The sequence below is a fragment of the Fundulus heteroclitus genome, chromosome 6, assembly GCF_011125445.2.
Source record: "Fundulus heteroclitus isolate FHET01 chromosome 6, MU-UCD_Fhet_4.1, whole genome shotgun sequence".
In the NCBI taxonomy this organism is placed as follows: Eukaryota; Metazoa; Chordata; class Actinopteri; order Cyprinodontiformes; family Fundulidae; genus Fundulus; species Fundulus heteroclitus.
Genome location: NC_046366.1, coordinates 18260168 through 18523744, shown reverse-complemented (window position 1 = coordinate 18523744; position 263577 = coordinate 18260168). Strand labels below are relative to the sequence as shown.

The 263577-nt window shown below is 39.3% G+C and overlaps 7 protein-coding genes across 14 annotated transcripts; 3 read left to right on the top strand and 4 right to left on the bottom strand.

Moving 5' to 3' along the window:
• Window positions 1–4029: 4029 nt before the first annotated feature.
• LOC105935257 (phosphatase and actin regulator 1) lies at window positions 4030–67314 on the bottom strand. 3 transcript variants are annotated; one of them, XM_021323042.2, is made up of 13 exons: window positions 41546–41704; window positions 41027–41342; window positions 38012–38176; window positions 25362–25442; window positions 22630–22833; window positions 21902–22241; window positions 19408–19610; window positions 18908–19064; window positions 11927–11982; window positions 10904–10965; window positions 6360–6500; window positions 5235–5311; window positions 4030–4133 (listed from the first exon to the last, which is right to left on the bottom strand). In XM_021323042.2, the coding sequence occupies exons 2-13, from the start codon at window positions 41301–41303 to the stop codon at window positions 4118–4120; spliced, it is 1779 nt and encodes a 592-aa protein (XP_021178717.2). In that variant the 5' UTR covers window positions 41304–41342; window positions 41546–41704; the 3' UTR covers window positions 4030–4117. The 3 variants fall into 3 exon arrangements, with proteins under 3 accessions (XP_021178717.2, XP_035994125.1, XP_012731025.2); XM_036138232.1 differs by lacking the exons at window positions 41027–41342; window positions 41546–41704 and adding an exon at window positions 67080–67314; XM_012875571.3 differs by having other exon boundaries at window positions 41027–41704.
• Window positions 67315–68426: 1112 nt separating this feature from the next.
• On the top strand, window positions 68427–75497 carry LOC105935246 (NAD-dependent protein deacylase sirtuin-5, mitochondrial). Its single transcript, XM_036138231.1, has 9 exons — window positions 68427–68561; window positions 69857–69970; window positions 70466–70599; window positions 70709–70934; window positions 72907–72994; window positions 73094–73147; window positions 73971–74094; window positions 74232–74347; window positions 74513–75497. Exons 2-9 carry the CDS (start codon window positions 69871–69873, stop codon window positions 74583–74585), a joined length of 915 nt encoding a protein of 304 aa, XP_035994124.1. The 5' UTR covers window positions 68427–68561; window positions 69857–69870; the 3' UTR covers window positions 74586–75497.
• A 13845-nt stretch (window positions 75498–89342) lies between these two features.
• Window positions 89343–146558, top strand: LOC105935238 (adenylate cyclase type 1). Of its 4 annotated transcripts, none has more exons than XM_036138229.1 (20): window positions 89354–90906; window positions 95280–95429; window positions 95647–95765; window positions 106323–106434; window positions 129957–130084; window positions 131719–131877; window positions 132772–132913; window positions 133910–134065; window positions 136487–136684; window positions 137398–137495; window positions 137605–137689; window positions 139267–139356; window positions 139562–139824; window positions 142006–142132; window positions 142577–142693; window positions 142833–142979; window positions 143071–143169; window positions 144181–144295; window positions 144390–144514; window positions 144808–146558. In XM_036138229.1, exons 1-20 carry the CDS (start codon window positions 90298–90300, stop codon window positions 145228–145230), a joined length of 3462 nt encoding a protein of 1153 aa, XP_035994122.1. In that variant the 5' UTR covers window positions 89354–90297; the 3' UTR covers window positions 145231–146558. The 4 variants fall into 4 exon arrangements, 3 of the variants coding, with proteins under 3 accessions (XP_035994123.1, XP_035994122.1, XP_035994121.1); XM_036138228.1 differs by having other exon boundaries at window positions 142577–142738; XR_004931227.1 differs by lacking the exons at window positions 143071–143169; window positions 144181–144295; window positions 144390–144514; window positions 144808–146558 and having other exon boundaries at window positions 89343–90906; window positions 142006–142185; window positions 142833–142949.
• A 7554-nt stretch (window positions 146559–154112) lies between these two features.
• LOC105935222 (insulin-like growth factor-binding protein 1) lies at window positions 154113–155900 on the top strand. The gene is made up of 4 exons (XM_012875525.3): window positions 154113–154520; window positions 154640–154782; window positions 154902–155030; window positions 155125–155900. Exons 1-4 carry the CDS (start codon window positions 154178–154180, stop codon window positions 155248–155250), a joined length of 741 nt encoding a protein of 246 aa, XP_012730979.1. The 5' UTR covers window positions 154113–154177; the 3' UTR covers window positions 155251–155900.
• Window positions 155901–155989: 89 nt separating this feature from the next.
• On the bottom strand, window positions 155990–163070 carry LOC105935214 (insulin-like growth factor-binding protein 3). The gene is made up of 4 exons (XM_012875512.3): window positions 162535–163070; window positions 160950–161185; window positions 160085–160204; window positions 155990–157000 (listed from the first exon to the last, which is right to left on the bottom strand). Exons 1-4 carry the CDS (start codon window positions 162911–162913, stop codon window positions 156878–156880), a joined length of 858 nt encoding a protein of 285 aa, XP_012730966.3. The 5' UTR covers window positions 162914–163070; the 3' UTR covers window positions 155990–156877.
• A 10674-nt stretch (window positions 163071–173744) lies between these two features.
• LOC105935231 (tensin-3) lies at window positions 173745–229946 on the bottom strand. 2 transcript variants are annotated; one of them, XM_036138226.1, is made up of 27 exons: window positions 229543–229946; window positions 216672–216833; window positions 216416–216466; window positions 216171–216293; window positions 214019–214083; window positions 211366–211449; window positions 210171–210286; window positions 209668–209728; window positions 209473–209548; window positions 209231–209360; window positions 208914–208979; window positions 205878–205979; window positions 198428–199639; window positions 187445–187602; window positions 187204–187336; window positions 187024–187098; window positions 183985–184123; window positions 182497–183029; window positions 182327–182413; window positions 182095–182226; window positions 179154–179249; window positions 177629–177706; window positions 177387–177458; window positions 177021–177189; window positions 176867–176935; window positions 176748–176777; window positions 173745–176615 (listed from the first exon to the last, which is right to left on the bottom strand). In XM_036138226.1, exons 2-27 carry the CDS (start codon window positions 216822–216824, stop codon window positions 176471–176473), a joined length of 4155 nt encoding a protein of 1384 aa, XP_035994119.1. In that variant the 5' UTR covers window positions 216825–216833; window positions 229543–229946; the 3' UTR covers window positions 173745–176470. The 2 variants fall into 2 exon arrangements, with proteins under 2 accessions (XP_035994119.1, XP_035994120.1); XM_036138227.1 differs by lacking the exon at window positions 198428–199639 and having other exon boundaries at window positions 229543–229945.
• A 1062-nt stretch (window positions 229947–231008) lies between these two features.
• Window positions 231009–251816, bottom strand: LOC105935202 (desmoplakin). 2 transcript variants are annotated; one of them, XM_012875491.3, is made up of 24 exons: window positions 251405–251816; window positions 250316–250400; window positions 250018–250136; window positions 249781–249922; window positions 247270–247395; window positions 246579–246638; window positions 246291–246458; window positions 246075–246179; window positions 245897–245992; window positions 245666–245791; window positions 244033–244185; window positions 243782–243936; window positions 242981–243107; window positions 242652–242838; window positions 242134–242354; window positions 241804–241985; window positions 241502–241640; window positions 240017–240210; window positions 239762–239924; window positions 238940–239023; window positions 238746–238853; window positions 238412–238510; window positions 236440–238254; window positions 231009–235022 (listed from the first exon to the last, which is right to left on the bottom strand). In XM_012875491.3, the coding sequence occupies exons 1-24, from the start codon at window positions 251668–251670 to the stop codon at window positions 231831–231833; spliced, it is 8112 nt and encodes a 2703-aa protein (XP_012730945.2). In that variant the 5' UTR covers window positions 251671–251816; the 3' UTR covers window positions 231009–231830. The 2 variants fall into 2 exon arrangements, with proteins under 2 accessions (XP_012730945.2, XP_012730954.2); XM_012875500.3 differs by having other exon boundaries at window positions 237757–238254; window positions 251405–251814.
• Between the last annotated feature and the right edge of the window lie 11761 nt (window positions 251817–263577).

Genomic DNA, 263577 nt, shown 5'->3' with positions numbered 1-263577 from the left:
CATGTTTAATGCTTCTTAGATATCATTTTTAATTCTATATAAATGGAAGTAATTAAAATGTTAGAGCAATGGAATAAAATAAAATGGGTTTATGCTGGGTTTTAGAACAGGCTCATGGGCACCACATGTGGTCCTTGGGGGCTACCTGGGTCTTAAAGTTTTTAATGAGGTTTTCATTCAGACCCCCTATAAAATGGCTTCATCCAGAATTACCCAGTACTCACCTTCCAACATCTCTGACCTGCTTGCATGTCCCTGATGCTAAGCAGTACCTGTAAAGCACGATGCTGCCACCGCCATGTGTCACCATGGGGATGGTGTTTTCTGGGTGTGTTAAGACACAGCGTGACTGGTCCCATCTGACCAGAGCACCTTCTTCCATAGATTTACTGTGTCCCCTACATGGCTTGTAGGAAACTAGACATGGGACTTCTTTAGGCTTTATTTTAAGAGACTATTTTCCATAAAGGCAGAGCACACAACCAATAATTATCCTGTCAACATATTCCTGCTTTGGGCCTTGGCAGCTCCTTAAGGTTATTATGGGCTTCTTGGCTGCGTGTTTGAGCAATTCTCTCCATGTCCAGCCTGTCAATTTAGGTGGACAACCATAGTTTTAGTGTCCCATTATATTTTCCGATGATAGATTTAACAGTGCCATATGAGATGTTCAGAGCACCAAACTTTGCATTAAGCTTCTCAATGACTTTATGCCTCAATGGTCTGCTGCTTCTTGTTTTTCCTGATGCTGGTTATTAACTGATATTTAAGAAATTAATGTGGCCTTCACCCAAAAACTGGCTTAATACTGAGAATAACACACATTTACAAATCATTTGACTTCTGGTGGCAATTGGTTCGCATTGGATTTTGTTTAGGGGTAGAAAAGTAAAGGGGGCTATATACAAATGCATGTTACACTTGTCACATTTTTGTTAAAATAGAGACATATCAATATCCCGCTATGATGTGTACAATTTACCAATGCTTATCAATATCCAAAGTAATTTATTTAAATGTAAAGAGTCATTTTATTCAAAGCCCAAACATTTATTTAGCAGTAGTCTGCCAGTCAAGGGTTCACAATTGTCAAATCATGATATGTCATAATAGACAAACATTTTGGATTTAAAGAGTCCACTCTTAATTTTAAAAGTAGAAACAGTACTTCACATAAAAGGCAAGAATCTTTACTTGCTCATTGAAGTAAATATATTTTACTTTTTTATTTTGTTTAACCTTTATTTCACCAGGGAAGCTAAATCTCTTTTCCCAAGAGTGTCCTGGCCAAGATAGCAGCAAAACAAACAACTTTCAACCAAACACATTTAAACAAACACAATTTTAAACAAGTTTAAAACCATAAATAAAAATAAAAATAAAAAAATACAATAACTATTTTTAAAAAATCCCCAAATCAAGCAAAAAAAAAAAAAAAAAAAAAAAAACATTTACAGACAGATGTAGACGTGTCCAAGCCATCCAGCATTTTCTTAAAAAATACCCAGAGAAACCAGGTCATGAAGCTTCAGGTCTTTCTGCATCTGGTTTGCAGCTATTGGCCTATTGGGCTGCAGCTCATTGGTTTTATGTTACTTGTAAACACTGGTATTGAGGGTGTATTTAAATCACCGCCCACAACTGCCATTTGGAAACGAGCATCAACATGCATACAATCTGTTATACATCCAAGGACCGAAAGTCAGGGCTTTTAAAGATCTTAAAAATAACGAGTCATACAATTTGAATGCATTCAGAAATAGAATTTAATTGGCATGATGTGTTCCTTACATGGTATTCTGCATTTCAGAAATAAAAAAAAAAGAAAAAAGAAAAAAAGACTACTTTCAGTCACTCGTCCAACTTATTAACGGAAACTGATTATTGCTGATATCATGTTCCTTGATTCCAGCAAAATGCCAAACCTCCTGCTTGATCCACTGGCTCAGGTCGGGGGAAGAAAAAAAAAAAAAACACAAAAAAAAAAAAAAATCTAAAATAGTTTCCATTCATTTCCATAATTGCTCCCTTGTCCTGATCCTGTGAGTATTTTTTTCTTAAAGGGGACTAAGCTAGAGTTCTCCAGAAAGTGATCTTAACACAAAACACTGCATTTGTCTCAGCGTTTCTGCGATTGGATGGCCTAATCAAATCAAGACTATTTACCACTAAGGGGTGACGTTACAAAAGTGTGATGGCTTTATCTAGATTGTGAACAACACCCCTTTTCTGGCACATAAGAAACATGCAGTGCAAAGAAATGTAATGTTTTTTTGTTTTTTTTTATCCCCTGATTTAATTAGGTCGTCTAACACCACTTAGATCTTCAAAAATACTACAGAACCCACATTTCTTTACAGACAGATGAATCATTGTAGGAAAGCTTCTAATCTCTGCTGCATTTCTTCATCTGAAGCAGAGTTCAGTCGCAACTTTCAAAGTCATACAGAAGGGGGTGGGGGGACCATGAGCACATACAGCATGAGTGTTGGAACACTGGTTTTGGGATCAGCTATCAGAAAAACAAAAGTGACACATCTGGAACACACATCTGGAAAAAAAAAGCCAATCTCCTAACAGTATAAAGTATTTAAGCGGTAAAAGCATTTCCAAATGGTCACTCACGAGAACACGCCACAATCAGTGCATGTCACTTTAAATTCAGGATATATCATAAGCAATGACAATTTCCTCGCACCTTGTCCGAATGTGTTGGTAAAGCTATTGAGGCAGATTTTTAGGCGGCTCTCTCATAAAAAATTAATAATAATAATAAAAAAAAAAGCCTGCACAAACTGTCTGAGGCATACTTTCAAAACAAAAACTGATGGGGAGAAAACAAAAAAAAAAAAAAAATGGTGAGGGTAGAATTCACCTGAACTTTCTCTCTGCCAAGGGTATTGCTTTGTTAAAAGCTTGAGGGACATGAGTATAAAATTAAAGTGTATAATACAGTGCACATTTTGAGCCAAGAATAAACATACATTAGCAAAAGATACACATAAAAATAATAATTATAAAAAAGAGAAATGTGGCAAGCAATCACTTAATACTCTCTCCAAAGCGCTGGAATGCATATAGACGTTTAAATTAGGTGCTGATGGCCAAAGTGCCTCTAATAACACATAAAAACTGACAAATTAACAAAAAAAAGAAAAAGAAAAAACAAGACTGTTGCACACTTAAACCAGAAACCTTCTGTGAGCTGCAAATTTCATTTTCAATGCATAAGACAATAATAAAAGTTTAAACATGAACACTTTTCTTTCTTAAATCTAACCCTCCTTCAGTATGAACAAAATGTACATCTGGAGAGAGTCCGGGAATCCCCCAGATTCTCAAATTCACAGTTAGCAATTAGATGTCAGCATTGCTGGTTTACAGTTAGAATTGCACACATGGAGGAGCGGGATCAGGACTACATTATGATTCACACAACTCCAGAGGGCGCTGTAGTCTGGGAAAAGCAGAAGAAAAAAAAAAGCACAATATTCTAATGCTGGAGGCTTTCCCTCCATGTTTCTTTCTAAAAATCCCAGCAGGTACAGTAAAGATTGAGCCTCTTCTGATTTAATCAGCTCAGAACAATCCGCTCTCCTCCCTTACTCTGTCCACAAGAGCTAAAAGAGTTCGCAGTGACAGCCTAATAGAGAGGAAGGGATTACAAAAAAAGAGAAGAAGAAAAAAAAAAACACATTTCCACTGAGACAGGTCCACTGGTGTTATCGATGAACCCAAGTAGGTTTGCCGCAAATGTCAATCGACTGCAAACAAGGACTCTTCGGCTGTCCGGTCTCCACGCCACTGAGCGCCAGCCTGAGAGCTCAGCAGAGAGGTTTAAGAGACAGTTGAATGAGGCCCTCCCAGGGACGATGTGCATTACCTAGTTGTTTTGTGCTACTATCAGGGACTGAACAGTGGCTGTCAGCATCGTGGTGTGCAGCGCTGACTCAGTGGTGTAAATCCTGAAAAGGCATTTCAGAACACATGGCCTTATTGAAGAGACGGGCACCTTTTTTCTTTTTTTGATTTTTTTTTTTTTTTTTTTTTTTTAACTGTCCAGCACTTAAGGTTCTCCAGAGGAGCAGACTGGACTGCTCGAGACAGTTGTGGTCTACTATGGTCTGTGAAACCTTAAAAAGCAAAAAGACAACAACGTTTTAGGCATTTGATTAAACTCGGCTTGACTTCAGAAGCCAAAATAGACAAACTTCAATGTATTGTAGATGGATTGCATGGGATAAACTAACACAAAGTAGTGCATTAATGAAAACTGTAAATAAAATGAGATGATTTGCAAGATTCTTTTTTTTTTAAACAAATTATAATTGAATATGGGGCCTGGAGTATTCATACCCCCGTCACAACTCCTTCAATGTCAAGTCTATTTGAATATGTCTCTACCAGCTGTCAACATCTGAAACTGTACATTTATGTCTATTATCATTTGCCTTACAGCTTAAGTTCAATCAGATTTTAAGGTAGCGCATCAGTTAATAGCAAGTCTAATAGTCTCAGACCATTGGATTTAGGACTGGACTTTGACTAGGCCTTTCTAACACTTTCGATATTGTTTGTTCAAACCCATTCCATTGCAGTTTTGGGGCATCTGTTAGAGGCACCAGAAGACCACAGCCATATCCATTTTCTCCCAGGATTTCCCCATATTTACCTTCAGCCACCTTCCTATCAACTCTCTTCAGCTTTTCTGTACCTGCTAAAGAAAAGCATCCCTACAAACTTGTTCTCACGTGGTTGGTCTCATCTGACGAGAACACCTTCTTTCACACTATAGCAACCTACCAAACCCAGCAGCCAACTTGGCCCTGACCTGTCTGATGTGTTCCTTTGGTTTTCCCAATGCTGTTTGCTCCCTGCTCTTCTTTTAATAAACCTTCACAGAACAGCTGGATTCATACTGAGAACAGATTACACACAGGCGGACTATTTTAACAACTGGGTGGCTGCTGACAGAAATTGATTGCACTAGGTCTTGTTTAAGGCTTTCGGGCTGAATACAAATTCAAATTTTTCAACCATGTGCACTTTTGTTTTTACTTTACAATGAAGCACTGCTTTGCCGCTGGTCCATCCCATTAAAACGGATTAAAGTTTGCAGTTGTGATGTGACAAAAATGTGAAAAGGTTCAAGGGGAACAAATACGTCAAGTTGTGGTAGCAATAGGGATGAGGAGTAAAACCAAGGCATGCAAACTCCTTCCTCTTCTCATTACCTGGTTAAATGACGACTTGACTCGTGAACTTCCATCTCATTGCTCTTAAAATCGTTGAGTTCTTTCCTGATTGCTGCCTGCAGACAAGAAATAAGAAGATTGAGAGAAGCAGCCACGGCTTGCTAGAAGGAAAGAAAACCCTGCAGTCTCTAAGCCCCGTGCTCTAACACTTTTTTGTACACTTCATGCATTATTTAGTCTTCACTCAAGGCCATGAACAATTCAGCTGAGCTCTCTTTTTTTTTACATCACAAGACCCGCAAATGTTCCCTCTCGAGACGACCAGGAGCCCTAATATGATAAGCAGCCCTCTTCTGGTCTAATTGTGCTGGTAGACGTCCACAGATTTAGTCATAATAAAAGAACCCATTTACAACAGACACTGCTGTAAGTTCCATGTCTGGTGAATCACGGCCTTCGAGCGATACGTCTTCAGCAGCGGAAAGGTTGGGGAGATGAAACGCTCCGCCAAGGGGTACTTTACATCCAGTTTAAATGCTATGTGTGACGGCAATCCAGCGGGGTGATTGCTTTCACTGTTTACCGTGACTCAAGGGGACATCTCCAGCCTCAGGAGCAAGTACCGAGGACAGCAGAACAAAATAAATGCTTTACCCAATGAAAGAGGAAGGAGAGGAAAACGTCAGCAGAAGGGCGCCATGCTTACGGGGTCCTGAGGCGTGGTTTATCCAATTATTCTCTTACGTAAGGGACTTAGTTGCGTAACAAAAATGCTTATTCCCTGTGATGTTCACAAGAGCTCCTCAGGTGCGACCCCGGCGTTGCTCTGAGACACAAGCCGTCCACGGAAAAGAAGGCAGAAGATGCGCTCAGCACCATCATGGCCCTCATTAAAAGTCCGCGGCGCGGCTTGGTGTCAGCAGCCGGACCGCTTCGGGATGTTTACTCGCAAACAGAAACGAAAACAGCTGAAGTGGAACATGACACTGCAAGACAGGAGAAACACTGCATCCCACTGAGTCATGGTTCGCCTGCGTTATGGGGTTACGTCATGCGAAGCAGCGACCAGGGAGATTAACTTGAATTCAAACGGACAAGGAGACATTTTGACTAAATTAAAAAAGATTAGGTTGGTTTAATCAAAATAGTCAAAGTAATACTAGCCTTATCAGCTGCTGTGAGTCGGGTCCAGGGCTTGTCCGCTCGGCGGTCATAGTCCTGCGCGTCAGACACCTCTACATAGTCACTGAATCTGATAAGAATTTTGGCTTGTCTCAGCTCCTCTACGGTGGGCCTCTGGCTCAGCTGCGAGAGGAAAAAGAGAAAAGGTTACCAAACAGTAAAAAACAAACTCACTTGTAAATCAGTTTGGAGCTGCTGGATTAGATGGACCTTAGATTTTTTTTATAGAGTCAAGCACACAAAAAGAAGGCTTGCACATTGGGTGTTTTCCTTTGGAGAACTAACCTGCCTCTAGCCATATGGATTTCGCTCCGCCTAGCTCCACTCACATCCATCTGGGACCTCTCCCATAGAAAGTGATTTCTCCAACCAACTTTATTGTCCAGCCAATCAGGACGTAGGGCTGGAGTTTCATAGATGTGACGTAGTGGAGAAGCGACCGTGAGACTGATTTGATAGCAATGGCGGATCGCATCGAGGAAGCAAGCGTTAACATTGATGCTGCTATTTCTTCCGTGTTGTCCAATCTACCTAATATTGTTTCATTAAAAGAACATCAGAACGGCTCTGAAGGCTTTTGTTGGTGGAAACAATGTTTTTGCCCTTCTCCCGACCGGATTTGGCAAGTTTTGTTTTCGGTTAGCGCAAACCATATTAGGAGGCCGGTTAGTCCTCGACGCGGTCGGCCCGGGATCGACTCCGACCAGTGGCGCTTTGCCGCCTGTCTGTCCCCCTCTTCCTGTCAGATCACTTTCAAATAAAACGTGTGCCACTAGAGCCAAAAGCACATCAAAAAAATGTTTTGTTTTTTCCTGCGTCGCTCTCACAGTGTCACGGGTTAGCTTTGGTGCGAGTGGTTGAAATAGCACGTCGATAAAGATGACAGACAAGTGGCTTATCCAATCATATGCAAGGATTTTTGATAAGGCCCAGCCTTCAAAAAAGGCAATTCCTATGGAGAGGTCCCAGATGGATGTGAGTGGAGCTAGGCGGAACGAAATCCATATGGCTAGAGTCAGGTTATTGGAGAACAGCTCTGGATTACAATATTCTGGAAGTAGGAGCACCTGCTCTAGAGCTTCATATTTCAGATCCTGTGCCTCAGCCTTAAAAATAAGCTATTTTAGTAAGCAATGCCTGGTATACACTTACTGTTGTACAGCTAAAAGCAGCAATTACAGATTTTAATAATAAAAACACAAACACAATAAATTAATTGAACAAAGACAAAGCTCAAGTATTTAAGAAATAACATTCAAAGACTGATACTTCAGGTAATACACATCATGCGTCATCATAAACTTAAGCAATTTAGCAGACATGTAATTCTAAACAGCGCAAAACAACAGGATCCTTCAAGATGGCAATTGATACCTTACACGCGAGAAATAACAATCACGTATGGTCTGTTACTAGAAGCAACCACACATGTAAAACACAACTTGATTTTGTAAAATGATGGCAGGAAAAAAAAAAAAAAAAAAAAAAACTTCAGTCATTTTACAAAAAGGTTTATCCTCGCAAACCATCAAAACAATCAATAATCTCCAAGAGAATATAGGCGGGTTTATGTGCCAAAAGAATAGCGGTTTTATGTTTTTTTTTTTTTAACCACTGTCACAGATTCTCAATAGTATTTAGAACTCAGACTGGGCCATTTTAACATCTAATCTAATAACTTAAATTTTTTAAAAGACTGGTCTGTGTTTGGTTCCATTCAGGTAACTAGGAGTGGGCAATATGGACTTTAACTTTTCACATGATACATTGTAACGTATCGTGATAACGTTAAAGGACTATTACCAGCTTCTTGTACTCTTTTTAGGTAACTTTGTGGTTTTGACTTCATGTCAAGTATAGCCACATAAAGACAAATACTGTGCTTAAAGGGACGGTGTGCAACCAACTTAGGCTTTTAATTAGCAAAAATCAAGTATTACTGTTATAAATACATATTCTGGCAAAGTCTAATAACATCACAACTAAAATGATAGCGTTCTCATAACTTAGAAATGGTAGTTTATAATTACATTGTATCCACTGGGAGATGCCATGTTGTGTTGCCATTTCTGATGTCAGATGCCTTACGCATTTCCCTATCTGTCTTCAATATGAAGACGTGCTGTCAGCGGAGGAGTAGAAAACAAGCAAAAACATCCATAGAACATTCTATTTGTTGTTTTCTGTTGAAATGGAGGATCATCCACACTATTTGCCCAGCGAGAGGGAAGAGAAAGTAACCAGGAGAAAACAAGTCTATATTGAAGTAGCTATTATTACCAGGTGGAGATCATTCCTGAGGGAGCACAGACTCAAAACGGATGCGGAGGTTGCAGGCTTTCTGCTGGACAGCAGGTAAGTTAATTCAATACAACAGTGAAGTTTATTTTTTGTCCATATGTTAGAAACAGGGCAGTGTGGTCCAAAAACTATGTCCTCCCGGCTCGAGACGGCTCGTTTGTTTGTCACGCCATCTCCAGTGTTGCCAGATATTGTGAGACAAAGAAGCAACCATTGCTATAAAAACAAGCTCATACGAAGCAGCAACTCCAGGGTACTTCCTTTGGTTATGTGATTCAGCCTTGGTTTGTCAAATACAAAGACAAAAAATGAACAGGCATTAAATTATGGTTTATGGGTTGGGTTTCTGCAATGTTATCAGTGCGTAAAAACTCATCTCCATAACCAATCTCTGCTCAAAATGGAGAGCTGCACTGCATGATCAACTTTCAGCACTTGCCAGTTATTACAACTGCATAAAATATGGGCAAAATTGCTCCCTCTGCATTTACTCCTGTTGGCTCCTCTGTCAGCCTGGAGTAGAAAAGACCCAGCCAATATGGTGGCGACACAGGATGCGCTCCACAACGTAGTGAGGCGTCTAGTATATCTCGTCTATGGTGTGTGAACGAAGAGAGGTGGAGGGATATTTCAGCTGGTTATACTCACGGTGTCTGTAGCGCAGCAGTGCAAACAGGTCTCTTTATAACTCGTTTTTATCATCACTTGTTTTAGAGCCCAAATAAGCAACTTCACATTCACAAACAAGCCCAAAAAAAACGCAACCAACAGAATTTACAAGCGAAAAAAAAGAAGCCCAAAGTCGCTTATAATAAGCGGATTTGGCAACAGTGACCCTCTCCCTATGGAAGTATGTGTGTACGCGGAGGGATATCAGCCAGCCTGTTCACTGTTTGTAGTGCAGCAGCGAGACAGAGTCTCTCTGCTCCTGTTTATAGTCGCTTTAAAGCCCAAATAAGTGACTGCATGGTCAGAATCAAGCACAAAAAAACTACAAAAAAGGGAGTTTAGAAAAAAACAAGCAGACTTGGCAACAGTGCTAAAAACCATTTCACATGAGGACATGTTGACATCATCACATGTATGATAACCTGGGGCTGTAGTAGTTGTTACGCACTTAATGGTGAGGTCGTTTGTTATTCATTTAGCGCACCACTAGACGATGCGCCAGTGTGAAAGTCTTACACACTGGGGCTTTGTAAAAAAAAACAACGTTTTTTTAATCATGTAACATATAAAACAAAACTCTAAATGCATTTCACCAGGACACCTGTTAAATGAGTAAATGTATTTTTTTTTTATCACTAAACTGCACACAATAACTGCATTTAATTAGATTTTTGACTGACATTTATTGACACTGAATAAACCAACAGTGTAGAAAATAACATAACAGTCATGACACTACTGGCAGTTTGTGGGGTTTTCAGACATTGCTTATTAGAATCTATTGTTGTCAAGATAAACTCAAGTTCTTATGATAAGAAATTTTTCACGATAAAACGATACGATGAAGTCCCAGCCCCACACGTAACTACCAATTCTGACAAGCTTCCCTTTATCAAGTTACTGTACTGAATGTACTTTTGCAGTGTTACCTTTTCATTTCCCTTAATTTAACTGGCCCATTAGGAGCAGGGTGCATTTCTTCCTATCTATTGTTTACAAACTTAAAATGTTAGATACTTAAAAATATAATTTTGACCTAGTTTATTATTATATGGACTTAATTCAAATACTTTCTTTTCTCAGTGTAGATATCTGATTTATTGGACATTATGTTTGCGGTCTAGCACATTTTGATTCTCTTGAAAATGCTTATTAATTAAACATTTCTTCATTTGGTTTTCCTTTGATCCACCCACCTCAGTTCAACAACACATCTGAGATTTTTCTCACAACCAGCGTGTCTGCTGGTGAGCAGAAAGTGTTAGTGTTTTATTGACACTGAGGGGAACAACACCTCCCCGTGGGGTCTAATGATTTGGAAGCCAACGTGCCTGAAGGAGCAAGGGCAAAAAGGACATCTAGGGTCTCCTGTTAAAAACCAAAAAAAAAAAAAAAAAAAAACAAGCAAAAAACACACAATGCCAGCACGATGGAAGACAATTTTTCACTCTTCCAGTTTTTGTTTACCCTGGCCTTTGCTCTTTTGTTTCCCCCCCGCCTTCAGTGGCCTGAACAGCAAGTGTGAGTTTGCACCTTCAGGGCTATTTTGGACTCACCTTTCGCGTCAGCCTCCGTTTTATTTCCCTCTTTTCCTCCATTTCCTCTTGCTCATTGCGAGCTGCAGAGAATGAGAAAATTGACTGTTTTACTTGGAGCGCGGGGATGTGCAAATCCTACACTCCTTGTGGAATTTTAATAAATTGTTGAAGGGTTACAAACACATATTTGCATAATGTGGGTCATTAGATTCAAGCTAAACTGGAAAAGAGTTTTCAGAGCTTTAAATAGTTTCAATCATTGGCCGTTTATTGCTGTTCTCCTTGGTCATGGGGAGACAGCGATCGCTTTGTTCCTTTCGAGTTCTCTTGAGGCATTCGGGGCCGTGTGTATAACCGAGTGACTGACCCATTTCCTACGTGTTAAACCGCATCACACAGGCAAAAATATAAACCCCCCCCATCAAATTCAGGAGGCAGTCAAGGAAATGGATGTCAACAAGAATCAACCCGGAACCCTGTTTGAAAACCCTCCGCCAGTCAAACGTGTGCTGCCGCTCAACACGTATGCACGGCTGTAGTTTTGTATTCTAGATGGCTACTTACTAGAACCGAGAAAAAGAAAAAAAAAAAAAAAGCCGTTTGTTTAACCTTGGTGTTGGTGTTTGCAGAAGCGATGGATTTATCACTCATTTGCGCTTTCCGTCTGTGCTCTGCCTATCATGCAGGAGCCTCTGGGAAAGCAGGAGCTGCTGGTGAGCCAGTCTTTGATGTGAAGGCTGCAGAGTCCCAGGCGACAGACCTGCTTCTCTCTGATACTGTGTATGCTCAAGCTAAGACACACGTCTCTGCGGACATGGTCTCTCAGGGAGCTCTGCTGCGCGCCTGCTTCACAGGAAAACGACTGACCAAGGGGGAACAATGCGGCAAATGTATGTCAATCACATAACTATGTCAAACCGTGTGAATAAAAAAAAAAAATAGGGTGAACCAACAGCCGCAGTCAATGTCAACAACATGCATTTATTAAACTAGAACATTTCTGACGTTACTCCTCAGCTTGGAGAAAATTCTAACACTTACGTTTGAGGATGTTTCTTTGTTCTAGTTCCTCGGCTGTAGGTCTCTGGCTCAGGCGCCTGATGAGAAACACATACACTGTTAGAGCATAGCCCAATCCAAAAAAGGTCAGTCAAACAGCAGTGAGCAAAACGCCAAAAGGTTCCATCTGCTTACCAACAATACTTTAATCATTATATTTTGAAAATAGCAAGCAACCATGGAGGTGAAAACGTGTCCTGCAAAGCATCCTGTGAGTCCACCTGTGAGCACTTTCATATCAGAACTCATTGTTTTGATCGTGACTTCACAGCAGCACGGAGACCAAGACTATGGATATGTTTCAAAATTTGGGTAGGTTATAAAACAATACCCTCTATTCTGATCATCTCAGGGAGCACTGTAATGTTCCTCATCTGGAAATGTATGCCATAAAAGCTACAAAGACATGGTCATTCATCTATACTCACAGGAAACTCAAGGAAAATATTATCCACAGAAGAAGCCAAGAAGACTACAGTGATTCTGGAGGAGCTGCAGAAATTCACAGCTCAGGCTGGAGAAACTTTCAACACAGTAACAGTTAGTTGTGACCATCCTTAAATTTGGCCTTTAAAGAAGAGGGGCAAAAAGAGAGCAATCACTGAAACAAAGCCAGAGGGTGTACGGATGCTCGTCATAAAATGAGAAAATCATGACAAAGTAGATTTTTTTTTAAAGTAATTCCATTTAAAAAGTGAAACTTGTCTAATATATTGATTCATTCATTACATACACACACTGATATATTCCAAGTGTTTATTTATTTTAATTGTGATGATTATAACTGACAAGTAATATTTAATTTTCTGAGATACTGAATCTGGGGGTTCCATTAGTTAAGGCCAAAGCAAAAAAAAAAAAAAGAAAAAAAAAAGGATTTCCAGAAATGTTGGGCAACAAAAAAGTATGGACATGAAAAGTATGAGCATGTAGAGCACTCAGTACTTAGCTGGGGCTCCTTTTCCCTGGATTAGTGCAGCAATGTGCCGTGGCATGGAGTCGATCGGTCTGTGGCACTGCTCGGGTGTTATGAGAGCCCAGGATGCTCTGATAGTGGCCTTCAACTCTTCTGTATTGTTAGATCTGGCGTATCAAATCTTCCTCTTCACAATACTCCTTATATTTTCTATGGGGTTAAGGTCAGGGGAGTTTGCTGGCCAATTAAGAACAGGGGCACCATGGCCCTTCAACCAGGTACTGGTTGCTTTGGCACTGTGTGCAGGGGCCAAGTCCTGTTAGTAAATCTGCATCTCCATAAAGTTGGTCAGCAGCAGGGAGCATGAAAACTTCTCTAAAACTTCCTGGTAGACAGCTACGTCGACCTCGGACCTCAGTAAAAAATACAGTTGACCAACACCAGTGGACGACATGGCACCCCAAACCATCACTGACTGTGGAAACTTTACACTGGACCTCAAGCGACGTGGATTCTGTGCCTCTCCTCCTTTCCTCCAGACTCTGGGACTTTGATTTCCAAATGAAATGCTGAATTTCTTACAGAACTAGACTGAGACACAATTTAAAGGCTTTTCCAGGTGTTTTAAGTTAATTAGCTGATCAGAGTCTGGCACCAGGTGTCTTCAATATTGGACCTTTTCACAATATTAAAATTTTCTGAGATACTGAATTTGGGGTTTTAGTTAGTTATCAGTTAGTTATTAAAAATAAAATATCACTTGAAATGTATCAGTCTGTGTGTAATAGAAGCAATACAATGTGTATATGTATATATAATGTGTGAATGAATGTAGTATAAAAGTTTCACTTGTTGAATGGAATTACTGATTTTTTTTAATGATATTCTAATTATACGACCAGCGCCTGTACTGTTTAAATTCACCAGAAGCGATGTAGTGGCCACAACAGACATGAGGAGATCAAAAGTGAACTTTTGGCATTCACAAAAAATGGCCAAAAAAATGTTGTTATGTTGGCCTACCACTGCCCGACAGCCTATGGTAAATACCCCATCCTAACAATAAAACAGAGTGGTGGTAGCATCATGCAGTTGCCTCAGTAGGGAAGAAAAGCTGGTAAGAGTTAATGGGAAGACTGACTGGGTTTAAAAATGGATAAATCTTCTAAGATGTCAAATGCTTGTGGAGTTGGTTGGAGGTTAGCCTTCCAACAGTGCAACAACCCAAACATGCGGTCAGATCAGATTGTATTCATGTGCTGGAATGGCCCAGTCAAAGCTCACATTAAAATCCAACGGAAAATCTGTGCCAAGACTTACAAACTTATATTCACAGTTGCTCTTAATGTTTTGCTGCTAGATCTCTACAGCATGCATCCTTTTTGTTCCACAGCACAACTATCTGCTACTTTATGCTGGGCCATCACATACAATCCAAATAAAATATAATATTTTGTGGCTGGAACCCGACAAGCTGTGAAAATGTTCAAAGACCCCTATGCATCAACAGCCTTAGTTAAAGTTCTCATCAAACACCAGAGCCCATTAAAAAAATATATATGTTTTCCGTTTTAAAACAGCCAACATCTTCCTTTTCTGGCACTCATTTGATCATTATTTCTCCCAGAATAAGGCAGAAAGAAAATAATCCGAAACCAAGTCTGGAAGGAAGAAAACAAAACAGAAACCTCTTGTAGAAAGGGTCAGCAGAACAGCCAGGACAAGTTCAAGCGCACACAATGTCTGCTACTCCTCAGATAACCGGCCTTGACAACTGAGAAGTACAAGTTCTTGAAATGCACATGTCCAGCACTCGAGTAGATGGGCTAGAACAGCGGAAGAGCACGTCCCGTTCCATTGCTCTTAGCTAAGATCATTCAGGCGAGGCTACAGCTGTGGGCTAGAGTGGGCGCGGGCCCACTCTAGCCCACAGCTGTAGTCTGAAAATATGCACTCTAGTCCGCATTTGATAAAGTTTTATTTTTGCTGAGGCTGCAGACGATGTAGTTAGAATTTGGTGTCGACAGCAGAAATCCATCGACCCATGGACGCTGCTGCTACTGGTGAAAGGGGCCAGAAGACGTTTTCTTGGTGGATGCTTAGGACCAACCAATCACTGAATGCCTGCTTTAAGCCACCGGGAAGATTTTGCTAGTCATGGATGTGTTTATCATATTTCTGCTGTCTTTCTTGGAAACCTATTCACCAATTTTCCTAATGGGGACATAGTTGTTTATAAACAGTCATGTCGCCATTAGACACCTAAATCATGTGGGAACGGGAATGTTGTTTATCACTTTGGAGCAGATTTAGGTGAATATGTTCAAAATGTAAATCTAATACAATAATAGCCCGTTTTAGAGTATAAATAGGATCCCTCTCTGGTTTCAGAAGCAAACATGTCAGGCCATCAGGTCCAACTTATGTTAAACACCTTTGTGATAATGTGCAAAGAGATATATCCACAGAAATCAGGCTTTAACGACGCTGCTGAAAAGAGAAAATGACGCAAACACAAGCCAACATCCAACACGCTGTGAATATGATAAAGGCTAAGGAGTTTCTTACTTAGTATGAGTACCGTATGTCAAGTGCAGTTCAGGAAAACTTTGCAACTTTTTTTTTTTTTCCCTCTTCTCTATATTTTCCCCCCCAGCTTTTTGACAGCAAGTCCCTGGAAAGTTAAACTAGTTGGTATTCACACAGAGCGAGTTCTTCTACAACTGACACAATGAGATTTAGAGTTAGACACCCTGATATAGTCCCAAGCTGAATTATAAAGCAACTAACCGCACTACTTTAGTTTTTTTGCCCCCCTTTGAAAAATAGTATCCACACAGCAGTTCTTTTTGACCCCCATTAAAAGATTAAATGCAATACCTAATGAAAGCTTGAAAGAAGCACGCTTCAAAGCCTCACTTAGCTATGAACCCACCTCACTGATGTCCAACTGAATCTTTGAAAATCTATCAATGCAATGCTGCAAATAAAATGGGTTACAGCCAGACAACAGTACATTTTGCCTTCAGAACTGCCTTAATTCTTCAATTCTTAATTTTGGTCCATATTAACTGCACGGTGTCATATAGTTGCTGCTGGTTTGTAAGCTGAACATCCATGAATCAAATCTCCCTTTCCACTGCGTGCTTGAAGGTTGTCTGCTGGATTGAGGTCTAGCGACACTGGTTGATGGAGTTGGGTGAACTCATCGTCATGTTCACGAAATAAATCACAAAAAGAAATGTCCCCAATACCATAACACCTCCCTCACCAGCCTGAATCATTGATGAAAAGCCAGATGAATCCATGCTTGTTGTCTGGAAAAAGGCCCCGGCTGTGCTCCTCTGTTGCTGCAGCCCATCTGCTTAAAAGTTCGATGTATTCACGCAGAGATGAAATTTTGCATACCTTAGTTGCAACACCCGATTACTCCTACTGCTAAAAAAAGGATCCCCACAGCATGATGCTGCCATCACCATGTTTGACTGTGGGGATGGTGTCCTTGGGGGGATGGATGTGTCGAGTTTGCGCCACACATAGCGTTTTCTTCAGTGGCCAAAAAGTTCAATTTTAGTCTCATCTGACCAGAGAACCTTCTTCCATACATTAGGGTAGTCACCCATATAACTTTAGGCAATCTCCAAACATGCTCTTTTTTAACACTACCAAGTATTGGCTTTTTTATGGCTACTCTTCCATAAAGGCCAGTTCTTTGGAGTAGTCAGGCTTATTGGGTGGCTCTCTCTTGGCAGGTTTGTTGAGGTACCATGTGCTTTTTAGTTGAAGATGATGGATATGATGGTGCTGCAGGGAAATACCAAAGATGTGGATATTTCTTCACCTCTTCCCCAACTTGTACTTCTCAACATCTTTGTCCCCGACTTGTTTGGAAAGCTCATTGGTCTTCATGGTGTGATTCCTCTTGCTCTCTGAGGCCTTTTGAAAACGATGTGTTTATACAGGGACATCCTGTGACACTTAGATTGCACACACAGGTGGACTTCAGTTCACTAATATGCGTATGCCAACGTTCAGGTTTTTAGTTTTTTACTCTTTTGTTTAAATCCTCATTTGACTTCTCCAACTTATGACTATTTTATGATCAATCATATAAAATAGTATCTAAAAAAATATTTGAATTGCATGTTGGAATCTAACCAAATAGGTAAAAAGCCAAGGGGTATGAATACTTTTGTAAGTAACAAAATAAATCTAAACCGAGCAGAGGGATTAGTGCTGATCAACTTTTTCAAGGCTCAAAGCTGAAGCACTTATCTTCCCTTTCCTCAGTTTCCCCTGCAGACCAAGTCATTAGAACTGAGCTAAGGTCAGCATGTCCTGGAGCATTGTCATCACAATCAATTCTGATTAGCCTGGCATAAGTAACCAGTTTACAGGACACAATAGAGCTGGTAGAAAACAAACAAAGAGGAATCAAAACATAGCATGTGCCTCTGATGATACTTCGAGCCTGTGACATACAGATCTTTGGGGAACAAGACAAATAGGCTTCTGGAAACATGCTCTGTGTTTCAGTGCCAGCGGGAAAATATTTGGCAATCTCTAAATGACTTTCCTTTTGATTATATATATAAAAATACAATTTTTACCCAAATGTGTATCCACAAAAATGAGGCTCATTTTCCATCTCAGCACATCATTACAGGACAGATTGTCATGCTCAAAGAACAAAGTGAAACTAGACAGGAATAGACGTTTTGATATTTTGTATGAGCAAAACAAATCTGTGGGAGGAAAAGAAAGAGGCCTGTTCAAAACATTTTCTGAACCATCTTTTTTTTTTTTTTTTTTTTTAAAAAGAGAGAAAAGAATTTACCTAGCAACAATAGCACTGCATATTAGTTTTGAACTGGTCAAAAATGTTATAATAAAAACGGTAAAAGATCCTGAAAGGCTGAAAGACAGCATTCGGGGCTGTGTCCGACTGGGCTCTACACTGCAAAAAGGGAACTAAAATTGAGTACATTTTTCTTGAAATTAGTGCATTTTTCTTGTTTTGAGCAGGTAAATAAGATTATTTGCCAATGTAATAAGATTTTGCACATAAAGTAGGAACAATTCATCTCCATCGTCGTTTTTCAAGTGCAGGATATCTAATTATCTTATTTTAGGGGTAGAACTACTAATCCCATTGGCAAATAGTCTTATTTACCTGCTAAAATCAATGTAAAATAGACAAATTTCTAGAAAATGTTACTTACTTTTAGTTCCCTTTTTGCAGTGTATATAACGTCTGTCACTTTAGTTAGCACCATATATTTGTTGAAATCTGAAAGCTTTTATTCATTTCGAACGGAAAGAAAAGGGAAAAGACAAGTATAAATGTGTGTAAACAGAAGATGATGTAGCTCAAACGCCCCAGACAAGCAGAATATTGTAAGCAACCAGAATAATAAAAAGGATTGCATTGGTGTGACTGCTTTCCGCATTGTGTTATCCAGTACAATTTTAATTTTAATGCGCTCAACTTATAAATACTAATTTGTGCGATTTCTAGATCCAGCTCCAGCGTCATGTGAGAGTGTAAAATTGCTGGTATGGGAGAAAAAGGAAAAAAAAAAAGGTTTTCATGGCACTGTTGTGAAAAACTGGAGTGGAGCTAGTTTGGCACATGCATCACCGTGGTGATTCACTGAGCGAGGGAGGAAGTCAGGCAGGAGGAAGAAAGAGGAGAGAGATAGTGAGAGCACACTGGAGAGAAGACAAGAGAAGGGAAAAAAGGGAGGGAGGATGCATCACTGAAATTAGGTCAGCTCCATTTTCAGAGACTTCTTAACGAGATAAAGCATGTATCCTTATCAAATGTTCAGAAGGGAAGACGAAAAAAAACAGCTGATAAAAATAGAAGAAAAAAAAAAAAAAGAGACATCCGTTTCAGATCGTGTCGCATATCTGTCAGCTCAACGTAACGCAGAACGCTTGCTTCAGCTCAAGTGAGCCACTGCATTTGCTCGTCAACAGAGTTCATATCAATAAAGGTTATGGTAGGTGCACCGTGATTGTATTTAGATAAATCACATCCTCACCTTGTGAGTTTGGTGCCTATCTGCTGCCTTGATTCCAGCCTCTCCTCATCTGTCTGCATAGGCAAAATGTTTTTCTCCTCCAGCTCTCTCTTGGACGGACGATTGCTCAGCTTGATGGCCAGAGAATCCTTCCGTAGCACCTTCTTAGCCAGGGTACCTTTAAAAATAAAGAGGCTGTATTAACAATTGAGGGTCCTTTCACTTTGAACTCCAGATGGAAGGTTTATACTGATTTTATCATTTTACAAGCACATTTTTGTAGTTAGTACAAGTCTTTTTCCTGAAAGACCACAAAGGTGCTCCTACTGTTAAACCAGACAGCTGAACGGAGGCGTCAACAAATGCAATTTCAAAGCGTAAATAATTAACCCGATTGTAACGTCTTTAAATGAAACGCTTACGCCGCTGATGCAACGTCGGGCCTTTAAAATGTATTTTGGAACCCTCAAAAGCTTGATTTTTTTTCCCTTGATTCGGTACAAACACTAGTCCTCGCTCACTTTTAAATATGGAGTCATCGTCTTCGTCGTCTTCGTCGTCCTCCTCGTCGTCGTCCACGTCATCGTCCTTGTACATGCTGGGCAGGTCTTCGTAGTCCGACTCGTTGGGCATATTCTCCTTGTCATCCTCGTAGTCGATTATGACCGATGGCACTTCTCTCCTGTCCAGGGGAGCACACTGGACACTGCCCAGTAAAGCACAGCTATGGATGGAGAAAGGACAGGTTTTACCATTTACTTTTTTTTTTCTTCCCCTTCTTGCTGCTTTTAGAAGTTTAACCAGGTCTTAATAAAGTAGTAACCACTAATAGAGCAAAATGTAAGACTGTTTTGGTAAACCTAATGTTTTATTTGTTCGTTTTTGACAACAGCGTCTTAGTAGATCAGCAAACGATCTAAAAACACACCGATAAACTACAGGCCGCTTGTTAGACTTTCCTTCTACTACTACCACCGTATCGCTACGAATAAGCAGCCAATATTTCTCTAGCGGTCAGGCTTTGAATACTGCTGGCCGGCTGTCCTATCAAATGGACAGACGGATGGACAGATGGGAGGACAGACAAGCGCAGACAGACAAAATGGACGGACGGAAGGAGGAATAGATGGATAAACAGAAATGATCAACGGAAGAAAAGCAAAATGTCCGGACAAAGAAACTGACGGACAGATGGACCGTGTGACAAATAGATGGACAAACGGACGGGTCAGACAGATAGATGGGAAGATGGACAGACAGATGAATGGAGCAGTAGAAAATGGATCAATGGGGGGGGGACAAAGAAATTGACTAATAGATGGATGGACAAACATGACAGGATAAAGGGATGGAGAAAGAGATGGAAAGAAGGACAGAGAAACAGGCAAAAATGGATGAAAGGGAAGGAGAGAGGGAAAGAGGGAAAGACAGACAATGTGAGAATTATATAGACAGTGAAATGGACCTATGAATAGAAACCCAAGTGGACAAAGAAATGGACAGACGGACACATTAGTAACAGTAACATAGGGAATAAAGTGTACAATTTTCAACAATTTCTATTCTCCAATTCTTTTTCCATACTAATGCAGGCCTAGAAATCACTCAGTTACAATCCCGTACTTTTCCCATTACTAGGGCTGGATGATAATTCAATAACAATGTATATTGATCAATAGACGTATATCGATGATAGAAAAAAAAGGGTCAATAAAAAGTTCACTAGAAAAATAAATTCCCTTCCTTTTGCATTCTAGCCATCATTACATCCTCCCAGCCAATCACAAACGCAGATCCAGGAACAAAGCCCGTCCCCTTAAAACAGTTCAGGTAGCACACGTTCTTTTTTTTTTTTTTTTTTTTTTTTAAACTTGCACTTTTGGTAAAAAGTTGATAGAATAAAGGGTTGAGTTTGAATTCAGTGTGTGTGTGTTCTGTATCTAAAAATAGGTCATTAAGCAACAGCATAAAATGGTCAGGGCAGCACTTAAAATATATGTTTTGAATTTGTTAATAATTATCAACATCGATCAATACGATTTCTGTTTTATCAATATGTTTTTTTTTTCCCTAAATCGCCCAGCCCTACTAATTACAAACTAAACACATATCTGTAATATCCAATCCGATCCAATCCAGACACGAGGAGCGGGAGGAGACAAGCAAACTCCGTAGGCAATTCAAAACAAAGCCGAGGGAGTAAGCTGCTGTTTGTGGAGGCATCACAGGTTAGCCAGCTGCATATTTGTCAGAATGATTAATAAACAGTCTGGTTGGAGCGTCTTATGATGAGCCACTGTTATGCAACCGCTCCCAGCTTTCAGACTAATTGTGAGCTCTGTCAGGAGCATTACTTCCTTATCCCTGCCCAAACGGCTCTGGTGAAAAAGAGATCCTAATGCAAGAGGTTACATAATTTCCAATCTACTACCGTGTCCCTCTTCTCCAAAACACGAAGAAGCCAGGCTCTCGTCAAGAGCAGCTGGTCATGTTATGTCAGGCCCAAACTGCTGGAGGGACGCCTACTCCAATGCGTTTGTGCCCACACATACACACAAATTTCACTTAAAAGAAAAAAAAAAAAACAAAAAAAAAAACAGGCCAAGCTGCCCTGAGAGGCAGTGTGCTGATTTAGACCGGTACAACAGTGCAACAGAGCTGACAGGATGCGACCTCAAATGAAAACAGAGCACACTTTTGAAAATAAGTCAACACTTCAAAAATCGGTGCTAGCAAACAAATTTTTGTGTGGTTCTATTTTTTTTTTTTTTTTATGCCCTGTCCTTGATAAATGTGGTATTTCTACAGCAGATCAGTGCTAGCAGAATCCCCGCAGACTCACCGACCTTTTGTTTTAAATCATCTTTTGCAATTAAAACACGCGCACGTTCGGCAAAGTTCAGTCAAATCCAAGCAAGATATAACAGGTTGGGAGAAGGAAGGCAGACAGACGTCAAAAATCGTAATCCACCCCCCCCCCACCCCCCAGACAGATTTAACAAGACAGAGGCTAACCTTTCAAAGCGCTGCAGGGATAGTGCCAGGGTTTTATTGAGCTCCTCTATGATGCGGCTGGGGGCGTGCAGGCCGCCGTACTGGAGCTGGAGCGGGTGGCCGTGGCTCTGGTGGAGCCCGGACAGGCCGGCGAGCTGGGAGGGCAGCAGCGTGCCGTGGTGAGAGGGCAAGCCCTGAGGAGGCGCGCACTTTGGGGGGAGCGAGTTGAGGGGGATGGGGGAAGGAGACGGCGAGGAGTCCAGCCCGCCTGGAGGCACGCAGATCATCACTTTCTTCGGAGGCAAGGGCGGGGAGTGCTTGGCCCCGGGCATGCAGGGCAACTTCATTGGCTGGCAAGAATCTTGAGCAGAAAAAAAAAAAAAGAAACATAAGTAACACACTAAAATTTTGAATGTGGTCGCATCACATCTCTTTAAGCTTGCCAACACAGAAACAAAGGTTATCAATGGTCACGCTCGGCCGTCGGCGTCAGTGCAGAGAGGTGGGAATTAGGCCAGAGCAATGCCTCCTCCCTGCACCAACAGATTGGTTAATGACAGGGAGGGGCCCAGCTGAGCTAACCGCAGAGAACTTTAATGAGACTACAATAATCCTATGAGCATGTGCGGCAGCGCAGGTACAGCATTAGGAATGAGCAGTCAGGGCACGTGAGCTGTGTTTGGCAGGCTTAGGCGATGAGGCAAGCTTATAGTTAAAGCGGCGAATGACGGGGGAACTCTGCAACTAACCTGTGCTATGGTTTGGGATCCTAGAGAAAGGCTTTGGAGGCAGGGCAGGAGGCTGCTTGTGGTAGAGTGGGGGCTTGGCTGGGGTCTCCTGATGCTCACTTGAAAAAGAGACAGATTTCTTGGTGGGAAGGACCATAGATGTCTTAATAGAGGGTTCCTGAGGGCAAATACCGCCGTCCATAGAGGATCGGAATTCAACAGTAGCTAAAAGAGAAGAGGGAAACAGCAACAGCATGCATGGACATTAGAAACAAACATTACTCAAAAATAATACCATCAGCCCAATGTTTATTTAAGGAAGGCGGCAAGAATGAATTCATAGTTTTTGAAACAAATACATTGATCTTAATAAATTAGAATGTCACTGAGCTTGTGTGTGAAACGCGTGTCACATAAATCCTGTACGCAGATCGATTCAGTTTGAGCGCTTAGTTCCGGTCATTTTACTGATTACGGCGTGCAGCCGGTGAACACCTAATATCCCTTTTTCTTAGAAAGAGAACATTACATTAGAGTAACAAACAATGTTTTAATACAGCAATAAGCGCTGCACAACACCGGGTAACTAAATAGCTGCAATATTATAGTTACAGCAATGGCAATGTTGAATGTTGTAACCCTTTTTCACTGCACTTTTTATGCTGTACTGTAATTCACTGCAAGGTATCCTGTAGAGTTACTGCAATCTTTCTGAGCTGTGTGAAAACGAAATTTCGTTCTGTATGCACTCTGTGCATACAAAATGACAATAAAGAAAGTCTAAGTCTTTTTTCCCCCTCAGTCTTCTTTTCCTTTTGATCGTTGTGATTTTTTACAATCACATTATGTAAAAATTTTTTTTATTTTTAAAATCTATATAAATGCAAATGTGATTAAACAGGAAAAGCAACAAGATAACATACTGTTTTAGATGCGGCTCAATGGTGGGCACTGCTATATCATTCAAACTGGCCCAAACTGGTAACCCCCAAGGACCACAGTGTTACTGTGCTTGATTGCTGCCCCCACCCACCCACCCACCCACCCAACCATCTAAAACCCCATAGAGAGTGCTGGGAGTAGAGCCCTGCAGTGGGATCCTCCGCGTCCCAACACAAATGTTGCGGGAGTGGGTAGGTTTAAAATTACCATCAGCAGGAGGTTAAAAAAACAACAACAAGAAAACAGATCCGAAGATTAATGGAAGGACGGTGGGTACAATTGAAGTTGGGAATGAAATCAAGAGTGGACAGAAATAGTGTAATTTAATAATATGATCATTATTTAACAAAAACAACCAAATCAAAAACAGCCACAGTGGCCTGAAACCAGAGTCTCTCACCAATCTGCTATTTCTGATCTCAAGTACGACAGCATCCCCCAGTTTTAGTTAACCGTCATATTTTTAGTTAGTCATGTGCTCTGGGCCATAGGTTTGTATTTATGTTCAGCAATTCTGAATTTAGAAATTCTGAAATATTTCTCGAGGGTGTCATTTATTTTTGTGGTATATTTTTTCAATGATTTTCTTATTCATCCATTTTTTTAGTTATGGTATTTTTCTTCGTCAGTTCACATGACCATTTGTAACTCAAAGTAGAGAGATTTCTGTCAGGTATACGTTATTCTGCTTTTGTTCAACTGCAATAAAACATCCAGTGGATATACATTCATTCATACGGTGTACCAAATAAAGTGTTGGGATGGACACAAATATTGTATATATTACATCAGAAGGAGTGACAAGCAGTAATGGTCAGAAATTTAGTGGCAGCGAGATCAAAAAAATAAATAAATTCTGCACAGACGAGAGTATTAAGGCAACCTGGGTTTCATTAACACTTCAGCAAAGCGACAGGCTGCTTGCCTCCATGTCACGCTGCGTTGATGCATTAATTTATGTCAAAGTAGCCTCGACCAAGCATTACATGTGTACAGTGTGCAGCACTGACTTGCTTTCCAATAGGCTGATATTGCTGTTCTAAAAGTCTTCTCAGAAACTGAACTCTAGGTTTTCATGAGCTGTAAGCTATGCGTGTTTCAAGTAAAATAAATAAATGCTTAAAACGTGTCAGTGTGCAATTAATTTATACGAGTTCCATATTTTTTAAACTGGATCAGTGAAATAGGGTAACCTTTTGATGACACTAATTTATTAAGAAGCAAGTGGCCAGAATTTAACCCACCCCCAAATCTTTTTAATCATGCACATAACAGATCCTAAAAAACAGTGGCAGTGAAGCTGTTAAATGTATTTTTTACTCTTATTCTTTGGTCTCTGTATGGAGAGACAAAGTAATTTATTTCTGAAGTTCTTGCAATAACCTGACATAAGCATTTTCAGGCATGCTCTTGAGAAAGGATCTGGTTGTACACCCTCTTCGGTCTCGCTGAGATGACTCTCCGATGGCTGCAGCATGAAATTTGAATTAATTTCAAGCTCTTATTACATATTAAAAAAAGAACACGTTTTCTTATCATCCCTCCCCACATTTTGGCAAGAGCAAATGGACTTTCACAGCCTCGCCAACTTAGTTTTTTTTTTTTTTTTTTTTTTTTTTAAGCCTTACGGCACAGACTTTGACTCATTTCATTTTTTTTTTGTTAATAGAGCCTACTGCAAAACTCTACAAAAATTTCAATAATGAAAGATTGTATCTCTGGATGCTCCGTGTCAAACGTCTAAAGAGAAAAATCAGAGAGTATGACATGGTAAACAGTTAAGAGGTCTGGTAGTTCAGCACTCGGCTCACCTTTTTCAAAGATCTCCTTCAGAACCCCTCGCTTGATGAGTTCATCTCTGCTCTGTCGCAAGGACATCTTCCTCTCCAAAGCTGGGAGTGTAAAGGAGAGAGGTTTGTTAAATGAGTTTGTGTAACCCACCATCCATAAACACATCACTATCCTTTATGTGTGTCATAAAGGATAGAAAACAACTCAGCTTTGTTTATTTATATAGCATCTATTCACCACCACAAAATATTTTACAATACAAAAACGGGTCCAATTCAGTCACACAGACAGGTTCACTTACATCTTATCTAACGAAGGACTGTGTTCAGTTGCCAGGGCGAGAAATTCAATCGTTCAAAATCAGAGTGTTACCGAGAGAACCGTTTAATGCACAGAAACAGGATATTTTGCAAATGTTTCACGTTTCTGTCACTAAGCGCAGGCGCTTAAAACTGTTATATCAGACATCCATTTTCCATTGACGTGGTCATTTTCCTCCAGGAAAAATAATATGTTTTCAAAACTGGTTTGCATGCAAAAATATGAGTGCTTTCAGAATGTGAAACATCACTGTTTTGGACGTGTTCAAAAAAAAAAAAAAAGATGCTAGAGCTGCAGCCCATTGTTAGTGGTCGTCATGGCAACACAGTATGCTTTACTGGGCTTTTAAGGAGCTTAGCAGGCAGAAAAACAGATTTGACCTGACCAGCAGAGACCAGTAAAATGATGGTTTATCGCACCATCAGCAGCACAATCCGATTGAGCGAAGCTGGGCTGTCCTCAATGGCTAAAATACTTACCAATTATTACTTATTAGGCTAAGAGCTAACAAAATGTCAATTTTTAATCATATATTTTTTATGTCATTATGTCATTTTTCATGTCATTGCATTAACGAAGGTTAGGAAAACAATGAGACATTTGGACATTCAACCTTCACATACAGAAAGCAATGCAGCCTAGTACAAAAAAAAAGGCTTGGCAAAGTAAAGCCACGGTTGCAGATGGTGCCTTCTATACATCAATTGCAGATCCTGCAGCCTGCTTCCATTGTTCAAGCTGCGGCTCTCAGTTACCATCTCATTTTCATGAACCTGGCTAAGAAAATCTCTTTAAACCAAACCGAATATAAAACATAGGTGCATGACATCCATGCATGCCATCTTAATTAGTGAAATCTAAAAAAAAACATAGAAAACCAACAGCCACAATAAAAACAAACTGATGAGGAAATTGTTGCACAAGCAATGTATTAAAAAGGAAAAACATATTTTTGGACTGAATCGCAGAGAAGTCAAACAGTTCTAACGTAAAGAATGGCTTCTAGTGGATTTCCATAACTGATTACAGCAGCATAGGCTTTGAGTGATACTTGGGCTGTGTATTAAATCTTCACCATTTGAGTAAATAGTCTTAGACTGGGTCCAATCATGAAACATTCCTTTAGCAAACTTTCATGTACCACACGCCTTTATGTAAACTCTTCTGGCAATAAGGCAAAACAAAATGTACCAGTTTTGTTCAAATATGATCCTACCCACCCAATTTTATTAAATCCGCTTATTTTAAGTGTTGTCTTTTATTGTGTATTTAATTAAAAATGTGCCAACTACAAACAAAAATAATCTTATTAGAACTTTAAATGTGGAAGTGGTTTGGGACATGCTGGATTTTAAAATGCTTGCAGTTTTGTTTAGAAATCTCAGAGTTAAGGTTAGGACCTACATTACCTTGGGATTATACATGGAACAGCTGTTTTAGATATACAAGCCATGCAAAACACCAGTAAGAGATGCTAAAAACCGAAAATGTCAATTCCATAATTACGTTATATTATTTTAAAGTATTGGTAATACAGTGTTTTACAGTAAATCGTCGCTCACACAGTCAGGGCAGGAAGAGCAACTAAGAGATAACAGGCAATGCGGTTCTTATATATTTTTTTTAAATTAATTTGTCAAACAGAGAAAAGTGGTAACAGTGGGTCAAAGCAGAAAATAATGGAAATGGGCCGGGCATTTTTGATCCATACATCTGCTTCTATTTGCAACACTTTCCCTCTCGGCTACCTGTTATGATCATTTCCACATCCATGCCTGCATAAGAAGCAGGTAGGAAAGAGAAATGAGGATGTGTAACAACCCTGTGTACAGAGGACTCCCAGCAGGCTTCTGTACTTTGGCTTCTGCTTCTGAGAAGGATCACAGCTTCTGCCATCTGTGCTTTTTGATCCAAGAGTCCTAACTCTGCCTGCTGTTTTATGGCAAAGGCACAATATGCTGTGCTAGATTTTACACTTAGATAAAAGATGTCTAACGTCACTGTGTACATAATGGGTTTCAGAGATAACCCAGTCTGAGATTGGGTCCAATCCTGAAATTAGGTATTACATAACTGTCTAATCTTCCCCCCGTTTTCAAAGGGAAATTTTCAGTACATAACCAGTATGTTGTGTGCAAAAAAAAAAAAAAAAAAAAAAAAAAGCACCACCTCTGGAACCCTTAAATGTAGTTAACTGAAGACTTTGAAATTTAAATAAATTGTGCGTTTCTCTAATGTTATTTTGAGATATTCCAGCAAGCAGCTCCGTTATAAAACGATTATGCCCACATGGGGGGAGCAAATTTAATGTTAGGTCATGGATATCGAGGGGATCGTAAACAGAGCCATCAAAGAGTTGACCCAGAATCAACAGCACACTTTTTCCACGGACTGTGCAAGCCGTAACTTCACTGGCCCGCTTTCCTAAAGCGCTGCAGTAAATGCATGTAGAAAGGCATCATACAGTTTAACAGATGCGTACTTTCAACCTGCACTGCAATCAAAATCCCCAAAAGCACACCATGAAGCAAACTGCACATGAAATAATGACAGCAACGTTTCAGTAAAACATGGAGGAGAAATGATTACGGCTTTAATTCTTTATTACTTTCAATGTTCATAGCCACAGTGTGATGAAGTATTTATTTATAAAAAGCATTAAACCCCCTTGAATGTTGCCTGTTTTTGCATTGTCACATCTATTTATGTTTCAGATCTAACTAGTTCTAAAATGTAAATAAAACTAAAATAACACAAGCATATACAAAATGCAGTATTCAAATGATGATTTCATTTATTAAGAAGACGAAGCTATTCAAACCAAACAGTAAGTGTTCCCTAATTAAGTGAACTACCTGAGATTAAGCGAGTGTTTTTAAAAAGTTGAGTTCCGTTTCATCAGCCACACAGGTGCCAGACCCCTACAATAAAAAATAAATAAAATAAAATAAATAAATAGAACTTGTTCAACAGCATGAAGTAGGCCTCGCAGCTCTCCAAAAGCAATGCATCATGCAACAAATTAAATTCAAGAAGTGGTGAGCAACAAAATTGTCATCCAATATCATGGAAAGGTTAACAGAACCATTTCTAAAAAGGCACTGGGGCACCAAAAAAAAACCCACTGTGAGAACCATTATCCACAAAAGATGGAACAACAGTGAACCAAGACTAAGAAAAAATGCAATTCCTTGCAAGAACCCCTGCTGATCGAATAAAACAAGTATCCCATCTTACATTTTGCAGAAACATCTTGATGATGCCTAATATTTTGGGAAGAATATTCCATGGACTGACTAAACAAAAGTACTGTTTTTTTAAGGCAAGTGTCCCATTACATCAGGCATAATACAGCCTTTCAGAAAAATTACTTCATACCTACAGTCCAACAGGATGGCGGTATTGTGATAGGGGGCCAGCTTTGCTGCTTCAGGAGCTTAACAACCTGCATTCAGTGGGACCATGAATTCTGCTCTCTCCCAGAAAATCCTGGAGGAGAACGCACCGTTATCAGTTCGTGACCTTAAGCTCAAGGGCACTTGGGTTACGCAGCAGGACAATGGCCAGAAGCACAGAGGCTGTGGCGTGACCTTAAGCGGGTTTGGTTTTGCCCAGAAACCATTTTCCACCGTGGCTGAATTAAAATCAGTTCAGCAAAAAAATAAAATGAAGTGGGTCAAACATCTTTCGGCGTCTATTGTTCACGGTGGGACAAGCTAGGGTGCAATTCTCAGGTTGGTTTGTACCACTGATTAATAGATAAAATAATTTGAATATTGCATTTTATATTTAGTCAGGTTAAAATTGTTCAAACATGTTTAAAACTAAGAATATTGATACAGAAACAGTACATTTAGAATAAACGTGTTTGATTTTAATCTTAAACAAAATCACAAGTGTATTAATAAAGCTGTGTAGATGACTTGCACTTTAAAAATCATAAAATATAAATCACCCATTGACATCTTACTGAGATATTTGCCATGCATTTCACAGCTCTTAAATATTTGTTCTTTGAGGGGTTTACAAGATTTTGCAGCTGAAGCGATATGAATATAATCAATTTATGAAATTCATTTTTTGATTTGACATACAGAAACAAAACTATTGATGAAAGTCTAAGTTACGGAAAAGCAATAAAATAAGTAAAGGAGATATTCATTTCGGTCAATAATTCATGTATCATTAAATCATTTATTTCCCATTTATTTTTTTATAAGTATTGTTTAAACCCCATGGCGATATATTACTGATTTTTCTGATATTCAATCTCACAGACAAATGAAAGAGTAGAAGAATGCAATCTGGCACCTAAGTTTTCAGTTCCTTATTCTGCATGCTTGCCATCTAATTGAAAAACCTACACAAATTTGTCAGTAAGTCACCAAATGTAGAAAAGCACAACTGTCACTTTTAAGAAGTTTGTGTATGTGATACATTTAAGGATTCTTCTTCTTTTTCCATTTAAAATTAAAAACAATTATGGAAAGTCTAATGACGTAGCTGTCATGGACAAGGGATGTGCACACTTACGTAATACCATTAACTCAAAAGCATCAATGAGAATATTAGGTCTTCAAGTCTGAAAGACGCACCATGTGCATTCAGAATTTAAAAGAGGCAATTGCTGAAATTGAATTGGACACATGTCTAACGCCACTTGAGCTTGAAGGCAAATTTCCCTTATCCCCCCAAAGCGTTTTACATAATGGATATTTATTATTAGAGGGGAAAAGGTGGATTTTCATCTCAATGCTATCAGGATGGCCTTGTAATGAAAAGTCCACTGAAGTTTCAAAAATCATACTAAACATAGATATGCACCGATCTGCCTTCTTTTTTTTGGCTGGTAATGGTTTCTGGTTTTCCTTGACTGCTTTTTTTTTTTTTTAAGGATTAGAATTTCTAAAAGAGACAAAGTTTTCTACCGTTTCTTTGAAAGAGGTAGTAGTTTTGAACAGAAGAAGAAAATGAACGTATTACCGACCTCATGCTGTAAGCATCAAAGCCTACAGTTGAAACATAATTTTCCTAAATAATGCACAAAAAGATACTTTTTTTTCCTCACTGACATTAGCTTAAACTTTTCATATTTTAGGCCAGTTAGAATTACTACATTTATTTATATTTGCTAAATAGCATATTACTGTGAACAATAATTTAGTTTTTCTCAATGTCCTACAAATCCAGACGTGTTCATACATTTTTTCTCAGGGTTTGACAGAATCCAAATCACCCATTTGAGCCCAAGCTTTAACTTCCTGGCTGATGTGTTCAGATGACGCATCCCTATTAAGATGTTATATTCTCTCCCCAGATTGCCATCCATGTCCTTCCTGCAGTAAAACACCTACACATCATGATGCTGCCACCTCCTTTCTTAATAGCTTTTAATGTCTTGCAAGCTTACCCCATTTTTTACTTTTTCTTCCAAATGTAACAACGATGGTTATGGCCAAGCACTCCATTGCTAGTTTCAGATCACAGACATTTTAAATAGCTCTTCTTCCTCCGAGTGCATTTCCAGGCCAAATCGGTGCAGAACTCATGTCATTATCGATCATGACACACTCTTGCCACCTTTAGCCGGCATCTTCACAAAGTTTGGGTTGGGGTATTTCACACCAAATCATCTTCGGGATACATGACCCATCACCTTTCTGAACACATAGGATGGCTGGACATTCCCATGGTGTTTGCTCTTGCATACTTCATTAACAGACGAATGTAGCATGTTCAGGGATGAACGAAGGCTCACTAAGGTCAACATATCTGACTTTACACAAGGAAGCTATGTGGTTGAGTTGTTACCTTAAAGGGGACATATTAAGCTTTTCAATTTGTCCTTTTCACATTAAAATCATTTGTGGTCTATATAAATTGAAACAGCAAAACTTTAATCTGAATTCTAAATTTACCCCAAAATTACCCCTTTTTAGCCATTTTCTGACGTGTGTCTGTGAGCAACTCTTTTTGGTGCTGTCTCTTTAAATCTAAAGGAGGCCCTTGTCACCCCCCGACCCCTCCAGGTCACAGACACTCCACCCTATTGGCTATTTTTTTGGTATGCTGGTACAATGAACAACGAAACATTTTGATTCATCCACTTGTAGCCTCAGCATCCTTCAACTTGGACTACAACATTGCTAGGAGAAAAAAAAAAAAAGGCAGATTTGCGAAGTTGGTGAGCTGGAAGTCCATGACCTTGTTTAGCAGCTCCACAACAAATATTGTGACACAATGGTTCAAAAACCAGAATATAAAAACAGAAAAGATTGAACATCTTGAAAATTATGACCCAAAAAGAATAGAAATTTAAAGGGACAGGCTACAATCAAATTCTCTTCACTTCTAGAGACTTCAAGTACACCTATTTAAGGGCTAAAAAAAGTGAATTTTGCATGATGTGTCTCCTTTAAAATATATCCACAGGTGTGCATCCATTTCACTTAAAGCCATGACATCACAATTTAAACTTTCCCAAACGATGACAGCAAAAATAATCTTAGTGAATGTAAACTTCTGAACAAGAACAGAGTGTTGGCATTTAGTCGATAGAAATCAACAATAGTCAAAAAGCTACTTGGCAGTGAGACTCATTTTTCTTGTGCATGCACAACCGACATCACCAAAAACAAGAAAAAGCACAAAAAAATAAAAAATAAATAACACATTTAGGCAGTAAATTTCCTCCCCAAAATAACTTCTAGGTTAGCTGGATCCAAGAGGTGTCAGAGTCAAACTACCCAGTGTGTCAAATCTGTCCTGAGCAGAGGGTAATAGACACTTACTGGGGAGACTCTGCTAAAAAACATTATAAATGCAGCACTGCAATATCCAACCTCCTCCTCTATTGATTTGAGTGCTGCACTTGGATTTTTAGAATATAAAAAAAAAGGCAAGGATATTCCACTGTGAAGTGACCCAGATAGTCAGAACATATTCTACCAACCTTGAGGCTCCGTAGCTCAAAGTGAGCGTTACAAAAACTGCATTATAACTTTTGTGGAGTATTTTATCAACAGGGAACTAAAGCGCCAATCTTGAGAAGTTTTGTCTGAACAAGGCCGCTGCACCTACTGACGACCTGCCAGGCTTTTGACACATATAGCACACCATCGCCTTGTGTGTGTGAAATATGTGATTTATATTCAAATTTATTAGTTAAGCCAGAAAAACCATGGCCCTTGGATAGTTGCTGTTCATCTGCTAATGAGATTAAAAATAAAAAGACGCCAAGATAACATCAGAGAAACCAGATGCCTGTTCTCTGACTGCTTAGATCTATTCCTGATACAAGCCTACTGTGAAAACTGTACAAAGCACTTCGAGGCGACATGATAATATGTGCAGCAGTCAGGCCCCTCCTTAATCTTTCCTGAGGTGAAGACGACAGTCACTCTGTGCTGGAAGTCATCTACTTAGTATCATGCCACGTCTATAATCCTCTATAGAGCTCAGCATTCAATTATCCATAAAAGAAAAACATCTGCATAGGTGGAAGCTTGTTTGCTACCCCACTTAAGCAGGGAATTGTGATCAGCATGTTTTATGAAACATACAAGAATATGAAGAATCACGAATGAATGTTAGCTTAAAGTCAAATGGAAGCAGAGCATGAGAAGTTACCATCAAAGTAAGAGAACTATGGTCACGGTGAGCCTGTGACAAGTAAACCCAAACAGGAAGTTCTGTGAATTGGGTCAAACTCTGGAGCAGCACAGAACTATAACACGATGCAAAACATCCCCGGCATAACTCCGACAGGTAGTTCGGGTCAGGGTTTCACAGCCGCTACAGTCTTTATTCGTTCCATTTTTTTAAGTTTAAGCCCAATTGAATAAGATGCCGGAAGAAGTGATGGAATGATGGAAGCTTCAGAGTAATGCAGCAGTCCCCCCTCCCCCACCTTTTGCTGTGCACCGTCAATCAACTGGATGAAAGGAGGCTTCAATACTTTAGACCTCACACAAAAGTAATATTCAGGGTTACCATTCAGTTAGAATCAGGGTAAATATTTAAGTCACAAAAAACTACTACTACTACCACTACTACTACTGAAACTTGAGAAAATGTATCTAATTTGCTACGTTTCCATTCTATAGTTTTACTTATGTCTATGTATCAAAATGGTAAATTAACTGAATTTCTATAGCCCTTTTGCAATCAAAAGGCCTTGTCAAGGCGCTTTACACTAGAGCGACGTTGACCCAACCGCACTAGCAAACCAGCTCACATTCATACACCCGTTACGCAGATGAGTAGGCATTTGGGGTTAGGCGCCTTGCCTAATGGCACACCGACATGCGACAGGAGGGAAGCTGGAATTAACCCTCAAGTTTCGTGTCTCAAGACGACTACTCTTCCCACTGAGCAATGCTTGCTGCACTTGGAAAACAGCAAAAGGAAAATGTTATTGATATAACTCTAACAATCGATATCAAAAAAATATAAAAAGCAATTATTAAAAACTGTGATCTAAAATTTAGGATTTGATTTTGGTCTCATAAACAGCAATTTTCATTATTTTTTTGTCATGAGCGCCAGCAGCGACAAGTGCTGCTTACTTTGCGTGGTCAGTTTTTAGAACCACGACTTATTTACTTGTGCATTGCTAGCATATCAGTTGATGCACGTTATTTTGTTGATCAAGTCTGGCTTTTCTTAGAAGCCCAACCTCTTTTGCTATACATTCATCGTTTGAGACACATTTGCCAACTCTTCAGTCAGAAAAGTAATTACAGGCTGATCTAAATGCCAAAGTCAGTAACAGACATCGTCAACTGATAATTGTCCATCTGAATTTATTTATAATAGATACTACAGGAGAGAATAATGTAAGTTTGACAACAAATAACTAGAAAAAAAGCATACAAAATATCTTTAGAACTAAACTTTTTTTTTTTTTTTTTTTTTTTTTAATAATCTTTGACTATTGTTTTTTTTGTGTAGTTTTCTTAAGTTCAGTTTGGTCACTAACCACAGGATCTGTTTAGGAATTTAGGAACCTAGAAGAAATCAAATTGAAACTTTAAAAAAAAAAAATAGAATCACCATTAATAATCGGAATAGAGGAATAAAGAAAAAAAATTTAATGATTTATTTTAAGCCTGCAACAGATTCATGTGTCTTATCAGCAGTCTGAAGGCAGAGGGGACCAGCTCTTCCTGCAGCTGGGAGGGGCTGCTGCGTGAGGACTCGGCATCAGGTGAGTGATTTAGGAAGGAGACAATATGTACAATATGTGCATTTATGAGTCTCCGACAGGACCAGAGAAACACTCTATATGTTTATCACTTATCTTAAGTCACAGGAGGGGTCTGAAAAGTGGCTAAATATAGATACAAAGTCATTAAGTAGGCAACAGTGGTGTTAGTTAGACATTAAAGCTGAAGAGGTTCTTTCTGCGTTTGTCTCATGAGGGAACTCTGCTTAGCGCAGCACAGCTTAAACGCTAGTCATCAAACTTAACGACTTAAAAAGCAAAGCCTTATGTTTCTGGAGTAGGAGAATAATTTCTTCTGTAAGTTTTGTCCGTACACAATTAGCTTCGCAATGCAACAAACCGCTCTGAGTGTGAACATTGTCAGCAGGAGAAAGACGAGAGACTGCAGCTGTGTCTAGTATGATAGATGTTTAGAAAAGGTGTTTTGGGTGACACATTGTCAGAATACTACGATCTTTTTGTAACCAAATTAACCAGGCTGTGGTTGGGACAAAATATGCAATCGCTGTTAAGAACTAACATTGCCTGCTGGAAGGAATGGTGGCCTAGCAAGACCCTTAACACCAGATTGCTCCCCGGACGCCACACAATGGCAGCCCACTGCCTTCCAAGGGGATGAGTTAAATGAAGAAAACAGATTTCATTGGAATGTATGTTGCAATGACCATAAAGATCATAATAATAAATCATCATTATTATTATTAACATGAATTCTCACGGTATTTGTGCGTTCACAAACACACAAGAATCAATCCTGTACCGCTCCGGATTCAAGTGTTTGTGTCCAAACAAAAACCGGTTTGGTCCAATCACGTTGCAGTATTGTGGTTTATAAGAAGGGATGAAAACAAGTGGCTGAGCCCACAGCCGCACCAACATAAGCATGGCAGCGCAGGAGGACGCACGTATAGCTGCTGCTATCATGTCCGTTTTAGAAGAATCCAAGATTTCGTCTTTGAAAGAACAGTAAGAAGTGCATTGACTGGCTTATCTTCTTGTGGTTTCTCTGATGCGAAATATTTTTATTTGATACCGCGATTGGCTAAAACCAACCTTTGGTAGGGAGGCACTAGTTGTTCTGCTGAATTTCTCTCCTTTCCCTAAACGGATTCAATAAGAGCAGGACCAGATTGATAATGTGCACTAGGACAAAATATATATATATATATATATTATTTTTTAAATCCTGATTGGACGTTGCATCATTTTAGCAGTAGTAGGAATAACAACCATTCAGACCTGTTACACATTTTTCAGTCATCCATCCATCCATCCATTCATTTTCCAAACCGCTTTATCCCTCATGGGGTCGCGGGGGTTGCTGGTGCCTATCTCCAGCGTTCACCGGGCGAGAGGCGGGGTACACCCTGGACAGGTCGCCAGTCTGTCGCAGGGCAACACAGAGGGACAAACAGGACAAACAACCATTCACGCACACACTCACACCTAAGGACAATTTAGAGAAGCCAATTAACCTAACAGTCATGTTTTTGGACTGGATATATATATAGATTTTGGATATATATATATATATATATATGCATTTTTCAGTCAATCTTTACTTTTTTATTTAAGGTTCGTGTACTGTGAGAATTTGTTTTGGCATATTTTCCCTAAAAGTTAAGGTCGCCGCTGCTACAATTCGCAACATCTGCACCCTTTTCTATCACTTTTGCCCCCCCACACACACTTCTTTTTGTTTTATTATTTTTTCCATGTCCATCGTTCAGTTTTTTTTCCCTCCTTCCTTAGAATATGTTAAGGTGGTTTACTCCTGTACCTCTAACCGTACAGCCAGTTCTACACAGGTTCAACTTCATAGAATGGTCATTCACATGAAAATGAAGTAAGTTCAAGGATAATCTCCAGTAAGTCTAATGAGATTTCTAGAATTTTTTTCTAAAGAATCGTAAGAAGCAGCATTGGGTCTGCTCCTTGCTTGGAGGCAAATGAGTCACAACCCATTTGATGGGAGGTTTTAAGAGTTTAGTTTCATGCTTCAGTCTAAAATGGATCCGACAGGGTATTGTCCCTCCTGAAGCTCAACACCACTGAAGCAGCTGCCTGAGCTTTGAGAGCTACTTTGGAGACCACTTCTAACTGAAAACATCACAGAAACTTTACTTTGAGGCAGTGCAGTTAGATGTGGCGGGTGATCGCCGGCTTTGAAGGGGGATTCAGCGCGAACAATGGAGGCACCAAAATTATTTGGAGACGGCAGCATTATGCAAACAAAACAAGTGGATGACAAAAGCATGAAATAGGGCATTTCTCTCAGCTCCACAGTGTATCAACGGCAGGAATAAAAAGCATCTTTTGTTGCTTGGTTCTTGATTATTGTCCTTTCAACACAAAAGGGAGATGCTGTTATCACAGGGCATGCACAGATGTACCGACGAGGATTTACAGCAACTCCATCATTGTTCTTTCTACCAAGCAGGCTCTCTGGTGTAATACAGTAAAACATCAAATAGTCAAGCATCTAAAAGCCGCACAAGGTATTTGATCAGCTCATATGCGTCGAGCTCAACAGACAACAATTCAGAGGAAGAATGGTCGGCCGAGGAATGGGGGTGTGTGTCGGGGTTTGGTTGTAAACTAAAGCCAAATCCTCGCTGAAAAGTCGAGTGAACCAAAAACTGGAATACTGCTCATGTTTGAAAGCAATGGAATCAAAATGAAAGCCGTTGTTACAGAGAAAACCATCAAATTAGGTTTGAGTTTGCTGAATCGTTCAGCAAACTCACTCTGGGGAACCGTAAAGTTTGCATCCCAGAATCGGAACAGCTTGTCCCGTTCAGCTTGGAATTAGAGTAATAGCTCAGCAATCCTCTGCAAAAGGCAAGAATTCTGTGTCCGGTCCGGGAAGTAGAGCCCGATAAACTGCCTCCCCCGGTTCAAGCACACCGACAGAAGCATCCAGGATGTGTCTGACAATAAACATAAACACACCCACAACTGGGGTCACCGCGTCCTTTGATTGCCCCGCCCGGACATCGCTGGGCTGGAAATATCCAGGAACATTTTAAAGGAGACACTTAAAGTAAAAATATAATTTTATAAAAATGCTGCTTTTCTGCACACATTGGATAAAACGAGGAAGAAAAAAAAAATCCAAATTACCTGCAGATGTCTGCTTAAACTTTTCACTCTTCTTCTTTCTCCACTTCCAGGGCTTGAGGAGCCTTCCAAGAGTTGCAAACTTGCTCCGATGCCGGATGGGCGGAGTGTGTGTGCCAGAGACCAGGGACTCGGAGCGCATGGCAGACAGCCGCTCTACTTCCTCAGCTGTAAATAAATGATTAGACAAACAAATAGATAAATAAATAAATAAAAAAGGCTGATATTCTGCTTAACCCATGCAGACAGATCCAGGGATTGAAAGAAACAAAGACAATTACACTTAAAAAAAAAAAAAAAAAAAAAGTCCCAGCAGCGAGAAAAGTGTGCCACATGGCCTCCTGAAATCTGTATTAACTTAATGAGACTGAACCAAGAGCATAAACAAACCTGCACGTCAGATAACATTATGCAAAACGCGCTCGGAGTATAAACAGTTTAAGGCTGCGCCTCATCCCAAGCAATTGATGTGTCTCTCCAAAAAAAAAAAAAAAAAAAGGAAAAACACACTAAACAGACTGACAAGCACCTCATTATAGAGGGAATTTTTCAGCTCTTCATGAAATATTCACGAAGCCCAGCCTTCTGACTTGAAAGTACTGTCTGACATCAAAAGCCAAGAATGTACAGCATTTTGTCCCAACGCAAACTATTACACGGAGAAAGCGATGCAACTCCAAAGAGCTACAAACCACTACGCTAATAAGACAAAAAAAATAAAAGGGAAATACAGAAAAAAAAAAAAAAAAAAACGATGAGAAATGTGAGAGGTGCATATGATAAAACCCTTCACGAGTAATTTTCACATTTAGTCCCATTACAACCTCTGGATCCATGGTTTTTAATTTTACGTGCAGATAAATGTCTGAAAACTCTGGTGTGCATTCGTTTTCAGTAGCTCCTGAACCTTTTGCTGAGGTTACACCCGCGGGGCGTATCGTCCCGCTAGAAGGTGAACTTCCACCCCGGTCTGAAAGTCTTTGTGCCCCACACTGAGCTTCACCTTCTTCATCCGCTCTGACCAGAAATCCTTGTCCTTCCTGAAGACAATCATGATGCTACCACCACCATGTTTCACTTGGAGGACGGAACATTAACCCAGAGAATTTGGCCTGCCCACAAAGTTCAGAGTTGGTATTATCTGAACAGCGCACACTCAAACAGCCCCGTTTTAAGCCCACAGTTAGTTTTTACTGTGGGAACAGATTCTCCCACTTCAGGCCCAGAGTTTATATTCTTTTGAAAGCTACTAGTGGCTCAAAGTCAATCAAATAAAACAAATATTTTTGGGATAATCTATGTAGATGTCGTTGTTTTTTTTAACTTAATTATCTGTAAACTAAAAAAGGCAGAAACATTTGCATCAATCCCCAATGGGACTTTCTGGGATTTTGCTTTTAAGTGTCGTAATTTATAAAAGTAACACACGCAAGACAACCAACATTTAAAAACCTGAGAATATTAACGGATCAGTCTATTTGAACTGCTCAACTGACTTTCAAAAATAAGAGAGCACTTAGATTGAAATACTGAATCAATCTTTTTTTTTGTATTTCCTTGTTACTCCGTTACCTTTCACTTAAAGTCTGATTCATTCATTTTTGTACTGTGAGAAAACGGGGTTGCTGAATAGGTTGATCAACTCACCCCCGGCTTTAGTTGGATGTATAATTTGTAGACGTATTCATAACAAAATCCTAAAGCGCCAGAGGAATAAACTGGTTAAGAGTCAAAAGCTGTGTATAAAAGATGACCTCTAAAGGGATCAGATTTCATCCATGACATCCTTTCAATTAATCCCAACATAAAAGAATAAACGCCATTCGCATTATTTTGCCAACACAGACATAATCACTTTACAAGGCAGCCTTTTCCCCGAGGAAAAGGGATGACTGGATAAATAGCGGGACAGTGATGCAGTGCACACATTTGTCCAACAGACTGGCACTTGAAGGCAATCTTTCCTGCGTGCCGGTCTATAAATAACTACCGGATCGGTGCTGATTTTTACATTTCCTTCATCAGATGTCCAAAGGCGAGATGCAGACAAGTAAACAACTCCAAGCGGAGTAACTTCAAAGCATTCACGTGACGGCGGGCCATATTTTTAGGAACGCCTCCAAAGGCCGACCGATGGCTTGGCACATCAAACACCTTCAAAAAAAAAAGGCGTCGCCGCCGCTGCAATATGCATCACACGTTTGGTGCCAGAGTATAGTTTGGAAATGAGTTCAACGGGATTAAGATTACCACTCCTGTGTCGCCTCCACCCAAGAGGTCTTTGAATAAAACAAACAGCCGCACTTTTAAGCCGGAAAGCGTGTGAGCAGTCACTGAGATGGTGCAATCAATGTTCTACAGTCTGTTCAAAACCCTGGCAGATGAGAGAGGGACTCGCTCTGCAAAAAAATGAAAGCAAAGACAGAAAATAAGCAAAAACGCACGATTTATATCTTAGCACGGGTGTTTAAAGTGTCGAGGCGCTTCCGAGGTATAGGAAATAACCGTACCCAGCATTTTCTCCCACTTCATCCTCATCTTGCTGCAACCTACATCTTCCCTTGCTTTGTAGGCCTACGGTGTGCCTACTTTTAATTAAAAACACTTGTTTGCACACCAAGATGGCTGAGTGATGATGTATTTATGTGCTCTGAATTTGGAAAGGCTAGAAAGCAAAAGCTGCATGCCATAATAATGACATCGATGGGGTAAAATAAACAGGAAGGATTTGAGAACATACTTCAAATTAGGATTAGTTCATCTGAATGTTTCTTTGTTTGTTTCCTTTATGTTGCAAAGGAGCATAGATTATGAAGTTATGATCTACTCCAAAGCAGTTTGCAGATTAATCTTAATAATCAACAGTAGAAATCGTGCCGCTCTGTGTGATGATGGGGAGTAAATCGTCTGAGAGACCAGCGCGCTGTGAATGATCTGCCATCAAACGCCCTCATGGAGCCTGGAGGCGCAGCCACCCTGCACGGCGTGCTGAGGGCGAAGTCGCACAAGCCTACTCACCGTCCTGCTGCCTGTTGTTTCCACGGCTGCAGTTGCTGCAAATGTGCTTGATTTCCTTCCCGATATGACAGTGGATGGTGAAAGGCATGTTGTTGTTGTTGTGGTGGTGGTGATGGTGATGCTGCTGCTGCTGCTGCTGCTGGTGCGGATTCTGACCGTGGTCCTTCTTGTTACTCAGAGCCATGATTTTGACCAGGCTGAACGCCTTTTTCTTGGGTTTCTCCACCGCCACGGGCGTGTTTTCTCGGCAGCCCGTGGAAAGCCAGGCGCCGCGCATGATGGTGGGAGCGGGATCCACCGCCGGGTAATTGGCCGTCTTGAACATGCGGACGCGAGACAGAGAAAAAAAAAACACACCCCAAAAAAATATATATCGAGGCGATGTTACTATACGATGCGGGGTTTCAATTTAAAGGGCCATTCTTCGAGTCCTACCTGACCTACTCCGAATCGATTGCTCTTCTCCAGTAATCCTGCGCCTTTTTTTTAAATTATTATTATTCTTATTGTTTTTTTTACCTGAGATCCGTATTGTGCTCTGGGGTAGATTCGGTTGCGCAAAGTCGCAGCTGCTGGCAGATCCAGGGGAGCTAATAATAAAGGAGAGGCGGAGTGGTGAATGGCAGTGACTCTCTCCCTCTCCGTGTGCCGTGGACTGCAGACGGTTGTGGCTAATCCACGATTAAGGGAGCTGAGCACTGGCTGCAGCTGATTGGCTGCGCGGTGCGCTCCTTTAACAAACCCTGAGTGAACGGAGCAAAAAAGTTGCTCCTTCTCCATCTACTGTACAGGACGCCGAGCTGCACTGACCGACATAATGGCAAATGTTTGCAATCCTGTTAAATCTGCACTCAGATTATTCTCTGATATATATGTACACACACACACATACACATACACATACATCAACTATGACAAATTACACAATCACCATATGTAAGAGAGCAACTTCTGAGGCTTCTGACAGTGATTTACATAAATCAGCTCGCCATCTCTACAAAATCCAGAAAGAACTGCAGGAAAGCAGCATTGCATGGAATAATAATTATTCTCATTGGGATAGTTATCAGTATAGAATTAAGCAAATATGCTGGTGAAGATTCATCATTAAGCAAATACAGCCATTTTTACCATTTATGTTTTGTATGTGCTGACTGTAAAACCTTTCATTTCTTCATCCCTTTCCTATGTCTCGCTTGTAGTTATTTTGAGATTTAATTTAGTTGCATTCACTTCTTTGTTGTTTTTGCCTCTTCCCTTTAAACAAATAGTACATAAGATTGGAACATTTCAAAGGTCAGATTCCTGACCCTCTTAATTTTATAGGCTACCAAAAATTGCATTCAAACAGTCCGTTAAAGTTTCAATATCACACACACGCTGCGATAAGGACTGCAACTGGATATATTGTGCAGCTTTAATTGGTAGTTACTATATTTATTCAGGTAAATTGTGGAGATAAGTATTCATACAAATGTTTAAATCTAAAAAAAATGGAATTTAAATGATTATTATTCATTGAAGACTTCATTTTATACTCTAATCCCATTGACTGTGGTTCACCCTCGATAAAATCAAAACAACTATAATCAGTCCTTTTGTGATCGTTATATATATATATATATATATATATATATATATATATATATATATATATAGTTTTATGTATATATGTTTATATACATATAGATCACTATCTATGTAAATAAGACATCATATGCCCATTCCTATTTCTTTTTGTATTTTTTGTATCCTTTTTGATCTATTGTATATATGAAGATTCACTGTATATAACTGAATGCACCTTTCCTACTCTGCACCTTCTTGTATGAACCGATGTGGCAAGTGAATTTCTCCATTGTGAGATCAATAAAGCCTATCTTATCTTATCTTATCTTATCTTATCTTATCTTATTTTATCTTTAGTCACATAACTACATTTCTTTGCAGCAGATTTCCTGTTAGCAATAGCAGCCCAAAGCAGTCAATACTGAACTATTGCTACTTATATGTTCAGGCGATTAAAGATTAAGCAGCAGCAGCCTATTGTTGATACAGTGCAGAAATCTGAAACAGAAGGGACAATCTTAATATCATCTGTAGGTAGAAATTAAAAATCTTCCATAAATCCTGGTAGAGCAAGAGTCAACGAGAGCCACCAAGTACTTTAAGCAGGGCTGGCCCAAGGTTGTATGGGGCCTTAAGCAGGATTATAACCAGGGCCCCGGAGAGGGAGTGGTGGCATATTTAATTGGCTGAAGTCAGGGACGATTATTTGCTAAGATGCATTTTTTAACAAACCGAGCTGTGTCACACAGAAAAGATTAAACTTGTGGCGTAGCTATGGTAACACAACAATTGAACAACGAGGATCACACTTTTACAAAGTAAACTTTACAGTTCCTTTAAATATTACATTTAATACTAAACAAACATTATTTACATTTTTGTCACATTTGATGACATTCTCAACTAAACACGTGTTCACATTCAACCTTTTAGGGGAGGCCCCTACTGGTTTGGGGTCCTTAAGCCGCAGCTTTGTTTAATGATGACTTGGGCCGGCTCTGACATCAAAAATAAATGTGGGCAGATGGTTATTTTATTTTAAGCGTTTTCTTTTACACGTCTGTCTGTGTTTTACCTTTTCTGCAAGATGTTCCAATGATCTTAGCACCTAAAACTGTTTATGCAGAACCACTGCAAAGGAAACGCACATAAATGGAAGAATTAAAGCCTTAAAATTATGGAAAAGAAACAAAGGACCAACATTTCTGACAAGAAATGACAATTGTCAGTATAATAGACCTCTCTGTAAAGATACTTCAAATAATAGATTTCTTCACAATTCAAATTCCCACTAATTTGATTCCAAATGTTGTTATTTTATTTTGTAAATTATGTGATGATTGCTAATATTAATGGGCCGTTAATGACCTATTAGGAATGAAAAAGATAGGGGACCCCAGGGTATATCCAAACGCATTTCCTGCAGAGCAGAGACTGATTATGGACTGGGGGGCTGGGGTGGGGTTCTTGGGGGAGTACGTGTCTTTGATGTTCCCACAATGAGCCCCAGATTATTCCAGCGGTGTCACAACTCTTTCTGAAATGAGGTGGAGGCACACAGATCCACCCCCATCACATTGCAATGCAGCGCTTGCTTTTCCTTCAGCTGCCGACTTTGTGATGCAAAGTCACAATGTGGTGCCTTGATACACCTTTAAATTCTGAAAGTTGTGACAAGGGAGCTCCTTTTAAGCCCAGGCACATTTGAAGACTGTTTCAGAAAGTAAGAACATTATTTTGATGTGTATCTGTTTTGATTTTTCAACCAGAATGTCTAAATTAACAACCTTTCCATTGTCTGCATCGGCTCGTCTTTGCAAGGGGCTGGTGGCTCTGTCATTGGGTGAATGGCAGGCTACACCCTGGACCATCACAGAGTAACATAGGAAAGCAACCATGCATGCACACATTCAGACCTAAGGGCAATTTAGAGCATTCAACTTAACTAAAAATCAGTTTTTGGGGCTACAGGAGGAACACAGCGTACCAGTAGAGAACATACGAATGTATACCCCAGGATTTGAACCCAGGACCTTCTTGCTGCAAGGCAGCCATGCAACCTGCACCATCATCCAGACCCTGAACTGACCAATAAGTTGCAAATGCAATGTGTGAGAACATAGTCAAATGAGAGATTGTCCCTTTTCTACTTTTTATAACCCCAAATATGCTTTGTGCTCGCCAACGTCAGTCGCTCCTTTTAAATGGTAATAATTGGAAATCAACCCCACGAATTCTGAAACAAAGTTGTGTGCATTCCCTTTGCAAGGAGTTACTGATTTTTCTTCTTCTCGTGCGTTATATCTGCTCTTTATGTGGTGTGGCTGGTTGTTTTGTTTTTCTTTTTTTTATCCGATAAACCTTCGAAAAACCAGATCAAATGGGGTCATCCGTTAGCTGTTAGCTCGTCTGAGTAATGAGAGCATGCAGCAGCGTCCTTATGTCACCACTGTGTCAGCCAGCCGTAACCACTGCTCCAGCACATCAGTCAGATTTAATCAGCTGTTCTCAGCACATGTCCTTTGTGAAGGAGAAACCTGCTTTATATATCACCCCCCTCCCCCTCCCTTCAGGATGTACTGTATGTAGGGAGATTTTCTGTTTTTGATTCCAAGCTTTAATTACCAAACAACGCGTCTATTTAGAAACAGCTCAAGTGTGTAAATGATTTGGATTTACAGGATACCGGTGTCATTGAGCCAGAAAAGGTTTCCACAGCTTATTTTGTATATGCAAAATATATGGAGGTGCATAGAAATGGACTGTTTTCAGCAGGAAATGAACCGTCATTAAAACAAAAAAAAAAATCTTATGGTTTTTCAAGCAGCGAAAATACCGAATCTAAGGCCTGGCAGGTCACACAGACAACAACACCTATCAGTGAGGATTATTTCTGTGAGTGAAGAGCCCATCCAGTTTACCTCTAGACCAGCGGATTTAGGTTGAAACTAATCTTCTAATTTGACCAGGACGTTTCTTCTGACGCAGAACAGCGTTATGGTTAGGTTACATTCTGGAGTGGAATCTGTGCAGGAAGCTAAAAATGAGGGTGATGGCAAGCAAGCCAACCAGCCTCAAGACTTGATGTTGGTGGGGGTTTCATTGGGGTTTGTTTGCTGTAATACCAATAAAGATTTTAATATTGATTATTGAGAAGGGTGTGAATTATTTTTGACATCCCGATTTTAATCTAATATAAATAAAAACAGATAATTTCTTGTGGCAAAACTGTTGCTTTTTTACCTGTTGCTTTATTATTTTTTTCCTCTTGGAAACAAACTTCTTAATGGAATAGAAAATTATTTAAAAATAATTTGAGGCTTAACTGTATTTTTAGTATCAGCAATGTGTTTTAAAATTAAGCAACAAGGAGAACAACTGTGTAAGAACACTCTTTGGAAAGAAATCTGTATTTTCTATCAGATTTAAACAAATGCGTCTCTGCGTTGCCCTGTGATGGACTGGCGACCTGTCAATCAGATGCACATAGAAAACATCCATCCATCCAAATGTATACCTTCAATTTAACCTGTTTGTTTTTGGACTGTGGGAGGTTCAAATTTCAAAACATACAGTGGAGGAAAAACTATATCACTGCCTCTTACAAGTGCTGTTATTTTTCATTTCTCATCAACTTGTATTGGGAGCATGGCTTTCTCCAGGTTTTTACAGTAAGTCTCCACCTAACCTAAGTTAAACTAGAACTGTCCTGTTTATCAACCACAGTAAATAAGGTGGTTGCCACAGTATGTCAGCTAACTTTCTGCTGAAGACATACAAAACAGAAAAAAAAACCTGACACAGCTGCTGGAGCAACGCCACAATAAAAAAGTGTATTTTGCCTCAACATCAAGTTTAAACTGTTCTGAACTGTGGCAATAGAAGAGAAATCGATCTTGTAGAAGCATTTATAATTGATCAGTCACCATCAATAATCAAGATGGGTTAACAGAGGAATTATCAAGATGAAGATGATCTGGTGGATGTAAAATAGCCCAGGATTAAACGCCATGCTCTGTGCTTTGTTGCTGTTATTGCCATGTTCCCTACAGGTAGAGTGGTTTGTTTGATTTTGGACGTCCAGTGCCTGGACTATAGATCTTGATCTAAGCCTGCTTAGCCAGAGTTCCTCTGATTAAAAGTTTGATTAGGAAGTCTTTTGTCCCAAAAGCTATCGGGGATTCTTAATTCCCTGAGATGAACTGATTGCGGACTTTGACTGTCCTCCAAGATGGGCCACCGGTACGATTTTTGGCATAATTGTCAAGCCTCATGAATTGATAGGAAGCTTTCCCAACCACTGGACTTGTTCTGATTCCACATGGCTGCTGAGATTCCTAACAAATCAACACGTAACTTTGAGTTTATATACTTTTACTCTTCAAGGAAGCTCACTCAAAGCCTCTAAGAAGCTGCTGCTAATCCATTTTGACTGGCATAAGGATTTACTGACTTACAGTTTTTTTTTGTTAGTTTTTTTTTCTACCTTTACCCCAAGACAAGATTCAACAACCTTTGTACACCCTTATGGAAATTGTATATAAATTTACTTGCAGGAAAGCTTCATCATTTTTGAGGATTCTGGATTTATCTGGTTTCCATGGCCGTGGTGCAGGTTTGGGTGAAACAATCTTACAACTTCCGACAGAGCAGCCTGTCACTACAAATCTGCTGTACCCATTCGCCATGTTATCTCTCTGTCTCTTCCCATCTGTCATCTGCTCTCTGCGCTATTGTCTGTCTAACTCAATGTGAGACGGTACCACATTTCTATGATGAGGTCTAAGTGACATTAAATAACATGATAGGACTGAACACACATTTTCTCTTCCGTAAACGACCATTTTCACAGCCCTTTGGTGATGATTTCATCTCCACCTTCTGGATTAAGTCTCGTCTTCAGCATGACAGACAGTGGACTAATATGTGACGAAGCTACGGACGGAAAAAACAAAACAAAAAAAACGTATAAGATCTGGATGTTTTTATTCAGACGAGAAGCTAAAGGGAACAAGTTGAGGGAAATTGCAAATAACTGGGAGAGACAAATGTGCCTGCTTTTCTATGTGCACAACAACATCATTCTCTCTTGACATTATTAGTCATCGTGAATATTATTCAGCTCCACCACCGACACCAGCAGAAAAATAAAAAATAATACTGTCACTAAAGGGACTGTGCTAAGCTGTTTGAGACTACCCTTCCCTAATGCTGTAAGCAGAAGGCTGTTCATTTTTCATGACTTTTTATATTCACTATGGTCTCCTTCTGCTGTAGTCCTACTAAATATGAACAAGTATTTCTAAATTTTCAATAAACATAAGCGACTTATCCAATTTTTTATGACATTTACTTTGGCGTATAAGTGCCTTGTACGTGTATATAATCTGTTACAAAATGCCTGTCTATTGAATACCTTGTGGATATCTTTGCATTCTTAATTATGATGAAAGACACACGGAAATAAATATTTTTTATTTTTTTCATTAGTGACCACATAGACTAAGTAATTAATTTCTCAATAATATACTTTGCTACAAGTACTCTGGTATAAACAGAGTCAGTAGAACAGAAAACGTTAAAGGATGTTCTGAGGCCTTCTCAATGCAGTGCAGCTCAGCGTCATTCATGCTCTGACTGTCACAATGTCGCCCCCTAGTGGCTGTGCTTGATAACGTTGTAAAAGCGGTTGAGACCAGTTTATTTGACAGGTTTTAAAATGTCAAAAATCCTACTTTGCAGACAGACATTTTGTACCTTCAACGTAATGAAAAACATAAACTGTTGGAAAACATTGATTAAGTTTTAATATTTCCCCCATATGGTCACAATGCCCAAAAGAGGTGCAGTTTTAACAAACCTCTATACATGTTTATCACCTGAGACCTGGATATTGCGGTGTATTTTTGTCTTTACTCCCTGAAATTCTTGTTTAGAGAAATTCAACGGATTTCAAATAAAATAAAAATAAAATCTCTGAACATAAATTGGAATTTTAATATATATATATATATATATATATATATATATATATATATATATATATACATTCACATTTCTGAGAATAAACAATGAAGAACCCACAAGAATAATTTTCTTCTTGCATTATATCAAAGTCGTTTGCGACGACAGCAGGAAATAAAATTCAGCAAAGGCTGTGCATTTCTAACAGATTATTCTGGTTTGTTTACAAATGTGAACATAAAATCCATAAAACACATGAAATACTCAATTTACAACGATTGCATGACTTCTGCTAATTCCAATTCCAAAACAATATATAATAAAATATTCTAATATTCAAGTTTGGATGAAATCCTTTTACTTATTAAAACTAGAATTGATAATAATAACAAATAAATAAAATAATAATAAAATCATCACATACAAACTTCTTGGTGCTTGCTTTCACACTTGAACATAATTTTTTTCCCTTTATGGGCTCATGACATAATGACGCAATAATTATTAAAGGGATCATGTTTTTTGAAATCAAGAGGCATGCCAAAGCATGTATTGTTCATTTGTTAAATCCAGGGTATAATAGCTGTGTCCCTAGCTGTCTTATGGACTACTGTGCAGAAAAAACTTGAATAACGACCTTTAAACCCCTGTCCCATTGGTTGTAGTTGCTAAAGTAGCAGTAGATATGCTAACAAATTATATTTATATATCAAAATCTTGTCAGTTTTGTGAAGTAAAATGTATTAGTTTTAAATATATCAATGATTAGTCTGAAGGACGTATTTGTTTTGTGACTGGTAAACTTTAATTTCATGCCTTACACACAAGAAGGAGATTTGTTTATTATAACAACATATTTATTTTATAATTGGCCCATGTAGTTTAAATTGAAGGATTATATTGGATCTAGTCACTTATACGATCAACAATCTATTAGTGATCACATTCATATAGTCTGATGATTAATTTGGTAAGGAAGCAAAACAAAAAAACAACCAAACAGAAAACTAATTCCCCTTAGAGGGAAATTCAGAAGACAACTGAGAATGAATGTTTCCAGTATTATCAGCTGGTTAAAGGTTAGAACTGTATCAGTGTGTCTCTCTCTCTGCTGTATAAACACAAGATTGTATACATAATCTGAAGTTATTTAATTCTGAAGTTAAGGATTCTTCTTGGTTTTGGGAGTTTCTCAGTCTTCTCGGTTCATTGCTGTCTGACTCTCATCTTGCATTAGCTCGCTCACAGAATCAGGAGGTTATCAGGCGCTAGTTTTAGTCTAGCAGGAAAAAAAAACAGTCAGTATAAAAACTATTTCTGACACATATCTAAATAATCAGCTTCTGTCTATCACGTTTTTTGGGTAATAAACATTAAATGTTTATGACAAGCTCGGGAGGATCACCTTTGGGAATCCAAGATGCGATGGCACCTTAAAAAAAAAAATATACCAAATGTCTTGTTCAGAGTGTCAAAAGGTTAGCTAACAGGTCAGTGTCCATTTTTGTGTGCTATTCTGAAAATAAAAAAAGGGAAATGATCGGTCGTAGTTACAAAGAAAGCCCTCTTGCCCGTTGAAAACGAAGAAGAGGTAAGATTTAAACTGCATCCTAAACTAAAGCTTTGCACTAACAACAAGCAACCAAAAAGTGTAATTGGGTTTTACTCTCCCAGCCACAGCGTCCAGCTTTTCTCTGAAATGTTCAGGATTTTTGTTTGTGCAACATTATATTTTTGTCCTATTTTACCTGCCAAAGGAATTTATACAGTCGGTTTTAAACAGCAGACACAACACGGCCCAAGGTGATACTACACCCTTGACTGATCCCTCATGACAAGAGTGTTTCAACTGAAGCCACACCTTCAAATGTGGCTCTGCAGAGACTGAAATCTTCTGCGTGGTTCGTAAGAAGCAGCAGCGCACTCTTTTCTTATAGGGAGTATATTTTGCTAGCTCTGATGTCTTGAAAAAACACAAAAGATGTGTTACCTTTCCCGGGGAAGACTTTGATACCTTTAAAAGTGCGTGCGTCACACCAGAAAGTTAAATGGCAACTTTCAAAACCACATCTGCCGGCAAAGAATACATTCTTAAAGGAGATTTTTTTTTTCACACAACACAAAGAATAACATAATGCAGATTAGTTTGACTGAGGTATTACAGCTGTCTCAGTCCTGGTAAAAGACATTAGCATAGTGCCTTGAAAAAGTATTCATACCTGAACCAAATGCTTCAGTGTATTTTTATTGGGATTTTATGTGATAGCCCGACACAAAGTGGTGCACAGGTGTGATATGGTTGGAAAATTACATATGGATTTAAAGTTTTCTTCCAAATAAAAATCTCAAAGGTGTGGCGTGCCCCTAAACTCAGCCACCGGTTTACTGGTATTCAGAGCAATGTATTGCAGTTCCTCTTTATATACAGTCATGGACAAAATTGTTAGCACCCCTCTGTTAATCCCACAATGGTCACTGAAATAACTTGAAACTGACAAAAGTAAATAAAAAAAAATCACTGAAAATTATTTTTGATTCATAAAAAAGCAAGACTGGAATTTGCCAAAATGCATATTGTAAAGCCTCAAAGCTTCTGGGAGAATGAGACAAAACTGAAGTTTATTTGGAAAGGCACATCAGCTCCATGTTCACAGACAGAAAAATAAAGTACAACAAGAAAAGAACACTGTCCCTACTATGAAACATGGAGGAGGCTCGGTTATGTTCTGGGGCTGCTTTGCTGCATCTGATACCGGGTATCTCAGATCAGTGCAGGGTTCAATGAGATCGCAAGACTCCCGAGGCATTCTGGATAAAAATAATGTGCTGCTTAGGGTCAGAACGCTGGGTCTCAGTTGTGGGTCATGGGTCTTCCAACAGAACAATGACCCAAAACTCACAGCTAGAACCACCCAAGAACGGCTACACGACTATTCTGAAGAAGCCTCCTATGAACCCTGATCTAAATCCTGTTGAACTTCTATAGAAGGACATGAAACACGTCATCTATAGAAGACACCTTTCAGACCTGAGACAACTGAAGCAATGTTTGAAAGTGTTTGACGGCAGTGGTTGCCTCAAAAGCTGTAAAATATTAAGTCACAGGTGCCATCATTTTTCGTCCAGGGCTCTTTCATTAGTTTATTTTTTTATTATTCCATTGAACCATAATTCAAAAGCAATGTCAGATTTTCACTGATTAATCATTCATGATTAATAATTCAGTCAATTTTTATTTATTATTACTTTTGTCAGTTTCAAGTTATTTCAGTGACATTTGTGGGAGTCTCTTTGATCAACAGAGGGGCTACAACCATTTTGTCCACGACTCTAGACCACAACTGAATGATTTTAATCATTCAGTTGTGGCTCTAAACAATTGGTAAAGGGTGCATCTTAATCTCAGCAAAACAATATCTAGTTGTTCTGTGGACACCTGGGAGGTTTGTTGGGAAACATCAGCGAATAAACAGCATTATAGAGACCAAAGAACAGCAGCAGACAGGCCAGAGATAAAGTTGTGGAGACATTTAAAGCTAAGCGAGGTTAATAAAATAATATCCCTAACTCTGATCATCTCACAGATGTCAGCTACAAATGGGAACAAGGTTAAGCAAGTGGGTTGAAAACCAGAAGAAATACTCTAAAGTGCTGCTTAATTAGAGGCAGAAAAAAGGCAACCCAGTAAATGTGTGCAACGTCCAGATTGCTAAAAAGCCAACAAGTCCTGCTGAGTGAAGAAACAGAAAGTGGAACTGCGTCTCCTGAACACGCTGCAGATGGCCGAGGGAATAAATCACAGCACGTGAGAGAAGGATTGGCGAGGAACATCTCTCATGTAAAAATAATATTCCAACTTATGTGCCTTGTTTTGAAGAATAGAAGAAAAGCCAAGGTTAAGGTTTTGCTGATTCGTTTGACAGAGAAAATAAGAATACAACCCGGAACCCTCCAATAAATGCCAATGCTTATTAAATGATAACTGAAACACCACCAAAAACTGAAAGCAGCTGTCTGTATGTTACAGTGTGTTATCACCTGCTGGAAAGGCTTGATACAAAAAGCTAATTAAGAGCATAGACACAGAGGTCAGTACTGTCTGAGGTTTTGTTGTTTTCAGTTGCATATTTGAATAGAACAAAGTGATTTTGATTGTGTCAAAAAAAATGATCAAATATGTTTTTGTGGGGGGTAGTGATCAGAAGTGCCTCCACTAGAGGGCAGTGTTGCACCAAGGTTTGCATAATGCAATCAGTCGTTTGTTCATTATAGCCTATCTATCTTACATTGTTTGAGTTATTTTCAATTTTGCAGGTCACATTTCACTGCAAATACAACAGGCAACTAACCAGCTGTGCAAAATTTCCTTTTTTCTATGAGTCAATTTCATATCAAAAACTATTATGGAGTTGTTTGTTTAAAGACTTAAGGCCTAAAATATTGAAAATATTTGATTCCATCTCTCAAACAAAATCTAGTTTTACATTATTTTTAATGTCCAATTTAAGGCCTATAAATATAGAGTATTTGACATTTTAGATTCTCAGCCGCTTTGGTATAATTGGCTTAATTAGGAAAGAGAGTTTCAGGCGAGGTGAATAAGAGTCAGCGGCAGCAGCTTGTCTTGCAGAGGAGTACATTAACGTGTCTGTTATAAGAGCCTGGTTGGTGTTGGTGACTTATAATGAACGGTCCAGTGAAGTAGAAAGTGAACCTTTCTTGTCTTTTTATTCCTCCGCTGATAAAGCCTCCCCAACAGGCTGCGTCCAGGCAAGCAAATCTCGATGCAATCACACTACTTGACAGGAGGCAAGTGAAATTCAAAAGCCAAGAAATTGCACAGAATGAAAGCAGCCTCCTGCAAGCTCGGCCACATGCTTCATCTGACAGGCAGAACTGCACCTCTGAGAGGGTCTTGTCTCTATTTGCAGCGATGCTTCTGGTTCCCCAACAGAAAGCTGAGTTTATTTTGCTGAGGAAGTACCATAAATCCGGAGGAACAAAAACTAAGAGGAGCTCAGGTCTCTTTTGACCTAATTTTGTTCTGCCAGCCTTAAAGCTAGCAACTCTCTGTTTCGGCATTACATAATCAATTTCCTCCTTCCAATTACCAATCATCTGTAGCTCCTGCAACATAGTTTCAGTTATCACTACATAATACATAAGTTACATTGCAATTTTAATCCATTCCATCCATCCATCCATTTTCCAAACCGCTTTATCCCTCATGGGGTCGCGGGAGGTGCTGGTGCCTATCTCCAGCGTTCACTGAGCGAGAGGCGGGGTACACCCTGGACAGGTCGCCAGTCTGTCGCAGGGCAACACAGAGAGACAAACAGGACAAACAACCATTCACACCTAAGGACAATTTGGAGAAGCCAATTAACCTAACAGTCATGTTTTTGGACTGTGGGAGGAAGCCGGAGTACCCGGAGAGAACCCACACATGCACAGGGAGAACATGCAGACTCCATGCAGAAAGACCCAGGGGTGTACTTGAACCCAGGACCTTCTTGCTGCAAGGCAACAGTGCTACCCACTGCTCCACTGTGCAGCCCAATAAAGAGACGATTTTAATAAATAGTGCAAATTCAACGAAAATTGAAAAACAGTCTTTTGAGCAATTAAATACTGTCTGTGATATTTTTTTAACTACAGAGGTTTGAAAAAGTGTTTGGACACACTAAATTGTTTCAGAACATCAACCACATTTTAATATTGGATAAAGATAACCTGAGTAAAAATAAAAAGCACTTTTAGGATAATGATTTTCTTAATCAAGGGGAAAAAAGCTATCCAGACCGACCAGGCCCCGTGTGAAAAGGTATTACTACTTTTAAACGTTTTTTATAAGTAGGAGGTTGGGTTCATTCCAGAAACTTGGTGTTAGTATACTTTATCTATTCATCATCAACCTGTCTTTTTAAGCGTTTTAGATCATTGTCTGGCCAGAACACCTAACCGTGGCAAAATTTCACTCATCTAATCCAAAGTATTGCCTCTGATGAAAAACAATTGGTCAGGAATTTTAAGGAACACAGCATGAACCACCGAGGCTCAAGTCTATCATCAGCAGAAAGTTGCTGGCACATGGGTGTCACTGGGCAATCTTAACATCTTCACGGTCCGAGAGGTTCAACCCTGCTCCGAAACCAACACCATTTTGAATTCAACTGAAATGTAAAGTTGTCCACGTGGTCAATCTGTGTCCCCTCTGGAGGACGTTTTTATGGTTAGAGAAGACAAAGACTGAGCTAACTGGCCACAATGAAAGAAGAATATTAAGAAGGGTGGTGGCAGCATTATTCAAATCCAATCCAATTCAGAAAGTATATGTATATATACATACACACACACACACACACACACACACACACACACACACACACACATATATATATATATATATATATATATATATATATATATATATATATATATATATATCCATACATCCATTTTTCAACCCACTTAATCCCTCATGGGGTCGCAGGGGTTGCTGGTGCCTATCTCCAGCTATGTATATATATATATATATATATATATATATATATATATATATATATATACATATGCCAACCTCCCCAAGAAATCTACTTAAATGCATCATTAAAAGCAGAATTAATTTGGCTTAATTGACTTTGGGCCTGCCGATGATAAGTTCACGTAAACCTCCGAACAAGCCTCTGATCTGGTTTGAATTTTATAACTTGACCAGAAAATAGCTGCGCAGCAGATTTTTTTAAATTTTCATTTTTAAAAGATTCATCAATCCTATGCCTTCATTGCGGTCAGGTGTTCTATTTCCAAAAGCACACAAACATCACTGTGGTTTTTAAAATGTACCCAGAGATTTGTGGTACAGTTTGGAAGGAGCGCTAAATGGTGCAGTGCAGCTTCGATTGAACTCGTCTCAGGTTTGCAGCAGCATTGAGGGGAGTCTGACTCCGTCAAGGCACTTACTCAGCAGAATGGTCCTAAAGAGCTGCAGCACCATGGGGACTGCCATGGCGACACCTGCAACTAACGCCTGTCTTTAAACATTCATCATCTCGGCCCGATGCAGGAGATTCTTGTGCAAACAGAACATACATTTTGCCCTCGCTGAAGGTATCTGTCACACCGTCCCCATCCGTTTGCCGTTTCATTTTATTTTTTCCACCGTAGTAAATAAAATGCATGTTGCTTTAAATTCTATGAAAGCAGCATTTGAGAGTAAAATCATGATGCTCTCTTGTAGCTTTCCCACCTGACTTTTTCCTCTTCTTTCTTGCTCAGGGTGCATTCATAGATTCTGTAAATGTTACCCATACGTACAACAGCATGCTGCTTTCTTCAGCTTTTGGATGGATTCAGAAACGGACATTTATTTATCCTCCTCCACATGGAAAGCGCATCACAGCCAAACACCTTTCCCAAACTTTTACTGAACAGCCGCTCAGCTTAAACTACCTCGCCCCAGAGGTTGGTGGATGTTCTGGCCAGGTGGCGCTGGCTCCTGATTGAAATTGTGAGCAGCGAGGCTCCCTTGATGCAGTGCTGCTATTTTTTTTTTACTCTGATTTTTCCCACTCATGTTTTATTCAAACTCAGGATGCTTCGGTACAAGAAGGTCTATTTGCAGCCAAGTGCGGATGCTGGATGCTGAGTTTTTGTGCTCTCTGTCCTTCACATGATCGTCTTCTGTGATGCCAGTCAGGTGTTTGGTGGGAGGAGGGATTTGAAAAAGGAAAACTGAGAACCGATACGCGTCTCTTGCTTCTAATTATTGCCGCTTTGTTCACCAGGATTTGCAAATGGCATCCGCCGTAGCTACAAAAAGCCAAAAAAAAAAAAAAAAAAACATCACAAATTCAACTGGCTCCAGCCCAGCCACCTAATCAGAAATTCCCTTTCCGTCTGAGGAAAAACATCTGACAGCTTGAAGTGATGACTGCAGACCCTGTTTGTATCCTACGTACGCTTGTGACTGTATTTTATTTTCCTAAACCCGCTATTTAATTTTTACCTCCTTCAGCTTAAACACCCCCTATGTGCATGTTAAGCGTCTCTCTGACATACTAATGCTACGATGTGGTGTTGTATTGTTGTCCTGGTTGACACAGAGTACTACTATGAAGCGCTTGACCCCACATGCATCTGGTGTGAATTGATTGATTTATTTTTTCTCCCTTTTTGGCCAGCCAAGCTCACTGTATGGTGGATCTGCAACAGAGGTAGAGAAGGAGGGAGTTGTGGGTGGTGAATAAGAGGAGCTTATCTTTTTTTACTGCTTGTTGTGGCTGCTACAGCACAGCACATGTAACATGCTGATGCTTCGTCTCTTTAAGTTTATGTTTCACGTCTACCGTTGCTCCAGTGGTAAAATCTGGAATGCAACCTGTACATGCATGTATGCAGAAAGACATTTGTGCAATGCACCATGTCATGTTGTCTCCAACGTCCAGCGGGGCAGCCAAGTCCGGGGCTCCAACTCGGCTTCATTGTTTGCAGCTCAGCGTGTTAGCATATCACGAAAGAGGGGAGCTCCAGCTTCTGGCGTTGCAGATGTTTTGCACGGCTGGCACACAAAGAAACAGACACCAAGTGGTCCCTTCAATTATTCAGGTGAGAATAGATAAGCTAGAAAAGTCAAATTTTCATAGACAGCATTTTAATTTGTTTTTAATCTCAGTGTAATATTTTCCGAAGTAATTTGTAAAAATTAAATTAAATGTTTTCTCTTCTCACCACAAATGATTTTGTCATTTCAATGTTGTTCAGTTTTCTGTAACGATGTTTTGCATCTGATATTGGTCGTATTTTTTTAATGTTGGTTTGCTGAATGTTGTGCTTTGTATAATATGCTGTGGCGCTGTTATGTTTTTGTCATATTTTCTTTTGCTGGTGTTAAATGTCACGGTCTAGCCATCTCACATTGTTGTATTATGTGAAGAACCTTCCCACAGATGATCAAATCCCTTTGTAGGCTCATAGCTACTGACTATTATTTCTTATGTATTCATTTTATCTGCTCGCTGAAGACAAATTCTGCTCTGTCCTAAAAAAAATCTAACCAATGTGAATAAAACCTTATGCTACAATAGGCCATTTTACATTGGTTCTTGTTTTATTGATCGACAGTCAGGCATTATAATTACTCACAGATTATTTTTATATTTGGGCTATTTCATCTACATTAAATGAAACATTAAAACACTACATGTACCCAGGCAAGAAAGACTACAGGTTGGTTAGGGTGCTACTATTCAATGCAGGTTTTTACAGATCAAACCAAAATTTACATACATCGTTTAAAGAGACAAAAGCAAAGCAAACAAAATAGCAAACAAACTTTCTTTTTTACTGTTTCGGAATCATGAAAAAAATCTGTTGTAGTTGGCCTTTTTTAAAACATTATTACTTTCTTTTAAATTTCAGAAGTTTATTGTAGTATTTAAACAATTTAGTAAAATTCACACATCATGGCCATGATGCCTTGGCTTTGTAAGCTTCTAATAGTTTAGACAGCAAACAGGCTTAAATCGGAGGCAACTGGACTTCCGTTCAGTTCTTTCTGAAAACGTTTCAACATCCTATCCAGGAGTGTATCTCAATTCTGGTGGCTCGCACTTGAGCATTTGCTCTCTTTTGACCAAGATGGCTTCTTTTCACCCCTCTTTCAAACCATCTGTTGTCTCTGTCCGAAATCTGGACATCATGTTGTCAAAAGTGTGTCTTTTGTTCTTCTTCTTTGTTCAGTTTTTGTCTGAGTGTTTTTAGGTTTCAAATTCACTGGAATTATGTGTTTGGAGAAAATTCCCCTGAGTTTCTCAGAAACTCCTGACAAATCCGGCACATTAAAAAACAGCAGTGCAGCGACTGCAGGTTGCTCAAGTGCGAGCCAACATAACTGAGAAAGACTCCTGGATAGGTGTTGAAACGCTTTCAGAAAGAACTGACCACAAGTCCGGTTGCCTTCGATTTAAGCCAGTTTGCTGCTTCGATGACCCAGATAACTGAGAATTTGCACAGGTATGCAAATTCTGACACATATGGTTTAGTTCAAAACTTCTGATTTAATTAGAAGCATACCTGTAAATACGTTTGAATTAAACCCCTCACACACACTGCTTCCTTGTGTGAGATTGTGGGAGAATCAACATAAATTAGCCCGGATTTCAGAGAGGGATTGTAAATCTCCACAAATCTGGTTCATCTTTGGGTACCATTTCCACATGCCTGAGTGTGCCACGTTCATCTATTCAAACAGTTATGCTCAATATAAACAGAGCTAAAGCAAAAGACCTTGACAGGTTGCTGGCTGTAGCTGGTAATTAGATTTTATTATCCACAGTAAAACAAGCTCTGTAAAATTCAAGCTAAAATTCCACTTGGAGAGGAAGATGCCATTCCTCTAAAAGAAATACAGTTTACAAATGCACTCAGGGAAAACAAGGAGCTGCATATTTGGACATATTTTCTGTGGTCTGATTAGTTAAAGTTAAAATTAAATTAAATTAAAGTGTTTGGTCATGATGACACTCTTTTAAAAGAATAATCTTAAGCCAGGGGTGTCCAAACATTTCATCACATGGACTAAAATTGTTAAGTCAAATGCAATCGAGGGCCAAAAAAAAAAAAGAACCCCCCCCCCCCATAAAACTAAAATTAACAAAAAATTATACAAATAATTAATTTTTAGCTGCTCCACAAACTTTGACCATGCAATATTTTAATAAAACAAATTAGTCAGATCTTCTGGAGGTAAGGGATATTCAAATCATTGTCGATCCAAATTTTTTTTTTTTTAGTTCATTAATATTGTTATTATTTTTTAATTTGATGTGTTAAAAGATGGTCATCCAGTTTGCATTCTTTGGGGGGCTCAATTAAATGGAATTTAACAAAATTTTGTCTATTCGCAGCAATAAGAACAGGATTTGGGTCACTCTGTTGATGTATTTAGCCAGTTTTAATAAACTGATTAAAAGCTGATTTTTGTGCACCAGAGTCTGCATTTGAGAAAAAGTGTTGGGATAGATGTGTACCTATCTACTATGCAATCAAACAGAATGTAAAAAGTGTGGTTATTAAAAGATTTATACTATTTTAACTTACAGGTTTTCAGTTGAAGATTTAAACTTGTCTTTAATACTTTTGTCATAATTAAAAATAAAAAGCAATTCCTGGATTGCAGTTGTGGCCGCACAAAATCAGTCCAGCGGCCACGGGTAGCCCTCGGGCTGCACTTTGGACACCCCTGCCTTAAGCAAAACATTGGTTACAAAGTGGCCGAAGGACAACGATGTCAGTGCTTTGCAATGGTCATCACAAAGTGGCGTTTCAGGCCTGCAGTAAATTTGTGGGCAGAACTAAAAATAACTAAGTGCAAGCAAGGTGGCCTACAAAGCTGACTCGGTGTCATCTGTTCTGTCAAGAGGAATGGACCAGAACCCCAGTAAGCTATTGTAAGAAGCTTGTGGAAGGTACAGTTTAAGAGACAAATATTAAAGGAATCTATGTAAAACTTCTGACATTGTCTGACTAATTGAAAACAATATTCTGCCACTTATCAAATAAAAATTATTTTGGTATTCTTCAAACAGGAAAAGATTACTCTGATTTAAAGTCAGCAATGAGAGTTTTTATATAGTGTACATAAACATGTTGTTTTTTATGCATATATGAAACCTTAACATATATTTTTTTAAGCTTTGAATATGTCTAGTCTTTTTGTCCCAGTCCTTTGTTGAGTTTACTGTATAAAGCATGAGCCTACAGACATAAACCACACAGAGCAGCTGCTGAGATGAGCTTTTGACATATAGACAAATAAAAGCACTCAGACAATCTTACCCAGCAAAATAAATGTTGCATTAGCATGCATCTCATACGCAGCACTGTTACAGAAAATTTACATTTAACAACATTTATGGTGCTTTGCAAAAATATTCACCTCGCTTAGCTTTTTACCACTTTTGTTACATTCAAACCTGTGATTGAGATATTTTTTTAAATCTTATTTTATGACATGGATCTGAAAAATATAGTCTAAGTTGGTGAAGTGGAATGAGAAATCATAAAAGAATGAAAATAATATAAAACGAGCCTCTTGTATCCGCCCCGGTTGCTATAATTGCCCAAAAAAATCTGGTGCAACAAATTGATTTCAAAAGTCAGACAGTTAGTGAACTGGAGCCCACCTGTGTGCAACCCAGGCGTCACATGATCTGTCTGAATAAACACACCTTGTTGAGATGTTGAGATGTTGAGAAGTAAGAGTCAAGGTGGGGTTATGCAAAAATATCCAAATCTCTTATGTTCCATGGAGCACCAATATCTTCAAATGGAAACCAAATGGCACCTCAAGGAACCAGCCAAGAGAGGACCGCCACCCAGACTCCCAGACTAAGCAAGGAGGGTGTTAATCAGAGAGGTACAGAGATCAACGGTAACCCTGAAAGAGCTGCAGAACTCCACAGCAGACTGGAGGATCTGTGCATAGGACCACAATAAGCCGTACACTCCATAGAGCTGAGCTTTATGGAAGAGTAGCCAGAAAAAAAAGCCATCACTTAGTGTTAAAAATAAAGAGGCAGGTTTTGAGTTTGCCAAAAAAAAACGTGTAGGCAAGTCGCCAAATGCATGGAGGAAGGTGCTCTGGTCAGAGGAGAATACAATTTCTAATTTTGGCTACCAATGAAAACACTTAGGAACACTTAGGAACACAGGAAAAAAAAACTATTGCGAGATCTCGCAAAACTATTGCGAGATCTCGCAATAGTTTTGCGAGATCTCGCAATAACTATTGCGAGATCTCGCAAAAGGTTTTCCTACGTCAGCGAACCGGAAGTAAAACAAATGACCAGATCCACACTCATTACTGGTTAGTCACCACATAGTTGTTTGCCAACCGCCATTAAATATAAAAAGAAGTTGTAAACAGACACAAAACAATGGAGGCGCAAACACGTCATCCATGGGAGAAGTTTATTGATTTCTATTTTAGTACTGGCCTGACATATAAAGACATTAAATCCGTACTTGGCTACAGACATGGACTTGACATTAGTGAGAGACATTTTAAAAGATTAAAAGAAAAAGTTTTCCTACTTCAGTGAACCGGACGTAAAACAGACACACAACAGCGGAGGTGCAAAGTAAAAAGGATAAAACCATAGACATAATATAAGAGTAGACCCCGCACTGACTGTCGCGGCGTAGGAATTACGGCCGCCATCTTGGGGCAGTCAACCTGCTACCCTAACCTGCTGATTCAAGCTGAACACACTAATGATACCTCAGCACTGGGCGGCGTATTTTTGTTTAAATCGACGGACTATTGACATCAGGGCTCGAGGGCTAACTTTTCACAAGTAAGATTAAAAGATATTGTTTATATTATAATGTTATTTTTTCTAAGACAGAGAGATACAGGTCTACACGTCCAAGTTTTTGTGACTTAGTCTCTCCAAACTTGCATCTACTCCGTGAAGGCATCAGACCTTATTATTCTATATATATATATATATATATATATATATATATATATATATATATATATATATATATATATATATATATATATATATATATATATATATATATATATATATGACGTAGGAAAACCTTTTGCGAGATCTCGCAATAGTTATTGCGAGATCTCGCAATAGTTTTTTTTTCCTCCATGTCCCTTTAGGGGCTCCGTACAAATGCACTCATTTCAAGAAAATGTTTATTTACTTTTAGTTCCCTTTAGTCTTAGTGCCTTTTTGCAGTGCAGAGGTGGAGCTGGAGCATTTCTGCCTTGAGGAATGGGGGAAAATCCCAGTGGCAAGATGTGGCGAGCTCATTGAGACTTACACAAAGTAACTTTCAGCTGGAATTGCTGCAAAAGGTGGCACTACTAAGTACTGACTTTGTGTGGGTGAACTGTTATGCACGCTCAGGTTTTCTCTTATTTTGTCCTATTTGTTGTTTGCTTTATTATTAAAAAAAAAATGAACACATCTTCAAAGTTGTAAGCATGTTCTGCAGACGAAACGGTGCTAACTCTCAAAACAATCGATTTTAATTCCAGGTTGTGTGGAGGCAAAACCTAAAAAAATGCCAAGGGCAGTAAATGCTTTAGCAAGGTACTGTACTTTTCACTCAGCAAAGTGAATATTGATCTTATTTCATGTGCCTATCTCTCTGAATTTGGGCAAAACAACATTCAGACTACAATCCCCGGCGTGCTCGACAAAGAGTTGAGGTTCTCAGCTGCTGTACTCTTGTTTATTTGTGCGTGGGCTCTCTAATGACATAAAGCGTTTGTAATAAGCGCCGACGATGGAAATCAAACGACGTTAAACAGGCCAGCCATCCGTCGTCACCTTCGGCCTTTCATGTGTCGTGGCAGATGACACAGTCGTTGAAAGCTGGGCACTGAACGATTCCAGTTACGCTGTGATGTGTCGTCGCGTCTGTGCGCTGAGCGGGCTAACCGTTGGACAAATTAGTTTAGGGCTGGCTCTAAACAGGCCGCTCCAATAAATCCCATGCTCTTTTATTTCATTAGAAAGCCACAGGGTGTCTGTCATTCGTTAGACAGCGCTGTCGCAGGGATCATGCCCCATGCAGGGTTGACTGATCAACATACGGGCTGACTATAAATCATTTCCAACAGAAGCAAATCACTCCAGGCATATTGGCTGGTGTGATATTAAAATTACTTGCCCTCCTGTTTATAAAGATGCTATTACAACTAAAACACATCAATTCAATAGTAAAATATTTAACCGAGCCATAATGGATAGGGCTCACCTTTTACACTCTTTACAAAGGCCACAATTTTTGTCATTTATGCAGACAATTATATTTAAAGAGAGAAAAAAAAAATTGAACAGGAATAAAAACAATTGCCCTGTTATGACTGAACTAATTGCTTGGTTCTTGTTTTGCAGCCCCGGCAGCCTGGGTTATTTATCATTGTTAAGCACCTCGCCACACAACCACTTGACTTTTGGTTTCCTTGGCAATAAGCAAGCTAAATCCTGCTCCACTTCTTCAGGTGGAAGTGAGTCAGCTGAGCTGTTGTACGAATCGCCCCCATACCATCCTCACGCGTTCGCATGAGCTGCTTTTTCGGAGCCGAGAGAGGACTGTAGCAAAAACAGGAGCACACAGAGAGACAAATGACAGTCTGTTGTAGCGGGCAGCGGCGTTTCTCCTCAGGCACAACACTCCCTGGCACCGGCACAGTAAGCCTCCAAGCCCTCCTTTCATTCATTGATCAGATCTTTTTCCACCGACGCCCGGGCTCACGTAGCATTCGCAGGAGCTTTGAACACGGCTGGCAAATTGCTGCCGAATGAATTAAGATCACACGAATTCTGCCTATTTTCCTTCATGTGGGACAAATGACAACCCCCCCCCCAAAAAAAAAAGAAAAACACAAACAAAAACAACACATTTCAGCATTATTTACTATCAGTTTATTTACTATAGCCCTACACCTTGTAAACTGTATATTTGTATACACTTAAACACTACTTAATCTTTATTGTATGTGGCAACAACTAAAGAGGAAGGCTCTGTTTAGTACATGCTGTGCCTTGCAAAGGTATTCAAAAATCCCTTTTTTTTATATAGTTTTGTCCCATTCCAACCACAAACGTGTGTGGTTTTACTGAGGTTTCCTCTGATAGAGCATCATGTGTGGTAGCACCAGAGAGCAACACGTCAGATAGGTCAGGGATGATGCTGTGGCCAGTTTTAAAGCAGGCTCAGCTGTACTGTTTGATCCATCGTCTTGAAACGGAAAGTTCAGCACAGCTGCAAACATACTAAGACATTATCGTCGCCCTAAATCAGAGAAGCGGCCAAAGTGCCCGGGACAACTCTGGAGGAGCAGCAGAGAACCACCCATTATGAGGTAGTGGCAGCATAATGCTGTGTGAATGTATTTTTTTTTCATTCTCCTTTTGCAGGGACATAGAGGCTGGTCAGAGTGGATTGGAAAATGGATGGCGCTGAATACAAGCTGTTCACAAAAGAAAACCTTTCAGAGGCAACAAATACTAAACACGTAGAAGTATTCAGTTCCTATGCTCCACTTATCTGGAACAAACTGTAAAAGTGGTGAAAGCCTTTTAAATCAAGATAAAAAAAACACATTTGTGTAGGATTGCCTTTGACTGTTCTTGTTAAATAAAACATCATTAGTTTAAGTTTGGAGTCCAACTGTTTTTTTAATATTTGGTTTTAGTTTCCATTTTCCCATGTTTTATTTTGTTTTATTTTTTTCCTACATTTTATTCCAACTTGCTTTTGTTCTGTTTTTATATTCCAATATTTTAATCACGTAAAACACTTTGCATTGTCTTTGTACTGATATGTGCTATACAAATAAATTTGCCTTGCCTTGCCTTGCCTAATACCAGGGGCGGAAGTTAAGACAATTGACAAGACTGTACATACAAATTAACTTTTAGATTAGATTAGATTAGATTAGATTCAACTTTATGGTCATTACACAGGTACAGGTACAAGGTAACGAAATGCAGTTTAGGTCTAACCAGAAGTGCAATAGCAGCAAGTGCAGGATAAACAATGGTTCCATAAGTACAGGACATGGGTTTTTACTGAATAAATATAGAGATGGATACTATTATAAACAGAATTTTACTGATAGATTTGTCCTATGAATATAATATATAGGTAACTAGTATTGTGAACTAAATTTACAGCTGGATATGTACCGAATATAATATACAGGTGGGATCCCCTTTTGGGATTGTTTTGATCTGCCTCTCCCCCTCCCCCGTTCAGGACCTACAAGCTACACCAACGTAGCATCTCCAGCCCTTCCGCGTTACATCAACGCACAGTCTACTGTGTATATAGCTCTAGATTCTGTCATCAACACCAAGTCAAATTCCTTGTAAGTGCAAACCTACTTGGCAATAAACTTGATTCTGATTCTGATCTTTTGTCATGGAGCCCAAAATTCATCATGCATCACTGACTATGGTAATATATTCACTTTCCAGCAGAAAACAGTCCTAAACATACAGCCAGAGCTACATTTGGAATGGCTGGGATCAGAGTGTGTTTTATGCGTTACAATGGCTCAGTCAATTTCCAGACCAAGAAAACCTTTTGCAAGACTTGAAAATGATCACATTTGCTCTCCATCCAGTCTAACTGAACCTGGGCTATTTCGCAAAGAGGAGTGGGAAAAAATGTCAGTCTCTAAACGTGCAGATGGAGTAGAGCCAACCTGTAAAAGACCTTCAGCTTTAAGTGAAGTGAAAGGTGGTCCAACATGGCACTGAACCCAGAGGGGCTGAGTGCAAATGTACCCCGCAGTTTTCACATTTTGAGATTACTGTGACTGGTCAAAGCTTTCTGGTGATCAGTCACATAAAATTACAGCATAAACATTTAAGTTTGTTGCAGTAAAATGACAAATGTGAAAAGGCTCAAGGGCTACTATTTTTTGTATAGTACTGCTCCATGTATTGCCTGCCCTCCTTGATAAAAACAAACAAAAAAAAAACATCCTTCCATCCATCAACTGTCTATGGGTCCTGCATGGGGGTGTGGATATCTTCAGCGTTTATGTACACCATATTGAAAGAATTTATATTAAAAAAAACATGTGATGATTTATGATGTAATTTATAGTTAATAAATAGGTAAGCATACCAATCATCCTAGTGTAGGGGCAATGCTGATGAGAAAAGCAATTTTTAAATGTGTTGTAAAATCAATAATCCTGCAAAGCGAATCATTGGAAGGACTGTCATGAGATCTGAGACAGACTCATGGATGCAGCATGTGTCCTGATTACCCTGTAGTGTAAAAGATCTGAATCCCGTGGACTCAGTCAGCATAAAATACCAAGTCGCCATGGCAACAGAGGATGCAACACACACATGGATGATGGAGACAGGGCACTATTCGTCATCGTATCTTTGCTGCTGGTTGACAACTGTAATTAAATGTGAAAAATGTTGACAGTTGTGATGAATTGCTAAAACAAGAGCATTAATAACCCGCCTGTCCATTCTAGATTTATGCACCACAAGCACCGGAGCCACAGCAGGCCACGTTGGAGCGCTTCTTCGTATTATGTAATTGCGCTCAACAGCAGAAATATCAAAATCCACACACACACACACACACAGACACACAATAAAAAAACGTTGTTCACGCGTTTAGAGAAAATGATAATTTCTAAACGTGTATTTTGCACTAAAGACGCCGATCACCCTCGGCGTTAGTCCACAAAGTTGCGTAACGTTTCAGTCACACTACCCCCTCTGATTACCAAGAATCGTTGTCCATTGATAATTTCTGGAGGAATACGTCTCACAGCAAGACTGTGACACCAGTCCACAAGGAAAACAACATGCGGCCGCTTTTTTCCACGCGCGGGAACAGGGGCGTATTTCACACCACAACAGCCACCCCGGTCCAGACACCGCGACATCTGGCGCGCAGATCTAACACTGAGGATCAGAGCGCATCAGGGGCGGGCATGTGCTCCTACCTGTGCGCAGATTGAAGGATCTTCTGGCTTCAACCAGATATGGGATGTCGCTCGTGGAGCGGAGCCTCCTGAGCGGTCTTCGGTCTGTGCTGCTGACCGGGGTGGTCGCCATCAATTTGAGCCAGTGTCCAGAGATGACTGCTGGCCGATTGGGACAGAAGCAGAGCCGCACGGCCACTCGCACGCTGGGAGGCAGCGATCGATGAAGAGGAGGAGAGAGTTCATACACATACACATGGGACAGAGAGAGGGAGAGAGAGAGAGAGGGAGAGAGAGGGAGAGAGAGAGGGAGAGAGAGGGAGAGAGAGAGGGAGAGAGAGGGAGAGAGAGAGGGAGAGAGAGAGAGAGAGAGAGAGAGAGAGAGAGAGAGAGAGGCGTTGGTGGGAAATGCTGAAAAGAAATTGATGTTTTTTTTCATATGAAAGTAATTTATACGCTCATTTTGTGATTGAGAATCAGCTGCTGAAAGAATTGAAATAGTAGCCAAAAAAATAAATAAATAAAATAAAATAAAATACTGGACATGAAGCAAAAGAAAGAAAGAAATCAAGTAAAGCCTAAACCCAATTAAATATAGATTTACAAGATTTTACGTGATCACAAGCACAGCATTAATAATAATAATAATAATAATAATAATAATAATAATAATAATAATAATAATAATAATAATAATAATAATAATACGATTTATTTGTTATTTAATCATCTAAAATAATTAAATAAATTAATTAAATAATATATAAAATTTAAAACATGACAACAACATAAGATAAGATAAGACAGACGTTATTGATCTCACAATGGAGAAATTCACGTGTCACATCGGCTCAATAATCAAAAGAAGGCGCCAAAAGGAGGAATAGGTGCATGAGGTAGATACAGTGTTTCTACACATATACAATGGAGAAAAAAAGCTTTATTTGCGTTGCCAGTAATAATAATAATATTACTGTTTTTATTTTGGAATCTTCACATTAAAAGTTTAAATTGTAAAAAAAAAAAAAAAAAAAATTGCATAAAGGTAGCACTGTAACTATACTACTTGCAAAATGTGATGCATTTTTTGATTGCACAATGTGTCGATTTATCTTGCATGTAATGTTAAAATGCATTAAACTTTAAATCAATATACATTATTATTATTATTATTATTATTATTATTATTATTATTATTATTATTATTATTATTATTATTATTATTATTATTATTATTATTAATAATATTGCTGCTGTCGTTCAGTGATGCAACACTTGGAGACTGATGAATTATTATAACTGCCTAAGCGACAGTTACAAATACATGCCACTAGAGGGCGCACTTGGATGACACATTTTCCGTATCTTGGCTTTACGACACTGTTGTTCCTTTGCGGCCCCTCCTGGTAATTGCGAACACATAGGTAAACAATCCCAGCGTGTCTTTCGGTTCAGACAAAAACGGACTTCTCCAGTCGAGGTCAGCTCGGAAAAGCTTAACGCGTAAGTTCGTCTAAAACATACCCTTATTCACCCGGTTTTCTGTCGATGCAAGCTAAGGTTAAAACGGCTTTCTTTGCTCTAACCTCGTCTTTGCGAGGCAGTCACGTACTTCACGACTGTTGGGCAACACAATACGTCTGCAGTTTTCTGAAACGTATCGGCTCTAAAGCTGGTACTTTAAAACTGTGGCTGTCACCTTTTAACTGTGGACGTTCTGGTTGAATACGCAGGCAATGTCCGAAAAAGAACGCCGCGTACTGAGTCGTATAAGCATCCAGAGCACCTAGAGAGATGAAAGGAGGAACAATTGTTGTTTTTTGGACCATCCAGTTCAACTAGTTTCCATTTGTTTAACTTGGTTCAGGTCGATAGGTGTGTCCGTTTTATTATCCATTTTCAGCCCTGTTCTCTATAGTTGGGTACGTTCTTTAAAGCTTGCTCTGTGCGCACGTTCCTTATCTTATTCAGTGTTGAGAAACCCGGACTGGCTCTGGGCTTTCGCAGCTTCTGGCTAACATGAAAATACTGTACAGACTACACGACTTACCATATATATTAGTCATTTAGACAATCTGTTGATAAAATAAACTACAAACACACACCAAAAGCTTAAAACTGGAAGCCTTGTGTGTGTGTGTGTGTGTGTGTGTGTGTGTGTGTGTGTGTGTGTGTGTGTGTGTGTGTGTGTGTGTTTTAAAATTTTGTACCTTTATCAGCTGAAACGTGCTTGGCCAGGACTCCCTTGCAAAATAAGTTTTGGTTCAATTCATTTTAAGAGAGATGCATATAGAATAGTTTTTGAATATGGCATGCATTTAAACTCTGTTTGCCAATAATGTGTCTGGCCGTTTAAGTGGACGTCCAGTGTCTAGAGCTTAGTGGTTTAGGTTAGTGTAACAAACGTGGGCTCATTGCAGTCCATATTGTTATGCGAGGCAGATATCGTGCTGCTCTGACAGCAACAAGATAGAAAAACTGTTGTTATGGTCAAAGATGAGTCGTTTAGGTTCTGTTTTGCAATAGTTTTTGGCTTAGTGGGTTTCCCTTTCTTTTGTAGAGTTTTTGAATAAATGTTATTTTTTACCTCGGGAAACCCAGCTTGTTGTACGGCATGTTTTGATTTAAAAATATTCCTACTAAAGCTTTGGCTCTGGAACAAAACAATAGCTTTGGGTGCATAACCTATGGTATTGAATCCTAATAGTAAATAATGCAAACCTTAAAGAAATCTAAAAGAAAATGTAACGTGATACTGTAATTGACATGCTTTTTTTTTTGGTTTGTTTTTCCTTCAGATCCTTTCGTGACGATGCTTCTCAAAACCCGAGCGGTCTATTCACTCGGTCTTCGCATGTGCTCCACACATGTGACGACCGGACCAGTGAGTGAATCAGCAAGACCCAGTTCAGGTAAAACAAGAACTTTCCCCCTGTATTTGGGTAATTTGGGACCACAAAGACCCCTTCTTTTTATTAAACAGTATCAATTAGAAATGTAGAAAGTTAATTGCTGAAAATTTTAATTTTGTTTAGTATCAACAATGAGGCTGTAGCTATTGATCATTCTAGTAAAAGAATATTCTGTTGGTTATTCTGATAATTAGATAAAAAAAATCAGCATATTCTTCTGATTTTTCAGTTAATAACTACAGCTTATTTAATCAGTAATATAAATACATAAATGACAAAATGCAAATAAATAATTTCCTTAAAAAATCCAGAATGTAACTGCTTAAAATGCAATAATACAGCATGCTTGTAGTGTAAACTTGAACGTTTGTAGCAAAGGCTGCATCTTAAGCTAAAATCATTCCAAAATAAACCGTCACTTCCATATTGCGTTCTGGATTTTTATAGAGATTTTGTTTTATCGTCTGAAAGCAGAATGTTATTTTCCTCTCTCAGACATGTCTGAATTCCGAAAGGCCTTCGCTAAAGCCAAGAACATAGCGATCATCACCGGAGCCGGCGTGAGCGCAGAGAGTGGAGTGCCGACTTTCAGGGGAGAAAATGAGAAGTGGAGGAAGTGGCATTCTCAGGTACAAAGAAGCTGTTCGCACACGTACAGGTAAACAGATGTGATTGCAGCGTTCCTGACTCAGAACCCTGTCCCTTAAACCCTCTCATGTGGATCCCCCCCCCCCCCAGGACCTCGCTTCTCCAGAAGCCTTCTCTCGTAACCCGTCTCGGGTCTGGGAGTTTTACCATTACAGGAGGGAGCTGGTGTTGGACAAGAAGCCCAGCGCCGTCCATTTGGCCATAGCAGAGTGCGAAGCTCGTCTGAAGAAGCAGGGACGCTCGGTGGTGGTTATCACCCAGTGCCAAGACGACCTGCACCGACAGGCTGGGTCAAAACACGTGCTCAAGATCCACGGTGAGTGTTAGCGGGAATTCTACGGTGATGAGATTCGCAGGAACACGGCGAGCAGTTCTGAGGATTATCTCTGCCCGTTTTCAACGAGCAAGTCAAAGCTTGGTTTAAATGCTGTTGGAGGCCGATCCTGACACTGTTCCTGGCTTGGTGACGAGTGGAAACACTTGAATCACACCACAATGATGTCATGGCTCCGCTGGAGAGAACTATGACCAATAGTATATTAAAAAAAAATAGCACTTTTTTTTTAAACTTTATAGAATTTCCAGAGGTCCCAGAGAAATCTCTTTGATATGATATAATTATTGTTTATGAGATATTCAGCTCCTGGAGAGTACGAACAAAGAGACGTGGTCACGCAAAGGATTGTGGGATACCTTAAGGGTTCTTAGCGGCGGTAAGGGACGTTTCGATGTTCCTAGGTAAAACTAGCCTGGGAGGGAGTATACATGCTACTCTTCCTACCTCTTTCCTTACTGACTACACTATTCAGACAGCACTTATCATGGAGACCGCTGTCCTTACTCTATAAGGGTATTCGGATAGCGCCTCGGTAGATTTGTGGCAAGTTATTTCTCTTTTACATGCATGGATTGGACGGTGCTCAGTGAAAAAATTATTGTAACATGGACTGTTATTTGAAAACCTTATCGAACAATTTTCTTAGGCCTTCACAGAACAGCTGTATTTAAACTAAGATTAAATCAAGTACAGGGAACCTTTGTTTTCTAATTGGGTGACCTCTGACCTCAACTGGTTGCACTAGACTTTGTTTGGGGGCGTCACATTAAAGTGGAGTCTGAATAAAAGTGGATAACACACTTTTCAGATTTCTATTTCTAAAAGCAAACTTTTGAGTTTTTAATTTGATGGCCACTTTAGACACTCAAGGAACCCCTCCCCCAAAAAAGGAGAACATAATATAATACATTATATTGCCAAAAGTATATACTCATCTGGCCTTCACTCATGAATTGGGCTAATAACCTATTCTTGATCCATAGGGTTTACTGTAATGTCAAACCACTATTTGCAGTTACAACAGCTTCAGCTCTTCTGGGATGGCGTTCCACAAGCTTAATAAGTGTTTGACTATTCCTCATAAAGTGCATGTGGTTCGTTCCAAGGCTCTGTGTAAAAAATAGAAGACAGTCTTTATAGATCTAGGTTGGTGCACTCTTGCGCAATCATGTTGGAAATGAAGGGACCACCCCCCAAACGGTTTCAGGAGTCAGGAGCACAACATTGTCCAGAATGTCTTGAGTCGATGAAGCATTGAGTGTTTCTTTCACTGGAACTAAAGGAATGAGCTGAGCTCTTGAGAAACGGCCCAGCACCATAATCCCCTTTGCCACTAACTACACATTTGATGCAATCAGGCAAGTGCTGCTGTCTTGGTAACTACCAAACCCAGACCTGTACGTTAGATTGGCAGACAGAGGAGCATGGATAGAATAGCCGTTTTATGAATAGAATGGAAATACCTTTGCTGTCACACAATGGGGAAATTCGTAGAGTACACAGGAGATGCCAGACTTGCACACTGGATTAAATAATGTGAAAATGAAGTTCTTTATGAGCTGCTTTGGAGTGTCTGAAGATTACTTGGAGATTTTTAGGTCTGTATCTATTGACCCGGCAAAAAAAGCAGCTTCCCCCCTCTGAGAGTTTAGCTGGTCTAGCTCTTTATAAATGAGTTGTTGTTTTCAGTTCTTACCACTTAATTATAATATAATTAACAGCTGACTGCATTCAATGATTTGGATCAGAGATATCGTGTGTCTTGTATTTGCAAAAACATTAGGGTTTTGCAGTGAAACCTCTGAGAGTCAGCACTGAATGTTTGTACAGTGTTTTTTTGTGCGTGTCATTTTTCAGGCAGCTCTGCATTCTAATCTGATACAGTTATTTTGTGTTCATTGCTTGTCTTCTATTGTCCTTTTTTGTTGCGTGTGTGCGTGTGTAACTGCAGGCAGTCTGCTGGAGACGCGCTGCATGAGTTGCGGACAAGTAACGGTGAACAAGCAAAGCCCCATATGTGCTGCCTTAAAGGGCAAAGGGTAGGCAGCACTCAGTGAACACACAGATACGCTGATAGACAATCAGACTTTGTAGTCTGATCCCTTCTGTTTGACTTTGCACGTTCTGCTTGTTTTCAGAGCACCTGGCGCAGATGTTCCTGATACACAGATCCCCGTGGATAAACTGCCAAGGTGGGATTATCTGCACATCAAACCAATAACACAGACTCACAGATTTCCTCAGCTTTTTGGCTCTTTGTTACCAATTTTCACGAAGGTCAGGGGAGTGTTTCTAACGTCCGTGTCCTGGAATATTTAGACAGAAGAACCGTAAATCTCCTGCCTTTAAGAAAGTTAAATATACACAATATTATTTGCTAATTTTATAGTAGATATATTCTTCCTAACGTATTTTAATAACGTAAAAAAAATAAAAATCTGCTATATATCTATTTTTTTTTATTGATTAATTCATTCCTTGGTCTCCCTCAAAAATAACTCCATAAGCTTCAAGTGGTTCCAAAACCCCTCATTTCATCACATCACCCTGGACTACAGCAGCTCCACCGGCTCCCGGTTAGATTCAGGATATAATTAAACATCCTTCGTTACGGATTCAAGGCCATCCATAACTTTGCTCCCCCTACCTTTCTAATAAAATATATAATTATTATTAAAAGCCCGCTGACCAGTCTGACGCGCTGTGCCATTGGATAGGGACCTAAACTCCGAATGACCTGTAAATTGAGATATTGATAGGAAGCGAACATCTCCACTAGAGGGCAGTGCCGCGCTTTGAGGAGCTCTGTGTCATTTTGGTCAGCAATTTTGTCTGAAATATGTCTAAAAGAGATGTATGTATTAATTTTTCAGTGACATTTATATGATGTCCTGTTTTTGTTTTTGGCTTCTGTCTTTAAAACAACATGGCTGGCAGCACCCTCATTGTTTTGCTGATGAAGACAGCGAGTTAGGGGCTCAGCTAATCTACATTTCTTATTACTATCCTATAAAGATGCGAGGAGAGAGACTGCCATGGTCTTCTGAGGCCCAACGTGGTCTTCTTTGGGGAGACTCTGGACTCTCATATCCTGACCACCGTGGAAAAGGAAATGGAAATCTGTGATCTCTGCCTGGTGGTGAGTTGTGTTTTTACTTTGGTACGCAGACAGACGTTTCTCCCCGTGTGTTTTTCCAAAGTGTGTCAAGGACCTGTATTTTCCAGAGCTATCAAAAGTTGACATTGTGGTTATTGCTCCCTGTTGTTTACCCACAGGTTGGGACGTCATCCATTGTTTACCCTGCAGCCATGTTTGGTCCCCGGGTGGCATCTAGAGGTGTTCCTGTGGCAGAATTTAACATGAACACAACACCAAAAACTGAATATTTCACGTAAGTTTGTGAAATAACGAAATATTTGAAAAGCAAATGTCTTGTCTGCATCTACAATGTTAGCTTTAAAAGAGGCCTAAGATATACAGAAATAGTATCCTCAGTTTTTTTTTTAACCTTTGTGTTTGTTTGTTTGTTTTTTATTCTTTGTTTGATGGGACACAGGTACCATTTCCAAGGTCCGTGTGGAATCACGCTTCCTCCAGCTCTGGCGCCGCATGAGTCAGAGGAGCTATAAAAAAAACAGATTTTAGATAAGAGTCTGTGGTGTCTTCTGCAGTCTCGTGCAATCAAAAGCTGCTGGATTTCATCGCAGTTTATCAAATGGCAAACTGCCCAAAAAACAACACAATTTCTTTTTTTCTTTCTTTTTTTTTTAATGTTGTGGATTTCTTAATACTTGAATATCTTGCTTACTAACTGGAACCAGATCAGAGTACTTCTTCTATTCCCAACATTCCCTGCGTAGTTTAAAGCAGGGAAATTACAACTTCATTATGAAAGGGAATGCACAACGCATTTACGTACTTCCGTAGGAAATGATTTAACGTTTTCAGATCAGATGTTTATAGGAGATTTTCTTTCTGTTCTAGAAACTCTACAGTGATGCTGTAGAAAAGAACAACATATTCATTGTTGTGCCAATAGATGGTATTCTGTTCCTTTGCTGTCCAATGGACGGATATGCAGACAAAATCTCGTGCCTTTCCAAACTCTTTATTCAACTTTGACCAAATGTTTGCTGTAAACATCAAGTGCAAATCAACCACTGTTACAGATATTTAGTCAAGTGTTTAGTTTACTGAAAAAAAAAAAGGGTAGAGGATAAAGCAGGGTGATTTACTTCTCGTTGTGTTAGGATGTGTTGGTCTGATGTCTGAAGTCAGCTGGTTACATGTATAAAGTGTTCAGGAGACATTAGATGCATTTTTATATTTTTCTCTGCTTTCTGAATCATCTATATGTCCTAATGTGGCTAGAGGTTTCCCAAGATCAAAAAGCAATAATATAAAAAGATGATTTTTTTTTTTTTCATTGTTTTTTAATCAGCTTCATTGTCTATGGACTATACGCACAGTGCTTTTCGATGTATTGATACTGCTGACACATTTACACAAAGCATTATTATTATTAAAATTCTTCAACAGCATAAACTGATTTTGTGCCATTCATTTCACCTCCTGCATGTGCAGAACATTGAAAGTCGAGGCCAGTGTCCAGCTTTATTGAAGTTGTTTTTTTTCTGCTGGGAGAAGGGAACAGAGTCTTGTATTGATTTTTTATTTTGAGTGCATAAATGGGAGGTTTATTAAATACTCCGAGCAGTTTTATTCAGTTGTTATTGCTGTCTGCTTTGTCATGAGCCTGCTGGAGGAAAAGTAGTCATCATAAAGGGCCTGATATTCAAAAGGTTTGCAAATTAATTAGCATTTACAAAGTTCTTTTTTTTTTTTTTTTGAAGTTGAATTTTTATGCACACATACAGAAAGTGGGACCAAAGCGAAAGAAAAGATGCGTCCGGACATGGTTTCAAGACCGTCACTCAGGGCGTTTATGTGCTTGGCAGGGTGTTGAGTGCAAAAGTAATAAAAACAAACATTGAGCTTGTTTTTATGTTTGATTTTTAACGAAAACAATGCATATATTAACACATAAATAACTAAACTTATTCATAATCATTTAAATGTGCTGATAATGAAATACAAAAATATTCAAATGTGTGTTTGTTGTTTGGCAATTTCTGTGCTGCAGTCCACCGTGAAATAATTTAAATCATCGCAAGATGGAAGATAGAACGTCCCACAGTGAGAAAGGCATCAGCGATGATTTTAAAGAAGCGGCCGTTGATGTCCATCTAACCTTCAATCAATCCTCTCTGTTTAGAGAAAATGTGTAAACCACATCAAAGTGTTCTGACCTTTAAGTGGGACTGTGTGTGTGTGTAATGAATTCATCAACTCTTGCCTGAAACATGTTCCTTTTTTTCTTGGGGGTGGTTGCATATATACAGATAAGTTCCTCATATGAATGAATGATTAGTAACTGAATGAATCTGTAGACCATATTTCATTGGCCGGTCTATGGTGTTTGGTGCCGACCTGGAGGAATGTATGTACATGCGTCAGGAGAAAAAAAAAAAGCCTGAAGCATGCGTTACTTCTCTTTTTGTACGCAGACTGGCAGAAATGTCAGAACAAAGCAGGTAAGGCTGGCTGAGCCGCCATATACTTTACACGACTCCATGCCGAAGCCACGCAGTCACACGTCAACATCTGTTTAGGGAAACCCAGTTGACTCTGCCATTTCAGCAACGCGTTCATTTCACAGGACCTGCTTTCATTCATATCACAGTTTGTTTGACGAGTCGCAAAGTTTAGTTAATTAAATTGTTCAGTTTAGGCCGTAAAAACACGTCTTTAAGTAAAGTCTGATTTTTGTATATTAAAGACTAAGAATGGCTGATTTCGCCTTCTGTTTTTGCCCATCTGAAGTCCTGTACATGTGTGCAGTGCTCTCCTCAGAAAAGGGCATTGCCATGCTAACCTGGAGAGTTCCTCACTTAGCTGAGAGCTGCAAACATGTTTTTTTTCCCCTTTATCTATTGAAATAACCCTGAAATCATTCATCACAGCTCTGTTCTATAGATAGTGAGATATTTTAACATTACTGCACACACGGTTCCTCATATTATAATCTCCTGAGATTTGGGTTCATTGAATGTATAAACACCTATACATTTATTCATTAGAACAACATTTTACTCACTGTATTTTGATTCATATCAGATGTATAAATTCAGCTTCCTATTTATATTTGAACAGTGTTCAGGTAAAGGTGAGAGTCTGAAATGTCTTTATATAAGATATTGTTTACTTTTATTACTCTAAACTAAAACGACTAAAAGAGTCTTTTTTGATGATACTCTCAAATAGTAAATATCTTATTAGGCTTCAACATTTCTAGAAGCAGAATTATTGTGCAGATTAAACAAATGCTTAATGGACATGCTATTATTTGTTTTAAGCATGATTCAAAAACAGCAGAGGCGTATAGAAAACCCAGGTTGGTGCTATTTATAACAGCTGTCACTTCACAACTTTAGAAAGGAGACTCCCGTTTGTCTCACCTTTGTGAAAACTGACGCACACACACACACACACACACACACTTTCAGGACTAGAAACACACCCTAATCTCCTGATGGTCCCCTCCTGACCTTAACCTGCCTGAACTCAATACCGCCTCCAGCAGCAAAGGTTTACAACCAATGTCCGCTGTTGGCACCCGAGCTATACTACTTTCCAGAGAGGCGTTGTCACTTTTTGTCTCTCCACAGGCTCGTTTGTGAGTCCTGCCTGTCTAGGTTCCACACTGTGTGTTTCAGTTGCTTACTGATCCGTCTGCCATTCCTTGAGTGATACAATAAGCGAAGAATATACAACATCAGTTTTTATATAACTGTTGATGCGTATGTCGCTGACATATCTCATTTCAGCGAATTATGCTGATTATTGTGTTTTCTAGGAGGCCTAAATAAAAGGGAGTTGTTGTCTGAGAAAAGCTCCTGTTCTGCTGTCAGGGGCTCAGGTGCACGCTAATCTGTCCTAACCCTGCTCTAATTAGGATCAAGGCTAGCGGCCACTTTTTCCTGGTTATTGATCACTGGTTAATCCCTCAGCCCTTCTATCAGCACGCTCTGTTTTGATGGAACCTGCTCAATATTCATTGCACAGGTAGATGTTGACGACTTAAGAAAAAAGTGTCTTTTACTGTCTTTATCTCCCATTACCCACGTTTCCCATCACTTTTTCTGTCTCTGAAAAAAAAACAGCAACATTACTTCACTAGTCGCTTTCAAACTGTGTGACTAGTATCACTGGAGATAGAGTTTCCTGTTGCGGTACACAATATATTTTGATATCAAAGTAAAGGCAAAGAGAATTACCCGTGAGTTATTCCATCCGTGGAGCTTGTTTAATATTTATTATCAACATATTTCCTGTTCTTAATCTGATTATTTGTTCTCTGTGCTTCATTCCCTAATGAGCGCTTTGAATTACCTTGTGCGTGAATGGTGCAATGCAAATAAACTTGCCTTGCCTCACCAATTTGTATTTTCAATTTGGGAAATAGTCGCACTTGGTGGTTTTTATCGCACTTTACTCTTTTTACGACTAGGTTAATGCAGACGGGAGTTGCTAAAGCGACTGGATGTGTAGGCCTTAAACTGGAGTGCCCTGATCAATTCTATGCATATCTGCACTAATTCAACCATACACTTCCGTTTGTGGTGGTGTTGTTGTTGTCTGGTCATGTAGCTTTTATTTCATGTGCTTTTATATGACAAAAAATTACTTTACTTCAATTGATGTAGTCAACTTTTTGTTTTATTTCCATTAACTTCAGAATTCATTCTCTAGCCCCAGACTCTGAATCTTCGAGTTTGCGGCAGGGACATTTTCTCTCAAAATCCCCAAAAACAGGAGCAAAAGTTACAGCAGAAATCTGAATGTGGGAGAGAAAAGAAAAATTGGAAGCAATTATTCTTATCATGTCTCTTCAACATCTGGATTGACGTGGAAATAAAAGCAGTTGAAATGAAAAGCCTGGCAAGAATTGAGTTTAAGGTTTCCTCCGTTTGTACAGAAGCCCAGTACAGCAGAGGTGTCGGGGTTTTGGTACCACCGTATTTGCCAATGTATCAGTTAATGAAAATACTTTTTGCAAGTACTTAGGTGAAAGATATCAAAATGAAATGAAACGTTCAGGTTTCTTTAGGCCACCCTCAAATCTGCAGCAGATCCTCCATAGGAGCTTATTTAGATGCTAATGTTCTGCCATTCTTGGTAGACAATTTTACTTTGACGTGTTCTGCATATGTCCTGCTATGTGGCTGTTGATCTGTATCTCTGTGTCTGTCTCTCAGTGTGTTTCCTTGCGCGGCAGACGCTAGGTGCTTGGATTGAGTGCGGCACGTGACGCTTCAGGAGATAACCTCACGTACGAGCGAGGGCACTTAACCTGGACGCAAAGACACATGCGCAATCACACACGTACACACTGAGATTATCGGAATAATCTAAAGCTTTGAGAGGATTTCTGAAAAGTGGGTGTTGCACTTGAATCTCGTGTGCCTGGAGGCTATTGATCCACTCTGTGCTTACAAACAGAAATGTGTGCAACAAGTGCAATCATAAACAAGCTTCCTAATTCTTTTATGCTGTCTTTCACTAGCGGTCCACTACACACACACACACACACACACACACACACACACACACACACACACACACACACACACACACACACACACACACACACACACACACACACATTTTCACGTGTGTATAAGTTATATCAGGAGTCCTGTCAGGAAAAAAAAATAACTGTCAGTGTTTGCAGAAATGCTTGCCACCACAGATTTTGTCCCCTCATTAACAACCTGGGTAGCGATTCCTTTCATTTATTTCAATTTATTCTCACTCCACAGCTTGCTGACTACAGGCTGTTGCTTATTCGTCCACACATAAGGGACTAAATCAACACCACCCTGCAGCACCCTGCCCCATATATTATATTTATAGGTGATATATATGATATATATCATGTTTGTGACTTGAAATCCCTCACAAGTAAAGAATGTGACTAGTGTCTCCATGCAGGACACATCTTAAAGTTCTTATCACCAAGAAAAGCTTTTCCGTATATATTAAAAAAAATACATTTCTGTATAGTATATCAAATTTTCTCCTGTGTCATTCAAACTTTTCACCCAAAACTTCATTTCTGGAAGGACCAGGTTCCCCGGTGGTGGTCTGTCTTACAGCTGTTCTGGAGAAGCCTCTGACTGAAGACACAATGTTGTTGTACAAAAAAAAAAAAAAAAAAAATGAAGAGGATGCTCAGGGATGTCCATGATGTTCTTAATTTTATGAAGAATCCTTTTCTTTCGGAGTCATCTCCAGAGGTTCTAGAAAGTTCCCCAGAAAAGAGCCGGCATCTTTTATAAGCTTATTTCATTAAATGTTTGGTCAGTTAAAGTGAGATTAGGGAGATTTTTCACAGTAGATTTATTTCTATCATCTGAATTGTGTCAGATTGCTTTACTTTATTTATGTAGCCACCAGTTTGTTAAAGAGAGAAGCATATCAATAGGTTATATTATGTGTTGCTTTGGGGATAATATGACTTATTGATCCGTTTTGGCTGTGAGCATGTTCTGCCGAGGAGACCGATGACTTGTTGTGCTGAATGACGAATATTCTTCAGTATTTTTTACCACTGAGTCAAGTTTTGATTTGGTAATTAGTGGGTTTTGTCAGCTCTGACGAATGGTCGTCGACAAGATTTATCGTCGAAGTCACAGTGTGAATGTATAAAAACATGCATATAAATACACCGGACGCTCCTTATTGTTGGCATTTCTCTGCCGTCAACACTCTAAAGTAAGACCGAAGGGAAAACAAACTATACTTTGTTTCAGCTTAGCACATTGTAATTATAGCTGACATTAGCTAATTTACAGCCTGTGCTGCTGGACCCTCCTGGGTATGTCTTGGCTGTTTCATTTGCTGCTGTTGAGCCAGCACATGAAACAGCCAGCGTGCAGACATCCCATATCTGTCCAAGATCACATGATGTCAGCGAGTGTAAAGCACTGTTTAGTTGAGGGTAACACATCAAAAATATTCTAGCTGATATATGCTCTGCATTGTGTTTTTTTGTCATCATTTTTTTTTTCTAATGTCCCCTTGCTGGATTAAATGATGTGTGAGCTGTTTCCAGATGCTGGAACTCTCTGCTGCTGGGAGACTGAAATCTGCAAATACTTCGGGTTAATGGGGTGAACTATGGCATTTCTTACTACTTTCACTATTGAGTTAGACAAATCCTAATTAGATTTACGTTAACATTTTGGTTTTAAATACTGACCCTCGCAAAATTATTTATGTCACTTAAACTTTGTTATTGTCATGTTCCAACATCAAACATCAATAGATGGGGAATTTTATGCTGTTCGACCCAACCAATGTACTGTAGTGCAGCTTTGAACAGTGAACAAAAGACAATGCGTCATTTTCCAAACTCATTAGGATGTAATCAGAAAAGTTTGGCATGCATTTGTATTCAGCCCCCCCACAGTCAATATTTTGTAGAAGCGCCTTACAGCTGGAAGCTTCATCTCTATTAGCTTTGGCAAACAGTCCAGACTGGAAGTCAAACCCAGGACAGCTGCACCATAAAATGTTAGCTTTTCTAAGTGGGGAGCCTGCTCTACCCACTTTGCCATGCAGCAACCCCATCTTCTGCAGCTTCTAACAAGTTCTCTTCCACGACTGCCCCGTAGATCCAGCCATCTATCGATCAGTTCTGACCAATATCCCTGTAGCTGCTGAAGAAAACTTGCCCACAGCATAATCCTGCCACCACCATGTTGCTCCTTGGAGAGGGTGTGCTCAGGGTGAGGTACATAGTTTGCTGTTGCACATAACATTTTGCATGCAGGCTATGAAGTTAAACTCTAATCTAAGATGGCTAGAACACGTTCTTGTATGTGTTTGCTATGGCCTCTACATGGCTCATGACAAACTTTAAAGACCCTCTTTTAGCTTTCCTTTAACAACGGTGTTCTATTTGGCACTATTCTGTGATGTTTAAAGCTTGTGGTATTGTTTTAGAACCTACAACCTTTTTACTGCTTCAAAACGTGTTCTCCGACCTGACCCGCGTGCGTTGGGTGTTTGTAATGCTCTGCATTTATACTGATCCTCCATGACACGCAGATGCACTCCTGTCATTGTTTAGGTGATTTCCTAAAGACAGTTGGTTGGACTGGATGGTATTTAGCCACGCTTTACAGACTGAAAACCTTATGCCATTTCCATCATTTTACAATTGTCATATAAAATCTCCATTATTCACATTGAGGTTTGTGGTTGCCGCATATAAAGTTGGGGTGTGAATATGACTAAAATATTGTCAATTTCATATTGAATATTACATTTCAAGAAAGATTTTAACAGCTAAAGCTAAGATTTAAAAATGTTTTGAGGATATACAGTATGCACATGTTTCCACTTCTTATTTGATGCTTGGGTGTTTTCTTTTCTCCTTTTTGCTTTCACTTTAAAGATTTTTTTTAGTATGATAAAAAATGTCAAAGACAAATAGAAATGCAGGCAGAGAATAGATTTTGCTGCAAGGCACGGGGCAGGAAGCTGGCTCTCTCTCAGTCCCTTTTGTCTGGTGCCCTTGGAGTACAGCTTTGTACTGTGAACTCCCATAAGACCTCTCTTTGTTCTCAGAAGATGAGGCCTGACAGAGTGTGACCGTCCACTTACACCTGAAGTCACCAAAAGCGTAAGTAATAACATGTATACACTGAACAATGGCTCTGCTCTATTGCTGCTTAGCCAAAATCAGATCAACAGGTCCTCCAGCAATACTGCACACGAGAAGGAAAAAAAATAATAAATGCAAGGCAGCAACATAAAAGTTAATCCCTCCAATTCATTGGTTGGAATACTATTGGAATTAGCATAAGATATATAAGAAAATGAATAAGGGGCAGCTTTATTGTTGGGATTCATTTATGGGGTGCAACACTAGAAATATTGAACTATTGACATATGCAATGACAGAATATCATTTCAAGATTAATTACACCCTGGTTAACAGACTACAAATGGTAATAGTGTGTTGTTTCATTTGCATATCACCTTGGTGAGGAGCCCTCTTTGACAGGCGACATACAATAACATGATTGTCATGTTTATGTGTCAGCTTATTAAGTCCAGAGGAGGGGACATCTTTGTAGATAAGAGAATATCAGTGTGAAGGCAAGGTGTCCTACATCCTGTGTCCCACATCTCTGTCTCTCTTGCTATTAGAAGAGGAGTGACTGAGAATGCAGACAGGAGGAAAAGATTTAGATATTGCTTGTTTTTTTGTTTTTTTTACAGAAAGCAAGCTAATTTTGAAGTTCCGATAGGGATGTGGAGGATCTTCATTACCAACATTATTATGCTTAATCAGTGGATGAAAAAAACCTTCTGAAGAAGCTAAAACTAATATCACTACCCACCCAAAAATATGCCGGGGATCTGAGAAAAATATCTGATTATTCTCAAGATTACTCCCCCAAAATGAAATGTTTCAATCTCATATTTCTAACTTGATTATAACTCATCATTTTTGTCATCCTTCAGTGTTTTCATCTTCATACTATTACACATTTTATGCAACTTATTGTGCAAATGCAGCCTCAGAGGGACACACTGTCCTTTGGAAGGTGGAAGAAGGTGGACGTATCGTGTCCAGGAGACCCAGTGGAAAGCTAGCAAGGCTAGAAGCTTAGGAGGAGGATTCAAACTCTTCTACCATGGTGAGGGTGGGAAGAGAAACGGTGTAGGAGTTATCTTTAAGGAGGAGTTTGTCTGGAATGTTAGATAGGATGATGCGTCTGAAACTAGAAATTGAAGGTGTGATGTTCATTGTTGTTAGTGGTTGAGCTCCACAGGTGGGGTGTGAGTTAGAGGAGAAGGAGAATTTCTGGAGTGAGTTAGGTGAAGTGTATCCCCTGAGAAAACAGAGTGGTGATTGGTAAAGATTTCAATGGACATGTTGGAGCTGGGAACAGAGGCGATGAGGAAGTGATGGCAGATGTGGCGTCCAAAACAGGAATGCAGAAGGACATATGGCCATAGTCTTTGCAAAGACGATGGGGATGGAGGCACTGAAAACTTTCTTCCACAAGAGGCAGGAAAACAGGAAGGCTTACAAGAGCGGAGGTATGAACATACAGGTGCATTGTATCTTGTGGGAATTATGCAACCTGAACAAAGTCTGCGACTACAAGGTTGTGGTTGGCAAGAGTGTTGCCAGACAGCACAGGATGATGGTGTGTAGAACGACTCTGATGGTGAGGAAGTTCAAGAGGACAAAGGCAGATCAGCGAGCAAAGTGGTGGAAGCTGAATAAGAAAGTTGTGTGGCTTGGGCTCTGGGTCCTAGGAAGTGTTTCCAGATGACTGAACAACGACAGCTAAAGTTATCAATGAGACAGGTAGGAGAGTATTTAGTTTGTCTTCTGGAAGGAAAGTTAAGAAAAAGATCAGCTAAGAAGAAGTGGGACACTGCGAGGACTGAGGAGAATCCCCAGGAGTACATGGAGAAGCCGCGTAAAGGTAGAAGCAGTTGAGGCCCAACAAAGGGCGTACAGTGACTTGAATGAAATGTTGGACAGTAAGGAGGGAGAGAATGATTTATATGGGTTGGTGTGGCAAAGAGACAGAAATGGGAAGGATGTTCAGTAGAACGATGAAAGGATTACTTCGAAGAGCTGATGAATGAGAAAAATGAGAGAACAAACCGCAGAATAAGTGACCATTGTAGATCAGGAAGGAGCAAAGGTCATTAAGGTTAAAGTAAGGAAGGCATTGCAAAGGATGAACAGTGGAAAGACAGCTGGTCCTAATATACCTGTGGAGGCACAGAAGTGTGTAGGAGAGACAGCAGTAGACTAGGCTGTTCAATGACATCTTAGAGAGAGAGAAGATGCCCGAGGAATAGAGAAGAAGTGTGCTGGTATCAGTTTTCAAGAACAAGAGAGATGTGCAGCATTGTGGCAACTAAAGTAGGATGAGTCATACAATGAAATTATAGGAAAGAGTTGTGGAGGTTAGACCACGGTCAGATGTGAGCGTCCATGAGCAGCAGTATGGTTTCATGCCAAGAAAAATACTACAGATGCAGTATTGCCTTTGAGGATGTCGATGAAGAAGTACAGAGAAGGTCAATGGGAGCTGTGTTGTGTTTTTATAATAATAATAATAATAATAATAATAATAAATAATAATAATAATAACTATTTATAAAGAGTTCCCAATCAAAGTGTTTAACAGTAGGTGATAAAAACAGTAAAACAAATAAAACAATACAATTTAAAAACAGATAAAAATCTAAACACCAACATTAAAAAAATATAGTTTAGGCATCAGATTATGCTGTATACGATAAGGTGTACAAGTAATCTTTAGCTTGGCTTTAAAATCCTCCGCAGAGCATGCCTGCTGAATGTCTTGAGGGAGATTGTTCCACAGATATGAGGCACAAAAGGAAAAAGTACGCTCCCCTACAGTTTTCCTTTTACTCTTAGGAACTGAGATTGCCTTGAGATTGAAGAGCACGGGGTTGAACATGCAGGTGCAAAAAGGTTGGATAAATAAGAGGGAGCCAGGCTATTTAGTGCCTAGTAGGTGAGTAGCAAGATCTTAAAATCAGCGTGAACCTGACAAGACAACCACTGAAGGGATGTCAGTGCTGGAGTGATATGCTCATATTTCCTAGTTTTGGTCAAGATGCGAGCAGCAGCGTTTAGAACCATCTACATGCCTCTAAAACATTTAATTAGTAACCCAGACAGGGGAGCATTTCAGTAATTAATGTGCGAAGATACAAATGCATGGATAAGAACCTCTGCATTGTAGATCTAGAGAAAGCATATGACAGGGTGTGGTGTTGCATGAGGGAATTTGGAGTAGCAGAGAAGTAGGCCTGTGTTAGAGCGGTGCAGGACATAGATGGGAGTGGTAAGACAGTAGTAAGGTGTGCTGTAGGTGTGTCAAAGGAGTTCAAGGTGGCGGTGGGACTTCTTCAAAGATCAGCTCTGGGCCCCTTCCTGTTTGCTGTGGTGATGGACAGGTTGAAAAATTAGGCTAGACAAGAATCTCCATTGACCATGATCTTTGCAGATGACATTGTGATGTTGTGCTATTATGCACTGTTCTAAATTATTAAATGTTTAATAAATAACTCTCGGTCTGTTAGGTATTGTCCGGTGAATATCAGACCAAATAGCTGATATCAGGACAATAGTTGAAAGGGTGATTCAAACACTGGCTTTTTTTTAACAGCAAACTCTGCACACATATAGAATAAAGGAGTGACAACTTCTCTTCAAGTTTAAGAATTTATTAACAGAAATAAAATTAACATCCAGAGAACACAATTATATAATGTTTCACTAAATTAACCATATATTTCCATCAACAAATCCTTTCTACTTGGCTAGTGAAGCTTAACTAAAATGAATAAGCAAAATGAAGATAAAAAGAAGCTAAGGAACTATGTACACACAAAAGAAACAAAAAACAAATAAAACAGTAGAAAACCGTCATCAGAATGATTCAGTGAATCCTGGTTCACTGCAGATCCAAGTTAGAGAACCAATGTTCACATTTAAGAACGTGGAATGATATCAAATAAGCTTAACTCATTTTGAACATTTGGTTTGTGTTTCAACCCATTCACAATGCAAATCCTGAGTTAAACAAAACATTATTTGAGAAAATAATATTTTAAAGAATGATTTGCTCGATAAAATCAATAACGTTTAGGACACTTGATTTTATTAATGCAATTATTCCTCCGGGGAGATAGAGCGTTATAGTGACCGGTCACTTGATGAGTTAATCGTAAAGTTATACAAAACACCATTAAATTGACATTAATGTTCCATATTAATGTGGTAATAATGCTCATAGCACTATCGAACGATGGTGGAGTGAAACGAAAACAAGCATTATGTTTAAATCGTAGTTGCGTTGACTCTGTGGTAGCACTATCATTATCTGGGAGGCTAACTAGTGCTATGCAAGAGGACATTTGGTGCTAATTTAAAAAGACTTTTAAGCTCTATTTGGTTGTAACGAGTGGCCCGGAAAACTCAAACATTAATATCCCATCAGTGTATAAAACCCTTATGGAAATAAAGTTTGTTATAATCATAAAAACACACTCAATCCACATCAGGAAAGCTTGGTTTCAAAGAAGCTAGCAGGAGCTATGCCTGTTAGCTCCGAGTGTTTTTTTTAAAACACAGTTAAACACATTAGGTAAACCATTCTAAACTTTCCCTGTTTACTTCTCTGCCAAACCTCTGACGTTGTCTCTGGTTGCGGCGACGGGGCATTCGGTTGCAGTGAATTACTCCATGGTAAAGCTGGTTATCTCAGCAGCGAGCGAGCAGCTAGCTCGAAAAGGGGAAACAGCCATCATCTGAGAAACCAGGCCTGGCTGGGCAAGTTGTACACGGCTCCAGGGAAGGAGGTGCACTCGGCCTGTGAAGAGGGTCGCAGCATGGGCTCTCTTGCATGACCTTTCCAGTGTTGGGGACCTCGGCACAGCCTTTCCTGGCGTGGCTGTGTTCGTTCTCTGGAGGCTGCGGCTTACTCAACTTTCCTGCAACAGCTGAGAAAAATCACAAGGCTGGTTTCGGCATAGACGGATTCTTTACTCCAGCGTCCGATTACGCAGAAGATAAGCTGCAGACGTAGCTTCAATCCAGCCTACGGTTCCCCGAACTTCAGTCGGATCCTCCGCTCCGCAGACGAAGATGAGAGTGTTCTCCCTTATGCTGCTAGGGCAGCGGGCGAAAGAGAGTGATAAACCTGGGCAGCTAGTCTTTATACTGTGGCCCCCTGCTGTGAGAGGCAGTCCCCTGAAGGCCTGTAAAAGTCTTATGTTCCATGCGGCTTTCAACTCAGTCTGATTCATCCCACAAGGCGATTGCACGACAGTGATCTGCAGTGAGAGCAGGGAACAGATTGAGAAAAATCTAGAGAGATGGAGCTTTGCCCTGGGAAGGAGAAGGATGAAGGTTAGCCATAGTGTGACAGAATACATGTATGTCAGTGAGGACCCAAGCGGAGCTGTGAAGTTACAGGGAGCAGAGACAAAGAAGATGGACTTGGGGTCAGCAATCCAGAGCAATAGCAAGTGTGAAAAAGAGACGAAGAAAAACGTGTCCAAGCAGGTTGGAATGGGTGGAGAAAGGTGTCAGGTGTGTTGTGAGTATCAGAGAAAATGAAAAGAGGGTGTACAAGACATTGGGAAGACCAGCGATGTTCTATGGTTTAGAGATGATGGCACTGAGAAAAAGTGCCATCATCTCTACAGACAGAGCTGGAGGGAGCAGAGACTCTGACCTTGGTCTAACCTCCACAACTTAATTATATGACTCATCAACATTATTCCTCTTTAGTTGCCACAACTCTGCACATCTCCCTTGTTCTTGAAAACTGCCACCACCACACTTCTTCTCCATTCCATGGGCATCTCACTCTCTAAGATCTCATTGAACAGCCTAGTCAAAAACCCTACTGCTGTGTCCCCTAGAAATGGAGATATTGAGGTTCTCTTTGGGACGGACAAAGATGGATAGGATCAGGAATGGGTACATCAGAGGGAAAGCTCATGTTAAAAATGTCTGGACATAAAGCCAGAGGCCCGACTGAGATGGTTTAGACATGTACACAGGAGGGATAGTGAGTACATCGGTAGAAGGATGCTGATGCTGGAACTGCCAGGCGGGAGTCCTAGAGGAAGACCAAAGGGGAGTTTTATGGATAGAGGGAAAGAGGACATGAAGGTCCTTGGTGTAAGAAGATCCAGAAGATAGGGTCAGATGGATACAGATGACTCGCTGTGGCGACCCCGGAAAGGGAAAAGCCGAAAGAAGAAGACGCTGTTATTGTGTACATGCTGTTCTAAACGTAACAAATGTTTCTGTTTGCTTTGTTTGCAATAATTGATGTTATGTGCTACAGTGACAATTTCTATCTGTCCATATGTTTCGCTATCTATCTAAATGATTGACAATGCCTGTTCTTGTGTGAAAGGAGGTGAATGGACAAACAAATTTTGTGTAAAAGTTGACTTTTGGAAATCTTTGACTGATGAATGTGATGGAAATGAGGTGCAAAATACAATAGTACTTGATAAAAAAAATATGTATCTCTCTCTCTCTCAAACACACACACACACACACACACACACACACACACACACACACACACACACACACACACACACACACACACACACACACGCAATTCCTTTTTTTTTTCTATTTTCTATCCCGTCTCCCCCCTCTCTCTCTCTTTGTTTGTCTGCCACATTCTATAAACTCACTCCGTTTCTGTGCTGGATCAGTGAAAGCTGGGACACACACAGCTGAGCCAAAGAGACACAGACAGCTATGCAGGGAGAGCTGTCGGGAGGAGGGCTAGGAGAGGGACAGAAGGCGTGCGGAGTGACGGTAGCATGGTGGAGTGCTGGACTTTGGCACCGGCCGTCCATCTGTCACTTTCTTCCACCCTCTCTGTGGTACTGACGGGTCGCGGCGACGGCAGCCAGTCACGGATGACTAACCTTCTGCGGGTAATGAATGAGACACCTCCCTCGGAATGCCAAAAACGGCGCTGGTCGTAAGGGAGGTCTGGATATGAATGGGACGCAATGTTTTATGTAATGTCTGTGGCAACCAGATACATTGACCACTTTCTTGTGGGGTGATTCACAAGGAAGGAAGGGCATATAACTCGATTTAGCAAATATTAGATTTTCAGGGGTTTAATGATGGGAACATGTCATGAGCAGGTGGAACAGAAGATAAGGACACTTTCATTATGAAAGACGACGACGACGCGCTGCCTGTTCCGTTTGACTGTCTGTCTCCAGTCAATCCGTCTTGACTCTGTGCGCTGAGTAGCTCAGACGTGTCTTGTCTTCACCTCATAATGCGCAGGCGTGATCCTATCAGAGCCCCGAAAAAAAAGAAAGAAGCTGTAACCATCCAGAACTACACGTCGTGTGCGTTGTTCCTCGTGTGGCGGCCGAACGAAAGCTGAAAGATCCATTTTGCAGCTCGACTTAAGAGACAATAGGGTAATGAAGATCTCCTTTCCCGTTAAACCTTCGGGACAACAGAGTCCAACCTGTGGATAGTGTGGAGCGCGCCTGTCCAGCCTGCGCTATCTGGGACGCTCTGCTTTCCCTAAAGCTTGCCGCACGCGTCTGTTTTTTTTTTCTTCTTTCCATTTCTTCCACCGTTGACGGCTCTGCGTGGGATCTGCTGTTCGACCTGAGTCTCGTGCAGGTATTCAGTTTATGAATGGCACTAACATGGAGGAAATACCGTTTCAGAAAGTCAAAACCAGGCGGAAAAGAAGTCATTGTCCACCGGGTGTCCCCCTGACCACCATCGCCTGCGAGGACGAGTTTGACTGCAAGGAGCTGGAGTCTCTCTTCCAGAACTACAACCTGAAACTGGAGCAGACGTCCACGCTCAAAGCCCTGGCGGTCCTCATCTTCACATCCGCGACGCTGGCCGTAGTGGAGCTGCTGTCCGGCCCGAGCCTCACCATCTGCAAGGTGTCCCACCCGGTCCACTGTGTCATCTTCCTCTCCCTCTTCATAGTAACTAACGTCAAGTACCTGCAAGTGACTCAGCTCCAGCAGATTGTTAACCTGACACTTCTATTCAGCTTCACCTTTTCCTTCCTCTGTTGCCCATTCTCCCTGGGCGCGATGGGACGGGAGCCCCCGACGTCCCCCGAGGAGGGCGTGTGGCAACTCATCTTGGTCTCCTTCGTTGCCTATGCGCTCCTACCTGCGAGGACGCTCCTAGTTGTTGTGTTTGGAGTGATGGTGTCTATCTCCCATCTGATTGTGACTGCCACTTCTGTCACAGTGAAAACTCAAAAACTATGGAGAACGGTGAGTACAGATAGGCATTGATTATTGTGCGTAAAGTATTTTTAATGTTAGTATATTTCATATTAATAGCAGCATCCATGGGTTTTCATACCCAAGTCACAGTCTGGATGTTGGTTCAGCACCGAGGACAGCTCACTGTTAGGAGACTTGATAGACTTTGTTTGAATCTGACCAAAACAGCCTCTTACAAAACATGGCCTTTTATCGGTTTAACTCAAAGCATCTTTCAGTGTCCCCAAAGGACAATTGATTTTTCAGTAAGGGGCATGCACATTATTACAAACAATACACAACTGACCAGGAATCATAATCCCTTGTATTCATGCATAACAGAGTCCACCTAAAAATAAGATATGCACAAATAATCATTGATTTATCATAACAGCTAATGATCATTGGGTTTAAAAAAGACACGGTTGTTCATCGAGTTGCTATCATACTGTTTTCAGGCTTATGACTGTTTTTAACTCGGCTTAATTTTGAAAGTGATATGTTGGAAAGCGACTGATCAATACATTGTGGGCAAGTTAGAGCCTCTATCTTTGAAGAATACAGGACTGCCAAAGCCATTTTATGACATGGGGGGGTCATCTGATGTGCAATTGTGCAGGTTGAAAGCACTGCAAAATCTTGACTGTAGCTTTTGTTTTGAGGGTAGCCACTCGACGAAAAACACTCTGAAATAAATCAATCTGATGACTTGTAGTGGGTTGGGGAAAAAAATATGTATTTTGTGTATATACCTCCTAGCTTGTGCAAAAAGTATCTAATGTAACATTTCAGAAAGCTTTGAAATAGTCAAGCTACCTATTTTTCAAAGTTTTAGTCGCCAGGCCAAAGATCAGTAAGTAAGATCTGCTGAGGCCTATGAACATTTAAAAATAAATCTTATAGCACATCTTTGAAGCCATATTTTTTGCTGTGGTTGGCTATGGTACATTTGCTTTTATTTGTTTTTGATACATTCTTTAACTATCTATGGGATTTTCACATTTTTTCTGTTCTAAGTTCTAAGTTTTCTGTTTATATCGTGCTGAACATCTTTTATGATTTGCATACAGCCCTTTACATACAGCAGCAAGGGATGTATTTAAATGTGCCCTTAATAAATAAATGAGGAAATATGAGCAGATAGCTGTGCTTAATGTCACAACTAGACTTTTTTTGTTCGTAAACCACTGATAATTTCCCTAGTTGTAGGTGTCTGCCCGAAAGGGACCCAACTTAGAACTAAGTGACACCCTTCCAAAACCAGAAGTAGGGCAACTTAAGGGGCCACAGACATCAACCAGTGGTGTATCAGTGGTGGAAAGTAGAGCAAAGTAATTTCAATCACATTCTATGCATCTTTATACTTCTTTGTATGCATTCACATTTCTGGCTGTCATCAGGTGGCTTGAAGATACATCAGTCACAACCTTTCAGGGTTAATGGGACATTTTATCCCACATGCTTCTTATGGCACAGGGATTTTACTGTTTTTAGAGCAGCTAAGAACTGAGATTCAATCAGCTCTTCACACCATCAGACCATGAGGGCATACTTGCAGAGGAAATTGTTTTTTTTTCTGTACAATGCCTAAGAGATAGCTGTGTAGCACTGTGAAGGACAGTGATTGCTGTGCAACCACAGATAGCTAATCCATTAAGCTCAGAGATGAGCTGTGTGGCATGACCCTGCAGGTCCCATGTTCGGACCAGCCTCCCACTATAGGTCTCAGGTATTCAGCCTATAGCTCTTTCTATCAGTACAGATCAGTCTTCATCCTATATCTTATTACACAGATGAATAGGAACATTAAATAGTTTCCTTCTTTTCAACTTAAGGTTTCAAAGTGACGTTTAGATAAATCTAAACACTCTGTAAAGTGTTTCAATGTATTGTTTAAACAACAAGTCTTTGTTCCAGATTGTACTACAAGCACAACATATTGATGATATACAGTATATACTAGACAATGCAAGATTACTTCACATTTGTTAAAAACAAAAATATCCACTGCATATAAACATGGAAGGTACACATAAATCTTTCCGTCTCTTTTGCCAATAGAGCTTTTTTCAACATTTCCTATGTTCACTGCATTGTTACTGATATGTTTTACCACAGCAAAACATTACAAATGGCACAGTTTAGATTAATGCAGCCCATTACATTCAATTCTATCGCTGTTGCATTTATAAATAGATGTACAGAAGTCAGTAAGTGCTGCAAGAATGTCATCTGTAGCCAAATTAAGGCAGCAAATAGGCAGAACACAACATGGGAAAAAACACAAATTAATAATTTTATTTATTTCCCTGGGCACTTAATTACTGTCAACAATGCAAGCATGCTTATACACACTTTGAAGGTGTGCATTTTGTCCACAAAGTCGGCATCAACTAGCCCTATTTAGATAAAAGAAGTTGTATCCTGTACAAGGTTAAAAGGAGTCTCACAGCTGCTGACTTTGTGGTGATGGATGATCAGAGCATAGGGTCACTAGTGAATAAATGCCACAAATACATAAAATGAAGAAAAAAGGCTCCATGGATTTTTGACCCTTTAACAGTTCAGGTTTATAAACCGTAAAGATATGAGAATTAAAGCAGTGTCATTACAAAAGTGAAAAAAGTATTTGCCATATAAGATCTTCCTTCTGTTAAGCCTCCTTTTTGCACTAAAATGTTTCAGATAATCCAACAAAGTTTAACATCTGACAAAGATAAACTGATCATATATATAATAAAAAACTGCTTTAAATGATGATTTAATTTATTAGGCAGTAAAACATTCCGGCCAACCTAAACCAAAGGGGAAAGAAGTATATTTTTTTTCCCCTGTAAATCACATAGTTGTTTGTGCTCTCCTTGCCTACAAGGGTTGGCTGCAACTACAGCCAACGATTTGCGATAACTGATATTGACTGTTTTTCCCAGTCTTTTTCTTAGAGTTATTTTAATTCATAAAATAATTGCTGAGCCAGTTTAAGGCCATGTAACATAATCTCAGTCAAATTTAGGTCTAGATATTATATTATTTAGGTATTTATCTATTTATTTATACTTTTTGAGTCTTTCAGAGTTTGAATGGCTTTTGCTGTTCTAATCACTGTCCACCTGCATAAACAGCTACTTTAGCATAAGGTCATTAAGTGATTCTCATTCAGAATCTGTGGTTACAAAAAGATACAGCAAATCTTTCAGGTAGTGAATTTACAAAGGAGACCCATACCATCATAATAACAACACAATGTTTGACTATTCAAATGTTATAACAGTTTTTCACTACCTATACCAGGATGTACACCTTCCAGAAGATTTCACTTCTGTCTAATCAGACCAGATAATACATTTCCATAAGTCATGGGGCATCTTTGCAATGATTATTGTAGAAAGTGTGCAGGACTTTGTCTTCTTTTTTGGTAGGGGTGGTCTTGGATGCCCTTTCACCCTCCCAGTCTTTTACTTATTGTCATAAACGCTGACTTTAACTGAGGCAGGTTAGGTCTGGAGTGCTTTAGTTATATTGGATGAATTATTGTCATGGTCTCGGAGCAGTTTTGGTAGGCTGACTACACTTTGGATGGTTTGCCACTTGTTCATGTTTGCTCCAATTTCTGCATGATAGCTCACTTTGTAGTTTTCTGCTGCACCAACACGCTATGAATGGCTTTTTAATATTCTATACAATGTCATTGGCATTGTTTCTAATCTCATCAGACACCCTGCCTACTTTTAAGACTAGACTGTATAACGATACATGGTAGAGATAGAAACATAAAAAGAGAAACAGAAGCTGTCAGCTCATATAAGCCTTTAATATGGGATGATCAATGGGAAGTTAAGTGGAAGGAAAATCACTCAGCCAACAGAGTGTATACAGCCCTGGTAAGGAGAAACACTGGTAAGGAATAAGCCTTCAGGGGCCTGAGTGTATGCGCAAGTAAGATGTAATCTGACTCTGACAGAAATACATTCATGTTAAGTGCTAGAGGCGTGCTGGATTGGTGGGCTGTGTGACCTGCCGTGCTGGGAGGGGCATTGCCAGGGCCGGGCTTATGGCACTAAGCTTGGAACCCAATAATAACTGCTTACAGTTCTAGTCCGATCTTGAGTATCTTTAGTTTGGGATATGTCGGGCAGGTACGTAGGGGGCTGGGAAGGCAGATAATTAGACAGATTTTTGGAAAAGTAGATTCCTGAGAAACCTGAAGATGTTTTATCTGTGTATATTGCACACAATATAGCAAACTGTGTACCACTTCAAAGTAGTTTCAGAACAAATGTGCAATATTTTAGTACATTTCTGAGTTGATCAATTTCTTTAATCTGCTTTTGAACTTGGACTGCTTTAACCGGTATTAAATATATCTCCCCCCTATCTCGCAGCTGGTTGCAAACACGGTGCTGTTCACCAGTGTCAATCTGTCAGGGCTATTTGTCCGCATCCTGACTGAGCGAGCTCAGAGAAAGGCCTTCCTGCAGGCTCGAAACTGCATTGAAGAACGACTCCGAATGGAGGACGAGAACGAAAAACAGGTAAAAGCACCTATGCACTGATTAAATTCAGGGCTCAAATCAAAGGCATGTAGTTGATGTATATTGCACATGTCTTTGATTTTTATCTAGAATATTTCTTATTCCTGGCAACACATTTTTTCACGGTAACAATGTGTCTGCATTGCACTATATAAATGAAAAGTGCTTCATATTCTCCCCGCTCTCCCTCTTTTTTTAACAACACATATGCACTCAGGAGCGCCTGCTAATGAGTCTGTTGCCCAGGAACGTAGCTATGGAGATGAAAGAGGATTTCCTGAAGCCCCCTGAAAGGATCTTTCACAAAATCTACATCCAGCGTCATGACAATGTCAGGTAGGACTTGATCATACAGCATCACAGTTGTACAGCACAGCTGTGCTCCGTTTCAGATAGAAAGGAAACTCTTCTTGCCTTTGAGTTCACTCAAGTGTTGCCGCTTTTAGTGATTTCCATTTGGAGAGAGTATTTTCTCCTCAAGGGAAAATTTCCTTCATAAAAAGCGGAAACACTGTCAGTGAATTCTAATGCATCCTTGATGAGGATCTGTGTAAATTCAACAACTGTGCCCTGTGAAAGAAACACCGACTGTGTAAAAGTATTTTAAATTACCAGAACTGCTGGTTACCAACACAAAGTCTTTACATTTGGTAAGGGATATTATGTTACATGTAAAGGGGGGGGGGGGACTGATATGGTAAAATATGGACAACCTTGCAAAGAGAAACTCTAAGACGGCAGCAGAACTTCAGCTTGGAAATACAGGGAGAGTTGATTGAAGGCAGTTTTGGCATCCTTCCTTGACTCTTTTAGAGTCAACATGCTAGGCTTTCCACCTGGTAGACACTAATGTGTCTCAAGCACACAGAATCATTAGCTTGTTGAAACGTTCCGAGAGCAGAGATGACTGTCAACTTCACACTATTTCTTAAGTCAACTCAAGATACTTTGTCTTATCCTATTACTCTTTTAATTGACTTTTCTTTAAATCTAGTTTTTATCCTGAGGATTGGAAATGGGCCATTACTATACCTGTTTTCAAGCTTGTAGTTACTTGAGACTGACTCAGAGCAACTACAGGCCCTTAAGCACATTCCCAGCAGTTTCAAAGGTTGCTGAAAAAGTTGAAATTGAACAGTCCACGTTTTTTCAACTGAGTTTAAGCAGCTTTGGGCTACAAAATTATTCAACTGAAACGACCACTTTGTGGACATAATCAAATGGAGGCTCTATAAAGGAGTAGTTGGGGCTGTATTTTTAGATTTATGTAAAGCATTTAGTAAGGTAGATCATAGAGTTTCATATCAAAATGTAATACTTTATCTTGATCCCTGGCTTTGACATTTTCATACTCAACAAACCGGCTGCACTGTGTCAGAGCAGGAGATATTAGATGCAGTTTTGCACAATTATTCCACAAGGATCTGTATCAGTTCCTCTGCCCTTTAGTCTTTACATTGAAAGCTGTCTTGACGCAGGTCTACAAATGTATGCAGATGACACTGTTGTACACATGCAAATTCAGCTAAAGCTGCTAACAGATGTGTGTCAGAGAGGATTACACACTGGCTCGATTAGTCATGCCTGAGCTTAAATAAGACTAAATATATGTTTTCCTCCAAAGCTGTTAACCTGTAGATATGCCTACAGGTTAACAGAATACTGCAACAAGTGAATGTAAATACCTTGAACTAATCTTGGATTCAAATCTGAATTTTAGAAACATGCTAAATACTTGACTAAACAGTTAAAACATTAAAATATATTACATATTAAGAGCTACAAAACTCTGAAAACTGCCAAGATAGTTTTGCATGCTACAGTCTCATATGTCTTACTGTGTCCCTAGCTAGAGGCAGACTGGTGCTGTTATGTGACTTTGTTCATACTCGCCCACTGAATTCAATCAGAGCTCTCAGAATATCCTCCACACAAGATTGTGCCATACGATTCACCATACTGTTTTTGGCCCATCAGCTTTCTATGTAACGTTATATAGGCGGCATGGGCGGGTGATTTACATATTATCCCGACGCAAAAGGTGTGTTCAGTAACAATGTAGCGACCTGTGAAGTGATTGGCACTATATGCGCAGTGAGTAGAGCAAGAGCAAAGCGGAACCCGCAATGACTTTCGCTGGAGTTAAAAAATCAGAACTTTTCTGTCTATTCGCGTCAACCTATCAGCGACTGGATGAGGTTGTGACATAAGGTGAAGGAGCATAGTGGAGACAAAGCTTTTTTCAATCAAAGTGAAAGATAGAAACATTAATGTTGACATGGGATGAAGTAAGGAGTGCTCTTTAGAGGTTTGTGGGGGACTTTGAAAAAAGGCGTTTTACTTTAACCCTTGAAAAGACTTTGAAATCATTCATCATGAATGATGCCACCTTTGTGTGGCATACCCTGTCAAAACATTCAACCAAAAGTTGATTATATCTCAGCTGTTCGGACTATTTTATCAAAAACGGCATATATTTGTGTAGCAGAAGGCTGATGGTGCTTCTTAATAAAACACTGTTTTGACAGATTTTATTTCATAACAAATACCTTTTATAAAGGGGAACACTGTGTTGATTTTAATATGTTTAATCTCGATCAGTTTGGGAGAAGGTGCTAAACGTTAACTCGATTCAACACAAGAGTGAACGATTAAACAAGAGATTAAGTTTGCGGCTCATCTTGCTAAAATAAAATATAGTCTCTGCCTGACCTCTTGTTCTGATCTGCCTCTGCTCCTGTCTGAGCTCTAGACCGTCTCCTCTCCTTAACTTTCTTCTACGGGTGATCCATACCCAAAGCGGGATAACAGTTCTGGATTCTGGACAGACAGAAGCACCAGGGCAAGTGACCGAGATCCAGCCATAGCTCCTGGACTCCCAGAACTGGGAGTATTTCTGGTGCATCTGTGGGACCCGCAGAGATGCCGGCGCCGTTGTTCGGCTTTCCACATTACATACAGCAACGCGATTCGCTCAGTAAAATCCCCGTCCGCCATGTTGAGTTGAACAGAGAAGCAGATAGAAGCTCCTACTATTAGAGGAGCGGTGAAGCAAGCGAGGCCATTGTCACTGTTTATGTGTGCGAAGCGACATAGCGACCGACGCCACGTGACTCAGACGGAGGTTTCGCAGGAGTTACATTCAGTGTGAACGCACTATTAGATTCTTTACATCCAATTTAAAAGATGTGTGGTGTTGTTGGTTTACAGTTATGTAAGACAAAACTTGCATATAGATGCACTTAAGCTTTTATTCCTTATTTTGGTGGTTCATGGGATTGCAGATGGAATTACTTGAAGCTATAATCTGGTAAAATGCATCAAATAGCGACATATATGTTTGAGTGCTTTGTCCATTTAGAAATCAAAAAGTGTGCTACTTTGGGGATGTTTTTTAATGGTAAATATTTTTGAAACAATATCAAACAATCAGATATCAAATAAAAATATTTAGTAAGATTCCCACTCCTTAAATTGCAGCTTTGTTTGAGAAATGATCCAATCAGTAATGTGGCAGATAAGAGTCCATTGCAATAACTTCCTTCACTGTTGTTGTTATGTTGTGGCTTCCTGGCTGATGGATGCAAACACCACTTTAATGCATCATAAATACAATGATGCTTTTCTCCAGAAACAATTATGTTATTCAGCAGAAACATAAACACCGCCCATTCTCAGTTCAAATTAGATAAAATATCCTCAAAATCTACATCCATGGAAGGACTTTCTTATAATCCTTTACTTTAGCTAACCAGTACGTTTCAGGGGCAAAGAATGAATTCATTGCAAGAAGTTGCATTTCCTTTATCTTTACCTTTCCATTTTTTCTCTCTGCTTCTCTACCTTCATTGTCAAATCTGCCCTTTCAGCTCCAGTATTTCCTTGTTTTGTCTTGCCTTATCTTCAGCTCTTTTCCCGTCATTCCTTCTGTGCTCTCGGAGCAGCAGCAGGGAAGCTTGAGGAGGAGAGTTTGCTTAGCCCTGGGATTAAGTTGCTACAGGGGATTAAATGCAATAGAGACTACATTCTTGTTGCGTAACTCTCTTGGTATGTACGTGCTTGTGGGTGTACACGCTGGTTAAATATGGACAGACCTCATAGGAGCTCTGCTGATTGCTTTTTGCCTTGAACTCCTTTGAAGCCAGCTTTTAGGTATGATCTAGAAGCGGCAAGACTTGTCTTGGGCTGGTCTTTAATATCAAAATAATTTCAATGTTTCTTACCTTGGTTTATTAATACAAGTGGAGAAATCTGTCAAGATGGCAATTACATTTTATTTAAAAAGAAATATAAGTCATTTCTTATTTGAAAAGATCAACAAGAGTTGAAACGGCATTCAGAATTATGCAGTCAATTACACCTTTTTTGTCTATCACCTTGAACAAATTCAATTTAATCTAATACAAACTGTAAGACAATCAAACAAGTTCAATGTTTGCAGTGCTCTGTCACTTTGTTCATTTGAATAAACAGATGTGTTCAGTTATCTTTATTCAGCATTGCCTATAATGAAATACATAACTTTTCATAATTTTGTCTCACAGTAAGTAATCTTTACCTCAAATCTGCTTGTCATCTTTCCCATTTTCACAACAGTAATATAGACCCTAATACATCTTAATACATTAAAGGGAGCATATTATGCACAATCCAGTTTTTCAAGCCCTAAAATACATTTTGTTGTTTACTTAGTGTTTCTAGGAGTGCAGAAAATTTGAATGTAGTCGTTCCAGGAGCTAAGGAGATATCTTTAAATTCTTTTTTGGGTCATATTTTTCAAGCCATTCAGTTTCCTCTGTTCTCTATTATGTTTTTATGTTTTTATGTTTATGTCTATGTTTCTATTTTTTTTATATATATATCATTTCATCACAGTATTTGCTGCAGAGCTGCTAAACAAGTTGGTGGAGGTCTGGGTTACGATTTTTGTGAATCCACCATTTTTATTTTGTAGTCCAAGCTGAAGGACGCAGAAACTACAAGTGGATAAGGGTTCAGTTGTCCGTCTCCCAGCAAACTACAAAAATGGCCAAACGGGATGGAGTGAAATGCTCTGGGACCTGGAGGGTGCAAGGTTTGAAGTGCCACATTTAGATTTAAAGAGACAGCACCGAAATTAGTTGCTCTCAGACTCACCTCAGAACAGGGCTCAAAAGGGGGAATTTGGGGGTAAATTAACAGGGAATTCAGACCAAAATATTTCACTTCCACTCTATATAGACCACAGCTGAATGATTTCAATGTGAAAAAGAAGAACTGAAAAGTATGACATGGCCCCTTTATCATGCACAGTAACCTCCAGATTTCACTCAGGACCCGTTTTAATAACAAAGAACATAACGTTCACCATTCTGCATGAGACAGGTCTTGAACAGAAATTACTGAGAAACAATTTACAGCGCTGAGCGGGATTACTTTGAAATAAAATCAAAACAATTAGAAGCAAACTACCAGAGTCACTGACGAGGTGTTCATTAATCATGCAAGCCCACTCAAAAAAAAAAAAAAAGAGAGCATGTTATACAGTCAAATTTTGTTGTAAGCATATTGCGCTTTTATTGACTTGCCGTCAGCACATCAGCTGCCCACACTGTATCTCCAGAGGGGCCCATCCAGCGCTAACCCCGAAGCTCCACGCTCCTATCTTCAACTGTGTGATTAAATTGACATCACATCTGCCAAAGCAGCTACAGCAATGTCTCCCAGAGCGGGAAAGAAGATATTTGCATAATTGGGCAAATAACTCTTCAAATAAGTGCCACTGGAGAGGATATGATGAATGAGTGTTGGTGTGTGTCAATGTGTGCGTGGCGGTGGCACAGTTTGTCAGATGATATCAGGTATAATGTTCTAATCATTGCAGGATCAATGCTGTTTGTAATTTGGATCATTTTGTTAAAATAATTCCCCTTACTGTGATGATCCAGATAGGTGCAAGATCCCGTGTAAATCATTCAAACCATGATGACACATATTGGTGTACTTATGAGAGTTAAATCTTGTTCTATTTTTGCTGTATAGAATATTTCAGCCGCCCTGCTGATCATTCATGTAGTCGGATTCTCGTTCCTTAATATGTCTTACATTTTGGATAGCAAATAAATGTCGATTGCAGGAGGTGCAGCCAAGCAAACTCACTGTGTGTCTATTAAACTGCACTGCAGGAAGTTGTACCGAATGAGCTCTGGTGCTGTCCTGCTGAAATAGCTATGAAGCTTCTGGGAAAAGGTATCATCAAGACTCTCGTATGCGTTTCTCTAGAACTCCAAATGTCAGTTCAACCGCAGAGCGCTGCAGCATACGAGTCACACATACAGTGGCTCTCAACTTTTTCTATAAATAATGTGACATTTGTCCTGAACAATTTAACTGAAAACTACCACCATCATGTTTCAACGTAGGCATGCTGTTCATTTGGGTAACTTCCAGTGTTTATGAGGCATTTGGAATTATGGCCCAAATAAAAGAAAAAAGGTCCTACAACAGAGCTAAATGTTGAAACTGAATCAAAAGGTGCTTCAATAAAATTTAGTTAGATGAAATGTGTGCATATTTTTTTAGCTTTTTACTATCTGTAAAGAAAATGTGTGTGTAAAAAATAATTGAACCAATTTTTCAAACTCTTATCTTTTTACATCACAGAAATGTGGCATTTTAACAGAGCTGTGGAAACTTTTGAGAGTAACTGTGCATGTGGAGCTGTTGCACGGCCATTCATTTAGCGATAATGAATCTTAATGAAAATGAATTATTTAGGGAAAATCGTAAATAGTTTTGCTCTAAAAGTAAAAGTTGTTCATAGTTTATTCAGAATTATAAATGAAAAAGGATGACATCAAATTAATTTTTTTTCTGTGAGAAGACACCGTTTCTGAATTGCCGGAAGTTCTTTCCTTTATTTAACAGTTTGCCATAACCAACATACCTGTTTTCATCTTTACCTGCTCTCCATCTTTACATAGTTACCATAAGCACTGACCCTAAGACTGTATTCACTATCTGCATGAGTCTATAGTTGCTTTAATTAGTGCATGTAATTCTTTTCCAGAAACCCCTAATTTGTTAATGCAAATCACTAGATGTCTAACCTGCATGGATCAGGGTCAATGCAAGTATTTGCCACTTGCAGATTTCTCCTTTGATTGCTTTTTTGCTACACTTAAATGTTTCAGATCATCAAAATAATTTCAATATCGGACAAAAATAACCTGAATGAATGTCAAAAGCAGTTTTCAAATGATGATTTGATTCATTTAGGGAAGAAGGCGATCCCAACCAATGTGCCTCAGAGTTAATGCTATCTTATCTTATATCTTTGGTTGGGTTTCATTAGTCACAACCAGGCCTGATTACTTTGAGACCTGTAGAATCCAGAATCCAACTACAACCTCTCTGACGACATGAAGTTGGCTAAGAGATGTTGTCGTCATCTTCGTCATTGTCGTCATCATCGTCATCCCAGTCAAAAAGATACTGAGCAACAGCTGATAAATAAAGTCATTGATATTGATCAATTTGGAAAAAGATTTATAATATTTTCCGAGGTTCTTGGATTCCTGTGAACTACAGTGAGACCCATTACCCCTCAAATGGAGGAAAGCTTGAACAGTGGTAAATGGGTGCCTACTGAAAATGACTCCAAGGTTACATTACCGACTCGCTCAGGAGGTCAGAAAAGAACATCACTCACGTCAATCAATTAAGGTGGGCTTGCTTAATTTAGGAATAAGACGAAAACGGCACCCATTGGATACTTTTCAGGTGAAAACCAATGCCGACCAAAAAGAACACAAAGTTTCATCTCACATTAGCAATAAAACATGTCTATGAGTTCCAAGAATTTTAACACAATATTCTGTGGACGATAGTGAGACCCAAGGATGTTTTTATGGACAGTGTTAGTCCTATTACAAATGGCTGAAAACTAACAGGAACATCACAAAGACAGTCGAACATGGTGGTGGTAGTGTGATGCTCTGTTGCTGCAGGACATCTTGCCGTAAGTGATGGAACCATTAATTCTGCTCCCTAACAGAAAATAGCGATGAATTTCCAGCCATCAGTTTGCGACCTTAAGCTCAAGGACACTATTTTGTTACGCAGCAGGACAATGATCCAAAGCACACTAGCAGGTCCACCTCTTTGAGGCTCAGAAAAACAAAGTAAAGGTTTTGGATGGGCCTTGTGATGTGGACTTAAATCCGATTAAGCCGTGGCTTCATGATATTAAATAAGCTGGTGATTCTTTAAAAAAGTCCCTTCAAATGATCAATATCCTTGTTTTAATTAAAATGTACAATTCTGCTAGATGATCTAAAAACATTTAGGTGTGACAAACAGCGAAAACAGAGGGGGAAAAAAGTCTGTAAGGGGACAAATACTGTTTTCACTTCATTGTAACCTCGCTGTAAATTTTCAGTGAAGCTAGCCCAAGGTGTTTACAGCAACACGGCATTTAATACGCCACCTTTTTACTAGCCACCGATGGTTGTTGGAGAAACTATTTAACACAAACTGAATCGACTGCCCCTCATCATGGTGACATCTGTGAGACAACAAAGTGACATTTAGCAGCTCTCTCTCTCTGAGATCCAGCACTCTGTCATGCTGTGAAATCTCAAGCCCACATGAAGGTAACAGTCAGCAATCAGTACAAGAGCTGCAGACGTCTAAGTTGTTTGGGACAGTTTTATGACTAATCCCCTTCACACCATCAACTAGCACACAGCACTCAGGCCCAAGCCTTCAGAAACTTTCTCCTCTGCCTTCCCACAAAACACAAGGAACAAATGAGGACACCGCCGTTTTTGGGCCAAGGAACAAATTGGACGTCTAACCGTTCCAGACCTTAATATCAGCATGTTATGCTGCCCAGAAATAAAGAGGATCCCTTTTGATATTGAGAGCAGCTCCGGTTTTACTTCTTTATACGTCTGTGTAAAGAGTTGCGCTCACATTTATTTCAATTACCGGGTTTAAGAGGATGAAACTGTCATCTAACGTATTAGCACGGACAGTTTTGGAGCTCCAACCACCTTGGCAGTGAGATGGTTTTGTTTTCTTTTTCAAAATACATGACTCACTGTGCCACTATTGATTAAATGGTTCTGAGTGAACTTTGAATACGGCTGTAGCAATACATTCATCTTAACGATGAGACAATGGTTTGATTCAAGACTGGAAAATTAAACAGGATTTTTAATGTATATTTAGGAAAACTAAGAATCCACTGTTTGATGAAGAATCTGCAGTCTTGCAAAAAAAAACAATTCACTCAATGCAGTTAAGCCCAAAATTATGCATACACCTGGAATATATAGGTTTAAAAATGAGGCGAGTGTCTCAAATGATGATGATTTAATGTACAAATAGGATCAACAAAAATTAACAACAACTTTAATTTACATCTGGCTTTAAGAGGTCCTGTTGAACATTATTAATACCTAACTAAATAATAAATGGGGGAAAATTGTCGTTTGCATTGCAGCAGTCCAACCATTCTCCGTTTTGCATGTTTCCAATGGAATTTTCACAGTTTATCTTTGCTGAGGAGCTCCATGTCTTTGAGGTTGGAAGGCCTCCTTGCCATCACCCTAAGCTTTAGCTCTCCCAACAGATTCTCTATCGGTTTGAGCTGGGACTCTGGCTGAGACACTCAAAAAGTTTAGTATTACATTCATGATTATAAGAACCATGTTGGTAGACTTAAAATATTTCTTAAAACCTAATTATGCCAGAGGTATGAATAACTTTGGGCTTAACTGCAAATCTCAAAGAACTGCAGTTTCCATGGAGGTTCCAATCTAAAGGCCAAAAATTCACAAAAAATAAAGGCTTTACTGATCACAAACATAGTTTTTTTTTATCTCTGTTGATTTAAGAGTTGTCAGATTTTGATAGCTCTAAATATTTAGAACTTTTAAAAAGAGATGATCGAAGGCAGTCCAGATCTCTTAGAAAAAAAAAAAAAAAAACATGTCCATGCTGGATACGCATTTTCCCTGCATTGCTGGGAATGTCTTCTTCTCTCTTTGCCGCTCCTACCACACTTTAGGTCAACACCTGGTCACACTTACATACGATCATGAAAGCAGTGAAAGTCCTACAAGTCATTGTCGCAGCCTTAGGTTAGAGCCAACTGTGGGTTTTACAAAGTAAATATGAAGACACTTTTTCATGAAATAAAAATTGAATTAAAATAAAATTAAGGAATCAATTGAGGAACCACTGTCATCCACACATTACATGTTTATACCATAGCACAAAAATGCAGACTTCAGGTGGAATCGTAAGAATGATAAAGTGTTCAGATCTCAGAGGGATTTAATAAAGCATATTCTTTAATGTGATATACATAACACCTTTTAATTACAGAGCAGCTGATATTACAATGCGATACAGCAAGCAATGTTCGTTTTTGATAGGGGTTATTGGGATGAAATTACAAATACCGTGAAACAATCTCTTTCTTATGTGGCTATATGCTAAGGCAGCTTCAGTCCTGCTGCATGTGCAGCCTGAAACAATGCACATTAAGTTCCCTTGCAAACAGTGACAGCCCTCTTAGTGTTGCACAATGTCTTAGAATGACTCCGCTGCAGCTCCTAACAGGCCCAACGTCAGATCCCCATGAGATGCTCCTGCTGCTTTTTTTAATTTGCTCTGCTTGACTGCATGCTCTGCCAGTCAGCTGGAGAATGGAACAGATTCTCCCCCTGTCTGCTTTCTGTTCATTTCCACGTTTTCAAAGGTTATACGTATGGATTTTGTTGTCCCTTTTCTTCTTGATCCATGTGAGAATTTGTAAATTGACTTTTGACATCTCTGACAAGAACAGTGGTGGATTATAATTAACTCGTTTTTTTTTCTTTTTCTTCTGTTTCTCTGTTGCAGCATCCTGTTTGCAGATATAGTTGGTTTCACCAGCCTGGCGTCTCAGTGCACAGCTCAGGAACTGGTTAAGCTGCTAAATGAGCTGTTTGGAAAGTTCGATGAGCTTGCCACGGTGAGTCCATCTCTCTTCCTTGAAGCCACATTCCCTCAATTATAGCCACTGTTGGCACTCAAAGCAACACTCTCTGTGCTAAGAGAGCCTTGTCCAAACTGACACAGCAGTGTGTGTATGTGGGTTTGCTTGTGGATCTCTTTTGGCCCCGGGCTGTTGGCACATTCCCGTAGCTTAGCATGATGTCACAGTGAATATTGGAAGCCCATATGATGCTTAATATGATTATCCAGTGCTTCATTTGAGGAAGAGTTGACAGACCTCTTTAATCTGAGCCAGATTTACCCACGGCTAAACCTTGCCTCCTCTCTTGTTGTCTGAATGAACTGAACGGAGGGGATTGCAGGGCAGATGAGTTGTACTTATCTCCAGTTGCTCTTGGTATGGATGTGGAAAAGATTTCAGTTCTCCCATCTGTTAATATTTCACTCTGTGGGTTATGGGTCAGGGTTGACAACTTGACCTTTTTTTTTTATCTTTCACTACTCTTATCGATTTTTCCTCCACTGTAGCACTTTAAATAAAACGGAACAGAGATTGGATCATTTTCTGAGATGTGAACTGGGCTCTGGCAACATCCATGCACTTCCATAACCTGCAGCACACATGGCCTTGTCAAATCCATTAATCTGCAGGATTGCAGCAAACATTTTTTATTTTTATTTTTTTTGTCGCTCGAACAGAAGGCTTTACTCTGGCCCTGTCGGGAGATTCTATTTTTAACTTGTTTGTTTACAGGCACATATTTTGGACTAGCTTTAAAAAAAGACAGCCGTTCGGTTGTCAGTTGTTGTCGTCACTGCCTTTTTAACAATTTTGAATAAGTTGTTTCGCGATTGTTGCTTGATGCTGCTTCTTTTAGCCCCATGAAAACAACTTAATTTACTCGTATTTTGGTTTCTGCAAGGAGCAGTTTTTTTTTTCCTGTCTTTGAAGTGAAATTTTTCATTTTCATTTTTTTTTTAAATTATAAAGAAGCAGTTGCATCTTTAGAGCTGGATTTCCAAGCTGCTTTCATGCAATGGCATCCACAAGTAAATGGATGGCTTTATTCTGCGCTCGATGGCTAGCTTAAAGCGTCATAGTATCCTGAAAGGCTTGTCCCCAGCAATTAAACTTGCCCTGACCCGAAGCCACACTCATTCCTATCCACTTTGGCAGGAAGTGGCAATGCCAGTGACTCATAGCCGTGGTCACTTTGGGCACACAAGCTCCCTTTCGGTCCCATACGAAGAGCGGGCGATGCCACATGGCCACTGGGCATCATCTCATCGTACCATTCCAGCACCATCCCCACACCACCTGTCCACTCTTTAGACTTGTCAAGCTGCATGGGAAGCGGGCCAAGAACACAGTGTTCTCCTGTAGTGCTGTTGATGTAGCAAACCAAGTCTCCTCTTTTCCACTCTCTCTACATTTTCTAACATGAATGATTCTAAGCTAGGCTTGATCTGAAAGCTTGCCCGGAGTCGAACAGCAGCATCACGCCCCTTGTAAACAATATAATTCTTACATTTGTCTTCTGAAAATGACACAATCTCCACATCAAGTCTTGATGTTTTTTTGTGATCCACAAAGGGCTAACTGATCCAATTTCTTACCATTCTGGCATATGTAAAAACTACCAAAAAGTACGGGTTCATTATTGATACCTTTTCAGGCTCTCATGTTGTTTCTACCAGCTTTTAAATAATTAAGCCCTGAATGCACAACACGTAAACTTTCCTTTCCGTCCAAGTGTGACATTTTCATGCTTCTCACTTGTTTTAAGAAGCTGTTTGGTGCCCACGTTGTGGTCAATTTAACACTAAGTTTCATCAACTATTTTCTTTACCATTAAGTTTTAATGTATTTTGAATGTGTTGTCTTTATGGTTTTAGATACAATCGATGTTTATGGGTTTACAGAGCATCGGGAAAACTATTCTCTCAAGTTTTACCTTTTTTTAACATGTATTTCAATGGGATTTCTTTAAAAAAAGACAAAAAAAAAAAAGATTTCTTCACTGATTTGTGAAGTTGGAAAAAAAATATTTTTTTGGTTTTCAAAAAATGTTATTCCCATCAACCATGACCAGCTGCATGTCACTGTTTGAGAAAAGCGTCCCCACGGCATGAAGACGCCACAACCACATTTATACTGGATGTTCAGTTTTAGTTGTTAGCCAGACGGAGGACCCAAAATTCAGCCAGACAGAGTGGCATTTAAAAAGGGTCACATATCAAGAAACCTGGGTGATTTATCAATGGATTGGGCTGTTAATTTTAGTAAAACAGAGATAAAAATGTAGAAACAAAAAATGAAAGAAATGGCAAAAGCCATGGAGGAAATAAAAGGACTTTGGTTCTATACAATTCAAAAGAAAACTGGAGGGCCGAGAACTACAGGGAGGACGAGAAGAGACAATTAATGTAACCTCTGTAAGAGCAAGCTGGTTTTAACTTGGCTGTGGTGAGAGCAAGCTCTGCTCACCGCAGAATACTTGGGCAAGAGTCATTAACGGGTAGGTTGAAATACAGCAAATCCACAATGTTCAGAAGGTTGTAGGTCAGGTTACAGTAACAAGGTGGTGGTCCAGAGATCAAAAGCTTGGTAGAAATCAAACAAGAGCAAGACATGGAAACCCAGGAAAACGAGTCATGGTTCAAATGTGGTGATTAGACGGGGAGAAACAATTTTCATATTCTAGATGTGAATCAGTGACAGTGGAGACCTTAAGTAGTGCAGAAAAAAACGTGTGTGTGGTATTAAGCTGATTGCTGCAGAGCAGATCACAGGTGAGAGGCATGAGCCTGATTGCAGCAGAGCAGGTAGACTGGTGGAACATAAAAAGCAAACAGACATAAATCAGGTAATAGGGTTTCACTGGATTTAATTTAGAGCTATCAAAGAAAAGGAGTCTGAATCTGAATGCATACACATATTTATATGCAGATTTTTACCAGTCTTCTTTTTGATTTAATGCATACATAGGGTTTAATCTCTTGTTCTCTGCTCTAGAGAGGGAAGGGGGAAGTACATAATATTTCCATGTGTACCTGTGCATGTACAGTATGTGTGGCTGTGAGCCGGTGTTGAATCTACAGTTAAAAGAATATGTAAATCTTTGTTCTGACTTCACTAGTGTGAGATTTAGCTGATGTGACAGATCATGATTAAAGATCACGTAAGCTACTTTTTAAAATCCTTTGACTTAAAAAGAGTCCTTCAAAAGCACATTCTCGTGTGCTATTGCTAGAGTTGAAATAGAAATATATTTATTCATTGCTGTCAGACAAGAACTTTATATATCTGCAGATGTAACGTTTCTTACTTAAAAAGGGAAATCCACACTGTTTGCTCAAAGTCACGTTTTTATTTTATTGTACCAGATGTTTACACAAGGTTTTTCTCAGACACTGACTGACATTGCAAAACAGCATCTCAAAAGCATAAGACATTACAAAAAAACACAACAACCTGATTAAAACACCCATAGAGATTAGTATTGATGTATTTCCTTATATTTCTGCCTGAATGCAACACAACCTGACAGTAGCTCTAGAGTTTCAGCAATAATAACCACTTTTGACATCATCTGTATGAAAACACCATTGGAGGTGTAGTTCCATTAAGCAGATTTTGTTTTATGCTTGCATGGCTTTGGAGGTGTGATTCCTTTCTTTGGCTCTTTAGATAGATGCATTAATATTTTAGCCCCTGTTGCTTTTCAACCTTGCACTTAAATTATTGAGATGCACAATTTTTAGTTAATAATGACTGAGAGTTGCCTTTACATACATCTGACACTATAACATGAAATTTGCAAAATTTTCTGTCGTGAAACTACCATGGACTTTTGAAATATGTTAAAAAACACAACAATATCAATTAATCTCATACTGTGCCATGGAGTTGCTCAGAACCTATTCTTATGAATGCTGACATGGCCCCTTTTTTTATTAAAGGTACATAGCCATGTTATCTGCTTAAAAAAAATCAAAAAACATTTCATCATGATAAAATAAGGTTCTATACACCAAGTGTCCATCCTGATAGTGTTTTGATGGTTCTTTTTTCAGGCTAAACATAACCCCACAACGGGTGAGATGAACAGATATAAACAGACGTGGCGCCATCTACCGACAGTATGGCACAACTATCATGATGCCGGCTTGCTTAATTTATAAATCCCTTGTAAATAATACCAGACAGAGCCTGACCCTCTGCAAAGCCTCACAGTAAGGCGATGTGATCAGAGACCAGCCGTTATTAATTAAATACACTAATCTACAGCAACTTTAAGAACCTCATATCAGGATGTTTACTCATGTCAATCAACTCTGCGGTCACATCTGAACAATCAGCAGTGAACACCAACATCCATACTGTTTTTTAGCAACATTACAGTCTTTCCCCTCTTGGAATCATATATATCTTTGCGTTTTTTTCGCTGGATCTTGGACCATTCTTCATTGTTTCACTGGGAGATGCTAATAGCCATTAGCCGCTTCCTTGCTTTAACCCCTGCTGCGCTTGCCCAGTACGTACTGTCATTAAAATCGTAGATAAACACAAACTTACAAACAAACTGAGCAAAAACAATTTTTTTTTTTTTGTGTTCCCCCCCCCCCCCCCCCCCCCCCCCACACACACACACACACACACACTAGATCTTGGACCATTCTCTATTGTTTCATTGGGAGATGCTAATAGCCGTTAGCTGCTTCCTTGTTTTATCCAGGGCGGTAACGTACTTCCGTTGTTATTAAAAATAAACACGAAAGGCTTTATTTACTAACAAATTAAGAAAAACAAAGCATACGTTATACTCTTTGTGTAATGAACCCATACTCTTTATACAAAGAGTCATATTCAGTCAATTAGAATATGGGTTCCAATGAGACTAATTTGTCAGATTAATGGTACCTTTTGAAAACAGCAACCTTCAAGTAAGTATTAAACATACTTTTCATTAAACCCAGTTTGATGTAATATACTAATCTGTGTGTTAAAACGTCAGTCTATGAGTAATTAATCTATATAATGTGTTTAACTTAGTTAACTGGGTTACTGAAACAAATTGTCCTTTTGATAATATTCTATATTATTGTATATGACTGTTTCAAGCGTTTATTTCTGCTAATTTGGATTTGAAATTAACAGGGCGTGGAGTAATTTTTATTGTCCCTCAGCAGGATTTTGTTTTGCAGTGCAGAGCAACAGACAACATACTTATACAAAAATCACAACAATAGCAACCATCAATATATTTTTTTGTAATCAGCCAATTATCATCAGTTAAAATTCTAATCTTTTAAATTTCAGATTAATAATTTTAATAATAATTTGCCCTAACCACCTATGGCCAACAAGTTAAAGAATCCAACACTCATTTCACCATTTCAGCATCAACTTAAAAATCTATCAGCAGTTTAACCAGAACATGTGACTGGATTGTGATAAAATCTGAGATGTCTACAAATAAAGGCATTGCACTTGTTTTTGTACTCTCAATGTGTTTGTACCAGCAATTAGGAAGAGTGAATATAGCATTGTCTAAGATAATCAAACCTCTCCTTTAAGATTATATTAAACCTGGAAACCAAAGCCCTAAAATCAAGAAGAAGAGTGGAGAGGCACAGAATCCACATTGCTTGGCATTCACTTTGAAGTTTGTACCCTCTAGGGGTCATCAGCTGGTCTTCATCCACTTCTGTTTTAACAAGTTCAAAGTCAGTACAACCTTCTACAAGGCACTTTTTAGTATGTCTTTGGGAATCCTTCCGTTTATCAAAATTATGATTTTATGTCCCAGGAGGATTTGGCACTTCCCTGCTCTCACTAAAGGTACCAAGCTTTTTGGTCATGGTAGCATTGAACTCATTTACCCTAAACCCCATTAAAAAACTACGAGGTATTGTGAGAAGGAAAATGATAAACGACATACTGAACTGTGCAGATGAGGCCGTTATTAAAGCAAATTAGGCTTCCTTAACATCTACGTGGAGCCACAGGCTGATCGCCTCAATGCCACACCGCACTGATGCAGTAATTTAAAGTACATACTGTACATGAATGTACTTTGTATTATGCCTATGTTTCTCTATTAAAATGTTTTATTAACTGTTCTCATATGATCTTCTTATTTCTCGTTAAACTGAATTTCAATGTTTAATTAACTTTAAGCCATAATCATGAAAATTAAGAAAAATAAACGCTTGCACTACATCAGTCTCTGTGAAATGGGTCTACAAAACTTAAAGGTTTCACATTAATCAAAAAAGAAACTTTTCTGTGATACTCTGGTTTATTAAGATGCATCAGGAATGCAGATGATGTGGAGGCACATCATACAGAAGACAGATATTTTACAGGATAGAACTTCATGCTTTATAAATTGTGCTTCATATCTTCACGTTTGGGCTAATTTAACAATACTCCAACATGCTCTTCATGAGAAGACAAGGGAAAAAAAAGTGTTACAGCAGCATCAACATTACGACATTAGGACACAACTTTTTAGCCTAAATCCTCTCACCTTATCTGGACCTTTAGCCGTGAGAGGATTATGATCAATTTATGGTTGTTGTTGTTGTTGTGCTGTGTAACATTAATAGCTCTGTATTAGGCGAGCCGCCGTGTGTTCGTGCATGGTATGCCATTGCTGTTTCCCTGGCTGAGTTTCACAAAGCGTTTTATTCTTGTCCCTCTTTTCTCTCCTCTTGCAACACCTCCCTGCATCACAGCTTTCAGACTCCTCCGCTCCTTGTTTCTCAGCTTCTTGATTGACATGCAGCAGCCTACTTCCTTCAACTGTGTCTTTTAAGCCCCGTGGTTCTCTGCACTCTCTTTGCTTTTCATGTTTCCATTTTTAGAATGGCTCAATGATAGATTTATCTACTGTCTCTCACTTGCGAAGAAAGTGAGAGATTTGTTTTAGTTCCCTCATAGATGACTGTGAAAGCTCACAGAATACGCCCCAATAAGCATAGTGCACCTAAGATAGTTCTTAAGGGTACCTGCCGTCTTCAAAAGGCAAACATTTCAAGGAAAGGAGTGTAATAAGAAAATTGGTAAATTATAATTAATAGGAAGAATTGTTTGACATAAAATTATAGCAACAAAAAAATAAGTGCTTTGTTAATGATTTAATTAATTAAACAAAAACAACATAAAGGTTTGGTTGAAGTTTTATATGAAGATTACTTTAGTCTGCAAGGATCATGCAGTAATTAGACAATTGAAACCTCATATGTTCACAGATTGTATGGAAAGACACAGCAGTTTTTCCCCATGGTCTGACCTGAAAACAGACTTTCATGTTTTGGATTAGTTAGAATTACCAAAATTATTTCTATTTGCACAGGTTGATCAGATTTTTTTATTTCCAACTCAGGAGTTTACATGCCGGTACATTTCCGTTAGCATTTGGTGGCCTTAGATTTAAAGTCAAACAATGTATCCTTTTAAACGCTTTTAAAGGTGCCATGACATCGCTGTATAAACCATTTAATTTAGTTGATATTGCTACATATGTAAATTCTCCAAAGAATGAAAAAAACTAACAATAACTTCAGCATGTTGTTTAGTCAGGCCAAATGTCCTGACAAAAGGAAAGGGGGAAGGTTGTTTGCCTGAAGTAATTCTTTTTCTCTGATTGGAGAAAAAGAATTTCGTTGAAAGAAACTGTTTTCTGATCTGACCATTTTTTGAGCAAAGCAACAAAGCTGACCACCCCTGCGCAGGTCCTTTGGTATTTATATTTGGTATAAATCATATTATACCCCTAAGACCTCAGAAAAAGGAAATTTGTTGTCGTGGACCCTTTAATCACAGTTTGCTAGAGTTTTGGCCCATTTCGCCTGACATGACTGGGGTAATTGAGTCTGATTTGTAGGCCACTTACCTAACACACACCAGTTCAGCTCTGTTCACAAATGTCTTTAAAGAGTGAGATCGACTTTATAATGGCTACTCCACAACATCGACTCTGTTTGTGTTATGGCCAGTGGCCTTCCTTTGCGTTTTCTCTTTTCTCATGTTATTTCAATTCAGGTGCAGTTGCTGCTTCCTGACAGATGGCTCCGCTCTGGAATCTTAATGCAGACCTTCTCCTGGGTCATTTCCTGTATTTCCTCCTGTATCACTTCCTGCTAAAGTGCTCCTCTTCTCCCGATTGGATACTCACCTTGATTGTTACACCAATCCTGAAAGAGACCTCCTTACTTAAACTGACACTTGACAGATGGAGCAGTTGTGTTTTGTTGTGCAGCTTGCCTTGTATACATGGTGTGGCTCCCCTTTTTTGTTATGGCCGTTGAGCCAAGTCTGAACAGTTGGATTTATGTGACTTTGTAGCTTATTTGACGGCAGTATGATTCAGGTCATTGATCATTTGGAAAGTCCATGTGAGCTCAAGCTTCCACTTCCTGGATGACCTTGTGAGACTTTGTTCAATATTTACACATTATGCTTTTCCTACAAAACAGCATGTATTCTGGGGAGTCGCTCATGCAGCAAAACACCCCCACAAAATCAGGCTGCAAGTCCCCTTCGGTTTCTCAATGTAGAGATGGTCATTAAGGCCAAACATTTCAATTTAACTTCATCAGACCACTGGACATGTCTCTGAATATTAAGGTCTTTGTCACTGAGGGCATGTACGAACTGCAAACTGTCTTTTTCTTGTTTAGCTTTTTCAGGCCATGCCAAAAGGATCCAGTTCATTGGGGATAATAACACTATCATACAAATATAATTTTTAGTGAGATCTTTTGCTTTTGTTCCCAGGTTGATCCACACATTTTGCACAAAGACACATTTATGTTAGGGACACAAATCTAGACATCGTCATGGTGTTTATGCAGCACCTATATAATTGTTTGAACAGATGAATCTGGCTCTTTCATGCATTTGGAAACTGTACCCAATGATGAACCAGGTTTGTGGAGATCCACAGTTCTCTTCCTGATATCTTAGCTGATTTCTGTCCCCAACCACCCATGATGTAACACAAGGAAGCAGTAAATTTGAGGTGGTTCCCCTAAAATACACCCTGCATCTACAATCATCCAACCAGAAGTCATGACATCATCATTTGGGCTTTGTTTAAAGGAGTAATAAGCAATTTTTCACCACTAGGTGGAGGTTGAGCACTAGTCTGTACACCAAAACAAGATGTCTATCAAGCCACGCCTTTATCTATCTCCACTCCACCACCTGTTTCCTCTTCTCACCCATCAGCTCATGTGAGCCTATTAGCAAAGGATAAAAACACAGCAAAACCGCATCACCTCTTAGAGAAACATGTCACGTGAAGAAGTAAACAACTCATAACATTATAATGGTGCTAGTCACAGAATATTTTGATCCGATGGGCGTGCCCTCCGCCATCTTGTGCCTGGTTTAGCATTTTGTGGGCAGAGAGCGGGCCGCTGTTCACGTGCAGGTACGTGCATGCGCGGCCGGCCCGGCTATGTAAACAGGTTGGAGAACCACACAGAGAGCTAGTGTGTGACGTTTAACCATAGTCCATCTAAAACTATACCTTTAGTTCTTCAAAAAACAATTTTTTAGTTATTTCTATCTAAAATAAGGAAGTTTTGCTTATTGCTCCACAGTAAGCTTAGTGCCCGTAAACCTCTCACTTTGAAACAAGTACTGAAAAAAAACCTCTAAAATATCCCCTCATTTTTGTGGCATTTAGCAAATAGAGATAATTTTGATATTTCAAACTAACCTGATAAAATAAAGGCTTAGTCTAAAACTTATGTTAGTGACAGTGGAAAAAGAAATGTGTATACGTAAATATCTGGTTTCCACTACCGTTAATTTAAGAACATTAGGTTTCTACTATCCATGTGATGACAGGTGCCTTCCAGAAAACAAAACCTGGACTTATACACAGCCAAATAATCCTTTCTTGGTTCCTCTCATGAGCAGATGCATGGATCATTCACCAATCCTGCTGTTTCCCCTCAGACGTCTTTGTACTTAAAACTGTAGACGGAAGCAAAACCTCAAACAAATAAGCCAGATTGGATCCTTGACAGCAGAGTAAGTAGGATAAATGCCTCCAAAAAAAGCACCCTGATGATGGTTTCTGTTGCAGTAAATGTACCGTAAGGCAACCTGAGCGCACATTGTCCTTTTACACAAGGCAGATGTAGCTCAACATGACCTGAACCAGCTGTACTTTTCCATTTAAGCTCGGAGCGACTGACACGCCACTGCAAAAGCTCTCAGGAAACCCACCATTCATTATCTTCAAAAGTGAGTTTTAAGCCATGAATTTACAGCGAAGCAAAAAGAAAAGTGTCACATCTTTGGGTTAACCTTGAATTTGTAATTTCTGCAAAAAGAGCAAGTTGAATGTCTTCTTAGAAATCTTTTCCACTGTATCAAAAGGGCTTTTTAAAATGTCTGCTGTGTTTGAATATGTTCAAAACTACAGTGAAATGGAGGAGACCGAGAATTTTGTTTTCACTGATGAAGTTAAAAAAACAACAACAACAAAATCTCTGATCTATTGTCAAATATGCAAAAGTAATCAGGGAAAGTTTTCAAAAATGTTCTCCAGACACCTGTGGAAGTAAGTACCTGAGGCAAAAGGATTATTATAAGATTTAATTTTTTACATCTTTGTGCAGCAAACTGAAAACCGCTCTTCTCACACTTTTTTATGGTTTCCTTCTTTTTGCTCCTTCATAAAGGCTAGATTAGTAACAATTCTCCTGTCATCAGATTCTCCCACCTGAGCTGTTGATCCTGGCAGCTCCTAAAGTTACCATTGGCATCTTGGTTGCCAGTGTCTTGTATTTTGAGTTTAGGTTGGTCAGTCTGGTCAGTTCATAGCAGAATGTTGGATCGGCGTCAATCATCCGATATCCGATCCAGCTGACTAGTCAATATCAGAACCAATATCTGATCCAGGTATCGGATTGGTGCATCTCTAGTTTTGTAAATAGTTAGTGTCAGAGGTTGTTTATGGAATTTATCTCAATTCTAAGATATTTGAAAGAGTCAAATTTGCCAAGGAAAACTTTCTTACGGTTTAGTGAATTATGAAATATTGTAGCAACCCCTCCGCCCTTCTTCTGCTTTCTATTTTCACTTGAAAAATTTAGTTTTGAGACTGTGCATCTGCTGGCTTTGAGCTTGTCCTTCTACAATCTTTGCTGGGACAGTGATGTCATCGTTTACTTTGTACTGTGTCAAGAGAAATGACCTGTTGTTACCAGCACTGAAAATATTGGCAGTGAAAAGGTTTTTTTTCCCCCATCTTTATTTAGGCACTCCCAGAAAATCTTATGTCAATGAAGTTCACGGAACTGGCAGAGCATTCTTTAATAAGCCGTTTATTAATCATAAGCAGTCTGCTGTAATTCTCATTACCGTGTCCAGCTTGTGGTATTGGTCCACTGATAAACACCTTCATTTTTTAGACATCTGACTGTGCTTAGAAGATGAATAAAGTCATTTTTCAGAATTTCAGATTTTTGCTTGGCCAGGTCATTAGTTCCCATGTGTATGATGAGATTCTCAATGTTTAGCTGATCAATGGTAATAAGGGTATTTTCTGTGTTATATCAGACACTGTATCATTTGGGAAGCAGATTACTTTTGTTTTCTTTGTACTGCTGAGGCGATTGATTCCATTAGCTGCTGCATCCCCAACAAGAAGAACTTTTGTCATAAATGTTGGTTTCTGGGTCACTTTAGGAGGTGGTTGTTTTGGTCTCGTCTCAACTGTCAAATAAAGGCCTCTAGAGCCACAAAAATGACAAAAAAGAACGTCTTGATAAATAAATGTATTCATCCATCCATTTTCCAAGACGTTTATGCCTTGTGGGGTTGCGAGGGGTGCTGGTGCCTATCTCCAGCTGTCAATGGGCGAGAGGCGGGGTACACCCTGGACAGGTTAAATACATTTAGGTCATTTTAAAAAAGGATACAAAAATAAAAGAACAAAGGTGGATCTGCTGCTATGCAGTCATGTTTAACAAGGGTAAGAAAAAAATCTCTATATCAAAACAGCAATTGATTCCATGCAGCCCAGATGCTCACAAAATATTTTCAGAAGAACTGATGAAACACATTTGCAAGGACTCGTTATTACATTTCTTTTTACAAGTTCAACATGTTTATTAATTTCTTTTTTTATTTTTATTTCTTTGCCTATCTGATAAGTTATCTTTCTGCTGCTTTAGAATTTACCTTATGGTTGTTTTTCATTACTGAGCTAGTAGTGAACTCTGTGTGTTTGCCACTGTCACCTGGATTTCCCCATTGTGGGAAAGTAAAATCATTTGTTATCTTAAGGGGCGACAGTGGCATATGAGTTACAGAATTTGTTTGCCAGTTTGATCCTCTGCTCCGACCGTCTCAGTCATTGTGTCCTTGGGTAAGACACTTCACCTGCTTTGCCTGCGGGCTGTGGTCAGAGGGCCCAGTGCCCCCGCTGTATGGCAGCCTCGCCCGTGTGAGTCTGCCCCAGGGCAGCTGTGGCTACAATGTAGCTTATCACCGTCAGTGTGTGAATCTGTGCATGACTGAATGTAGCGTAACACGCTTTGGGGTGTGTGTGAGGCACAGATAACCCATCCTGTTCTTGAACGTCATAATGGCTTGGACATTTTGGCAAAGGATAAACAAGACTTGTGGAGGTTTTTCTCTTCCTGAAATCTTGACTCATTTCTCTTCATTTTCCCACGACGTCACACAAGGAAACCGTGTGTTTGAGGCGTTTCTTCAAATACATCCACAGTTGTGCCTTGAATTAACCCGAACCTTAAAAAGCCCCGACATTATCATCTGGGCTTTCACAAGTGGTTGAAAGGCAAATAAATGTTAATGAATACAAAACCTTTGAATTTGAAGAAAGTAATAAAGAAAGATCCCTTCTCTTTCATTATTCTGGCGTTTATGATATTGTCTTAGAAATCCCCACAGGCCTAGAACAGGAAACATTTGGTCTCATTGAATTTCAGACAGTGCGAAGCAGATTGTCCTTTTATGCCTTGTATGAAGATTTCTGGTTTCATTTCAAGTGAACAAATGAGTAATGTGTAAAAACATTAAAAGACAGTGAATCATTCCCCCCGCAATCATTTAATCTCTTTCCACAGGTCCAATGGTTTTCAAACCTCAAATTCTTGCTGTGATTTACATTTTGTCCAGCTTCCCAACTCATTTGCAAAACAGCCTTCGCATCCAAATTGAATTATTATTGACAAAATCACACAATACTGTTGGGTATCTTAGTGCCCAGGAATATATTACCAACTTCCCAAAATATGTATCACCATTTTTCGATATATCAGTCCAAGAAAATTGTGTTCTTTTTACTGTTTTTAATAATTCCTATCAGCTGTCCATGAAGCCTGTGCCATCCTTTAGAAATTAAACAGTTTTGGCACGCTGAGCGTTTGTTATTTGCCATATCTGTTAATATATCAAGGTTTCCTTCACATATCTCACCCACTCGCTCCAGCCCACTACAGCGGAGTGAGAGAAGGAAGTGTTGATAGATTTTTCATTTGCAATAAAATAGTTGGCGAAAACCTAGTGAGGAGCTTTTTTTTTTTTTTTTACTCGAGATGGAAAGATTATAAGAAAACAACTCTTTTTTTTCACTCCTGAACCTTTTCCTAATAGTATACATTCCTAACTTTCATATTCAGAAAAGGGGAAAATTGCAACCATTGTTGTGCATTAGGACAAGATGTTAACATGAAGCACAGAACAAAGAAGAATACAGTTTAATATGGAAAATGTAAGTTGTTAAATGGCATGCAAAAAGTAGGAAACGTAAATTACCCATCTTTGGGAATGGTAGATGTGTGTTTGTAAAGTGTTATTAAACACAGCATAAATTTACCGACAGATAGCAGGCGTTTGGTCCAAGTTGCTGCAGAGGAAGCCCTTATCTTGAGCACTATCAGCACAGCAGTTATCTGTGCTGCTGTATCAAAAGCAGAGCACAGTGTGTTCTGCTCTCCCCTTTGGGAACTTAGAGGAAATGAACTGCTACCCTCAGCTGGCTCATATTTTCTTCATTATCATTTATTGAATGTTCCTCCTCCCTGCATTAATGCCTTGGTATTTGCCGTGTTTGTCCTTTTCTGTTTTTTATGTGCGCATAAGACACGAGCCAGTGTGAGAACTGATAACCTTGCATGATAAACTTGAGAAGATATTATCACCGTGTCATGTCGTCACGTTATTAGCACAAAAATGTTAACAAAAATCTGAATGTCAAAATTTAGTTTATCAATAACAGGGGGAAAAAAAACTCTGCTGTTATTACTGAAATTACACAACATACTGCTTGGTATGCTGATAACAATAATATCAATAACCTTTATTTAGAATTTGATACATAGACGTAAGAAGAAATACAGAAACATAAACACAAAAAAAATCTGATAACATTTTTCCAAGTGCTTATATTTTACACTTCCCGCCGTTCTGCTCCTATAGAGTAACACAAGTATATTTATGGATTAGGGTAACACAAGTAAAACAAGGTGATAGGCTAAGCTCTGGTGGACAGCCTGCATCCAGCTGCTTAACAGTGAGGCAGCTTTGTAGTTTAAAGTGGTGTTGCCTTTCAAGAGCAATAGGCGTCGCTCCATTAGTTTAAATGCATAAATTAGGCTTTAGCAACCTTCTCCCCTCACTGGAAAATTTTTGTTGAAATGACAGAGGGAAAGTAAGCAGGCAACACTTTTATAATGAATGGTGACAAGGGAACTACATACAGCTATATTTATGTTTTTTAAAGTTGTTATGGTTGATCAAATGGGCGAATCACGCTTGACTTACTACCTCTGTGGACTAGTTGGCCTGAAACAGCATTTAGAACATATCCACCGACATTCAATGTCAAAGTCGTTGATAACTGCCCCATTCCTAATGTTCTCAGCATTTTTTCCAATTTAGCATTTTAAGTATAATACTATGGCCTAAACATTTTCTTAAAGATGATTGCTTACAAAATGCTCTGAGCATTAAAGCAGCTTTTTTCTCCTCTAGTCTTTGCCTTTCAAATGAAACTGCAATGGTTACACCGTTGAAGCTTTGTGTCTATGTGCTTGAGCCTATGGCCACCCAGACTGCTCACAGTGCTGCAGTCACATGACAGAGGTAATCCTGCTTGAGTCTGAATCAGCTTCTAATGCCTCACACAGCAGATTAGCAAATGAAAAAGTACAGTGTAGGAGACTTTAAGTACAAGGGCTTTCCCTGCTTCCTGTAGCGTCGCCATGCCTCACCAGCGCGCCATCTGTTTTTGCACAACCCCGGCCCCAAGGGGAAAAAGGGCTACTCTCTAAGAACAACATAGTTTTGATTTTTCTAATTAAAAAAAAAGCAATCTTGAAAAACTTTATTTAACATCTTAAAAAGTAAAATAATATTTAAACACATTAAAAGTGCTTCAAATAAAACACAAGAGAGGAAAACACAGAAAAGTACCTTGCAGTGGGATTATATAGGAAAGTAAAGAAACTTCTGACTACAGACTGAATTTATTGTCATTTCAGGTAATAGTTTGAATAGAAGGTTTTTAACCTTGATTTAAAGGATTCAGGGTTTCGGCATTTTCACAGACTTCTGGGAGTTTGATCTAGATTAGTTATTATTGATCTATAAGAGCACAGCATCCTGGAATAGCTGCATATGTCTGATCCGTTTTCATTTATTCAACTGGTTTTTGTTGATGATTTCAGAACTGAGGGATTTTATGGCATTCTTAAGCTGTAAATTATATCGGTGAAGTCTCTCTTCATCGATGTCCCCGTGAACCTCGATTTTTTTTTATATATATAACTTCTTACCAGTGGAGCATTTCTCCACAGAGATTTCTTCTGCCCAGAGACAACCTTCGCCTTAATCGAATCAATTATGTCTGAAATGTTAGCATGGAAATTGACTGCTAGCTCATTTACTGAGTTACAGGACAAAGTGGAGATGGAAGAGTAAACTTTGTTAAAGGTTTCAGTTGAACTGTCCATAAAAAAGTATTTTCTAAAAAAAAAAATATTTATTTGGCAAATTGAGACAGTGGAAATGATGTTCTCAAAGGTTATGGAAAAGTGGTCAGGCTGGAGGATAGTTACAAGGATAAATTTGCCCAAGGACAACTTTTTACGCTTTAGTGAATCATGAAACAAGGCGGTCACCCCTTTGCTCCTTGCTCTCACTTCGACAGGCACTGACTCTATCGGTGTAGGTGTCTCACTATTTTTATCTGACTATTTTTCTGGTTAAAAAAAACATAACATCAAGATTATTCTCTGTAATGAAGTTATTGATTTAAAATGATTTTCTTGACAAAGATGTAATGCTTAATAAAACCAGTTCAGTGACTAATTAGGAGGTGATATTATTTCTGTGGGAAGGTGCGCTTGACAAGTGATAGATTTTAAGTTATCTTATTAGCCACCTTTGTACTGTTAGCTATTTAAACAGATATTTAACCTTATTCTCCCACAAGAAGAATCAATCTTGTTGTTTGGTAGCTGAATTATTTCATCAAGTTGAACAAGACATGTAGGGGAAGTAACCATGTGTCAGACGTGTCTTAACGGCAATTCAAAACAGACCGATATGTTAATGACAAAGAATGACAAAGAATAATGACAAACATGATGATTTTCTACATGACACAATCACAGTGAATTTAAGCTTTGATATATTGTATTTTTAGCATTTCATTTTATAGATAGATTTTTACGGCTGATTTTATTTTTTGCAGCATCCAAAGCTGTGTTTCTTGTATACTCTGTATATTTGTGTAGGCTTGAATTGTGTTGGTACTAAAATTTTGGTATTCCAATGTATTAAATTTGCAGGTAAATATTAGTAACTGTTACTTCAAACTGCCACTTTGATTTTGATTTTTTTTTTTTAATGACAGTAGGACTCTAAAGTCTCAAGTGTTTAGGGGTAGGAGTTTATAAGTTCTCACTTCTTCCTACCCCATTTTGAGCATGATATGTTAACTGAAACAAAAATCTGTATTTTCTCTTCTTTCTTATGCACTTCTTGTTACTGTGCACTATTTTATTTTTATATCTGTATCATGTTCGAATAAATTTCATTTCATTTCATTTCATTTCATTTCAAATACATGACTTGTAAAACTATTCAGCTCAAGTCTTGCTCATGCAATTTACCTACTTTCCACACCAAAAGATGTAATTATTTGCCCTTCCTCTTCACCAGATAAGATCAGTGTTGTGTTTGGAAAGTAAACCTCTAACCCAAGTCTTTTGGAAACTTTTTCTAAGTTTTCTTTCAATATTTTCCTGCACTATTCTCCATTTATGTTCCCATTAACTCTGGCCAACTTCACTCTCCCCGGCTGAAGAAAACCAACCCCACAGCTTGGGACCACCACCATGGTTCACTGTGGGGATCATGTATTCCCTACAGATTCTCCCATCTGAGCTGTGTATTTCTGCAGCTTCTTCAGGTTTACTGTGGGCTTCTTTGACTAATGCTCTCATTGCGTGGCCTGTTTGTTGAAATGGAAAGCCATGTCTTGGTAGCTTTGCATTTGTGCCAAACGTCCTACATTTTGGTATGATGGATCTAACAGTACTCTGGGAGATGCTCGGAGGTGGTAACATTGCCATTTAGAGGTATCGAAGAAAAAGTGTCTGAATATACTGTCAGAATATATTCCTCTGATTAACTAGTCAATCGATTTCCATTTCAGTAAATCAATTCACTAAGTGTAACACATTATATAGACATATTAAACATTGACATTTTCATTGGGGCGACAATGATGCAAGAGTTAGAGAGTTTGTTCTGTAACTGGCGGGTTGGTGGTTCGATCCCCTGTTCCGACGGTTGTTGTGTTCTTGGGCAAGATGATTCACCTTTACTGCCTGCTGGCGGTGGTCAGATGGCCTGTTAGCTGTAGCTACTAACATAGCTCACCACCGTCAGGGTGTGAATGTATGTGTGAATGACTGACTGTAGTGTAGGTGTCGTCGGACTTGATAATGCACTACACAAGTACAAACCATTTACTATTTATATTTAAACTTGTCTAGATTTGTTACAATCGGTTTATGTAATATTCAGAGACACTTGTGAGCCACTTAAAGCAGCAATTGGGGTTTGACCAGAGTTTATAAAGTAGTCAGCATTTATCCTTTAGAAATGTGCCCAACCTCTTTTTACAACTTTTCTGATCATGTCGGAAATGGAAAAATCATCATACTGGTAAAAATGTTTCAATTTCACTTATATATATGCCTCTTAATAAGCGCCAAGGGTATTAGAAGCAATTTCTGCCTGAAATTATATGCCTGATATAAATCAAGTGCAGCTCCTTAGTTATAAAGTATAAATTCAAACCTTTTCACTTGTGTAATACTAATACAAAAAATTATATTTTCTAGTGGAACCCATATTGCAATTGTTACTATGCGTGACTTACTTGTAATTGAACTAAGAAAAAAAAGTTTTGGGCCTTCCACAATTTTTTTTCTGAATAAACATTACAAAACAAAATGGAAACCCTTTTGGAAACCTAGAAAAAACATTTGATTTTATAGAACGCCATCTTGACTATAACTGCAGCAAATTTGGAGTGAATCAGTTGAAGCACATTTGTTCTTCAAAGGTTTTGTGGGCAGTGTGCCCGGCAGAGCTGTGATTATAGCACAATTTAGCCAAATGTGCCAAAACTGTGCCAAATGTGTATTTCACCTCATTAAATGTAATCTGGTCAAATAAAACAGCTGATTTCCATGATAGGACTCCTTATGCATATTAAATAGTCTCTGGTCAACACATTTACCCCTTATATCATCAAAGTGTACCAATGTGCATGACATTATATCATCATTGCACGAAGCATTGTGTAAAACTTGAAAGGGGGGGGGGGTATCTATAGTTTCATATGATACCAGACATGGACGGTCTGAGCCAGTATGTTGTTTTTCGTTTCTTATTTTAAGAGGACATTTACATCTCACCAGGTATGTTTAATAACAGTAAACCCACAAGTATCTGAGCAAAAAAATATGTGGGTGATTGTTTTGGAAACATTAATGACTCCTCTTGTGAGCCAATTAGAAAAGTAAAAAAAGCTGTATTTCATGTTGTTTATAGAAGTAGTTTAAACACCTATGTCACTTTGGCCCACATGTGGGCCCATTGAGCTTAAGCGGCTCAGTCTTACATACAGATCACTGTTGTGAATCAAATTTGATCTCAATAATCCCCAAATTTTGATTATCAATCTGTGTAATGATATCTCAGTTTACTGTATGTGTTCAGTTAGTTTGGATCTTCATTCCACGACAGAATTTGATTTAAATTGAGTGCAAAATGTCCATCCATCAGTGTAGACAGGCAAATGTTTTCTAGGTTTGTGTCTAAAAATAAAGTCTTTATGCATTCCTTTGACAGCACGTAAATCTTCACAAGGCCAGAAACAACCTCTATCAATTCAGCTTTGGTGAAATTCGCATGGTTTCCGTGTTAAAAATAGAGTGTCCTTCCTGTCTCGTACCCACCAGTGTGCATAATTATGAGTCTTTGTGCTCTACACATGCATGGGCTGCAATCCCATTACCTTAATGGAAACAATGAAGGGTTATGAGGAGGCGCCCACGGTAACCTGGTCTCCCTGGTAAAATGAATATCTGTTGTTCATATCCTCTAATGAAAGGCTATATTTGTAAGCCATCTTTCCACGCCACTGCTTATTGCTCCAAAGAGTGAGTGACTCACCTTATTCCCTAAAGTGAGACCGATCCATTGCATAGTGGGAGTTGTTTAGTGTTGATGTAATTTAAATGTCTGAAAAAATGTTTATGAGGTAATAGATCACAGAATGGACATGTCGGACCTAGAAAAGCTGTTAAACAATAATGCAGATGTAAAATTAATATTTGATCCGTTGTCATCCAAATTTTTGGCCTTGACAAACATCAAGCATATCTATAGTCTTATGGCTTTGAATTATTTATTTTTTTGTTAAACCTACGTATATTATATGACTTTTCAAGTTAAAGTTAGGATTTCAATTATTCTAGAAACTGTCAAGGTCCTGATCATAAATAAAGCACCTAGCAAAATTACTCACACACCTTGAACTTTACCACATTTTGTCATGTTGCTACCACAAATCTCAGTGTGTTTCATTGGGATTGTATGTTATGCAAAGACTTTAAATCAATACAAAGTTGTGAAGTGGAAGGAATATAACCCATGATGTTTAACATTTTGTTTTTAAATACAAATCTGAAAAGTGTGGAATACATTTGGATTTATATTTTATTGTGAAGTTCATACTATGAGAAATCCTCTTTAGCTACAGTCACAGCTGCAAGTCTTTTGAAGTATGTTTCTGCTGGTTTCCACACCCGAAGAAACATCCAAAGCAAGTTTTTCCCCATTGTTTTTAAAATAGCTCAGTCAGATTTACATCTAGGTCGTTCTAACACATGAATGTGCTTTGGTCTTAACCATTCTAATGTGTTAAGTGTTGGCTGTTTCTCGGTTGCTGACCTACTGGAAGGCGAACCTCCACCCCAGTTTCAAGTCTTTTGGAGCTTCTAACAAGCATTTTTTTTTTACCATTGCCCTGAGTTTATCTCCATCCAACTTCCCATCATCTCTGACCAGGTTCTCTCTCCTTCAGAAAAGCATCCCCACAACATGACTGCTTTCACCATGTGGGTGTAAAGGGTGTTAGTTTTCCACCACACATTACATTTTGTATGGGGACCAAAATAAACTCTCCAGAGCACCTGTAGATGTGCTCCCTATATGGCTTGAAAAAAAAAAAAAAAAAAGCAATCGTGTATTTATTTATTAATTTATTTTGGCCATCTTTCAACATTTGAAACATCTTGATACTCCCTCATAAAGCCCATGTTTGTGGTGTGGAAAATTAATAGTTTTTTTTTTTTTGCCAATGTATTCAACAGTCTCCATAAAAAGTAATGGAGCTTTGGAACAGATGAACTTTGGGCTCTCACTTCTCTGCTCATCTTTCATTTCCAACAAAAAACTACAATAAAACCTTGGTATTCAGTTACTGTTGATTTTCTCTCTCTCTCTCTCTCTCTCTCTCTCTCTCTCTCTCTCTCTCTCTCTCTCTCTCTCTCTCTCTCTCTCTCTCTCTCATCCATTCACTCAAATCGAAGGCAGCACACTAGCCACCTCATTCAACTGCTCTAATTGCATTATTATTATACATGTTATTTATGTTACATTGTTGCACAGTGGGCTTTAGAGTACCAATTGTTTTCAATATCGTTCAATAGTCCTCCAGTACATCATGATGCAGCTCCTCTACAGCAGCCATGGGCCTCTTGGCTTCTTCTCTTTTCAACGCGCTCCTTGCCTAAGCATTTCGGTGGACGGTCACCTCTTTGTAGGTTTGGAGTTGTGCCACACTCTTCCATTTTTGATGATGGATCAAACACTTCTCTGTGAGGTTTTCCAAGCTTGGGACATTGTTTTATTAGTGGATTCTGCTCTAAACTTTAACCCTTTATTCCTGATCTGTTTGTGTGTTTCTTGGTCTTCGTGATGCTCTGACAAACCCTCACAAAGCAGCTGTATTCGTACTGAGAACAAGCTGCACACAGGATAAGTAAATATACTAATTAGGTGACTTCTGAAGGCGCATGGATGCACTGGAGTTTTGAAAATCCTATATCATGCTCCCGCTGCTTCACAGTTATGCACTGTTTTGCATTGGTCTGTCATAAAATGTTCTTTTTTGTGGTTGCAATATGAGATGGTAAATTTCAGGATGTATAATTACTTTTCTTAGGTACTGTGTGGTAACAGGCACTGAGTAAATGCCTAGAAGAAATCAATACGTGGATGTGCCAAAATTTTCTTCAGTTGAATAAAAACAAAACTGAAGTAATAATCATTGGACCAATAGAGGAGAGATCAAAAGTTAGCACACAGCTTCAGTCGCTTCAGCTAGAAACCAATGATCAGGCCCGAAATCTGGGTGTAGTGATGGACTCAGACCTGAACATCCAAAAGCATCTAAAGACAATTATAAGGTCGGCTTTCTATCACCTGAAGAACATTTCTAGGATTAAAGGACTAATGTCTCAGCAGGATCTGGAAAAACTAACCCATGCGTTTATATTTAGTCGAATTGATTACTGCAACGGTGTTTTCACAGGTCTGCCTAAAAAGTGGATCAGACAGCTGCAGCTGATCCAGAACGCTGCTGCCCACGTCCTCACTAAGACTAAGAAAGTAGAGCACATCACCCCAGTTCTAAAGTCCTTACACTGGCTCCCTGTATCTCAGAGAATAGACTTTAAAATACTTCTGTTAGTCTATAAATCCCTGAATGGCTTAGCACCTAAATACATCACAGACTTGTTATCAGTGTATCAACCATCCAGACCACTAAGGTCTTCTGGCTCCAGCCAACTCTGCATACCTAGAACCAGAACTAAACAAGGAGAAGCAGCATTTAGTTCCTATGCTCCACTTATCTGGAAAAAACTTCCAGAAAACTGTAAAAGTGCGGAAAGCCTGAGTTCCTTTAAATCAAGATTAAAAACACATTTGTTTAGGATTGCCTTCAACTGTTCTAGTTAACTGAATCACCACTTTTTTGTTCTTTTTTCTATCTACATTTTATCCCTACTTGCTTTTATTGTGTTTTATTTTGCTATATTTTAATCATGTAAAGCACTTTGCATTGTCTTTGTACTGAATTGTGCTATATAAATAAATTTGCCTTGCCTTCCCTTGCCTTGCCTAAAAGAATATTGACATGTGCACGCAACACTGCAAAAAGGGAACTAAAAGAAAGTTAAAAAAATTCTTGAAATGAGTGAAAAATATCCTTATCATTACTGTCATGACATGAGGCAAAAGAGGGGGATCTAATGTTTTTCAGAGTGAGAATCTGTGTGGGAGCCCTACTTAAAATAGAAATACTCAATAAAAGTCTAGTTATGCTGAACTAATAGTGAAACTCTAGCAAACTACAAACTGGTGACCAAGTTGCTTGTCAGTACCCAGTTAATGGAAATTGGCAACAATCACGTTTTGCTGAAAAGTAAGTTGTTTTTCAGCATTCAAGCTAATTTTTCCACAACATTGAAATACAGTGTTGGTAAAGTAGTCATGTTAGTCATCTGTAAAGATTCAAGCAAACAGTGATTGCAGGACGAGGAGTGCTCAGGATGTTGACCTGATGCTTCTATTCTCAACAAACCTTCCAAGAACTTGCTTAAATGCCAATCGGGAATACATCCCATCTAACATGACTTAAGGGATAGAAAAAGGAAGTTATGTTCTTTGTAACAATGCCAAACATTTGGCATCCAGAGTAAAATAAGCACTTTTATTAAAGGAATTTGGCAGTCTTGAACCCTGTTGGTGAACTAAAAAACAAACAAACAAAAAAACCAACGTAAATAATAAAAACTAGGCAGAAAATAAATGGTTAAAAATAATCTGTGATTTTTTTCAAATTGGGTTGACAACTTCTCTGTTCATTCTTTGTTTTTGATTAACAGGAGAACCATTGTCGCAGGATTAAGATCCTGGGGGATTGTTACTACTGCGTGTCAGGACTGACTCAACCCAAGACCGACCACGCTCACTGCTGTGTCGAAATGGGTTTGGACATGATCGACACCATAACGTGAGTTTTTCTCTTGGGTAGTGTCTGATTTCATCTGTTTACGCACTAAGAATGGGAAGAGCCATTCAAGCTGTTTCATAGTTGAACTCTGAATCGTTATCATTCAAGATGAAAGGCTTTCCTGGAGAAGGGAAATAAGCAGTGTTACTTTTTTCATTGCTTTATAGTTGGGGCCCAATTAGGGCCCGAAAGACGGATAGATGTTGAGACACATTTAAATCAGTTGTTTTTGCAATGTGATAAAAACGCTTAAAAACCTAGTTTTCCTCCAACACTGACATAGAAAAGAGCTCAACATAGGGAGTTTTTTTTTATATTATTTGAATGTGTCTGAGAGGAAACAATATTTCTAACTGTTACTTGTTTAGCCTCCTTGAGTGTTGGTAATTCAGTGCCTATCATAAGTATTCATCTCACGGGATGTTTTACCCTGTTTGCTTCCATAAATTAATCATGGTCAATAAAATCCGTCTTTTTTCACACAAAGATTTATTGGAAAAAACTCTTTAAATTCGCAGTGAAAACAGATTTATCTATGTTATTTACACATTTCATTTCATCGGCATTGCTTGGTAGCAATCTGTTTTCACTTTGAAAGCAAATGCTAGACACTGTGTATTTTCATAAAAGACTGGTCATTTTTAGGTTGTGCTTTTGCATGTTAAGATTTTGTTCTCTCTTTTTATATGATGGTGTGGATGACGCATGTGGTCATAACATGTTTTGTACAAAACAATCAAAAATACATGCTTTGATCTTTACTGTGCTGCACAGAGCTGCCTTTTAAAACAAACTGTGCTGTCATGATGAAATAATCTTAAAGAGTTATTAAACAAATAAAACAACTTTTGGATGATCTGTAGACAGAATGACTATTAAATAAAACAGCACCTGCTAGAGACACCACAAAATTGTTTAACGTATGCAACCTGGAAAGTGAGTTAGAAAATTTTCATGTGTATCTGTGCATGCATTTTATGCAAGAATGTACAACATGCTTTGGGAGACAAAACAAATCCACTGTTACACATAGCCTACTTAGCAAAGAGATCATCACTGGCACACATTTACTTTGCATCGCAAGAGATATCAGTTGTGATGCATACACCCGTTTTCAAGTTGTCTTGCATGGATTAAAGATTTCCAGGAAAATGATGATTGAAGCTGTTGATGTTTTAAGTTATTCCTTAATGACGTTTTTTTTTGTTTGTTTTTTTCAAAATCTTTGTCATCTTGTCACAATAACAAGACAAACTTGTAACCAGCTGCTACAAACATCCTGCCATTCAATTCCTGAACCTTTAAGGCATCTTTTAGTTTTATTTGGAAAGAAAAAAGTCATTAAAGGTAAATTTGTAGATTTTTATTTCCGTGTTAGCAGGTTTAAAATTGGGGGCAGAAGGTGCAGCTCTTCTGTTGTTGCAAAAGTGGAGGCTTGCAGAAAAACAAAAGCGTTGAGACAGTGTGGTAACGCATCATTAAAATGGCATTTTCTTGTACATTTACTGTGTACACCTCTTTGTTGGCTTTTTCTTTATGCATCAAGTATGAAGATAAGCAAATAGGTATTGAAAATGGTACTAAACATACTTTTCCCTGACGTCACTCACATTGTCCCATGCATGGTCCCGCAGGTCAGTTGCAGAGGCAACAGAAGTCAATCTTAACATGCGTGTGGGTCTGCACACTGGTCGAGTGCTGTGCGGCGTGCTGGGCCTCAGGAAATGGCAGTATGACGTCTGGTCAAACGACGTGACGTTGGCCAATGTGATGGAAGCTGGAGGACTACCAGGGTCAGTACAGTTAGAGATATAAATATTTGTATATATATTTATATGTATAAGCTTAGTTAGTTGTAAAAAATGGCAAGGATGAGTTTTTATTCTACTTTGCTGCAGAAAACAGCAAATATGTAGCACAACAGATACAGGTTAAATATGTTTACCAGCTAATGAACATATAAACATATTATTATGTCACGGAAGACGTCTTTACTGTGTTGGATGTTAGTTGTTCTGATATTTTTCAGTGGTGGCAAATTTCTGCAAAAATTCTGGAATTTGCGCTATGCTCCTTTAAACCTTTTAAAACCTTGACATACATTAATACTAACCCTTCACAATAATTGATCATGCAGGTTGGTGCTGCAACTGGCCGTTTAAATAAAATACATGTTCATCTCTTTTCTGTAACGTGTTAAATAAAAAACATTTTTTTCATGGTAATTTTTGCATCCAAAAAAGGTGCTTTTGTCCTGCAAAATAATAATAAAAATTGCTCTAGAGCTGATTAAATCTCAAAAATGCCCTATTTTCCTACTTTATTTAATGACTACATTAAATAAAACCAACAAATGGTCAGCTTGTCGTGCCTCAAATGGAGGTTGAGCAGCCTTGCTGCAGTCTATTATTGGCCTATGAACCCATCCAAGCAAACTGAGTTTGTCAGAAGGAAAGCAATAAAGCAGTACTCGCTATTTTAGGCAGAAGGTGACAAAAGTTGTTGCCTCAATCTAAAGCATGATAGAAAATGTTATTTTTATAAGCAACTTTTTCTTCTTGTCATGTAAATAAAAAGCCAGCAGAAGCTTAATTTAAGAGCTTATTTTGAGGATTTCTCTCTGCTGTTAGGTTTCATGTTTTGAGGCTGGCTACACTTTAGGTAAGCTTGCCTTGTTTGCATTGCAGGAAAGTTCACATCACCAGATCAACACTCGAGTGCCTAAATGGAGACTATGAGGTGGAGCCTGGAAATGGCCATGAAAGGAACGCCTTTCTCCAAAAGCATGAAATAGAAACTTTCTTTATTGTGCCATCTCACCGACGGAAGGTATTTCCTGTATGGAATGAATACTTAAAATTACATAATGTGTGTTTTGTATCTGTGTGACTATATTAGTGAGGCTTTGTTTTTGGTTTCACATATAGGTTAGATCTGCTTCTGCGCTATGTTAGGGCACATTAATAATGTAAGAACATGCAAAGTTTAAATAGCCATCCTTATTTTTGTGCCAAGATGTACAAACTCACTGCCCTTCAACTTGAACTACGATTTGCTCAGTGCATTTGTTAGTTTCACTTCAAGTAATGCGTTGCGCTAAATGATAAAGAAAAAGAAACACAGCCAGCGGCATCCATCATCTCAAATTTGCACAGTTGGACAAACTTAAAGAGAAACATGCATAATTCCAGTAGATGTGCCACAAGCAGCAGGCGAAGGAATTTCAATTCTCTGTTCACCTCTCCTCTCCTTTCGCCTTTCATTCATCAGGCAACTTCCTTCTTTATTTCTGGCACCAAATATTATTTCATGAAAGATGAGGCTTGCATGTAGGTACACAGCTTCACATCCCAGTATTTTTTTTTCTTCTCTTTGCAATATAAGAGACTTCACTAATCCTATTAATGTAGCTGATAGTTCAGCTTCATCAAAGTAACGGCTCAGGCAAAGATATGCTCTGGCTGTGGTGTTCGACGGGCTGCTGCTCCTGCAGGGACGGATCTCAGACAGATCATGCAGATTGTGCTGTAAAGGACACCGGCGCTTCCACAAACCATTTGATGTGCACTTAATCTTTTTTTCACATTTTCTAAAACAAGTGCGCAATCAGCAACTCTAAAATTATACGGAGGGCCTGTGAGATTAACCTGCCTTGGTTGAACCACTTTGTAGTTGGATTCCCGAACTCTGTGATAGCGATTGCGTTTGTGTCTAAGCTCTCAGTGGTTGTGCACGAGCTTTAAAGTTATAGATTCGCACGTATATAGTCAAGATGTTACGGGCAAGGTTTTGTGACTCAGTCCTTGTTTTTCATTCCGGCGACAGATATTCCCAGGATTGATTCTTTCGGATATAAAGCCTGCCAAAAAGATGAAGTTCAAAACCGTTTGCTACTTACTGGTGCAGCTCATGCACTGCAGGAAGATGTTCAAGGCTGAGATTCCTTTCTCCAACGTCATGAACTGCGAGGATGGCGATAAGGTAAACACACTGGCTCCAGTTGACTTTTTCTGTGCTTGTTTGTGCTATGATTTGTTATGTAGAATTCCCCACATAAGCAAATGTTGTACTATTTAGTTTCATTCCTGGTGTTCTTTCATCACCCGTTGAAGCTTAATTTCAGTGCCCTCGATATATCAACGCTTACAGTTAAATATACAGGCTGTCATTTTGATCTGTTACCAACATCATTGTAAAGACAGAGAGACGAGCCTGGGCTGGAGCCAATTCCAGTCTCCAACTTGTTCTGCTATTGTACAGGATTTATTTCACTAAAACTTATACATTGTTCTGGTTCAGCAATCCTCACAATAAAATCCTGCCTACGTTTAGTATTTCCTTTCTGTCCGCTGTTGTTGCACACCGCAAATTGCTAAAAGAAATACAATACAATGTCAACAATGATATAAGATATAGCAGGGAATTCTGTTGTGATGGATTCAAAAAGAATTTGCTATTTAACTTGTCATCTAGCTCGTTCTCAGATCATGTGGCATATCGCATTTATTCTGTTGCCCACCTCTGGTCTGGTCATTTTACATAGGAACAAGCGCTATACAGAATAAAATATGGGTAAAAACTTGTTAGATCGTTAATTTTTAAGGCTAAAACAGGATCATGTCCTCATACCAGCCCCTTCCTCTTTCAAACATTAGGCTGATCTGCAGAAATGGACTTTGATTATGAACATCAGCATATTTACCTGTTTTGTCAACAATGTCTATAATCATACCTGATCTGCTCTCAGCGTTGTTTTTAATCCTTTTCAGAAGGAAATGTTTCTTTTTTGGTAGCCTGCCTAGCCCACGCAGAAGTGGGGATAAGGATTTTTATCTTCCCTGGGATTTAGTTTCCAAGTAAAACAAGCACACTAGCAAGACTTTGGGTGTTTTTTATATATATATATATATATATATATATATATATATATATATATATATATATATATATATATATATATATATTCTTCAGTCACATTTGTATCGATTATTTGTTAACTAAAGATAAGTAATCCTCTGATCTGAGGAATTATCCATCAAAGATTAGCCATCATCGAAATAAAGATGCAGCCCAAAGGCACTTCAACAAGAAGGCATGTTTAGACAAGTCTAAGCTTCAAAAAGGACATGTCCATGGGTGTGCGATAATCACACACCCATGGACATGGGGAAATTTATCTAAACTGCCGAGCAGCTATTTCAGACACACAGCACAATGCACATACTGAAACAAACCTCTTTACTGCAGCTGCCACCATCATACTGGAAGGTGCTAACATAATCAGTCTCAAGGCAGCACAGAAAGGCAATAAGGTGGATATATTATTGAGAATGGACTCTGGACTAAAAAAAAATAAAAAAAAAATAAAAAAGCAAATGGTCCAATCTGAACATCTTCACCATCTGTAGACGTTAAACTGTTCGTACAACTAATAATGTGATAAATTGTTAAATGATATGCACAAATCAAGTGTTATCTTGCTGATGTCCTGTTGTGATATGTTGTTATACAGCTGTTGTTCCTCTCTCTCTCTCTCTCTCTCTCTCTCTCTCTCTCTCTCTCTCTCTCTCTCTCTCTCTCTCTCTCTATATATATATATATATATATATATATATATATATATATATATATATATATATACAAACAAATTAACTGTCTAAAATTCATAGAACTTAAAATTAGCATTTTATGAGATGCTCACACCTGCAGGCCATTGTGAATATGACCTAAGCCAAGTGTGATGGAAAAAGTAATGACAGAAATGTAATGGGATAAGGGAAGAGAAAATGTATAAAGAAATATATATTTTTAATGACTGAAAAAAAAATTTAAAGAAAAAAAAGGAGCTTATGCAGGAAAACGAAGTGAAAGCAGGGAACTACAGTAAATAACTAAGCACGATAATTAAGGATGAACACTTAAATGTAAGACCAAAGGACAAGAACAATTTTGTAAGTATCCATGTCATGAACTCACAACATTTCCTCACCCAGTTCTATCCAACCCCAGCCTTATTGTGATGACGTGTACAGGTCACACTGCTCAGAAAGCATGCTCATTTACATGCTCCCCAACCTGTAGTTAAAGAACGAGCACATTGCCCTGTTCCTTCTTTGGCTTTGGTCCAATGCAAAGTGATTCGGAGCAAACGTCTAAGTGAGTTCTGCAGCCAGAAGACACTTAGACACAACAGGGTGCATTTAACGATACGCTTAAATATGAAGACCGTGTTCTAATTTGAAAGTATAATCAGCTGCTCTTGTTTGCTGTCGACTCTTACACAACGTTGTTCTTAATATGATAATATTAGAGTACTGGGTGGAATAAAGAGTCCAGCAGTGCATTTGTCAGTGCAGTTATGTATAAAGGATTTTTATTTTTTTATTTTTTGCTTCACACCAGCGGAGGGCCATGCGAACAGCTCCACAAAAGCTGAGGAACCGCTCCAATGCTAACCAGGCTAACCTGATCCAGAGCAGCCCCAGAACCAGGGTCAACCGCTACATTGGCCGGCTGATCGAAGCCCGCCAGACAGAGTCCGACACAGCAGACCTCAACTTCCTCACACTCATGTATAAGTGCTCTGAGCGCGAACAGAGGGTGAGACATTCAAGATACTACATAGACTGAGATTTTTTCTGGAGTGTTCTGGAGTGTACTAAAGACATTTTTACCTTTAAAACATAAAAACTTCAATTAAATTAAAATCAAAAAGTGAAAATACTTTCACAGTAATTTGGTGGACCGCTGCAGGTCCACCAGGTTCTGCGGCAGCTTTTTCCCCGCTGCCATCAGACTGTTGAACTCTAAACTGGATTCTGAATCACACATGCACAGAACTGAACTTTATGGCCATTTCACATCATTGTTTTGCACTGCCAACGTTTCTAAACATTTATAATTAATTTCAAAGTACACAACTGAACGATTACTGTGTTTTTGCACCATAATTATTTTGCACTGCCAACATTGGACTTTTCAAATTAATGCCTTTTTTGCACTATAAACATGGTGGAACATTCTTCTGCACACTTTTTGAAAAAACGTTTTTTCTTCTGCATTGTACATTCCTATCACTGCTACACTTTATATTGTAATGTTATTTTAATTCAATTGCAATCTCATTACATTGTCGTAAGCTGTAGGCAACATAATTTAATTTTGTATGCACTCTGTACATACAAAGTGACAATAAAGTTGGTCTAAGTCTAAATCTACGATCCTAAGCTAGGTTCTTTTTAACATCACAACAAATGTTTTTCTTTCGATCTGTAAGACTTTGGCCTTCAATCCTGTCCGGTCTTTCACTTTAGTACCACCAGGTTCCTGATGAGTACTTCACCAGCGCGGTTGTTGTCTCTCTGATCCTAGCGGCCTTGTTTGGAATCATTTACCTTCTCATCATACCACAGTATGTACACTAGATCACATTCCCTCTTCCTATGAGATTTCACTGAACTCGTTTATGTGTCATTAACTTCTCTTGTTTATCTGTGTTTTTTTTCTTTTGTCAAATTCAGGGGCACGGTTGTACTTGTCCTCCTCGTCTTCTGCATCTGTTTCCTTGTAGCTTGTATTATGTACCTGCATATCACTAGAGTTCAGGTAAACACAGATCCTGTTTTAGTCTTTATCCTCACCAGAATAAATTACTTTTTGCTCACTTCTTACTAATACAACAATTTTCCTATTTTAGCATGAGTTTATAAAGCTGGCAAGTTAAAGCCTCTAAATTTATTTAGGCTGCCTTGCAAAAGCATTCATACCTCAGTTAATTTCATTATGATTCTGTGTTATAGACCAACACAAAGTTATGTGCAGTATACAAATGTAAGGAAAAGGATGTGTGCTTTTCTAAATTGAAAGTTGGGCATACGCTTAAGTTTTCAGCAGCCTTTAATTCGAGCAACAAATTGCCTTAAGTCAGTTAACTAGTAAATTGCAACCAACTTCTGTTTTGATTTAAGCTTAGTGAAAATATTTTGGGTTTATGAAGGCCACGGAGATCTGGTAGAGAACATTGGTGAACAAAAAGCATCATGAGGATCAAGAACCTCTCCAGACAGATCAGGCCTAATGTTTTGGAGATGTTTTTGGAGATGCAGCGATAGGTTAGAACACCAATCCAAAGCTTTGAACATCCAAAAATGGAAGGTGTATGGCACAACGGCAAACCTACTAAGATACGACCATCAACCTAAGCTGATAAGCTGAATATTGATCAGAAAGTCAGCCAGGAGGACCATGGTAGATGTGGGGGAGCTGCAGAGATCCACACCTCTGCTGGGGGAATATACAGACAGGAGAACTGCTGACTGTGCACATTACAAATTTGGCCTTTAAGGAAAAGTGGCAAGAAGGAAACCACTGTTAAAAGAAATCACCATTCATAGGTTCCCACAATCCATGTAGTGAACGCAGCAAGCATGCGAAAGAAGGTATTCTGGTGAGACAAGCATAAAACTAAGCATTTCGAATACACTCAAAACATGAGCAAAATCTTAATATTTTAGCGACAATGGTGTAGTTCAGATTAAACATATTAATTTGTTAGAATGGCCCTGTCAAAGACCAGACTTAAATCTAATTTCAAACGTTAAAGAAACTTGATCTTCAAAGAAGCTCTACACCCAATCTGGCTGAGTCTGAAAAAAATTTATGGAGGGGGGGGGGGGGGGGGGGGCAATAGAGAAGGGTCAGCCTCTAGATGTGCAAGGCAAGTAGAGTCAAACCCCAAAACCCCTACTGCTATAAATTCTGCAAAAAGTGGCAAAATATTGAATATAGGGAGCAGAATAGGGAGCAGAATGCCACACTTTTCAGATTTTTGCTCATTAAAAGGTTTTGAATAAACAATACCATTTGTGTTGGTCTATCACATAAAAAAAAAACAATATCATATTTTAAAGTGTGTGGATCAAACATGATAAATGTAAAAAAAAAAAAAAAAAAAAAAAAAAAAGAAAATCAAGTGGAATGAATACTGTAACAAAAAACACTGTATGAAGTTTAATGCCCCCCCCCTTCTTTTATAATGTTCATATTTAGCCAAGTTTTTGCACTTTCTAACTGTTTTAGAATATGTTCTGCCATTTTATCAGTATTTATCTTCATGAACATTTATGACAGTCTAAATGTCTCTGGTGATGACTGAACCTCTTCCTCTTCTTTGTGTCATTTAGTGTTTTCCAGGGTGCCTGACCATTCAGATTCGAACCGCTCTCTGTATTCTTATAGTGCTTTTAATCTATGCTGTGGCCCAAGCCTGTGTTGTAAGTCTCAAATACAACATTCAAAATGCAACATTTGATATCTGCTTTATTCTTCTGTGTTGAATTGTTAAACAGCTTGCATTCTAAGCTCTAAGTTGCAGTCCACTAGATATTTCCTCCCGTAAAGTGCAGACTGTGTTGACAGTGAATGCGGTATATCTTGTAGATATTCACTCACTTGTATAATCATATTTGCCTTTCACAGGTGGGCTGTATGCCCTGGATGTGGAGAAGTGCCAATACTAACAGCTCCATCGTCATCATCGATGTGGACAGTGGAACCAACCACACCATGGTGGAGCTGCCCTGTGACGGGGCCCGCTACGCCTTTCTCTCTTGCGTAGTGGGCACCCTCACCTTGGCGCTTTTCCTGCGCGTCTCCTGGTTGCCAAAGATGGCGCTGATGCTCCTTTTGGGGGTTCTGTACATCACTGTGCTGGAGCTCAGCGGCTTTCGCAAGACTGCAGGGTGAGGTTCGCAGGGTGCCATCCACCCAACAGACACCAACATCTAAAATAGAAAAAGTGATCTGAGTTCTAGACTTGCACCCAAGCCCCATTTAAGTCTCAAAAACAAAGAATTCAGACTTACTCTTGATTTCAGATACATGCATATGCAGTTGTATTCAATATATTATAATATTATCAAAAAGTCAATTTGTTTTAGTAACTCGGTTAACTAAGGCAAACATTATATAGAATAATTACTCACAGGCTGATTATAAAAGCCCTTATTTCTGATAATAGTAATGATTTAATTAATTTTTTTTGCTTACACATAATGAAAACACACCATTTAAGTTTAGAATATCACACCAAACTGATAAAGATACAATTTTTAATACAGAAATGTGGTCTTATTGAAAAGTATGTTTAGTACTTGCGTAAAGGTTGTTATTTTTAAAAGGTACTTTTAATCTGGCACATGAGCCTCATTGTACCCCATATTTGAATTTAGTGAGTATGACTGTAAATCTCCAAGGTATAGACAGTAAACAGAAATATTTTTACAATCAGTATCCCAAAAAGAAACAGGCTGAAGCACCCGGCTTGTTGATGCACATTCCATAACAACTCAGAATAAACAAGAACCTCATCATTAGAAAGAAAAAGAAATATCACAATTATAAAACTAACTTACAATCCTTAAATATGTTACATTTAGTCAGCTAGCAACATAAGCATTTATCATTTTGCATTTTAACATTTTTTTTGAACCATGACAGAGAGGTACACAGTTTCAATTAATCATTAAGGTTGTTCCACACCCAAAACTGAAACGCGTCGTTTATTTATAATTGATATTAGTTCTTACTGTACATGTTTCAAAAATGAGCTATCCTCTTAAGTTATATTGTCCTTTTTCTTAAGAAAAATTCTGAATACAAATACGTTTATGTACTTATTCACTACTCGAAAAAAGCACTCCCAGTATAAAATATCCAAAAATCTGGAAAGTGAAGTATTCTACAAATAATTCATTAGTTGGTTCTTGATATCCAATATATTATTCTTATAGCTCTTTTCTGAATTTTGATTATTGGGTCAAGGTTAGTTTCAAATGTATTTCCCCATAGTTCAGTGCACAGTATGATAGCTAAGATAATACAGTATATGCATTATACAGCACAACAATTGATTTGAATCATTTTAGTTCGATGTATTCTATGTTTGGTTTTGAACAAAGTTAATGATCTATGACCACTCCAAAAATTTTGGCCCGTTTACTATTACTTAACTTAGAGCCAAGCTCTAAAGACTCTGGATCTGATTTAGGCTGTTGCTCTTAGACTTGAATTTCATTAACAATCTTTCTAAAATGTAATTTTTAATAAATAGTAAAAGATAGAAACATCATTTATCTATTAAATTAGGCCAAAGGACTGAGAGCAGAGTTTTAATTGTTAACGTACAGCTTTGCAGTCTTGCAGCCAAAATGGATAGCATACATTTGATGAGAAAACGTTTTTCAGATTTGGAAATCAACTTGTAGAATTTTTTTTTACATTTTCCCTCATAAACATCATTCCAACAATGCCTGTGGAGCTCAATTCAGAAATGATGTGCCTGGAGTTGTGTGGGTCATTCCATCATCACGTCGCTTTAAATGCTAAGTGGTATCTTCTTTTTTTGTTAGTTTTGTTTGTTCTATTCAGGAAGTGAACAGATAAACAAGAGTTGGACGAGCATTTACAGTCCGTGTGCTGTGATGTATGTGTGTAGAGGAGTTGTTGCTTGTCTTCAGCCCACACGCTCTTTCATTTTCCACCCTTTGAAGCAGCACACATGCTTATTAGTTCCAAATCAGAAGCCTGAAAGGACAATGTGGGTTGGATGATGGGAGCACGTTAGCGCAGAGTGGAGGGGCTTGGACGGTATGATTGGAGCTCACATCAGAAACCTGCCTCAGAAAATTCTGCTTCATATCTGGGATGAGCATTTTTTTTAGGGCAATCCTTATTGTTGATATGCATCGTCTATTAACCAAAATATCTGGTTGACAAATATGAGTAATTTTTAGATGTAAACCAAATTAATCTTGACGTATGATCTCTCTCTCTTAGCGCTGTGGTGGGTCCAGTCAACCCTCATGTGTTGTTTTCTTTGTGGTCTGGTCTATTGCTGACTTCTGTGTTGGTCTCTTCCACAGTGGGCGGTCCTTCCACATCCGGGGCTACGAGCCCATCCTGTCTCTTTTGCTCTTTGTCAGTGCCCTGGCCCTCCACTCCAGGCAACTTGACCTCAAGCTGCGCTTGGACTTCCTTTGGGCTGTGCAGGTCTGGAAGAGTCTACTGACGTGTCTGAGCGAGTGTGAAAGGCTGTGGATGTTGTGAGGCATAAATCTTAAAATTGTATTGAAAGTCTAAATATAAGTGCAGGATTTCTGCCTTTTCAGATTTATTGTGTTGGGTGATGTGTGGGGGGTGTAATGCTGTTGGCTGCTACCAGTTGGTTCTTTGGCAAAAACAAGAGTAAGAAGACTGGATTGGCCATATTTCACTTGGATTCATTTATACTTGGAGCCATTTGTACCGCATACTGCGTCATTAAAGTATAAGTATTAAATGTAAAACTTAAAATTGTTTTTGACCTTTTTGTTTAACTAGCTGCCGTGCGATTTTGGGCCTGATCTGAGAAGGGTTTTTACTGACCCCATGTGGTGAAAATGTGAAACAGACTCTGGCATGCCATTCACTGTTTCCTTTGGTGTCTGCTGCCAGGCAGAGGAGGAACGAGATGGGATGGAGAAGGTGAAGTTGGACAACAGGAGAATCCTCTTCAACCTACTGCCTGCCCACGTGGCTCAGCACTTCTTAATGTCAAACCCCAGAAACATGGTGAGCCATGCTAATAAACAAGCATGCAGGCAGACTGACCAACAGGTAGATGAAAAGGGAGGAAACCAAAAACAATCTATGAAGATGCAAAGGGGCCAACTTTTTTTTTTCTTTTACGGTGTTCTGTGTTTTTCATCAGGATCTGTACTATCAGTCCTACGCCCAAGTCGGTGTCCTGTTTGCCTCCATTCCGAACTTCAATGATTTCTACATTGAACTGGATGGCAACAATATGGGAGTGGAGTGCCTGAGGCTGCTGAATGAAATCATTGCTGACTTTGATGAGGTCTATTTCTCATCTTGTGTTTTACTCAAATCTTTGTCGCTTGGTTGTAGTTTGCTTTCGGATATTTATGGTTTCATTCTTTGTCTTGCAGCTCATGGACAAGGAGTGCTACAAAGACATTGAGAAAATCAAAACTATTGGCAGTACATACATGGCAGCGGTGGGGCTCGTCCCCACCGTTGGCACCAAGGTAGCTCTTTATCTTACGTTTTTTTTTTTTTTTTTTTTATATGATTGTTTCTTATAAACTTTAAGGGATTGTTCAAGCTTTAAATATAAAACTTCCCTGGAGACAGTTCCCTTACCTGTAGGGGTGGAGGTCACATTGTAGGAAATTTGTAGAAAAGGGTAGAAATCCCATGGAGAAATGAAAGACTCACAGTTAATCATGTTTTGGAGAGAAGGGGGTAATGTGTGTGTGTGTGTGTGTGTGTGTGTGTGTGTGTGTGTGTGTGTGTGTGTGTGTGTGTGTGTGTGTGTGTGTGTGTGTGTATGTGGGGTGGGGGTTAGCTGATTAATTTTAGCTAAAAACATATGCCTCAAACCGAAGATCCTTATACCCATTGGAAGCAATTGTAAATTAGCAAATATTAAGTGACTACACTTCCACAAGAGACCATTGTGGCTGTTTTAAGCTCGTTTCCCAGCTAAACAGCATCTGTGTTGCTTCATCAAATTATGTTGGCAAACGCTGCAGGCCTTATCCTTATCCCGAAGGATCATTTCAAGACTCGGGGAAAGCACAGGGACGGACACATTTTGATGCTGTTGCACAAATAATGGCCTGACGCAGCATCCAAAAAGTTTATTCCGCTCCTGGCAAACTCAAGGCAGGTTGTCGCAGCTGATTTGTCGGATTGACTCGACCGCTGTCATCCAACAGGGTAATTTAGTTTTGTAACAGAGACGTTTTGTTTGAAATAGGAAAATAGTGAAAGGCTAAACAAAGGCTTCTTGTGAAAATGTAGACAGTTAATGTATGCTAATATTTCACCGTATCTTTACAGCCCATTTTATGTTATTTACATTTTTATTTGTAAAATCTATGAAAACAAGGATCCATCAAATTAGCTATTGTCCATCCATCACCATATGGCATCTTTCTACTGCAAGTAATGGATCTCTGTATAGAAACTCACTTTAAATGAGAATATCAGGGGCACGTTTGTCTGTGGATCCTGACCACTTCCCTGTTCTACAGGCAAAAAAATCGGTTTATGACCATCTGAGCACAATCGCAGACTACGCCATAGAAATGTTTGATGTGTTGGACGAAATCAACTACCAGTCGTACAACGAATTTGTCCTCAGAGTGGGTGAGTGGGCCTGCAAATTGGATCAAAATGTGAGTGGGAACTGTTGATCTAAACCAAGGTAATTCTGGTAAAATTCTCTTGCTCACCTGGACAGGTATCAACGTCGGTCCGGTAGTTGCAGGGGTGATCGGAGCGCGACGGCCGCAGTATGACATCTGGGGCAACACGGTGAACGTGGCCAGTCGGATGGACAGTACCGGTGTACCAGGAAAAATCCAGGTAGGCAAGACACTAACGTTTACAACTCGTCCCTCATTTTGAGGATGGGTTTTCGGCTGTACGTTTGCAAAATAAGGCACGTGCAAGTTGTATGTCAAATGCACACCCATGTCACAAAATAATAAATTTCTAAATAAAAGTAAAGCACACTCTCAGAAGTATTTCTGCTTTATTTTAAGTACTTATATTTGTGTTTCTGGCTGAAAATAAAATGTATTATGAGTGTTGATTGTGAAAAAAAATAAAAACTGGTTTGGAAACATTAAAGCTCGATGTTGTTGTTTTTCCTCCAGGTGACCGAGGAGGTTTATCGTATGCTGAATTGCAACTACGACTTGGTCTGCCGTGGCAAAGTCAGTGTAAAAGGTAAAGGTGAAATGCTTACATACTTTCTGGAAGGCAAAGTGCAGGGCATCGGCACTGCAACCACGTCGTCAGTGATGCGTTCCACCAGCCTGGCACGCCGTATCCATTCCTGTGGCAAGACGAGCGTGCCGACCCATCTGGGCAGCGTCTCCTCCGCCGCCAGCCTGGCCGCTCAGGCCAGCATGGGTGGCAACCTTCAGACAAGCACTGCCAACATCAGCAACAGCCAAGCGGCATGCCTCCCCTCGCCCTGCATGCCTAGGCTGGGCGAGGTGGAAGACAAGAAGGACGCAGAGGTGACAGAGATCCAAATCGAGGCCGTGGCAGCTATTGCGGACGTAGCAGTGTAGGTGGGGCGGCGGGGGCGATTCAAACGCGGCAGGAGAACCTGGAGGAGTCAGGGCTGCCCAGGAGTTCCTCGCACATCCTGAGACGCTGGCACAACGCTGGATGCTTTTCGGTCGGGACACAAACTTCCTGAGGAATTAAAAGCTAAAACTGACAATCACACTTGCTTTCAGAGATTTTCTTAACTGTGTGGCTGTTTTCAGAGTTGAGATGTAAAGGGAAGAAAGATGCACCCAGCATCTCAATTCTCTCTGAACATCGCTATAACAGATGATTACATTTGTGGTGTTCTCGAGGTTCCTGTGCAGGTATATCCAGGTAACATGTGCAACCTTGTTTTATATGAAGTGTATATTTCCATGTACAAGGAATATGTATATTGATACCCTGAAAAAAAAGACTGATCATGCATTTGCTTTTGCACTGTCTTTCTGATTATGCCAAGGATATATTGCATTATTTACAGACAAAAAAAAAACAGTTTATTTATATTTTGGTGTATGAAGGCATGCATGTTAATAATTATAAGTGTGTGTATGCATGTGTGTTCAGTTTTGAATTGTAACAAAACAGCACAAAATCCTTTTTTATATTCACCTCTCATCAGATGAAGTTGGCTTTTTAGGAATTGTGACAGTTTGTGCATGACTTTTTAAAAGTTGAGAGCCATAAGTAATGATACTCTTCTCGAGAGGAAAAAACCAAAGGAATGATTTTGAGTTTTACAAATTCCACTGAAGGGTGATCTTGCACTTGTTACTTTTAGAGATTCTTAACCGATTTCAAAAGTGTCTTGTCTTGACATCACCCTGATTCACAGAGTCTAAAGAAAGTGCTATTTGCATACAAACAGTGTATCTGTTTTGATGGTTGGTATGCACTAAAAGAGCTAAAAGGAGCGGAAAAGGTTTGTTGAATGTTGAACGCGTGCTGCTACAGAAACTAGTTCATGCCAAAATTAGATGGTTCTCTAAATAACACCACACAACACCAATAAGTTCCTGCATTTGAGGCACACATGAACATACGGTACCTTAGGATGTATCCACACCCCTTGAAAGTTTCCACGTTTTGTCCCACTGCAAACACACACCTTGATGGATTTGAATGGAATTTTACATGAGAGACTAACTCAAAATAGAGCATAATTGTGAAGTGAGGGGACCATGATACAAGGATTTCCTTTTCTAAATCAAAATAGAGTGAGGTTCCTTTGTAGTTAGCGCCCTGAGTCAATACTTTGTAGAGCCTCCTTTTTGGTATGTCTCAACCAGCTTTATCTAGACTGGAATGTTTGCCCATTCTCTTTGCAAAAAAAAAAACAAAAAAAACTGTCAGATTGAATGCAAAGCAACAAATTGTATATTGGATTTAGGTCTGGACTTTGACTGGGCCACTTTGACACATGAATATGCTTTTATTTTGAGCCATGTCAGCTCTGTCTGTATGATTAGGTTTGTTTTCCTGATGGGAAGTAAACCACCATCCTAGTCTGCTGCAGTTTCTAGGAGGACATCTTCCAGTATTGTCCTGTAATTTAGGTCCACTCATTTTTCTTCTTCTATCAGACCAGTCCTCCTGTCCCTGCTGAAGAAAGGATCCCACAGCATGAGAATGCATCATCTTGGTTAAGGCATGTTCAGGACCTCAGTTTAGTGCCTCACACGGGTTTTTATATCGAGGCCAAGAGTTTATTGGTGGTCTCTTCAGAGCACCTTCTTCCACTTGTTGACTGTGTCCCTTATGTTGCTTGTGAGAACCTTTAAATGGGCCTACCTATGGTCTTCTTTCAACAATGGCTTTCTTCTTATTACTCCTCACCAACGGTATCTCCAGTGGATCTCTGCTGCTCGTCAAGATTTACCATGGGCCTCTTGGCTTCTTCTGTGAACAATTATCTGCTTGCACAGCTTATATATATATATATATATATATATATATATATATATATATATATATATATATATAACAATCTAACACACCTTTAAATGCATACGTTTTCCTTGGTCTCCATGTTGCTGTTTGCCCACTAATGCTCTCTAACAAACTCCTGAGGCATTCCACATGACAAAATGGGAAAATCCAAGGGGTAAGGCTACTTTTGCAAGGCACTGTGGACTAATTGGATAAGGATGGCATTCATCCATAAAGAAGGGAGCACTTAAATGGTAATAGGTACACCACTTCCATAAATGCATGACCTTTAAGTGTTTTAAATGCTCCGTCTGTGTACATTCACTTCTTTTCTTGAGGCTGCAGAAACTTTTGTGCCGTGTCTATATCTGCTATTGGGTTTTCAGGCTTATATATTTCTATACTACTGCTTTTCAATATGATAATGCTAGAGTTTGAGAATAAAATTAAGCACATATCTCTCAGATGCAGTTTCAGAAATACAAGGCATGTCAGATATCTTTATAGCCTGTATATTTAAGTGCGTAGACATTTTCACTTGATATGGAAAAGTGTGAATACATAACATTTCAAGTTTTTTGCCTTACTCAATAAGCTTACAGTGATTGCAACTTGCCTTTTTAGACTTATTCACTTTGATATGCAGATCATATTCTTTTTTGTAAATAGCCAAAAAAGCTGTAAACTATGTTGTATCTTGTACAGTGTAAAGTTGTTATTGAATATTTTGTAATAAAGACAATATTGGTGTATAAAATGTCAGTGTGCTTTGGGAATGTCATCTCGTGAAAATAATTTCTGTCTAACCGGATCAAATGCTAATGTTTTGACTAGCTGGGATGTTTTGTGTAAATTATGACTTTTTTTTTTTTTTTTCAAGGGCAATTTTCTGTATTACCCAATGGAATTTCCATTGTAAAACATAATATTTACTCACTGCCCCCTACAAGGAAACCAAACTCCATGCAGCTAACAAACACAGCTTTGTGTGTGGATTTCTCCTTGTTAGCTGAAGTCATTTTCTATCCTTTTGATGCACTTCACGTAACTGGTCTTTAACATTTTTTAAAGTTTCAGCCTTTAACGTTTACATTTATATTTACTTTTTTGCATGTTTTTTTTTTCCCGCCTAAGCCAGCCCAGATTCACAGGACAGTGTTGAGAGCACCTCGGCAAGCTAGCAGCCAAATGAATATCATCACATCTTCAACTCTGGGCGGCAGCCAAAAATTGTTTTCCCAGTGCTGATCCAAAGTTTGTGTAGAGTTCATTCAGTGTAACAGTTAAGTCAACAAACACCTGTCTTGTGCAATCTTTAGACAGATAGTACGGCGTGGGAGTTGTTATTGCTTCACGGAGGAATTTAGCAAATTCCGGTCAGTTGTTAATGATCCGCGGCTCACTCTGAGATTGATGCTTTTTGACAGAGATCGTACTTATCAGGAAGCACAGGAAGCAGTTTAAAAGTGGAGGAGTTAAAGCCAATTCTGAATAATCTGGAACAAATACAGCATACATCCCAGAGAAAATGAAGGGTCAACAAATATGACCCTCTCTAACGTGCAAAAAAAGGTCACAGTATTTGTTGTTCACAAGTGTATTATGATTAGACTTGAACAATATATAATACATACATACATACATACATACATACATACATACATACATACATACAATACAGAAATGTTGAGATAAGCATAATTTAATTTCTGTCTTCCATAAATTGAAGATAGTAAGTGGAAGAAACAGTCTGATCCAGGACTAGAATGATAAAGATATTGGGCTAGGTTCGGTTTTCGTTATCAATGGGTGATAGACACAAATTGTTAATATTAATACTACTAAAGAATAGTTTTGTTTTTTTAAACACCCCATAATCTGGATTACTGGGTTTGTTGTTTAAAGTAATTACTTTTGTAGATCCATTTTGTATACTTGCATAACCCTTACAAGGCTCCATGAAGGTTGCAATTGTTGCAAATGGTCAGATTGTTAGGTGCACATATAAAGTTAGTCCCTTTTAATCAAATGTTTCTGTATAAAATCTCTAACTCCCATGGAAGTTACCAGATTAATAAATAGAGTCCATTATGTGATTTAATCCCTGTGTAGATACATCAATTGTGGATAAGTTTGTAGCACATTTGGGTTATAAAATAATATTTAGAAGTTTCCACATCTCATGATTGTCCAAAAATGGAACATGTATTACTAAACTAGAAACATAATAACACGTGGGTTAAGTGACAGCAAGAGCTTCAGTAAGAGAAGCAGTTTGGAATCTCAAGGTTATTCTGGAGGAGCTCTGGAGGTCCTTAGCTTAGGTAGAAGAAAACTGCTTTAAAGTTTTTCTGAATACATGATTCTACATCAAAATAGGAGCGTCTGGAAATAGAAGCACTGTGTGAATGCCTGCAGAAACTAAACTTAACAAGATTGAGAGTATTTAAGTTATGTCCAGAAAGATTAGTGATTTAGAATCAAAAGCATATAGTGAATACTAATAAATATATATATATATATATATATAACGGAATAAAAAAAAGTGTATTAGTTTGAATGAGCTGCTGTATTATGTTTTGTTTTGTCATGTTGTTTTATGGTGACGGTAAAGTTTGCCTAAGATGAGACAAGGCCAAGTGGTGTCTACTGCAAGTAAGATAGTGACTGCATATGACAGCTCTGCACAAGACTACTGGAAAATGTAAACACTCCCTTTACATTTCCTCTACAACTATAGTTACAACACTCACTGGTCAATTTATTACGACATGTGTGATAGATAGCAAACAAGCATGTCACGTCCACTACTCCTGAATTGTGTGACTGAAAGCCCTCTTTAGCAGTCACAAGTGCTGCAGAGGCCTGTTAATCACTCATTTATTTGGATCAGGTGTGTGGAGGCAGGAAACACCTACGACATGCTGGACAGTGGGTCCTGAGGACCAGGTTACATACTCTTGTACAGTAGGTGGCGGTATGCACAGCAAAGCTATTTGTAATCCACCAATAAAGAAAAAGAAGAATAAGATCTCTGGGCTAATTTTGTCATCTGGACATGGTGTAGATAGATGAATTTCAGTGGTTTAAACAGACCATCAAAATGTGGAATAAAGGGGATTTAGGTAACTTTGAACATTGCATGTTTTTCTGTTGCCAGATTGATTGGTCAGAGTATTTCAGAAACCGCTTGTGTTGCAAATTTTCCCCTCTGTTTACTGCAGAGACGTCCCTTAATCTCACTGCTGTGGCAAAGGATCTGGTTAACAGGCCACACCTGGTAGCAATGATCAGCAATAATTAACACCAACTCTTTCACTACTCACATGTGAGATCAATCTGCTGGCAACTGAAAAATGTAAGTTTTCTGTTCTCATATAGAAAAAAAAAAAGTAACGTTTACAGATCTGGTTGCTTATTGCTCTGGTTTCTAAACATGAATGTATAAGATGGAAAAGGTGCACTTTCTGGAGACAATCCAAGAGGAGTTGGAGCAGGAAGATGAAACTGTGGGAGGTAGAACTGAAGAAGAATTACTTGAGGAGGAGGAGGGAAAAGAAGACGACTTAGCACTTCAAGTGGGCGCAGAGACAGAGGAGGTCCTGGCAGAGAATGAAAGGGAAGAAGATGACGTTCCTCTGAGGGTTCTGAGACCGGGGCGGCGTTCTGGTTCCTTAAGACGTGAGAGTTTCATTCAAATTCAATTCAACGAAGAGAGGAAAGGAACTGAAAACTCTTCAGAGTTTGATGCAAGCACTTGTTCTACTGATCTGAGTGAAGAAGCTGCACCTCTGCCAGTGTTACGGAGTGAGAGGAGATTAAGTAGTGGGAAGCAGAGAATAAAGGCAAGAATAACTAAGCTCTTTATGTTTTTGATGTTTGATATCTAGCGCTGATTAAAAATATGTATTTCTTCTTTCAAGTTCTCGATGAGTAAGTGGCAAAAACAAGCCAGACCAGATCAACCAAAGAAGAAAAGGAGGTCACGGTACAATGAGGTAGTGACCACTAGTTTTCATTTCTTGTCAAGATCTTTACAATCTGAAAAGTAATCCTTTTTTTTTTTTTTTTTTTTTTTTTTTTTTTTAAAGCAGGAGCCTTTTCCTCAGTGGCTAGTGAACTTGATGGTCAACATTGAAGAGGCAAAAACTCATCAACTTGTTATTGAGTAACATTTTTCTTTGTAGATGGACATAAAGCAGGTGGGGAATATGGATGCTGAACGCAGAGTACTCCATTGCAGCTTGTTTTTCACTGGGATGTATACTAGATGACTATAAATTCAGTTTGCAAAACGTGAGAGTTCCTTTTTTCAATTTGATTTTTTTTTGGTACATTAAAGCATTATTTACTTTCCTAACAGTACTTTGCGCAATATAAATTGTGTCTATTCGTGCAGCCTATTATTAAACGGTGTAAGCATTCACAAAAACTTATGTAGGTGCTTAATTTACTTTGGCTTGTTTAAACATGCTTTATTTTGTTCATCCTGAATTGTAAAACAAAGTTCACTTGAAGTGCTTTTTTTTTTTTTTTAAGAGAAATGCTTGATCAGGTCTGTCTACACAGTCTCTGCCACTGGTTATTAAACAAGACCCCATTAACACCAATGAGCATAAAGGTCTACAATCAGTGTAACTTGTAATTACCGATAAAGACCTTATGTACATTGCAATCAGTTTTGCTGATCTCTCAATTGGACTACAGCCAAAAAAAAAATGGAGATTGTAGAATTGCAAAAATGTCTGGTGTTTAAATACTTTAAAGGCACAATATTTCTGATTATGAACTATATATCAGCCATGGAAACTTGTGACTATCATTGCTTTAACTTACTTTGCTAAATGTGGCTCAAGATTTGTGGATTGCCTATGATAGTGCACTTGATTATTAATCCTTCATACACTGCCACCTCACGGCCCAGGATCTCTGGGGTATCCTGGGACCCCACGTTTGAGTGCTGCAATATAAACTACAACTTGAAAACCTTAAAAATGAACAGATCAAGAAAATCCCCTGGGTTAAACAGACCAGGGCCTCAACGTGCAACCAGGCTTGGGGAAACTGCTCTTTCAAGACCGAATGGTAGCTTGGTGAACAGCTTCAGCTCTACAGCCCTTATACTTGTAACTTAATCAGTATAAATGTGGTTGTTCTGTGAAGGCCTCAGAGCTGTGTTCTAGAACATTGATGAATAAATGATGATAAATATGTGGCAACGTTTAGTTATAAAGCAATATCTCAAGCTTTGCACTTTCCACATAGATGAGCCTTACCAATTAACCTCCTTCCTTTTTTTGGAATGTGACTGAGGAAGCCAGAGTATGCACAGCGAGACCATGCAAACTCCATGTGGAAAGACCCCGGGGCCATGATTTGAACCGAGGGCCTTCTCTCTTCAAAGCAAAAGTAGTGCCAACTGCACCACCATGAACTCACTGTTGGATCCATCGTAAACTGGTAGAACTGGAAACCAACCAAACCATGGGTGTTCACCTGAACCAACAGGCCAGGAGGGTATTAATCAGAGAATATGTCTCGAGGAGCTGCAGAAAACCACAGCTCAGGAGGGAGCATCTGTTAATAACATTCATGCATTCAGCAAATTTGGCCTCAATAGATGAGTGGTCAGAAGGATGCCGTTGCCAAAAGAAAGTCATTACAAGTCACATTTGCACTTTGTGACAGGCCATCCATAGGACACAATAGATGTGGAAATATGTGCTTTGATTAAATGAAAGCAAAACTGAACATTTTGGCCCACATACAAAATACTACGTGTGCAGAAATCTATCCCTGAAAAAGTAATCCCTACAGTGTAGCATCGCGGTGGAAACACCATGCTGTGGAGATGCTTTTCTTTAATAGTGACAAGGAGCTAACAGATTGAGTTAATGGGGGTTAAATGAGCTAAATACAGTATAATTCTGGATGAAGACCTGTTAAAGCCTGCCAAAGACTTCCAGATTATGACAAACGTTCAATTTCCGGCAGAATATTGACCCTAAACATCCACATCACAGCTACGCTCTACTTTGTCTTGGTCAATAATATAGAATTACAGCAGAATACATTTACAGTTTCTGTTTGCAACCAGAGAACATGCGAAAAGGTTCAAGGAGCACTGAAATGCATTGTACATTCAGAAGGAAAAGCCATCTTTCAAGCGCCACAGCTTAGTTATCATTCTCTGTCTAGCACTGTGAAAATATATAAGTACCTTCTGTTGAAAAAATACCAAAAATCTTTCAAATTAGCGAGTTGTAAATCAAATCTTACACAGAGGATTGCCCCGGGTCACCTGGGTGCACAGCAGATGTGTGTGTGTGTGGGCTTGTACGTCACACATCATCTGGCATTTGTCACAGGTTGTTTTGGCAAATGCTGCGATGGAAAACATGCCATTATGGTCCTCTTTCTGTACACAAACATGTTGTGATTCTAGCAGAAAAAATCCATAATGTCAGACTTATGCAACCCTGGAGAGGAGTGATCCTGATTGTTTGCCTGCGTGATGGGATGAACCTTCACCAGCAAGCCCAAAGGGGAAAATAGGTTTCCCTTGCCAAAACAACGTCACTGAGCAATCGGCCAGCATTACTTCAAAGGATAGTAGCCTTAACTGTGTTGTCCCACTGGCCAATCGTTCCAACCTTTGAATAACACTGTAGGATTTTGCTATGGAGACTGTGTATCATTTACTGTTTTATCAAGATCTAGTCGAACAGTTTCAGGACATCAAAAGTAGAAGCAAAGCTTGAACAGAGTTGTTTTTTTAAGTACAATCTCTTTATGTCCCAGTGTCAATATTTACTGCCGACCTTGTGAGCGGGGCTCCGCGCACGTCAAGCAGGGTCACCCACTGTTTGTGTTATCTTTGTCAAAAAATGTTTTATATATGTGGTCAATGTGTCAATGATTAACCCCTTATGAGGCCAGATCTCCATACAAATATGGGTGCTTCACAGAAATCCCATAAGAAGAAAAAGCCTGAGCTGTTTGGCGTACTATTAAGAAGCGTGACTACGACGAGCAATGCTTGAATTTTCCGAGAAGCTGACATTTGTCGCGGCGCTGGCTCTGGCCGTGGTGGCTTTGGGGGGTTCGTCCCCGGTGGTAGGGCCAGAGCCAATCCGCTGTGCTCCGTGTACACAGCAGGCGCTGAGCGACTGTCCTGCAGTCCCTGCCGACTGCAAGCAAGTGCTGAAGGAGCCTGGCTGTGGTTGCTGCATGGCGTGCGCTCTGGAGAAAGGTGCTTCCTGCGGGGTTCACACAGCCCACTGCGGTGAGGGTCTACGCTGCACTCCCAGGCCGGGTGAGGCCAGACCACTCCATGCCCTGACCAGAGGGCAGGGAGTGTGCACCGAGGAGGAACAAGGTAGGCTTAGGGGTTCTCTTTCTAATGTATGTCTTAAAAAAAAAAGTAATATGTCGTGGCTTTAAATGAAAACCGAGAGCTTTTTTTCTGATGCTGTGCATTTTCCAACACTCCTGCAGAGGCAGCTGATGAAGTCCAAGAACATGGCTCTGTGCACTACATGTTGGGACTTAACCTTCCCTCTGACCTCCAAGACACCGCTGAGGGCCACGAGAGCTTAAAAGCCAGAGTTAACGCGATCCGCAACAAACTGGTCCAGCAGGTGAGACAATGCGGAGCTGCTTAACACACAAGAGGAAGGCCAAAAAAATCTAGAGGTCATTTCAAAGCCACTTTCACAGATAACGGGGTCATAACGTCTCTGTTTCTGTGTTCTTAAAGGGTCCCTGTCATGTTGAACTGCACGCAGCCTTGGATAGGATCGCCAGCTCTCAGCAGCAGCTGGGTGATAAGTTCACCACGTTCTACCTCCCGAACTGTGACAAACACGGCTACTACAAAGCCAAGCAGGTGAGGGTTAGTTTCTATGTTTAATTTCACCCCCCCGCCTGGGAGGTATTCAGTTACTGGGTCATTTGTGACCGGTGCTTGTTTTGTGTTTCAGTGCGAGTCGTCTCTGGTTGGACCGCCGATCCGATGCTGGTGTGTTTCTTCTTGGAACGGGAAGAAGCTGCCAGGTTCCAGCGACCTTCTCGCCGATGCACAGTGCCATCAAGAAGTCGCTCTCTAAGACACGGGTTCTGCGACGTAAACAGATGCAGCTGTTCTGAGAGACTTCAACTTTGAGTAAATATGTAAAACTAACCTAATTAACTAAAAATGTAAAAATCATATGAGGCGAAACGCCCAACTATTTTATGAACATTATGTATAACATTATTTATTCTTTTGTTGTATATTCTTGCAACCATTATCGAAGCGTCTTTTGAAGAGTTATGTTTGTGACGTTTGGCCAACTAAATAACTCCATTACTCATGAAAAAAAAAACAGGTCTGCTACTCCGCTAAGTTTGCTTTGTTATAAGTCAAGAAAACAACAACATCTTGTAGTCAATTCATTTATACTGTTGACATTTTCTGGATCTATGTTCATTTAGTCAAAGTGGATTCTTAAAGTGAGTCACGATGGCTGAGCAAAATATACGAAGGCTATCCAAGACGCTGCACATTATAGCATGCACTGCTCATCTTTTGTCTACCTCCGCTTGCATCTGCAGGTTCTTTCTTTGATCAATGGTTGCGTCTTTTCTTGTATTTATTCGCATATGCATATGAGTTTGATGTAAAAAGAAAATAACGTAGAGTGAAGTGGATTGTTTATGAAATGCTGCTACACTGTTAATGCATTTTTTTTTAATAAACTGTTGTACATAACCCTTATGTTGATGTGTGTAAATACAGTTTTCATCAAGTTCAAATCATTTTTAATGTCTTTAATTTTTAATCAGAGAGACAAAAAAAGCAAGAGCTTTACCTATTTTTACAGCCTTTATTAAGTAAAAATAGATTTGGATTGCTGGACTGTACAGGCAAACATACGTCAGCTAAGAAAAGCCCAGAACAAAATCTCTGGCAATATGAAAAATCATAAAAAAAATGGCAGAGGTCTTCATTCCAACTATTCAGCTTATGCAAGAAATGTCAATAATAACAGTAATAGCCACAGCGGAGAGATAAAAAACAAAATATTTTTCTTTCTGTGGCTTAAGATCCAGCATAAAATTCCTTTAAATGCATTATAGGTAGCGTTTGAGCTGCACAATCCCATCGTACTCCACTGGAAACAATGAAATTCATTCAAACAGGCTTTCAACATAAGGCACTGCATGAGTACACTGAACAGCAAATTCATACATATTTACATTTTCATGGTCATCCACATACGAAAAGACTGTTACAAATCACAAGAATACAGGTGATGATTACACAACAAAAAAACGTATGTACACATATGCAATGCCATATAATTGTGCGTAAAAACAAAGAGCTATCAATTCGCCGTCCGTGACGTGACGTGTCGTGCGGGTGTGTTTCTTAATCAGTTTAAGGCATTCAAAATGAATTTTGAACCGTGTAACGTTTCCAGAAGCTGTCCAGGTGGTAGTAAGAAATAAAAGAGCTTATCTTCTGTGCGTAGCATAAATTCCAGGACTTTCCTCTTGATACACTCTCTCCGCTCCCTTTGTTCTGCCTTAGTGGAAGAAAAGGGTCCCACAGGCAACAGATAGAGACGGCAAACATCCATATATCAGCCGAGCCATCTCTTGACCTCTCCTTCAATATCCTTAGTGTCTAGTTGTTTACAGTTCATTTTGTTTACTCGCAAAACTCCCTCCCTCCCCAGCCTGCGTGACTCCTTATTGGCTCCCGGAGTTGTAGCGCTGGACTCCTCGCTCCTTCCCATCAAACCCTGGCAGAGGCTGCCCATATTTGTCCACGCACCAACAGAAGCCTCGCTTTCTGCCTTTGGACGGACGGCACTGAAAGTACACAAAGGGTACAAGTTGATGGGAGAGAAGACAGATGCAGGACGCCTTGCCACACTAAACGCAAAACAACCCCCCCCCCCCAAAAAAAATAAAAAAAATAAAAAATGTGAAGTATGCAAAGCCACTCTTGCCAATGAAGCAAAACAGCATAGTTAAGAGGCGTTAATGCTCAGACTGTGCCGAGCCCGTGCAACCTTGGCCGTCCAACATGCTGCTGTATTTTGAGCTGCTTTTTTACGGTCTGCCTCCTGTTACAGACATGTATGGAGAGCTTTAAGGTAAATAGAACCATGGTAAAATATTTACTTAGTCCCATTTGTGAACAACTGTGAATCAAAATCTATTTTCAGACGCTGCTGGCCAGAACGAATCATCTGTTGCTGATTATACCCCACAGCTCCAAATTATGGGTACTACAAATGACTTACAGAGTCTGTGGAGCTATCCAAGGGCTGTTATTTTACTGCCAATTTTACTAAAGGTTAACCTCCACTCCAGTCAAACATGCAGCCATTCATTTCAAGGGCTAAAGCAACTGTGCCATGGCTCCACAGGCTGGGTTAACGTTGATCAGGAGGGGAGATTTTTTTTTTTTTTAACTCAATATTTTAGAAACAATTTTGACTTATATGATCAGTTTCTAAAAAGCATGTTGTCACTGCTATGCAAAAATACATTTTAATTAAAGCTGCATAATAAGAAAAAGTGTCAAAACTGGAATTATTTAGTGATGAAAGAAAATGTTTTGAATAAACATTTGCAGTTATTAAAGCTGCAATTAGGCAGGTTACACTTATCAACCAAGGTTTTGTACAGGTACAGCTTTATTTTTCCATCAGATCGTTCACACTTTTTTAAAAAGTATTTTTTAAATAAGATTCAACAGAAAGTACAGTTATTGAGCACAAAGTGGCACAGCCTTGCTCCTCTGCCATCCTGTAGCTGTGCACTTCCAATCAGCTGGCTGGAAGAAGGCGATTATACGTTTCCCCTGCTAACAACAAAGTTAATTTGATGCATCAGCATTTTTCTGCGTGCAAAAGAACATGAACTTTCATGGACTGAGAACTAAAGGAGCACCGGCGTCACTCTTATGCAATGGTTCTTGAAATGTTTTGATAGGGGTTTACAACACTGTTTTGGAAGTACAGTTGATAAGTTACAGGGAGCAGGTTTTGAGCAGCTGACTCCAGGCTGCAACTATATAACTATATAACCAGCTTATATCAGCTTGTTTATGTTACACTGTGAGAATCGGAAAGGGGGGATAAATGCATAATATCCTGTGAAATTAAAATGGAAAACATATTACTTTTTAGTCTTTTGCTCAAGTCTATGCAAAAATAATAAAAACATGTTATAACCATTATTTTAACAAGGGCTGTTGCTGGAGTCTCTGTATTTTTATTTTTAAAGCATGTTTCCCAATACCTGCAGTTAACAACTACTGTCTGCAAGCATGATCATTTTGCATGGCCAGTTTTAATCACAGCCTGTTGACTTGCAAAACTGCATAATAGTTTGTGCCAATTATTTTTTGATTGAATTTGGGGTTTCCCTCTCAGAATTAGAGCCTTTTCCACCCTTTGGACTGACGTTCACAGTGACAGAGAGACAGACTGCAGCTGTTGCTCCCCGTCCGCCTGTCTCATTTGTAGTGCTTTTACTGCTGTGTTCGAAGTTAACACAAACAGCTTAGCGCAGTTTAGACACTACTAATTACTTGAAAAACAAAGCAATATGCTTCTGAAGCATGACAACAACTTCCTCTTTAAGTTGTCCGCACATGTTTAACTGGAATTTTAGCCTAGCACTAAAGGAAACTACTCAACACTAAGAAGCAAGAAGATTAAAGACTATCGGCTATAGCTGTATGCGTTAAGTACAATATATCTTTGTGAATTAATGATAAAGCTTTGCACATGACCCATGCTCAGAATGTTATAGTGGTTTTCTCAGCCGAGTCAACCTATGTTGGAGAAAAAATATTGTAGTTCCACTGCTGGTGTCAGGAAGAATAGCGCTACAGCATCCAGGGTGACACTGGGGAGTAAGTGGCAATATTATTGAGATGTAGTTATTTTTTAAATGAATTTGGGGATGTAAAATATTTTCAAGCATATCAAGGATTTCAACATGGTAGTGACTTTATTTACTTTGATCAGACTGGGATTCGGCATGTGCCTATGTCTAGGGTTAAGTAACTCCGATGGGAACGTGGACAATCACTATTACTAAGTTATAACTGTAATCATCAACATTTCATATCACTTAAGCATGACCAGGAATAAAAGCTGCTTTACTGTTTAAAAAATATGTAATTATATCATCTTATACATTTTTTGCAAATACCGTGCAATTGTTGTATTCTTACGCAAGGTTACCATGCAAAGCGTGACATATGAGCCCGCTATTTTAGACCTGGTTATAAGAAGTTATAAGACGGCCAAGCAGAGGGGTGGGGGGGTTGATGTGTAAAAAGATCATGTGTTTTGATGATGCAGCAGAGTTGGAACCCCAAAGGTCTCCATGTGAATGAGTCAGAGCTGCTCATTTATTACAGCCCGATCGTGGGTGAACCAATTGGGGTGGGGACGGCTGCAACTCTATTTCTGTGTCTGCCTCTCAAAAGTCCAGCAATTATGGGGCGAGCACATGGGGTGCCAGTGGCCACCTTGACGTCTGTCTCCCTGGGAGGGGAGGTAAGACAGCCGTCGTCCCAGTCATCAGCTCTGCTGGGGTTTGGCCCCTGTGGTTTGTGTTTCCAGAGCCGGTGGCTATGGTCTGCCTCACTGGTGCGGTGCAGTGACGAAGCTCTAATAACTACCGATGTAAAACAAGAGGACAGCAGAGAGGCTGTAATTGGGAGGCAGAAAACCTAAAGTTTGAGTCACTTGAGTTGAGCATTTAATCTTTATTAACTCAGCTTGTAAAAACAAAAACAACAAAAAAATGCAAATTTTCACTAGGCAGTCTTTTAAAGCTGCACAGATGGTAAGCAAGCAGATTATTTAACAATGGAATATGTTGACTGATTAACAATGCAGAATCTAAGCAAATTCTGACTATCTGTACCTGCTTTTTCCTATAGAAGCCCTTCTTGTCACAGTTTGGGATGCGGAAACCTCTGGGGTTGAGGATGTTGAGAATTTTTAGGGTGCTGAGAATGCGCTCCATCTCTCTTCGACAGGGACCCTAAAACAATTATGGAAAAAGTTTAGTTTCACTAATCACACACAAAAAATTATGCACAGAATATGCACGTAATTCATGCTTTAAGCACATGCCACATAATTTTTGCGCAAGGTTAATTGGCTTTGTGAATAAGCTAAGTCGGACTCCCTTTGCAGTACACCCTGCTCAGCTGTAATACCTTAACAATGGTGGCGGCAATATAAAACAGGCAGTGGATTAAAAAAAATGAATTCATCTGACTTGAAGAGGCTTAACAGTTTACAAAGCTGCTTGGAACTCTTACATGTAACACAAAGGATGGAGGATAAATTGAAATCAAACAGCTCAAGGACTGAGCCAAAAGGCTTGTTCTCAAGTCCAAGTACTTCAGTCACTAATCAGAGAAGCCAGTCAAAGCCCATTACACGAGTGTGCTCACTTCTCTGGCCAAAGCAAGATCAAAATAGCAGCAGGGCTTCCCAACAGGCCCTCACATCAGCCAATCCATCATTTGCTGGCTCTCGGAGCACCCGGCACGCGGACGCCTTGTGGCCAAACAACCGCCTGACCCGGGTCAGCCGCTGGGCCGTGGTACACGCTTGTTGCCATGTCACTCCGCTGTACCAGATCCCTGCCAACCGTCGGCACTGCTATCCAAAACATTTCATCACCCGCAGTGGGGAGAGAAAACACCAAAACACAGAGGAGAGGAGAAAAACATTCTTTCAGTGTGCTCAGAAGTCAGAAAAATGTTTGCGGTACTTACATACGCAGGTTCCCGTTTGGTTTCTAGAGAGATGTTTAGTTGGTCTGTGATGACTGGTCCTGGGAGATGCTCCATCTTAAAGATCTGGGTTGCCTTCTGTTGCTCCCATCTGATGGCATTTGACTTTGCGGAGGATAAGTAGGGGTAAAGCGAGGGCCTGGGGGGTGCAGTGTTACATGAAGTTTCAGGGTCCGGCCTGGATGGTCTACCCTCCTTATCCTTAGCCGCTGGGTTGTCTGCCAAAGTTTTAGAACAGTGTGTTTATTTGCAAGACAGAGCATAAAGAGATTCATCATGTAGGGTGGAAAGGTTTTCACATTTCTTCAGGAAGTAACAAAGCTAAGTTTGATGATTTTCTAAGAAAAAAAAAACACTAGCTTTGACGCTGAAAATGATCACACACAAGTTTAAGCAGGTAGACAACTAAAACTTGAAACAGAGAGCCATATTGCTTCTACTTTGCAAAAATGCAGATATTGCCATAATTATAGTGTAATTTGTGATTTATTTTCTTCTTTTCCCATTCCAGTGTCTAATCAAACCTTGTTTATTACTCTGCCTGGATAAATCTCGCTCAAAATATCAATAATATAATAATAATAATAATAATAATAATAATAATAATGACTTTTAATAAAGATTAAAAGCTTGTTACTAAGATGGATTTTCACAGAAACTGATAAATGTTTTGCGCATCGCTGTAGGTCATGCACAATACAGGAAACACAAACAAGTGTCAAGGACCATTAAAAAGTTATACTTAGATCACCTCTGAATCAAGTCAGCAAGATAAGAAACAGACTGTCCACAACCAACATTTTAAAATGACCTTCATATTGAGACAACTGGACGGACAATCAAAGATGTCTAACTGAGTAAAGACAAAATACGTGTTGATCAAAGGCAGAGCTGGCACTGTCCGGTGCAGTAGTTAATGTTTCAGTTTCTCCTTGGTTAAGCTGCAGATAATTGTTGCTCCACTACTACTGCTGCTTAATGCTTGTCAAGCTATTATTTGAGAAAGACTAAACATGGATCTCAGAGGGTTTAAATGAGCAGTATGTTTTATATCACAAGCAAAGAAGATGATAAGAAGCATCATGGAGCTGCTGAATTATTTGACATAAAGGAGGAACAGATAAGAAAGACAAGATCATTTCCTAGAACCGAACGTATGAGCCATTAAATCATGCTTATCACATAGTTAAGCAGAACTTATTTAAAACCCAAGCATTTGTAGTCTCTTAAACAACATCAAACATTGTCCAAAACCAAGGTATAATATGATCAAGCTTTTTGGCACTTTTCTTAATATGTGCATGATTTTGCCCATATTTCTTGAATTTATAGAACTTAAATATGCTTAATGGTGTCTGTTGCTTCTTTTTTTTTTCTCTGTAAGTTCTCTGCCATAAATTTGACCATTTTCAAAACTGGCCCCACCCGGACCCCCTATTATGAGCACACTCCAAGCTCTACACAGAAGTTGGCAACACTACTGACACATGATTTTTTTTTTTTTTTTTTTTTTTTTTTTTGCCTATACGGATGCTCGAGGATGATCCATGCAGACTGAAATGATCACCTGGCACTTCATTGACCGGAGATGTGGGTGTAGGTCTGACCGACGGCCGCCCGCTCGTGGCGTTTACGCAAACACCTCGACCCTCGAGCAGCGCCTGCAGAGGTTTCGTTTCACCTGGCTGGTGCTGACAGGTCAGCCCGGCGCTGCACCTCCCGGTGTACACCCCGCAAGGCTGGCCGAAGCTCAGGGCGCAAGTCATGCAGCAGCCGCAACCCGGTTCGCGGACTCTTTCGGCGCAATCCTTGGGCAAAGGCTTGCACAAAAGCCGCGCTCTGGTGTCGCACGGCTCGCATCTGATGACCGGCCCGCTCGCACCTGACCTGCGGGTGAGCGATGCCACCAGAAAAGTCACGCAGAGTGCTACAAAATAGGAATCCATGGTGATGCGAGAGAGAGAGAGAGAACGCGAGCTGCAGGGAGGAGGCGCACAGTCCCGCTGCGGCTAGTTTCCACTGGTCAGCTTCCCTCATTCACATCCAGCCTGCGGACAAAACATCTCAATATATAGACCCCAATGACTGTAGTCACACCCCCGAAAGGCTTGTGGCGCACTGCTGAATAACTCCCCTTGTTTTGCACACTTTAAGAGCAGTTGGGTTTGGCTTTAGCCAGCCATACTAACACTCACATTTATAACGTTCGCTTTCGATATTCTGTGCAGTACGCCGGATTTCTTTTTTCTTTTGAACAACCCTAAATGAATAGGCCTACCCAGGGAGCCGTTGGCAAAAATACAACCGATGTCATGTTATTTAGAAATCATGCATAAAAATAGATGAGTAAATAAACGCGCAATGCACCCCAGCAGAGTCCACACCGGGGTGCACACATTAACCATACTCGCAGTCGTGCCTAGGAGGCGCTAATGTGTCATGTGCCAGAAATGAAGGAACATTTCGATCTTGGCACAATTATATATCTATCTATATCTATCTATCTATCTATCTATCTATCTATCTATCTATCTATCTATCTATCTATCTATCTATCTATCTATCTATCTATCTATCTATCTATATATATATATATATATATATATATATATATATATATATATATATATATATATATATACTTTCTATGTTCCCCCAATTGATAAAAATTATATAACTGCAATATTTTCGCCAAATTTAATGGGATATAAATCCTTTTCAACTTAACTGAAAAACAATTATACGTGTTACAAGGAAAAAAAGAACATCGCAAATAAAAAGGTTCATTAACTCAGTTATTTATGTAAATAGCAGCGTTCGATACATTGCTACTTAATTCAATTTCAACACTGATTCTTCTTTGGTGGGAGCTGATCATTATCAGGGATCAGTTCACCTGGTACAGAGCCTATATCCCTTCATGCTGCATTTCGGTTTGATTGACAATCTTGGGCCATTTGCTGCACATCTTCCCTGTTTTCTCTCCCCTTCTCTCTCAGCCCTCTTTCAATAAAGGTCACCAGTGCCAAAAAAAAATTGTATGTAAAAACTATTCATGCCCTTCTCAGTATTGAATAGAATAATCTTCATAGACATTACCACCAAAAAAAAAAAAAAAAAAAAATCCAACCTTTCTTTCTGATCAGCTTTTTTTTTATGTTTTCTCTGGCATTTAGATTATTTAGCTTCAGCGATGAGCTCCAAATCTCTGAGATTGAAACACAACAGCCTGCTGGAATCTCCCCCACATCCTGGTCAGCAGCTTGGTTATACACTGCTGTGGGATGGCACCAACCAACATCCACTGAAGTCAGCTAATGAGGTTTCTTTGGTCACTATGGCATGAGCAACAAATCCAAAATGATTTCACAAACATTCAATGGGCCTGAGGTCAGGACGGTAGGCAGACAATTTTATCCTCTCCACTACCAAATTTTGGATTTAGGCAATGATAAACCCTGCTCTCTGTTTTATATATATATATATATATATATATATATATATATATATATATATATATATATATATATATATATATAAATCAACATATTAGCAGATAGAGTTAAGTCACTATCAGCGAAGATATGGGATTCCCACTGGTTGCAGAATCTCACCATGATGTCTTCCTGCATTGAGATTGCCCTCTAACGATTAAAAGCCTTGTTTTTTCAGAAAGGGAGATGCCAGCCCACACCATCACACTGCCTCTGCCAATAGCTGTCTGGTATTGGCAGAAATTATTTGGCAAGCTTCTCTTGGGTGCAGCACACATGCTTAGCTCTGCTGCTCAACCCACAGACACATTTTTCCTTACAAATTTGGGGCCATAAAACAGGAAATAAACATGTGTTGTTTTTTTCAAAGCCAGAAGATTTAAAGCAATGTTCACAAAAAGAAGCTGACCAAAGAAACTGTAAATTGACCAAACACAAAGTTCTTTACTTTTGTTTTTGCAAAGTGCGTGTAAAAAAAGATCCAACGAACAATCAACTTGTTTGAGATGGACTGAAGTAAAGTACAAACTGTTTTGTGGACTTCACCAAAGCACCACAGTAATAAAGTTTAATTGGCTTTGTAGATACACAATCCTAAAGAGGGAGAGTCCAGCATCACATCAGTACAAGCAAGTTATTAATTTGTTTTTAGGCAATTGAAACTCTAATGTGTTCAGCCTCTGGATTAACGTGTGATGTGTGATCACTGCATTTTTCTGAGAAGGTATTTAATTTTTCTTAACAACACAGTGCTAAACCAAGTCCTGCATGTCTTATACCAGTGTACATCATAACTAACAGAGTAAATGAATGAACCTAGTCAACAAAAGCATTTAAAATGTTGCCCTTCAAAAGTTTGTAACATTTTTTTTAACCAGAGTTAAAAATTATACATTTTTGTGCCCGCAATTTCTGCCAGTTTTTTTTTTTTTTTTTTTTTTTTTTTGTTCTTGACTAGAGAAAGGAAAACATACTTTAATCCAACAGCCCAGAACACCTCAGACATGATTCAAGGTAGAACATTCCATTCTTTTGTATCGTGTTTCTTTATAATGTAAAAAAAAAAAAAAAAAAAAAAAAGCACCTCTTGTACTTGTTATTCACACATTAATCTCTGTATCTGTTAGGATATGTGATATAGTTAGCTTAGTTCTGCTCATTTGTCTGTGCTAAATGGCGCACCTTAAAATGACGGCGCTTACTGCGCATGTAAGTGAGAAAATTCCAGGGTACATCCGTGACATTCTTGAGGGCCACTAATAAACGGGCACTTACGTCTAACAATAACCCTGCACAAATGTCCCAAAAAACTTAAATAAAAAAAAGCAGCGCTAAGTTGAGGTGTACCATTGCTATTTGATTTTAAAAATGTCTTGGAAGTCAAAGTCAAGTGTCTTGCCAAGAAGCACTGGCATGCTGCCATCTGTTAACAGACAGGTCTACAGCAGAGCAGTGCTTGTGGAATGCCAAGCATTTGTTTCATATGCTTAAAAAAAGATTGCTGATTTTCCTCCTTTTTTCCTGCATTCTTAGCTCTTCTGAAGGGGCTCTCTCAGCCACCTGTGCATATTCGGCATAGCAAAGGGGGCAAGAGTAATGTAGTGGAGGAATGTCGTCCTGCCGAGCAGCCACTCAATAAAAAAGGAAGTGTGAAGAATGTGCCTTTGTGGACACAGGATATTACTGTACACGTGTTTAACGTAAGCTGCAGTCAAACGCTACACCGGCCAACCGCAACAGCTTGTCGAATCTTAATCCAGTGTAATTTTCCACTGCTTTAAGATGATTTGGGTAAATCAGATATACATGCTTGGAGCTCTGTGAGTGCTGGATGTGCTCCAGCAGCCAGACTGTAGAATACTGTCAACTATTGCGCTGATGCCCTTTGCTAAATATAAACCAGCTACTTAATACAGCAGGGAAAATTAAATACCGACCACGCAAATGTATTTATATTTTAGGCTTTTGACACAAAATTCTCATCCCCGGTTGGCATGCAAAGAAATCAAAACAAACCAATTAAAACTTGTGTTATGAAATGAAATAACAGAGGGAAAGCGTACCAAAAACCTGAAAAATAAGCTGCTGAAAGGCTTAGAAAGCCAAGCAAATAGCTGTAATCTGTCTGTATTTACGGACCAATTCTGACCTCTATTAGTGCCATTCTAAACATCAACTAGTGCACGCCTTATTGAAGGCCTAAAAAAAGGGTTCTTATTTCCAAGGCGTTGTAAAAGAAGGATCTCCAGATGAGTAAAATATACCTTCACAAACACCTGAAATCATGATGTACAGCTTTTCCATGCAGAGATTAAGCAATCTACTCAATTTAAGTGGCTTTTAAGCAAACTCACTGCACAACACTCCAATGCTGATGTACAAAATCTGTTGAAGCTAAAGGGAAAATTTTAAGGAAATTAAACAGTTTCTCTATTGTAATAACAAACTCAATTTGCCTCGGTCAGAATGACACAAATAATTACGTTACAACCTAGCGCTTCACTAAAGTATTTTGATGCATGTAAGATATGATAATGCGTTACTATTTGAGGTATAACTTGCAGCTCAGATTTTGGTGATGGGATTTTGTTATGATACACGACTTTTCAAGGAAAAAATGTCACTGCTGTGGCAAAAATGGACATCAGGATCAGCAGCAGAAAATTAGTCAGAGGTCCAAGAAGCATATTTGCTTTGAAACCAGGAGAACTTGTATATGTCTGTGTGTGTGTGTGTGTGTGTGTGTGTGTGTGTGTGTGTGTGTGCGTGCTTGTGTGCGTGCGTGCGTGCGTGCGTGCGTGCATGCGTGCCTGCCTGCGTGCGTGCGTGCAAGCGTTCTTGTACTTGCAGCAGAGCGAGAACATTTTTTGCTCATTTGTGTGTGTGTGGGTATGTGCTTGTGCATGCATACCTGTTAATACAAACTAAATTTTTATGAATTCTTGGAACTAGGATGGCTGTAGAGGTCAAGTGTGTCTGCCTGTCGAGGGGAGTGTGGCTGCACAGCAGTGCTGCGTTGGAGTAAGAAAGGATTGAAGGCCAGCAACTGGATCACATGACAATGTCTGGTTCCTTTGCTGTTATTCCTCCACAGTCCCATGACTCTCTCATACAATTGTTCCTGTCTGAGGGCCTTTTTGGGGCAACCCTCATCATAGACGAACTGGAAGGAAGCCTTGGTGCGCTTTGTGATTAATAAAATAATCTTTTCTCTTTGATTCTAATTTGACTGACAACCATACAGAACTTTAACAATTTTCTGATTATTAAAGGCCAAAAGCCAGCTTTCATCCTATTCCAAGGCTGGTTAATAATTCTTGGAGCGGTCTGGCAGTCGAAGTGCCACGGTCCCCATTTCTGGAGGCTTGGCCCCCGGAGGCACTCCTAAGCTGTAATTGGGCCTGAATGGACGGGGAGTGTGAAGCTAGAGGAACTCCCAGCATCCAGAAGATCGGGCTGAAAGTGGCGCCACTCTTTTTATGCCTTGGTTCCTGCCTCCATTCAACCAGTTATTGTATGTCTCCCCTCAACTTTTCAGGCATTTGCAAATTCCCGTTGTTGCCACTCTGTGCAACTGTCGCCATTTAGTTGAAAGATTAAACAAAAAAGCATTAAGTGAAAACTGTTGTTAGTGCTTTAACACGAGGTGTGATTTAAGTCACGTCTGATTTATCACTGTAATCATGTCATGCATTTATAAAACAAACGTCAAAAGTTAAAAAAAAAAACTAAAATGAAGAATGGGACACTTTCATGAACTTTTGCACAGTCATGCATCATTATTTTAAAGGAAGAAATCTGTTCAGCAGATGCAGGTCTTGCAATGCTTCATCTATTTTCTAAATGATAATGATCTTGGGTTTGTTGCATGAAATGGTGGGGAACAGACAGAAATCAATCACAATTGCATGCAATCGCAAAAAATATGTCGTTTGTGAGTCTCGTGTAGGACTGCTTGTACCTTAAAGTAATGTAAAAGTGTGCAGCCGGTCACAAAGGTTTTGTGGCTGCTGTAAGAATTAAGTAATCATTAACTTCACTCGGCATTCAGTTGTTGCCCTTCAACATGAAAACCATAAACGTCAGGTCCAGTACTCTGTTAAACACTTAGGATTGTTTTAGCTTATCTGATTGTGCAGCAGAAACTTATTCAATGTCAGTAAGTTTTCACCATCTATTAATGTTCATAACTCTACATCAGAATGAAGTCTGTAGATTCCACTGTTCTCGTCTCGATTATCAGACCATGTCCCCACTAAAACTCCCCCTCAGCCACATTGGAAAACACCGGGGACACGTTTTTATGCTCATAAATTCAGTGTAACATATCCTGGTAGTTTTCAGAAATGATCTGAGCGTCACCTTGTATCATTGTATTATTTTGTGCGTTTGTTTTTTATGCACAAAAACAAGCAGAGACCTCATTTTCTGCATCTGGCCCAGAGTGAACTTTCTATTTTTGTCTACCAACCTTTGTTCTGCTTCAAATGGGCGGAATGAGCTCTGCCCCTCTAATTAAGTCCCCCCCAAAAAAGTCCTGCATAGCTTAATGCTTGGGGATTGACAATAGGTACTCTCAGCCTGACAAACAAGACCTCTAACCTCCATATTAGTGCCAAAATAAAACTTGGACAGACTGGTGAAAAGCTGGGAAGTTAATTGCAAAGTTCCTGAGACAAGCATACTGTACACGACAGCCTCAATTAACGTCTCTTAGAGGGCTTTCACTGGGTGAGGGTTGCCGTCATAATAGATGTTTTTATACCAGAAGAGGCTAGCAAAATATATTTTTTCAATAATATATGAGATGCCACCTCTTAAGCAGTTAGCAAATAAAGCCTAATACAGACTTTTCACTAGTGACTACTACTAACATGTGCAACCTACTATTGAAGTAGTCATTGTTGTCATTTCACATCAAAAAGGTCTGTGTTATTTTTTTTTTTTTTTTACATGTCCTGTCTGGCTTTGTAGCACTATGTATTGCTGTCTTAATGCCAAAGAGAACCCAACAGATTTACTTTTATAAATGGAGCATTACTGCTTTTGTTATAGTGCTCCGCTTAATATAAATGCAAAAAAAGCATTCTTTTTTTAGATTATTTCAAGTTGAATGAAAATAGAAATGGAAAGGTAAAAGAGAAAGACAGGAAGAGGAAAAAGATGAGACAAAACGTTAAAGGGGGGAAAAGTGACAAAAATAGAGCAGACGTAAAAGAGCACAAAATAAAAATTACTGGAGTTTGCTACTACACCTGCAGAGAGATATATAAAAACAACAGCAAAACCAAACAAAAAAGTATCAGAGGTACAAACAACCTATGCCTTTGATGATATCACTGAAAAATATGCAGTATTGTTTAATACAAGATATATTTGGTAACAGCCAAAGCTAATTGTAGGGTTTATCTGTATAGAAGTGTTTAAGTAAGCACCCAGATCCAAGCACCTGTGGGTGTTTGCGAGAGTGCCCTTATATATTTAAGGTTTATCCATAGGAAAAATGGTCAGTAGTGGTTGTGAGGAGCCAAATATCCATCCCCCAGTGTCGCCTAAGCAGACACTGGGGAGACTGGAACCCCAGACGTCCGAAAGGGCCCTCAGAGCTCAGGACCACCAATGCACCAGGCGCCAACCAACGGATGGGAGTCCGAACGGGGGGAATAGCTTCTACACTAAGCGGAGACCTGAGATGTCCTGGAAAAGGAGGCAACCCAAAACAATCTGACAAAAAGACAAACAGATAAACACGGGTACACAGTCACATTCACACATTCCCACCTTAATGCCCCCACATGCATTCATAACCACACTCATAACCAGCCCCGACAAACCCCGAGCCTATCCACCTGGAGATGGGGCCATGCCTCCCCCACATGACACGAAGGCCTCCCCAACGAGGCCGCGAGCCGCCCAACCCAACCCTCCATCCCAGAACCCAACACGTTATTCCTGGGGAGAGCAGAAATGCCAGCCCTAGCCCCAATTTTATGTTAAAAAAAATAATAATAATCTTTTTTTAAATTAGAAATATTATGTCTTGTTATGTCTCTATGTTATGTGTAACTATGTGTTAACATGTGTAACATGTTAGGTGTTGGAGAAAGCCTGCATATCTCTTTGAACTCAACACCCCCACTGTGAAACATGATGGGGGCAGCATCACGCTGTCATTTCTTATTTTGGACCAGGGAAATGGGCATCAGTCAGAGTTGATGGAAAGCTGGAGAAAACCTGCTAAAGCGGCAAAGACTTGGGACTGGATCATCAATTTCTACAGGACAACAACAGCCATAAACATACAGCCAAAGCTAAAATGCAATGGATCAGATCAAAGTATATTTTCGTGTTAGAATGGCCTATTCAATGTTCAGTCCTATATCCGGTGGTGAAGCTGTGGCAAGACTTGAAAAACGATGCTCTCCGTCCAATCTACCTGAGCATGAGTTACTTTGCAATAAGGGATGATCAAACATTTCTGTTAGCAGACATACAAAGCTGGTGCAGACAGATATCAGTGGTGGTTCTACAAAGTATTAAGCGACAAGGGGTGGATACAAACACATGTCACACTTTTCAGATATTTATTTGTAAAAGATATTTTGAAAACCATGTGTCATTTCTCTTCCATTTCACAATTATGCACAACTTTGTGTCGCTCGCTCACATGCACTGTCGAAAATTGATATATGCGGCTTTAAAAATGTGAAAATCTTCAAAGGCTATACATACTTGTGCAAGTCAACTGTGTCTCTTACAGCTTGCTCCGACGGGTGTTCAATGAAACACTGTTCCCCCTGACATGTTCCTCTTTGCCCAAATGGTGTTATTTGTCATTCCGGACTTTCCCCATCTTCTTTTATTTCACGCTAAATAACAGAGGACGATGGGCTCTGAGTTCTCTGCGGTCACCACGCCACACCTGGTTCTCAGCATCCTCCCAGCCCACCCCAGGAATTCCTTCACCACCTGCAGAGAGGCATTAGTGAGAGAGGTGGGAAGCAGGAAAGTCCACCCTGTTACTGCTCATCCACTCTTAAAGCTAGACTCTGCAATTTAATCTCCCCGTAGCATTTTTTTTTTTAAGTAACCTGTACAGGCTTGTGAAAATGTAGGATCCATATTTCACTGAGCTTTGGGATAAATGAGCTGCCACATGTCCTTGAAGCACAAATGTACATGTGTGAACCTCACTAAAAGAGGTGATGCTTCATGGCAGCATGTTGGTGTGATTTCAATACACCACTACCCAAACCTTTTGAGCTCATTCAAATTTTTTATTTGATGTTGCTAGTGTCCTCTGCTGGCAAAGAGTGATCATTTCTCTTCAGTTACCATGTGACTATAGACTAGTTTTGAAGCTGAAATAAGGCTTACCACAGCGGGAAACGCTGTGAAATAGAAGACCTCAAACTTAGAGAACATTTTTGTGACTAACACTTGAAAAGAATGGGTAGTTCAACATATTGCTAGAGTTATCTGCTTTGCTGCCACAGCAAATGTTTGTTGAGCAACATTAGTCAATCTCTGGAATCTTTGAGGAGTAAATAAAAAAACTTTGGTGTAAATCTTTGCCAAAAAAAAAAAAAAAACTTTGGTGTTTTTTTAATCTTTTTGATTGAGAACTTAAACAGATCTGCACAAACCGTGTTAAGGCATAATGTAGGGATTTTAAAAGCCAAAACTTGCACACTTTATTTTTTATATGCAGCGAAAGAACCCCTGGAGATGCTGTGATAAAATTCTTTAACTAAGCTACCACAGCACAAATATTGGGGAAAAACTGAACCAAATGGATGAAAAATCTGCTGTTGAAATTAACATCAAGTTACTCCATTCATTTTAGGATTGCTTCCCGGTAATTGTGTTGATCCTGGCCAATTTGAACCCATTTGCTGACCTATCTCTGACTAAGGTCAGTTAGGATTTTTTTCTGTGCCTCAAAAATCACTTTAAAAGCTATGTATTTTGTTCATTTTCTTACAGTTTTCAAAAATATGTCTAGCCATAAGACAAAAAAGTCAAAGAATGTCCATACCCAGGCAGATTTAGAACAATCTTTATTCAAATCTTTATACAAAGTTTGTTTTTGATAGGAAATAAGACAGGTATCTCCAAAAAGATGTGAACAACTTAAAATAAGTATTAATTTAAAAAAAAAATGTTTTTTTATGTACATTTCTTTAAAACACCGTATCAAAAATATTTTATAATGGTGATCCTCAGGGCACACGGTCCTGCGTGTCTTAGATGCGTCTGCTGATTAAAACCATAGCACTACCTCTTCACCACCCCATCAAATGCTACAGATGCCTGTTAATCACCCATTTATTTAGGTCAGCTGTGTGACAGCAGGGAAACACCTAAAACATGCAGGTCAGGGGACTTTAAGGACTTGGATTAGGAACAACTGATACACCATTATAATGTTAATCCACTATATACCATTATAATAAACAGTAAACATCTATTTTCTTTATTTAGTGGCATTAAAGCAATAATAATAATTGCAGACGAGCTCATTGCAGTCTCCACTGAAATGTTGACTCTCCTTTGTGAGAAGCTCAAAGTCTTTGATTGGAAGGCAGGCCTCTTTACCATAAACTTAATCTTTAGCTCCCTCCACAGTCTCTTTCAGACTTAAATCAGGACTGATATGGTTATTAGAAGAAACAAAAATGAAAAAGCAGTAAAATCAAAAGCTGTCTTTAAATCTAAATCTAGAAGGGGTATGAATAATTATGGACTTCACTGCACATTTGAGAAAGTTTTTGTTACCTTGTTAGTTCTGCATCTTACTGTATTCACAATCATCCTTTTGTTTGATGGATCTGGGATAAAGTGGTCTAAACTCCTTCATCGCAAAAACAATGTTTATTTATAAGTAAGTTCTTCAGAACCGGCGGATCTCATGATTTAGAACCAGGCATGCCTTTGCTGTCTATGAATGTCTTCTGTATGTTCTGATTGGCATTTGACTTTGCTTTCATTTGCAGCTCTTTTCCAAATAATTTTCTCTCTTTACAAAAAAATGACATGCATGCAATTCAACTAGAAAAAAACACCAACTCTTGAGCTATTTTAACTTGTAGCCTCAAGTGGAAAAAGGTTTAACAGGGAAGAAAGCCAGCGGAAGGAAACAGATTAATGAAACAAATTATGACCATTTACCAACTCTTTTTTCCCCCTCATCCAGCACTGTGACCCAAGGCCTTGGGGAGTCTTCCCTGCGTACTTTGCAACGGATTTTGCTACATAGCCCGCTTTCTTAAAACAGTAGATGTTTTTTTTTCATATTTTATTTACATAACATCAAATGACATGACACTGATACACATTGAAGCTGTTCACATGTAACATGTTATACACAGAGGCATTATGTAGGAAATAACCGTGAGGTACATATATGGAAATATGAGTATATGACCGTAATACTTTTGACGAGAGAGAGAGACAGAGAGAGACAGAGAGAGAGAGAGAGAGATCAAAAGTATACTGGTCATGTTCTCTTGAAATCAAATATCTACATACCATATATAAAATATGTTTTTTACCACACTGACGTTAGGGTAAACTTTTCCCGTATTTGTTCTTTTAGCTATATACTAGAATTTTACAAGGGGGAAAAAGTAATTTTCTGTAGTTTCTTTAATTCAGATGTTTACATAGTTTCCTAGTATTTGGTACCTTTGTGCTTAAAACTGTGGAACTTGACCGAATTTTGGTCCATTCCTCCCGACTGAACTGAGTAAAGGTTTGCAGAAGACCCTGCTCACACACAACTTATCAGCTCCGCCCAAATATTTTCTGAGACTGAGATCATTGTAATTTGTAATCACCACTCCAAAACCTTTTGATTTTTTAAGTTTATTTATTTAGTTTTGCCCCTTAGCCATTTACTAATTTGGCAGTATGTATAAGTTTAACGTCCTACAAAGCTCAATTTGTACCCAAGCTTTAACTTCCCTCCTGATGTCCTGAGTTGTTGCCTCAATGTTTGCACATAATACTCTTTCTTCATGATGACATCTATTGTGTTGAAGCGGACAAGTCCCTCCGGCCGGAAAACAACTACATGATTCTGTCACCTCCCTACTTACCGTTTGTTACTGCTACAAGAGGCCTTACAAGCTTCCCAGTTTTTACTTCAGATGCTACAGCAGTGATTTTGCACAAACACCAGACCATAGAACGAGTCTCCAAAAACGTATGTCTTTGTTATCTGACTGGCGTTATTACTAAAAATATCTTTGTTTGGGTAGCTAAACAAGGCACCTTCAGGCCTCTATGTTTCTATTTTACATGAAGTGTAAAATTCACAAAATGTCACACAGTGCGACATAGATAGAGAGAGAGAAAAAAACATGGGTTTCTATGCAGCGTAAGAGAGTGTTTGGTTTGTGACTGCAGTCAATGCAGCAAAACCGACAACCTTTGTTGTGACTGTAGATCCCTCCCGGGTTAAAATGTCCGAAGCAAAAAAGTAGAAAAAGATAGTCATCATCTCAAATACAATAGGCTTGGGTAACAGAAATGTATTTTTTCCCTAAGAGGAGGTGTATTGTATATGTCATTGACAAATGACCAACGGAGTAAAGCAAATACATTGTATTTGTACACTTCCAACAATGAGCTATGTCTTTTGCTTTAGTTCTTATTGACATTTATATCTCCCAACGTCAACAGCCTGTGGACTTGTAAATCGACTAAACTACAAGACTTATCCCAAAAGAAGAAAAAACTAAAGCTGAAAATCTAGTTGATTTTGGCACAAAATCAATATTGCCTTTTAACCAGTTGTTGCATGTATGTATATATACAAATATATATATTATATATATTTAGTTGAAAAGTTTCATACAATGCCCCTACATTTAATACAAAAATACACAGAAAGGTTTCCATCTAAAGCCCTACAAAATACTTTCAAAGTGGTCACGTTCAAAGACACCTGAAGACAAAAAAAGAGATTTACGCTTAAAACAAAAAGGAAAGAGACACTTCCATACAACACATGCGTTTCGTACCATACACTAAAACAAAATATGTACAATGCATAGATAAAATAGAAAAATCCTGCCTACGAAATAAACGTAGCTGCTTCCACAGACCAAATTATACATAGTTTGCCCATGTGTTCCTCTGTTTTTTTTAAAATATTCAACGTCCAAACAGAGATATTCAGATGTAGTAAAGAGATGCTTACATGTCAAAGTATAGCTTGTTATAGGCTTGGATTAAGTTGGATTAAAAACAAAGAAAAAAATGCATGTGGCCCCCACTAGCTCTTTGCATCCACTCATGTCTGTTCCCTTGTCTTTGTCATCTTGAAAAGTTTCTCAGAAAAAAAGACCCTCTGTGTCAAGCTGTGTTTGCGTTTGTAGATTAATAACTGCAGATTCTAAACACTGATCAACATTAAAACACAAAGGAATCCTTAAATAACTCCTTTAGTTACACTTATTTTCCAAGAATTTGTCTGCGGTACAGGTGGTTTTTATATATAAAAAAAAAAAACAATATAAAAAACACTTATGTCTTAAGATGTTTTTTTCCTCGAGTTAAATAAATGTGCTTACACAAAAAGAAGGACTTTTCAGAAAAGCATCAGTGTTAGATTATCCTGCTGCAATAAAAGCTTAATTTGTTTTAAGTTTTTTTTGTACATCTTTACCACTTGTGTAAAAAAAATAATAATTAGAACATTGATTATATAATAAGTGATGAAAGTACTGACCACTAGAAATGTAAACATATATAAAAAACAATACTTAAGATTTTTTTTTTCTGAACTGACTTAGATTTAGTTTTAAAAAAAGAAGAAATAATTCCTGCATTTCTTTTCAAAAACATCTCACTGTGTTTCTGCTAACAGTAATCTGAATATTTATGCAACATCCAGTTAACATCCAGAGTCAAAGCCCAATTTATTCCAGTCTTCAGATCCTCTGTGTCCTCAGTCTTTTGGCTCTCCTCTGTAAACGTTTTTCCAAGGCGATCAGCTCTGTCCTACTTACTCCTCTGGGAGCCGATCATCACTTTAGACACAAAGTTCACAATGGCGCTCGCTGGCTGTTCGGGATCGTGTTCGGCAAATAGGTGACACACATTGTCTGTGGAAGTGCCCGTTTTCCTCGCCACAAAGCCGAAGATTCTGCAAAGGCAGAGGACAGCGGTTAATAGCAGCAGCGGCGTCATCTGCGGCAAACTGGGTGTTTTTTTAAAAATAGCTCTGGGGACATGACTTTGGCGGCAGCTCGACGGAAAATAATAATTATTTACTTACTTTGCTGACGCGCAGCCATCTTTCTTCCACCTATAAGCGGTGATAACACGACGTCAGTAGGAGTTAAAAATAACTGCGGTAACCTAAAATAAGCATTTATCGTCAGATTCAATACTTACTTTCTATCTTGAGGGTCCAAAGCGCAAAATATTACTGTGTTGACATTGTAATGCCTCCTGAAAAAGAGCCTGAAAAAGGACAAACCTACGATGAAGAAAAGTGGACGCATCTGTGCGTCAACGGTGTAAAAGTGTGTGCTGAGTGGACGCTCACTTCCTCTGGTTGTCCGTCAGAGTAATTCCCTGGGAGGAAACTTTGAAATGGACCACGGTGGGGACCGGTGGAGGGTTGGCATCCAGGGTCATACTGGTGGCTTTCTGCACTGCCTGGACCCCCGTCAGGGACTCCATCTCCACAGAGCCGAGGTACCATACATTACAGGCTGCAGGGACAAGAAACAAGTCAAATTACAACACTGCTAAAAAGAGCAGATTCGGCACACTCTGTGACACAGTAAATTACTTAAAAAAAAAAAACAGGATACTACACAGGTATTGCGCTATAGTTTAATTATGGGCCTGTTATCCTGTGTTTGCCCCAAAGTCTATTCATGAAGGGTGATCCAAGAGGTCTGATTACCTGCCCCCTGTTTCAGCAGCTCAGCGGCTGAGTTAGTGACTGAAATGTTCTCCACAACGTCTTCAAGAGGATCTTATGAAAAACATAAAAAAAACACATAGAGTTTCATTAACATGCTTGGTGAAGAAATGATTGTGAACAGCCAGTGGCAATGAAAAACGCAGACGTTGTTAACCTTCTACCGTGGCCATCGTCTCTAACACTGCATAACGTGTCAAAGGAGTCGGAGTGCGAATGCTTACCTCTGTCAGGTATAATAAGTTTACAGGGCAGAGCCAAAGGAGTGATTGAATGTTGGTAAACCAATGCAGTTAAGCTTCCTGTAAAACAACAGAGCGGGAGAAGAAAATTAGAATTCACAGCAAAGTCACACCGCCAGCTGGATAAGATTCATCCTGGGTGACGTTTCTTTTGGTGAAAATGAGAAAATAAGATGCAGGGTAAACAAAAGTATAATTTCTTAACTAGAATGACAGTTTTAGGTTTACTTGGTCAGTGTAGCTAGTTTCTAAGGGATTCCTGCTGATCTGTTTTGCTCATGCTTTGACAATTTACATGCTTATGGTGAACAGCAGAGGCGTTTGTTTTGTTATAGGAGGGCCATTTGTCTTATTTGTTGTGTGTCATTGCTTTCAATGTCTCTCTTGAAAATTAGATTTTATCCTCATTGAGACGTTTATTACCTGAGTAAATAAAGGATATAACATTATAAAAGAAAAAGGGCAAAAGAACAAATTAGAATGTTTCCAGGTGAAATGAGGAATTTTTCCAACTTTCCTCATTCAAGATAAACATAACATGTGACGAGTGTATAATAGTAATAATAATAATCATGTGCATAAAAGTGAGAAATACAAGAATAAAGTTTTGGAAAGCCAAAACTGGCTTAATTTAAAAAATAAATAATAATAATTAACCCTTAAGTAAATGGGAAAAAAACTTGACATTGAGTAAATATATCACTACTTATCAATAATTCATAAAATGTGATGCAAATTTGATTAAGAGAGTTTTTAATTAAAATGTTACAAGGATATAAAATGACTATTCTATTTATGTAATTATTTCATAGTTCTGTTGTGCACATTAAAGTCAGCTGGACAAAGTGATAGGCCTGCAGTAAAACGTGCTAAACAATTAAAATGTTAGGGTCTATTTGACTAACCATGTTTAATGAGTTAGACATTTATTTGCTTCATTGAGTATTTAATACATTATTGACACATTTAGATTGAGAGACTGGTTTTCTTTTTTTATCAGAATCAGCCAGCTTGGCAACGATTGGATGTACAAACAAGGAATAACACAGCATATAGACAGGTGAAGTATAAATATGTGAACTTTAGAGGAAAGAAAAATAAGAAGAAAAAAATGGAGCAGTATGTACATGTATGTACAACTATTTATGTTTTTACATGTAAAGAAAAGCAAAAAGGGAGGTTGTAACAGAGCAAATTTGCTTATTTTGTTTCACATAACTCATTTACTGCAGTTGCATTTAAAATACCACATCCATAGATATTAATTACTATTATTTAAGAATTATTTGTTGCCTTATGACACTTTTGAGCCTTTATTAAAAAAAACATGGATAGGAATCTGTTTTATGTCATTTAAATGGCATCTAACCACTTGTACCATGTACTATCTACCAGTAGAGGTCCGTGTTGTTCAAGACCTCCAGATTTTTGCTACAGTAGAGCCAATAGCAACTGTCTATTCAACAGAGGGATGGCAGCTCCATGTTTCAACAGTGTAGGCACTCACCAAAGTAAGGCTCATTGGGACAGCCCTTCAGGCGCACACCTTTCTGTGTGCACTCAATCAGGAAGTGACGCACCAGTTCATTGGTTAGATCCCCTCCTGTAAGACAAATGGACCCAAACCAGGTAAGTCGTTAGTTTAAATAATCAGTTTCGTTAGTTTGTCTAATATACTGACTTTTGGTCTATGTAAGAATTTGGTCTGTCCAGAGATATTTGAAATGTGATTCATTTAAAAGCATCATTGCAAGGAGCGTGGGCACAAAGGCTCGGAGAAAAGCTTGCTTCTTAATGCGGCTTGGATTTCAGACTTTTGAGGAGGTTCGATGCTCCAAGATCAAACGGGACTGTGCCACGATGTGACGGCAAACAAAAGGACAGGTGTGAGCAGCGGGGAAACAAATGCAAGGACTAAACAAAGATTTAATCTGGTCCAAGCGTTTCTGCTAAATGAAAATCCAGTGAAGAGTTTTTGTTTTTATTTCATTCAGGGCATATTTTTCCAGTAGAAACTTAAATGAAATAGGAAATTCATCCCCACCCTGACCTACATGATGAGGAGTGGAATTTATTTATTCAGATTTCTAGATATTGTGAAACAACCTTTACGTAATTCAACGCCTAATATCTTTCATTTGCCTTTCAACCAGACTGCTGACAGTACAAACAACAAGGTTGTATTCTACCAAAGGTTGCTCAATGATGCGTGTAGTAGATCATTCAGATTTTAGATTTTACAAGGGCCAATTTCTAAGCTGCCAGTGCTTTCCATAAGATCATAGCAAGTTTATTTGGCAGCGAAAAACAAAGAATCCCAAAATGTTTTTTAAAAGAAAGTGTATTTAACAGATATGATGAGGGGACTGTAAAGGCAGAAAGAAATTAGGGAGCACATGTTGTATAATCCTGATGAAAGAGATCATAGAAAAAAAAGACAACACATAAAACAAAAAAATAATTAAGTAAGGATTATTAAGTTAAAACATATAGATTTTATTCAGTTTACTCAACAAACTAATACAGCTAGATAGGTCTGTGTAGTGGATACATTTATTAAAAGTGCAATAAAACTACAGATATAATTACATTCAGATAAAATTGAACTAGGGAGAAATAATCATGAAAGTCAACTCAAAACTAAAACAAAGCAGTACTTCTTAATTTTAAAGACAACAATAGTACCCCCTGCCCCCAGGGCTAAAAACTAAAATCACTCCAACTGGACAAAAATGTATTAAATGAAATCTGAGTATGTAAATAGGCTGATATTACATGTGTTTTTTTTCCCCATAGTAAATAATAGTAATTAACTACTCATTTAATTCTCTTTATGTAAAGTTCTAGAGTTTCACTGGCTGTCTTTGACAGTTTGGCCAAATATGAATATGTTCATAATAAGAAGTAAACGTTCTGTGTGCAGAAGTCCAGGGGAAAAAAACAACAACCCAACTCTACAACCGTTGCATGAGCTCGAGAAATTAAGCAGATTTTTTTTAAAGTCTGATTTAACACGCCAAATACAAATGGTTTGCTGGCAAAACATTCTTTTAATGCGAGTAACATTAGCTAACCCAACGGTGTAAATTCTTTTTTCAATGAGCTCTTAGATGGATTAACTTTGGTAAGGTTATAAGTGAGACGTTTGCACTTTTCTTTAAATGGACCAAGAAGCTTTGGATAATGAATCATTTGTCACTCAAATGGAAGCTGTTAAAACATTGCCAATCCCCTGCAGCGGCTGTACGTACAGTATAAAGGAATTCTTTTTGTACCTCTGTGTTGTTTTTTTCAGAAAACACAATGTCTAAAGTAATTAAAACTGTTTCTGTTTCACATTTTTCTGCCAGCTTCATTCTCACTATAAGCCTTTGTCTTGGTGTTGATGCACTGCCAAAGCATTTTTTGCCAGATTTCATCCCTCAAAAAAATTTTTTAATTAAATTCTTCAACTATGCAAAACAAGACAAAAACGTACGATAAACACACAAACAGATGATCTGCAGATAGTGTCTACGTCAAGCAGTTGTACTGTATGTGGGGCAGGAAGCCCTGGGAACAGGCTGAGAGAACCAGCATTTCTTTTGTTAAGGGCTGAAACATTAGCTGTACATCTATGTCGATCTGGCAGTGGAGGTCTGTTTCACAATGATGATGCCCAGGAGAGAAACACGGAGTGATCAGAGCTTGAACACAAACAGAGAGAGAGACTCTCAGGTTCCAACATGAAGGTGAATACAGTGGGTTGTAACGAGAGAGTTTGGGTGTGACACTACACCGATACCCAGGATGGCTGTACCTCTGGATTATTATCATCAGATGTTGTAAACATCACCTTTGTGCAAAAGTAACTTTCAGTCAGACCGGGCTGAGAGAAACTGCGAACTTCAGTTTTTCCACTCTTGCCAAAGATTCTCAGGCAATTTAGGTCTGGATTTTGAAAGGGTCATTCTAACACACAAAGTTGCTTTAATACATTGCATTACACGGCTGTATGCATAGGGCTGTCGTCCTGCTGGAAGTTGAATCTCCGCCCCATTCTGAAGGCTTTTACAACCTCCAACAGGTTTTCTGCCAGGCGTGTTTTGTATTTAGCTCAGTTCACTTTTACACCACTCTAACCAGCATTTCCCTGCTTAAGAAAAGCCTTCTGACAGCACAATGCTGCCGCTGCCATGTTAAACAGCTGGGCTGTAGTTCTCCCCGCCACACACAGCATTCTGCAAACAGCCGGATGTGTTCCTTTGTCTTCGTGATGCAGTTTGTTCTCTAATGTTCGGTACAAAAATTCTGAATTGTTTGCAATGGATTTTATTACATGTACAACAGTAATGGGCCCTGACTACAGATTCTTCTTTTTTTTTTTTCAATTTTGGTTTGGAAAACAACATTTCAAGGCATATGAATGGTTTTTCAATGCAGATGCCAATAAACCACATGCAACCCACCTTTCCTGCTCTGTTGGATGACTGAGGGAGGAGGTGTAGCCACCTTCAGAGCCAGACCGTAAGCCCCTTTGAAGGAGTGGCTGTCCCTCACTATGAAGCTGCCTGGCTCCTTGTCCTTCAAAACTGAAATAGCTAAAATAATACAAAAAAAAAAAAACAGTGTGTGAGCCTGGAAAATGTTTATCCAATTAAGTGGAATAAGCTTAGCCCCCTCAGAATAAAGCCGACCTACCTTGATCTCTTGAGATATCTGGTTTGTACCAGAATTTTGATGTGTCCTGGACAAACTTCACCGTCACCTGCTTGCTGACGAGTACGTCTGGAAAACAAATAGGGCAAGTATTTACCAGCGCGTTATGAGTTAAAGAACACGCGTGAAGCCATGGGTGATATTTTGCTAACCTGGCAGAGGTGAGGCAGCACGCGGTGTCTGGGCTGACAAGTCAGGCAGCACATTGGGGAAAGGAATACTTAGGGAGCTCCCACTGTGGGGACTCGAGAACCCGCTGAGGGCTGGAGATGCAGTTCCCAGCGAATGCTCGCCGTCCGACGCCCGCTTTTTTTCAGGCAGCAGAGGGGGCTGGGGCTGGGGAACCTGTGACTGGTGCTGGCCTTCCATCGAGTTAAAAACGTCTCTTTCAATACCTATGTCCAGGCAGTCTTTGCCATAGCGACGGAAGGGGCCGTCTTGCTCGTCAAAGCATTGGGGGCTACGGCCGAGGGCGTAGCAAGCCGTGCGGCCTCGCTGGTTGTTTCGTGGAGAGCTGTGCGCGTTGGGGGCAGGATGGGCATGAGGGTGATGTAAGGGAGGAGAGTGATGGCCATAGTCCAGAGACACAGAGTGCAGAATAGGCTGCCGGGCTGACGGGTGGTTACTCAGGGACGAGTGGCGGGTCAGAACATGATGCTCTGGCCAGGACTGATTCACGGATGAGCTGAATAAACAAAAATGTGTAAGTAAAGGGTTTATACTAGCACAGAAGATGGAAACCTGGGATTAAATGGCTATAAACAGCTTACAGTGCCTTACAAAAATATCACTTCTAAAACTTTACTCACAACTATACGCAAACACAAACAGCATGCAACTTATTGAGATTTGATTTGACATACTAACAAAAAAAGTGTTACAAAATAATGAAATGGAAGGACAAAAAAACATATGTCTTCAATGTTGTTTTGAAATTATTGTTGTTTTTTTTTTAGAAAATGTGGCATACATGCATATTGACCTCTCTTTAATTTACTCTGATACCCCAAAATTCAATCCAGCTCAACTACTCCTTCCTAGAAATCACCCAATTAGTAAATATGGTCTCCCTGTTAATCTCAGCATAAATGCAGCTGTTCTGCGCGGGCCTCAGAGGTTTGTTAGAGAACATTAGAAAACGGCGTCATAAAGGCCAAAGAGCACAGCAGACACGTCAGGGGGAAAGTTGTGGAGACAATGACCAACTGGTGAGTTATAAAACATATTCCTGAGCTTTGAACATCTCACAACCTACCATCTGAAAAAGGGATGAGTAGCAATGGCAAAACATAATGAGGCTGTCAACCTAAATTAGCACGTATGCCAAAAAGAGCATTAAAAAGAGAAGTGGATAAGAGGAGGTCCTATTAGTGGTGCACTTCTTCTGCAGGAACAGGGCAAACCTCTAAGACAACATGTTAGAGGCTGCAAGAGACTTGAGACTGGTGTGGTGGATAATCCTCCAGCAGGACGACAACCCTAAGCATACAGCTAGAGCTTTTCAGATTCTCTATTTGAAAACCAAATAAAATATAAAGAAAACTATGTCACTGTAACTTGGGAACATGTGAAGGCAAATACTGTTTTCAAGGCAGTGCATGTGGTTTAAAAAAATGTGTTGCTTGGGATCAGGTTGCTACCTTTCTGTCTGCTGCTGCTGCTGATGATTTCCAATGATGGAGGTAGAGTATGACGAATTTAACATCCTGTGGCAGCTGATGGAGGAATCGGGCAGAGGCTCAAAGCTAACATGATTCATCTGAGGATATCCACGTTGTTCTGTGGGAATACCAAGAAAAAAAGAAAAATTGATAGAAAAAAAAAGGAACCGAACGTAGGAACTCGTTAACTTTATAGTACATAATACAGCAAGTTAAAAAAAAAAGTAAGACGTCAATAAATGGTTTATGGTTAATAAATGAAAGAAAGGCTCCAAAACTCTTTTTAGTAATCAAAAATCCCCCGTGTACAAAAAAAAAGACAAGCAGTCACATTTGAAAAAAAATTTATTAAAGGAGAAAACTCAGTTTTAACTGCGTGTAACGAATAGTATTGCAGTTAACAGTAATAAAACTGTCCACAGGCACCAAAATTAGTTGGTCTATATATATGTAAAGCCAATCACTGATTATGTCTGCCACAGCCTATTTAGTCAGCAAATCATGTCAAATTGAAGCACAAAATTAACAAAAAACCTCCTACCATAATTATCTAAAAGCCTTATTTAAATAAACCATAATCTGGCCCACTGACATGCTGAAAATCCCGTATTCCAACTGAGTCTCTGTCCCTGTAAGTTTTAACGAAAACCAGAGATCCAAAGCTAAAAGGGCTTCTGTTTTCTCCATTTCCCCGTTTCCCCTGTGAGTACACACACACACACACACTGACGTTTTATAGAGGAAGAAAAGTTTTTCTGTGCCATGCCTTCTAGCTTGGTAACCGTGGAGAAGCAGCTGAACTGAATGCTGGGCTGTCTGGGGCACAGCAGGGGCACAGATCTGAAACCAAGCCCCACAACCCCTAGATAGATACTGTAGATCTTAGTGGATCAAGTGGAAAAAGAGGTAACCAGGTGCAAAAATGCGAGTTCTGAGCGAAAGAGAACAATGCAAAAACTCTAAGCTCAGCAATATACATTTAATCACAGGGTGTGTCCCTTCTCAGATAAAGACCACAGCTGAAAAAAAAAACAATGCAGATATTTATAAAAATGTCCTTTTCTACAAAACAAAACCACATATGCATTCCTCTAAGGGCAGAAAATTGTTTTGGGAATCTCCCTTCGTCTGTTGCACAAACCTTTTTTTCCCACTCCTGGTAAGAAACAAAAAACACCCAAAAGACTGAAGAATTCATCAACAACAATGTCGGCATTATTTAAGGGAATAAAAGCTGAACTCAAATAAGCCTGCTATAATGAAAGTGGGTCACATACAACTAGAAAAAAAGATAGTGGGGCTAGGCGATATGGCAATTTTATTATACCAAATCTGATTAATATTTTTTCTCCTTTTCATTTGACAAATATAATTTTTTTAAACCTGCTTTTATTTCTAGCATTTTGTCTGGGAGTGGACCTGAATTCAATGTGCTACTAAATCCAAGCTGTCAAACATGCTGGTAAAACTAGATAGCAGGTCCAGCTATTGTATACAATGAAAATATAACAAAATGTTTGCTGCTAATGGTATTACAGAATGACCTAAGAACTGGCTTCACTTCACATTTGTTACTTCAGACTAACTTACAAAAAAGGAGATTCATAAATTATAGTGTCTCACCTTATGTTAAAAAAAGTTTCCTGTTTACAATATTTTGAGAATAATGTTTCCTAAACATATTCAGCATTGCATGCTATTCTTTACATGACAAAATAAAACACAGATTTTGCAAAAAATGTAATCTTAATAAACTGTAAATTTGAATTAATCAATTAAATCGGTTTATTGCTCAGCCCTAAAAGATAGTAAATAGTTCCTTTTTTAAATAACAGCTGCTCTCTTCACAAATCACTTGAAAGTAAAGCTTTTTGCTACACGTCTTCCCCCATTCCTAAGAGATGGCTTTGGATTTGTCCTAAATATCAAAAGTGTTGTTCTTTTAAAATAGTTTAAGCAGCTGTTATCTTACCTGCAGTTAACAAATAACTGCTGCCTCAGTTTAGCATAAATCTACATTAGTCGGTCCATTCGCTAAAGCTAATGGCTAGTTTTAGAACCAAGGGTAGCTTTCCACTTAAAATATGTTATGTGTTATTTTAAAGGTCTTAAAATAACGCCATTCCCAAAAATGGCAGTAGTTTATCCTAGCTCAAGTTTTATAAACCTTAAAATCGTCATGTTCATCACGGGCCCTTATTTGAACAAAGCTGATGATTATTTACATGGGAAACAAAGGTAAGAGATGATGCATCAATGAACTCCCTGTGTAATATTTCACTTCTTGTCTTATCAGGCAGTTACTCTGAAATGCTTTACACAATCCATTGAGAGTTCACGTTTTACACAGGATGATCTACGGTGGTCAGCCATTTCCTATCTGTAATCCCAGCGCAAATAATACATAAATAAATCAACATTTGCCATTTTTAGTCCCACAGAGGTGAAACTTGTCTCTGCATTTAGTCCATCCCTTAGGGAGCAATGTGCTGTTGACACTGAGAGGCACACGGGGAGCAATCTGTGGTCAAGGGTCATGCTCCGGGACCCAGAGTGACGGACTGAGTTTCAAACCGCCAACCTTTGGGACCTCTCCAAGACACAAACGCCTAGCTCTCTAACCACTAGGCCACCACTCCCACAAAATGAATGTCACTACTGGGGATCGAACCACCTCTTTCCAACTCCAGAGGCAGTATGATTCTTTGTAAGTAAAAGCCCAATGCAACAGTAGCAACAGTTAAAAAGTTAATAAAATAGCATTCACATAAACCTAAACCAATAGGACGTTTTAAAGGTTGGAGTTGTTTTAAGAAGACATAATTCCACTTTTGGCCTTGGCTCCTTTCAGATTTAAGATTAGCCACCTCTGGGTCCAACTAACCGGCATTTATACTAAATGAAGACCCGACGAGAGTCATCAGCTGCTTCTAACCTTTCAATAAAACCTAACTTGAAGGTTTTTGAATGACCTCTTTAAAATGGAAATGCTCTGCACGTGTACACGTCTGGGCCTACCTTGGTTTGTTCTGAAGCCCCCATGTGACTGCATGTTGGGAGACGGAGTTTGCCTGAATTCAGGGAACTCTGACACTGGAAATATAAAGCAGCATATGGTGAGACAGCTTTAATGCAGAATTAGAGACTAATTAAAACTAATTAGTTTCATTAGTTTTACGTAACATGTACGTTATCTACCATAAGGCGTTGGTGGTGAGATGGGGAATGCAGGAGTGGGTGGAGTCTGGTCAATTGCTCCCTCAGTTCCGCCAGTGTCACCTGGGCCCGGGCCTCTATAACTGGTACTGTTACTTCTACACAATGTGGTATGCTGTAAAAGACAATGCATGATACATGAGGCAGGTACTTGCAACAGAAAAATTCATAAAGCACAAAAACATCATTTGGAAAGACGGAACTGGTACAATGCCAAACTTACTTGAAACTGAGAGACAGATGGAGGATATATCTGCTGGCCCTTGTACTCCTCTGGGTCACTCCACCCTGTGTTACAAAAGCCGTGGTGATCCATTACATCCTTCCCTTGGTAACTCAAACCTGGGGTTATGCCCCGTCGCCCATCGTTGGACTGGACAGCTGCACACACACAAGCAGACAGCACCAAGCAGTTGATTTATTGTAAACAAAGCTATATGGGCATAACAGACTTCAAGGAAGTAAGTGTTTAAATTTACAACATGACTTAAACATGACATAAATCAGACAAAACCTCCTTGTATCCTGAAGTTCTTGAGGTGAGTTAGGATTGCTGTTAGAATTAGAGGCAATTAGAGCTTACTTATGAGACGTCAGTGAAATATCCAAGATATGAGGAAGATTTTGTTTAGGTGTGAAATGAGTAAATCAACATAAGAATAAAAGCACTAAACGTTGTGAAGGTGTTGGCTCTTTCAACACATTACATGTGTCGTGCTTAAACGCTCCGAGATGGAACAGATTACTGAACTCTTAGTCTTGGAATAGCAGAAGCATCGCTGTTCCGGATGGAACTGTCTCGTAAAGGAATGCTAAACGCCTTGCACTGAATTAAAACTTGAATGCCTGGGAGCGAAATCTGCCCACAGGACGCAGCCGGCATTGGTTGCTTGATAGAAAAGGGGCATGGGGGAGTATCTTGTGTGTTCCCATTTATAACATAATTGTTGCTGAATTTCAAAAGCAGCAACAGGGGGTGCTGCTGCAGGACAGATCGCTGCGCACTTCATGAGAAGTGAAGATTTTGAGGAAAGATGGAGGCAACATCTCAAAGGATTAAACAGGAAGGGACTTTTAGTTGAAGAAGGAGGTCTCTGTGCCAAAACTGAGTCAAAAGTCCACAAAACTATTGTGGAATATGTTGAACGATATTCAATTATCTTTGGTCCAGTCATACCACCTGACCGAAACAGGTGAAGCTTAGTCTGATCTGTAACCAGACAGTGAGGACAGAATGGTTATGTTTCTCTTAATACTGTGAATGTAAACATTTGATCTCAACTGCATATTACCCAGGTAAAAATGTTTTATAATTTCAGACAAACAAACTTATTTAAATTTCAAAGTGACCACTACTGATAACAAGGTAAACATCTTGTAATCTTTCTCAGAGGACGAGTCTGATGGCGGGCTAATAAACAGCAAGGAGATTGTCTGTGTGTGTGTGTGTGTGTGTGTGTGTGTGTGTGTGTGTGTGTGACTCCAGTGAGAGGTGTTGCCACTCATCACCACAGTGTTAATTTCAGCCCTCCCAGTGAGCTCTGACCTCTAAGCACTAAAGAATGCTAATGATGAAGAAGCGCTAACGCCTTGGATTGTTGTTCATTTTGTCTGGTGCACGCACATATGACATGTAGGAAAGTTTTGCATTCATGCTTTACAAAAATGTCCAAAATCAAACAGATTTTAACAAAGATTATGAAAAATATAAAATACTGTAGCAAAAAAAAACAAACAAACAAAAAAAAAACAATACTGAAGAAATAAACATGTAGTCCAGTTGAAAAACAACTCAAGGAGATGCATGGTGACATATACAATGGAGGTTCATACTTTTATCTACACCTTCGTTCTGCACACAAACTCTTTGGAGTTTTACCTTCAGGCCAGTGCTACTGAGTGCTGTTTGCAAAAACCAGACACCACAGAGAGTTTTTCCTCCCCTAGGCTGTCAATCTGATTAATCTTTACCAGGCAGAGTACCCAGACCAAAACCAATCCAACCATATCTTCCTCTTTAGTAGAAACATTTATTCATAAATATTTACAGAACAAAATTCTATTTTCTTTTTTGTGTCTATGTACTTAAAATGTCTTCATTGAGAGAAAAGTGGAACTGAAGTTAAATTCCTTGTTTGTCTGCACAAACATGGCAGTTAAAGCTGATTCTGATATGTGGAAATGTGGAGCTTAACTTTCAGCTACTGTTGCCAGAACCATTCAGCTGGGACAGATTCACTCAACTTCAACTACGCTACTGTCTGTGCAGGAGGATGACCGTCTGTATCTAGAGCAGCTTTTGTGCATGTACTGCAGTGCTGGCAAAACCAAGCAGAGTGGCGTCATTGGGTTAGATGCCAGCTGGGAAACCATGTTTCAGCCTCTGAATTCAGCCAGAGAATGTATTCAGCTAAATGGCTTTATTTGAAGCCTGCTAAAGCTGATTCATGTTAACCAAAAGTTACATTTTTCAAAGGATTCCCTAAATGCATTTCAGAGAGAAACAAGTATAATCATCATCAGTTTTTGGCGTAGAACAAATCTCTTAGGATTTTGATATTTTGTTTATTTCTATGTATTTTCCTTTTCAATACGTGATATATTTGACATGTCGTTTGAACCTTAGATAATAGCAAAAACAAATACAAAAAAACACACATTGCCAGAAACACTCTAACTTTACATTTTCTGGTAAAGATACAGCATTTAGTATGTCTGCTCTTTGAAATTCGTCGCTATGATTGTTTACCAACTTTTTTTCTGCACAAAAACAAAAAAATGTCACAGCAAGTTGGGTAATGTTTACATCAAACCAATATATATTGTTGCGGAATATAAGGGCGGTTTCTCAGAGACACCAGTTTTCTCACTCTGCTTGTTCCAGTATCGCCACAGCAGCTGCTTGTCATGGTCCACAAGTGCATCCTGCAAATCCTGCTTGGACCCTTTTTTGCCTTCACGGCTGGCTTAATTCTTCCTGGCATAGGTCGAACAATGTGTCTGAAACATTCCTCAGACATTTTGGTCCATATTGAGCTTATAGCATCACACAGCTGCTGCAGTTTTGATGGCTGCACCCCCATAATGTAAATCTGGTCTGAGTGCAGTAAACCCGTTGTCATGAAACCAGTTTGATATAATTTCAGCATTGAGACATTGTGCATTATTCCTCAATAAGTAGTCATTAGAAGGTGGGTACACTCTGCTCATAAATGGACACCCATGGTCAGCAAAAAGACTTAGGTGAACTGTGGTGTTTAAACAATTATTAGTTGGTACTAATGGTCCCAAAGTGCACTATCTACAATCCGTTAATAAAATCAAGACTCATTTGACCAGGCAAGCTTTCCACAACACACTAATGCTACATATATATGAAGGTGAACAAAGCCAAATTAAGACATCCACACAGAAAAGTTTGAGTGTAATAATGAAACCGCCTGAAGCCAAAACTGCCACACCAGTGGGTGGTGTGGTACCACCGTACTGTGGGAGGAACAAGAGAAAGATGAAGAAGAATGAGTGAGTTACATGTCTAAAATAAAAAAAAAAAACAATAAAAGCTACCACTCTTCTCTCTTTAGCGTTTCCTGTAAGTGAAGCGTCTGTATTGATATGCACTGACAGGTAAGTGTTTAGATTCAAATGGAAAAAGGTGCGCCTGCGGGCTCACTTGTTCTACCTCTGGAAATTCGTAAGGCCTCTACATCGTTCGCCCCCTCCTCCTGCCCCCTCACCTTTACCTGTAAGCTATGATTCATGAAGCTACACAGCTTTCTATGGTTTTCTTTCCATGGCTGGGTTTCAGTTTGACTGCACCTTCTTAAATCAACAGTACATAATATTACAACCTGAATTTAATATTTTAAAGGCAGATTATAATCTCTGCAGCATGAAGAGACAAAATGTATAAATGTTACCTGATGAAATGATAAACCTTTACTTTAAGTTAGTCTGAGTGAGTCAAGGGAAAAAAAAATCTGATTTTAGCATTTTTTCCACAACACTGAATGCATCTGATAGATGGGATCAGAGATGATAGATTTTATCTTTTGTGAAAATATCCTGTGTAAAAATATCCACCTTAGACACAAGCCTGCTTACAATGCCCATCCACAGTTTATTTTAATATAATTTATAGCACTCAGAAGACTACACTGTGATGGAAATTAGATCTTTTAGGTCATAACGCTGCTAAAGTAGATATGTATTCCGTGCTATCAAAATGCAAGAGGCAGAGATGTTCACGAAGCCTGATGAAAAGCTGCGCTCTTTCTTCATGCACCTGACTGATCCAGCACTCAGATTATAGGTACACATACAAGTTTGGACAGAACTCTTTCTTCAGAAAACAAGATCTGAAATACTGGCAGTAACCCTGACATTTCTGCCAGGAAAACATGCTGGGAGGGAGAGAAGAGAGAACCTGATCCGTCAGAGGTGGGGAATCCAGGTTCAGAAAATAAAAGGCCGGTCTGGAGATTAGTTCCAACCATCTGCATTTCCACCTCCACAGCACAGCCAGAGAAAGTGCAGTAAACCCGTTGGCATGAAACCAGTTTGATATAATTTCAGCATTGAGACATTGTGCATTATCCCTCAATAAGTAGTCATTAGAGGGTGGGTATACTCTGCTCATAAAGGGACACCCATGGTCAGCAAAAAGACTTAGGTGAACTGTGGTGTTTAAATAATTATTAGTTGGTACTAATGGTCCCAAAGTGCACCATCTACAATCCGTTAATAAAATCAAAAATCTATACAGAAAAGTTTGAGTTTAATGATGAAACCTCCTGAAGCCAAAACTGCCACACGAGTGGGTGGTGTGGTACCACCGTACTGTGGGAGGAACAAGAGAAAAATGAAGAAGAATGGCGACTGCTATCACTGCGGAAGTAAGAAAAGAAGCTTTTATTTGGACCAATGTGAAACTTCTCCTCCAAGCTACACAGGACTACAAGACCATGACAGCAAAAAAAACAGTAGGTTGAAAAGCCTGTGCAGCACAACTGCAACTATGGAGATCACCATTGCTGTTGTTGTTGGCAAGGTTGTGACCATATTAAGGGAGTTTTTCATTTGTTTACATAAACTATGAAGGAATGTAGACATATCAGTGCTGGATATGAGCTTGTAAGTAAGAGGACTTTACTGTGGAAACTGACCAAAGACACCTATATGTGCATTACGTCTGTGGTAAGGAGCCAGCAACTGAATGTCCAGACATAATACCCGTGACTGCAACGTCTTCTGTAGAGGTAGGCTATGTTTATTTGGCTTTTTCTCAGTGGAATGAAAACATAATCATACAATCCACAAAATCCTCAATCATTGTAAACATTCTGTAAACCCCCCACACACTAGTCACGTTTCCATCAATGTTTTTTAATGTGCATTTTGAAGTATCGCATTAGAAAAGGTGGTTGGAAACGGCAAAATTTTAATTCATTCATTAAAAGTTTTTACGCTGTCTGGAGGTAGTTTTTTACTCTTTCGAAGAACAGTGAATGCGCTAAAGAGGAGATGAAAACCCATTTGTCTAATTAGTTCTGATGCAGCGAACGTTTACCTCACATGACTGATCAGCCATTTCTGCAGCCGTTTTCCAGGATATACGCATAACGCTCAAAAATAGGGCAGGAAGCAACAACAGGTACGTGTGAACTTGTGAAGAGACTTCAGCATCTCTTAGTGTCATCCGTGAAAAAAAAAACAAAAAACAGCATATTCATTAAAGCCTCACTCCATCGCTGATCTGTGGTCCGTTCTAGTTAGCAACCTCTACTTCCTGTTTATTACACCCAACGTCAACGTATGACAACATTACGCTGTGTTTCGCATGGTTAATTCACTACAAACCAGTAAATGGAAACGTGTCTGATGCGCATTTTCTTTTTTGCAATGTTTTAAAAGTTTGCACAAAATTAGCAGGATAATTAGATGGAAACACAGCTACTGACTGCACACTTGTGCTGAAACAGTCTCTGAAATGGGCTGGTGGTCAGCAGGGGTGTTTATGTGTGTATGTGAGCGTCATTGTTGCATAGTCCACTTATTATAAGCAACTTTAGGCTTCTTTTTCTCTAAAGTTATTTCCAACTTTCAAGACTCGTGGGTGTGTGTTTTTTAGCTTGTTTTTTTACGTGAAGTTGCTTACTTGGGCTTGGCTTTTAATTCCCAACAGAACCTATTTTCCTGGCCGCGCAACAAGTACCAGGCTAAAATATCAACCCCATCCTCCTTGACAACTATTTTACGAGCAGGAAAAGTCCCTGTGTGTATAAATACCATGCTAAATTCATACATTTGTAAGGATTAGATGCACCCTCTTCACAGTGTGGTCCACTTCACAAGGGCCAGCAATGAACTTGCTAACTTCTTTAATGAGAAAATCCAAAAGATTAGAGGGGCAGTCCATACATCCATATCAATTTCAGTACCAAAGTTGTCTTAAACTAGAACTGATCATGACAAAATGTCCCAATTCAGCCAAATAAACCACAAAAGCTTAGAAGAAATCGTACACCAACTAAGTTCTTCTTCCTGCGGTTTCAATGTTCCACCCACAGCTTTATTTCTGTCATAACGTATGATTTGACTCAGATAATAAATACATCCCTTCTGTCAGGTGTAGTCTCTAAAAACAGCAATTATCAAACGACTGTTGAAAAGGAACAATTTGGACAAACTACTTCTGCAGAACTACAGGCCCATCTCCAACCTCCCCTTTATCAGTAGATTATTGAAAGAGTGGTGTTTCAACAATTTAAAATATTCTTAATAATGACCGGCCGCTTTGACGTCTTCCAGTCAGGTTTCTGTGCTCAGACGCCGCCCTTGTCAAGGTGTTTATAGAAATCCATGTAAATCCAGACTGTGGAAGACCCACAGTGCTGATATCACTGGACCTCAGTTTAGCATTCAACATAGGTGATCACTCAAGTCTGTTAAAGCACCTGGGAAACTGAGTCGGCCTCTCTGGTACATCATTCAACTGGTTTAAATCCTACTTAAAGGACAGGACTTTTTCGTGTTAGTAGGTACGTACCTTTATATCAGAAACTACAAAAATCACACAATCGCATCATAACGATGCAGATGACACACAGCTCTACATCACCATGTCACTAGGTGACTATGAACCCATTCAAGCACTGAGCAAATTCTTAGAAGAAATCAATGCATGGATGTGCCAACATTTTCAACAGTTGAATAAAAACAAAACTGAAGTATTAATTTCTGAACCAGTGGAAGAGTGATTTAAAGTTAGCACACAGCTTCAACTGCTTCAGCTGCTTCCGCTAGGAACCACTGATCAGGTCTGGAATCTGGGTGTAGATTACAATTACAAAGCCAGCCTTCTATCACCTGAAGAACATTTCCAGGATTAAAGGACTAATGTCTCAGCAGGATCTTGAAAAACCAATACATGCGTTTCTTTTTAGTCGAATCGATTACTGCAGCGCTGTTTTCACAGGTCTGCCAAAAAGTTGATCAGACAGCTTCAGTTGATCCAGAATATTGCTGCCTGCATACATCACAGACTTATTATCAATGTATCAACCCTCCAGACCACTCAGGTCTTCTGGATCAAATCTACTCTTCATGCCCAGGACAAAACACAGAGAAGCAGCTTTTAGTTCTTATGCTTCACTTATCTGGAACAAACTTCCAGAAGACTGTAAAAGTGCTGAAACCCTGAGTTTCTTTAAATTTGTTTAGACTTGTCTATCAATGTTAATGTTGACATTTGTAATCCAACTTGTCTTATATCTTTACCTTATGCTACTGTTCCACTACAATGTGCTTTCCTCTGCAACATTTTCCTTTCTTATGGTCTGTTCATGTACCACACTTTGAATTGTCTTGTTACTGAAATGTGCTATACAAATAAACTTGCCTTGCCTTGTTTGGTTGAGTTTCTTTTCATGGAGCAAGTCACTTGTTTCTCTCACAAGATTGGTGATCTTCTTTGTGTGTGTCTAAGAAGTGGGGTGTGTGTGAAGGTGAGTCTCTTAACAGCAGAATGATTGACTTTACAGCTTTAAAAATAAGGGTTATCGCAAAAAAAAAATAAATAAAAGTAAATCTTTTGTGATAAGATCTATTATAATTTGAAACATAGGCATGTCATTTATATATATATATATATATATATATATATATATATATATATATATATATATATGTACACACACACACACACACATATTTCATCGTATTAGCTGTAAATCTACGCAGATTCAGTGGGTGTCTTCCTAATGTTTGATCCATTGTGCGAGAGGACAGCCTCTCCTACCTTTTTGTTAATACTCCTTTCTCTCAGCTCATTTTGAGGCCTCTATATTTTAACCAACGTTTAGGCTGTTCTACTCTGTGTTCCTCAGTTCAGGCATGTAGAGATTACGCTCCTGGGACGTCGTCATCTTTCAAAATGATTGGTATTACAGATGTTGCTATTCTAAGTTTGACTGCTGGTTCAAACATCTGGACAACTCTGGGCAAATGTGATGGCAAAAAGCCCCCTTAGAACTTCTGAATAAAACATAAGAGCAACACATGTATTTTATCACCCCATCCTGAATAAAAGCTAAAGAATAAATAAATATTGAAACAACCTATCAGGCATATTCTAATGCTAATGCATTCTAATAATATAATCTAATAATAATAATATTCTAATAATATCGCATATCAATAATGTCACAAATAGACATAGTTTGACACAATATGTCAAACATCTTATTTCAACAAGTTTACCATTTCTTATTAAATGACAGGGACGCAAAATATGGTCCTTTTAGAGTGTATGTAAATACATTATTTGTTTTCGACTGTAACTTATAACGGGGAATTTATACAGAAGCTCACATGTTAAACTCCATCAGTGGAACATTGTTTACATTTATACCAAGTTCAATCAACAGAATACTGCATACATTGCTGCACAGAAAATACTATCTTTAAATGTTCATCCTTTGCCACTAGATCTGTACACTATGACTGCCCCAAGCATAATCCGAGCGAACCTACAAATCACTGATATTGGTGAAGTGTTTGCACAGCGTCTGACACAAATGAAAAGCCAAAACATGCTGTAGCCTGATTGCCCTGCAAGATAAATCAGAAGCTTTGCCAAACAAACTCTTCAGTGACATCCATAGGTGCAGTAATACCTGCATTAAAGGTTTAAGCTTCACCTTGTAAATTGGGACCGTATAAAGACTAAACTAACCTCCTTAGATTCTTAAATCTTTACAGTAAAAGCAACTTTTTCGATTCAGAAATGTTGACTTAAAACGGTTGACTTTAACTTCCTGTTTTAGCAGAAAGAAGACAGGCAGAAGGATAAAAAGGGTTTTAGTCCCAACACATGAGTTACATGTCTAAAATAAAATACAATAAAAGCTACCACTCTTCTCTCTTTAGCGTTTCCTGTAAGTGAAGCGTCTGTATTGATATGCACTGACAGGTAAGTGTTTAGATTCAAATGGAAAAAAGGTGCGCCTGCGGGCTTACTTGTTCTACCTTTGGAAATTCGTAAGGCCTCTACATCACTCGTTCCCTCCTCCTGCCCCCTCATCTTTACCTGTAAGCTATGATTCATGAAGCTACACAGCTTTCTATGGTTTTCTCTCCATGGTTGGGTTTCAGTTTGACTGCACCTTCTTAAATCAACAGTTCATAATATTACAACCTGAATTTAATCTTTTCCAGACAGATTATAATCTCTGCAGCACGAAGAGACAAAATGTTTAAACGTTACCTGATGAAATGATAAACCTTTACTTTAAGTTAGTCTGAGTGAGTCAAAGAAAAATAAAATCTGATTTTAGCATTTTTTCCACAACACTGAATGCATCTGATAGATGGGATCAGAGATGATAGATTTTATCTTTTGTGAAAATATCCACCTTAGACACAAGCCTGCTTACAATGCCCATCCACAGTTTATTTTAATATAATTTATAGCACTCAGAAGACTACACTGTGATGGAAATTAGATCTTTTAGGTCATAACACTGCTAAAGTAGATATGTATTCCGTGCTATCCAAATGCAAGAGGCAGAGATGTTCACGAAGCCTGATGAAAAGCTGTGCTCTTTCTTCATGCACCTGACTGATCCAGCACTCAGATTATAGGTACACATACAAGTTTGGACAGAACTCTTTCTTCAGAAAACAAGATCTGAAATACTGGCAGTAACCCTGACATTTCTGCCAGGAAAACATGCTGGGAGGGAGAGAAGAGATAACCTGATCCGTCAGAGGTGTGAAATTCAGGTTCAGAAAATAAAAAGCCGGTCCGGAGATTATTTCCAACCATTTGCATTTCCAGCTCCACAGCACAGCCAGAGAATAAAAGCACCTGGTTAAGTGAACAGCATGAAGGAAAACCAGGCATGGATTTTACTTTCTGAAGCCAGATTTATCCACCTCTGGTCTTAAATTAACTATTACTGGAGCTTATTAAGGTACTAATGATGTTTAAGTTTTGTTTGATGGACAAAGACATTTTTCCCCTCGTACTCACAGTTGTGGAACCTTTTTCATTGGAAAATTAAATCTTTTTAAAAACATACGTTTTGAAATTGCTTTCTGACGATTTTGTTTTTAGCTTAAAGCACAAAACTTGCTATCAATTTGCAGTGAATATGGAGCTTAAACCCAAGCAGGGTGGAAAGGAGGGGAGGGTCGACGGAAGACAGGATAATGAAACCAGAGGATTGGATTAATGATGAATAGATTAATGGAGGACGGGATGAATGGACACACATATTAATGGTTAATGATTACATGGATGGAATAGAGGATGTTTGAAAGGCTAACGGACAGATGGAAAGATGAATATATAGTGGATAGATGGAGGTACAGTCAGATGAATGAATGGATAGTACATGGATAAATCGATGAACATATGGATGAATGGATGGACAAAGGAGGGATGAATAATGGGCAATGAATTTTTATAACTTTAAGACAAATGTAAACAAGAAAGAAAGTCTCAAACATTTTCTTCCATTCTCCCCTATCTTTTACCAAAGTTATCAAATTAAACAAATTCCAGACCTTTCCAGATTGAGCAGGAACCCTGCACACTAGTTTCTACCTCACACCATTTAAACCCTGGTAACTAACTTCTCTACTTTCATGAAATACTTATTTCGATGACACGATTCAAGAACACCCAGGCCAGCTATCTTACCTGTCTGCTGTGTGGTTTTTAGAGTTGCCGTGTTACAATCGTTGAATCTGACGTCGATGCTGTTTGAACCTTCGCCGACTAGGCCGTTGAACTGCGTCCCATCGTCCCTCTTGGCGGGCTTACTGAGGCCTGACTTAGGCACAAAAGTTGGATCCAGGTCCATGATCAGTTGATTCAGCTGATCAATGGAGTTATCAATATCCATTGTTAAGGATTTAATCTCTTCATCGTGTTTGTTGTTTTTGTTGTTGTTATTGGTGGCTGGCTGTTCCCTGTAAGGCGCTGTGTTTTTAACAGTGTCCACTTTTTTGTCCCTGATGGGGTTCTGTGGTTGGTTGGCCAGACCTTCTTTTGGTGAACTACTTCCAGGTTTGACCGCAGAATATCTTTCAGTGTCATTTCCTTCCTCCGGCATGAAGTTGAACTGCTGTGCGGCGACCATCTGTTGCTGTCGAACCCAAGACTGCGTGGAGTAGCTCCCCTGTCTGTACACATGCTGCTTTGGTGTAGGAGCACTGCTGGGGTTACAGGAAGCCTCAGAGTTGTTTCTGGATCTCAAAAAGGCTCTTCTAGCCTCTGCATAGGATCTCTCGAAATCATCCATGTGTTGCGGCACAGTGTGATGCAGGTGGTGCTGGTTTTGTTGCTCCTCTGATCCAGGAAACCCGAAGCCATCTGACAGCAGGGAGTTTTGGCTACTCTTGTGGCACGACGATGACAGGGTTCCTAGGCTGTCCACACTATGCAGGTCATGAGCAGTGTTGACTTCGTCGTCAAGGATGTCAGTCTCCCTCTCTCGGGGTTGGGTGTCTCCATTAAAGTGCAACTGTGCTGGGAGGGTCTGTTGCAAGCCCAGCTTAGGGTCTGGTTCGTCCATCTCATCTAGGGAAGGATCGTCAAGACCAAAACCACTAAGGAGCTGTTTCAGCTGGACTTTCTCCTGTGGACTGGGTCCCTGGTTGGCCTTCACAATGGTGCTGCTGCTGCTGCTGTTGTTGTTGTTGTTGGTGGTTAGAACGGGTGTGGGTCTTTCCACCCACAGAGATGTGCTGGACAGGCCTGAGTCGCTGCTCACTGAGAGGGCGTGGTCGCTATGGTCAGGGCTGGAGGTTGTGGAGGTGGTGCGGGTCCCTCTGCCCAGCGTGGCCTCTCCACCGATAGCGCTCCTCTTGGTAGCTGCTTTATCCTGGTTTAGGCCCTGAGAGCGTGGTGCTGCAAAACAGAAGAGATGCTGCAGCTTCATACAGTCAGCTGGTATGGTCACACGCAGATATAACACAAACAGGGGACTGACAAAGACTGACAAAGACAGGACTCCATCAAACGGTCACGGTCACGTCATTCTGTGATTGACAGGGACAGAACAGGAATCAAACATCAACATGTAATCCCCAACATTCAAGACAAAACAAATAACCAACTTATTAACAGGATGAGTCAGGATCTCTGAGATGAGAATCTGTGAATATATTGCAAACAGTTAATATCTTACTTGAGATGGATATTTGCTAGTTTTGATACCCAGAGCATTTAATGTACATGAACACATAATTTTACCTCTCATCTACTTTAACTGCGTTGCTCCAGAACCTACAGATCTCCTTGCCTGACTTTTTATAGTTATAAATATTGCTCATGTCCAAATTATGTATGACCTTGACAAGTGGGACGCTCAAAGTAGATTTTGAATGCCTGCCAACATATATCAAACTTTCTTTAAATATTGATCATTCACACATTCAACCTTGAAACTTCCCTATCTTCTTATTCGATTGAAAGATCATATTTGAAGCTGCGAATATCCAGTCACAAGATAGTGTTTTGTCTAAACTGATCCATTGCTACCATTTTTCGCCTATGGAGTCTAAGGAATGTGGTTTGGAAAAATGTTAACATTCATTATTTATAATTTTTACTGCTATCCTAAGTCAGAGTCTGATTGGCGAACTGTCCAGTCTATCCCTGGTTGGTCTGGTGTTAAAAGCTGATTCCAAGCTTTTTAATTCATGCTCCCTTCCTGCTTTCCCCCAAACTACTAGTTGTTGAGTTGCATTGGCCTAAGTAGCATTGATTCTTACTCTTGTTTGTGTATTTCTCTTAATTGATTAATTGCTTGTAAATAGATCTTAGTTTGGTTATAAGAGTAATTCTTGAGTACAATGATTACCAGTGATCTTTCATGTAAGTTCGGAGAAACATGGAGGTCTTTCCTTAAATAGGTGATAAGGATCACTCAATGCAAAGGAAAAACCTTGATCCTTCAGGCCGATATTGGACAATACGAGCCTGACTGATTTTTAAAGATTGTGAGAGCGATCGGTTTGTACCATTGACATGGTTTAGCATTGCATTTTCATTTCACAATAGTTATCCACAGCACAAAAAAAACCCAAACAAACAAAAAAAAAAAAACAATATTATCTGCTCATAACCGTTTAACAGATCCTCATTTCAAAATTCCTATGCTCTTCCTTTAAAGCACTGGAAGGGGAGATGGAAGTTAATAATTTCACCATATTGAGACAAATTACTTAAAAGTATTCTTTTACATGTTCATTTAAAGCAAACAAAGCCCAGGGTTCCTCTATTAGTTATCAACCAGGTCAAACGTCAAGATTCAGGTAGCCAGTATTGATCTTCGTGTACAGGTTATAGATAGCATGTCAAATCTTCTACATGCTGGCACATGACTTAGATGGTCAAGAGGTTGCATTCCTGACACAGCTGTGACTGAACCACATGACACACTTTCACTTGCCCCCTTGACCCTCAGCACATGTCCAAACAACCTTCTTAATCCTCAAGGGTAACAGAAAAAAAGAGAAAACCGCAAATACAGAATGAAGAAAGATGCTGTTTGACTGTCACTCCCTCTATGCCTCAAACAAAAGAGACATAGAACTTGACTCCCGTGCTTCTGTCTCAGGCTATCACCTTAAGTGCTTGGCCATTAGTAAAACTATGACTAGAAACTCTGAATACCAGACACGCATGATAACCTCCCCCCTTTCCCTTCCTTCTTTTCCTCTGCAAAAGCTTCTTTTGTGCGTGGCTCGGGCCCCACACAAAACTGCATCCCATCTCGAGCAGCTTCAGTTTAAACCTCAACACTGGCCTGCTCCAACGGGAGTTTTCCAACAAACCCTTGTCATGACATTCCATTTAGCAAGGTGGAAGCCGGCATTTAAAACCTCATCACCTTCATTCTTGCCATCCAACCCCCCAAACCCCCCGTAACCCCCTGACATCTAACACTGACCCCCCCAACATCCACTACTTCATGGCCACCCATCTACTTCAAAAGGAAAATATCTTACCTTCTCTGTCCTCACCAGGTAGGAATGCAAGAAAATCAGAGTCTCGGGTTAAGCCAAAAATGTAAAGGAGAAGCAGCTGTGCAGATGCATGAGAGCAAACGTGGCTTCAAACAAGCGGATAGTGGAAGGCAAATCACAAAAGTTTCAATAAGTGTGCCGGTTTTCTTTCTCTGCTGAGAAGGTGAGAGAGTTTGGGCTCTACAAAAGAGGTGGTGTAGGTGGGGGGGGGTAAGGGGTTTCAAATCCCCATATAAGGGCAAAGGAATGTAAACATGTGAGGCGGGGTTATTGAGCTGAACAGGGTTGGAGGAAACCAGTAACCTGAGCTCTTGCCCATGTTTTACGGGACTACCCCACTGGGGAGGGTGTGTGTGTGTTTGGGGGGGGGGGGGGGGGGGGGTTGTAGGAGGACAGGAGGCAGGCAAAAGAGTGACAGATCGAGGGGGGGGGGTTGGTAGAGAAGACAGAGGATGAAAACAACATTCCTGGAGCTCAACACATATCCACTCTGTAAAGAGACACTTTGTAATTAAAGGCAGAGATTTACTTCTGCTGGGAGCCTAGAGCTATTTTCATGAAAGACGGAGGGCAAGTTGTTTTTCTCTCAATCTTGTGCGTCAAGAGAAGACACGTTATCGGTCTTAATGCACAAAACTGGATAAAAAACTGATGTTTAAAAAATAAAAACCTTCTGAGGGATCTAGAATTGTTTTTGAAGAAAAAAAAAACTACTTCAAGTCTTCTCTCTCACACCGGCGACTCGGGGAAAGATTCCCAAGCATGTTCTCAGCTTGTGAACTTGAGAAAAATCTGATAATTTCCATCCAGTATTCACTATGTTTGCTATTATGGTTTAGTCAGTCCTTTAAAATATCCATGGATTACAGTGCAGAGAGAAGAAAAACCACAACTGTTTCTTAAGTTCCTCTAGCATTAGGAGGTCTGGTTGTGTACGACTATGCAATTACTGAACCCTCTGTGTTACGTCTCCTTTATGACCGGTTTGCCTTTTCCAAATGTCTCTGAAATGGGAGTGAAAAACATAATGGGGACAATCTATTGATTTTCTAAAAAAACAAAAACAAAACTTTGACAGTACTTTGGATAGTAATGTTTATTATTTTTTTCATATTTTGTCACTTAAACACAATGCAATTTTCCCAGAATTTTATGTGATAGACCAAAGCAAAGTATGGCAAGATTGTTAAGTGGAACTTAAAACATAAATGGTTTAAATCTTGTTTTGTTTGTTAACAAATAAAGACCTTAAGTGCGATATGCATTTCTATTCAGCTCCCTTGAATCAGTATTTTGCAGAACCACCTACCAACCATGTCCGTGTAGACCAGAGAAGAGCAACACATTGAACCACAATCTCACTTACAAGTGTCTGCTATCACAACAGGTCTGCTCTGGAATAAATATACTAGCTCAATGGTGCAGTCTTTCATTTTCTCGTTTCAACATACCTGTAACAGAATGATGGGGTCGTTGTGGCTATGGGGGCAAAATTGTTGTAGGGAAAATAATTAATTAATTAATCACTATCAGTATCGTCACTGCAACATTCAACACCAATATTGCAATCTCCTATTTTACCATTTCCATTGTTCTCCATCGTCATTTGAAAACAGCTCAAGCTCAGATTGGTTGAACAGTGCCTGTGAATAGCTATTTTTAAAGCCTTGCCAAATATTCTCAGTTGGATTTAGGTCTGGAACTTCTCAACCCTTTTGCAGCCTCCAGCGGGCTGGGTTGCATCGCATGTCGTTTCATTCACCTTCCTGCCGAAATAATTCCATAAATATGTCCTTTTCCTTCCAGTTTCCAATTATCATTTTGAGTTGGTCTATCATATAATCCCAACAAAACACACTGAAGTTTGTGGTTGTAGCTTTTCAAAATGTGGAAAAGTTTGAGGGGTAGAAAGTGCTTTTGCAAGGCACTGTTTGTGTAGCTTTAGTGTGTGTGTTACATAAACAACCATTTAAAAGGTTTCAAAACTAGACTGAAGAGTCAGCGTAGTTAGAATTGGATAAATTTATTATTATACTTTGACATTGCAGTCAGGTTTAGGTCTTTAATCAAAATGCCGACCTACGGAATTTTACAAAAGAAGCCAATGTGTGATAATTTCTTTTTTAAAGCAGTTTGACAAGAGCTACACATTTTTAAGTGCACATGTAATCACATGTTTAATTTCCAGACAGATGTACCTTAACTACTTAGATTTCAGCGGCACTTTTAGTGCCAATTTTCTTTTCTTACTCTTATTTGTGTATAATTTCTGGTAAATAGATCTAAGTTTGGTTATAAGAGTAATTATTGAGTACAATGATTACCAGTGGCTTTACATGTAAGTTTAGAGAAACGTGGAGGTCTTTCCTTAAATGGGGGATAAAGATCACTCAATGCAAAGGAAAAATCTTGATCCTTCATGCTGATATTGGACATTATGAGACTGATTTTTAAAGATTGTGAGAGCGATCAGTTTGTACTATTGACATGGATTAGCATTTCACAACAGTTATCCACTTTAAAAAACAAACAAAAAAAAAAACTAATATTTTCTGCTCATAGCCTTTTAACAAATCCTCATTTCAAAATTCCGAAACTCTTCCTTTAAAGCACCTTTTAAGCCATTTATGGCCATTTCCATTTATGCATCTAATGATATAACTTGTCAGTTAATTTGTCAGGATGGTAAGATTTGTATTAATATTACACATTGGGTCCATTTTTAACCATGTCTGACTTGATATATATACGGTAGTGAAAAAAATTAGAGGGAGGCTCCAGAGGTATACTATGCAGAGACAGCAGCCCAGTTCAAAAATAAACCAAACCAAACAACCTTTCTCTTAATTCTCACTTTGCAGCAAACACACTCTAGCAATTAAAACAGAGCCACTGAGGTAAATAAGGCTTTCTTTTCACAACCTTATCACTAAGGTGTCAAACAGCTTCCAGACTTCCTCCACCGGAGGAGTCACTGGGCGACCGTGTCTTTGAGGCAAACTGGTTCAGAGCGAGCCCTCCTGGTAAGTACATGCAGAATTTCAGGAAAGTTCTCTGTCCCTCCTCTCATACGCTCGAGTTTACACGCGAAAACAAAGCAGTAAATATCCCACATGAACGCTCTGGAATCGAGGCAGCCGGGATGAAGAAAAGTGCTCCTGTTGATGCCTCTGCTTTCCTTTGATCAGTTCATAAATTTGGGTGGTTTTCTTTTCATTGCACTCCCCAGAAGCTGGTGTTAAAATAGTGTGAGGACGTGCTTGGGTGTGTTAAATGAAAATAATAATAATAAAAAAAGGGCAGATTGTTTTCATCAAGTCAAGCTTGGCTTATAAAAACTCTCAATGAACACTGGGAAAGGGTGGATTTGGGTTTTAATGTCGCTACCGCGCCGCTCTATTCTGAGAGGTTGTTGTGAATGCTGTGGTTCGGCGGAGAGCGACAACCACAGCGAGGACAAGACGCTCCGACAGGGTGGCTCTTTAAGTACATATATGTATATAAATACATATATACATAGATGCATGTGGGTGTACAGGAGTGAGAGTTTGCATGTGTGTGGGATGCTTATTCACTTGAAGAGTCAACAAAGGAAATCTCTTGAGAACTCTTCACTCTTCCTCTGGACCCAGCATTCCCAAAGGGAAACAACGGCGCTTCCCCCAGAAAAAAACACTCCTTGCCATTTTCATCATTCTGCAGGCCAAGGTAACATTTTGGCCTCTGCTTTCTTTTCTCATCGCTTTAAAAAGGTTACCATGTCAGGATGCAGAGGTTTTAGGTTCCACAGATAAAAAAATAATAAAAAAAACTCTCGAACATCAACTGCAACATAAAACCGAGTTGGTGCTACTGGCGTGAAAGTTAATGAAATCCTTGTACTGTTCCTAAATACCATTGGACCGGAGGTGCTATTTTAGTCCCCTGTGGGAAAAAAAAAATATGATGAGTGTGTGCGCTTGTTTAGCAAAAAGGGAAACTACTTTTAAATAACACCTGTTCTGTCTGCATTCACGAAACTTCCAGTAATGTTTGTTTCATCATTATAGACCTTGGAGATGAAATAACAATGTCCTCCGAGTCAGACTACAACCAACGCAGCATAATGTCTGTACCTTCACCATCACAGATGTTCTTGTACGAGTCCCAGCGGGTTAGAGGATCTGCTGTGTTGTAGTCCACAATAACGTCCGGCCCATTTTGCCACCTGTCAGCCCCTGAAAAGGAAATACACATTCGTGAAAAACCTAAAAAGATACACAAGATTCATTTCATTACAGACACACCTTACATCTACGCAGAAAACGGAGGATAGAAGGCATTACCCTGCATGCTAAATGCAAAGATTTAGGATTTCCAAGCTTTGGGGAAAAAAAAATAAAAAATAAAAAAATAATATATATATATATATATATATATATATATATATATATATATATATATATATATATATATATATATAAAACAATAAAAATCTAATAAAATGCCCCCTTCAGTTTAGATTCAGTATGGCTGACATGCAAATAGAACCTACTGAAAGTAGGAGGAATAAACATAGAAATATAAATACATTTTATTAAAAAAAATAAAAACCTTTCGGAACACTTAAGGACAATGTACAGAACAAGCAGAACAACAAAGATAAATCAATAAACAATAAAAGTTACTTTTGAACAAATGGGTTTTGGACATTTTGATATTTGACGTTAGTATTTGCATTTTTTTTTAAATCTTTAAACCAGTGGCACCCATACAGTCCCTTCTAAAAGTATCCACAAGCCTTGAACCTTTTCAAATTTCATCATGTTACAGCCACAAGCTTCTACGTTTTTTATGAGGATTTGGTACAAACACAAAATTTATGAATAAAACCCGTGAAATAAGTTGAAATACTGCAGTGAAAGGTCTGGACATTGAATGGGCCATTCTAACGTGGTCATTCCTTAATTATATCTCTGGCTGTATGTTCTGAACTGCTGTCTTGCTGGAAGGTGAACTTCCACATCAGTCTGAAGTCTCTTCTCAGACTGTATCAGGTTTTCTTCCAGAACAGCTATGTATTTAGCGTAATCTTTCTTCCCATCAGGTCTAACCAGCCGCCCTGTCCTTGCTGAACAAAAGCATCCCTGCTGCCAAATGCAAAGTGGGAATGGTGTGTTTTCAGGATGATGGGCAATGGGAGTTTTCCGCCACACGTAGCATTTTGCATGTACCGTCAGAAGTTCAACCCCAGTCTTTAGCAGATCACCTTCTTCCACATGCTTGCTTTGTCCCCTGATGGCTTTTGGCAAACTTTAAACAGGACTGTGTATGGCATTCTTCTCAACACTCTGCCATAATGCTTAATTTATGGGACGTACAGCTAATAGTAATAACAGATTCTCCCTGGGGAGTTCTGGATCTCTGCAGCTCCTCTGCTGTTACCGTGGGCCTAAGTTCTCTGACTTTCCCTTCTTGGTCTGTTAGGTTAGGTGGAGGGTCGTGCCTTTCAAGATTAAAGATTGTGCCACACTCTCTGGATTAAAAAGATATTCCATGAGATGAGCATGTCTTGGACGTTGCTGAACCCTGCTTTAACTACTCCACAATTTCACTCCAGACCTGTTTGTTGTGTTTCTTGGTTTTCATGAAGTTGGTTGCTTACTATTGTTCACTAACAAACCACAGAGGCCATCACAGAACAGCTGGATTTATGAAGAGATAAAATTACAGACAAGTAGACCTCATCATCCAACCATTGTTGTCACAAAAAATATTTGTTTTTTAAAGAGCAATAACCAAAATGACATTATTTAAAAGAACTAAAAACATTTTTTTGTGATGAACTAAAGGTATTTTTCTGATGGAATATGGTATGAAGTCACACTCCATCTCTCTGTGTTGTTCTCTCTTGTTTACAAAGCTGGGCCGGGCGTGCATCCATGTCTGTGCATGTGAACAGCTGCCACTCAGGGCTTAGCCCCCCCCTGCCCATAAAATGTCAGCGCCATGTTCACCCGCAGCCAATCAGGACCCATTATTACAGCAAAAAACAAACCAAAAAAAACAGCCTTTGGCAAGGAAGTTGTCAGATAAGGAAAGAGACAAAGCAAGGATTAACATTGGCCTCACGTTTCTGAGGTGGAAAGCATTTCAAGAGCAGAAGCAGCTCCACTTGGAGCTAGCTTTTCTCAGGTGAGTAACAGCATGAAGTCAAATGTTGGTTTTTGTTGGTGTTACAGTCTTGTTAGACTTGTGAGCTGCCCACTATGATCCTCGCATACATTCAGGGCGTTATTTTTTTTCTTTTACAAAAATGTAAAATTGAAACGGAAAACATTTTGGAGGTAGAGAGAGGCGTGGCTTGCCACATCTTGCTTTGGCCTACAGACAGTGCTCAACAGCCCACCTAGTGGTGAAATTTCACCTATTGCTCCTTTAAAGTGAAGAAATGTGAACATTTTAAAGAGGTATCAATTCTTCTGCAAGACATTGTGTTTAAATGTGTAGAATGGAGAGAAATGTAGGGTTATAATACGACATGTATTACAAACACATGCCTACTGTGTTAAAGTAGTTAGCGCCACAAGATGTGCTCATGTTGTGACTTCAAATTGGTTTAGGGGTTCTGAGAGAATCAAATACAAAATAACCGAGGCTTTAGACTACTTAAGGTTGCTTCATCGCAAACACTGACAACAATAAGTTTGAGTGAATTACATTTTAAAATGAGGCATTCTTTTAATACTTTCACTTCACAAGACAACAAAAGTGTTGCTCTTAAATAGCCTTGTTTTTTCCTTCCACCAGACTAAATCCAGTGAAAAAACTATCACAAGTATTTTTACTTGCATTCCCAGGATATGGGGATCATCATATTAACAAAATAGGCACAGATGCGTACATAACGCATAGTTAATGATACAGACCCACATAGTTTCACTTCTGTGGGGTTGTGGGGCAGCACATGCTGTGTTTCTTTACCCCTCTGTCAGCACGCACTTCACACTACATTTCCCCTCTGTGGCATTCCACATCCTCTCTCACCAGGGGAGCAGAGCAAAAGGCACGGAAGGGATAAATAATAGAGCACTCTATCTCCCCAAATAAACCACTCTATTTTGTATTTCATTTGTATTTTTCCATTAAAAGGTGAAGGAATAAAAACTTACCTGGGATTCTTTCTGGGCCCTCGGAAAATACAAGCTCAACTTTGCCGTAGTCTGGAAATCTGGGATCTATGATGACAGCACACACAGGAATGCTGTAATTGTTAGGCATTCGGAACCGGAAAAAATAAATAAAAAAAATGCTTTCTGTTACTTTGATTCTTCCAGTAAAAAAAAACAAAAAAAAAAAAGAAAAAAAGATTGCTGGGCTGAAAGTATAACTTGTGTCCAGTCTGCGCTCACTAGGGGCCACATAAAGCTGGGGAGCTGCTGTTCAGCTACAAGTTGAGGCCTGCTCTCAGTCCCTGTTTTCGGTGTACCTTTGTTGGCGCTCTCCATGTCCTCCTTTTCAAACATCAGGTTGTAACCCTGTACTGCTCCCGTGTGGAACTGCAGCCGGAAAATCACCTCGCGCTCCGAGGTCACGTCGCTTTTATGGTAGCATTTGATCTACAGGGAGAAACCAGGGAACCGGCATGGTTACAGAAGTCACTGCAGTTGTTATTAAAGCGGCTGTCTTTGGGAACATCTCTTGGGGTTTTGTTCCCCCCCCCCCCCTTACCATAATGTCCCCTTTCAGGAGCTGGGCGGGCTCCAGATTGATGCACACACGGTCCCTGTGACCTGGCCTGATATGACTTGAACACAAACGACAGAAGACACAGTCAAAGTGAAATTATTTTTATCTGCAAGTATTACAACACGCATTGAAGTTAACAAAGTTCACTCTGAAATGAGTCACGTGTAGGCGACTTACTACACCCCAGAGGAGTACACCGCTTGCATTCCTTGGTAGACCTTGATGTACGGGTGACACACTAAAAAAAAAAAAAAAAGAAAAAGAAAAAGAAAGAAGAGAGCCAGCAGTGAATGTTTTTTTCCCATCTGTATTGATAGCATGACTTCTGAGCTTATTTTCGCTGAGGGCTGAAGCATGATAAGCTGTTGTTGTGAGAGAGGGATTTTAGCTGCGAGATGTGTTGACGACTTCTTGTTGATTCAATGAAATGAGTGAAAACAGTAATTTCCACCTCGGCATCTCGGAACGGAAGAGTTCCCAGTGCAGACAGGGAGTTTTAGGATAGCAATACTTTTTTTTTCTCCTCTCTCCAACACAACCTCCGTGTGCCTGAACAGGTGTGTTGGGGGGAAAAGAAATATGCATATGGTTCAAATAAGGCTCTGATGTGGTTGCGTTTTAACCCTCTTATTTCCCTGAGTCTGGTAGCTGGATATTTTGGTAAACATTACGAGTTTAACCTCTGCTGGCGGCGTCGAAGTTTGGGATCCCATGAAGGATGACGCAGTGCAGGAACAAGGGGGAGGCGTTGATCTTCATGGATCCACTCAGCAAACTGTTCAGGATCCAAACATACCTGACGGGAATGCAAAGATGTGGAAATGAACATTTGACGAGGATTCCCACAACAGACGAAGAAAAAAAAAACATACCGAAACCTGTGTGTCTGGCTCGCTCAGTCACTCACACTCCGAGAGGTAAATTTTTAATGTCATATTTTTAATAATGCACCAGGTTAGAGTTCAAACTCAGTGTCCCTTTGGGATTGATAAAGTATTTTTGAATGGAATACAAAGAAGCTGTAGATATCTCTGGTGTCCTCTGTTTTCTACCCTGGATTTTTTTTTTTTTTTTTTTTTTTTGGCTATTCTGCCTCACAGCGTGTTTGTGAAAACTGTCTCAACATTCAGGGAGAGGGTTTGGTCATTACAGCCGCCATTCACTTCCATTACTTTATTAAATATTGAATATTAATATAATACTTGTGTTTTATGTTGCAGAACTGCAGTAACAGCTAAAATATATTTTTAATACCAGCAATCGAATTTGAGAACGGATCAATTCTAAATGTTGAGAACTGAAATCAAATTCATTCTTGAAATTTGAATCATTACCCAGCCCTACACCCATCACAAAACGAGGAGGTTAACAGTTCAGAACTAGCACTTTTACAGCCCCCCATAAACTTTAGCCATGCTTTAGCTATTTGCACCTTGATGGTAATTCAGCTGATGAATGAACTGGGGACAAACATACCAAACTCTACAAAATAACAAAAACATATTTGACAAGAACACAGATAGATCTTCCTAATTGTTTTTTTTTATTTTCCCGCAATATTTCAAAATAACTTATTTTTTTCTCTCTAACCTAGACAAATGTTTCATATTCTGTTAGTGTCAGTAATGACAAATCACGCAAGGTCAGAACTGCATCAGGTCACCATGGGAATCGATTCTCATTAAAACGTCAAACAACAGAAGGTTTTCAGCTAAGCTGTAGATGACCACCACCAGAGCACTGACTGTAAGCTATGGGATGAGGCAGGTCAGAGACTTAAACATTTGGAAGAAGATGCCCGTGGAGTCAAAGAGCACACGGTGAGGTGTACGGTACGCCTCTGAATGGAAGGGTATGGTTGTGGTACGGTCTTACCGTTTCTGCGAAGGCGTCATCAGAGCTGAGACCTTATCATCGTAGTATTTCCTCATGGCAAAGCGGTCCAATGCCTGATCAGCACTTTGAGGGAGACAGAAAGACGCACTAAACACTTTAGGTAATTATGACTCAAGAGAGAGATTACACTCTGGACTATGATAGTGTTAACCCTTGCTCGCTTCAGTTAGACCAGAGCAGACACACAAACACAAACACACACACACACACATCTGAAAAGAGGGAAAGTAAGTTGAGAGACAGAGGATTCCAGCAGAGAGGAAGAGAATGTCAGCCTTAAGTAAACACAGAGGGACAGAGAGAGGCGAGTGTGTGCACAGCTTGGCTTATTCAGACAGACCTAAAACCAACAGACCCTGTCGCATTTTCACGGGACCTCTGCTACCCTCGCTCTGCTCCCTCTTAATTGGTTCCTTTCCGAATCTGCCGTATTGTTTTCCCTTCTCTCCCTGTGCTCCTCTTTTTGCTATGCTGTTTACTTTCTGCCCAGTGAGCCACTATCTCTCAGTCGGACGCCAACCTGAGTGAGAAATTGGCTTAATTAAATGCTGACCTGTGCTCAAATAACAGGGTCTTTCCATGTGCACGAAGACCTACGGTGGATTGGAAAATGTTCATACACCCCTTTTATTATACCAGGTTTTTGTGATGTAAAAAAAAAAAAACAAGAGCTGGATGAATCCTTCTGGAACATTTTCTTCTTTAATGTGACTCAAAAGTAATATATTCAAATGAAAATACAAATGAAAGACTAGCATAATATATCATAAACCCTGTACACACCCTCTTATAACTATGTTCAGAATTAATGACCACATTTAAACTTGTTGAATAGCAGTCAATAAACTCCTCCCATCATTTAAAGTGGCTCTGATTATCCTCAAATAAAGTTGAGCTGTTATAGTAGGATTTTTACGACAGTTTTTTAACTGCATCTCAGACCAAAGGCCATGGAAGCATTAGAGGGATCTCATTGTCAACCAAAATTGCCATACCCTTTGACACGCCATAAAACACGGTAAAAACTGTCATCATCAAGTGGGGAAAATGTGATGCAGTATGATATCAGTATAAAGCCGGGCATACACTGTACGATATTTTCAATACAGCTCAAAACCACACATCGGACTCAGCCCCGTAGAGAGATGGCACTACTCAGACTCGTCTACCTGGAAGCCAAATGTCAACAGTAAAAGAACAAAAAGGCGGAAGTGTCGATGCTCACTGTTAAATATGAGGCTCACAAGAACGAAACGCGCTGCCTTGGCAATTCTACGAGTTGCTCCTCCGTAGATCAAGCTAAAACTCGGCCCAAACCAAAACTGGACAAGGGGGCTGCCAAGAGTCTTACAGCAGCATGAAAGGACACACACACACACACACACACATATATATATATATATATATATATATATATATATATATATATATATATATGAGTCTATTATTTCCCATACCAGAGAATTTTATGTTTTCTGATTAAATCAACATTGCACGTTTTGCTCATAATACCAACAGCGTTGTTTGGACTTAAAAAAAAATAATCACACTCCACATAACCAAAAGAACCCTACATCCACAGTGAAGCACGGTGGTGGCAGCATTATGCTTGGGGTTGTTTTGCTTTGACTGAAATGGGGTCTTAATTAAGGAGATGGGAATTCCAAACAATTTAAAATACCCATCACCATTCACACAAAACCCCAGGGATCTGCTAGAAAGCTGAGGGGGCACCTGAGGATGGGGAACTTTAGCTTTCAGCACATCGATGACCCAAAGCACACATCCAAATCTGCAAGTGAATGGCTGTATGAGCAGAAGTCTTAACGCTTTTGGAATAGCCAGGCCAAATCCAACCTGAAACCATTTTCTGAAGAAGGCTGTGAACAGGAACTGCCCTCACAATCTGCTAGATTTGAAGCATTTCAAAGAAAATCGGGTAAATAACACAGACCTCTGCTATACTGATAAACTCAGTGCTGTAACAAAATTAAAACAAAGTAAAGTTTTAAGGTGTGGACACTAATGGAATCATAGTAGTTTATGAATATTATTCTCCTTGTAAATATTTCTATGTTTTTCAGTTAAATTTACAGGTTATATTAGGTTCTGGTGGCAATAGGTTGTGACATTTTAGTTTTTTTACATTGCAAAAACCTGGCCTTTATTTAACCAACGGGTCCTGGAAGCATTCTGAAATCATCCTTACTGGCAATGTTTGGAAGAAAATAAAATGGGTTTTGTTCTTGAGAAATAGACTTTGAAACCGACACTCTGGCCGGAGGACATCACAGGGTAAACACATGCTTCTGAGCTGATTCATGCAATTCAATCCAGGGTGATTCATGGCTCAAATCATGTGGTTTTCTTTTGATTCTGGAAGAGGAAACCTTTGTATGAGTCCCTTTTCCAAGTCACCTTAAGTCAAAATTAGAGGAGGCAGATAAATCAAGTAGGGTTGAGCAATGAAATTGGTTATGGTCTAAACAAAATGAGTCTGCGTGAATTGTTGTGGTTTGCTGTTCAATGACAACACGGAATGAGTGCACATATGTTTTGATAAATCATGACTTCGGGGGAAGGAGAAGAGGACGTTTATAGCAACATAAATCACAACATTGGTTGTGGTTACCTGGCGGACACGTCAGTGAAATGCACAAAGGAGGAAATGACAACTCCAATTCGACCCTTGCCACCCTACAAAAAAAAAATAGGACATGACATAGGATGATTCAACACATGTGTTTTTAGTGCAGCTTAAAGGGGCATCAAATACAACAAAAATATGTTACTTGTGTTCTTGGCTTTCAAATGTTTCCATCTTTCTAAAAGGTGTAAAGATTTTTCCTTTTTTCTTTTGTTTAAGCTAAATTTAAACCTGGTTATAACAGCAAAGAAATGATTTGCAGTGTTTGGATAAATATTATATTATTATGGTTGTGAACTGACCGAGACCTATGCCAGGAAGAAAAAAAAATACAAACATTACTTCATTACTTCAAACCTTAACATTTGCACAGAAAATTGTATTGCGTACACCAACAGATTCTTACAAATCCCCTGTAGTTATTCAAAATACAATAAGAATGGATAAACTATTTTCCAATATTCACGTGTAATATCAGGTGTAATGATCATGATCATGGAAAACCACTGTGCTTACAAGAGTAAAAAGCAAAATGTTTACTCTGTCATATGGTTTTTGGAGCTAGCAAACAGGACAACAGGACAGGACAATCAGGCAGTGCTCCTTATATAAATATAAGGATTTATTAAATAATTTATGTTCAAGTTCAGTAAAATAAATGAAATATGGCTCAAACAGTGGGATGTTACCTGCCACAGAATCATTGTACATTAATTAATAATATATCAGGAATTTTCACTAACCCTCCCACTGATGCCACAGAGGTGGGAAATCGTCAAATAAATATATACCAGTTAGTACCTTAGGGTTAAACTGAAACTGTTCCTTGTAAATGAGTCTATTCTACCACAGAGTGATGGTTCCAGCAATGCACAGTCAAGGGACTTTAAAGTTTTACGTGATTTGACAGATTCCTCCCGATGCACCTTTAAACAATTAGAGACTGATCTGCAAAGCATCAGCCTGATGACCATTGTCATCATTGTTACAATCACCTTAAATCTCTTTTCAGATCACTTCTTACATACGAAGGACAAAGTACCATCTAGCATTATTTTAAAAAGGTTTGACGTTTAAAGATCCAACACTAGACATAACTAAGGTACTGTATATCTCAAGCTTGTTTTGTCAGGATTACGGTTTTACTGACTTTACTTCTTGAGAAAAATGAAGATACATAATTTAATCATTTACAACATTGTAATGTCAAGATACCAAAACATTGAGCTTGTTTTTCATGAAAAATAAAATGTCCCGAGATATCTAGATTTTAAAATGTATTGTACGGTTCTCAAGATCCCAAGATTTCACATTTTGAATTCTCAATGAGTATTGTGCTGTTTTGCCACAAAGATCCTGAGCTTGTTTTGTTGTAGTAAACATTTTAATATCTTATCTCTTGCAATTCAGATTTTAGGGTTGCAAGTTTTACTACGTTGTGAAATTGGGATACATTGATCTTAAGCTTGTTTTGTCAGGATATTATGTTTTTACAACCCTGAAGAAATGTAGATTATGGAGTTCTCAGGACTTAATTTGTTATCATATCAAAATGCAAAGATATCAAGAATGTTTGTAATAATAACAGTCTCAGTATTTGATCATCTTGAAAAATATTTGGAGTTTTAAACATATATTTTGCTATAGTTTTACATCAAAATATAAACAAAAAAGGTAATTTTGTTATTGTGACTTCATTATTTCATCCAGGCTTTGTTATATAAGCAGTTTTATGATCACATTAAACTAAGATATCTTAATGTCCTAGGAAAATAAACAGTAAACTTGTGATACCTGTCCATGACCAGTCATCAGATAACTTGTTATTCTTTGAAGAAACACATTTATAGAAAGTCAGATTTTTACTTTTTATGGCAATTGAATACTATGAAGAGTCTGGAAATACCATTTATTTTTTACTTACGTTTCTTCTTTTCATACTTATTCAGTCTGTAGTTTTCTCAACATATTTAAGATAAGAACCCTAGTTTTATGTTTACCTGTTAAATTCTAAATTATCTTTGTTAATTTTGCTGTTGTCACTTCATCAAGAATATTTAAGGATGCAATAAGAAGAAATACCAAATGAATAATTTTATGACAACTTGAAATGTTGGATGTTCAGCGGACTTCTCACCCTGCAGTGTATGACGACCACGTGTAACGGGTCAGCATTAAGCCAGCTCTCCATGGCTTTGCAGATAGTGCAGATCTTATCCAGCGGAGGGGCATGTAGGTCTGGCCAACCTGTGTCCAAAGTCTACAAAACATCCCACTTCTTGATGAACAAATACATACCATTCTTCGTTTATTTTGGTTTTCCACTCAATATATCGATGGAGTAACACGTTGAAACAGACAAGATTTAAAGTATATTCTTACCTTTGGGTTCATCTTAGTGAGGTCATGCCTTCTCTCCGACAGGTTAATAATCTAAGGAAAATGACAAATCGCAGTCTAAAATATCTACCGACTTCGGCTTTAATTTTAACTACTGGTGAAAGATACAATCTGAGCTCAATACTTTCACGTCAATACCCAATAAGAACCCATCAGTACCGGTTTGAGTCAATGCAGTGTGCACTTTGACATTTGGCTTCTTCTCATTTTTCAGGTAAGGCAGGTAATCAGCACTGACCAGGTAATTGTCGGCATGCTTGGACTTGAGCATTCGCGTGACGTCCTTCAGGTTGTGCGAGTAGATCTCCTCGGAGCAGCCCCGCGGGAAGGAGACGGCTATGATCCGTTCTGTGATATAGGTGAGGTCGAGTTCGTATTCCTCCTCCATCATGAATATTTCCTGTTAATCATTTTGAGAAACATACATATCAAAACGGTTACAAGGACGGACAAAGGCTTCAGTTATCCCACAGCAGTCCCATTTAAAGCAGGCGACTTTACTTGAGTCAATATTTGATGGTCAAAGTCCCCGGCGTTAGTCATTGTGTCCAGGTTTTCCGCAGATATCTCTGGAGAATGACCTCAGCTCCACATTGTAAGATAGAGGATGCTTTGTTTACACAGCGACTGCTGGCAGAACGTGCCACAAGTACTGTACGGGTTGAAGCCGCGCAAGGCCTTTTCAGCACAGGACAGATAATTACAAATCGTCGGCAGCGTGAAAGGAGCATCACAACAAAGGTATTCAGTTACTTGACAAGAGCAAGCCGAGTTAAGTCAAAGCAAGGGTGACAAAGTGAGAGAAAAAAGAAAAACAGCAAAAGAGTTCCAGTTGAAACCAGTTGTAAATCCCTCTGTGGTTGTTTTTGCCTGTTACCTCATGGCCGTGAACTTCCTGCTGCGGTGGTCTAGACGCAGCCACCATTTGTAACCCCTCCAAACCCCACAGACAGAGACTTTACGTTCTTATCTAGCCATTTCTGTGCAGCCAGGCTGTCTGTTAGCTAGAGAATGGCAAGTTGTTTCATAGTTGAAAACACCATAAAAGCAGCATATGTAGAAAATATGACCATAAAACTAACCAGTCAGCCAAAAGGTTAAAACTGCCTCTAGCTGAAGAGAACAACTTTGTTTAGGAAGTCACAGTGTTATGCAAACGGACCACTTGGGTTCTGGCATTCATGTGAAGACACATTTACAACCCTTTTAGAAACAGTTAAATATTAATGAAGATTAAGCGTACCCCTCTGTGCCAGTTAATTTCCTCGATGGCAGAGAAAGACAACAACAAGCCCAGGGCTCTGACGCGGCCCTTAAGCATTCCATGTTTCAATCCAACTGAGCATTTCTGGGATGTGCCAAAACAAGCCCCGTCCACGGAGGCCCCATTCCTCAACCCACAGGACTCAAAGCAGTTTGCCAGACACCGTGGGGTACCCCAGGATGTCTGAAGTTCATGGCCCAGCAGATTAGAGCAATTTCAAACAGACGAAGTACATCTTTTTACAATTCACAGAGTGTTTCCTTACCCCGAATTCCAACTCTCCCTTTGCGCCAACCCCCATGCTTTGCAGCACTCGGGTTGTTATTAGGATGGAGTGGTAGGCCCATCTAGCTCTCTCCCTGAGTTTTTATGGGTTCATGTCAAACACATGTTTCTAAACTGTGCTGGTAACTAACCTCAGAAACTTAAGTTCAAAAGCTAAAATAAAAATGTCTAAGGAAATAATAGGTTTGGTTTTACATCTGATGACTTTTTTTTGTCACTAGTTGCCTTTATTTGATAGTAAGCTGACAAAAAATGTTGAGAGAGAGAGCGAGGAAATATGCCTCAAAGGACTCAAACCTAGACCAGTGGAATACTGATGCCGAACATGGGTCGTGTGCTCTACAACTGCGCCACCGCCACGGATTGAAACTGGCTTAAGTCTTTTTCATTCAGTTAAATATTGTACAAGATCATGTTGCATCATTTGCACAAATTAGTTAATTCGTCCCACAACGTTGTCTGTTGGGATCAGTTACATTTTCGCTCTTCGTGCTTTTGTCTAAGCCCATAATTATCAAATGGTGGTACAAGTACCACTGGTGGGACTGGGACTTCTTGTAGTTGTAAAGACCAAGCAAATTAAACATTGTCACCTGTACTGGGATGTAAAACTAATTGATACATGCAGCAACAATATGAATGTCTAAAAAGGACACAGAACATAAGCTCGGTCAAATGAAAAATAAAAATTAAGCACTGACTGGTTTTACCAGAAAACCAGAAATTTCCCGTGTTAAATCCATGACCCGCCGCTTGCATCTGATCCTCCACGCTCCAAACAGATTGTTTTGTCCTAACACACTGGCTGTGTAGACGGTCCCTACAAGGTCCACTGGACTCGTGAGATTGAGTATTCATGCAAGAGTATGTACTGGAAATTCTGGCAGCATAAACAAGCTGGGCAGTAAATGCAAGGCTGCAGTTGCTGCTCAACCAAGCTCAAAGAAGATCATTGTTTCACTTTTGTATCTTTTCTCTGTATCTCTGAGCTCCTACCATGGGAAAATACGCGGTTTATTGAAATGTTGTTTTGATTATTTATTGAGTTGTGTGACAACCTATATGAGGACGGACCTGGCCGCAAATGAATACAGTTCACATTGCCGTTCTGAGATTTTATTTTATATTTTCCCCAATGCTGATGTGTTTTACTTTGCCACTATGTCTCTCTTCCTGTTTGACTCATGACTTTCAAGTCAAATTCCTGCATAGTTCCAACCAAAATAGACCAGGGGTCAACCTTAGTCAGAACTATGCAGACACAGTTGCAAAGAACCAAAGCGGTCCACCACCTTTGCCTATCTGTTTCTGGTAATGTACGTGCATTTCCCCACGGAAGAAGAATAACCATTAATTATTTTCTTTTAAATAAGCCTTTTTTAATAAGCCTTTTAAATTCCTTAGTTTTTGTATGTAGCATTTTTTTCTTTCAATCAACTTATTTATTTCATTTTAAATCTTTTGGAATGTTGTACATTTAAATGTTGGTCTCAATAAACCACTTCCGTCTTGCATGATTTAAAAAAAAGATTGAAAATTTGTCTTAAATTCCAAAAGAATTAAGTTTTTGAAGCTTTTTAAAGGGCATGTAATAGCACCAGATTAGATCACATTTAACTCAAACACACAGCTACGGCACAATAAAATTGTTTAGGCCGTCAAAAACATTATCATGCTCCTGGAATGACCCCGAATGTTTACTGAGAGAAAATGATCCACAGTCATAGAATGTGCCCATCAATCATGTCCAAGACGACTCCAGGCTACAGTCCATGCCGCTGAGCGGGCACAGTGAGGGAGTAATAAATGGGGGACAGTGTAGTCATGGCTTAAGCCAACCCTCAGAGTGGAATGAAATGCCATGTGAAGAGGTCATCTCTCAGGGAACAGGGCTGGGTTTTTTCCAGGGTGTGTGTTAGTCCAGGTCCTCTATGCCGAAAGGTGATCCTCAGGGGTTGTCGGAATAAAAGGCCGATTTACACTATTTCTCATGTGATTCTAAAGGGAAAAGAGCCAACTGATAAGATGTTAATAAGGCATGCTGGCCAGCACTTAGGGAACTTTGTATGTCCAATAAGAGCAATGAAGTTTATCTTATAAACACTTCGTATATGACCTGAAAGAGTTATAAGATGACAGGGGCTTGTTCTGGTAACATCATGATTTGTGATATAAAACATTTAATTGAACAGACAAGTGTATATCAAATTATTAAACAACTGTTGCTGCCAACGATTCTCTAGTCTAGTTTTGCACCAAAGCTGTTAGACATGACTGATCGGCAATGTATTGCTGCATTACAATACATTGCTGGGTTTTTCTTCTGCCTACTCGCAGTAATAGCGACATACACTCGCCAGCTACTTTGTTAGGTAGTCACGTTCAACTGCTCGTTAATACAACCATCAAATCGCTCAATTAAATGGCAGCAACTCAGTGTATTATTTAGGCAATTCAACATGCCGAGGACAGCTTGCTGAAGTTGGTACCGAGTATGGGAATGTGGAGGTAAGCTTGTTGGTGGCATATGGGCTGGTCTAAGACAAACCTACAAATGTCTTTCAGACAGTTGGATATGCCCGAACACGCCTACTTTTGCACTGTCTGCGGCTGAATTTTTAAATAGACAAAGTCTAACCTGTGGCTTTATCTGGTTCATGTATAAAGATTAATTAGTGAGCTATTTCCCACACGTCCCAGCAGGTGAGGAATCAAGACAAGGATGGCTGACGAGAGGATGAAAATGTCTGACCCACTGCTTGAGCCACAACCAACCACAAGAGAAGAAACACTGGCTTATTGAAAGGATTAACTGTGCAGCTGAGAGCGGATCAGATATCATTTTAGGTTTCAGAAATAATAAGCAGCATAGATTCATCCTTTTATAATTGGTAATAATTCATTAAAGCATGACATCCCAGTCTTTCCCTCACTAACAGTGGTCTTAACCATCAATAGAAAGTTACCACTTTAAAATTGTTCAATACCCATCAAATGTGTTTTCAGTTATTTACAAGTATAGAAAATCCCTCAATCAATATTGGATTAAAATATATCGTATTAAATTCACCTCCATTCTTGTCAGTAGCAGTAGATTTGGCAAGGCAGATAAATATACTTGCGTTCCCGATCTTTGAGTGATGAAATGACTGATGTATCATTATCATCCTGTTTTAGATGTAAAAGTGCATGTTTTCAGATGCTTTTTATCCATATCTTCTTTGCAAGAGGCAGTTTGTTTACATGTAGAAATGTCATACTATAAGTTGCAAATAGAATACAAGTAATGCACCATGTGATCTTGGAATAACGTGGATAACATTAAAGAGCACTTTAAAAGAGCTGGTTGCTTTAAATCCACCATAAGTGAATCATTTCTAAAGATCCCTCAGCCAAGAGATTAATGTACATAGAAGTTTACCTAAGGTAGGGAGTAAACCAGACCACGAAGGATTACATTAAAAAAAGCTATCTGTAAAAAGCACAACTTATTTGGCTGGATAAAATCCAAATGTTATGTTGAATGATAGACATCATTCTATGTAAATAACTTGTTCACAACCATACACTAAAATCTCCCAGAAAAATGACTTGGCCATGACGATGCCAAGATCTCCATTAACAGTTTTGCCCAGGCCAATTTAGTTCCGTACAGGCACAAAACTCTACCCAACATTAAATTATAAAGTTCATCCTTGAATTGAATTTCACACGACTGAGTATTGTGCAGCACTGTGGCAATCAACCTCATTTTCCTACTGCACCCTCCCACTTCTCTCACTCAGACTAACGTGTCTCAGCACGCACAAAGCGATAATTGGTCTTTAATTTGCCCTGACTGCTTTTGTTTCTGGTTTGAAGCACGGCATTAGCTCACAAAGGCTCAGAATAAGCTGTGGCAAGGTTCTCAAATCCAGAGCCCACCCATGGCACTGAGAAGTGGCAAGAGTCTGTCAGCCAGGTACGCAGGATTCAAGAGACAGGTTGTCAGGGCTACAGTGAGCAAGCTGAAACAGGTTTCCAAAGGTCAGGATGTTGGGGATTAGGGTGTGTCTGACTCCCCATGCTTCAAACCACCCTGCAGGTAAGTGCTTGACTAGGCCGTGCTGGTGCTGTCAGCCACGTTTACACATGCATGACCACTACTTGGAAGCTGTTCCAAATGCCTTTCTTTCAATTATCCTTAACAGCCAGGAAAATGAATTCAAAACATTCCAGTTCCACATTAAATGTATGCAGAGACGTATGGGGGAGCATGCCTGTTAAACACTCCCATTTCAGATACCACACTTTCTAGATGGCCAACCCTAAAATACTGTCTTCAGTTTTCTTCAAGCAGGTAAACCAGCAGATAAAACAGGGAAGATTATAGGATTACACATAAAATACATAAAGGAAGAGCAGATAATTGTGACACCAGTTGGGTGTCAGTAACCTTATTCCTTATCCATATTGTACTTTGGTAGTTTTAGTCACTTTGTGCTACGACTTTCATTTAATTGAAAAGAAGCCACCTCAGATCCCCTACCATTGGTGTTATGGTACACACAATGGTGTCTCTTTGTAGCCACCAAAACGGCTTAGGGTTTATAAGTAATGTGATATAGTATTAGGGCTCTGTGGTTACAATGGGGATGTTGGTCATGGAAATTATAAAATTAGAACAATTTGTTTAACTTATTGTTTCATTGTATCAAATAAATCCATTTTACTGTGATCTGCTCATAGTCATACATAGTCAAAGCATTATATGATGAAAAGTATGTTGTGCCAGTTCAGACGTGACAGAAAGCGGGCATCGATTCAGGACGTAACGGACTGCGTTACCCATGATGCAATGTGGTCAAAATGGCCACCAACTCCCATCACGCAACACGGCAAAATGGCCGCCGATCAAGATAAGGTTGCTATGGTGATGGCTATAAAAGCCGATCACACACGAAAATCTTCCTTCTTCCCTGGCTGTTAGCCAACCCGAGAAGACACAGCTGATTCCGTTGGGGTGATTCCACGCCACGTGTTCGATTGCTTGCTGGACCGAGATTTTTCGACGCAACGGTTATTCCCTGCTTTATAACAGGAGGTCGACTTAAATAAGTACTTTTAAATTCCCTCTGATCAAAAGACTGAGAGACGCCGCATCTCCCACTGATCGAAGAGGACCCCGCTTTGTCTGGCCAACAAAGCGACTGTTGAACCCGGAGGAAGAAACGAAGCAGCTTCTTCCCCGTCTCGCTGCAGCCTGTGGACAACTGCGCTCGTCGAGGCGCGTCCAGAAAGCCACACTCGGAGCGCTCCAAATCCAGCCCCGAGGCACCTCAAAGTAACGGGGTTTTTCCCCTTTTATTTCTGTTTCACCAACAGGGTGTTTAGAAGTGCCTGGGCAGGCGTAGAACTTTGTAGGTGTTGGTTAATGCTTTTATTCCACGACGAAGTTGGAATTATTTTGCTGAACATTTTCTTTGTATGTGCATGCATTTTACAATTGATTTTGCTGTTTGATTTGTGATTCATCAATAACCCCGCCGTGGGTTACTGCTTCATTTATTTTCATCTTTTCCCCTGCTTTCCCCCCCCTCTCTCTTTTCGCTCTTCTTATCGATTTAATCTTTTGTCCGAGCTCAAGTCGCGGGCTTTGCTTTAAACTCCCAGTTAGCTGCGCCCCTCGAAGCGAGGCATTACCCCATCAGCGTAAGCGTGGTTACGTCATTAGGACCTCCCCTCATACGTCATCGTAGCAGCCATCTTGGGAGGGTGACGTATATCTGAACTGTAGGTAGCTTAGCTGAACTAGCTTTGTGTAAGACATCAAAGCGTCCAGTGAGATTCCCGAAGCTGTTCTGTCTATCAATGCTGATACGTGAAATGCCGGTGTTTCGAGGGCGGTGTTAAACAACTTTGAGTTAAGTTAAGATCTGCTAACCGCTCATTTTAATCCATTGTTTATTTTTGTTTGTTCTTTATTTCTACATATATATTTTTGCATGTTTTAGTTTAGTAATGAGTAAGAATTCCAAAGTTGTTGAATCAGAGAATTACTGTAACAGGGAATTGCTTTTGGTTCAATAAAACCAACCACTGCGGAATAGACATTGTTTTGTGTTCAGTCCAATTCACAGTTACATGGTTATTCAGAAATCAGAGCTAACCTCCTTTGGAGTTAACATCTGATATTAATACAGAGACAATATCATTGGATGGTGATAAGGAATAAGGATTTAAACTCTAATTGCAGTTACATTGGGGTTCTCACAGCCTGCTGGATAAACCTGGTCGGTTAACAGTCCGACCTGATCATTTATTCCAGCATAAATGAGTTCATAACAGAAAGTTAACTTATGCATTAGTGGTATAAATACTTATAAGCTTATAGCTAACATCACCACCATTTGAACTATATTTGTTATAGCGAAATTTTGAGTTGAATGATTTATTATTTAAATTATAATACCAAATTATAATTAATAATAATAATAAGCATATTCAACCAGCTTATGGCATAACAAGTAAATCTGGGCCAGTTCTAATATTATTATTTCATACACTGGTACAAAATGGTAACCAGCTCAGTACAGAAATGTATAATATATAGCGGGGCCAAGGGGGTTAGAAGGGAAGAAGTGGCATCAATGAGTGGTGCATCAAGAGAGAAGCCATTATCGATTTGCTTGAGCATATACCATATACACTAGTTGGTCACTTTATTAGATACACCAGTTCAATTGCTTGTCAGCATAATGAGCAAATTAGGCAATTTAGGGAAGAATGGGTTATCTGCTTGAAAACGCTGTATTGCTGGCCAATCTCTTTCCTTCTGTGTTGCTTGGTGCAGCTTTACCACAAGCGAGGGGTTGGGCAGGTTGGTCAAAAGGTTTGTTTTATTTGACAAAGTGCAGCGTGAAAGCAAACCGCACCAGCTGAAAATGTTGCAGTTTAGTCCCACATCTGACTCAATCTACCGGACAATCAGGTGTGAAAACAACCTTAAATATTATAAAGTTCAATGTGATCCATTGACCTCCATGGTCACTAGATTTCAGTCCAATAGAGCACCTTTTTTGGTGTGGTGGAATAGGAGATTTCCATCAGGGATGTGCAACCCAAAATTACTCTATCCAATGGAGACTCAAGGCAGTTCTGAAGGGAAGAGGGGCCTAATTGATGTTTACCTGTCATGTCACCTGAAGAGATAAAATACTCAAACTTGATATGATATATCAAGTACCTGCATGAACATGATCTTTGGAACGCTACAAAGTCAAATTGTTAGGATAACCAATCATCAGCAATGTGACCAAAGCGCTCGAAATTTCACCAAAAAACAAGAATAAACCACCACTAAAACCTCTAGTGAAACTATTAATTAATAATTAACTGCAAACCAGGATGAGATTAGATGAAATGAGGAAGAAAGCATACAATGTTGATAAACGTAACTTATGGACACATATGAAAACGATCAAGATGCCCCATCCCCCATTAAAACAGAAAATCTAACTAAATTGCCTTTGTTGGCTCCAACATCTGTTTTGTGATTGAAACGTTGGAGCAACTAATCCCCCATGCTTAGAGAACACGAACATTTTATAGATCAATTAAACTGAAGTTCTTTGTCTAATGTAAAAGAATACAGACAGCGTGTTTTTATTTTAAAGTCAGCTTTCATCTGCGCTACTGTGCAGCTTCAGTCAAAAGATGGTTGATAATGCATCTGCTCTGCACGTTGTGGAAAAAAAGGGTTGCATATAATTTCTAATACTGTCAGGGGAGAATAATAATCTCCTGAAATATTTGCCTGCAGACCCCGAGAAACCCTTAAGGCCATTAATGATTCAAGAAGTCTGGCTGCCCCCAGGCTGGTTTCTGGATGATGTGCTGTTGTGTTGTTGTTATTTTTTTTTTTTACAATTTCTAATAAATACGGATTGATTTACTCCTCGTTTGTCCTGATGAGTATTCTTGCTAGTTAAGAACTTCATCAAATGGCAGACGTTGTATGTTTTTGTCCATAAGCCATCTAAAGTGATGAATTATTTTGGTTTTACCCACTCCCCCTAACTTGATCTGTCTTCATAACTTGATTGGTTTTCATACTTTAAAACGGGCCTGTTTTTCCGTGTTGCGGGATACCATGTCCACTGTGACACGGCAGACTGGTGTAAGAGCAGAAGGACAAGGCCACAGTTTGTTCTGGCCTTTTCCTGTCAGGGCCTCTGTATGTTTATGCTGTGGCTTTTGACACCCATTCAAGCTTGAAGAACTGAAATAAACAAGCCATGAGAGCGACTGAAAAAAAAAAAAACATACAGAAGTGGGTGGAGGGTATTTATAGCATTTATTGTGCAACCCTGGAACTCCAGTGTGTCTTGGTCTCACTGTTTTACAACACATTTTGAATAAAAAGGACAGCCTCAGCTCCGAGCAGATTTACGCGCTCTCGGAGCCTCCCCAAGTACTCCCTAATTACCATTTTCTGTCCCAAGGTCATGGTGGAATGCGTTCCAAAATGGATTACGTTCCCACTCTCACTCTGCCATTCTCGTTTCTCTCTTCCTTGCCATTCTTGCCCCTTTATTGCTTTCATTCCCCTTTCTTCTCTACAATCTCCACTCTGTCTAATGACTTACACATGTCAACCAAATTGCCTACAGGAGCAAGTCAGTGACAAAATGCAATGTGCTGGCTCCCCATTCTGCAGTCACAATGTTACGTTTACAGTACACAATGTCAACCATTTGGCAGCTCCCACAATCAGGATAACTCATTCAGCTGTTGCGTTCTTTTGGAATTGCTATCTGTTATCAGTCAGAAGAAAGAAAAAGGAAAACAGAAAAACTACAAGCGTTTCCTTCTTGTCATTAAGACAGCAAGATACTACTAATTTAACTTAATAAAATAAATCTGTCCTCCTACAAACAAGCTTTCACTTCACCATGCCTCTGGAAACAAATTATGGGAATAAAACAATTTGCAGTTTCTTGTTTTTTCCACATTTATTCACGTTTTGATTCAAATTCCTTCTTGGAAAAGGTGTTTACTTTTAACTTGCATGGCTACGGCAAAACACTTTTATGTTAGAACACGACACAGACTCCAGGAAAACCAATACAACAACAGTATAGAAGTTGTTTGTGGGGTGGACCTGGAAGAACTAGAATGGCTAGATTTCACTATCAAAGAACTTCAGCTATCATTTCAATCAAAGTCACGATAAAAAACTAAGGCTGCATGTACCAGTTAGCCTCACTATGACTACCTGCAGTACATCTTGTGATGTTGTTATTGTTACATTTATTTTGTTGTCATTTGACTCAAAGCACTTTGGTCAACCTAGGTTGATTTTAAGATATGCAAAAAAAAAAACATCCTTTGATATGACATTTTGACATTCTAGTCAATGTCAAAAGAAAGAAGTAATAAAAAACACACAAAAAAGCAAGTATTTTATTTAGTTAAGGTGTTTAATTAAGCCAGTGTGGTATGAACTTAGACTGCATGCAGTCTCACTTTAATGACATCTATTTAAGGCAGGGGTGTCCAAAAGGGGGGCATTTGCTGCCCTTGGCATGATTTTGCTCAGCCCCTGGGTAAAATTAAAGAATGGGACAGATTTGGCACTCCAGCACAGGGAAGTTGGACACATTTTTATTGACAAATTATAATATTTTTAAAATGAACACAAAGTGTTTTTCTTTATTTTTCAGGATTTTTTTCATAGTAAGTTCAGTTTGTAACCACAAACATGACTTTTATCTACACTTTTTTTTCCTGGACCCACAAAACAGAAAACAATCAATCCCACATAAATTCAGCGATAGTTTGCCTTTTTTAAATTTACCATTCATTGTTAATAATGTTGGAGATAGCCTTTGAACTAAAATCTAATTATTTTCTTAAAATGTTGTCATAGTTGAACATGAATATTTTTGAATACTTTTGAGTTTTTAATTGGAAAAAAAAGTTATATTTTTATGGCCTGCATTTTGTGACCCATCTGGCAAAACATTTGGATACCATTCACTTGGGATGACACCATAGAATGTGGGGTTTACTCATTTTGCAAGAGGTGACTATGCCCAGAAGCCAGTCAGGCGGAGCACTATAAACAGATTTGGTGGATACCAGTTAAAGTCAAGAAGGTGTTCACTGTCATCACAATCCACAGACACATCCATCAAGGCCCACGGGTTCCTCAGAGCTCAAACATGTATAGCTGAACTCTTTGAAATCAAAACGTTGCTTGTCACGGTGTTTAATAATTTACTTTGTGTACCTGTTGTGATGTCATCAACCTGAACAGACATATAAGCAGAATTAGCAGTTTTGTCTTCAATGCACTTGCTAAAACTTTGTATTTTGTAAAAAAAAAAAAAAAAAAAAAACCTGCATAAGAAGTCTACATTTGATTACACAATTGTCTTTCTCTTTGTCACTGCATATTTGCTAATGGACAAAAATACACAACTAGTAGTCTTTAAATCAAAAACACAAAACAAAAGCTATAACTGCAAGTTAAAGAAAGTATTTTTCCTAAATCGCTAGTTCTTTTATTGAGGGTAATCCTAAAGACGCCTTGTCTGTGAAATGTTAAGACAGAATGGTTGTTGAAATTAATGTGCAAAGGAGGGTGTGGATGCAGGTGCGGATCTGATATCCAGGTGAGGGACGCTGTAGCTCCTGTGATGTAAGCACTCTTGTACATGCCGTCAACAATGGCTGACTGAGAAGCAGAGCCCTCGGGATACGAATACCGCAAAGCAGCTGTAGCTCAAGCAAAAGAAAAGACCAAATCTGTTTGCCTCCATGATTTATCCACTGCCAGAAGACTCCAAACAACTAAGGGGTACACGTATGGCCTTTTGTTTCTGCCTGAGCTAAATACACTTCAGGGTGCAAGACGTTCACAGGCCTGATCTCACATGTTTCATATTACAGATTTATAAAAAAAAAAAAAGGTCTATGGTGTTCTAAAACCCAAAACAGCAAGAAACCCCAAATTACAGCCACAGCAAAAAATACAATTCACTGCTGAAGACACAAACACATAAGGTCCAGCCAAGCTGAAAGGAATCCAGTTCAAATACTTTCACCCTTTCACATAAAGTGTATATATATACATACATACATATATATATATATATATATATATATATACATACATATATATATATATATATATATACATATATATATATATATATATATATATATATATATATATATATATATATATTTATATATATATATATATATATATATATATATATATATATATATATATATATATATATATATATACATTCTATGATTTTACAACCCACTTACATACACACGTGTGGGCTGGAATAAAGGTTGGAAGTTGTTTTCTCTTCTCGGATGATAAATAAACATGCTACAGATCAGCCAGTGTGACAGAGGAGACTGAACACCTGGATGGAAAAGTTGACAACAGCCTAATCCGCTCAACAGTCAGGAAGTCTTTTTAAGTTAATTACTGATCAACCCAAGGCGAAATCCCTCCCAGCCACGAAATAGTGCATACAAATAAAACGCGACCTACCTTTTGAGGATAAGCGTGAACTTTTTTTTTTCCTTTTCTCTTCTGTTTTTTTCCAGGGTTTGGATTCTCTCAGTCAGTCAAAGCTGCTGACAGAGATCGAGTGCGCTGGAGTCCAAAGAGCCCTCAGCCCGTCAAAGAAGGCTCGGAGCGCGGTGAGAGGCTCATTTCCCTCTGCTGGAATGTGATCCCAGGGTGATGAGAGGCGCTTCTGCGGCTTTGCTTTCTGCCCACTGAATCCAGTGCTTCTCCTCGGCTTCTTCCTTTTTCTTCTTGGTGATAAAATGGAAGTTTCTGCTCGGCTTCTGCTGATTTGTTTCACTTTACTTCCTCCGGTCCAGGCAGCCACTGAAACCGCCGCAAGTTCTGGCAAGACGCTAGTCCTCCCACTGCGCTGGTGGCGAGGCTCTTTTCTCTTGCTCCCGCCCCCTTCTCCCTTGACCTCCCCTCTCCGAGGCCTCCCTCCTTTGCCTCCCTCCATTTGTTCTCGCCATCACTTCTCTACCAGCAGCCCCCTCTTCCCCCACCCCGCGGGAGACCTTAAATCTATAGTTGCATGCTTAATCACAAGAACTACCTTTTTATTGCTAGCAATGGAAGATTAAACTGGAAATACAGCCTCTTATTTACTCAAAATGTTTTGTACCTGCCATGCAATATTTGTTTGTTTTCTAGTAAAGGAACCATGGCATTATTTTTCAATCAGGCCCCCCTTATTAGTTTATAAATATGTTATAAATTAAACTGTAAACACTTTCTAACTCATTTATAAGTGTTTATTATGCATTAATTAAGGGCGAGCAAGAGACAAAACTGCCTGGTTTGTGCTTACAAGGTAGTAACTTATGTCTAAAATGTTTAATTTAAGCAACTCAAGATAAATTATATAGTTGAACAGTTAGTTTTGTCTTTTGGTCACCCATAGTTCTTGTATAACAAACACTTGTGAATGAGATATAAAGTGTTTACAGATTAATTAATAACATATCTATAAACTATTTATTAGCCATCTTTAAGGAGATCCTTATCGTAAAATGGTACCCAAAAATTAAATGCACTTCTTCTTTATACATAGTATTTCTTTTGCTCAGTAGACCTGAGACACTTTAACATGGCCAAACTATAAATTGTAAATGTAGTAGGAATTTAAACATACTTTCAAAAAGACAATATATGGCAATGGCAATAGATTGTATAGTTGCTCATGCAGAAAATAAACAAAGAACAATAACTGAGTATTGAATAATCTTCTTTAGGACACCGGTGACATTAAGAAGTGCAATCATATCCCAAAACAACATGCAATAACAGCATTTAATCATATTTTTAAAGCTACAGATATTCTAATACTGCTGTATTGGAGCCAACAGTGGAAAAATAGCAAAAGCATGACCTTGCCACAATCAAAATTCTTTCAATAGATATATATATATATATAGTGATGTGAATACATACAAAGACACACATTATAACTTTCTATAACTTTATTTGAAATTATGACAAAAACGTTACAATGTTTATAGTATTTTTTGTTTATATATTTCCAAGAAAACATCAGTATTTGCAGACAACTACATAAAGTCTGTGAAAAACAAAACACACGAAGCTGCAATAAATTCTGATCAAAACCTCATGGATCAGGTTAATTGTGGTAAAAACAAAAACACATAGTTATTTTACGTTACAAAAAAGCCAATAACAGTACACACTATCTTCTCTTCATAGAGTTATTTCCTAATTTATAAGGAATATTACGGATCTCAACAGCTGGATAAAGATGTATTAGAACTCTCTATGACTACTTTATTTGAATTGCAAGAGTTTATAGTGTTATCTTTTTAAATTTGAACAAAACATCAGCATTTGTGATACACAAAAAAAATGAAAAAAATCTGGAAAAAACAAAATACACAAATTAAGCTAAAATAAATTCTACGTCAAAAAGAAAAGAAAACAATCAATTATAGCTCCACTAGAAAGATGAAGCTAATTGGAACACAAAGAGCAAAATTGAAATTAAATGTGTTAATCTAGCATAATTACTAGAAAAAGCTATGGCAGCTATGGTTTGACAAGTTTTGACAACAGTCAATAGTAGTCAACATTTAATGTTAAAATCCAACTATTCCAAAATTGCAAACAGGTAAATCATAGTGTATAAATTCCAAGTCTGATTAAATATTTGAAAAATGAAACCCAGCTATATTTGAACTAAGACACAATAGGAATAAAACAGTAAAGTTACAAAGGAGTTTTTCTTTTTTTTTTGGTCTGCACTAGGAGTGAATGTTTCAGCTGTAGCTGACACTGCTGGAGGAGAAATTGTAGGAGTAACTAGAATAATCAACACTGCCTCTGCGAGAGCCACTCCTTGAGCCGGTGCGAGAACCAGCCCTTGAACCAGAGCGAGATCCTGGGTTGGAGACATTGTAAGGACTGCTAATGCCTTTGGTGGACACAGAAGAGGCCTGCAGCATCTTCATTCCATTGCTTTCCTCCACCATGCAGCTATCCATGGCTTGTTTGTAGGTGATCTTCAGCTTAGTCTTGGGACAGGTCAAATTCTTTGGATGGTTATGGGTGTCCTGCAGCCTCTGCGCCCCTTTACCATCTAGCCAGCCTTTGCGGATGGCCTCTTCAATGCTGATGCGACGGCCTTTCTGTGGTTCAATTAGACCTCCTGTCAAATACTGAAACTCCAAAAACCTTTGGCCTGCCTCATAAGGTAGCCAGGTCTCCTTTACTGCCTCTGCTGCTGAGAGCTTTCTTTTGGTTTTCACATCCTCAAACCCAACGTAGGCTTTCTGGGCGGCTTTCAGTTTAGCAGCCATGTTTTCATCAATAATACTCTGATGGACGGCATCTTCAAGTGACAGACGATCACCAGTTGCAGGGTTAATGATACCACCCGTACAAGCCTGAGCCTCCAGCAACCTTTGTGCTGTAATAGTGTCAACAACGCCTCTTTTGAGCCCCTCAAGAATAGTTATTTTCTCCAAGGTCTCTGTGTCAAATATGGCTCCTACAGGGCTATGGTCATCAAACATTCCGGGAGGGGAGACAGTAATTGAGATGCTGTTCAAGCGTCTACGAACAGTTGGGGAAGTTGGTGTGGCTAAGGTGGGGCTGCTACATGTGACCATGTCATCAACACTATTGGCCGTAATAGTCATCTCGGTGCTGCTGGTCCTGCTGGTAATTTGGTCAGCAAACTCTGTCAAGGTAAGGTTTCCAGCACGGTAGTTATCTAATGTTCTTTTGTCAATGATACCACGGTCTACACAGTCCTGAATGTCATACTGAGTCCCAGTTTTTCTATCCACAATGACTAAACGTGCGGACCCATCTGATGCCGTGATAGTGATTTCCTCCCACTCACATTCCTGCTCTGACAAGTCTAGGAATGTTTCATAGTCAATTAGCTCCTTGTGATAAGCTTCCCTGACTGACATCTCAAGCCCTGTGTCAGGGTCTACAATCACAACACGCCTTTTACGTAGCACATTGGTGCGACTTTCCTTTGACTGTTGAGCCCTTTTCTTGTCTTTGAGGGGCAGGAGGATTAGCCCTGTTTTTGGATCTTTGATGCATCTCTCTTTCAGTTGAAGATAGGTCAGGTTCTCCTTGGTATTAGGGTCAAAGAACCCTTTTGTATCATCTCCTTCATAGCTTAAGATCTCATTCATTTCCTCATCAAAATATCCTCTTTTATAAGCAACAGCTACATCAATACGGTGGCTGTGCACTGGGTCAATAATTCCACCACTGGCAATTTGGGCCTCAAGCAACCGGATTCCGTGACCTCTCTCAATAATATCATTCGTAATAGCCTGAAAGAGGGAAATTGTCTTTCCTGTAGCTGGGTCTTTGTATCCAGTTACTGCCTTTTCTGCTGACAGGAGCTTGTTCTTGAACTCCTTCCCTACAATGCATCTTTTGGTGGCTTCTTCTACTGTTAGGAAAAGATTGTTAACTGGATCAACAATGAAGCCTGAAGCCGCTTGTGCTTCAAGAAGCTCTAAGGTGGTTCCTCTCATTAGCAATCCTTCCTTCATTGCCTGATAGAGAGTCATTGTTCTGTCATTGGCCTCATCATAGATACCTGCGATACAAGTGGAGCCAAAGAGGTACGACTTGAGCTTGTCTTCAATATCTTCTTTGGAGAGCCTTTCCATGTCCTTTTCATCTATCAGCCCAGAACTCACTAGCTCTTGGAGAGAAACTTCCCCGCGGATACCCTTCACTGTCACAGACTTTTCCGGACCACGGAGCAAAAGCAAACCAGACACCGGTTCAGCTGTACACCTCTTTCTAAGGTCAGTATATGTGATTTTCTCTCCTGTTGCTGGGTCCAGGTAGGAGGTAGGCTTTTTATTCAAAGCCCTGTAGAGATCATCATCTATAAGATTGCGATCCAAGGCCAGATCTTTTGAAAGGTACACACTCAGAACGGGATCTAATATGCCCCCAACAGACTCCTGAGCCTGGAGCAACCGTATGGTAGTTTCTTTGTCAATGTGACCTTTTTTGCAAGCCTGTCCCACAGACAGCACCTTGCCAGAGTATGGATCTTTAAACCCTGTGCTGGCCGCTTCGGCTTTCAACAAGATATCTCTATCTTCTGTGTCTACAATCCCTCTTGAACAGGCAGTATCTACAGGCATCTTCTCATTAAATGCAGGGTCCACAATGTAGCCCGTTGCTGCTTGAGCTTCCAAGAGCATGAGAGCACTCTCTGGGCTAAGGAGATTTTTGTGTTTGGCTTCAGTGAATGGCATTTTCCCCTGAGAACCTGTTCTCATCCCAGCAATAATGCCGGTGCCCTTTAGACTAACCTGGATGTCCACAGCTACTTCTTCCACGGTCTTTTTGCCATTTAGCAGTTGGTCCAGGGTTGCTTTACTGATTATACCACAATCATAAAGTTGGTGGGCTGTGACTTTGCGGCGCACTCCATCAAATACAAGCTTTGATGGGTCAATCGTCATCACCTTCTCATCTGTCTGGGTGTGGATGTTCAATGAAGATGGTTTCTGTTTCAGTCTAAGAATCTCTCTCTCCAGGGCATCTCTCCTTAGAGCCAATTCAGACGCCTCCTTTTCAGAGATCAAGAGACGACTCTTGTACCTCTCCTCCACACTGCTCAGCTCCCTCATCAGCCTCTCAATCTCATTCTTAAGAGAGAGCCTCTCTCGTTCGGCCTTGTCCCTGTCTGACTCGCACTGTCTAATCTGGCTTTCTTTAAACTCATACTGGCTCTTCATAGAGTTGAACTCTTTAAGGATAGAATTTTTTTCATCCTGAAAACGCTGTTTGCTGCGAATCTCGGTTTCAAGAGTGAGCTTGAGGCGTACAAGCTCCTCTTCTAATCTCTGATTGCGGTTCTTGTCCTGCTCCAGCAGTTTAAGCTTGGAAAGCAAGGTATCCCTCTCCAGTGCTAGGTCACTGTATTTGCTTTGGGACTCATGTACCAACTTGGAGTTCTGTGAAAAGATAAGAAAAGAGAGTATTATAATATAATTAAATTGCAGATATGAAATTACATGAAATTAAAAGGACAATATATACATTTTGAGTAAAACTTTGCACACATTTCTATATATCTCAACGTAGAGTTCATCATGTAATTGTTACAATGGCATATGTAATTGTGAGTAGCATTCCGTGAAGTTATTGAAAAGCTCCCTTACATCACTTATAGACATATAGGTAGATGCATTTTTATCGTAAGATGAATTGTGCTCAATTAAATTTAAACTATCACTTATATACACATGTAGGAAGAAGTATTCGTGAGTAAGAAAAATTGTGCACAATTAATATGTCACTATATACTACAGTGGTTTGCATAAGTATTCATAACACTTGAATTTAAAGGGCATTGTGCAAAAGTATTTGAGTCAATACTTTGTGGAAACACCTTTTGCTGCAATTACATCTTCAAGTCCTATAGGGTATGTCACTACCAATTCTAGCATTGTGCCATTGTAGCCCTGGCTTTATGTTTAGGGTTGTTGTCCTGCTGGGAGGTGAACCTCCAACCCAGTCTCAAGTCTTTGGCAAACTTCAACAGGTTTTCCTCCAACATTGCCCTGTATCTGGCTCTGTCCATCTTCCCATCAACTCTGACCATATTCCCTGTCACTGCTGAAGAGAAGCACCCCCAGAGCATGATGCTGCCACCGCCATATTTGACAGTGGGGATGGTTTGTTCAGAGTGATGTGCAGTGTTAGCTCCCCACCACACATAGCATCTTGCATTTTGGCCAAAAAGTTCAAATTTGGGCTCGTCTAACCAAAGCACCTTCTTCCACATGTTTGCTGTGTCCTCAACATGGCTTCTGGCAAACTGCAAACGGGACGTCTTATGGTTTCCTTTGAACAAAGACTTTCTTCTTGACACTCTTCCATAAAGACCACATTTGTGCAGTGTGATTAATGGTTGTCCTGTGGACAGATTCCCCCATCTGAGCGGAGGAGCTCTGCAGTTCATCCAGAAACACCATGGATCTCTTGGCTGCATCTCTGATCAGTGATCTCCTTGTTCGGCCTGTAAGTTTAGGTGGACGGCCTTGTCTTGGTAGGTTTCCAGTTGTGTCATGCTCTTTCTATTTTCGGATGATGGATTAAACAGTGCTATAATGTTCTTTCCAATTTACATTTGTATACCACTTTGTGTTGGTCTTTCAAATAAGATTCCAATAAAATGTAGTTATGTTTGTGTCTGTAATGTGACAATATGTGGAAAGGTTTAATGGGTGTGAATACTTTTGCAAGCCACTTTATCAGGGTACTTTGAAAGCAGGATCAGTAGTAAAGCACATAGAACAAAACATGCAAGAAGAGAAACAATTAATTTGTTTTATGAGTATATGATCCTTCAACGTGATCGAAATATACCTCAATTGAATGCTTTTGGAATTTTTCTATTTCCATTTTAAGCTTTTCTCTCTCGGTGGTCAGGTCGCTGAGGAGCAACTGGAGCTCAGATGTCCTCTTGGAGCTAGTCTGAAGCTGGACATGCAAGGCAGATATCTGACTGCTGCTTTCTGCATCAATAGCAACTTTGCTCATCTTTGCGTCATCTCTCTCCTGCCGCACTGCCCTCAGCTCTTCCTCCAACCTCAGTCTCTCTTTGGTCAGGTTCTGTGTCAGCGTCTTCAGCTTTTCAATCTCTGTAGTGTGCTCGTTGAGGCAGCGGCTCTTCTCCTCGATGGTCTTATACAGGCTTTCGTTGCGCTGGTTGAGCTCATGAACCCGCACCTGCTCTTGCTGGAGTTTTTGTTTCAGTGATTTGAGTTCATTCGTCACTGTCGCCAGTTCTTCCTTGGTGATTTTATGATCCCTCAGGCTCTTGTCCAGCTCGTCCTGGAGAGACCTCATATCCTGCTCATACTTCCTCCCAGTGTTTGTGACCTCTATCTGAACGGATTTTAGTGTGTTGATTGTAGTGGTATGCTCTCTGCACGTACGCGTCATCCTCTCCAACTCTGCCTCCATTCGCTTTCTACGGGTGAACTCCTCTTGCGCCGCCTTCTTTTGCTTTTCCAGCTCAGCTTCCACCCCGTCCAGAGAGGACTGAAGTTCCCTGATACGGCTTTGGAGCCTAGAAGAACTCTGCTCAGCCTTGGTTTTCTCGCTGGTCTGCTTTTCCAACTCCACTCGGGTGATGTGGATCTCTTGCTCAGTCACTTTGAGTTTGTTAATTGTCTGAAGGTAAGAGTTGTTCTTTACCCTCAGTTGCTCTTCGGCTTGTTTCAGGTGACTGAGTTCCAATTCCAGAGCTCTCCTCTTTTTACCTTCTTCCTCCAGGTTAAACGTTAGCACACTGATTTGTCTGGATTTTTCCTGATTGCCTTTATTGGCTTCCTTCAATTTCACCTCATCTTCCTCTCTCTGCTGCTTGAGCGTTCTCAACTGCAGCTCCAGCTCAGTGCGCACCCTCGTCTCCTGCGTCACTGAGGCCATCTGCTGGCTGACCTCCTGCTCTGCCTTGCTTCTCTGCATTTCAATGAGAGCAATGGACTGTCTCTGTCTCCTGAGCTCTTCTTCCAGATCTCTCTTCTCGCTAGTGAGCTGGTCCACTTGTAGCCTCAACTGTCCTGCATCGTCATCTTTCTGCTGGGACACTTTGAGAATGGTGGTCTTGCTGATGTTGATCTCTGTCTCGTATGTCTGTTTGAGCTGACTTATCTCCTGGGTGCACTGTGTTCTTACCTTTGATATATCTGATTCGGCATTTCTGCGACGTGTTGTTTCCTCCTCTAGCTGCATCTTCAGCCTCTCAATTTCACGTTCTCTGTCCTTCACCGACTTCTCTAGATCTATTTTTATCCAGCTGATCTCTTCCAGCTCTTTCTGCCTGCGACGGACAGCCGCCTCATACTCGTCCTGCTGGCTCGTGTAGCGCTCTTCCGCAAGCCTTCTTTTCCTCTTTTCCTCCTCAAGCTGATACTTAACGCGGTTCAGTTCGTCTGAAAGATTCTGAATCTGGATCTGCGTGCTATCAAGGCTCTCCTTGGCAGCGTTGACTTGCAGTACTGTGGTTCTCTTCACTTCCTGCATTGAAAGGAGATCATCTTTATACTGACTGAGCTCCAGCTTGTAGCTGGCCAAGGTGTCCTCCAGAGATCTATTTTTTTGTTTTTGATCTTGGAGCTCATCCTTTAGACTCCTCAGTTCCTCCTCAAGCAACTCAATCCTGGTGTTCCTTAACTGAGAACGGATAAAGCAGGAAGAAATCCGTCAGATCTTTTCAAACCTATTTGATCAGGAAAATGTTGCTTCTCTAGCATGTAACTTTTAAAAAGATATTTAATAGATAAAAATATAAATAATTGTTGTGCAAAAAACAAACAAATCCAATGCCAACCTTGAGCTCTTCCATGTTCTTCAGAAAGTCACCCAGGAATTTGTAATGATCGCTGGAGCGGGTAAGCAGCTCGATGTAATGTCCCTGAAGTTCACCGGCCTGGTGGCAGTAATTAGATTATAAATACTACTGTTAAGAGTCAAACAACTGCTATTTTCCTAGATTTCTTTTGAATTGCATTTTTATAAACCTTGATTTAATATGCATTCACGTTACATAACACACAAGTACTTTTAAATAGACCAATTTAAATCTGGATATATTTATTGATAGTCATCGCAAAATAGGAAAGCAAAAGGTTAGAATATTATTCTAAGGGAATGTTGCCGCTTACCTCTCTTCTGACAGATGAAGCAGGTGACTGGAGCAAAGTTCTCTTGATTGGGACATTGAGCAAAGTTTCCAGTCCTGAACTGTAAGAAGCAAGCTGCAGCTCATAGTCCTGAAAGTACCAAAGCCAATGTTATTTGCACCATACCTGTCTGAATTGTCAGCGAGATAAATTTCAAGTTGAAGCAAACCAACTACCTTTATGGAGGTGGCACAGGTTTCAGCATTCCTCTGCACGTCCTCTACCTTCTCCTTCCTGCTTTTGATCTCATTGTGAAGAACCTGTTCAAAACAACAAGAAAAAGTAAAAGAAATATTCAAATTAACATCCCAGATTTTCACATATCAGAATCAGAAATAAATATATCAGTGTTTCTTATCTGTGATGCTTTGTTGAAATTTGTGCAACAACATAATGCTTTTAAACAATTTGCCATACTGTATATGTTCTAAATCCTCTAAATTAAAATCATTCAGCACTTTCTACCTGTGCTGCACCGTGAAACACATATGTGCTCACAGCTTTTTACACCTCAAACAAATTGCAACAAACAAATAAGAGCCTATTAGGTTTCGAGGTTGGAAGGTTTCCTCCATAAATTATCACAATTTCTGATTTTAAATCAATCCCTGTCACACTGTAAAGAGATTAAAGTTTTCATATGTGGAAAAAACAATGTCTTGTTGTGTGAAAGATAGATTAATGCAGCACTGTCCCCACAGGAGCTATGGTAACAAAACTACCTTTCTTTTGACTGGATATTTCCACATTTGTGTTACTGTTGCCATTATTCAGTCAGTTTGACTAGCGAACACAAAATAAGCAACACTATGCATATATAAAACTATGCATACTGTCTTATCAAGTGAAATAACCAGCCTGGTTTACAGCTACATAGTCTGAAGTAACATCTCGCCAACTTCAGTTTGGCCTCACATACCTCCCACTAATGGAAAACAATGTCCATTGAATGGTTTGTTATGATAACAACAGGTTTGTGTAAATATGGAAAAGCATGCCTTTTGTTGATTAAGGTGGTCCATTAGAGTCTGGATATCAGTGAACTTGGCCATCTGAAGGTTGTCTTGGCGTTTCCTGGTATTGTCTATCCACTGCTCCATGGAATGTCTGTCCTGCTGATATTGCGCTAAATGCTCCCTTTGTTTGTCCAGGTCCAGCATTCTGAGGCAGGAAGAGGAAGACATGGAAGGATGCTTTCATGCTGTTACCGGCAAAAACAAATGTGTCATTGTGACCAGGCCGCCTTACAATACCTGTTATCGATCTGGTGCTGGATGCGGTACCAGCGGTCTGAGAGCTGTTTCACCAGTTCGGAGTACTTGGACAAATCTACGTCACATTTGTGGAACGAATCCGAAATCTGACTGTTAAGGTGCATCGTATCGTTCAAGTGAGACTCCATGGAAGTCAGCAGGTCCCGTTTTTGATCCAGTTCGCTCTTCATGTTCTGTAGTAAAGTTTCACACAGCAAGGTCATTTATATCGTTAGGTTTTACAACTAAAAATGAAAAGTACACGATTGTGTTTTTCAGGTAGGAAATTGGCAGTGAGCACCTACTTTTAATTGGCACACTTTTTGATTTTGATTTTAAAGGAGCAATAAGCAATATTTCACCACTAGGTGGTGCTTGAGCACTGTCTGTAGACTTAAACAAAAGCTAGCTCCTCCTTTCCCATCTCAAATGTTGCCTTCTATGCACATATTTGGACAAAAAACACAGCAAAGCAGCATCACCTTTCGGACGGACATTTCTAGTGAAGAAGTAACTCATAACTTTATAATGCTGTTAGCAAGAGAACATTTTGCTCTGCTGGAGTGCTGTCTACCATGTTGCTCTGACGCTGCACTGCTCTGACGGTGGCATTTTAGGGCAGGGAGGGGTTAAGCCCTGAGTGGCAGCTGTTTACATGGACGTACATGTACGCCCAGACATGTACATGCACGGTCCGGCATGGCTATGTACACAAGAGCTTGGAGAACAACCTAGAGAGCTGCGGTGTGACATCACACCATAGTCCATCTGAAATATTATCTTTAGTTTATCACCTCATATTGTTTTGTTCTTCCTAAATCATCTAAAATATTGAAATTTTGCTTATTGCTCCTTTAAATGATTGATTTTGAGAGGCTTCATTAGCTGCTCAGTTGGCTAGGTTTTGGTCATTGAAGGAAGGAATATACATTTATTTCTCTTGTTTAAAATGTACAATACAGAAACTAACATTAAAATTAATCATACTTCAAAAATAATATTACGTAAAAAATTTAATTACTACTAATAAAAAAAGTTATAATAATAATAGTAGTAGTAGTAGTAGTAGTAGTATACCGCTCTTTCTATAGGAAAATTTTACTTTAGGGTTAGAAGTTGAAATTTGCAGATTTCTAACTAATTAATATTGTACAGTCATTTAGCCTCCATTTTTGTTTTGTATGAAAGAAACATGATTTCATAATCGTAAATAGTCGTGAAACTACTACAAAGGAAAACAAAAATCCTAGACTTCATCTGAAATACACAGAGTTAAAATGCTGAGAAATACGAAACAGTAACACAAGTGCACCAACAAAAATTTGTAATTCAGTGTCCTTAAATAATTGTTGTTTCAAGTTTCATAATAATAAAATAAATCTTTAACCTATCAGAATACCAAATATATCTTGGAAAAAAAGCTAACAGAAAAAAATTACTTCTAAGGAGAAAAATAAATTAAAAAGAGAAGCAAGAGCCTCATACCCTTAGGGCACTGCGATGGATTTCCAGTTCTTGAATGTCCGTGGAACTGGTCTCCTTCTCCGTCAGTCGGGCCTCGTAAACTTTAATAATATCCTCTGCTTGGAGAAGGCTTTGGAGCAAGGCCTTCAGTGAGGTCAGTCTGTTGTAGACAAAGCAAGGTACGTTTATTCATAAAGCACCTTTCAGTAACAAGACGATTCAAGGTGCATTAAAACAGCAGGTAAGGAGACCTGATTTTAGTTTCAGATCAGCTCAGCTTTTTTTCCATTGTTGAACAAAATAGTTGGACAAAAATACTGTACCTCTGAAGGTAGACCGAGTAAAGCTGCCGGAGGCCTCCTATTTTTTGGTTAATTATTTCCAGTTCAGAGCGGAGGAACTTGGCATGCTCTGAGTCTGCAGGGACCCCCTTTAGCTGCTTTATAATCACTTCTTTTAGATGCCTGTACTGATCATAAATCGACTCTAGATCTTGGTGCGCACCCTGGAAATCAGAATAAGGAAACATTTACATATATTAGGATTTACTGTATTTTTTTTAATTTAATTATGAAACTAGCTTTCAAATTCCCTCTGATCAGTTCTATAAACTGGCGTCTAAGTGATTTGTAACCACATAAAACGTAAAATACCTGAAGCTTCTGGATGTGCAGAGAGCACTCGTGTACATTGTTTTCCCCCAGAGGAACGTGCAGATGGTTGGTGAGGCCGGATTCGGCCACTTCCAGCCTGTGGCGGATTTCTTGCAGATTGCTGAGCCACGAAAGGTTGATGACAGTGCTGGGTTTGGGCGGTTGTTTAACTGGGACTTGGACTTCTTGCTTTGGAGGTTCAGTCTTCACCCCTTCTTCCCCTTAAGTGCAAAGGTTGAGAAATGCAAATTAATAAAAGAAAGGGGTTTATATGAGCCTCAGATTCAATGAACTCGCTGTGGAACAAAACAGCAACGTGCCTTGTTAAATTTGTGTCTCGAGGTTATATGGTTCATATTTTGTAAATGTGGAGACAGGTGGAGAATGTAAAATAGTTTACTTTTTTAATTTATGTTGACTTAAGAGAGTGAATGCAGGGTCTCCAATTGTGTACAGTTTTTTCATGTATAAAGGAAGTCTCAAAATAAAACAAATTCCTGAACTACATTCATGCTTACTGTAGCTGGGCAGCTGGACAATCAGTGTATCATAGTGCTGTTGGGCCTTGTCAAACTGGCCCTGTATGACTTTCTTATCCTCTTCCCCAAACATATCAGAACCCTTGCTGGTATGGAGGAACTCCTGGTAGTGGGTCTCCAGTCTTCTGATGATACTGCGGTACTCCTCAGGATTCATCTTCGACAGCTAAAAGGCAGAGAGGTGGGTTAGTTTGAGACGTTGGACTGATACAGGTAAAACAAAAACAATAAAAAGAGGTTTAGAAACCGTTTCACCTGGCATTCTCAATCACTTTAAATTGTTCGGAGATTCGTTCTTTATGGCTTACCATGCTAAGGGTGAGGGAGTTGATGTAGTTAACGTCTTTGAGGCAGTACTGCCAGGCGATGAGACTCTTGATGTTGATGATGAGCTGATTCCAAATTTCCATGATGGCTTCATAATACTGCTCATTTCTGTCAACAAGACACACAGTCATTCACTATATGTAATATAAACTATACTATACTATACTATACTACACCACTAATTTTCACCGGGGAATGCAAACAAGCTTGAGATAAATATAAAATAAGTTATTAGCTAGTGATTGAATTACTGTATGAAACCCTAAGTGCTTCAAAGTCTGCTTTTTATTATATTTACAACGCATGGATCGCAGATTTCAAGAAGGATCTAAAATCTGGTGGGGCGAGGGAATAATTTCCAGGAGGACAATTGAACAAAAAAAGAAGTACAGGACTGAGCTCTGCCAGACCAATTTCGGATCCCTCTCTCATTCGGTAATTGTTGCACATTAGAACGTTCAACTCCTTTTCACTTTAAACATCAGCCTGTAACAGCATCTTATTCTGACATCTGATCCCTGGACAGAAGCATATAAGATAAAGGTGGTTGTTAGGTATTTAGAAAAATAAAATATCTTGAGTATTTTCCCAATAAAGACACAATAAACTTTAGAGGTTTCTTTTGGAGGGTCTTGCAGGCACATACAGTATGCACACGTGTGGCAGTGCATATGACCTTATTTAGTTGATGGAGGTGGGCAGGCTCTTTCCTGTACACGATATACATAACACAGCACCAATTTTAACAAGCCAAATCAACACAATTTTAGATTGTTTCGTACTTGTTAGCAATTGTGATGCTGAGTGGATTTGGAGGTGGAACGATCAGGCACACGGAAGGTATCCACATGTCGAGACCCCCGGGTCCCGTCACATTCCACTTGCTGCGCTGAGAGTTATCTTTCAAGATGCCCTCGTCGCCTTTCATTATGCTTTTCTGAAAACATCATAAAAAAAAATTAGTTTTCTAAATATATTTTTGGCCGTTGTCTGGTTGTGTGACTGATAGAGATGAAGAATCCTCATGGCCCACCTGGTCCTGCTTGAAGTCACACAACGCCTTAACCATGATAGGGCCGACAAACTTCTCCTCAGGGTTTCGGGGCTTCAGCCTGACAATTGACTTCGACTTGCTGACCAAACTCTGGACCTGCCTCTTATTCTCCATGATCCGCTCTTTCTCTTTCTGCAGTGAAAGGTAAACATTTTTTTAAAGGTGCATTACCACGTCATTTGACTTTTTTTTATTTATACGTCAAAATATACAAAAGATTTGCTATACAGCATTCTCACTTATTGTTTTCCTGTTTTTCTTCATTATTATTATTCCGTACATTTTTCAGCATCTAACTACTCCTGCATACTTCAAACGATTTCAACGATTTTCGTATCAAAACGTTCAGCTTGTTCTCAACATTACTGCTATATCTTATGGTTATGCTAACTGTTATACTTTTTAAAATATTTGTACTTTTTGTGCATTTTTTGCTCCCATTCAAATTAATGTACATTGCTTAAAATTCTTAAAAAACTGATTCTACTACTACTACTACTACTACTACTGATACTGCTACTACTATTACTACTGATACTACTACTACTGCTGCTGATTCTACTACTACTACTACTACTACTTTTACTACCACCACCACTACTACTACTAATGATACTACTACTACAACTGATAGTACTACTGATATTACTACTACTATTACTACTGATACTACTACTACTACTACTGCTGATCCTACTACTACTACTACTACTACTACTACTACTACTATTACTACTACTACTACTATTACTACTGATACTACTGATACTGATACTACCACTACAACTACTACTACTACTACTACTATTACTACTGATACTGATACTACCACTACAACGACTACTACTACTACTACTACTACTACTACTACTACTACTATTACTACTGATACTGATAGTACCACTACAACAACTACTACTACTACTGCTGCTGCTGCTGCAGCTGCTGCTACTACTACTACTTCTCCTACTACTAATAATGAAACTACTACTACTACTACTAATGCTGATACTACTACTACTGCTACTACTGTTTAACTGGTTTAGCTTTTTCACAACATTCTTCTAATCCTTCAGCTGTTGTCCTTTCATGTTCAAATTGGTTCTTCTTTCATTTCAGCTAGTTTTTCTCTTCTGCAGGGATCTTCTGCATCTTCTGCTCAAGTCATTCTGCAGAATATCATTCTCACCTGCTGTTACGCAGGAACACCTTTTTCTAGTTCTGTTTTATTTTCCTATGTTTTAATCATGTAAAGCATTTTGCATTGTCTTTGTACTGAAATGTGCTATACAAATAAATTTGCCTTACCTTGCCCTGCCTTGCCTTATATTTGTTAAATGACTATCAAAACACAATATAACCTTATTGTATCATGATCAAGCGGTTTTTGGTCTTTTTTTTATAAGCATATTACGTGGCTATATACCTTTAACTGAGTCCCTTTAAACAGAAACTTGGGAATATCAGACCAGACACAAAGGAGATAAATGGAACAAGGGTGAAAGGGCCACAGGATTACATTCAACGCTGTCCTAACAAGTTCAACAGGCATGCAAATTGTTTGTGTTGTCTAATGCGCAGGGAAATTACAGGTAATAGAGTCCAACGATACCTCCAGATTTTTCAGCATTTCAAGAAGGTTCTCCAGACGGGTGTTTTTGTCACATACGAACTTGGTCTTGATGGTCTCATGCTGCTTCTGAAGCTTTGAATATGTTTCGTTGGCCTCCTTGAAAAACTGAAGATGCACACAAAAGATTTGTTTACATAAAACATACAGGGTACTATTTTCACTTAAGAAAAAAACCCCATAAACAAACAAAACGAAAATCTGAAGTCATACTTGACTGTAGGCAGAATTCTCCTTTAGATGTATTTGGATGCACTTTGTGATCTGAAGAAGCCAGCTCCACTGAGTCTGTAGGGTGTCCATGTAGGCCTGCAGAGTGCACATTGTCATCTATACAAACTCAAAAGATATTTGTTGTTTGAGATGCAGGACAAATGCCAACAAACTTTACATCAATCTTATCGGAGGCAGGATGGTTATTGTTCAGGAGGGAACTTGTTTTCAGCTTCAGCTTGTTTAATTCCTTCTCCTTCTCCTCCAAGCTGCTCATCAGCCTCTGATGGATAAGAAAAAAAAAAAATCGAAAACGGTTATACCGCACATGCCGGCAACCAATCTACTGCTGATTTCAATGAACGAAAAAAGGGACTCAGTTTGAGATGCGCACCGAGTAGCTCTCTTGCTTCTTTAGGACATAACTGTCGATGTTTTTGTCTCCCCAGTCAAACACTAGTTCCTCCTCCTCTCTCTCATTCACCCACATGATGGCTTGAGAGATCTCCTCGATGATGTTCTGAAGATCATGAAGTTGACCCTTGCGTTTTAGGGACATTTTCTATGACAAACAAACACAAGGAAGGTTTATGGGTAGGATGACAAAAAAAAATACAATAGAGGAAACAAGACAGCGAAATTTGACAAAATGCTGATTGTGATAATAGGATTTTTGCTCTACCTGCAGGGACTCCGTTTCTTGTTCCAGGATATTGAGGTGGTACTTATCGTCTGTTGATGCCTGGAACGTAGTTAACAGCTTGTTCACTCAGGTTTTTGCCACAAATTGCACAGAGGGACATACCCAACGATAGGCATGGGTTGGTTCTAGATGTGCCAAGGTTTCAAAAAAATTATACTTTCTCTGGCTTGATGGATCATTAAATAATACAGTGGTGCCTCTGCCCCCATTTGTTGGAGCACACTGCTGGTCAGCTGGCTGAAAGAAGGCTATGAGAAAGGCACGTTTGGCTGGTAGAATAATTAGATTTACAATCCCAAAAACCACAGTCAGTCATCATCTAAAGACTGAATGCTGATTTAACACTAAGTTACAAGCAGGCAATAATACAACATTACTTCCACTCCTGGTGTCAACACAACAACGACTAAATATACTTTACACACCCCAGCCTTGCAACTGTCACTTTTAAAAGATTATCTAATTCTAGAAACAGCGGCAATCATTTTTGCAATTTATTTTAAAAGCAAGCAAAAATTTGTATTAAGAAACCATGGCATTTTCCCTCGAGGTTATCATGCTGCGAAAATGTAAATACCAAACCATGCCTAATCAAGGGTTTTACCAAAAGAAGCTGTAATTTACGTAAAGTTATCAAGATAGCAAATAAAGGTTAAGAATATTAACTTACCAGTTGACTCATGGCAGTCATTATTTCTGGGCTTCTTTGAATAGTGCTGTGGAATTTGCTGTGGGCTGCAATTTGTTCATTTATGGCGCTGGGGTCATCACCGAATGCACCTGTCTCAATCATGCGCTGGCAGATTGAAAATGATATAGTTGTCATTAGTGCTTTTGCTGTTGCTTTTCCTATTAGCTGGAGAAGAAACAGGCTCTTGAGAGGAGTGAAGTAAGTGCTTGAGTAGTTTTAAAAATCGCCTGATATAATTTTTTTTCAGATTCTTAGCATTTATTCATTGTTTATCCTATATTAGCTTTCTTTACCATCTTCCCATTATCTCCATCAATCCTTCTCCCTAAAGAACATTCCATTCAGTTTAATTGGCCTGTTCTTTTTTATGTCAAATGTTGCCTTCATCTGTACCTGATATACATTTTTATTCTCTTTCCTTACCTTCTTTCATTGTGTCATCCACACTTGTCTACAGTAGGTAACTCTTAACATTTTCGTTTAGCCTGAACCCAGAATAATTGGTTGTTTAAGCTAAAACTAATGGCTAGCCCTAGAGAGGCTAAGACCAAAGCAAACAATGCCCAGTCTTGAGAGCGAGAGAGAGAAAGAACGCCATTTCATGAACCCTTAAAATCTCATTGTGATAGCATTTGGTGGATTTTACACAGAACCCTAGGATTATTTAGACAGCGAATTAGCGATAAGAGGCAGTGCGCTACCAATAATCTTTCTGTGTGAAACACATGCTGAGAACAAATTGTGTAAAGCATTTCCAGTTAGAGGAACGGCATGATATAAATGTAAGGTAGTGTAGAAAAACAATAAAATAATTTTTTTTTTAAGCTTTAAACGTTTTTTGGCTTTTTTTAACTGCAGATGTTTAAATAGCACGTTCTCAGTACAAATAATCAGCACTGTTTGTTTAAATGCACACCTGATCAGCTTAAAGGTTTAACTGTTTATACTTTCACCTTCAAGTCGGCACTGCATTGCGCTATTTACTAAAACCGGCCGCCACAGAGACAGTTTCCTCCCTCACGCTAATTAACGCTAAACAGCCACAGTTCCCAGATTGAAACCGTAGTTATTTGCGCCAGACCAACCAGCTCTTCTTCTTCTATAAAAAATGTATATATTCATATTTACAAGGTAAATATTTCTATTTACCGCTTTTTATATATCGTACTTAAAATGTCTTCATTGAGAGCAAAGTGGAACAGAAGTGAAACTCCTTATAGTACAAAGAAACGTGGCGATTAAAACTGAAGCAGATTCTTCATTAGATAGTGTCAGCATAAGCCGCTATAACGTTGTTGTTTTTTTAAACTGGAGGTTTTTTGTTTTTTTTTCTAGATGGGGATTTATACTAAAGTATGACCCCAGGAGAGCTTGCCAGTGCAGGTAAGACAATAACTGCTTTCACTTCACCAAACCTCTGGACCTGCATGCTTTGTCTTTTCCCTGTTTCGCCCTCTAGGTGTCAGCAAATAATCATTAGGCTTCTGTTAAGCAGGAAACTATTCCAACTATGCCCTTCTTGTACGCAGCCCTCAACTTTGATAGGAGCTGATCCAGCAAACAACCTTGGCCCGTCCCTGTTCTGTACCCTGCATTTTTTTTCTTCACCCTTCCCTCCCAGGGCTTTTGTTCGCTAACCACTCCCTTTTTTCTCCCTTGTGAAAACTTGCCTGAAGCATACACGGGACAAGCCCAACTTTCAGCAGCAATGGTAACATGCAACTGTAAAATAGTTTCACAAAGCTCCGCTCTGAAATGTCAACACGTCAACTACTAACTAATTAAGTCATTTATCTGCTTTGAACTTAAGGAATAAAGGCTGTGGAATAAATTAAAAAAAAAAAAGAAAAAAAAAAGATATGTTAGACGTGTGGTAACGGCAGGAACGCGCGTGGTGAGATCCAGAGGGGTGAGGCTGTGAGTGGTGACAGAATGACAGGGTGTGTTTGTGGGAAGGTGGAGGGTTGACGAGCAGACGAACAGAAGGGCGTTTTCTCATGCACATACTACAGGTCATATGGGCTGCCCTGTGTCTTACGCACGGGCTCGGAGGAGAGTGTGACATGTAACGCTTCTTCACTCCCCCTTTCACTGCTGCTTCCACGACTCCTTTATTTTCCCCACTGTTTTCTTTAATAAAAACCTTTTTGTGAGATTCATGCAAAAGCAAAACTCTTTTTCTTTTCTCTGTCTCTCTCTCTCTCTCCTCCTTTGTTTCAGTCTCTTCCTGCAGCTCTCTTAGCCTCTTTTCACTCGCGGATCAGTGAGTTCAGAGGGTTTTCAGTTACAGCGGGGTTGGATAAGTGATAGGTGAAGCCCATCCAGTCCTTAGCCTTCCACTGCAGATAAAGCTCTCGCAGCTAGGTCGCTGGCTTTTCTTCCACACTTCCTGGATGAGTACTTGCACTCAGCAATGTATTGTAAACTTTAGCAATGAGAGGCATATGTGTAGAAAAACTGAAGTAATTTGACACTCTGAGAAGAACTCACCTTCTGCATGTTTATCCAGGCCATGGCTTCTTGGAAGAGTCGCCCGCCATCGCTGCTCTGACCACCTTTGTTAAGTTTTATAGTCCCTTGCCCGGCAAGCATCTGTGTGGTTGCAGCAAACTTTTGTTGGAACATTTCAGTTCTGTGGAGGCACAAAATGTAATGAGATATAATATGAAAAAATCTTAAAGGTTCTTCCGCAAAGGGTTGATAAAACATAAAGATGACTGATCTCACATTCTTCCAACGTCGTTCGGAATACGCATTTCTTGCAATTCTCGCCCGTGAATCACCAGCCTGTCGATGCATTCTGCTGCTTTTGATAAACACATCTCTGCTTCAGCCCTTGAGCCTCTCTGAAGAAAAACACACAAGATCCATGCAAGTTTGTACACCCAAAACTCTGGTTCTTTCGGATAATAACACTTCGCGATATAAAACAAGTCATCCTCTGTTTAGGTCTCGTTGAAGAGCTTTGACAAACAGAGCTTAATATTATTCTCGTTATACAGGGAGTGATATTTGTTATGCTTACATTGTAGATGATTAACCTGGCTTTGTCCAGGAAGTCCTCACATTGGTCTGCCAAAAAATCAACTTTCTGCTGCATATGGTTTGCACTGAAAATGGGAAGAACAGAAATATACTCTTGAGATGTAAAACCCTAATAATAAACCAGTTATTACACAACAGATGCTGCAAGTACAATTTACAAGCTGGTGAACCTATTTCAAACTCAAAAAGGCAAAACAATAAGTTTAATAGGAGTTTCTGTTCTGCTTCGAGAAACTTGCATTTTAATGCGTTACACATTCATTCGGCTAAAGGCTGCCCAAGGACCACAAAAGCAACATGAAAAAGGAAAACAGATCGATGACGACATACGCTCTTAATATAGTTAATCACTCACTAAACCTTTTTATAAAGCTTGAAACAAAGCATAAAAACCTGGTCAAGGTTTATATTAAAAGTCATAGCAATAATAGTTAGAATCAAATAGTTTCTGTACTAATTAGACAAACTTGCATTTAAGTCCACGCACAAATGTCCCCAAAGGGTCACACATACTATAAATGTGTAACTGTAATGTAATGTGTAACTGTAAAAAATAGGTAAATAAATAAAACAAAACAAGACTAATAAATATAAAGTTTATCTTTAAAAAAAAAAAATATATATATATATATCAAAATGGCATTCCAGTAACTGACATCATCGTGATTGAAGGCGTTGAGAGGACCTTAAAAGTGGGCGTGTTTAAGTACTACTTTTGTTTTCATATTGTGCAACAGATCAAGAATGATAAAAAAAAAATAAGATTAGGCCAACTTTATAAGTCCAACTATAACAAGCAGATTGGCTACAGAAACAATTAATACTAATCCACACATGAAGACTAATCGTATTTCTCGGATGTATTGGAATACTAGGAAATGAGATCGCTTTCGCGTTTTTTTCCAGGACTTCTCTCTGTGTATTTTACTGTCCCGTGTTGTAAACACATAATATTTGATCTCTAACCAATTAAGAGGAGAAGATATAACCCTTTCTCTGCGTATTTCGAAACTTTTTTTTTCTTTTTATCAATAGATCCCATAACAGGTGAGTTTTAGAGCCCCTTTACCTTTGTACGACACCTCCCCCGACAACCATGGTGGACGGTATCTTCATGGTGCCTCCGCTGATGCCGCCGACGCCGACGCCGCCGCCGCCGTGCACGGAGGCCCGGGTGAAGGACCGGGTGTAGGTTTGGTATCCAGGCTCCACTTGGAACTCCATCGGGTACCCGTTTCCACCAACGAACACGTCGTTTCTAAAAGTCAAGTCCGGTCGAGAGGCACTCCTCTGTCCAATTGAATTCAATTTGGGATTAGAGCCGCGCAGACTCATCGTGTCCTGAGTCGTTGTGGTTTTTCTGGTTTTTCTCTGTGTTTGTGTAGTTTTTCCTGTGCCGTCGCTGTGCGCAAATCGGCCAAACCGTGCGCTTTTCTCCGCCCCGTCTCCTGTTGCGCAGATAATGGTGTTGTGTGAATAGACGGAAGCGGGCTGCTTTTTTGGACTGAAACCACACCTTGCTGAGTTTACGAAACACCGTGGCGTGTGGGAATGTTCGTCTAGTCGCTTCGTTTAGTTAAATGATTTTATGTCGCAACGTCTGCCCGGCCTAATTATCATGAAACAATAATAAAAGACATAGATATATTTCTTAAGTGACAAAACCTGCGTGGGAAGTAAGAAATAAGAAGCTTTGGCTGTTCATTCGAAGCATTAGTGTGAGATAGTTACACCATGCCCTCATAAAACAGATATTTATTCAATTTCTCTCCTTCTAAAATTTGTATTAAGTGAAATCACTGATCACTGCGATTTTTTATATATTGGTAACGCATCATGAAAAAAAAAACGTCATAAATTCTTCTTGTCATTGAGTCTACGTTTGGATATTTATGTTCACCATTACTCTTTTCTAACGTGCTATCCTCCATCTCCTTGCCGATAAGGTAGGCAGCATGGTGGGTCTGGTTGTCATATAGTGTTGGGAAGGAACATTGCATTCAAAATGGGGAGAACGGGACCAATCAGGCTTTTCCTGGCCGATATCCATTTCCAGTTTTGTTTGATTTAGATTTTTCTCTTTCATCAAATAGCAAAATGTTTTTTTTTTTTTTTGTTTTTTTTTTGTTAGCTGTTATAGTTTTTGAATCAAATAGAAAACAATGGAATAACAAGATCATTGTGTACTGAAGTATCCTAAAGCCAAGCAAATCATGGTGTGATTTAAAACATTGAACAGCATTTGAACATGCCACACCGTCAGATCACCACATTATAAAATCTTATTGGTAACTCCTGTCATACTGTGCTATGGAAGATGATAAACTGTACGATACGTCACTGCAGCTATATTGTGTCAGAAATTTCCGACAGAGATATCACTACGTATGCTCAGCAAGTTACAGATACTAACGCTCCTCTCATCCATAGAAAATGAGCTTAAAAAGAGGACCACATTCAGGCTCCCCACCAGAGATCTTCATATGACTCTTGCCCAAGAAAATCAGTAATAATCCCACAGTGTGAACATGGCCATGCCTGTATCTGATTTATTTTAAACTTCAGAAAACATAGTACAAGGTGTCTGTCAGCTGATGTGTTTATATACCAACAAAGTTTGTAGATGTGATGCATTAATGTACACGGTGAGATAAGTATTTTCAGTATTTAATAATTGATTTCATTTTAATGTTGTTGCACCCTTCAGTAATTAAAATCACAAAGTGCTTCACAAAGATCAAGCCAAAAAAAGACATGGTTGAAAAGACAAACAACTTAATGTTTGACTCTAGCTATCTGTGTTGCAGTAACTTGCTCCGCCGTACTTTGACACATGCACTGATTCAAAGGTTTATCTATATTTCTGCCATGGAAAGAATCTGCCTAATAACAATTAATGGCTGAAGCTTTTGGCGACTATTAACCACAGTGGAGATAGAGGAAAGAGTTGTAAAAAAAATAAAAAAAAGATATAAAAATCTGTCAGCCACAGTTCAACATTCTTGAGGTTACAAGAAGTCTGCACTCTAATACAAGTATGAGTGTTTAGACAGAGAGAAAAGTGAAAGGGTGTGGGAAACACTGGGCGACAGTAAAGGGCGGGTCATATATGCTTGTACACCTATAGAGTCAGAATGAGTCAACACTTAGAAATCTGCTGATAAGTTGTCTAGTTTGTAGAGAGCTACTCAAACATGATCTTATCTGGCCGTCGATGTCGGCAAAGTAGAAAGTTTTTTCTTCTGGTGACAGGATGTAAAAAAGAAGAAGGAGAAGGAAAAAAAAAACATTTTTGATCTTTTTTATTAGTTGGTCTCAGGTAAAGAAGGAAATAATATGTTGAATTTGCAGAAATATCAGCCCCTCTGGGGATAGAGCCTGCATCCAAAAGTGTTTTTGGGGAAGTGTGTTTGTCTGATTAAACAAATCTCTGTGTGTTTTATTGGGATCTTATGTGCTTCACTAATACAACGAGGTGCATCATTCTGAAGTTGAAGTAAAATCATACATTTTCTAAACATATAAATAATGTTCTGCAAGTCAAAAACTCAGCCCCCTTTATCCAGATACCCCTAAATAAGGCCCTTTGCAAGCAACTGCCTTGAGAAGATACCTTATTTATAAAAAAGAAACCACCTGCTTGCATAAATTAGGAGTTTGTGGTTATAACATGACAACAGGTGAACATATTCAGGGCTTGTGAATGTTTTTTTTTTTGTTGTTTTTTTTTTGCAAGGGACTGCATGTGCAGTGTTTGCATAGACAGGCCACAAAATCACACGGGCGTGTGAGAGCGCAGTAGAAAAGATGCTCTGGGGGCAGAGAGACATGGGAAAAACCAATGCCCAGATCTGCAATGTTTAAAACGCTTAGGTATCTGCATGTGTTATCTTTTGCACATCCTAATATTAGAAATGTAAACTTGGATTAGCAACCGCGCTGAGCATTGTCTGAGCGTCTCATTAGGAAGATACTGTAACTCTATGCGTTAACAATACTTTCTTGAAAAGGCAGTCCCAGACTTGGACTGAGACACACCCCAGATGCCTGAGAGGTCTTACTTGATCTTGCTGTTCAAGGAGCTTTGTGACAACAAAAGTACTGCAAGATCAGACATGACAAACTTGCCAAACTAAATAATAGAGATTTACCTGAAACCAGGCAAGGAGGTGTAAGCCTTTCCTTCTTAACCGTAAAAGAAAATTAAAATCCCGTGTTGTGGGCCCTATTAAACCCTAAACAAATTAAAACTTTGCTTTTCTTGTCACTTTCATGTGCAATAAAACTTCAGATATGCATGGGATGTTTTGAAGGGAAAGTAAAAACCTTAACGGATGTCTCCCTAGTATTGCTAATATTTAACTTACTCTTTGCCTCTGCAAAAATCCCTCTTTAGTTAATAAAGAGGAGCTCTGTTGCAAAGGTTACATTGCTTTTAGCACACTTGCAACAACTTGACTTGAAGGGAAAAAAAAGTCTGAATGTTACTGAAAGAAGACCAAGAATATTAAATCTGAAGAGTGCAAGGCCACCAAGAGTGTAGCCCAAGTGAACTGGTTGTATCCTGACTCCCAGCGTCTCTCTTGGAGCTGCTGACAGATATGAAATCATTTCCAGGCACTGACACTGACATCATTCTCTGAGCAAACAGGGATGGAAGGGGGGCAAACATCCTGACAGCTGGTTTAGTAGACACACTGCAGGCTCTTCACATCATCTTGTTTATTAATGTAGTACCCTTACGGCAGGTTCTGAGAGTCATCACGCTGTTTTACGTTGCATTGCTGGAACGGTGACGTTTCTGCAATCGCTTCAGGTCTTCCAAGTGAGGTAACAGGAAACTGGGTCGAAACGATTTTTATGATTTTTTTTTTTTTTTTCCCCCAGGGAGGGATTTTATTTATCTATTAATTTGAAAGATCTGCATGAAAAATGTTCAGGAAGCCCTATTAGTGCGAAATGATTGTCACGGGCCGGATGAGAATTTCTCTTCAGGTCAATGAACTCTTTTTGGAACTGAGCAGAGGCCAGAATCTCATAAAAAAAAAAAAAAAAGAAAAAGCTGAAGGAGCTTTTAACAGCCCCCGCAGAAATGTTGAAAGCTAAAAAATAATTTTGAAGAGACCACGATTAACACATCAATCGTCCTAAAGCTGTTAACGTTGCACTTTGGACACAAAAGAGAAGCATTCCTTTGCATCTTCACAGCCCTGACAGGGGTCAACAATCAATGACCGCTTTATTTCTGACGAACCCGGAGGAGCATTTTGGAAACACTGCCTCATTCTTGCAATATAATCTTATCTGTGAGAAGAGACAGAAGGCTCTTTATCGCATTGTTCATGATTTTGTTTTTATTATGTTCAGTCCTGATGACAAGGGCAACGCCCATGCGTTTATTGCTTTATTTGCCTATCTAAGCCGATACCATCAACTTAGAAATAAATCATGGATTTTACTTTCCTGTGGACCTTTGAACTCAAGTGCACTACATGATTACCTTGGTTTCCATTGGCAGCATTGATTTTGATTCCACTGTATACAAAGTGATCTCATGAGATTTTGCTACCATTAGACAACTGTTTCTCATAACTCATGATTCACACCTTTTTTCTCACTACTTTTTTCTTTTCAGAAGTTTCCCAGTCTCGGGTTACTCACCGCATGGGTCAAAGGGCTGAGTTTTGGCTGTCACGTACAAATGATGTGTAACCAGCCAATTTATGACACTGGAACAGACAGAAAAAATAACATGTTCGTGTCTGCGCCAGCATATGCACCCAACGCGCTGACTCATACCATTGTGCATGGGCGGATCCTCGACACACCTGTATGAGTTGCTAGGCAGTGCAATAAAAAAAGCCTCATCAATGACAAACAATACAGTGTGTTAATGTGACTGTCCAACGGTCGGCGGGTTTTTGCAAGCCGCGCAAAAACTCTTTAACAACGAAAAAGCGTCACTCCATGCAGAAGTATTATGTAACAGACAGCATACCATAGAATCATAAGTCATTTTGCTGAAATGATACAGTGGTGGGTGTGGTTGCCACTGTGCGGTGCCTGGGGAGCATTCTTGGGCTAAGGGTCTTGCTCAGGGACCCAGAGTGGCAGAGAGTTATAAAGGGATACTTGCAGACTTTCCAGGACACGAGCGTCCTTCTCTAACCACTAGTCCACCACTCCCTCAAAAGAAAGCAGTAAGAGATTTCAACAGCATTAGGACTTTATTGTAATAAAAAAAAATGCCATACTAGCAACACATGACAACGCAAACCTACATATAACATTACTTTAGGAAACAAAATTCCAGAGGCACACACACACACACACAAAAAGGTCAAGTAGCAGTTATGATACTCGCCTGCAGGGGTCAGCAGAGTGCAACAAAAAGCCAAAAGTATTTCATGATTTACCTTTACACACATATTACCCTGATTGACATCCTGCTTTTAAAATAAAGGCTTTGATATGGCGTTGGCCTACCCTTTGTAGCTACAATAACTCTTCTCGGGAGGCTGTCTACAAGATTTAGAAGTGTGTTTGAGGAGATGTCTTAACATTCTTCTTCCAGGGCTACATTTGTGTGGGCAAGCATTGATGTTGGACTAAAAGGCAGGACTCACAGTCTCCTTCTACATCACCCCATATATTTTCTATCGGTGGAGGCCAGGACTCTTTGCAGGCCAGCCACGCAAACTCAAACTCACTCACCCAGGTGTGTGTGGACCTTGCTTTGTGCACTGGTCATATTGGGACAGGAATTGGCGACCTCCAAAGAGTTCCCACTGATTTGGGAACATGAGATTCTCCAAAAATGTCTTTGTTTGCTGAAGCATTATAGGAGATTATTTGAATGAAACTAAGAAGCCGAGCCCGAAAGAAAAAAAAAAAAAAAAAAAAAAACACCCCACACCATAATCCCCTCTGCACCAAAGTTTACACGTGATAAAAAGCAGTCAGGCAAGTGCTGTTCTCCTGGCAACTGCCAAACCCAGACACATCCATTGGAGCGCCAGACAAAGGGGAGTGATTCAGTCCCTCCAGTGGATATCCCTCTACGGACCTAGACGCCAGTGCTTTACACCTGTGCATGACAAGCTGCACATGACACATTGCATCGCACTTGGTGATGTAAGGCACGGATGCAGCTGCTCAGCCATGAAGCTCTTTACACGTGATTTCTGAACTAATCTGAAGGCGAGTTTGGAGCAATTTGCTTTGCAGACAGTTGGTCATCTGGGTGCCCTACGTGCCTCAGCATCTGCTGACATCGCTGTGTGACTTTTACACAGCCTACCACTTCATGGCTCGCTGGCTATCATCCCCAACAATGGCTTTACTTTGTTATATTAGCAGTAACATTTGACTGTGAAATATGTAGTAGCGAGAAACAAAAAAATAAAAAATGGCAGCTAGCTAATGCACAGGTGTAATCCTATCATAGTACTCTGGTAGAATTTACTGAGCTAAAGAGAGCAATTCATTCTTTCAAAAATGTTTCCAGGACCAGTCAGCATGCCAGGCCCTAGGTTTTGTGCACCTGTGACCATGAAAGTCATGGGAACACCTACATTCAGAGATTTTGATGTGTGATCCCATACTACTGTAAACATAATGGATACCGTAAATTCAGTTCAGTTCAATTGCGAGCATTTGCTGGGGGCGTTTGCGCAGTCTATTTCTTAAAAAGCAAATTAAAGTCTTTATTTAAAAAAATAACCCCATTATAATTATGTTTTTTATTTATCGTGCCAGAAATCAATCAATATTTTTTTCTTCTAAAAACCGCATTGTGTGACCAAAGTGCTATACATTAAAACAAGAAAAGGTTAAATAACAAGTTACAAACATACTAAACATACACAAACAACATCAAAAGCTAAAAACCAGGTTCACAGCAATAATATTTTAAAATGCCATACACGACAAGATCCCAGTGTATTAAAAGTCTGGAAACAAAAGTGCGTTTTTAAAAGACATTCAAAAACAGGAAAAGAGGAGGCCTATGTTATACTCAATGGTAAGTTATTCCATAACTTAGGAGCAGCAACAGCAAATGCTCTGTCACCTCTGAGCTTAAACCTTAATGTGATTACTAAATCACATTAAGGTTTATTAATTATACCTATGTAAAGGAAGACATTTTTTCTCAGCATTGCCGTTAAAAACGAGCAGAACTCAAATGTTTCTAACTTGACCTATCTAGAGATGTATTTGAAAAACAAATGTACAGTAAATGTGGTGGTGTAGCGGGCTAGGTCCGTGTCTTTGAAATGGGGTGGTCTGGGCTTGAATCACAGTTACGTCAGGAAGGGAATATGGGATGAAAACTACTTGCAAGTTTTAATGACATTTTGTGCCGGACCCTAAATAAGGGAGCAGCTGAAAGGAACTCCCGTTGAAAAAAATAAGTGTACAAGTGAAACAAGTAACAAGTGAATTCCCTGACTGGAATTAAGGGCAAACACTTGTAATTACGCTCAATGGCCAGAAGGGTGAAGCATTCATGAGGCACATTAGGTTTAAATATGTCCTCACACTTTTAGATCCTTGACTAAAACATTTTTACATCCTTTTATCTGTGATATGCAAAGCAAGATGCAAAGGAATGTGTAACTCATTGGTCCCCCCAAAGAATTAGATTACTACAGATATGTTTAAAACGATTCTGGTTTATACAGACGTAGCGTGTTGACTTGTTATAGACGTCAACATTGTGTTTAATGATGCAGTATTAAGATGGATATTTATGTTTAAAATGTCCAGCTTAATGTCCAAATATATAATTTTAAGATTCACAAATATCAACAACCTGATAAAAAGGAGTAAATATTAGATAAAGTATATATTTTATTGACGTAGCATAATCTTACACTGAGGATTTTAGAAGAAATTTGACCTGTAATATGAGTAAATTTATTCATTCAGAGTGGGAAAAAATTTCACATCAAAAAAATCTACAGATCTAAATCAGAATCATCCAAGCCACACAGCCTGAGTAATTCCTATAAAATAAAGAAGGTTTAATTATTGTTAAATATCTTCTTTCATTATTTAAAGTTAAACAGAGTGTGAAATAACTTTTAATTAGCACTCCACAACTTATTGTTTTCCTGGGTATAAATGTGACGTAACACACGTCACAACACCTGTTTTTATTTCACACGATCCAAATGGGAAAAAGGAGCAAACATGGCTTTCAAGTAAGGCAGGTGTGTGTTAATCTTTATTTGTCTGAAAATGGCTACGAGAAAACTACCTGCTTATGTCTGCCTATATCTACCATCAGAGCAGTGATGAAAAAGCTTTATACAGCTGGAACTGCAACAAACCGGGCTGAGGGCCAAGAGATGAGGCTGCATAGAGTTGAAGAAAATAAACCTCCTAAGCTAATTATTAAAGAACTGCAGCAAATAGGGTTATCATGGGGTCACCAAGTGTCCAAAACAAACACTATATCTTTTGTACTACATGCCATGAGGTAAAGGCATGCCAAAAAAACAAAAACAATTATAATTTCTTTCTTTCTTTCACTAGCATAAACAAGCAGATTACTTTAAATGATACCCAGACTTGGTCAGATGAGACCTGGGTTAACCCTACAACTCCAAATATCTAATTTTTGATACAAATATTTCTGAGACCTCAACCTCTTCAACAAAGTCAGTATTTTTCTGAACATACCATTTACAACATACAAATAAAAATATTTTACACATCCTATCAAACAACGGCAAAAAACGTTAGGACAATTTATTTCTTTTGTCTAATGTATCAATTGCAATACAAATAAATTTTGAAAGCCTGACGTTTCATTTTTTTTTTAAATTGCCCAAAAAAGATTATCTTTTTTTAAATGAGGAGTTCTATCCGACTTTAGAGGGCTAATAGTTTTGATAACAAACACTCTAGATGTGTGTAAAAGCATAAATGTTTTGAAAATGCTTCATTGCCTAATATTAAAGTATTGTGGAAGATCTATGCTGCTTTGAGTTTGTTCATCTTATAAAATGTCCATGGGAACTTTTTTATAGGGCATGCTATAAATTATTTGAAATGCCAGGACATTTTAAATAAAGCTTTGTTCGTCTCTAACATTAACCGAATCGTTGATGGGTGGGTCATCGATTTGCATCCGACTTAGAATGCACTTAGGAGGATGGGCCTCCATGTCCTTATAAACAGCAGCGCTCCAACTACTGGTTGCACAAGTGCGAGCCGGCAGAATTGAGGAAGACTGCCGGATAGGTGTCAAAATGTTTTCAGAAAAACTGAGAGAAAGTCCAGTTGCCTCCGGTTTGAGCCAGTCTGATGTTGTGAGGAGCCTGATAACAGAGAATTTGCACAAGCATAAACTAAATCATTGGATCTTTTAGCAGTCTAACAGTGCAAAACAAACGACTAAATCAACACGGAAATTGTTCACCAGAGAGGGAAAAAAAAAGAAAAGAAGAAGAAAAAAGATTCCTATGTCATGCTCAACTCAGTCACCAGACCTAAATCTGATTGAAAACCTGCGGTTGAATGAGCTGATAAGAACAGTGCATAAGAGATATCCCAGGCATCTGGATGAACTGCTGAGATTGTGCAAAGGGAAAAGGGTCAAAGATCATTGTTCCCAGTATGCTTCAACCTTGAAATGTAAAAAGAGAAGACCAAGTAGGGTCCAGATGGCAAAGGTTAGGAGGTTGCACAAAGTATCAGTGGATTAGTATTAGAAGGGATGGCAATGATATTTGTTATTGTTTCACCGTGCCGCGTCTACGGTGAAGCACCCTCGGTGGACCCAGTTCTTTTTACCCAGTCAGGCGACCCCCACTTACTTATTACCTTGAATGTAGGACGCATAAAACAGACAAGTATGCTTTTAGTTATATTTTATCTACGTATAGACAGAGAAATAGTTACAGTCACACCAGCGCTGATGGGCCCCTGATCGGCAGGAAGGCCTCGATTGCTCATCACACAAACATTATATAGGGATCTCGGGACACACCCATACAAGGGCGGTACACATCCAAACTGTGACATCAACAGAGAAACTGTGTCACCTCCGGGGTGGTATCTGATAGATATGTGCCAATCTTTTGGGTCAGTGCCATCTAAGTGTGCCATGCAGTTCTGGGATAAACAGCTCGTTCCACTTGACCTTGTTGATATCCTAACATATTGGTAAACATGAATTTAAGAGAGAAATGGATTTTACCTTAAATATGTTTCCCTTTAGAATAAATTCCTTATTTTGATTTATTTAATATTTAGTACTTATCTTCATCAAGGTTGCAAAAATTATATTTTTATGGCAAAGTTCAAACCCATTCCATAAATTAGAACATCATTAAAAATATAATTTATTTTGGTATTTCAATGCACTGAGTGAAACACATTCAGTGAAACGCGTTCATTACACAGCGACTGATGTTTTCACAGCGACTGATGTTTTCAAACCACACACACACACACACACACACACACACACACATATATATATGTATATATATATATATATATATATATATATATATATATATATATATATATATAGGCATTAAATATGCTATATTTTTTGGTCTGGATGGGCTGTACAGTATGTATCCATCTGTCGTGGGCAGATTTCACATGAAAGTATAAGTCCAATGTCCAAACTTGAGCATTGGATCCGACAGTTTGTTCATCCATTTATTCAAGCAACACACAAGTGTTAACGTTGCTGAGTTGAAAGTATAAATAATAATAGGGCCACCCCAGTGCATGCTGGTCTTTGGCAATTTACTTATGAACAAATTGTATAGTTTTTCTTGGCACACTTAAAGAAGAATAAAACAACACAACAAACCTAAAAGTTTAATAATAATCAACCTACAAAATAACCTCTATAAGGAAACCAAAAACTATTGAACCATTCAAAACGCAAATGTTTGCAAATTCAAAGCAGCAAAAATATTAAAGAACAAATAGCCCTACAAGACCAATAAATATGATTTTTAATTGAGAAGTATCAGCCTACTAACAAACATGTCCATGTTGTTCACAGCATATGCACTTTTTTAGAGTACGTTTAGAGTACTGCATTGATGTGGTGTTGCATGGAGGCAGTCGGCCTGTTGCACTGCTGGGCACTGACTCCAGCTGCAGCCCCCCCTCCAATCTTTACTTTAGCTTTGCTATAAGATCTTTCCGTGGCTGTGGTTATTTCAGAAGTGTGTGCATCTTCTTTTAAAACACTTTTTCCTTCCACTCAACTTTCCTGATAATATTCTTGAAAACAGCTCACTGTCGACAGCCATCTCATTTAGCAACGCCCATTTGTGGCTTACTCTCCTTGCAGAAGAGTCAGTCTTTTCTCTTAATAAATCCTTTTGTTGATGGTATTATATAATTTGATTTTCTGAGATACGGAATTGTGGGGTTTTCATCAGCTCCAATTCACAATTTTTAAACTGAACTGTATGAAGGCCCTTGGTGTTACTTTATTGGAACTAATAAATAAGATTAGAGCCTTCCAGTCCTTCAAGCTACCTTGCCTGTGCATACATAGAAATTAATGCTTGAGATATAGCCATTGGCTTGTAAAATACAGTGGCTTGCAATAGTATGCATACCTCTTGAACATTTCCACATTTTGTCACATTACAACCACAAACATAAAGATCTCATATTGCAATCTTGTGTAAAACACGAACACAAAGTGGTATACAATTGTGAAGTAGAAAGAAAATTATACTGTATTTTTGTACACATAAAAAACTGGAAAGTGCAGTGTGCAAAATGTATTCAGCCTGATGATTGTTAATGACTGAATAGAGTCCACCTGTGTGTAATCTAATCTCAGTACAAATAGAGCTGCTCTGTGACGGCCAAAGAGGTTGGTAAGGAGAATATTGGGGGAGCAAACAGAGTCATGAAGTCCAAGGACCACACCAGACAGGTCAGGAATAAAGTTGTGGAGAAGTTTAAAAGCAGGCTTCGGCTATAAAAAGATTTCCCAAGCTTTGAACATCTCACGGAGCACTGTTTAATCCATAATACAGAAATGGAAAAAGTACGGCACAACTGTAAACCAAGGCCATCCACCTAAACTTACAGGCCGAACACTGATCAGGGATGCAGCCAAGAGACTCGTGGTGACTCTGGATGACCTGCAGAGATCCACAGCTCAGGTGGGGGAATCTGTCCACGGAATGACTATTATTCGTCCTGCACAGATCTTTATGGATGCGTGGCAAGAAGAAAGAGAGT

Coding starts and splice junctions, on each gene's coding strand:
- LOC105935257 (XM_012875571.3), bottom strand. CDS start 41,351: ATGTTCAAGACGGCCAATTACCCGGCGGTGGATCCCGCTCCCACCATC. Junction 25,443..38,011: donor GTTTAAGCAGACATCTGCAG/GTAATTTGGATT, acceptor TTACACTCCCAG/CTTTGGAGAGGAAGATGTCC. Junction 11,983..18,907: donor ATAGGCACCAAACTCACAAG/GTGAGGATGTGA, acceptor GTTTCTCATCAG/GCGCCTGAGCCAGAGACCTA.
- LOC105935246 (XM_036138231.1), top strand. CDS start 69,871: ATGCTTCTCAAAACCCGAGCGGTCTATTCACTCGGTCTTCGCATGTGC. Junction 69,971..70,465: donor ATCAGCAAGACCCAGTTCAG/GTAAAACAAGAA, acceptor TTCCTCTCTCAG/ACATGTCTGAATTCCGAAAG. Junction 70,935..72,906: donor ACACGTGCTCAAGATCCACG/GTGAGTGTTAGC, acceptor GTGTAACTGCAG/GCAGTCTGCTGGAGACGCGC.
- LOC105935238 (XM_036138228.1), top strand. CDS start 90,298: ATGAATGGCACTAACATGGAGGAAATACCGTTTCAGAAAGTCAAAACC. Junction 95,430..95,646: donor AGGACGAGAACGAAAAACAG/GTAAAAGCACCT, acceptor ATATGCACTCAG/GAGCGCCTGCTAATGAGTCT. Junction 142,739..142,832: donor GCAGGCAGACTGACCAACAG/GTAGATGAAAAG, acceptor GTTTTTCATCAG/GATCTGTACTATCAGTCCTA.
- LOC105935222 (XM_012875525.3), top strand. CDS start 154,178: ATGCTTGAATTTTCCGAGAAGCTGACATTTGTCGCGGCGCTGGCTCTG. Junction 154,783..154,901: donor GCAACAAACTGGTCCAGCAG/GTGAGACAATGC, acceptor GTGTTCTTAAAG/GGTCCCTGTCATGTTGAACT. Junction 155,031..155,124: donor GCTACTACAAAGCCAAGCAG/GTGAGGGTTAGT, acceptor TTTGTGTTTCAG/TGCGAGTCGTCTCTGGTTGG.
- LOC105935214 (XM_012875512.3), bottom strand. CDS start 162,913: ATGGATTCCTATTTTGTAGCACTCTGCGTGACTTTTCTGGTGGCATCG. Junction 160,205..160,949: donor CCAAACGGGAACCTGCGTAT/GTAAGTACCGCA, acceptor TAATTGTTTTAG/GGTCCCTGTCGAAGAGAGAT. Junction 157,001..160,084: donor GCTTCTATAGGAAAAAGCAG/GTACAGATAGTC, acceptor GTGTACTTTCAG/TGCCGTCCGTCCAAAGGCAG.
- LOC105935231 (XM_036138226.1), bottom strand. CDS start 216,824: ATGATGGAGGAGGAATACGAACTCGACCTCACCTATATCACAGAACGG. Junction 209,729..210,170: donor CTTCGACGCCGCCAGCAGAG/GTTAAACTCGTA, acceptor TTTTTTTTTTAG/TGTGTCACCCGTACATCAAG. Junction 208,980..209,230: donor CATGGAGAGCGCCAACAAAG/GTACACCGAAAA, acceptor CTGTCATCATAG/ATCCCAGATTTCCAGACTAC.
- LOC105935202 (XM_012875491.3), bottom strand. CDS start 251,670: ATGAGTCTGCGCGGCTCTAATCCCAAATTGAATTCAATTGGACAGAGG. Junction 246,459..246,578: donor AAGAAACGGAGTCCCTGCAG/GTAGAGCAAAAA, acceptor TGTTTGTCATAG/AAAATGTCCCTAAAACGCAA. Junction 239,925..240,016: donor CAGCACCAGATCGATAACAG/GTATTGTAAGGC, acceptor TTCCTGCCTCAG/AATGCTGGACCTGGACAAAC.